Below are 288,358 nucleotides of genomic sequence, written 5' to 3'. Positions count from 1 at the left end.
TCGTTCCACTTCACCATCCAAGTAATATTCGGCAGGATATCTACATTGCCGATAGCCAAATTGCACTATCTCTTATAGTTTCCGAGATATGGACTATCGATATCTTACAATATTGGCTCTGCTTCTAACTTGGGCTAAAGTTGTAAAATGGTCTTATAAATTAGCGATTCCGTTCCAATTCATATTCCAAATAATATTCGGCATGCTAATTACGTTGCCGATAGCCAAATTGCATTATCTCTTATAGTTTCCGAGATATGGACTATCGATATCTTACAATATTGGCTCTGCTTCTAACTTGGGCTTAAGTTGTAAAATGGTCTTATGAATTAGCGATTCCGTTCCAATTCACATTCCAAGTAATATTCGGCATGCTAATTACGTTGCCGATTGCAAAATTGCATTATCTCTTATAGTTTCCGAAATATGGACTATCGACATCTTACAAGATTGGCTCTGCTTCTAACTTGGGCCAAAATTGTAAAATGGTCTAATGAATTAGCGATTACGTTCCAATTCACATTCCAAGTAATATTTGGCATGCTAATTACTTTGCCGATTGCCGAATAGTATTATCTCTTATAGTTACCGAGTTATCGACTATCGATATCTTATAATATTGGCTCTGCTTCTAACTTGGGTCAAAATTGTAAATTGGTCTTATGAATTAGCGATTTCGTTCCAATACACATTCCAAGTAATATTCGCCATGCTAATTACGTTGCCGATTACCAAATTGCATTATCTCTTATAGTTTCCGATATATGGACTATCGACATCTTACAATATTGGCTCTGCTTCTAACTTGGGCCAAAATTGTAAAATGGTCTTATGAAATAGCGATTTCGTTCCACTTCACCATCCAAGTAATATTCGGCAGGATATCTACATTGCCGATAGCCAAATTGCACTATCTCTTATAGTTTCCGAGATATGGACTATCGATATCTTACAATATTGGCTCTGCTTCTAACTTGGGCTAAAGTTGTAAAATGGTCTTATAAATTAGCGATTCCGTTCCAATTCATATTCCAAATAATATTCGGCATGCTAATTACGTTGCCGATAGCCAAATTGCATTATCTCTTATAGTTTCCGAGATATGGACTATCGATATCTTACAATATTGGCTCTGCTTCTAACTTGGGCTTAAGTTGTAAAATGGTCTTATGAATTAGCGATTTCGTTCCAATTGACATTCCAAGTAATTTTCGGCATGCTAGTTACATTGCCTATTGCCAAATTGCATTATCTCTTATAGTTTCCGAGATATGGACCATCGACGTCTTACAATATTGGCTCTGCTTCTAACTTGGGCCAAAATTGTAAAATGGTCTTATGAAATAGCGATTTCGTTCCAATTCACCTTCCAAGTAATATTCGGCAGGATATTTACATTGCCGATAGCCAAATTGCACTATCTCTTATAGTTTCCGAGATATGGACTATCGACATATTGCTATATTCGCTCTGATTCTAACTTGGGCCAAAATTGTTAAATGGTCTTATGACTTAGCAATTTCGTTCCAATTCACCTTCCAAGTAATATTCGGCATGCTAATTACGTTGCCGATTGCCAAATTGCATTATCTCTTATAGTTTCCGAGATATGGACTATCGACATCTTACAATATTCGCTCTGATTCTAACTTGGGCTAAAGTTGTAAAATGGTCTTATGAATTAGCGATTCCGTTCCAATTCACATTCCAAGTAATATTCGGCATTCTAATTACGTTGCCGTTTGCCAAATTGCATTAAAATTTACAGTTTCCGAGATATGGACCATCGACATCTTACAATATTGGCTCTGCTTCTAACTTGGGCTAAAGTTGTTAAATGGTCTAATGAATTAGCGAATACAATCCAATTCACATTCCAAGTAATATTCGGCATGCTAATTACGTTGCCGATTGCCGAATTGCATTATCTCTTAGAGTTTCCAAGATATGGACTATCGACATCTTAACAATATTTTTACTGCTTCTAACTTGGGATAAAATTGTATAATTGTCTTATGAATTAGCGATTTCGTTCCAATTCAAATTCAAAGTAATATTCGGCATGCTAATTACATTGCCGACTGTCAAATTTCACTATCTCTTATTGCTTCCGAGATATGGACTATCGACATCTTACAATATTGGCTCTGCTTCTAACTTGGACCAAAATTGTAATATGGTCTAATGAATTAGCGATTACAATCCAATTCACGTTCCAAGTAATATTCGGCATGCTAATTACGTTGCCGATTGTCGAATTGCATTATCTCTTATAGTTTCCGATATATGGACCATCGACATCTTTCAATATTGGCTCTGCCTCTAACTTGGGCTAAAGTTATAAATTGTCTTATGAATTAGCGATTTCGTTCCAATTCACCTTCCAAGTAATATTCGGCATGCTAATTATATTACCGATTGCCAAATTGCACTATCTGTTATAGTTTCCGAGATATAGGCAATCGAAATTTGACACCTTAGATTCTGTTTCTAACTTGGGTCAAAATTGTAAATTGGTCTTATGAATTAGCGATTTCGTTCCAATACACATTCCTAGTAATATTCAGCAAGCTAATTACATTGTAGATTGCCAAATTGCATTATATTTTATAGTTTCCGAAATATGGACCATCGACATCTTACAATTTTGGCTCTGCTTCTAACTTGGGCCAAAATTGTAAAATGGTCTTATGAATTAGCGATTCCGTTCCAATTCACATTCCAAGTAATATTCGGCATGCTAATTACGTTGCCGATTGCCGAATAGTATTATCTCTTATAGTTACCGAGTTATCGACTATCGATATCTTATAATATTGGCTCTGCTTCTAACTTGGGTCAAAATTGTAAATTGGTCTTATGAATAAGCGATTTCGTTCCAATACACATTCCTAGTAATATTCAGCAAGCTAATTACATTGTAGATTGCCAAATTGCATTATTTCTTATAGTTTCCGATATATGGACTTTCGACATCTTACAATATTGGCTCTGCTTCTAACTTGGGCCAAAATTGTAAAATGGTCTTATGAATTAGCGATTTCGTTCCAATTCACCTTCCAAGTAATATTCGCCATGCTAAATACGTTGCCGATTGCCAAATTGCATTATCTCTTATAGTTTCCGATATATGGACTATCGACATCTTACAATATTGGCTCTGCTTCTAACTTGGGCCAAAACTGTAAAATGGTCTTATGAAATAGCGATTTCGTTCCAATTCACCTTCCAAGTAATATTCGCCATGCTAAATACGTTGCCGATTGCCAAATTGCATTATCTCTTATAGTTTCCGATATATGGACTATCGACATCTTACAATATTGGCTCTGCTTCTAACTTGATCCAAAATTGTAAAATGGTCTTATGAAATAGCGATTTCGTTCCAATTCACCATCCAAGTAATATTCGGCAGGATATTTACATTGCCGATAGCCAAATTGTACTATCTCTTATAGTTTCCGAGCTATGGACTATCGATATCTTACAATATTGGCTCTGCTTCTAACTTGGGCTAAAGTTGTAAAATGGTCTTATAAATTAGCGATTCCGTTCCAATTCATATTCCAAATAATATTCGGCATGCTAATTACGTTGCCGATAGCCAAATTGCATTATCTCTTATAGTTTCCGAGATATGAACTATCGATATCTTACAATATTGGCTCTGCTTCTAACTTGGGCTTAAATTGTAAAATGGTCTTATGAATTAGCGATTCCGCTCCAATTCACATTCCAAGTAATATTCGGCATGCTAATTACGTTGCCGATTGCAAAATTGCATTATCTCTTATAGTTTCCGAAATATGGACTATCGACAACTTACAATATTGGCTCTGCTTCTAACTTGGGCTAAAGTTGTAAAATGGTCTTATAAATTAGCGATTCCGTTCCAATTCATATTCCAAATAATATTCGGCATGCTAATTACGTTGCCAATAGCCAAATTGCATTATCTCTTATAGTTTCCGAGATATGAACTATCGACATCTTGCAATATTGGCTCTGCTTCTTACTTGAGCTAAAGTTGTAAAATGGTCTTATGAATTAGCGATTTCGTTCCAATTCACATTCCGAGTAATTTTCGGCATGCTTATTACATTGCCTATTGCCAAATTGCATTATCTCTTATAGTTTCCGAGATATGGACCATCGACATCTTACAATATTGGCTCTGCTTCTAACTTGGGCCAAAATTGTAAAATGGTCTTATGAAATAGCGATTTCGTTCCAATTTACATTCCAAGTAATATTCGGCATGCTAATTACGTTGCCGTTTGCCAAACTGCATTATCTGTTATAGTTTCCGAGATATGGACTATCGACATCTTACAATATTGGCTCTGCTTCTAACTAGGGCCAAAATTGTAAAATGGTCTTATGAAATAGCGATTTCTTTCCAATTCACCTTCCAAGTAATATTCGGCATGCTAATTACATTACCGATTGCCAAATTGCATTATCTCTTATAGTATCCGAGATATGGACTATCGACATCTTACAATATTGGCTCTGTTTCTAACTTGGGCTAAAGTTGTAAAATGGTCTTATGAATTAGCGATTCCGTTCCAATTCACATTCCAAGTAATATTCGGCATTCTAATTACGTTGCCGTTTGCCAAATTGCATTATCTGTTATAGTTTCCGAGATATGGACTATCGTCATCTTACAATATTGGCTCTGCTTCTAACTAGGGCCAAAATTGTAAAATGGTCTTATGAAATAGCGATTTCGTTCCAATTCACCTTCCAAGTAATATTCGGCAAGATCTTTACATTGCCGATAGCCAAATTGCATTAAAATTTACAGTTTCCGAGATATGGACCATCGACCTCTTACAATATTGGCTCTGTTTCTAACTTGGGCTAAAGTTGTAAAATGGTCTTATGAATTAGCGATTCCGTTCCAATTTACATTCCAAGTAATATTCGGCATGCTAATTACGTTGCCGTTTGCCAAACTGCATTATCTGTTATAGTTTCCGAGATATGGACTATCGACATCTTACAATATTGGCTCTGCTTCTAACTAGGGCCAAAATTGTAAATTGGTCTTATGAATTAGCGATTTCGTTCCAATACACATTCCAAGTAATATTCGGCATGCTAATTATATTACCGATTGCCAAATTGCACTATCTCTTATAGTTTCCGAGATATAGGCAATCGAAATTTTACACCTTAGATTCTGTTTCTAACTTGGGTCAAAATTGTTAAATGGTCTTATGACTTAGCAATTTCGTTCCAATTCACCTTCCAAGTAATATTCGGCATGCTAATTACGTTGCCGATTGCCAAATTGCATTATCTCTTATAGTTTCCGAGATATGGACTATCGACATCTTACAATATTCGCTCTGATTCTAACTTGGGCTAAAGTTGTAAAATGGTCTTATGAATTAGCGATTCCGTTCCAATTCACATTCCAAGTAATATTCGGCATTCTAATTACGTTGCCGTTTGCCAAATTGCATTATCTGTTATAGTTTCCGAGATATGGACTATCGTCATCTTACAATATTGGCTCTGCTTCTAACTAGGGCCAAAATTGTAAAATGGTCTTATGAAATAGCGATTTCGTTCCAATTCACCTTCCAAGTAATATTCGGTAAGATCTTTACATTGCCGATAGCCAAATTGCATTAAAATTTACAGTTTCCGAGATATGGACCATCGACATCTTACAATATTGGCTCTGCTTCTAACTTGGGCTAAAGTTGTTAAATGGTCTAATGAATTAGCGAATACAATCCAATTCACATTCCAAGTAATATTCGGCATGCTAATTACGTTGCCGATTGCCGAATTGCATTATCTCTTAGAGTTTCCAAGATATGGACTATCGACATCTTAACAATATTTTTACTGCTTCTAACTTGGGATAAAATTGTATAATTGTCTTATGAATTAGCGATTTCGTTCCAATTCAAATTCAAAGTAATATTCGGCATGCTAATTACATTGCCGACTGTCAAATTTCACTATCTCTTATTGCTTCCGAGATATGGACTATCGACATCTTACAATATTGGCTCTGCTTCTAACTTGGACCAAAATTGTAATATGGTCTAATGAATTAGCGATTACAATCCAATTCACGTTCCAAGTAATATTCGGCATGCTAATTACGTTGCCGATTGTCGAATTGCATTATCTCTTATAGTTTCCGATATATGGACCATCGACATCTTTCAATATTGGCTCTGCCTCTAACTTGGGCTAAAGTTATAAATTGTCTTATGAATTAGCGATTTCGTTCCAATTCACCTTCCAAGTAATATTCGGCATGCTAATTATATTACCGATTGCCAAATTGCACTATCTCTTATAGTTTCCGAGATATAGGCAATCGAAATTTGACACCTTAGATTCTGTTTCTAACTTGGGTCAAAATTGTAAATTGGTCTTATGAATTAGCGATTTCGTTCCAATACACATTCCTAGTAATATTCAGCAAGCTAATTACATTGTAGATTGCCAAATTGCATTATATTTTATAGTTTCCGAAATATGGACCATCGACATCTTACAATTTTGGCTCTGCTTCTAACTTGGGCCAAAATTGTAAAATGGTCTTATGAATTAGCGATTCCGTTCCAATTCACATTCCAAGTAATATTCGGCATGCTAATTACGTTGCCGATTGCCGAATAGTATTATCTCTTATAGTTACCGAGTTATCGACTATCGATATCTTATAATATTGGCTCTGCTTCTAACTTGGGTCAAAATTGTAAATTGGTCTTATGAATAAGCGATTTCGTTCCAATACACATTCCTAGTAATATTCAGCAAGCTAATTACATTGTAGATTGCCAAATTGCATTATTTCTTATAGTTTCCGATATATGGACTTTCGACATCTTACAATATTGGCTCTGCTTCTAACTTGGGCCAAAATTGTAAAATGGTCTTATGAATTAGCGATTTCGTTCCAATTCACCTTCCAAGTAATATTCGCCATGCTAAATACGTTGCCGATTGCCAAATTGCATTATCTCTTATAGTTTCCGATATATGGACTATCGACATCTTACAATATTGGCTCTGCTTCTAACTTGGGCCAAAATTGTAAAATGGTCTTATGAAATAGCGATTTCGTTCCAATTCACCTTCCAAGTAATATTCGCCATGCTAAATACGTTGCCGATTGCCAAATTGCATTATCTCTTATAGTTTCCGATATATGGACTATCGACATCTTACAATATTGGCTCTGCTTCTAACTTGATCCAAAATTGTAAAATGGTCTTATGAAATAGCGATTTCGTTCCAATTCACCATCCAAGTAATATTCGGCAGGATATTTACATTGCCGATAGCCAAATTGTACTATCTCTTATAGTTTCCGAGCTATGGACTATCGATATCTTACAATATTGGCTCTGCTTCTAACTTGGGCTAAAGTTGTAAAATGGTCTTATAAATTAGCGATTCCGTTCCAATTCATATTCCAAATAATATTCGGCATGCTAATTACGTTGCCGATAGCCAAATTGCATTATCTCTTATAGTTTCCGAGATATGAACTATCGATATCTTACAATATTGGCTCTGCTTCTAACTTGGGCTTAAATTGTAAAATGGTCTTATGAATTAGCGATTCCGCTCCAATTCACATTCCAAGTAATATTCGGCATGCTAATTACGTTGCCGATAGCCAAATTGCATTATCTCTTATAGTTTCCGAGATATGAACTATCGATATCTTACAATATTGGCTCTGCTTCTAACTTGGGCTTAAATTGTAAAATGGTCTTATGAATTAGCGATTTAGTTCCAATACACATTCCAAGTAATATTCGGCATGTTAATTACGTTGCTGATTGTCAAATTGCATTATCTCTTATTGTTTACGAGATATGGACTATCGACATCTTGCAATATTGGCTCTGCTTCTTACTTGAGCTAAAGTTGTAAAATGGTCTTATGAATTAGCGATTTCGTTCCAATTCACATTCCGAGTAATTTTCGGCATGCTTATTACATTGCCTATTGCCAAATTGCATTATCTCTTATAGTTTCCGAAATATGGACCATCGACATCTTACAATATTGGCTCTGCTTCTAACTTGGGCCAAAATTGTAAAATGGTCTTATGAAATAGCGATTTCGTTCCAATTTACATTCCAAGTAATATTCGGCATGCTAATTACGTTGCCGTTTGCCAAACTGCATTATCTGTTATAGTTTCCGAGATATGGACTATCGACATCTTACAATATTGGCTCTGCTTCTAACTAGGGCCAAAATTGTAAAATGGTCTTATGAAATAGCGATTTCTTTCCAATTCACCTTCCAAGTAATATTCGGCATGCTAATTACATTACCGATTGCCAAATTGCATTATCTCTTATAGTATCCGAGATATGGACTATCGACATCTTACAATATTGGCTCTGTTTCTAACTTGGGCTAAAGTTGTGAAATGGTCTTATGAATTAGCGATTTCGTTCCAATTCAAATTCAAAGTAATATTCGGCATGCTAATTACGTTGCCGATTGCCAAATTGCATTATCTCTTATAGTTTCCGAGATATGGACTATCGACATCTTGCAATATTGGCTCTGCTTCTAACTTGGGCTAAAGTTGTAAAATGGTCTTATGAATTAGCGATTTAGTTCCAATACACATTCCAAGTAATATTCGGCATGTTAATTACGTTGCCGATTGTCAAATTGCATTATCTCTTATTGTTTACGAGATATGGACTATCGACATCTTGCAATATTGGCTCTGCTTCTTACTTGAGCTAAAGTTGTAAAATGGTCTTATGAATTAGCGATTTCGTTCCAATTCACATTCCGAGTAATTTTCGGCATGCTTATTACATTGCCTATTGCCAAATTGCATTATCTCTTATAGTTTCCGAGATATGGACCATCGACATCTTACAATATTGGCTCTGCATCTAACTTGGGCCAAAATTGTAAAATGGTCTTATGAAATAGCGATTTCGTTCCAATTTACATTCCAAGTAATATTCGGCATGCTAATTACGTTGCCGTTTGCCAAACTGCATTATCTGTTATAGTTTCCGAGATATGGACTATCGACATCTTACAATATTGGCTCTGCTTCTAACTAGGGCCAAAATTGTAAAATGGTCTTATGAAATAGCGATTTCTTTCCAATTCACCTTCCAAGTAATATTCGGCATGCTAATTACATTACCGATTGCCAAATTGCATTATCTCTTATAGTATCCGAGATATGGACTATCGACATCTTACAATATTGGCTCTGTTTCTAACTTGGGCTAAAGTTGTAAAATGGTCTTATGAATTAGCGATTCCGTTCCAATTCACATTCCAAGTAATATTCGGCATTCTAATTACGTTGCCGTTTGCCAAATTGCATTATCTGTTATAGTTTCCGAGATATGGACTATCGTCATCTTACAATATTGGCTCTGCTTCTAACTAGGGCCAAAATTGTAAAATGGTCTTATGAAATAGCGATTTCGTTCCAATTCACCTTCCAAGTAATATTCGGCAAGATCTTTACATTGCCGATAGCCAAATTGCATTAAAATTTACAGTTTCCGAGATATGGACCATCGACCTCTTACAATATTGGCTCTGTTTCTAACTTGGGCTAAAGTTGTAAAATGGTCTTATGAATTAGCGATTCCGTTCCAATTTACATTCCAAGTAATATTCGGCATGCTAATTACGTTGCCGTTTGCCAAACTGCATTATCTGTTATAGTTTCCGAGATATGGACTATCGACATCTTACAATATTGGCTCTGCTTCTAACTAGGGCCAAAATTGTAAATTGGTCTTATGAATTAGCGATTTCGTTCCAATACACATTCCAAGTAATATTCGGCATGCTAATTATATTACCGATTGCCAAATTGCACTATCTCTTATAGTTTCCGAGATATAGGCAATCGAAATTTTACACCTTAGATTCTGTTTCTAACTTGGGTCAAAATTGTAAATTGGTCTTATGAATTAGCGATTACGTTCCAATTCACATTCCAAGTAATATTCGGCTAGCTAATTACGTTGCCGATTGCCAAATTCCATTATCTCTTATAGTTTCCGAGATATAGGCAATCGAAATTTTATACCTTAGATTCTGTTTCTAACTTGGGTCAAAATTGTAAATTGGTCTTATGAATTAGCGATTTCGTTCCAGTACACATTCCTAGTAATATTCGGCAAGCTAATTACATTGCCGATTGCCAAATTGCATTATATTTTATAGTTTCCGAGATATGGACCATCGACATCTTACAATATTGGCTCTGCTTCTAACTTGGGCCAAAATTGTAAAATGGTCTTATGAAATAGCGATTTCGTTCCAATTCACCTTCCAATTAATATTCGGCAAGATCTTTACATTGCCGATAGCCAAATTGCATTAAAATTTACAGTTTCCGAGATATGGACCATCGACATCTTACAATATTGGCTCTGCTTCTAACTTGGGCTAAAGTTGTTAAATGGTCTAATGAATTAGCGAATACAATCCAATTCACATTCCAAGTAATATTCGGCATGCTAATTACGTTGCCGATTGCCGAATTGCATTATCTCTTAGAGTTTCCAAGATATGGACTATCGACATCTTAACAATATTTTTACTGCTTCTAACTTGGACCAAAATTGTATAATGGTCTTATGAATTAGCGATTTCGTTCCAATTCAAATTCAAAGTAATATTCGGCATGCTAATTACATTGCCGACTGTCAAATTGCACTATCTCTTATTGCTTCCGAGATATGGACTATCGACATCTTACAATATTGGCTCTGCTTCTAACTTGGGTCAAAATTGTAATATGGTCTAATGAATTAGCGATTACAATCCAATTCACATTCCAAGTAATATTCGGCATGCTAATTACGTTGCCGATTGTCGAATTGCATTATCTCTTATAGTTTCCGATATATGGACCATCGACATCTTTCAATATTGGCTCTGCTTCTAACTTGGGCTAAAGTTATAAATTGTCTTATGAATTAGCGATTTCGTTCCAATTCACCTTCCAAGTAATATTCGGCATGCTAATTATATTACCGATTGCCAAATTGTACTATCTCTTATAGTTTCCGAGATATAGGCAATCGAAATTTGACACCTTAGATTCTGTTTCTAACTTGGGTCAAAATTGTAAATTGGTCTTATGAATTAGCGATTTCGTTCCAATACACATTCCTAGTAATATTCAGCAAGCTAATTACATTGTAGATTGCCAAATTGCATTATATTTTATAGTTTCCGAGATATGGACCATCGACATCTTACAATTTTGGCTCTGCTTCTAACTTGGGCCAAAATTGTAAAATGGTCTTATGAAATAGCGATTTCGTTCCAATTCACCTTCCAAGTAATATTCGGCATGCTAATTATATTACCGATTGCCAAATTGCACTATCTCTTATAGTTTCCGAGATATGGACTATCGACATCTTGCTATATTCGCTCTGATTCTAACTTGGGCCAAAATTGTTAAATGGTCTTATGAATTAGCGATTTAGTTCCAATACACATTCCAAGTAATATTCGGCATGCTAATTACGTTGCCGATTGTCAAATTGCATTATCTCTTATTGTTTACGAGATATGGACTATCGTCATCTTACAATATTGGCTCTGCTTCTAACTAGGGCCAAAATTGTAAAATGGTCTTATGAAATAGCGATTTCGTTCCAATTCACCTTCCAAGTAATATTCGGCAAGATCTTTACATTGCCGATAGCCAAATTGCATTAAAATTTACAGTTTCCGAGATATGGACCATCGACCTCTTACAATATTGGCTCTGTTTCTAACTTGGGCTAAAGTTGTAAAATGGTCTTATGAATTAGCGATTCCGTTCCAATTTACATTCCAAGTAATATTCGGCATGCTAATTACGTTGCCGTTTGCCAAACTGCATTATCTGTTATAGTTTCCGAGATATGGACTATCGACATCTTACAATATTGGCTCTGCTTCTAACTAGGGCCAAAATTGTAAATTGGTCTTATGAATTAGCGATTTCGTTCCAATACACATTCCAAGTAATATTCGGCATGCTAATTATATTACCGATTGCCAAATTGCACTATCTCTTATAGTTTCCGAGATATAGGTAATCGAAATTTTACACCTTAGATTCTGTTTCTAACTTGGGTCAAAATTGTAAATTGGTCTTATGAATTAGCGATTACGTTCCAATTCACATTCCAAGTAATATACGGCTAGCTAATTACGTTGCCGATTGCCAAATTCCATTATCTCTTATAGTTTCCGAGATATAGGCAATCGAAATTTGACACCTTAGATTCTGTTTCTAACTTGGGTCAAAATTGTAAATTGGTCTTATGAATTAGCGATTTCGTTCCAATACACATTCCTAGTAATATTCAGCAAGCTAATTACATTGTAGATTGCCAAATTGCATTATATTTTATAGTTTCCGAGATATGGACCATCGACATCTTACAATTTTGGCTCTGCTTCTAACTTGGGCTAAAGTTGCAAAATGGTCTTATGAATTAGCGATTCCGTTCCAATTCACATTCCAAGTAATATTCGGCATTCTAATTACGTTGCCGATTGCCAAATTGCATTATTTCTTATAGTTTCCGAGATATGGACTATCGACATCTTACAATATTGGCTCTGCTTCTAACTTGGGCTAAAGTTGCAAAATGGTCTTATGAATTAGCGATTCCGTTCCAATTCACATTCCAAGTAATATTCGGCATTCTAATTACGTTGCCGTTTGCCAAATTGCATTATCTGTTATAGTTTCCGAGATATGGACTATCGTCATCTTACAATATTGGCTCTGCTTCTAACTAGGGCCAAAATTGTAAAATGGTCTTATGAAATAGCGATTTCGTTCCAAGTAATATTCGGCATGCTAATTACATTACCTATTGCCAAATTGCATTATCTCTTATAGTTTCCGAGATATGGACTATCGTCATCTTACAATATTGGCTCTGCTTCTAACTAGGGCCAAAATTGTAAAATGGTCTTATGAAATAGCGATTTCGTTCCAAGTAATATTCGGCATTCTAATTACGTTGCCGTTTGCCAAATTGCATTATCTGTTATAGTTTCCGAGATATGGACTATCGTCATTTTACAATATTGGCTCTGCTTCTAACTAGGACCAAAATTGTAAAATGGTCTTATGAAATAGCGATTTCGTTCCAATTCACCTTCCAAGTAATATTCGGCATGCTAATTACATTACCGATTGCCAAATTGCATTATCTCTTATAGTATCCGAGATATGGACTATCGACATCTTACAATATTGGCTCTGTTTCTAACTTGGGCTAAAGTTGTAAAATGGTCTTATGAATTAGCGATTCCGTTCCAATTCACATTCCAAGTAATATTCGGCATTCTAATTACGTTGCCGTTTGCCAAATTGCACTATCTCTTATAGTTTCCGAGATATGGACTATCGACATCTTGCTATATTCGCTCTGATTCTAACTTGGGCCAAAATTGTTAAATGGTCTTATGACTTAGCGATTTCGTTCCAATTCACCTTCCAAGTAATATTCGCCATGCTAATTACGTTGCCGATTGCCAAATTGCATTATCTCTTATAGTTTCCGAGATATGGACTATTGACATCTTACAATATTGGCTCTGCTTCTAACTTGGGTTAAAGTTGTAAAATGGTCTTATGAATTAGCGGTTCCGTTCCAATTCACATTCCAAGTAATATTCGGCATGCTAATTACGTTGCCGATTGCCAAATTGCATTATCTCTTATAGTTTCCGAGATTTGGGCAATCGACATCTTACAATATTGGCTCTGCTTCTAACTTGGGTCAAAATTGTAAATTGGTCTTATGAATTAGCGATTTCGTTCCAATACACATTCCAAGTAATATTCGGCATGCTAATTACGTTGCCGATTGCCAAATTGCATTATCTCTTATTGTTTACGAGATATGGACTATCGACATCTTGCAATATTGGCTCTGCTTCTAACTTGGTCTAAAGTTGTAAAATGGTCTTATGAATAAGCGATTTCATTCCAATTCACACTCCAAGTAATATTCGGCATGCTAATTACATTGCCTATTGCCAAATTACATTATCTCTTATAGTTTCCGAGATATGGACCATCGACATCTTACAATATTGGCTCTGCTTCTAACTTGGGCAAAAATTGTAAAATGGTCTTTTGAAATAGCGATTTCGTTCCAATTCACATTCCAAGTAATATTCGGCATGCTAATTACATTACCGATTGCCAAATTGCATTATCCCTTATAGTTTCCGAGATATAGACTATCGACATCTTACAATATTCGCTCTGATTCTAACTTGGACCGAAATTGTTAAATGGTCTTATGAATTAGCGATTTCGTTCCAATTCACCTTCCAAGTAATATTCGCCGTGCTAATTACGTTGCCGATTGCCAAATTGCATTATCTCTTATAGTTTCCGAGATATGGACTATCGACATCTTACAATATTGGCTCTGCTTCTAACTTGGGCTAAAGTTGTAAAATGGTCTTATGATTTAGCGGTTCCGTTCCAATTCACATTCCAAGTAATATTCGGCATGCTAATTACGTTGCCGATTGCCAAATTGCATTATCTCTTATAGTTTCCGAGATTTGGGCAATCGACATCTTACAATATTGGCTCTGCTTTTAACTTGGGTCAAAATTGTAAATTGGTCTTATGAATTAGCGATTTCGTTCCAATACACATTCCAAGTAATATTCGGCATGCTAATTATATTACCGATTGCCAAATTGCACTATCTCTTATAGTTTCCGAGATATAGGCAATCGAAATTTTACACCTTAGATTCTGTTTCTAACTTGGGTCAAAATTGTAAATTGGTCTTATGAATTAGCGATTACGTTCCAATTCACATTCCAAGTAATATTCGGCTAGCTAATTACGTTGCCGATTGCCAAATTCCATTATCTCTTATAGTTTCCGAGATATAGGCAATCGAAATTTTACACCTTAGATTCTGTTTCTAACTTGGGTCAAAATTGTAAATTGGTCTTATGAATTAGCGATTTCGTTCCAATACACATTCCTAGAAATATTCGGCAAGCTAATTACATTGCCGATTGCCAAATTGCATTATATTTTATAGTTTCCGAGATATGGACCATCGACATCTTACAATATTGGCTCTGCTTCTAACTTGGGCCAAAATTGTAAAATGGTCTTATGAAATAGCGATTTCGTTCCAATTCACCTTCCAAGTAATATTCGGCATGCTAATTATATTACCGATAGCCAAATTGCATTATCTCTTATAGTTTCCGAGATATGGACTATGGACATCTTACAATATTCGCTCTGATTCTAACTTGGGCCAAAATTTTTAAATGGTCTTATGAATTAGCGATTTCGTTCCAATTCACCTTCCAAGTAATATTCGCCATGTTAATTACGTTGCCGATTGCCAAATTGCATTATCTCTTATAGTTTCCGAGATATGGACTATCGACATCTTACAATATTGGCTCTGTTTCTAACTTGGGCTAAATTTGTAAAATGGTCTTATGAATTAGCGATTCCGTTCCAATTTACATTCCAAGTAATATTCGGCATGCTAATTACGTTGCCGTTTGCCAAACTGCATTATCTGTTATAGTTTCCGAGATATGGACTATCGACATCTTACAATATTGGCTCTGCTTCTAACTAGGGCCAAAATTGTAAATTGGTCTTATGAATTAGCGATTTCGTTCCAATACACATTCCTAGTAATATTCAGCAAGCTAATTACATTGTAGATTACCAAATTGCATTATATTTTATAGTTTCCGAGATATGGACCATCGACATCTTACAATTTTGGCTCTGCTTCTAACTTGGGCCAAAATTGTAAAATGGTCTTATGAAATAGCGATTTCGTTCCAATACACATTCCTAGTAATATTCGGCAAGCTAATTACATTACCGATTGCCAAATTGCATTATATTTTATAGTTTCCGAGATATGGACCATCGACATCTTACAATATTGGCTCTGCTTCTAACTTGGGCCAAAATTGTAAAATGGTCTTATGAAATAGCGATTTCGTTCCAATTCACCTTCCAAGTAATATTCGGCATACTAATTATATTACCGATAGCCAAATTGCATTATCTCTTATAGTTTCCGAGATATAGACTATCGACATCTTACAATATTCGCTCTGATTCTAACTTGGACCGAAATTGTTAAATGGTCTTATGAATTAGCGATTTCGTTCCAATTCACCTTCCAAGTAATATTCGCCGTGCTAATTACGTTGCCGATTGCCAAATTGCATTATCTCTTATAGTTTCCGAGATATGGACTATCGACATCTTACAATATTGGCTCTGCTTCTAACTTGGGCTAAAGTTGTAAAATGGTCTTATGATTTAGCGGTTCCGTTCCAATTCACATTCCAAGTAATATTCGGCATGCTAATTACGTTGCCGATTGCCAAATTGCATTATCTCTTATAGTTTCCGAGATTTGGGCAATCGACATCTTACAATATTGGCTCTGCTTTTAACTTGGATCAAAATTGTAAATTGGTCTTATGAATTAGCGATTTCGTTCCAATACACATTCCAAGTAATATTCGGCATGCTAATTATATTACCGATTGCCAAATTGCACTATCTCTTATAGTTTCCGAGATATAGGCAATCGAAATTTTACACCTTAGATTCTGTTTCTAACTTGGGTCAAAATTGTAAATTGGTCTTATGAATTAGCGATTACGTTCCAATTCACATTCCAAGTAATATTCGGCTAGCTAATTACGTTGCCGATTGCCAAATTCCATTATCTCTTATAGTTTCCGAGATATAGGCAATCGAAATTTTACACCTTAGATTCTGTTTCTAACTTGGGTCAAAATTGTAAATTGGTCTTATGAATTAGCGATTTCGTTCCAATGCACATTCCTAGAAATATTCGGCAAGCTAATTACATTGCCGATTGCCAAATTGCATTATATTTTATAGTTTCCGAGATATGGACCATCGACATCTTACAATATTGGCTCTGCTTCTAACTTGGGCCAAAATTGTAAAATGGTCTTATGAAATAGCGATTTCGTTCCAATTCACCTTCCAAGTAATATTCGGCATGCTAATTATATTACCGATAGCCAAATTGCATTATCTCTTATAGTTTCCGAGATATGGACTATGGACATCTTACAATATTCGCTCTGATTCTAACTTGGGCCAAAATTTTTAAATGGTCTTATGAATTAGCGATTTCGTTCCAATTCACCTTCCAAGTAATATTCGCCATGTTAATTACGTTGCCGATTGCCAAATTGCATTATCTCTTATAGTTTCCGAGATATGGACTATCGACATCTTACAATATTGGCTCTGTTTCTAACTTGGGCTAAATTTGTAAAATGGTCTTATGAATTAGCGATTCCGTTCCAATTTACATTCCAAGTAATATTCGGCATGCTAATTACGTTGCCGTTTGCCAAACTGCATTATCTGTTATAGTTTCCGAGATATGGACTATCGACATCTTACAATATTGGCTCTGCTTCTAACTAGGGCCAAAATTGTAAATTGGTCTTATGAATTAGCGATTTCGTTCCAATACACATTCCTAGTAATATTCAGCAAGCTAATTACATTGTAGATTACCAAATTGCATTATATTTTATAGTTTCCGAGATATGGACCATCGACATCTTACAATTTTGGCTCTGCTTCTAACTTGGGCCAAAATTGTAAAATGGTCTTATGAAATAGCGATTTCGTTCCAATACACATTCCTAGTAATATTCGGCAAGCTAATTACATTACCGATTGCCAAATTGCATTATATTTTATAGTTTCCGAGATATGGACCATCGACATCTTACAATATTGGCTCTGCTTCTAACTTGGGCCAAAATTGTAAAATGGTCTTATGAAATAGCGATTTCGTTCCAATTCACCTTCCAAGTAATATTCGGCATACTAATTATATTACCGATAGCCAAATTGCATTATCTCTTATAGTTTCCGAGATATGGACTATGGACATCTTACAATATTCGCTCTGATTCTAACTTGGGCCAAAATTTTTAAATGGTCTTATGAATTAGCGATTTCGTTCCAATTCACCTTCCAAGTAATATTCGCCATGTTAATTACGTTGCCGATTGCCAAATTGCATTATCTGTTATATTTTCCGAGATATGGACTATCGACATCTTACAATATTGGCTCTGTTTCTAACTTGGGCTAAAGTTGTAAAATGGTCTTATGAATTAGCGATTCCGTCCCAATTTACATTCCAAGTAATATTCGGCATGCTAATTACGTTGCCGTTTGCCAAACTGCATTATCTGTTATAGTTTCCGAGATATGTACTATCGACATCTTACAATATTGGCTCTGCTTCTAACTAGGGCCAAAATTGTAAATTGGTCTTATGAATTAGCGATTTCGTTCCAATACACATTCCTAGTAATATTCAGCAAGCTAATTACATTGTAGATTGCCAAATTGCATTATATTTTATAGTTTCCGAGATATGGACCATCGACATCTTACAATTTTGGCTCTGCTTCTAACTTGGGCCAAAAATGGTCTTATGAAATAGCGATTTCGTTCCAATTCACCTTCCAATTAATATTCGGCATGCTAATTATATTACCGATTGCCAAATTGCACTATCTTTTATAGTTTCCGAGATATAGGCAATCGAAATTTTACACCTTAGATTCTGTTTCTAACTTGGGTCAAAATTGTAAATTGGTCTTATGAATTAGCGATTACGTTCCAATTCACATTCCAAGTAATATTCGGCTAGCTAATTACGTTGCCGATTGCCAAATTCCATTATCTCTTATAGTTTCCGAGATATAGGCAATCGAAATTTTACACCTTAGATTCTGTTTCTAACTTGGGTCAAAATTGTAAATTGGTCTTATGAATTAGCGATTTCGTTCCAATACACATTCCTAGAAATATTCGGCAAGCTAATTACATTGCCGATTGCCAAATTGCATTATATTTTATAGTTTCCGAGATATGGACCATCGACATCTTACAATATTGGCTCTGCTTCTAACTTGGGCCAAAATTGTAAAATGGTCTTATGAAATAGCGATTTCGTTCCAATTCACCTTCCAAGTAATATTCGGCATGCTAATTATATTACCGATAGCCAAATTGCATTATCTCTTATAGTTTCCGAGATATGGACTATGGACATCTTACAATATTCGCTCTGATTCTAACTTGGGCCAAAATTTTTAAATGGTCTTATGAATTAGCGATTTCGTTCCAATTCACCTTCCAAGTAATATTCGCCATGTTAATTACGTTGCCGATTGCCAAATTGCATTATCTCTTATAGTTTCCGAGATATGGACTATCGACATCTTACAATATTGGCTCTGTTTCTAACTTGGGCTAAATTTGTAAAATGGTCTTATGAATTAGCGATTCCGTTCCAATTTACATTCCAAGTAATATTCGGCATGCTAATTACGTTGCCGTTTGCCAAACTGCATTATCTGTTATAGTTTCCGAGATATGGACTATCGACATCTTACAATATTGGCTCTGCTTCTAACTAGGGCCAAAATTGTAAATTGGTCTTATGAATTAGCGATTTCGTTCCAATACACATTCCTAGTAATATTCAGCAAGCTAATTACATTGTAGATTACCAAATTGCATTATATTTTATAGTTTCCGAGATATGGACCATCGACATCTTACAATTTTGGCTCTGCTTCTAACTTGGGCCAAAATTGTAAAATGGTCTTATGAAATAGCGATTTCGTTCCAATACATATTCCTAGTAATATTCGGCAAGCTAATTACATTACCGATTGCCAAATTGCTTTATATTTTATAGTTTCCGAGATATGGACCATCGACATCTTACAATATTGGCTCTGCTTCTAACTTGGGCCAAAATTGTAAAATGGTCTTATGAAATAGCGATTTCGTTCCAATTCACCTTCCAAGTAATATTCGGCATACTAATTATATTACCGATAGCCAAATTGCATTATCTCTTATAGTTTCCGAGATATGGACTATGGACATCTTACAATATTCGCTCTGATTCTAACTTGGGCCAAAATTTTTAAATGGTCTTATGAAATAGCGATTTCGTTCCAATACACATTCCTAGTAATATTCGGCAAGCTAATTACATTACCGATTGCCAAATTGCATTATATTTTATAGTTTCCGAGATATGGACCATCGACATCTTACAATATTGGCTCTGCTTCTAACTTGGGCTAAAGTTGTAAAATGGTCTTATGATTTAGCGGTTCCGTTCCAATTCACATTCCAAGTAATATTCGGCATGCTAATTACGTTGCCGATTGCCAAATTGCATTATCTCTTATAGTTTCCGAGATATGGACTATCGACATCTTACAATATTGGCTCTGCTTCTAACTTGGGCTAAAGTTGTAAAATGGTCTTATGAATTAGCGATTTCGTTCCAATTCACCTTCCAAGTAATATTCGCCGTGCTAATTACGTTGCCGATTGCCAAATTGCATTATCTCTTATAGTTTCCGAGATATGGACTATCGACATCTTACAATATTGGCTCTGCTTCTAACTTGGGCTAAAGTTGTAAAATGGTCTTATGATTTAGCGGTTCCGTTCCAATTCACATTCCAAGTAATATTCGGCATGCTAATTACGTTGCCGATTGCCAAATTGCATTATCTCTTATAGTTTCCGAGATTTGGGCAATCGACATCTTACAATATTGGCTCTGCTTTTAACTTGGATCAAAATTGTAAATTGGTCTTATGAATTAGCGATTTCGTTCCAATACACATTCCAAGTAATATTCGGCATGCTAATTATATTACCGATTGCCAAATTGCACTATCTCTTATAGTTTCCGAGATATAGGCAATCGAAATTTTACACCTTAGATTCTGTTTCTAACTTGGGTCAAAATTGTAAATTGGTCTTATGAATTAGCGATTACGTTCCAATTCACATTCCAAGTAATATTCGGCTAGCTAATTACGTTGCCGATTGCCAAATTCCACTATCTCTTATAGTTTCCGAGATATAGGCAATCGAAATTTTACACCTTAGATTCTGTTTCTAACTTGGGTCAAAATTGTAAATTGGTCTTATGAATTAGCGATTTCGTTCCAATACACATTCCTAGAAATATTCGGCAAGCTAATTACATTGCCGATTGCCAAATTGCATTATATTTTATAGTTTCCGAGATATGGACCATCGACATCTTACAATATTGGCTCTGCTTCTAACTTGGGCCAAAATTGTAAAATGGTCTTATGAAATAGCGATTTCGTTCCAATTCACCTTCCAAGTAATATTCGGCATGCTAATTATATTACCGATAGCCAAATTGCATTATCTCTTATAGTTTCCGAGATATGGACTATGGACATCTTACAATATTCGCTCTGATTCTAACTTGGGCCAAAATTTTTAAATGGTCTTATGAATTAGCGATTTCGTTCCAATTCACCTTCCAAGTAATATTCGCCATGTTAATTACGTTGCCGATTGCCAAATTGCATTATCTCTTATAGTTTCCGAGATATGGACTATCGACATCTTACAATATTGGCTCTGTTTCTAACTTGGGCTAAATTTGTAAAATGGTCTTATGAATTAGCGATTCCGTTCCAATTTACATTCCAAGTAATATTCGGCATGCTAATTACGTTGCCGTTTGCCAAACTGCATTATCTGTTATAGTTTCCGAGATATGGACTATCGACATCTTACAATATTGGCTCTGCTTCTAACTAGGGCCAAAATTGTAAATTGGTCTTATGAATTAGCGATTTCGTTCCAATACACATTCCTAGTAATATTCAGCAAGCTAATTACATTACCGATTGCCAAATTGCATTATATTTTATAGTTTCCGAGATATGGACCATCGACATCTTACAATATTGGCTCTGCTTCTAACTTGGGCCAAAATTGTAAAATGGTCTTATGAAATAGCGATTTCGTTCCAATTCACCTTCCAAGTAATATTCGGCATACTAATTATATTACCGATAGCCAAATTGCATTATCTCTTATAGTTTCCGAGATATGGACTATGGACATCTTACAATATTCGCTCTGATTCTAACTTGGGCCAAAATTTTTAAATGGTCTTATGAATTAGCGATTTCGTTCCAATTCACCTTCCAAGTAATATTCGCCATGTTAATTACGTTGCCGATTGCCAAATTGCATTATCTGTTATATTTTCCGAGATATGGACTATCGACATCTTACAATATTGGCTCTGTTTCTAACTTGGGCTAAAGTTGTAAAATGGTCTTATGAATTAGCGATTCCGTCCCAATTTACATTCCAAGTAATATTCGGCATGCTAATTACGTTGCCGTTTGCCAAACTGCATTATCTGTTATAGTTTCCGAGATATGTACTATCGACATCTTACAATATTGGCTCTGCTTCTAACTAGGGCCAAAATTGTAAATTGGTCTTATGAATTAGCGATTTCGTTCCAATACACATTCCTAGTAATATTCAGCAAGCTAATTACATTGTAGATTGCCAAATTGCATTATATTTTATAGTTTCCGAGATATGGACCATCGACATCTTACAATTTTGGCTCTGCTTCTAACTTGGGCCAAAAATGGTCTTATGAAATAGCGATTTCGTTCCAATTCACCTTCCAATTAATATTCGGCATGCTAATTATATTACCGATTGCCAAATTGCACTATCTTTTATAGTTTCCGAGATATAGGCAATCGAAATTTTACACCTTAGATTCTGTTTCTAACTTGGGTCAAAATTGTAAATTGGTCTTATGAATTAGCGATTACGTTCCAATTCACATTCCAAGTAATATTCGGCTAGCTAATTACGTTGCCGATTGCCAAATTCCATTATCTCTTATAGTTTCCGAGATATAGGCAATCGAAATTTTACACCTTAGATTCTGTTTCTAACTTGGGTCAAAATTGTAAATTGGTCTTATGAATTAGCGATTTCGTTCCAATACACATTCCTAGAAATATTCGGCAAGCTAATTACATTGCCGATTGCCAAATTGCATTATATTTTATAGTTTCCGAGATATGGACCATCGACATCTTACAATATTGGCTCTGCTTCTAACTTGGGCCAAAATTGTAAAATGGTCTTATGAAATAGCGATTTCGTTCCAATTCACCTTCCAAGTAATATTCGGCATGCTAATTATATTACCGATAGCCAAATTGCATTATCTCTTATAGTTTCCGAGATATGGACTATGGACATCTTACAATATTCGCTCTGATTCTAACTTGGGCCAAAATTTTTAAATGGTCTTATGAATTAGCGATTTCGTTCCAATTCACCTTCCAAGTAATATTCGCCATGTTAATTACGTTGCCGATTGCCAAATTGCATTATCTCTTATAGTTTCCGAGATATGGACTATCGACATCTTACAATATTGGCTCTGTTTCTAACTTGGGCTAAATTTGTAAAATGGTCTTATGAATTAGCGATTCCGTTCCAATTTACATTCCAAGTAATATTCGGCATGCTAATTACGTTGCCGTTTGCCAAACTGCATTATCTGTTATAGTTTCCGAGATATGGACTATCGACATCTTACAATATTGGCTCTGCTTCTAACTAGGGCCAAAATTGTAAATTGGTCTTATGAATTAGCGATTTCGTTCCAATACACATTCCTAGTAATATTCAGCAAGCTAATTACATTGTAGATTACCAAATTGCATTATATTTTATAGTTTCCGAGATATGGACCATCGACATCTTACAATTTTGGCTCTGCTTCTAACTTGGGCCAAAATTGTAAAATGGTCTTATGAAATAGCGATTTCGTTCCAATACATATTCCTAGTAATATTCGGCAAGCTAATTACATTACCAATTGCCAAATTGCATTATATTTTATAGTTTCCGAGATATGGACCATCGACATCTTACAATATTGGCTCTGCTTCTAACTTGGGCCAAAATTGTAAAATGGTCTTATGAAATAGCGATTTCGTTCCAATTCACCTTCCAAGTAATATTCGGCATACTAATTATATTACCGATAGCCAAATTGCATTATCTCTTATAGTTTCCGAGATATGGACTATGGACATCTTACAATATTCGCTCTGATTCTAACTTGGGCCAAAATTTTTAAATGGTCTTATGAATTAGCGATTTCGTTCCAATTCACCTTCCAAGTAATATTCGCCATGTTAATTACGTTGCCGATTGCCAAATTGCATTATCTGTTATATTTTCCGAGATATGGACTATCGACATCTTACAATATTGGCTCTGTTTCTAACTTGGGCTAAAGTTGTAAAATGGTCTTATGAATTAGCGATTCCGTTCCAATTTACATTCCAAGTAATATTCGGCATGCTAATTACGTTGCCGTTTGCCAAACTGCATTATCTGTTATAGTTTCCGAGATATGTACTATCGACATCTTACAATATTGGCTCTGCTTCTAACTAGGGCCAAAATTGTAAATTGGTCTTATGAATTAGCGATTTCGTTCCAATACACATTCCTAGTAATATTCAGCAAGCTAATTACATTGTAGATTGCCAAATTGCATTATATTTTATAGTTTCCGAGATATGGACCATCGACATCTTACAATTTTGGCTCTGCTTCTAACTTGGGCCAAAATTGTAAAATGGTCTTATGAAATAGCGATTTCGTTCCAATTCACCTTCCAATTAATATTCGGCATGCTAATTATATTACCGATTGCCAAATTGCACCATCTCTTATAGTTTCCGAGATAAGGACTATCGACATCTTGCTATATTCGCTCTGATTCTAACTTGGGCCAAAATTGTTAAATGGTCTTATGACTTAGCGATTTCGTTCCAATTCACCTTCCAAGTAATATTCGCCATGATAATTACGTTGCCGATTGCCAAATTGCATTATCTCTTATAGTTTCCGAGATATGGACTATCGACATCTTACAATATTGGCTCTGCTTCTAACTTGGGCTAAAGTTGTAAAATGGTCTTATGAATTAGCGGTTCCGTTCCAATTCACATTCCAAGTAATATTCGGCATGCTAATTACGTTGCCGATTGCCAAATTGCATTATCTCTTATAGTTTCCGAGATTTGGGCAATCGACATATTACAATATTGGCTCTGCTTCTAACTTGGGTCAAAATTGTAAATTGGACTTATGAATTAGCGATTTCGTTCCAATACACATTCCAAGTAATATTCGGCATGCTAATTACGTTGCCGATTGCCAAATTGCATTATCTCTTATTGTTTACGAGATATGGACTATCGACATCTTGCAATATTGGCTCTGCTTCTAACTTGGTCTAAAGTTGTAAAATGGTCTTATGAATTAGCGGTTCCGTTCCAATTCACATTCCAAGTAATATTCGGCATGCTAATTACGTTGCCGATTGCCAAATTGCATTATCTCTTATAGTTTCCGAGATTTGGGCAATCGACATCTTACAATATTGGCTCTGCTTCTAACTTGGGTAAAAATTGTAAAATGGTCTTATGAAATAGCGATTTCGTTCCAATTCACATTGCAAGTAATATTCGGCATGCTAATTACATTACCGATTGCCAAATTGCATTATCTCTTATAGTTTCCGAGATATGGACTATCGACATCTTACAATATTGGCTCTGCTTCTAACTTGGGTCAAAATTGTAAATTGGTCTTATGAATTAGCGATTTCGTTGTTCTTTTCGGTGATGAATGTGATCTCTAGATGTTTTTTTTTAAATATGAACAGTTAGTACTCACAGTTTCTCTAGACCAGAATTTTCAAATGTTTGTCCATTTTAACGCAATGATTTCATCAACTTGTTCTGTTAATCTTCAGTTATATCTTTTTACCATTGGTTGTTTAATTGTTCAGTCTCCTCTTTTCATCATTTATCTTTTTTCAAACAACCATCTCGAATCTCACTTCTGATGTGACAATCGATGGTAATCGAAGATGGGCACGTGGTAAAATGATAGAAACATACGGGATTATTTATGATTTATTCGAGTGATTAACAATTTACAGTTGACGTCATAGCTACTCGAGGAAGCCTGGAGAAGAAGAGACCTCCGATTTTTTTTCTACCCTGGTTCCTAGCTTACAAACCCTTGCTGACATAAAATGGCGTTTATGAATATCCGTGAAGGCAGGTATATGGGAGGGCGGGAGAGCCCGAGTGCGGCTTTAAGCCGCTTGATCTGAACAGGAAGCTGGAGGTTATCGAAGTGCAAGACTCTCCGAGAGGGATTTTAAGAGGGTATTATCCGAGAACGTTGAAATTTGGATGAATTTGTTGAACATGTTCTTCAGAAATTCGATTATAGTTGGGGTGTAAATTTGTTTCACTTTCTCTGTAAATTTGGGAGTTCCTGACAAACCACGGAGCGCACAAACCTTGCCAGTGTAACTTGTTTTGCATTACCTGGAGCTTTGGGATCAGAGTTGGTGCAGTGTAGGTGGACCAAGTGTTTGATCCGAAGAGGATCACTGATCTAATTAAGCTGTTGTAGAGCATAACTTTAATAGTTGGTGGTAATTTACCCCTACAACATAGTAGCGGGTGCAACGTGGAGGATATTCCGTAGTTGAAATAACCGTTCTGTTTATCGAACATTAAACCTAGATATGTGGCCTTGTTGCGCCTGGTGATTGGAGAAATATCTACTTGTAACTTGTATATTGTTAGGTGTCTTTTGCGATGGAATGCTATGGGTTGGGTTTTTTGTGGGTTAATATCTAGTCTCCATAATTTTAGCCATTGGACGGCTGTGGATAGTTGTTTCTGGAGTCTATTTTTCGCGAATCCGAGGAATGAGAAACAATTAAGAAGACAGTGTCAACTGCGCGTGCAGTCTATGGATAAACCTGCTTTTCCATCTTTATAAATTATACCTTCGTGTCAAACTTTGTCAAATGCCTTTGTGATGCCAAGAAAGACTGCACAAAGGGTTTGTTTTTCAACAATGTCTTTTTAAAATATACGTCCAAACGAGTGGTCTGATAGGCGCACGAGTGTTTGGCTCTAAACACATGTTGAGTGTCTGGAATTATATGGTTTTGCTCAATAAATAGGTTAAGGGCTAATAGGATACTTCTTTCTACAATCTTGGAGATTGAACTAAGCAAGCTAATTGGCCTGTAGCCTGAAGGCAAATTGTTTGGTCTTTTTTTTTTCGGGATCATGATGATGTGAGCGTGCTTCCAAATCTTGGGAAAGTGCTACAGTCGCATGATGGAGTTGATTATGTTCGATAATTTTGCGAGCCGTGTGGGAACTTTTTTAATTGGAAGACTGAGATTTCATCGAATCCCGGTGCCTTCTTTGAATTGGTATTGCAGATAATTTTCACCAGCATTTTTGAAATTGTGGAGAGCTTGTGAGTATTTTGTATGTCTTGAGTGAGCTTGATGATTGCTCCCTCAATTTGTTCTGTGGTTTTGATTGCCGAAATGAGACCTGATTAAAAATAATATATTGAAATTTTTTCTAATCCGTTTTTAGAGTGGCCTTTACACCATCAGAATTATTGGACGGTGGTCAGAGTCTAGGTAGTTGAGGACTTCTATATTGACCGAGTTTGAGATGTTTTCCGTTACGTAAAATCTACAACACTCGGCCAAGTATTGCTGGATTGGAAATGATTCGGCTCAAAAAGAATGACCAGGTTGAAACCGAAGTTAAGACTCAGTTCTAGTATGGGGTCGCGGGCTTGATTAGATGAATGTAACGACAAAATTTGGTGTCAAATCCATCAGTATAAAAATAAATTGTAAAGTTTACTATTCTTTTCGGTGACAAATGTGATCTCTAGATGTTTTTTTTAAATATGAATAGTTAGTACTCACAGTTTCTCTACATCAGAATTTTCAAATGATTGTCAATCTTAACGCAATGATAACAAATCACTGTTCTTGATGCAACTTTTAATGATATCCTCGGAATTAAGTGCTGGACAACACATCGGAATTTGGTAAAATGAATATGATTTGATTTTATCAACTTGTTCTGATAATCTTCAGTTATATCTTTTTTCTATTGGTTGTTCAATTGTTCAGTCTCCTCTCTTCTTATGGGAAAAACTTATCTATGACCCGTCATTGTCGTGAAGACTGGGTTGGGAATGGGCCTTTTGTTTTTATTGTAGATATGAATAACCTTGGTATCTAAGGTGATTATTCTGTTGCTATTATTGGATCCCTGTTTTTTGGCTGATCAGTCAGGAGAAGATGTATTTTCCTTTTTGAGTTTGTTCTGGTTTGAATGGTGCGAAAGATTTCCTTAATTCTGACATTTCAATTCCTAATTTCTATAATTCCTCTCTTAAGAATGCTGTCTCTTTTCAGGCCTCCTCATACATTTTTTTTGTATAAAAGGGTTTCTTCACTGACTGGAATTTTGTCATTACCGGTTACTACCGGCAAGCCGTTATAACTTGGCATCAATTGCCTGTTAGTGATAAACAATTTTCGAAGTTCGAGAATATCGTAGTATATATGAAAATATACACAAAACCTGCTGGTGGTGAATTGAATCAAATGCAGGGTGATGGGAACGGCCAGAGTGTCGGGTGATTGAGAATAGAGAGACCTTCGAAATCGATGTCGACGATTATATAGGTCTAGCTCCTTCGTTGGGTCAGATTGTTGTTATTGCTAACTGTTCTGATGCAGAATAGATATGTTATACAGAGACATGTTATCTTGTTTAAGGAAGCAACAAATAGATTTTTCTACCCTGAATAAAAGAACTAATATGTGTGTTATATATTATATATATATATATATATATATATATATATATATATATATATATATACATATAGATATATATATATATATATATATATATATATATATTCGATTTACCTCCACAATTTTAGTAAATACTTGTGAACAAAGATTTGTCAGATATTAAAGAGAGTTTTTATTCCACACGACCTGTATTAGGATATCTTAAGACCAATTTTATGTATTAAATAAACTGTTGTTTGTTTATTCAACGACTAGAAAGGCGACCTGTTTAAACTTATATAGGACGTGTGAGATCATTTGTAAAGATAAATTGCCATTAAACATCAACAAGTTGAACATCAGCTGAGATACATCTGATTGAAGTTATACGATTAAGTTGCTATTTGACGAGTACGAGGTAAACAAAAACTTCTGAGATGTGACATTGGGTTAATTAACATTTAGGTTAATTGAGTTGGCAGGATTTAGAGCAGATATGAAATGGAGAGACTTGGAGAAATAGAGAGTTAAGAATATCCAAAGTTGTATAACAATAACGGCATAATATACGTTGATGATAGCGATGATGTGATATTAACAATGAAGATACATGAACAGAATTACGTAAAATTGATACAATTTAAAATATTATTAAACCCAATAGTGAAAAACAGACGTAAACTTCTGATGTTTTTAAGATATCTTTTAAAAATTGAAAATTAAAGGAAAATTATTTTAATATTGCGTATATTCGTTTAACGATTTGAAGAGCAATAATATAAAGTGACCTTGAGAAAGAAAACAATAAGGTGCCTTTGAAATGTAAAAGATAAAACTAATTTGATGTGAACGATTTTGTCTTGCTGCAACAATTCAATGCGATACAGTGTTGCCATTTATGTCATATTTTAGTATGCAAATAATATTACATTTTAAAGAATTAGAAAGTTTGTTAAATCGATACAGACTACTAAATGGAAAATTACGAACAATATTTGTAAAGAAAAGGTGAATATGATAAATGTGAAAAGGAGATGATAGCTTATGAAGCTAGCGTTTGTTCGGTCAGCAGCAGCATTCAAGAAGCAAGAATTACGAATGATTGTTTAATAAATATGCACGGGACCTTGATCACCAGATGGGTATCAAGCCATTGTGAGAACAACAAGAAGAAGTCATTGATGAACAAGAAGTCAGCAGGGATTAGGCAGGACTGGTGGAGGTCATGCGAGTGTCATATGGAGTTAAATAGACGGGGGGTGCATGAATCTCGAGCCTGAAACTCATAAATGCCTTGCAACGAGCCAACAATAGTTAAGACGATGAAATATCCTAGCGAATTTCATACTGAAATGCGACATAATTTCGCTCAATTAGCAAATATCGCAAAAGTATTATATTAAAAATCGTAGACTCATTAATCTAAAAAAAAACACATAAATAATACGGTGTTATGATGTATAAACCACAGTACATCCTAGTGAACGGGCTCGAAGCGAAACAAATTCAGAACATAATCAGGCAAGAAAAAATACAACTTAGAAAATTTAGCTATGAAAAGAAGGGAACTAAAATAAATATGGGAGCTAGAGTATATTCAAATTTAATTTTTACATATGTCATCTAAATATGTGTCGTCGAAACATCGCAATGTTGCCCCATCAACTCCGTCTAGTTTTAGTTCTGTTTGGCTTTAACATACAAAAATATTGTAGTTCAAATAAAATAATAAATGATAAATGTTATTAAATATATATAGTTTAGTGTAATATTATAGTACATCTAATACATATGTTATCGAAGGACTTAAAACTATAATTATGAAGACAGGTATAACAAGCTTGTAGGGTAGAGTTGTTTTATTATATTTAAATTGAACTGTTTTGACCTCCACCCATGAGGTGGAGTTCTAGGCGAGTTTTTTTTATATAGTGTATATAGTATACCACTGAATGCCTAATCCACATAATTAACAATTTTATATAATAGTAATCTATATAATTTTCATTAGAAAGCATATTTACCATTTTGTGTTCAGTTCTTGTTTCCTTCGATGGCATGTTTACTTGTCAAGTATCATGATATCTCTGTATTTTTAATTTCTTCTTCTACATGGATACACCATTCTTGATAAAATTAATCGCATTATTCTACATATGCAAGACAGATAGTATTCATCATGTGCTCATACATTCTAACCTAATGCTAATGTTTAATTCTGAGCGATTACAATCATATGCATGCTAATATTTCATACCATCCATCACCATTTCCTATGTGCATTCCTTTTATAGTTTCCATTATCATCACTTTTACTCAGAATTTTCCAGTATTTCACAGCATTATCACATATCCTTACAGTTTCCTTTAATATCTGTCACTTTCTGATTCCTTATCTAAATCAATCTCTAAACTGTTAATTTCCAATCTTATGGAGTTCATCCAAAGCAGAGATGTAATAGTTGAAAATAATTCCTTCCACATAGCCAAACAGTTCTTGTTTTTCTCGACCAGCATGTCTATTATAATTCTTTGTTACACTCATATCAACTCAATTGGACTGAATACACAGTGATAGGGAGGAAGTCGTAATACTATGTTACCATATTGTTCAAATATCTGATATACTCTATAACTTTTTTCGGCCTTATTTCTAAACAAAGTAAATTGCAATAAACACAGTGAAACATTTAATTTATATTTACGTAGTAATAATTTGAAATAGTTCAGTTTTTAGCATAATCTCTTCAAAACTTAATTCATGTTTTGGAAGCCATTTCTTCTTTACAGCCTTTGTTGGTGCTGTTGTTGGGTTTTTGTCTGCCAGCGTGCAATAATATGGTGCGTTGTCCTTAATAATAACTAATGTTTCCTCCAAGTTCCTTAACAATTGATTTTCAAAATTTAACAAAAACATATTATGGTTTATTTCTCTCTCTGGTTGTCGCCTTGGAAATTATTCTTATAACCTGCATGAACAATAATATAACTGCAATTAGTTATTAATAAATATCATGACCAACAAAACCTAATCAAATGTTATTGTAACTTTTGCCTTTTTCGCTCAATTTTTTATATATTCAAATTTATCAATAAGCTCTTTTTTTGTTATTGCCTTATCAAGAAAGCGTCAATAAAAAATGTAATCCTTTAAAAATTTTATCATTTTTAAAACTACATCTGGAGATTACATTAGACTTCTTTGAAGGTTATCTTTACACTATTTAAATCCATTGCCCCTATATGTGCCTATGTAAGCGTGTATAAAGAGAGGTTTTATATCCCTAAAAAGCTACATATATCTAACTCTTTTATCTACATTTTTTAGACTAACAAATTTCCCTGAAAATTTTTTTAATGACGTTTATATCAGTAAAATATTTATAAGCGATGTCACAGTACATACACTAATATTCAGCGCAGCAGCAACACGGTAAAAAACATTTTCAGTAAAATTGAAGGAATATGTAATATTTAACACCATCAATATTTACCTCCCTAACGAAATTTGCGGGCTAAAGGTTGTCTCCATTATATCATTCTTTTGTGAAATAACTGATTAAAGACTTAATCAGTTGTTATCCTATCTATTCTTTTCGGCTTTTTTGAAACAAAGTAATATGATAGACTACCCAGCCAGATTACCCAGATTAAAATATATCAAATTAATCAAAGCGCTAAAATAACGTTTCCTTTTTTATAAATTGAAGTAATTATAACTAATGGTTTGAATAATTTTGCCTACCTTCGACAACCGGACGACTTTAACAGGCTAGTTGGGTTTCAGGTTCGAATTTATTAGACCGAATTGTGCCTTTTTTTAACCCAAAATAAAATGCGAAGGAAAATACTGTCTGATTCTAAAGCCAATTTAAAAATTACAACAGTTTAGCATTACAATTTAACATAAATATTAACATCTTGATGATGTATGTACAAAAAAACTTTTAATAGACTATACTGACAACTAAGACGCAATAACCATACAGAGATTCATTTTAATATTGGTCCCAAAGTTAATAATTGAAGGAGATTTCACCGACCGTAATAAAGCACCAGACACATTACGTTCTATGTTTACACTCCAGTACAGTTAACTAAATATGCGACAATTGATAAAAAACAATGATCCAAAATTCGCCTTAAAGCGTGGAAAAAGTTGCTAAACCAGAACAACGTGAGTGAAATTCAGCTGCTTTATATACACGCAAGACGCTTCTAACATTTATCAGTCACTTGAATATCTTATAATTGACAAATCTATAATTACCCCAATTTATTTTTGACAGCTATGAGACCATTTATAAGATATAATATGTAACAGCACCTGGCATTTTAAATTTGATATCCTAAGTAGGAGCCGCCAATCTTCAACAATTCAAAAAAAGTTACGACCAGCAGAGAACCAAAGTTAACTCGCAGCAGCTCACCTTCAGAAATACCGTCAGAACGCGTCAGTAACACCGACGGCTTCCCAGCCACTAGCCAAGACGCCACCAAGTCAACTCAATCCACTCAGAAAACACCTCTTTCCTACTTCAATGCGAAACTCTTCGGCAACTATCTCCCAAGTTCCAACTCGATTTCTGCGGAAAATCGGAATTCCCGAATTTAGAATTAATTTTGCCTGCCTTCTGAGAAAATGACCTCTGCCATCATCCGCAAACGTCCTTAGATCGTTACACTAGATAAAAATTATTAACACTTTTTCAGACGGACTCTTTTAAAGCCATCATATTTTCCCTCTTCCTTATTATACCATATGTAGGAATATCCGTATTCCAGCTAGACTCCTATCATAATCAAAAAGTTAATTAAAACTTAGTCGTCGATAAATCTCAAACACATAAATATATAAGACGGTTAAACTCTTTTCTACAAATTGTATTACAGAATATTAGAAAACAGACTATTCAAAGAAGAATAACATTATACGTCTTAGTATGTTTTGTGAAACGATAAAGAAAATTTATTAAATTTAAAGTAAATAAAAACATAAACATTCTTCATGTCTCATTTTATGATTTAATTTAATCATTCTCCAATATAATGATGAATAATTTGTTTTCCTGAAACGTGACCTATCTAAATTAAGATATTCCCATTTTAATATTCGGACGAGGCACTAAAAAAAAGAAAGATTGAACAAAATTATTGAAATAAAAAAATTATTATGGTATAGTAATTTATTTTATTACAATAAAAATAATTCTCATGTACAGGTCCAATAGTCCAATATAATAAAGTAATTCAAGTAATACATTTATCAGGTTTTACTAATTATTCTATTTCTTTATTTTGGACAATAAACTATATAACAACCAATAATAAATAATATATTAATTTATTTTTTTAGACCGATGTAATAACTTCGATCCCTCCTACAATAAATAGTATATATAATGCATACCACCAAATTATTATCCAGTTAGTTTTGTAATGAGGTGCATTGTTATTTGAGAATTGATACGAAGATCGCAAAAAGAATGGATCCACATTATAGGTAAAACAATCTTTAGGAGAATATTAATTTGTTATAAAAATATAACTTAACATCACTTTAAATACATTTTAGATACATTTATTACGAAAACCTTGGAAAAATGGAAAGGAGTAAAAATTACGAGGAGTAAGTATTATTAATCAGATATATAATAGAAATATCATCAGAAAATTTTATGAGTTGGCAAAAACTATTTTTCATTAATTTGCATCCTATCGGTATGCATATATATTTCGGGTTTTTATTTAAAGTATCTATTAACTAAATAATACGTTTCAGTTTTATGTGTAGTAATTCATCGAGAAGAGGTCTATGTAGATGTTATCGCCGGTAGGTGTATGTTTAAATATTTCAATAGTTAACATATTTAATATAATAAATTATAGATATCCGCTAGAAAATTATAAGAATGAGTACAATAAGTCTTACACCTGGTGAGTTTACGTTGCTTTCTATAATATATCTTTAAAAAATATATACATATGTATATATATATATGTATATATATATATATATATATATATATATATATATATATATATATATATATATATATATATATATAGAGAGAGAGAGAGAGAGAGAGAAAGAGGGCATTATATTGTATTATATACATATAATTGAAATTATGAACATGTTTTAGTTGTACACGTTACCAATCGAGTTTGGAAAAACTATATGAATATAAGAGACGGTAAATATAATATATTTGGCTATTTCATAAGTTACAAACAAAATAGATATGTATATATAAAATATATAATCATATTACTAATGAATAAATTAATATTTAGATGCACATGCCGCCACTTTAAGACCAAGAGTGTTAAGCACAGGTAAGTTATTTACATAGAATTGTTTTTGTTAAATTGTTTTGTCATTTTAATTATGCGTTTTTAGAGTAACAAGTACATGTCAAAATCATTGCCACGTGCTCCGTAAAAGGTTAGTCCTCATATTCATGACAATATACTTTTGTGTTCACTTATTTCATTTATTTAAACTATTAATTAAAATGGAATGGAAAAACATATGTTATTACAAATAGACATGGAATTTTTTTAATTTTCAGGTGTAGATCGCTGTGTGTACAGCTACTTTGTAACTGCTTTTAAACTAGCATATGTTAACCGAGAAACTATGTAAAATATGTTAATATATTCTGTTTGCTATTATTATAATAAAGAAAAATATTAACGTCACGCAAAACTTAACGAATGCATTTATTTTAATATACCCCTTTCTAGTCATCTTTTACTATTTGGTAATTATATGTTAATAAATATAATAGTGCCAATAATATTAACGGAACATTAAGACAACGCAAACAATCTAGCTAAAAAGGGAATTTATTTAAGCTATCGGTCTTATGAAAGTAGTAAACCCTAAAATTTGAAGAATAAATATTTTATTTAAGACCTACAATAAAATTTCTAATAAAACTATTAGTTCAACCTTATCCTTCCTAGACTCAAGATAGATTTATGCTTTCTAAAAAATAACTCTCTACATAAATATATGTTTATTTTATTATGGCCAACGTTTAATTAACGGTCTCAAATAGTTTCTAGGTACAGGTTACGACGAAGCGGTAAACCAAAAATAAAGTGGATATGTGCCGCGAAACAAAAAAAAATCAAATTCTCACTCCTATAATAATCGGACCGTGAAAACAAAGCTCTTGTCAAAATACATTGCAAATATTAAAAAAAGGATCCAGTAGAACATATCAATGAAAGCTGTTTAGCCATAAACTGTTCAAAATAATTAATGAGCTTGCAGCCATGCGATTACATATGCATGTCCATAAATCAGAGCAACGTGAGTGGAATTTAGCTGCTCATCACACACTCAACACGCTACTAACATTTATCAGCCGCTTGAATATGTTATAGTTAACTAATCTCTAAATAACCCAATATAGATAAGAGTCAATATATAAGATATAATACCTAACAGTAACCTGTCAATGAAATTTGATATCCTAAGTAGGAGCCGCCTATCTTTAACGGTTCATAAAATTTACGACCAGCAGAGAACCAAAGTTATCTCGCAGTAGTCCAACTCCAGAAACACCGACAGACCACGCCAATAACCTCGACGGCTACCGAGCCACTAACGCCGCCATGTCAACTCAATTTACTCAGAAAATACCTCTTTTTCAACTTCAATGCCAAACTCTTCGGCAACTATTTCCCAAGTTTCAACTCAACATCAGAATCGGCTTCACGGCTCTTAAAAGGATAGATTCTCACCCATCTACCTTCGGGAAGAAGAAGAAGAAGTTTATACATAGTGCATATTTCCAAATTATTATCGAGTTAGTTTTGTAATACAGTGCATCGGTATTCGAGTATTGCATTAATATATTCCTCCATCTAATACCCCTATTTGATAAGAAGATCGTAAAAAGAGCGGATACACATTATAATTAAAACAATTTTTTAGGAGAATATTAAATTATTATAAATTTATAACATCACTTTAAGATATTAAGTAAATGCGATTAGAGTAAAGAAAATATTAAAGTAATATAAGTAGTATATTGATCAGGTTTTACTAATTACTCCATTTATTTGTTTTTCACAATACATTATATAACAGCCAATAATAAATATTATATTCAACACCACTTTAAGATATTAAGTAAATGCGATTATAATAAAGAAAATAATAAAGTAATATAAGTAGTACATTGATCAGGTTTTACTAATTACTCCATTTATTTGCTTTTCACGATAAACTATATAACAGCCAATAATAAATATTATATTAATTTCTTTTATTAAATGGATACCATAACATCGATCCCTCCTATAATAAATAGTATACGTAATGTATATATTATGTATACAAATTATTATCCAGTTAGTTTTGTAATAAGGGGCATTGCTATTCGAGAATTGATACGAAGATCGCAAAAAGAATGGATACACATAATAAGTTAAACACTTTATTAGGAGAATATTAATTTATTATATATATATATATATATATATATATATATATATATATATATATATAACTTAACATCACTTTAGTTAAATTTTAGATATATTTATTATGAAAATTTTAGAAAGGAGTAAATATTACGAGGAGTAAGTATTACTATTCAGATATATAATAGAAATATCATCAGCAAATTTTGTGAGTTAGCAAAAAATATTTTTCTTTTATTTACATAGCAATAATATATTTCATTAATATTTAATATGAATGTAAGAGACCGTAAATATAGTACAATTGGCAATTTCATAAGTTATAATAAAAATATATATGTATATATAAAATATATAATCATATTACTAAAGGATATATCAATATTTAGATGCCGCCACTTTAAGACCAAAAAAGTTATTTTTGTTTTGTTGTCATTTTTAGAGTTGGAAATACATGCAAAATCATTGCCACGTTCTCGAGAAAAGGTTAGTCTTCATATTCATGATAATATGCTCTTGTATTAAATTATTTCATTTATTTTATGCTAATAATTGTAAACAATGGAACTACATATATTATTACAAGTAGCTATAGTATTTTTTTAATTTTCAGGTGTAGCTCAGAATTCTTTTGAAACTGCTTTTAGACTTGCATATGTTAACCGAAAAACTATATAAAATATGTTAATACATTATGTTTGCTATTATTATAATATATAATATATAATATCTGTTATTCTGTAGACCTGGTCAATTGTTGAATGCTTGTTAATAAACCCGAACTGCGGTGTTGGTATTAGGTTTAACCTTAGATATTATTGGCAGCGCTGATATAGGTCTATAAGATTTTATTCGGTTTGGTGACTCTCCAGGTTTTGGGATCATTATAATTTCTACCATCTTCCAAATGCCTGGGACCTGTTTTAGTAACATCGATTTTCAGCTTCTATGTCCGGCAAATTATATTCAGTATTAGTTTCGTTTGATTTGAATTTTTTATAGATATTTAGCAAATATTTCTACTTTTTGGTGATTGTCACGTAATCAAGCCACAGGCCTAATGTTTTTGAATTCTAGTTTTTCAATTCCTTCGGAAAAAACATTCAGTCGTTCTTTACTGCCTATCCTGCTTTTCTATTACTTCAAATATAAATTCGTTAATGGTTGTTTCATCTTCTTTTATGCCTATTTGGTTATTGTAACTAATATTTTGGGCATAAATCATTTCACCATTATCTTGGTTATATCTTTTCGGTTGTTTATTTTCAACCATTATTTATTGAGGTTTAACTTGAGCTACTTTATTTCTCCTCTCTTGTAATATTTTAGCAACTACTCATCCTCTACAACTTGCTGCATGCGCTTCATTACAATTTGCACTTTTCGCTTTAGTTCTTTGGGTTTTTGAAGCTCTGTTGTGGTGTGAGTGTCTGAACATTTTACACATCTGTATTCTCTTCTACAGAATTTCTGTGCGGGTCCATGCAATTGGCAGTGATAAACAGTTGACCCCTAAGATAATTTTAATGCCAAAAATGTTTTTTGCGTCCATATCATGTTTAAAGGTTTACATAGAGGGGTAATGGCTTCTTGTGGACTAAAATTTCTCCTTTGTTATTTTTTTACCTTTCTTTTTTCAGTTTTAGCTGTTGTAAGCCCTCTTGCCATAACTTTGAAGTCTAGTCTTTGCCTCAGTATTTCGTAAAGCAAGTCAAAGTCGGTAACACTACTTACGACAATTGGGGATTGTCTGAGCATTCTAACTTCTATATTTTGTTCATTGTTTTGTTTTATTTTAAATATTGCGATGAAAATCCTGGGGAATTATTTGCTTTTCTTTTTTAATTTTTAGCCTTTATCCAGCCTACTTCTTTCTGCAATTTTTCTTCATCTGGTTTTTATGTCAGAATTAGACTGTTTTATTGACTTGGTGTTTTATCGTTGGGTTTATCCTTTAGAGCCTTTAGAGCTTTGTTTATTTAGGTGTGGGTGGAGGGTATTTGCTCTTGAATATTGGCTATTACAATTTCAAGGCCCGCCCGTACCGATTTTTCGTTCATCAATGCATTATAGAGTACCTGTTTAGTCTGAGTTCTATTTGTGTTCTCTAGATTTAAAACTGCAATGTGATACTTAGCCTGATTATATGATATTTCCATTTTATCTGTTTTTTATACAGTGTTCCTCCCCATATTTTTAATGTATTGTTGAAATAATACTGGCATATTAATTTTTATGTTTCAAATTATCACTTCTTATTTTAAACCCAGTCTTTAAACTGTTGTTATTAGAGTTTTTTTAAAGCCTCATTTGTGACACACATGTTGCACTACTATTTCGTTTCACTGATCGTCTCCCCGGAAAGGCCTTTACTTTGTGAAAGTCAAATGTCGGCTGCACTTACCATATAATAAGATTTTTTATATTTAATAGTTCTAATTTTGGAAATAACTATTATTAAGCTGGTAATTTTGATTATACCTATCTAAATTATTTCTATTTTATGTACCACCCAATTCCAGTGATCACTACTAATAAGATATTGTTTTGTACAATCACACTATCAATAATCAGCTAATTAATATAATCGAAATTTCATCATAAGCCATATAATAGCAATAATCCAATCGATTTCTTATTATGCATTCATATTATTTTATGAAAGTAATATTCAAATGTAGGCTATGACTAATTACCGAGCCGAAATTCTCCCGCGATGTTGCCGCAATTATCGGTGCCCGCCATGTATGGGGTCTATCTTGTTAATTGCTCCCTTTTGGTCAACCCTCGAATCTAAATTTAATCCTTAAAATTAACTCCTAACAAAATGTGCTCCGGTTAAAAATTTTACCATTACGCGATTTAGGGTTTTTATACTCCAAATCACTAAAAAACAGAAATTTCAACCCGAGATATGATTTCAAATCTCGACTTTTAAATAGGATTGTATTACAAAGATGTACATATTTTACGAACATATCTATAACTTAATAAGTTATATGTGTTTATTATATAAATGTTTAAACATATATTCACCGATGATAAAATATACATGAGCTATTTTCAGATAAATTACTATACATATAACTAAAACTTCATATCTAATCAATTAATAAATACCTTATTCATATATGTTAAATTCATTCAAATTCATTAAAAGTAAAATTATTTCCTGCTATATTATATAACCTGCTCATAATATTTCCATTATATATCTGAATTCGATATTGGGTCGAAACCCGTTGATTTTTTAATTTGCAGTTAGCCGATCACAGTCTGTAGGGACTTTGCAGACAAGAGATGGTTAAGGGGAAAGGTTTGAGTTACTTGTGTTTTGATGGAGTTTAATATATTTTTGACAGTTTCCATGTTTTAAATTTAGAGCTTCCTCATAGGTATCTGCGGCGACTTTATCCTGGTCAGAGACTGCAAAAATTTCCTGCAATCACTGTCTTCAGGAGTGGCATGACAATGTGTCGCCAGAGGCATCTGGAGTCTAGTCTTTGGCCCGCGAGAAATGAGTTCAATTTTAACACTCGCCAAGTCGAGACAGCCTCTGTTCGGCTCCCTTTGGTTTGCAGCACCGAGAATGAATCGAGCTAATCTAAATAGACCATTTTTGATGAGAATTTCATGTTTAATACGGTCGGAGTTGTGATGAAATTTCGACTATGGCAGATTCGTGAGCAGGCTGAATGTCATGAGTTAGCTTGAGTACGGCTTTCTCGAGCTGTTCGGCAGTGTTAGTTTTCGGAATTGGATCGGATTGGCTCTTTTTTGCATAATGGAGTAAGACTTCAGTGGAGGTGTAGTTATTTCGGACGCCCTATCGCTATTTTCCAGCATTTCTGTCTGCTTATTGAGGGTGTCTGTCAGTGCTTGGGGGAATATTTTAATTCGGCTTTTAATCTTTTTTAGCAGGTCTTCAGTATGCCTTCGCAAGTCTTCAATGAACAATTCTCGGTTATTGTTAGAAGGTGATTCATCGATCTCAGAACAGCTGGGATAAGAAAAAGCTCAGAAAAACTATTGCTCGGCAGATAGCCTCCCTCAGAATTTGTGTTGGTACAAACTTGTCCGGACTGGTTTCCGGGCCTCCTGGGAGGTGGCTGTTTCTTTTCTGGAGTCTACCAAGTTGGTGCATCTGGATGAATCTTCGAGTGCCTAGAATACGAACTATTATCCCGGTGACGGCGCATTGCCTCTGTAATACTAGTTCGAGCGATCAAACCACTAGCATTTGTTCCACCTCTGCAGTTCGTTAATCGGTGATATTGGCGATATAACTTTCTTTATTAGGAATAACGACTTGAATAATAGGAAAATCTTGGCATGGCAAGGGCATCTTGTAACAATATTCGCGCTGAGCTCCTCTCTCTGCTAACTGAGTAGTACTCATAATTATGCGATTTCATTATTCAGGTCTGCATTCTCCTTTCGATTCTCCTCGATTCTGACCCTGGCCAACCAGGCGTCGTCCGGGCTGCTATCGGATGATAAATGGGATGCTGGTGAGCTGCTGCAACTTTCTGAAGGCTCTGACCTACTAAGGGGAGCTTTATTTTAGGTGCGTTTGATTGTTAGTTGGTTTGATGTTTTAATGCAACCCCATATTAGCATACCATATGTCTAAATTTGATTTATGTTTGACTAATAAACCAGTCTCTCTGATTTTAAATAAATTTGAGTGTATCTTCCGACTAACCAGTAGATTTGCTAGATTTTGAGTCTAATCTGCTTTGCTTTTTTCCCAATATGAAATTTCCAATATAACCTGTCATCGAGATATATTCCCATGTATTTATTTGATTCTACCTGAGGAATCCGGCATCCTTCAAGCCATATAGTCAGCAGATTCTCAAGCTAAGTATTCTACGAATTATTCATCTTTTTTGTCGTTGCATCAAACCCATTCATTTAGAACATTTTAAATAGGTAGTACCCTAATAATTGATGTTTAAACTCTCCGAAAAAGCTTTCTTCGACTCCGCTTTGAAAAGTTTTGAGCTTTGGCGAGTTTATTTAATCGTGGCATTGTTAACATTTTATTTAGCCACTGGTTTGCATTAAAATTGGCCTTTTAGTGCACATTTTGCGACTTTGTTCTATATTATTCTACATTGTTTTCGGTAATGTTAACCTGTATATTTGATACAGCTAGGTTTTGTACAGCAGATATATTTAGTTTACCCAAGCTGTTGGCAGTATTGAATTGGGGAATACTATCATTTTCCTCCGGGGTTTCTACTTATTTTAGAATGTATTAGAAATATTACGTCTTAAATTGTTTTGCTGTACTCATTTTGGTTTAAATCGACGTAAAACAGCGGGAAAGCATTAATAAATTTTTCTCAACATTAGTTTGTCATATTTTAATATCATCCTGCCTTGTTATAGACGCTAGTTTTCTAATAACTATTCTGCACCACTTATCGCATTTTAATTATAATTCATGATATTAAGGATTATTAAATAGATTATCCACCGATTCTTTAATTTGTTTCATTTGTGTTTTTTATGCATCTATAAATAATATTGTTTTTGCAAGTAACGTGAATATTAATGTATGATAGACCAGTGTTCAACTTGTCTTGGTTAGCCCTATCCATTTGATCTATGTTCTGAATATATTAAAATTACCAATATTGCTTAACTTCGGAGCAAGGAGAAATGATTATTTTTCTATTTTTGAAATGACACCTCAGACAACCTGCTCTTTTTATCCTTCTTTTTCATCACTTCTGTCCTTAAGAGTTGTTCGTTTAATTCACGTTCTAGTTCGTCCTCGTTGGTGTAATAATTTTCTATATAATTTTCTTAATTTCTGGATACCTCTTCGATGTTTTGTAATGGACGTTGCATATGTAATCGTATACTTATATTACGTCTTTATATTTATTTGGTTACGTATATTATAGTTTATTCACATCCACGAGTAAATGTAATAGGCCGAAGAATCACCAACTACTTTTTGGTACATTTTCTACTACTGCCCCTGATCTTTTAGCATTATTAACTTGCCTTATTCACTACCAAAAAGATGCCTTTAATAATGACATTTTTAATAACGAATTCCTTGTTTGCGTTTGGAAACAGTTCTTTACAATGGTCAGTGAAAGTCTCTTAAGCAGCATTTTGCTTGAGCTTATTGAGGTTATCTTTACTCTTTAAGTCCTATAGGCATTGATTTTGTTAATATAGGAGAATAAATTCTCGATAAAACTTTTTGTTGTCTTCAAGACATTTGCTTAGTCCATGTTTAACTGTAGCTGACTGAAGTCGCTGGGCAAATCTATAAATCACATACACACGCTAATTTGCACCAAAAGATTCCGGTTGCGTCCGAGGTTCGATGGTCAAACTGTCGAATTCACGACATGATTCTGATCGGTACATCATGTGTGTCATCTGCTTACCACTCATTCACAAAATATTGAAAATTTAGAAGGGTATTAATTCTGAATCCCCGAATTTAGAATTAATTTTGCCAGCCTTCTGAGAAAATGACCTCTGCCATCATCCGCAACCATCCTTAGATCGTTACACTAGATAAAATTTATTAATACTTATTCAGACGGACTCTTTTAAAGCCATCATATTTTTCCTCTTCCTTATTATACCATATGTAGGAATATCCGCTTCTAGCCCAAATTGCTTCAAGTGAAAACTCAAATCTATTACCCAGGACGTTGCCCTAACAAAGAAAGGGGCGTCGAGAATCTCACCGATTGACTTACTCCAGAGATGTAATGACCAGCCTGTGTAGTGATAAAACTAATTATCGTATCAAGTCAAATGCGCCAATCATCACGATATAAGGGAGTTCGTACTCCAATATACGCAAAGATCCACCCAATTGGAGCAACTGGTGATATTTCAGGGAAGAAATAGGAAGGAAACTCCATGGAGGAGGCTCCCAGGAAACCCACTCTAAGCAAGTTTTCACCGACACAAATACTGGGCGAAACAATCAGCCGAACAGGAGGTTCATCCAAAAGCTATGCTGCTGCAACCGGATTGCTTCCGCCAATACCCCAACCGCTGAAGCAGTGTAATTTTCTGCAAGGTCAGTGGTTTTCCCAACTGCCTTCGCACTGCAGTAGATTATCAAAATCCTGCAGTCCTATCAATCCCAACAATCCCTCTCAAAACTAGCTGCCCAATAGACAGCCTTTTATTCGTCTAACTTTAATCAGTCGTTCATTCACTGAAATAGGTCTTTCTACAGTATATACGACAAAATAGGGCTGGATATCTATATTTATTCAGACGGACTCTTTTAAAGCCATCATATTTTTCCTCTCCCTTATTATACCATATGTAGGAATATCCGTATTCCAGCTAGACTCCTATCCTAATCAAAAAGTTAATTAAAACTTAGTCGTAGATAAATCTCAAAAACGTAAATATATAAGACGGTTAAACTCTTTTCTACAAATTGTATTATAGAATATTAGAAAACAGACTATTCAAAGAAGAATAACAATTTACGTCTTAGTACGTTTTGTGAAACGATAAAAAAAATTTATTAAATTTAAAGTAAATAAAAACATAAACATTCTTCATGTATCATTTTATGATTTAATTTGATCATTCTCCAATATAATGATGAATAATTTGTATTCCTGAAACGTGACCTATCTAAATTAAGATATTCACATTTTAATATTCGGACGAGGCACTAAAAAAAAAGAAAGATTGAACAAAATTATTGAAATAAAAAAGTTATTGTGGTATAGTAATTTAATTTATTACAATAAAAATAATTCTCATGTACAGGTCCAATAGTCCAAAATAATAAAGTAATTCAAGTAATAAATTTATCAGGTTTTACTAATTATTCTATTTCTTTATTTTGGACAATAAACTATATAACAACCAATAATAAATATTATATTAATTTATTTTTTTAAACCGATGTAATAACTTCGATCCCTCCTACAATAAATAGTATATATAATTCATACCTCCAAATTATTATCCAGTTAGTTTTGTAATGAGGTGCATTGTTATTTGAGAATTGATACGAAGATCGCAAAAAGAATGGATCCACATTATAGGTAAAACAATCTTTAGGAGAATATTAATTTGTTATAAAAATATAACTTAACATCACTTTAATTACATTTTAGATACATTTATTACGAAAACCTTGGAAAAATGGAAAGGAGTAAAAATTACGAGGAGTAAGTATTACTAATCAGATATATAATAGAAATATCATCAGAAAATTTTATGAGTTGGCAAAAACTATTTTTCATTAATTTGCATCCTATCGGTATGCATATATATTTCGGGTTTTTATTTAAATTATCTATTAACTAAATAATACGTTTCAGTTTTATGTGTAGTAATTCATCGAGAAGAGGTCTATGTAGATGTTATCGCCGGTAGGTGTATGTTTAAATATTTTAATAGTTAACATATTTAATATAATAAATTATAGATATCCGCTAGAAAATTACAAGAATGAGTACAATAAGTCTTACACCTGGTGAGTTTGAGTTTACGTTGCTTTCTATAATATATCTTTAAAAAATATATACATATATATATATATATATATATATATATATATATATATATATAGAGAGAGAGAGAGAGAGAGAGAGAGAGAGAGAGAGAGAGCATTATATTGTATTATATACATATAATTGAAATTATGAACATGTTTTAGTTGTACACGTTACCAATCGGGTTTGGAAAAACTATATGAATATAAGAGACGGTAAATATAATATATTTGGCTATTTCATAAGTTACAAACAAAATAGATATGTATATATAAAATATATAATCATATTACTAATGAATAAATTAATATTTAGATGCACATGCCGCCACTTTAAGACCAAGAGTGTTAAGCACAGGTAAGTTATTTACATAGAATTGTTTTTGTTAAATTGTTTTGTCATTTTAATTATGCGTTTTTAGAGTAACAAGTACATGTCAAAATCATTGCCACGTGCTCCGTAAAAGGTTAGTCCTCATATTCATGACAATATACTTTTGTGTTCACTTATTTCATTTATTTAAACTATTAATTAAAATGGAATGGAAAAACATATGTTATTACAAATAGACATGGAATTTTTTTAATTTTCAGGTGTAGATCGCTGTGTGTACAGCTACTTTGTAACTGCTTTTAAACTAGCATATGTTAACCGAGAAACTATGTAAAATATGTTAATATATTCTGTTTGCTATTATTATAATAAAGAAAAATATTAACGTCACGCAAAACTTAACGAATGCATTTATTTTAATATACCCCTTTCTAGTCATCTTTTACTATTTGGTAATTATATGTTAATAAATATAATAGTGCCAATAATATTAACGGAACATTAAGACAACGCAAACAATCTAGCTAAAAAGGGAATTTATTTAAGCTATCGGTCTTATGAAAGTAGTAAACCCTAAAATTTGAAGAATAAATATTTTATTTAAGACCTACAATAAAATTTCTAATAAAACTATTAGTTCAACCTTATCCTTCCTAGACTCAAGATAGATTTATGCTTTCTAAAAAATAACTCTCTACATAAATATATGTTTATTTTATTATGGCCAACGTTTAATTAACGGTCTCAAATAGTTTCTAGGTACAGGTTACGACGAAGCGGTAAACCAAAAATAAAGTGGATATGTGCCGCGAAACAAAAAAAAATCAAATTCTCACTCCTATAATAATCGGACCGTGAAAACAAAGCTCTTGTCAAAATACATTGCAAATATTAAAAAAAGGATCCAGTAGCACATATCAATAAAAGCTGTTTAGCCATAAACTGTTCAAAATAATTAATGAGCTTGCAGCCATGCGATTACATATGCACGTCCATAAATCAGAGCAACGTGAGTGGAATTTAGCTGCTCATCACGCACTCAACACGCTACTAACATTTATCAGCCGCTTGAATATGTTATAGTTAACTAATCTCTAATTAACCCAATATAGATAAGAGGCAATAGATAAGATATAATACCTAACAGTAACCTCTCAATGAAATTTGATATCCTAAGTAGGAGCCGCCTATCTTTAACGGTTCCTAAAATTTACGACCAGCAGAGAACCAAAGTTATCTTGCAGTAGTCCACCTCCAGAAACACCGACAGACCTCTCCAATAACCTCGACGGCTACCGAGCCACTAACGCCGCCAAGTCAATTCAATTTACTCAGAAAATACCTCTTTTTCAACTTCAATGCCAAACTCTTCGGCAACTATCTCCCAAGTTTCAACTCAACATCAGAATCGGCTCCACGGCTCTTAAAAAGGATAGATTCTCACCCATCTACCTTCGGGAAGAAGAAGAAGAAGTTTATACATAGTGCATATCTCCAAATTATTATCGAGTTAGTTTTGTAATACAGTGCATCGGTATTCGAGTATTGCATTAATATATTCCTCCATCTAATACCCCTATTTGATAAGAAGATCGTAAAAAGAGCGGATACACATTATAGGTAAAACAATTTTTTAGGAGAATATTAAATTATTATAAATTTATAACATCACTTTAAGATATTAAGTAAATGCGATTAGAGTAAAGAAAATAATAAAGTAATTTAAGTAGTATATTGATCAGGTTTTACTAATTACTCCATTTATTTGCTTTTCACAATACATTATATAACAGCCAATAATAAATATTATATTTATTATAATTTAGAGCCTTTAGAGCTTTGTTTATTTAGGTGTGGGTGGAGGGTATTTATTTGTTTTTGAATATTGGCTATTATAATTTCAAGGCTCGCTCAATATATATATATAACTTAACATCACTTTAGTTAAATTTTAGATATATTTATTATGAAAACTTTAGAAAGGAGTAAATATTACGAGGAGTAAGTATTACTATTCAGATATATAATAGAAATATCATCAGCAAATTTTGTGAGTTAGCAAAAAAAATTTTCTTTTATTTGCATAGCAATAATATATTTCATTAATGTTTAATAAGAATGTAAGAGACGGTAACTATAGTACAATTGGCAATTTCATAAGTTATAATAAAAAATATATATGTATATATAAAATATATAATCATATTACCAATATATATATCAATATTTAGATGCCGCCACTTTAAGACCAAAAAAGTTAAGCACCGGTAAGTTATTTATATACAGTTATTTTTGTTTTGTTGTCATTTTTAGAGTTGGAAATACATGCAAAATCATTGCCACGTTCTCGAGAAAAGGTTAGTCTTCATATTCATGATAATATGCTCTTGTATTAACTTATTTCATTTATTTTATGCTAATAATTGTAAACAATGGAACTATATATATTATTACAAGTAGCTATAGTATTTTTTTAATTTTCAGGTGTAGCTCAGAATTCTTTTGAAACTGCTTTTAGACTTGCATATGTTAACCGAAAAACTATATAATATATGTTAATACATTATGTTTGCTATTATTATAATAAAGAAAAATATTAATAAAAGGCAAAACTTAATCAATGCGTTTATTTCAAAATATCTGTGTCTAGTCATCTTTAACTATTTGGTAATTATATGATAATCAGCTATCGGTCTTGTCAAAGTAGTAAACCCTAAAAAAATTACAGAGTTAATCTTTTACATAAAACCTACAATAAAATGTTTAATAAAACTATTAGTTCAACCTCAACCTTCATAGAGTCAAGATGTGTTTATCCTTTCCCAAAAACAGCTCTCTACAAATATTACAAAATATATAAGTGTATTTCATTATGATCAACGTTTAATTAACGATCTGAAATAGTCTCTAGGTACGAGTTACGGCGAAACTGTAAACCAAAAGTGAAGTGAATATATGCCGCGTAATAAAGAATGTTCAAAGTCTCGCTCTTATAATAATCGGGCAGTGAAAACAAAAATCTTATAAAAATACATTGCAAATATTAAAAATGGCTCCAATAGCACTTATCAATGAAAGATGTTTAACAATAAACTTTTGAAACTAATTAATGAACTTGCAGCCATGCGATTACGTATGTAAGGCCCATAACAGAAAATCGAGTTGGCATCCAGAAAAAAAAAGAAAACTATATGCTCGGAGAGGATTACTTCACCAGCAAGGACGAACTAGAGCGGGAACTGGGCGAACAACTTAAATGAACAGAAGTGCTGAATAAGAAGGATAAAAAGAGGATGATGCCTGATGTGTCTACTTCCCCGCTATTAAGAAAATATCATGAAAATATACCATAGAACATCTAATAAAGAAGCAAGAAAGTAAAACTGATTATGAAACTATAATATTCTCATGAGAATGGTGTTTCTCCTCATACCCCCTTGCTATTCTCTTGATTTCTTGTCTGACTGCGGTTATCTAAAAGTCTCTATGCAGGTAGTCAGACCAGTAGTATTTGAGTGCTCCCACAATAGTTCTCAGGACTTGTCTTGTCTCAGGACAGGAGCTCTTGGTCCTTTGACCAATTATTTATTTTGTCACTTGCCTTTTGTAATTTTCGTGTGGCTTTTTTACTATTGTCTGCGACAGCTATAATCGCAGTATCATCAGCTGTTGTGGTGTGAGTGCCTGAACATTTTACATATCTGTATTCTCTTCTACAGAATTTCTGTGCGGGTTCATGCAATTGGCAGTAACAAACAGCTGACCCCTAAAATCATTTTAATGCCAAAAATGTTTTTTTCAGTATTAGCTGTTGTAAGCCCTCTTGTCATAACTTTGAAGTCTAGTCTTTGTCTCTGTATTTCGTAAAGCAAGTCAAAGTCGGTAACACTACTTACGACAATTGGGGGTTGTCTGAGCATTCTAATTTCTATATTTTGTTCATTGTTTTGTTTTATTTTAAATATTGCGATGAAAATCCTGGGGAATTATTTGCTATCCTTTTTTAATTTTTAACCTTTATCCAGTCTACTTCTTTGTGCAATTTTTCTTCATCTGGTTTTTATGTCAGAATTAGACTGTTTTATTGACTTGGTGTTTTATCGTTGGGTTTGTTCTTTAGAGTCTTTAGAGCTTTGTTTATTTAGGTGTGGGTGGAGGGTATTTATTTGTTTTTGAATATTGGCTATTACAATTTCAAGGCTCGCCCGCACCGATTTTTCGTTCATCAATCCATTATAGAGTACCTACTCAGTCTGGGTTCTATTTGTGTTCTCTAGATTTAAAACTGCAATGTGATACTTAGCCTGATTATATGATATTTCCATTTTATCTGTTTTTTATACAGTGTTCTTCCCCATATTTTTTAATGTATTGTTGAAATAATAATGGCATATTAATTTTTATGTTTCAAATTATCACTTCTTTTTTTAAACCCAGTCTTTAAACTGTTATTATTAATTTTTTTTTTCTTAAAGCCTCATTTGTGACACAGAAGTTGCACTACTGTTTCGTCTCACTGATCGTCTCCCCGGAAAGGTCTTTACTTTGTGAAAGTCAAAGGTCGGCTGCACTTACCATATGATAAGATTTTTTATATTTAATAGTTCTAATTTCGGAAACAACTATTATTAAGCTGGTAATTCTGATTATACCTATGTAAATTATTTCTATTTTATGTACCACCCAATTCCAGTGATCACTACCAATAAGATATTGTTTTGTACAATCACATTATCAATAATCAGCTAATTAATATAAACGAAATTTCATCATAAGCCATATAATAGCAATAATCCAATCGATTTCTTATTATGCATTCATATTATTTTATGAAAGTAATATTCAAATGTAAGCTACGATTAATTACCGAGCCGAACTTCTCCCGCGATGTTGCCGCAATTATCGGGGCCCGCCATATATGGGGTCTATGTTGTTAATGGCCCCCTTTTGGTCAACCCTCGAATCTAAATTTATATATAAATGTTAAACTCCTAACAAAATGTGCTCCGGTTAAATATTTTACCATTACGCGATTTAGGGTTTTTATACTCCAAATCACTAAAAAACAGAGATTACAACCCGAGATATGATTTCAAATCTCGACTTTTATTACATATAACTAAATTAAATTGTTACATATAACTAAAACTTCATATCTAATCAATTAATAAATACCTTATTCATATATATTAAATTCATTCAAATTCATTAAAAATAATCACTGACTTCAGTAGTGGCATGACATTGTGTCGCCAGAGGCATCTGGAGTCTAGTCTTTGGCCCGCGAGAAATGAGTTCAATTTTAACACTCGCCAAGTCGAGACAGCCTCCCTGACCCCCTTGCATACTCTGTTCGCCTCCCTTTGGTTTGCAGCACCGAGAATGAATAGAGCTAATCTAAATAGACCATTTTTGATGAGAATTTCATGTTTAATACGGTCGGAGTTGTGATGAAATTTCGACTATGGCAGATTCGTGAGCAGGCTGAATGTCATGAGTTAGCTTGAGTACGGCTTTCTCGAGCTGTTCGGCAGTGTTAGTTTTCGGAATTGGATCGGATTCCAAGAGAACTGTATTTTTTGATTTGGCTCTTTTTTGCATAATGGAGTAAGACTTCAGTGGAGGTGTAGTTATTTCGGACGCCCTATCGCTATTTTCCAGCATTTCTGTCTGCTTATTGAGGGTGTCTGTCAGTGCTTGGGGGAATATTTTAATTCGGCTTTTAATCTTTTTTAGCAGGTCTTCAGTATGCCTTCGCAAGTCTTCAATGAACAATTCTCGGTTATTGTTAGAAGGTGATTCATCGATCTCAGAACAGCTGGGATAAGAAAAAGCTCAGAAAAACTATTGCTCGGCAGATAGCCTCCCTCAGAATTTGTGTTGGTACAAACTTGTCCGGACTGGTTTCCGGGTCTCCTGGGAGGTGGCTGTTTATTTTCTGGAGTCTACCAAGTTGGTGCATCTGGGTGAATCTTCGAATGCCTAGAATATTGGCTCTGTAATACTAGTTCGAGCGATCAAACCACTAGCAGTTGTTCCACCTCTGAAGTTCGTTAATCGGTGGTATTGACGATATATCTTTCTTTATTAGGAATAGCGACTTGAATAATACGAAAATCTTGGCATGGCAAGGGCATCTTGTAACAATTTTCGCGCTGAGCTCCTCTCTCTGCTAGCTGAGTAGTACTCCTAATTATGCGATTTCATTATTCAGGTCTGCATTCTCCTTTCGATTCTCCTCGATTCTGACCCTGGCCAACCAGGCGTCGTCCGGGCTGCTATCGGATGATAAATGGGATGCTGGTGAGCTGTGCAACTTTCTGGAGGCTCTGACCTACTAAGGAGAACTTTATTTTAGGGGTGCGTTTGATTGTTAGTTGGTTCGATGTTTTAATGCAACCCCATATTAGCACACCATATGTCTAAATTTGATTTTTGTTTGACTAATAAACCAGGCTCTCTGATTTTAAATAAAGTTGAGTGTATCTTCCGACTAACCAGTAGATTTGCTAAATTTTGAGTCTAATCTGCTTTGCTTTTTTTCCAATATGAACTTTCCAATATAACCTGTCATCGAGATATATTCCGATGTATTTATTTGATTCTACCTGAGGAATCCGGCATCCTTCAAGCCACATAGTCAGCATATTCTCAAGCTAAGTATTCTACGAATTATTCAGCTTTTTTGTCGTTGAGTCAAACCCATTCATTTAAAACATTTTTAATAGGTAGTATCCTAATAATTGATGTTCAAACTCTCCGAAAAAGCTTTCTTCGACTCCGCTTTGAAAAGTTTTGAGCTTTGGCGAGTTTATTTAATCGTGGTATTGTTAACATTTTATTTGGCTACTGGTTTGCATTAAAATTGGCCTTTTAGTGCACATTTTGCGACTTTGTTCTATATTATTCTACATTGTTTTCTGTAATGTTAACCTGTATATTTGATACAGCTAGGTTTTGTACAGCAGATATATTTAGTTTACCCAAGCTGTTGGCAGAATTGAATTGGGAAATACTATCATTTTCCTCCGGGGTTTCTACTTATTTTAGAATGTATTAGAAATATTACGTCTTAAATTGTTTTGCTGTACTCATTTTGGTTTAAATCGACGTAAAGCAGCGGGAAAGGATTAATAAAGTTTTCTCAACATTAGTTTGTCATATTTTAATATCATCCTGCCTTGTTATAGACGCTAGTTTCCTAATAACTATTCTGCACCACTTATCGCATTTTAATTATAATTCATGATATTAAGGATTATTAAATAGATTATCCGTCGATTTTTTAATTTGTTTCATTTGATTTTTTTATACATCTATAAATGATATGGTTTTTGAAAGTAACGTGAATATTAATGTATGATAGACAAGTGTCAAACTTGTCTTGGTTAGCCCTATCCATTTGATCTATGTTCTGAATATATTAAAATTACCAATATTGCTTAACATCGGAACAAGGAGAAATGATTTTTTTTCTATTTTGGAAATGACACCTCAGACAAGCTGCTCTTTTTCATCACTTCTGTCTAAAACAGTTATTCGTTTAATTCACGTTCTAGTTCGTCCTCGTTGGTGTAATAATATTCTATATAATTTTTTTAATTTCTGAATGCCTCCTCGATGTTTTGTAATGGATGTTGCATATGTAATCGTATATTTATATTACGCCTTTATATATTTTTGGTTACGTGCACTAAGCCGAAACCGCCTCACAGTTGACCGCTGTGGGTCGCTACTGCAACTGCCTAAATTTGAGGATATAGCACCCGCCCACCGGGCAGCCATTAATGGACACCAGGACCCGGCGAAAAAACAGATAGTCAAGCTACTATTGATTCGCGAACTTGAGTTAACATACGACTGGATGCTGTCGCAAGGTGGCAAGAGTTATGACTGCAGCGGGGGCTGAGATCGTTTCAGCCTAGAAAATAAGTTAGCAATGACATGGTGCTAATATTCCAGCATGTTTACTAGCTCGCGAACAGCGTAGAGGAGTATAGACCGAATTAACATCTTGTAATATAAGTATTTGATGGAGATGGGAGGTCCGCTGGAAGGCCAGATCTTTTTGGATTAGGGAGTTATCCAGCCATGGAATTGTTGCGGTGTCGATCTTAAGACGCGAGACGCGTAGTGCGTAACCCTTCTTATGGAAAATGATAGTCTGGGTTTTCAGGGGATTATTGGGCTGCTTCTGTAAAAGTTCTTCAATATTAGCCTCGAGTCTGGAGGTCATCAAGAAAACAGTGTCGTCAGAATAAAAGGCGACGTCAATGTGCTGTTTTCTCGGCAGATCCGAAATAAAGAGGTTAAATGAGGCTGGTGCCTTCAGGGAACCTTGAGGTATGCCAGCGTCAATTTATTTTTGACCGAAAAGTATCTTCCTGATCTTGTCATAGAAATATATGTCCTACAGATAGGACTTGATGAGACGTCTGCGATGACATAGGACGTCTTTTGGGAGACCTAACCTTGTCGAAAGCTTTGGTTAAGTATAAAAGGACTGCTCCAAGATTTTTACGTTAGTCAAGTGCGTGATAGATCTAAGCGGCCAGACGCGTGGTCTGATGGATAGACAAATTATGAGCGCGAAAGCCGAACTGTTCGTTAGGAATGACGTTGTTTTCCTTTATGAAAGACTTGAGAGCATAGAAATGGTTTTACGCCTTTCTTGCAAATAACCACTATATATGCGTGTTTTAAGGATGCCGTGAAATGTTGCAGCCTCATTATGGAGTTAATTACGTTTGTGCTGGCTGCTTATATGGGAGCTTTTTTAATTCGGTAATCGATGTTCCGTCCAAATCCGGAGATTTTTTGGTTCCAAGTTCGATCATATCTCGTGTAGAGATTTTAGACATTAGATATGATTGATAATAAAGACTAAGGTGGATGGTGGCTTTTAATGGAGTTGGATTCAATGGTGACAGTATCGTTGTCTTTAGGTTAGGTGTTTTCTGTGACAATAATGTTCCGATTTTCTTCCATGTTGATAATACTCCGGACGATTGAAGTAGATTTCCCACCAGTCTTGAACATTTCCGGTTACTTGATTGACTCAATTCTCCATTCAATGTATCCATTATTGGCTCGTTATTAGGAAGGGAAGTTTTTATGACATCAATTGGTGATGGGGTGTCAAAACCTCACTGCCTGTCGCAATTTGTAAATTTGTTTTAGAATCAGACAATATTTTCTTTCCCATGCCATTCTAGTTAAAAAGTTACACAATACTATCTGATAAGTATGAACGTGTTGCCGAACTAGCCTGCCTTAGTCGTCAGTCAATCAAACGTATGAAAAATTCTTCACAGCAATAGTGATAACAGGTTATAAACCGGCAAATATTATTGCTAAATACCAAATCGCTACTAATTATTACTCCGACTCAAAATTCGGAAGGCAGACAAAACAGATTGCGTCTCTAATAAGTTACTTTGATTAGGAACGAGATAATGGTTAAATATTAATTTGCTGCCATATTTTACAGAAATATCTCAGAAAATTGAAAACGTAATCTTGGATTCACTGAAAAGGAACCGTTCTCATACGAACGGGGAGACGAATCAAGATCAGTTTGATGATTGCACTATCAGAGATTAAATATATGAAATGTATAAAAACAGTGAGTAGTTCTTTCAACATAATCATAATTTAATACAATTATTTCAGAGGAAAGTGTTCTGAAAAGTATTGAAGATGTCTATGGACCCTCCGGATATTACATTTAAAATAATACAATTTTTAAAATCATACATTGAAATGAAGGAAAACTTTTTCAATTCATATATTTAGATGATATATAGATATTTTAGAATGGGACCAATATACTTAATGGCAACCCATGGAAAGATGACAATAAAAATAGTTTTATGAAAACGGAAGTTGATGGAATAGGCTTAATTAGTCATAACATTTATTCATAACATTCATTACTGATATATTGTGCTTCTTGCTGGAAATATGGTTAATGGTTAACAACACATTTGATTTGGAAGTACTCGATCAGACACATTGAAAAAGATATTCATAAGTGATGGAATAATGAACAAACATTAGGTAGATTTCAAATTAACAGCTTAGTTATCCACTTGAATGAAACTTTCTGAATATCATATGATTCATTTCTGCCAATCTCTAAGACAGGGTGATGAGTGGAAAAAGGTGAAGGTAAGTATATAATTAATATATGATATATGTAGGAAATGTTGTTGCAGTGTATAAAAGATATTAGTAAGTGATGTGCACAGATATGTGTGTAATTGCTTAGAATATATATGACCACTTGGTAAAAATATATCAGGAGAGAAAGTATACTAACTCTTTTGAAGATAAGGCAAATGCATTAAGAAGAAAGCAGTTATTAAATATAGTTTTATTATTAAATATGCATACAGGTAGTAACAAAACAAACTAAAGAGAAATACAGTGATATCTGAGGAAACAGAAAAGGAATTCTCTACAAGGAAACACTGTACCAAAGAACACAAGAACTAAGCGTAAATAGTAAATAGGCTTTTATTGTTGATATAAATATTGGGTTTGAAATAATTATTTGACTATATTTCGAAATTTGATTTTTGATGAAACTAAAATCACCGTATTGCATCTAAAACTAAATAAAAACGTAAACGAATTTGAAATCTTTCAGAATTGTTCTCTCTTTTTAAAACATTTTAATTATTATTTTTACATTACTTTTGACATTTAGTTAAGGTTATGTTTGTTTGTTTGTTTGGGCTTCTATGGATTAAAAACATTTAAAAGTTAGAGAAATGAGATAAGTTAAATTGAACAGTACAATGTGATGATTCACTGAATCATAGGGATGCTAACAAATGTGACTGACCGAAATATCTAATAACTCTGACTAATGACTCTGTCAAAATGGGTTTTTACTCTGCTGGCAGATTCCTAAGGAATATCTTATTTCCTCTATTATTTCAAAAGGTTATTTTTATATCATTACAATAAATATAATAAGTACTTATTATTAATTAGTTAATAATAATCTGTTAATTTGTTATTTCAAGTAATTATTTTTATACTATTACTAGCTGACCCGACAGACTTCGTCCTGTCAAAAAGATTTGCAATGTGGCAGTTTTTGTGTCTACGTATTTTAAAAAATTCTCCCGAACAGAACCATCACCCTGGTGATAGGGCGTTGTGAATAAAAAATAATTAAATAAAACATATATAAGGATTAAAAAGTAAGTAATCGCTTTATTGTTAATCATGTGAATCATAATTATTATTATTATCATTGTAGTGCTTTGTGGTATACGATGTTTTTTGTTTGATTACCTGGCGCATAGATAAACAAATCTGATGGTTTTCCAACACGGGAATAGGCATCATACAATTGACCATGTGAGAAAGATGGGTTTTCTAGATTAATACCACAAACACTTAATGATTGCGGTTGACGCGGTTGGTTGATATTTCGCAACATTATAACCACCGATCCAACCTTTAATTGAAGATTGTGAGGTGGCAATCCTGGCAAATCCAGCGAGTTTAAAAATTCCGGTGGATAGTTGACTACATCATCTTGATTAGTAGCCGAATCAACTGATTTATATATCCTCAATTCGCCTGTAATTTGTTCTTGAATTTTGAAATTTAATTCATTTACATCTATATTTTTTGCAGCCAGTATAGCTCGTTCGCTCAACCAATCATGGTTTCTGTAATTTTGAGAAACATCTGGAAACATCTTCTGAATAAGTTCATCTTTTGATCGAATTAACTGACAAAAACTTTGAGGAAAGTTAATGCAGCCAGTCAACATGTCTATAGGAAATTTGCCATTACCAATGTCAAAGAGTTGTTTAGAGAATATGTTTCCAGATTGGTCATTTTGCAACTCGACATGCATATTCTTGCTTAAATGAAGTACTTTGACATGTTTCCACAAATTGGAGGACTTTAGACATACATTGAGTTCATCAGCTGGCGTTGATCGTGGAATCACTGGCAATGTTTGACGAAAATCTCCTGCTAATAAAATCATTGCACCACCAAATCGGTTATTATTGCTACGTAGATCTTTTAAGGTTCTGTCTAAAGCCTCCAAAGATTTTTTATGTGCCATCGTGCATTCATCCCAAACAATCAATTTACATTGCTACAAAACTTTTGCCATTGCAGAGTTCTTCGAAACGTTGCAGGTTGGAGTTTCATTGCTTTGCATATTTAATGGCAATTTTAGTGCTGAATGGGCTGTTCGACCACCTTCAAGCAAAGTTGCTGCGATTTCCGACGATGCGAGTGCAAGTGCAATTTTATTTTGTAAGCGAATTGTTGCTAATATTAATGAAATCAAAAAAGTTTTTCCTGTACCACCAGGTGCATCTAAGAAGTAAATCCCTCCAGTTTCATCATTTGTTACTTTCAGAAGAGTTTCAAATACATACTTCTGTTGTTCATTTAACAGTGGAAGATTTGTTTGAATTAATTCTTTCAAAGCGTTGAGATCATACAGTCTTTCTCGATGCAACTCTTGGTTAAAAGCGTCATGCATTGGACGATTGGGCGCGGTCAGGCCTAATTGAATTAATAGTTTGTTTGACATTATCAAGCACATGTCCTCAATTGAAATCAATGCTTCATTGTAAATTTCTTCACTGATTTGTATATTTGGATTTCCCATTCTATTCCGTATTTGATACAAAATATCATCACACATATAATCTTTGTACTTGATCCACAAATCAATTGGGTTTGATGGGAAGCATGTAGATATGATTATAGAAAACAATGTTCGTATTTGATGAGCGTGTGATGATATTACAGCATCATTGAGAGTTTGATCCCAATGAGCGTCATTTTCAAGCAATTGCAAACGTTGGCAGACTTCTCTGTAGGATCCACACAATTCACCACCAACAGTTCGTAACTGTTGGAATGATATTGGGCCACGTACATTGACTAATAGCAGTCGTAAATAAAAACATTCATCATTGCTTGGATGTACTGAATAAATCCGGCCAATCGCATCGGTGGATATACATCTGTATATCCTGGAACTGGTTTTCCTTGTTTCCGTCGTATAAATCTCCATGAGGATTGATTCCAGGTATAATATTTTGGCATTTCAGAATATAGCAATGTTTGTGCAAAATCATCGTTTTGGCATGTCTCAAAAAAACTGGTTAATGTAGTAGATGGTGGCTGAGCAGCTCTTTGTACTGCGTTCTGTGCTGTAAAATACACTCTTTGTCCATTTTCTAAATGCACAGCTAAGTGAACAACAGAAGAGTGTCTCTCATGAATAGGAAAAGAAAATATTCGCCAAACTGCTTCATTACTACTGACATAGCGGCCCATTTGGTATTGGGTAACTTCATCATTAGAATTCTCTGCACCAATTCCAATCACAGCCATATCACTCCCTTTGGTTACATATTTGCAAATGTATTTAATCGATTTCACTGAATGGCAAGATTCAACGTTGATGTGTGCTTTGAATGTCTTTGATAAAATGGGTGAATATGGAACAATCCAACGATTATCTATTTCAATATCTTGTTGATTTAATTTGACAATTGTTGATTTTCCATTGTCTGCTGTCGATCTGCGACGATACAATGGATAACCGTCATTACCAGTAATTGTTTCCGATATTAATGTCCGTGGATATCGTTTTGAACATTTACCATCCATCATACATGGTGAATTTTGATTAAGAATTCCACAGGGACCATGTATCATGTTTTTGATAACTGCCTCATGCAATCCAGGATCTACTTGTACATTATGGATTTCAGCTGATATCACTGCATCAACTTCATTTGGCCCTATCTTTTCAACCAACCAAATCAAAACGTGTGCATGTGGCAATCCTCGTTTTTGCCACTCCACAGAATACATCCAGCAGCGTGTCTCACCAAACACATTATGTTTTACGATGAAATTCATTAAAGATTTCAACTTTTGTCTAAAGACTCTGGCTGTAATATCATGACGATCAATGGGTGATTGTCCAGGGAATAACTCCTGCTTAATTTCTATCCATTGCGGATTGCATGTAAATGTGATGAACAAATCTGCTGTACCATAATGACGAACATACGACATGGCATCTTGAGCATATTCGTGCATATGCCGAGGGCTTTCGATGTATGTTGCTGGAAGAATAGTCATCCGACTGACATTCTGTGCATTTCCATCAGTATTAATCGCATCTCGAAGGTGAATATACTCTTCAGATCGGAGTTTGGTTTAATTCAACCTGATGAATGTTAATCTCTCCGTTTCAATTTTAACATACATGTCAACAACATATTTGTGATATAATCGCCGACATTTCAATATGTGATTATCTTCATTTTCCCGAATCATTAGGCGGTACGAATAATAGTTCATTGAACTGACTTTTTTGTTGGTTTCAGAACCTGTAAATAGATTTTGTTTTAATAACATTCAAATATAAAATTAAAATACATAATATAGTCACTGAGATATTATCGCCATAGCTAAACTAATATTTTAGTTACCTGTAATGGGATTTATCATTTTTATTGAGAAATCGTAGCCATCTTCACCTTGCCAAAATATAATGGGATATTGCAGTGCATCATATGAGCGGTGTGTTTTCTTTATACGTTGTAATTGATCATTCCGACGATGTAAAACAATATCACGGGATTCTAAGTTTTCTCCAACTACAACGATAGCAACTTCATCAATAGTTGGTGCATTAAAACGTCTTGTACGTTGACCTGCAGGTGTTTTATCAGCTCTAATTACAATTTTATGATTATCGGATGGCATCAGATCCAGGGCAGTTTTAAACAATATAATCAATTGATTGTGTTGATGAAATAAAGTTTGTAATTGTTCTACAATAGACCTATTTACTAAATTGTTATGTGCACAACGCAGATCAATTTCTTGTGGTGAATTGCCCATAAAATAAATTTGCAGGAATTTGTTGTCGCTATCTGACACTGGTAACAGTGAACCTGCTATGTGATATATTTGCCCTTGTATCTGTAAATAAAAAAAAATATTATGGTGTGGTATAAATTAATGGATTGTCAGTGATCAAACTTAAATAATATTTGATCTTAAAAAGTATATATTTAGTTTTAACTAATATCTATCAAATATAAAATTTAATAAGTGTCACTGAAACTGAATCACCATATATATTATACATATATATATATATATATATATATATATATATATATATATATATATATATATATATTATATGATGACTAAGTGATATATTTCGTAATGATTAAGAAATTGAAGATTAGTAACACATCTTAACTTTCGTGACTGAAAATTTTGTTCGCTAAAATAATTATGAGTAACTGCTACATACATACCTTGAAAGGTATAATACATACCTTGAAAGTTGGCATAAAATTTTCCCGAACTGCATTTGTTGCCCCAAATGAAGTCATTTGAAAGCAATTGTTATATTGTTGGATATGTGTCAAAAAGTGTATAGAATCTGTTCCTATTCCTGAAACCAATGAGTACAATGGTTCTGGTGGTGGATCCAATGGTATCAATTTCACTTTACCATTTGCGCAACACAATCCATTGGCTCTGTTTTTGTATTTTAATGCCTTACAGTGTGAGCAAACCAAGTTCATAGAACCAATAACAACACATTGGTAGTTACTGTAGTCAATTGACACATCCTAACTGAAAGCAGCTCGATTCAAACTTGCGTGATTATTAGTTGAATGTCGCGCTCGCGCTTCACGCGTTTGTGATATCCGAATTCTTTCACGTTCATTTCCGTCGTCAAGTTCTTATGCAGTACGATTAGATCGGTAATTAGCTTGGTTTATAGCATTTCTGGTTCTTCTACCTAAATTGCTTCGTCTTATAGGAGGCATATCAAATATAAATTATTTTTTCACTAATCACGAACTAAACAAACACTAACTAACTAAACACCCTGCACAAAACACGATATACGAATTTGTTTCGTGTATCAGTTGACAAAAGCAAACTCAGTAGATTAGGTAACAGACAACTTTTTTTTTTAATTTGATATGACTTGAAGTCAAATCCTTTTAAGCCGTACGAATTGTTTTATTTATTTAAAATTTGGATATTAAAATAATAAAACACTGTTGGTAACGCGATTTTTGTTTGACTGATGTAATGACGTGGAAACTGATGCATTTTATCTCGCGTGCCGAAACTAATACAAAAGAAACGCGAGTTTCGGCACGTGACATTAAACTCCTCCAAATATGTATTCTGTGCTCCAACGCACACACGCACATTGTTTTGATCTTTGACGTTAGGAACACACCTACATTGCTTAGACAACAGTGAGTGCTTGTAATTTAATATGAACTTTATACCATAGCAATAAAGATCAAATTGACTACGTTTTAGTTACAAATCATTTGTATGGGAAAAAGAAAAGGGCTATTTTTAGGGTTTTTCCAGCAATAATTCTAATTTTTCTCACCGTAAAAACCATCCTTGAACTTCAGCGAACATTTAAAAAAAAAGATTTGGCCAAATTGGTCCAGGCGTTGTTGGGTTATGCGCTTACCAACACATTTTGCGATTCATTTTTATATTATAGATAATAAAACGTATTAGGTACATTATGAAACCTTAAACATTTATTTTTCGAATATTAACATATTATGTCATTATTAGTTAATTAATTCATTTTAAAGATTATGTGTCAGAATAACTTTTTTTATAAAAATCATATTGCATTAATGCCTATTATTGATGTATCAACTATTTATTGACCTTAGCCTTTAAATATTTCTAAACAAGCGGAGTTTAAGAGTCAAGTTACTTTTTTTTAATTTGACATTGTTAAACAGAATAAAGCCCAAAAATTATATGATAGTATAGAAAACTTTCATTTGAATAAAGTGTATAAGGCAGAGCATTTATCTCGTAGTAAAGCTTTGTTGTACGCGAAAGTTAAAGCTGATTGTGAAGACCAGGATGATATTAATTTTCTTTGGTCATAATCTCGTGATAGTAATACCCAGCATTATTGATCAACATTTCTCGTTAATTTTTTGATCCAATTAACCCTCAATATTGGCTTTTCCTAAAATTGATTTATAAAATGGAGGTTAGCTAAAAGGCTTTTATATATTTATAATCGTTGTGATAATAATTGACTAATGCCTAATGGGTTTTTTGGCTGTACATCTAAATCATATTTCATTGAAATTGTTAGATCACGCTGTATATTCTATGGGAGATTATGTGGAAATAACTAATATTAAAAAAATAGTTTCTCCTTACAATATTTTATGGAGGATTATATGGAGAAACGCTCTTTCGAAATCCACCTCCTATATGTCTTTAATTATATGTTTATTGTTAATAAAACTTGATGTTACACATAAATTACGTGACTTTATAATGAATTAAACGTAGCACATAAGAGGATATCAGTGACACTAGGGGCATAGAAATTAATTCTCGACTTTCCTTATTTTAGAAGGAACCATACTAGTTTATAATATATGCCAATAAAATAGACGTTGTTCATTATGGTAACGTAAAAAATGTATTCGTTTTCGAAAAGGAAACTCAGAGACCTGATATCAACAACAACAAATATAAACGAACTAAATCAAATCAGCTTTGAGTACTTGAAATACTGTATTTGGTTGTAACTAGTATAATAAATAATATAGAATCATAACGGTAGATGGTAACGTTAATATCTACACGAACACGCAATGCTTGACAGTTAAAACAGTTGTTTTACTTTCGAATAATTGTGTCACTGTCACTGTCGCACCCCTCGACGCCCCATCCGGCCACCTATATACTATATTAAAAACTAGTTGTTTTAGTCTTTTATTACAGCATCAAGTAAAAATCTTGTATTAATAGATATGATCACATGTATATTATTAAGTTGAATTCTTCTTCTTTATTATAATAATAATCTTTATTATATTATTAATGTTTTTTTTGATGGGCGCTTATACCATACGTTTGTCGCAACAATTTTATATATGTGCTGATCGACAGCTAAATATATTTAGTACAAATATATTTAAAAAAATTATATTCTTAGTAATGTGTGCTGTAAATACTCTACATGTATCAACATACATCAAAATTCCAAATCATAGGATTACGGTTATGTGATGCACTTGCTGCCATTCAGTGATAGATATTTGGTGTTGTTTTATCAATAAGGGTTGTTCTTTCTTAATTAAAGAAGTTATTAGGAAGTAAATATACATATAATATTTCCAATAAAACAGAAAATGCACGTCATCAAAACCGTCGAACGTATTGCCAAATTTAGTAAAACGTATAATTATTTTTAAACCAGGAGCATATTTCTTTCTTATTTTACTAATTATAGAGTAATCCTAATTAATTGTTTAAAATAGATTGAATTAACTCAAACATGAACCTACAATCTATTGTGTCTTTATAATTAACTGTATTTTAAGTCCTTCAATAAATATGCATTAGATGCACTATAATGTTAAAATAAGATATATTTTATAAAGTTATTTTTGTTTCATTATTTCATTTACATGAGTATTTTGATTATTACGATTTTAATGAAATTTGTTCTATATTACGTTTTGTTGCTTAAATATTAATAAACAGCTTAAAGGAATATTTTTTGGAATATTATAATTATTAAATAATTGTTTCAAGAGTGTTGATTAGAGTGCTAAAAATTGAATTAGGCAATAAAACAAATACCTCAAGACGTTCACAATAACATAAGGTCCAAAGATGTTTAATTGTTTCTGTTTAAAATGTACAATTATTTCAGAGGAAATTGTTAGAATGGAAGGCGTATATATAGGATTTAAACGGCATACATATAACAAACGAAAAGGTCTAGTGAACTATACATAGCATTTAAAAGAATAGAATTTTTAAAAGCATACAATAAAATCAAGGGAGGCTTATTGTTTCAATTTATTTATTTAGATAAGACGTGTATATTTCGGAATGGGGCATTGAGTCATTCGTGATAATATTACAATAAAAATAGTATGCATAAGCATTAGGTTAAAAATTTAAGAAAAGGGAAAGAGTACACTTCTGCAGATATGCCAAATACATTAGAGAGAATGCTGTGATTAAATCTTCTTTTATCAAGAAAGATATTTTACGATTCACTTATGATTCGGGACGGAACGGAATCAATAACACCACTTATGGCATTGGAACAAAAGATAAACTATATTTTTATTCCTGGTATTTTATACAGAATTCGATACATGTTGCAGCGCCCTCTACTAACTCTTTTCCCTCTTTTAACACCCCACCTCAATTTAAATGAACCAAACAACTTAACCTAATTAAGATTATAAACAAAAATTACAAAAATACATTTAAATTATCAGAACAAATTCATTGCATTATACATCCAAATTTTTTCCAACTTTATAAGAAAGATATATATTTTTTAAGAATTATTCTATTTTAAAATGGTGAGAATTTTAACTTTACTTAATGATTTAATCGAATAAGCTGGTACAATTATGTGATAAACAAAGGAAACAGTCAATTTTCTACTTAAAACAATTATCTCTTTAAACAAAAAAAAAACTTTGAACAATAATAGAAATAGTCGCCAAAACACTGTCCAATTTAATATCGATTATGTAGTTTCTTCTTTGGCTGCCAAACATACACATGAATTTGTCTTCGAATAAATTTCTATGCTGCCACTGGGTTGCTTTTACCAAATGGTATGAATCCATTAAAACGTTGTAGTTAGTTGCCATCCCAGTCTTCATAACTTGCTCATTCAAGTCCACTTCCACCTTACATTAATCCATTTGATTTTCTGGTATCACTGAGGTATCATATTAATTAGTCACCATTAACCCCATTTTTTGCTTCTAATATTGTACTTGATTTTGTTAATTTTATTTTCTCCAGTGTTTTAACTTCTTCACGATTTCTTCCAGTTCATTACCTTCATATATTACTTTCAACTTAATCATTCACTAACTGCATTTCACTGCATCCTTAACTTTTTCATCAATTAAATCCTTAAATATATCTCTTTAAAACTAGTATTCTGCTTTATGAGTTTTCTTCTTTTTTCTGTTTCTATAATCTAAATCAGTTATTAATGGCAGTTCCCTTTAACTTTTTCCTTTAACATCCTTCCCTTTGTTTTATTATTTTGTTCTACATCAGATTCATCAGAATGAAATCCTAATCCATTTTTGTTATTTGTATTACAAACAGATATATTATCACTTTCCATTTCCAACTAGAAATCAGAATCTTTTTAATATAACCCAGAACCGTCTAAGTGCTGTTCATCTTTATCATATCATAAATAAGTTTTTTAATAAAATATATTTTTGTTTAGGGTTTTCTTCTTCGTCTTCGGCTGAAGCTAAATAATCAGGTTCTTGATCCTTTACTTTATTTAACTTTTTCTTATCATTAACTTGGTTTAATGAAAAGGTATTACCTTCAAATGTTGGTATTTTTTTCTGTTTAAATAGCAGGGTTTCCTCCAATTTAGAAAAGATAGGTTCGCCATCACTATCTGTTATCTATTCTTGCATGTTTTTTTTATCATCTCACATTCTTGTTTTCTTTTTCCTGTTGCAAAACTGTCTGCATCGGTTTACTCACAGATTCTTCTTTGAATTTTCTATGCTCGCATTATATTGGTCTCTCTATATATTTTTAAACGGTATATCTTTAATTATTTCTTCACTATTATCCATATTGAAGTTGACTTCCATTAGCTTATCAAATTAATCTATTTAGATGCGATCTTGTAACTAGCGAAACTTATATAAAACTGCATTTTAATCTTGTATATAGTACCCATTAAATTATAACTAAATTATTTTTTAATTTTGTTGTTAATATTAATTTCAATTTGTGTAACAATCTTCTACGTAGAATTTCTCAAGCAGTTGTTAAATTATGTGATTTTAATGAATTTTTAATATCTTCTATCTTCGCTCTTTCCATTCCACTAAATTATTTAACTTCATAAAGACTGTCCAATAAAACAATTATTTGTTCTTCCTGTCCTTTTAGTAATGAGTCATCACTGAATATAACAACATGAACATTATCTTTCAAGCACAAGAAATAGTAATACTAAAATTGAGCTTGCTCATTACCTCATTTCGTGTTCCAACTTTTAGATGAATTTCTCAGTCCATACCATGCTCAATTAAATTCATAGTATCTGGTTTAACTAACTAAATCCTCCGATTTCCTGATATAGACATCTAGATATATTTTTCTATTTATAATATGATCTAGTGTTAATTTGATTTTTCTTCCACTTTAGATCCAATTCTGTTGAATTGATAATTATATCAAAATTCTAATAACTTACAGCGAAAGTCTTCTCCATTGCTCTAAAAAACTTTTCTATTCTACCTGCAGCTCTGTTAGACCTCATGTTTCTAGTTTTCAATACTTGTCTGGTCCTTACAACTTATACATGGTTGATTTTCTAAAGACTTCTCCATTGATTACAATGTTTCTGTTTATCCTATCTATAATTCTGTTGGACCCCATGTATCTAGATTTTCTATTGCTTCACTGGTCATTGTAAATTATACACGGTTGATTTCCTAAATTTTTCTCTATTACTGATTACTACATTGATTACTGGGTTTCTGACAATTCCGTTAAATCCCATGTTACTAGTTTACTAGAGCTTCACTAATCCTTGTAAATTAAACGCGTGATTAATTCTTTAAACTCTTGATTACTTCTTCACTAATTATTACATTGATTACAATGTTTCTTTCCATCTTACTGATAATTTCAGATCACGTGTTTCTAGTTTTCTAGTGTTCCTTCTGATGGTCATTAATCTTTCAGTGCTCTAATGCTCCGAAACTAATTTCCGTCTGTTACATACAGCCTTCTTGTTACTTCCACTTAACTTCGTATATATATATATATATATATATATATATATATATATATATATATATATATACCGAGAATTCTGGGTCCATAACCCTTTACTATTCACTTATGATTCGGGACGGGACGGAATCAATAACACCATTTATGGATACCATAAGTTACAGTGCCCTGTGCTAACTCTTCTTCCTCTTATCTACACTGGCTATTGAATTGGCACAAGTCATATATTTAGCAAGAAGCCTAGGAAACAATAAATTTGCGTCAACAGTAAATATGCCTTCCAATGGAAGTAAAATATATCATTTGGATATGCAATTGTTAGAGTTACGAACCTACCCTGGTAAAAAAGTCACATTTCTTGACAATACAAAGATCAATTCGACGATTTTGAATGGATTTCTAACAAATGATATTGTTCACTGCAATTGACAGTATCATATATGATTGGCAATCACTCCCAATCGACCAGCTGACCAGCATGTCGTTCCATTCCTTTTTAATCAATGTTATATTCGCTGATGAAAGTTCGAACTTTTTTGTTTGCAGAGCCTATTACACTACAACCTATAGACTAGGTGTTAATACAAATCCAAACAGCTTATATTTAAAGGTCTGGGAGCTAAAATACTTGGGGCCAGTAATACAGAAGAATGTGACACCCACGATAGAAATACAAGCCAATATATTAAAAGATCATATTTAGGACTTATTCTATCTATATGGTCTCAATTCTATCAATAAGTCATATTCTTCTTTCCTCAAATAAAAATTTAAATTACACCTAAAAGCTACAAATATATAATGCATTCTCGATATCATAGCATGTCACCGTAGGATATAAAAATAGAGGTAACATGAAAGCGTTAACACCTAGACTTATAATTATCTTCCATTTTTTTATAGAAAACAAGATAAAAACCGATATTCAGAAAATTTCACTAGAATAGTTTTATTAAAATTCAGAAAGAGATCACAAAACCAACTGTTTTAGATCAGTAAACTGCTGTAATTATTAAGCCATGTACCGCAGTCCAAAACCGCATCCTGTTCATGAAGAAGGTTGGCTTACTACGTTCGGCGAGAGCCTGACGTAAGACTTAACCTAAGAAATAATTACATATCCTATATTAATTATTTTACTTTTTCTTTAATAAAATTGAAACAAAGTAAAGTAACATCAAAAATACGTACATAATTATTTAATTTATTAAACATATAATTATTTAGAAATTTAGTTACCCGAAACACAATCTACTACAAAAAGAGCACCATCGGTTACACGGAGCAGCTGTTACTTCAGAAGAGCAATTTACGTACCCAGAGGAGTCAATCAAAATAATAAAGAAACTTTTCTCTTCCTTTTTAACGTTAATCAAGATTGGTAATGAAAAAATCCTTATCTTCGAGCTCAACATACATAGATATAGCGCTAAAATGAATTAGTTATACTTTTTATTAAAACAAATACCCAGCTTAAAAGAGAAAAAGCTTCAAAATATCTAATCAAAATTATCACATTTCTTCAATGATTAACAAATTTCATCATTCAATACTTCAAACGACTACATATTCTTAATATGCTTACGATGATTTAATGGTGATACATCTTTCTTGTTCATCTATTCGGGTATTTGTAAAAGGTGTTTTTCTAACTTTGGAGGAGAGAGGATACTAAGGAGTCTGTTAAAGAAGATTCTTCGTGATCTACGTGAGCTATGGCGAATATATTACGGATGTTCCGTTTATTGTCCTTCATGGCAAGAATTTCATCTATTGTAAATTTCACCTCTAATAAAATTTAATTTAGGCATTATTAGCTTTTCGAAACACAAAACAAAATTCTTTAATAACAGAAGAAAGCTCATAATAAATGAAAGTAACTTCACATATTGTTTGTGTATTAAAATAAAGTTCAAACATCTGGTGCACGTTACGTCATTGAATTAAATACCCTTTTCTTGTAGCTATTATACTAAGTATCAATCTCATGTACCAATCTCATCTTACTATATTTGAAATAAATGGAGTAATAAGAATAAAATAATTCGCATTTTGATAATAAAAATCTATGTAATCAAATTAACTTATTGTTAACTAATTCTCAAATATGTAAACACTTTACACCACATAGTCTGCATTTCATACTGTTGTGCAATGTTGAAATTCGAAACAGTTAGTCACTATGACATTAAAATATTCAAAATATTTTTGGTTCAACTATATACAAAGAATGTAATCATATATTTAATTATTTAAAACAGTATTTACCATTTTGGATATTTGAAGATTTATTTATAAGAAATATAAATAAGGTGATACATTTAAATGCACTCGGTGAATTTCCTGTGGGTGCTTACTGTTTTTTTCAATTTAAAAAGTCATGCGAGTAATAAGTCTGTACTTCTGTAATGAATACCTATGTTAAATTTTGACGATAAAATTATTAAAACACAATAATTCTTAAATCAAGTAAAACGTCAAATTACTAACGAGAATATAATCTTAATGGAAAATTTAACTTTTCAGTATTTAGCACGATGGTGCAGAAGATACTTTGCACATCAATGTATTTTAGGTAAGATCTCTAGTTAAGTTTTCTATTTTTAAATTGCCATTAATATTCATTCTAATGAAATAAATCTGCTTAATTGCTTGAGATTCGTTCCGCCATTCTGCTAATATATGGAAATGTAAATTATAAGTCTATTGAGGCATACAGACCGAACAAAGTACGAATATTTCCAGATACGACATCTTCCATGATTTCAAAATAACGACCAATCATGAAGATGGCTCCCTGAATTGTTTTCTCGTATAAATCCTCTTTCTTGAGGCCACATAGTTAGGTCCCAGGATAGGGGCCTTCATGTCGGTGATACTTTACCGGAAAAAACAGGACCAAAATTGTACAAATAACCTTTATGAGAAGTACACACACCTGCTAATAATTCATTATTACAAAACTGTTTCTAACTTTATCCATAATTTATAGCGAATTAGCAGTATCAGTTGCAACAATCATTAACCAATGTCGGCCTGGGGCGGTTGGAGATGACATCACGATTAATTAAAAGATTGTCAAGATACTACAATGTTTCCTACTTTAATTCGGAAGTTCTAAATAAATTGTCTTTACCACAGAAATATATTTAGATATGCGTTATTGCATCTGAATTTAATTGCATTATGCATGTTTCTTTTGTAAAATTAATACAAAGTGAAATAACATCAAAAATACATACATAATTATTCAATTTCTTATTCAAATAATTATTTAGGAATTTACTTACCCCTCATACAATCTACTACAACAAGAGCACCATCAGTTACACGAAGGGCACAACTAGGTAGGATTAAGTAACTTGAATTCTAGCATGATCCTAAACCAACGCCTTCAGACAGATTTCTATGTGGAGCTCTCTGGCACCGACAATGATGTTTTCGCTAGATTCTTCAATGACACATTGTACCATAAGATCAGATTTAGCCAAACGTTTCAAACCTGAAGTCAAATGACACAGACATTAGTGATAATCACAAAATAAAAGCGAACATTTGCGTACCTTCTACAAGTTTTGGTGAATCGGCCGGATTCTTGGGTTCCACAGCTACACGTAGTACGAGAGTAACGCCGAATTTCATGACATTCAAGTTCTACATGTTTGTGAATGTTGGGATGATATCGGGCTTAACCAAAAATTGATCCACACCGAACAACGTTTAAATGTTTCCAGATGGGACATCTTCAATGGCTTCTAGATAACGACCCATCATGAGGATGGCTCCCTGAATTGTCTTCTCGTTTAAATCTTCTTTCTTGATGCCACATATTTAGGTCTTGGGATAGAGGCCTCCATGCCGGTATCTACTTTACAGGAAAAAAACAGACCAAAATCGTAGAAATAGCCGTTATGAGAATTGGGTACCAGTTTAGACACATATCATCATAGGACCGTTAGGATCACAGTTATTAATACCTAAAGTAATATAAAAGTAGTATAAAAGTAGACGTAACATGAAAGCATTTAATACCTAGGCTTCTAATTTTCTTCCAATGCACTGCCAACAATATACTTATTTCCTAATAACTTCATAAAAGTTATTTTGTAGGCTTTATAGTGGCCTAATTGTGCTGGAAGAATTAATTTTTTTTAAATAATAAAACACATGTTTAAATGCAGTTCATAATTAAGTCAAAAATTTTGTAGATTCAAGATGTACATGCAAAACAATCTTTTGTTATCATTATCCTGTTTTTGGGTCGAAATATTCCTAACCCCATAGATCGTTAAACGTCAGAAAATTTGGTAAAGTTATTCAGCATCCAACTGCAATTTCAAATGGGTATGGTCCATCTTGTTCATGAACAAGATTGGCTTAATACGTTCGTCGATAACCTGACGTAACATAGTTTCCGTTATCCATTATTACAAAATTGTTTCTAATTTTATCCAAAGTTTACAGCGAATTAGTAGCATCAATAGCACCAATCATTAACCAATGTGGCCTGGGGTGGTTGGAGATGACATCACGATTAATTAAAAGATTGTAAAGAAACTACAATGTTTCCTACTTTAATTCGGAAGTTCTTAATAAATTGTCTTTACCACAGAAATATATTTAGATATGCGTTATAGCATCTGCATTGAATTGCATTATGCCTGTCTCATTAGTAAAATTAATACAAGGTTAAGTAACACCAAAAATACATACATCATTATTTAATTAATTATACAAATAATTATTTAGAAATTTACTTACCCGTAATACAATCTACTACAACAAGAGCACAATTAGTTACACGAAGGGTACTACTGGGTCGGATTAAGTAAGTTGAATTATATCATGATGCTCCTCCAAGGCCTACAGACAGATTTCTAAGTGGAGCTCTCTGGCAGATGCAATGATGTTTTCGCTAGATTCTTCAATGACAAATTTTATCATAAGATCAGACTTAGCCAAAAGTTTCAAACCCTAAGTCAAATGACACAGACCTTAGTGATAATCACACAATACAAGCGAACATTTGCGTACCTTCTAAAAGTTTTGGTGAATTGGCCGGATTCTTGGCTTCCACAGCTACACGTAATACGAGAGCTACGCGGAATTTCATGACATTCAAGTTCCGCATATTTGTGAATGTGGGGATGGTATCGGGCTTAACCAAAAATTGATACAGACCGAACAAAGTACGAATATTTCCAGATACGACATCTTCCATGATTTCAAAATAACGACCAATCATGAGGACGGCTCCCTGAATTGTCTTCTCGTATAAATCCTCTTTCTTGAGGCCACATAGTTAGGTCCCAGGATAGGGGCCTTCATGTCGGTGGATAATTTACCGGAAAAAACAGGACCAAAATTGTAGAAATAACCTTTATGAGAAGTACACACACCTGCTAATAATTCATTATTACAAAACTGTTTCTAAATTTATCCATAATTTATAGCGAATTGGCAGTATCAGTTGCAACAATCATTAACCAGTGTCGGCCTGGGGCGGTTGGAGATGACATCACGTTTAATTAAAAGATTGTCAAGATACTACAATGTTTCCTACTTTAATTCGGAAGTTCTAAATAAATTGTCTTTACCACAGAAATATATTTAGATATGCGTTATTGCATCTGAATTGAATTGCATTATGCATGTTTCTTTTGTAAAATTAATACAAAGTGACATAACACCAAAAATACATACATAATTATTCAATTTCTTATTCAAATAATTATTTAATAATTTACTTACCCCTCATACAATCTACTACAACAAGAGCACCATCAGTTACACGAAGGGCACAACTAGGTAGAATTAAGTAACTTGAATTCTAGCATGATCCTCCCCCAACGCCTTCAGACAGATTTCTATGTGGAGCTCTCTGGCACCGACAATGATGTTTTCGCTAGATTCTTCAATGACACATAGTACCATAAGATCAGACTTAGCCAAAAGTTTCAAACCCTAAGTCAAATGATACAGACATTTGTGATAATCACACAATACAAGCGAACATTTGCGTACCTTCTAAAAGTTTTGGTGAATTGGCGGGATTCTTGGGTTCCACAGACCAAACAAAGTGCAAATATTTCCAGATGGAACATATTCCATGGTATCTATATTACGACCAATCATGAGGATGGCTCCCTGAATTGCCTTCTCGTGTAAATCCTTTTTCTTGAAGCCACATAGTTAGGTCCATGTATAGGGACCTTCATATCGGTGGCTACTTTACCGGACCTTTATGAGAAGTGCACACACCTGCAAATAATTCATTATTACCAAATTGTTTCTAATTTTATTTATAATTTATAGCGAATTAGCAGCATCAGTAGCACCTATCATTAACAAATGTCGGCCTGGGGCGGTTGGAGATGACATCACGTTTAAATAAAAGATTGTAACGACACTATAATTTTTCCTACTTTAATTTGGAAGCTCTTAATAATTTGTCTTTACCACAGAAATATATTTAGATATGCGTTATTGCATCTGCATTAAATTGCATTATGCATATTTCATTAGTACAATTAATACAAAGTGAATTAACACCAAAAATATATACATAATTATTTAATTTATTATAGAAATAATTATTTAGGAACTTGCTTACCCGTAATAAAATCTACTGCAACAAGAACATCATCAGTTAAACGAAGGATACTGCTGGATCGGATTAAGTAACTTGAATTCTAGCATGATCCTCCTCCAAGGCCTTCAGACAGATTTCTAAGTAGAGCTCTCTGGCCCCGGCAATTCAATGACACATTGTACCATAAGAGCAGACTTAGCCAAACATTTCAAACCTGAAGGCAAATGACACAGGCCTTAGTGATAATCACGCAATAAAAACGAACATTTGCGTACCTTCTACAGGTTTTGGTGAATCGGCCGGATTCTTGGGTTCCACAGCTACACGTAGTACGAGAGTTACGCCGAATTTCATGACATTCAAGTTCTACATATTTGTGAATATGGGGATGATATCGGGCTTAACCAAAAATTGATCCACACCGAACAACGTTTAAATGTTTCCAGATGGGACATCTTCAATGGCTTCTAGATAACGACCCATCATGAGGATGTCTCCCTGAATTGTCTTCTCGTTTAAATCTTCTTTCTTGAAGCCACATAGTTAGGTCCCAGTATAGGGGCCTTCATATCGGTGGCTAATTTACCGGAAAAAAAACAGGACAAAAATTACAGAAATAACCTTTATGAGAAGGCACACACCTGCAAATAATTCATTATTACCAAATTGTTTCTAATTTTATTCATAATTTATAGCGAATTAGCAGCATCAGTAGCACCAATCATTAACCATTATCGGCCTGGGGCGGTTGGAGATGACATCACGATTAATTAAAAGATTGTAAAGACACTACAATTTTTCCTACTTTAATTTGGAAGCTCTTAATAATTTGTCCTTACCACAGAAATATATTTAGATATGCGTTATTGCATCTGCATTAAATTGCATTATGCATCATTAGTAAAATTAATACAAAGTGAATTAACACCAAAAATATATACATAATTATTTAATTTATTATAGAAATAATTATTTAGGAACTTGCTTACCCGTAATAAAATCTACTGCAACAAGAACATTATCAGCTAAACGAAGGATACTGCTGGATCGGATTAAGTAACTTGAATTCTAGCATGATCCTCCTCCAAGGCGTTCAGACATATTTCTAAGTGGAGCTCTCTGGCCCCGGCAATTCAATGACACATTGTACCATAAGAGCAGACTTAGCCAAACATTTCAAACCTGAAGTCAAATGACACAGACCATAGTGATAATCACACAATAAAAACGAACACTTGCGTACCTTCTACAGGTTTTTCTGAATCGGTCGGATTCTTGGGTTTCACAGCTACACGTACTACGAGAATTACGCCGAATTTCGTGACATTCAAGATCTGCATATTTGTGAATGTGGCGATGATATCGGGCTTAACAAAAAATTGATCTAGACCGAACAAAGTGTAAATATTTCCAGATGGGACATTTTCCATGGCTTCTATGTAACGACCAATCATGAGGATGGCTCCCTGAATTGTGTTATCGTGTATGTCCTCTTTCTTGAGGCCACATATTTAGGTCTTGGGATAGGGGCCTTCATGCCAGTGGCTATTTTACCCGAAAAAACAGGACCAAAATCGTAGAAATAACCTTTATGAGAAGTGAACACATCTGCATATATTTCATTATTAAGTAATTTTTTCTAAATTTATTCATAATTTATAGCGAATTAGCAGGATTAGTAGCACCAATCATTAACTCATGTCGGCATGGGGCGGTTGGAGATGACATCACAATTAATTAAAAGATTGTAAAGACACTACAATGTTTCCTACTATAATTTGGAAGTTGCATTATGCATGTTTCATTAGTAAAATTAATACAAAGTAAAGTAACACCAAAAATATATACATAATTATTTAATTTATTATAGAAATATTTGTTTAGCAATTCACTTACCCGTAATACAATCTACTGCATCAAGAACACCATCAATTACACGAAGGACACTACTGGGTCGGTTTAAGTTACTTGAATTCTAGCATGATCCTCCTCCAAGGCCTTCAGACAGATTTCTAAGTGGAGCTCTCTGGCACCGGCAATTCAATGACACATTGTACCATAAGACCAGACTTAGAAAAGCATTTCAAACCTGAAGTCAAATGACACAATGACCTTAGTGATAATCACACAAAAAAAACGAACATTTGCGTACTTCCTGTAGGTTTCCCTGAAACAGCCGGATTCTTGGGTTCCACAGCTACACGTACTACGAGAGTTACGCCGAATCTTATGACACTCAAGATCTGCATGTTTGTAAATGCGGCGATTGTATCGGGCTTAACCAAATATTGATCCAGACCGAACAAAGTGTAAATATTTCCAGATGGGACATCTTCCATGGCTTCTATGTCATCATGTCATGAGGATGGCTCCCTGAATTGTCTTCTCGTGTAAATACTTTTTCTCGAGGCCACATATTTAGGTCTTGGGATAGGGGCCTTCATGTCAGTGGCTACTTTACCGGCAAAAACAGGGCCAAAATCGTAGAAATAACCTTTATGAGAAGTGCACACACCTGCATATAATTCATTATTACCTAATTTTTTCTAAATTTATTCATAATTTATAGCGAATTAGCAGCATCAATAGCACCAATCATTAACCAATGTCAGCCTGTGGCGGTTGGATATGACATCACGATTAATTAAAAGATTATAAAGACACTACAATATTTCCTACTTTAATTTGGAAGTTCTTAATACATAGTCTTTACCACAGAAATATATTTTGATATGCGTTATTGCATTTGCATTGAATTGCATTATGCATGTTTCATTAGTAAAATTAATACAAAGTGATTTAACACCAAAAATACATACGTAATTATTCAATTTATTATAAAAAAAAATTTTAGTAATTTACTTACCCGTAATACAATGTACTGCAACAAGAACACCATCAGTTACACGAAAGGCACTACTGTGTCGGATTAAGTAACTTGAATTCTAGCATGATCCTCCTAAAAGGTCTTCAGACATATTTCTAAGTGGAGCTTTCTCGCACCGGCAATGATGATTTCGCTAGATTCTTCAATGACACATTGTACTTTAAGATCAGACTTAGCCAAACGTTTCAAACCTGAAGTCAAATAACACAGACCTTAGTGATAATCACACAATAAAAGCGAATATTTGCGTACACTCTACAGGTTTTCCTGAATCGGCCGGATTCTTGGGTTCCACAGCTACACGTAGATATGCCGAATTTCATGACATTCAAGTTCTACATGTTTGTGAATGTTGGGATGATATCGGGCTTAACCAAATATTGATCCACGCCGAACAACCTGTAAATGTTTCCAGATGGGACATCTTCAATGGATTCTACATAACGACCCATCATGAGGATGGCTCCCTGAATTGTCCTCTCGTTTAAATCTTTTTTACTGATGCGACATATTTAAGTCTTGGTATGAAGGCCTTCATGCCGGTGGCTACTTTATCGGAAAAAACAGGACCAAAATCGTAGAAATAACCTTTAAGAGAAGTGGGTACCATTTTAGACACATATCATCATAGTATCGTTAGGATCACAGTTCTTAATACCCAAAAACAAAAAAAGCAAATTATAGTCATTTGCAAATATTAAATAATAATAAAAATTGGTAATTGTTTTTTAGTTTATACCAATGATTCACAGTGAATCAGCCTGGAGTTGTAAACTACACATCACGTACAACTAAATACCAAAATGTAACGCGTTTTAAAAATCTATATAGGTGACACATACGAAGAACGGTTTCATCACCATGTGAACTTTCGTAAAACATTTCCGTTCTGTATTTCAGAGCAGTTAATGGGGATGGTAAGTGAACGGCAATCATCTGAAGCAAAGTCCCTCCAGCAGATAACCATATCCGACTAAATTGTTTTCCATGCTTATATTTGTCTTCATATTTCAAGTTAATGCGCAGTGTGGCGAGAGGGGCTTCATATTCTTCTTTCCTAAAATAAAAATTTTAGTTACACCCAAGAACTACAAATATATAATGCACTTTCGATATAACAGCTTGTCACCATAGGATATAAAGATAGAGGTAACATGAAAGCGTTTAATACCTAGGCTTATAATTTTCATCCAATGCACTGCCAACAATATATTTATTTCCTAATAACTTCATAAAAGTTATTTTGTAAACTATATAGTGGATTAATTGTGCTGGAAGAATTAATTTATTTTTAAATAATAAAACACATGTTTACTTGCAGTTCATAATCAAGTCAAAAATTTTGTAGATGGGATTCAAAATGTACATGCAAAACGATCTTTTGTTATCATTATCTTGTTTTTGGGTTGAAATATTCCTTACCCCATAGATTTTTAAACGCCAGAAAATTTGATAAAGCTATTCAGCACCCAACTGCAATTTCAAATGGGTATTGTCCATGTTGTTCATGAACAAGATTGGCTTAATACATTCGTCGATAGCCTGACGCAACATAGTTTGCGTTTGTATCCACACCTGAAATAATTCATTATTACAAAATTTTTTCTAACTTTATCCATAATTTACAGCGAATTTGCAGCATCAGTAGCACCAATCATTAACCTATGTCGGTCTGGGGCGGTTGAAGATGACATCACGATTAATTAAAAGATTGTAAAGACACTGCAATGTTTCCTACTTTCATTTGGAAGTTCCTAAAAAATTGTCTTTACCACAAAAATATATTTAGATATGCGTTATTGCATCTGCATTGAATTGCATTATGCATATTTCTTTGGTAAAATTAAACAAAGTGAAGTAAAAACAAAAATATATACAAAATTATTTAATTTATTATACAAGTAATTATTTAGGAATTAACTTACCCCTAATACAAAATACTACAACAAGAATCATCAGTTACATGAAGGGCACTGCTGGGTCGGATAAGTAACTTGAATTCTAGCATGATGCTCTTCCTAGGCCTTCAGACAGGTTTCTAAGTGGAGCTCTCTGGCACCGGCAATGATATTTTCGCTAGATTCTTCAATGACACATTTTACCATAAGATCAGACTTAGCCAAACGTTTCAAACCTGAAGTCAAATGACACAGACCTTAGTGATAATCACACAATAAAAGCGAACATTTGCGTACCTTCTACAGGTTTTGGTGAATCGGCCGGTTTCTTGGGTTCCACAGCTGCACGTACTACAAGAGTTACACCGAATTTAATGGCATTCAAGTTCTGCATATTTGTGAATATGGGGATGGTTTCGGGCTTAACCAAAAATTGATCCAGACCGAACAAAGTGCAAATTTTTCCAGATGGGACATCTTCCAGGGCTTCTATATGACGACCAAACATGAGGATGGCTCCCTGAATTGTCTTCTCGTGTAAATCCTCTTTCTTGAGGCCACATAGTTAGGTCCCAGGATAGGGGCTTTCATGTCGGTGGATACTTTACCGGAAAAAAACAGGACCAACATTGTAAAAATAACCATTATGAGAAGTCCACACACCTGCAAATAATTCAGTATTACAAAATTGTTTCTAACTTCATAATTTACAGCGAATTAGCAGCATCAGTAGCACCAATAATTAACCAATGTCGGCCTGGGGCGGTTGGAGATGACATCACAATTAATTAAAAGATTGTAAAGACACTACAATGTTTCCTACTTTAATTTGGAAGTCTTTACCACAGAAATATATTTAGATATGTGTTATTGCATTTGCATTGAATTGCATTATGCATGTTACTTTAGGAAAATTAATACAAAGTGAAGTTTCACCAAAAATACATATATAATTATTTAATTTATTATTCAAATAATTATTTAGGAACTTACTTATCCGAAACACAATCTACTGCAACACGAGCACTATCAGTTACACGAAGAGCAGCAGTTACTTCAGAACGGAAATCTATGTGCCCAGAGGAACCAATCAAATTAATCAAAAAAGCTTTCTATTCTTTTTCGCGTTAATCAAGATTATTTATGAAAAAATCCCTATCTTCGAGCTCAATATACATAAATATGGCGCTAAAAGTAGATTAGTTAGTATTTTTGTTTAAACAAATATCCAGCTTTATTTTAAAGAGATAAAGCTTCTTCCTTATTATTTGGGGACATAATCATACAGATACCATAGTTATAACAGGCAAAAAAGATACATACTAAAAAATAGGCTAAATAAATTAATATTAAAAATGAACAAAGAAAAAAACAAATGTTAAACGAAATAGACAGGTTCAAATGTCTAATTTTAAATAACTATAAACACTACCAATTAATGTTATTTAAAATAACTTTTAAACTATATACAAATAATATATTCAATTCATTATTATTAAATGGCACAATAAAAATTAAAACAAATATGATTCGTTAAATCAAACTTTTATTATCTATTAATGTGTTTATACATGATTACAATAATATAACTAGGATTATAAGTATTCTGCAACAAAATATGTAGAGAGAGTTCTCAAACATTAACTAACATATAGAAATTTGAATGTAACATCAATTTTAATTATTGTTGAAGAAGATATATTTGATTTTCAGTTATTATCTGGCTTCATCCAGAGCATATCGGGTAATGATGGATTTACTATTATATTTTTATTATTACTATCATTATTATTCCAAATAGATAATCCTTTAATATCAAATTAAGTTAAGAACAAATTCATTAAATAGTGTTGGGAACTATCAACTGAAATCGATTGTTTAGTTATTGACTACTTTTTACTATTGACTGTCTCAGTAGCTGTTTTTGGTTCGACTGATTTTACTACTTTTTACCAGTGGCTGCTTCAGTCAACTAATTTCGGTCCGACTGATGTTGTTACTATCTACTATCGACTGTTTCAGTTTACTATTTTACTAGTTACTATTTTTGGTTCTACTAGTTTTATTCGACTGATTTTTAAAGTTCTGGCAATGTCGTCCTAGCCGCGACGTTGACAAAAATATACCCAAATTTATGCTTACATAGATTTATATGTAATACATACAGTTTTATGAATATTTTGGTAGTTTGCTTGTAAATAATAATATATTGTATATTAACAGATCAACATTTTGGAAAGATATTTTTCAAGATTGTTAATGTAATATGGTAAAAAAATTAAAATTGTTAATGATGAACAGTAAAATATTTTAGACTGTTTTTATGACAATATTAGGTAATATTTTGATTACTCTCTCAGTTGTTGTTAAATATATTTTCGTTCAATAATAAATAAAGCATTTACATTATTTAAAAAGTTCTAGTAGTTATTGTGCGATCATTTCTAATTATGTCATGAATTAGTTTTTTTTATGATTCGGTATATGTTTAATACTTATTTAGTATTTATTGGTATTGTATTTCTTTAGTTTTTAGGTTTTGTTTAAGTTCTGTTGTGTTGTCTATATTTATTATAGTATATTATTTAAAATTCACAATTAACATATTAAAATACGATAAAGTATATGTAGGGTGTTATTCCATTTAGAAAGAAATTATTTATATAAAAAAATTGAATTCCTTTTCACAGATCCCAGAACATTCAAATATAAAATCAATTCTGCTTCGTTTAAAATGAAATTAACTAATGAATAATTCATGAATTAATTGCGAGTTAATAATATTCTGTAATTACTTTTCTCCTTTTCTATTTTAAAGTTAGTACCTTAAAGAATATGTACATCTCCGTCTCGTTTATACTATCGTTAGAAAATATTAGCATAAATAAAATAAATTAATTGCTCGAAGCAATTATCTCCGTCCTTTCCTCTCCCAAAATTTATAAAGGAAAGGGGTCGTACATCTTCGTCTGACATCACGAATTGATAAAAACATTCGAACCGTGCATTTGAACTATAATATAATGTGCATTTGAAAATGGTAATTATTATTTTCGGTCGCTAGTTTATATAGTTTTTTGACTATCGACTATTCTCTTTTGCGACTATCGACTGTTTTCAGTCGATTGTTCCCAACGCTAATATTAAATTATATTCAATTTATTATTATTAAATGACACAATAAATTATAAAATGAATTTAGTTTGTTAAATTAAACTCTTATTAATTATTAATCTGTATATTACATTAATACATAAACACTGTAAACTAGTTTTTTAAATATTATTAAACTGCGTTGTGAAATTCTAGAAATATAAACCAATACATAAATTCATATAAAAAAAATAAAAACAATATCTATTATTGTTGGACAATACAATTTTGATATTCACTTATTTGGTTTCATCCAACTCATATCAGTTAATGACCATGTCAATTGTGTATCAATAGCACCCTCAACGAAGGGTAATAAATCATCAATTTTAACCATTAGGCACAAGTCATGTTTGCCTAATTGGATTTAAATATTTTGAAGTCTGACTAATAATTTAAATTACGATATTTCCCACTTGGTGCAAACTATAATTTTGACTTCCAAAAAGGAACAAGCTCCTTCAACGTAAAACAAGGGTGCATAAAGTTCTTTGTTTCTCACCACAAATAGAATGTGACAATTAGCAGTTATCTGTAAAAAGCCGCACATATTTTTAGGACAAATTTGGTACATGTTCCTTGTTAAATCGTACAAAATATATTCGAAAAATTTTTAAAAATAATACAGCCCTAAACAATCATTCAACTGCATTTTATAATCACTACCCTCTAGAAATCTATTTCCGAAAGTTTCCTCATGTGCAATGTTAATCATATTGAACAGATCTGCTTCTACTTTTTTCATTCGGCTACATTTCACGTAAAACAAGTTATAGACTTCAAGCGAGAATTTCTTAACTCGAGAAAACACTTTGTCGTTTAAGATTCTGATACTAACATTAAAATCATCAACAATAACATAAGGTATATTAGACGATTCGATGTAGAGCCATCCGAAGGTTTTAGAGGCAGGCGTTGGTATCTGTTCCTTTAATAGCCTACTTGTACCGGCCGGTAAATCTGTAACATTTCCTAGATACGGTTCTTGAGTTTCGATATTCAATATCAGTAAATGGTTCACAGCATTTTCCATATTTGATGGCATTATAAATGATTTTATTTTCTTTAGCCACAAATTGTGAATTATAAACTCAATAAAATACGACCAATGAACTGGACGATTAAAATAATATCAAAATGGCTGAATAGTTTATGCCAACAGTTTTTCTTGATTACTTTGATCTCCCAGTTAATATGAAATAAGTTTAATTTTTGCGTAAAAATTATTTCACCTATTCGTATGTTTCAAAAAACACATATATAAAAACCAAAAATAATAAATTCTATAAATATTTTGTAATAGTGATATAAAACTATTAATTAGTTTTTTGAGTTACTCAATCTTTTATCCCAAGGTCATTCATTATCGTTATCCATTTTTTATTTATAGGTTATGGTTACAGTTAATATATCAAAAATATTGAAACGTACTATTAATTTTATTTTATATTATTTTAACTCTTCTGTTTACAAAGACAAGAAAATTTGTGAATTTTTAGTAATGAAACCAATTAAACTCCGTGAAACCGACAGATGTTAATATATCATAGCAGATTAATCCGTGAGAATCCTGATCGAAGTTCGTCTGTAAAAATCATGTTATTAATTTATTAAATTTAAGGGTAAATGTATAATGTAAATGTTTTTAAAAATTGAAATTTGTTAGATAATGTTTTATTGATTTTATTATAAATTCCAGTAGGCCTTTAGGAAAATATTGATATATACCTGACGTTATAAATATTAAAATGGTTGGATTCTAATGCGCATCCAGGTTTTCCATTCACTATTACCCTTAGGGTGTCGCTAATAAAAACGGTTTCTGTACATTTACAATACATTTTATGTTATTTATTTTGTTCTTTATTATCACATTAAATAGTCGTGATGTATACCTATAACATGGAACTCTTTGTGGTTAACAGATGTGCAACTTAGCAACTTATCAGTTCTTGATGGATTATCTTAGCTGTCACATGGCATATTGTAAAGGTTACCTGCCTTTTTTACAAACTATGGGTTTATCTGGACTGACACTACAGTTTGGCGTGGGCACCAAACCACGGTCCTCAGCATTAAGCGTACCGACCGGCGAATGACCAACTTTAAAAATCATCGTAGAAGATATCCGGTCTTACCCAGCCTGGTTACTGACATGTCTGGGATCATTTGCTTGTTGTTTTCTTGATTTTACACTCTTACCTAGGACAATCGCGATATTTAAACAATCAAAAACATAAATTTACGACCATGCCCCAGCAGGATTCGAACCCGCGCCTATCGCATCATTAGGAGGACCGTCCTATCGCTTTTAAAACTGCCCCCGATATTAATCCATGGGAGTCTTAATTAGGCTGCACTGAACGTCTACCACAAATGACCTTTCCCTTCTAAGTTTCTTTTTTTAATTAATGTATTTTAATGTTTTTGTTTATTAGGTCCTTACATGTATTCTGATTAAGAAAGACATTTGTTGAGAAAAAATAGTAGATTATGGATTAAGCAATGCGTATTTCGTCGTCTTTCTGGTCACATGGCGATACGTGTCTAAAGAACGATGTTGGTTTCAATTAAATCATCGATCAATTTTCGCATTTCAAAATTTTGAAAAATTATACTGTTAGGAAGTATACCTATATATTATGTGTATTTATACATTCTATAACGGGATTTTATTGTGTATGGTATCAAAAAATTCAAAAATGTTAAAAAAAATAGACATAATCATATCTTTACTTATGATGGATTTTTTTTTGTTTCGGAATACTACAAGAAGTTTGTTTCCAAATACCGGATCGTCCACAGGTTGTAAAATATATTATTGTAATAATGAATTAATTTAATTTAGTAATGAGTTAATACTTATTAATTATTATTAAATTATCATATAAATTATAATTATTAAAAATTTTTAATTTGGCCTACTTGGAGCAGAAACTCCTATAATATCTACCTTTATTTTTATGATCTCTCTCTATAGAGCTCTTTAGATTATTAGTTTGTAGCTCCGGAAATAATATTTCATTTCATAATTGTATGAAAATTTATTTTGTTTTCAAAATAATAAATTTTACCTGCTTGGAGGTAATAATATAATTTAATTAATTCTTTTTTTAATAGGTAAAAACAATGAAATTGTATAAAATTTAAAATTATTAACTATATTTTCTGTTAATTTATTTGTTAGTTATTATATTTATAATCCTGAGATGTCATAAAAAACATATAAATATCGATATAGAAAACAATTACACATATATGGGATGTATCGAGACTTATAATTAATTCAAGTATCCCATTTCATTAAATTCAGCAGTATCTGTTCATCAGTAAATCAGTAAATCAGCTACCAGAAAAAATCTTAATAATTTTAATAGAGTATCAAATTCGATGCTTATTGATTATTATGACGAAAAACCTTCAAAATGATATTTATCACTGAGTTATTAAAACAAATGGAAAATGTTGAAATATCATCACAAGTTTGAAGTGTATAAGAATGAAAGCAGTCGATTTTAAAATATTTCATTGAAAAAATAATTAAATGGCATAAGATGTGCATACAACAAGCCGTTGACAGTTTGTTCTAATGTATACAATATATAGATATATTAAACACTTCACTAACTCAAATTTAACCTAGAAGCTGATATAACTATTTCTTCGGTATTCGCTTCGGCCCAGGCTATCAGGCGATCTGTTCTTTTTTTTGTGAGACGGGTAGGTGTGTTTTACCCTCAGTGTCGCTATGTATCGCTGTTCAGCCAGTCGCCTCTTCTTTTCGTTAAATAAAATAATATTTTCAAGTAAATTGATAATTTTTGTTTGCTTAATAGTTTTTGTTTGTTGTCACGACTTTAAGCTACGTACTAAAATTGTAATGACACAGAGATCAGCATATACAGAAAACACAATTTCGGTGAAGATTTCGGATCAACTTACATCCCTACCCAAATAACGATGGATTAAAGCGCAATGAGAGCATTAATACGTCCGTTTAATCCGTCCGTTAAAGCCCTTCGAGTTCCTTAATTTTCAGCACCCCAAAACACATCATAATTTTTACTGCTGAGAGGTTTACCATTTGGAAATAGCTTCGATAGCTATTGAAAGAAGGGCCTGGTGAATAGCTGATTTGCACAGATTTCTATACTACGCTGAACGCAATTCAAGCATATTCATGTGATCATCCATTAATAAATGACGCTCATAATTAATGATCCTGCCAAGTTATCCCTAACTTACTTACACTAAGTCATTGTAAATGCACACATTCCCATTTCCTAAAGGGATACCCCCTCCTCAGTGTGCTCGCTATGGCTCTCCAACCTGAGTATACCACAGTTTGACCACATCCAAAACCGAACTTAACTTTCCTTCACTGTTTATCACTTGTTCACTTCGGAAAACATATCTAAGCTCCTTAGATTGCTTGAAATCCTTAATTTACTTGATATCATATATGGATATGATATCATGAAAGATATAAAATCATGAACATTGAAAAATATGAATATTTTTTCGGCATCCCTATGACAGAGTCGTTGTTCCCTTAGTGGATCCAATTCAATACTTCTTCTTGAAATAATATATTTTAGTTCTAAATTTCAAATGAGACAAAAGTATATTTTTATCCGTAAATGAATCAAATGCGTCATAAGATATAAAAATTGAAATGATTAATAAATAATCGTTTAAATAATAAAGCCGGTATGGTTAAATCAGTAGGCAGCAATGATATTGCCAGAATTGAAAGAAACATTAGCCTTCTTCATTCCTTCAGAAACTTTCATTTGTAAAATTCGAATCGCAGAACATTGAATACTCGCATCCTTTACATCACTATCAGTTTTTGGTTTGGTTAGTTTATTCAGTTACTTGTAATGACACAATTGCAAACTTAGGTAATACTCGCAAATTTCTTCAAATGCTTTTAAATTAAAAAGGTCCTATTTAAAATATAAAGTTAATAGAGCATACAAATTACATATAGAACTAATACTAATTTAAAAACAACAATCTTATAACAATTTGACAGTTGCCATGGTATCATAAAACATCTTTTCCATAGATTACTTGATATATATTACTCGTAGTAGAAATGTGATATACCCTCACACCAAAGAGATGTATATGATACAGCTACAGCACTAGTAATATATATTTTTTAAAGAAAACTGTAAAAATATATATTGAACGTCAACGGGTATTTTTTAAATATGTTTAATATGTTTAAAAATATTTCTATGTAATTTATTAAAGTCGGAGTTAAAATCAAGTAGCTTGTGGGGAGTTGTTCAAATGTTTAATTGTGACAGTGACAGAAGGTAGTTTATAAGTAGAGATTATAAAGTAGTGTACTTTTTAAGTATATAACAGGAGTGTTAATTGAAATAATATAAGTAAAAGGTGAAATGTCGAATAAAAATAATTCGAATAACAATGTTTATGTAATTAAATTGTCATCAATTAACTCAGCGAACCGACAAAATATGGATAACGAATTAAGTCAACATGCTGTCCTAGACGCAGTGAGTAAGACCGAAACGTTACCAAAATTGCAAGAAGCATCATGTTCTCCAGTTGTAAAATTTGGATGGCACACAATGGACCTGCAGCATTTGTCTTACATCATTGTCGGTGATTTAAAATATGTCTCCGTTAGAATTATAAACCATAGATTGTGTAATAATATTAAAAAATTTTCACCAGAAGTCTCCCAATGTTTTCAAGTAAACTATGTTCCTCTGAATAAATGGGAAGCGTGTTTATTTAATGAGATTAGTTTTCAACATTGTGATGGTCAATTTGGGAAACTTTTATTCATAGAAGGCAGAGATACGCAGATGCTGTTGGTGTTAAATATATGACTTGTCTCGATACAAGAGCCAGTATAGAAGGGAGGAAGAGAAGTTAGTAGAGGGCGCTGTGACTTGTATCGAGTGGGTATAAATTACCAGGGATCAAAATAAAGTTTCTCTTTTGATACAAGCTATAAGTGGTGTATTAATTCCGTCCCGTCCCGAATCATAAGTGATTCATAAAAGGTTATGGGCTCAGAATTCTCGGGGTAAATGGGAAGTAGTAGGGTAATGACGGAGAGTGCAGTGGAATGTAGATTAGGTAAAGTTTTTAGTTCGGTATAGTATATATATAAGTATATATATATATATATATATATATATATATATATATATATATATATATATATAATTAGATATACACGAAGGGAAGTGGAAGTAACAAGATGGCTGTATGCAACAGACGGAAATTAATTTCGGGGCACTAGAGCACTCAAATATCAATGATCATCAGAAGGAACACCAGAAAACTAGAAAAATGTGATCTTGAGTTATCAATAAGAAGGAAGAAAACATTGTAATTAATGTAGTAAATAGAAATTCAGTAATTAAGGGTTTAGAAAATCAATAACATGTATAATATACCAAGATCAGTGAAGCACTAGTAAACTAATAACATGAGATCAAACAGAATTATCAGTAGGATAGAAGGAAAGATTGTAATCAATGTAGTAAATATTTATGGAGCAATGAAGAGTTTGGAAAATCAATAACGTGTATAATATTCAAGGATCAATGAAGCACTAATAAACTAGTAACGGGATCCAACAGAATTATCAGTAGGATAGAAGGAAATATTGTAGTCAATGAAGTAATCAACAGTTTTGAAAATCAACCACGTATATAATTTACAATGATCAGGTAAACACTAGTAAACGAGTAACATGGGATCCAACATAACTATAGGTAAGATAAAGAAACATGTAATCAATGAAGCAATTAGTAATGGAGGCAAGTTTAGAAAATCAACCATGTGTTAATTGCAAGGGTCAGAGAAGTATTGAGAACTAGAAATAATGGATCCAACAGAATTACAGGTAGAATGAAAAGCTATTGAACCCAATGAAGAAGAGTTTAGTTCGAAAAGTTTAGAATTTTATATAAATATAAATTCAACACAACTGGATCCAAAGTGAAAGAAAATGTATTCAAAAAAAAATCAAATTGACGCTCGATCATATTATATATGGAAAAATAGAGCTAGATATTTATATCAGGAAATCGGAGGATTTAATTCTGAAACAAGAAACTATAAATTAAACTGAGCATTGTGTGGATTGAGAATTTCACCTAAAGGTTGGAACACGAAATGAGATAATGCTCATCTCGTTATATTCATTGGTGGCTCATTATTAAAAGGACAGTAAGAAAAAATAGTAGATTTAATGGACAGTCTTTATGAAGTTAAACAGTTTATTGGAATAGAAAAAGCGGAGATTATTACACAAATTGAAATTAATATTAACACCAGCAAAAGGGAAAATAATTTAGATACAATTTAAAGGATAATATATAGAAGATTCAAAGGCATATAAGTTTCTTTAGTTATGAAATCCCATCTGAACAGACCACTTTGGTAAGCCAATGGAAGTCAACTTCAATATGGATAATAGTGAAGAAATAAAGATATTAATTGCCATTAGAAAATATATTGAGAGACAAATATAAGGTGAGCAGATAAAACTTCAAAGAAGAATCTGTGAGTAAACCGATGCAGATAGTTTTGCAAGAGGAAAAAAAACAAGAATGTGAGTGATGATGAAGAAAACATTAAAGAGCAGACAACAGACAGTGATGATGCCCTGATAAAAATGAACCTATATTGTATACATTTGAGGAAACCAATTCTAGAAGACATTAGGAAGAAAGGAAATTAGACGACTATGAGATATATGTCGCCTATTGTCTGCCTATTTCAACAGAAAAGACACCCACAGTTGAAGATGATATGTTTTCATTAAAACAAGTCAATGACAAGAGAAAGTAAAATAAAGTAATGAATCAAGAACCTGATTATTTAGCCTTATATGAAGAAGAAAGCCCTAAGCAAAAATATTTAAGATATGATAAAGACGAACAGCACTTAGACAGTTCTGGGTTATATTAAAAATATTCTGATTTCGAGTTGTAAATGGAGTGATAATGATTTTGAGAGTAATGGAAATAACAAACATATTAGGATATGATTCTGATGAATCTGGTATAGATGAAAATAAGAATAAAACAAAGGGAACTGTGAAGAATGTTAAAAGAAAAGAAAAAACAAAAATGAACACCCATTAATAATTGATTTGGAGTATAGAGATAAAGAACAGAAGAAAGCTCATAAAGCAGAATAATGTTAGTGCATGATTTGAGTTGAAAGTAGTAAGTGAAGGTGATAAAGTTATAAAACTGGAGAAAACAAAATTGAGTACAATATTAGAAGCAGAAAATAGAGATGGTGGTGACCAATTAGTTATGATACCTCAGTGATAGTAGAAGGCCATGGATTATTGTAAGGCGGAAGTGGACTTGAAGGAGCAAGTTATGAAGACTGGTATAGTAACCAACTAGGAAGTGTTAATTGATTCATACCATTTGATAAAAACAACCTAGACACATGGAAGAAATTTATTCCAAGAGAAATACATGTGTATGTTTGGCATCCCAAGAACAAATTATATAATCGATATTCAATTGGGCAGTGTTTTGGCGGCTATCTCTATGATTGTTCAAAGTTTTTTTTTAATCAAAGAGAGAACTTTTCTTTAAAGTAGAAAATTGACTTTTGCCTTTGTTTATCACATAATTGTGTAGATTCATTTGATAAAATTATTAATTAAAGATAAAATTCTCGCAATGTAGAAATAGAATAGTTCTAAGCTCGAACAAATTTGTATGTACAATATAATAGTTTTAATCTGGCAATTTAAATGTACTTTTGTAATCTTTGTTTACAATCTTAATGAGGTTAAGTTATATAGTACATTTAAATTGAAGGGGACTGTTAAATATATGACTTGTCTCGATACAAGAGCCAGTATAGAAAGGGGGAAGAAAAGTTAGTAGAGGGGGCTGTGACTTGTATCGAGGTATAAATTACCAGGGATCAAAATAAAGTTTCTCTTTTGTTCTAAGGCCATAAGTGGTGTATTAATTCCGTCCTGTTACGAATCATAAGTGACTCGTAAAAGTTGGAGGACTTTCTGCACATGTATGATTTTCACAATTTCTGAATTTCGCTAGAATTATATTCGCTTTAAATAATAACATGCACAACGACATAAACGAGGATTCCTGCGGATTTCTACAAATTCATGAAAACAAATTTGTACCCTTTGTGGTAAGAAATGGCGAAAAATATTCACCGATGTTCTGTTTCGAAAGAACCTGTGGGAGTTAACTTATTTGCGTTTTTTGTTTAGACTTCAAGGTCTTGAGAAAGAAGATATTCAACTAAATTCTTGTGATTTAGTGAATATTGTGGATGTTAGCCAATATTTTGATCATCAAGAAAGCTTCGTTCCCAAATGACCCGTTGCAGATTACACGGGGATGAGCGTAGGCAGTCAAATGAATGGAAATGATAAGTAGAAGATGAATTTTTAGTCATTAACATTCCAAATATTGTTATAAGTTTTATAGACTGTTAATGTCGGTATTTCAAAAACATTGGTGATATAAAAACAATGGCTTATTTATTCATTTGTACGTTTATTTTTTCTTTTATATACTGGTATTTTATTTATAGAGATATAACATGACATAGAAGGTAAATAGGGATAAAAAGACAAATATCATATACAATAAGGATTATTATTAATAAAAAAGGTTATAATTAAAAGTTGTTAATATATTTTTTGAACAAAGAATATAGCTAATTACAAATATATAAAACTTGAAAATGAAATCAAAATAATAGGCATTTCAAAAACACTGATGATATAAAACCACGGCTTATCTTTTTTCATTTGTACGTTTATTTATTCTTTAATATACTGGTATTTTGTTTATAGTAATATAACATGGCATAGAAGGTAAATAGTGATAAAAAAGAGAAATGTCGTATACAATAATGATTATTATTAATAAACAACATTATAATTAAAAATGGTTAATATATTTGGGCTAAGTTATATTTATCAAAACTATTAAAACAAACGCAAAAATTAACATATGTTTATAACGAAATATTTTAAAATTAAAAAAGCACTATATAGTATAACACACCAACATACACATAATATTAAATAATAAATAATCATTAACTTATAGAATTTTCTTATTCCTTGTGGAATAGTGTCCTATGGGTCCTTCAAAATATAAACTCGAGCTCCTAAAATATTCGTAATAAAATTTGTAAACATAATATAGAAATGAATAAAATCACCTTTATAACAACAATACAAATTTAACATAACAACAACTTTATAATTCTTTGACAGTTGTTATGATGTAATAAAACACCGATCCCAATGATAACTTGATATATTTACTAATATTTATATTGTCACCGTGACAGAAAAATAATTTAAATGACGTTATTACTGTCACTATAATAATTATGTGTATTTTTATTTATAAGCATATAAATTAATACATTTAAATTAGTAAGGTGTCTTTTTGAATAATACACCAATGCTTTATTAATATTTTTATCAGAAGTTATAATAATAACATAAATATAAAAAATATGCTTGTATATTTTGTTAGGGGGTGATGTAAAATCAAGTTGCTGGTGACGAATTTTTGTTATTGTTTAGTTATCAACGTGACGGAAGGAAGAAAATGTCGATAAATAATGATCCAGATAACAAAATTAATATGACTAAATCGTCGCCAAATAGACAAGAATATATTAGAATAATCAGAAATAATTCTAATGACGAACGCAGTAAGAATATTGAATCAAACCGGCACGGTGTACCGGCAGCTTCAGTAAGTAATACCGATAGATTAGCAGAACTAGATTAGCACTATCGAATCTCAACACATGCCTTACATCATAGTGAGTAATTTAATATATGTCTCCCTTCGAATTATAAATGAGAGAATTTTCGAGTAAGTAGTAAATACGAAGCTTCTTTATTAAACGAGATCAATTTTAAACATTGTGACGGTTCATTTGGGAAGCTATTATTCGTAGAAGGCAGAGATAGAAAAATATTGATGGAATTCTTTCTGCAGACGTATAATTTTCTGAAAATCTGCACCTGGATCATATTCGTTTTGATTAATAATATATATAATGACATACATGAAGATTCCTGCGGATTCCTGCAGATTAATGTAGATAGCTTTGTGCCTTTCGTGGCGAGAAATTGCGAAAGGTATGCCCCAGTATTCTATTTCGAAGACGACTGTTTGCAGTTGAAAAACAAGTTCATAAAGGCCACCAAATGGGAAATGACCTATTTTCAGTTTTTATTAAGACTTCAAGACCTGAAGAAAGAATTCCTCCAAATCAATTCCTGCGATATAGTGAATATTACCGATATTAGGCCGTATTTTAATGCCCAGACCATTTTGTTCTCATGTGGCCCATCACAGACTGTGCTTGGATGAAAATAGGCAATCTGATGAAGACAAATGAAAACACTCAATAGAAGGAAGGGTGAAATTCTTTAGCTAGTAAGGTTAGAAATGTTGAAGTCAGCGTCATCTGTCGTTAAAATATTGAAATATTTGAGCACTAGTTAGGAATCACTATTGGGTCCAGTATGACTGTATTATTTCCCATCACATCATAATACAAATTGTCCAATTTTTGTTACCTTATATGATGAATAAATAAATTGATATAACAGATAATATTTTAAGGTATATCAAAATAATTGAAAAATTGGGTGTAATTAGTATGTAAAAATATATATGAGTTATAATGAAATAACAAAAATAATATCTAATTTGAATTTTTTTAGTTCTTCTGTAATATAACCGTTATTTATAATCATACATCTAGCATCAGTCATTAATGAACTTCAGTCTAGGTAAGGTTTACCTCGGATACGAGTGTAAAAGTACATGTCCCAATTCAAAGCACCCATATCAAAATCAAATAGTTCCCGGTCGCTCTTTCTCATTTCTTTCCATAGCGTTTTCACGTTGTTGTTCTCAAACTTCCATTCTTTTGTAGCATGGTAACTTAACATATCTACAATTTGATTTATCTCCTTGTAATCCTCTCTGGCTCTACAACATAATATAGACATTTTCAAATAATGTTTTACATATTTTTCGGATATGTTTGGGTTTATATTGGGTTGACAAGAAAATATTTTACATATGTATGTATATAGTATGTACAACACTGAACGTCTCGTTTTTACTAACTAGTGTTTATCTGTTCCCTAGTCCGAACCACGGTCCTAGAGATGATTCCAGAAGAAATCCGGTTTTACCCAGCTTATTTACTGGCGTGACTGATCCCAGTCACAGATTTTCTTTTACGAATTACAAATAATCAAAAACATAAATTTACCGAGCATGATTCGAAACAGCTACTATCGCAACAGTAGGAGGGCCTTCCTGTCGCCCTTGACCACTGGGCCAACCAAGACGGCCCTATAGATTTTGCTTATGGCGTGAAGGATTCACAATCCAGATATACATAGCTCGATATCTCTGGAGACAAAAATCTTTTCACATTGAAGTTTTTGTAGGACAATTAAATGTTGAGGTCAAATGGTTAAACTCTTCGAAGTTGCAAATCAACCCAAAGAAAACCCAGGCCGTTATATTCCACAGAAATTCCTGTATCCTCTCACGTGTAGAAAAAGCAAATTGTCTCCAATAATTATGGTTCTGCTCTATCAGACATACTCCTTTATTTAGACGGGTTAAAGTAGTCTAAGTACATCGGCCATGAACAATAAAGTAAATTAAAGATTCCTAAGATCTTGAAAAGGGAACGGAAAATGGAAAATGCACAAATGTTTGTCTATAATATCTAAGTTAATTATTCTATGTTAATTATAGGTACAAATTCGTTCAGTTTGCTTTTTAAAGACTAACCATATCATATGCCCCAATGGGCCAAAAGGATTAGAACCGAAGGAAATGCCATGGCTATTGGAGGAACCATGGGAAAATTGGACAAATTGCGTCGAAAACACCAAGATATAGACAGACGCTAGTGCCAAGGAAGCAAAAGCAGGCATAGGAATAATTATACGGACAGGAAAAAACGCCCAGGAAAAGATAAGTCTTAGAATAAACGACGAATCGAGCTCCAGAGCGGCAGAATTCGTGGCGGTACAGAAAGCCATAGAACTGGTACGGGACAGAAGCCTACCGGGACCAGTCACCATTCGAACGGACAGTAGGATATCCATATGGTGGGCCGAGTACGCAAATACACGGAATAAGGACATAATGCAAATCAAAACAATCTTGCTAGATTTGCAGAAGACCGGCAGTGAAATATCGCTAATATGGTGCCGGAGAATGACAACGAAGGAAATGATAACCGCGGACAAACTCGCGAGAGAAGCCACTGTAAAGGAAGAAATAGGACTGAAAATCACGGATGGATCAGCACCAGAACTATCAATAGAACCAAGGAAGGAGAAGAAAAAGAAGGTGGCATATGCATTGGGAGCAATCCATTAAAGGAAGAATCCTTTACAAATACTGCCTTCAAGTAGGGACAGAAAACACAGGAAGACTGTGCAACTGATGACAGGCCACGGAAATATGCCTACCTGCCTACCTGAAATCAAGCCTACCTGCACAGATTTAAATTAAAGGAGACCGATGGACTCTGCGAGTGTCGCACAGCTCCAGAAGACAGGACGCATATATTGGAGACATGCGAAATTGGGAAAAGGGTAGAGGCCCGAAAGAGGCATCGGACAGCCAACGGGAACTACCAGTTAAGGAACGCAGAGGGAATAGTCAATAAGGAAACCGTCACAAGGATCAACGCCTGGTCCGATACGGTAATTGACTATAAGGAAAGTTATACACATGATGGCAGCCAAGAGGAGACGAATGATGGTGCGCAATAAAGCGGCCAGTTAGAGATCAGGGAGAAAACACGATAGGGAATTAGCAAACAAAATACGCAATAACGTCGCGACGGCATTGAACAGGCGCTCGGAGACCCGTCCGTGAACCATTCCCGAGACTTACGTAGGAAAGACCAGCTCCGAGCTTTAACAAGCACCAGAGCCATAGACAAATCGTCTACATTTCAAATAACCATATCATATGAGAAGCCGTAGAAATATTGCGGGCAATTGCTTCTATCAGTCTACAGTATCGTCTATCAGTTATTAGAGTTTTCAGATCACACGTGGAGGTCGCGGATTCGATTGGTTAGGTACCGAACTCCGGGGCCTGAAACATTTCTTTTTTTCAATCGTTGTTCCTTTATTCCTATTTTTCCTCAAACAGACTGCAACTTTACTTGGCCTACCCATTGTAATACTTAATATAATAATTGTATAATTTATTGAGCAAATATCTAACACCAAAAAGAGAACAATATAATGTTTTTAACAAGAAAATTAAACCGACTTCAAAAAATAAATAAGGAACACACACAAGGTTTTTGTTTATTTTTATTTAGTTATTACAACGATTATTATGTACATATTTCAAATATGCTTTTTTGCAGTGATTGAGTACAAACGGAGGACTTTAAAATAATGACAGAACAGGAAGAAGGCGGGACAGTACTTTGAACTTGTTTAAAATTCTTTTCTTTGATGATTTAAATTAACTTTTCGTATATTCCCAGAATTTTTCAATGATACTGAATACAGTGCATCAAAATAGGTCGTTGTAGTAAATGAATCAATTGAAATTTTCCATAATCACTAAGAGATAGACCGTAAGAAAATATAGATCGGTATTGTTGACCAATTACATAGAGGGCACCTGATGACTCATTCCTGCGATGGGAGTGTTGAGATGTACACTACTTGGAAACAAAGGCCGACGCCTTGACCGGAAATCATATAGTTTCTTAGAGTCTGTCGAAGAGTATCTTGCTGACGTAGTTGATATACGATTGTTATTGTAATCACCGTTGCAACCCCTAGTATATTATCAAGATAGTGACCATTATAATGTTTGTTGAATATTTGTGTTTTATTTATCAAGAAATAAAAGTATTTCTTACAGGACATTGACACCATATCAGAGAGTGGTTGCATTATAGGCAAGTTAACTCGGAGATTATTTATAGCAAACGCAAGTATAAGGTCTATTACATACTTTCCTTGTACTATTATATATAGCTTGACATTTAAATAGTAACAATATACCGGAATTTGATAGATTTACTTGCCTTAGCAATTATAATATTATCACTTACCCCTAATTTCTAGATTTTTGACAAACAAATATTGACATCATAGTTGACGGCACAGCTTGTGCACTAGAAGAATCAGATGAGGAAGTTTACCACGTCATACAGCATTTTTACGCTAATTCAGTTATTTCTAGCTTCTGTTCTGATTAGACGACTAGCAGTGTTCCTACATAGTCTGATTTTACCATTTTTGACGGGAATGGTTCATCGGCTATTTTATCACTGTCACCACTTATGTTAATAGAATAATTCTTATTTAACTCACTATTACAACCTCAGCACAAATGTTATAGTATTTTAAAGGTTCGGTATATTCTAAACACAAACACTTGACAGGATAAATAAGAGGCCTTTATTCGACCACAATACTTGTTTATTGGTCCGACATGTAAAACAAGGTAATATGTTTCAATCAACGAACTAACGGAGATTGTTCTGGAAACTACCGGATAGAAATGCAGACGTACCTAATATTACCAAATTAAAAAGATCGGAGGCGTTGCCAATTATGCTCTCCAAACTATTTTGTGTAATACGAGTAGGACATGAATAGGTAATATCTTGCGAATATACTCCTAGAGAAATAGAAATTTAACTTCATAGGACATTTTGGCGAATTGTTTCGCCACGTCCAACATGTTGATGTCGTTACCTTTTCTTGTTTTATTCGCTATGCTAAGAGCCGCGATGGAATCTGATTCGTTCATTTCGTTCTATGGTTGGTTTATTTTGAACCCCATTTTCAATGTGCCCTATGTAGAGATCAGTGCGCTCAGCTTTTTATAACGTTTATAGATTAAATTATTATTATATTTTATTACTAGGTAGAAGTCCGTAGTTGAAATGCATTCCCATTCTAGGAAGTGTTGTGTGCCCGGATGCACAAATAGTGAGGAAATGCACCATCGTTTTCCGTTAAAAAAGCGATCCTTAGGAAACGAGTAGAAAACTTTAAAAATCCTAAACTATTTGGTTAAACTTGAAGCAGATTTATTATTGTTACCACGTGAGACATTTTTGTGATACATTTAAACATTCCTTTAAGTACTTATGAACAATTTAGTGATTGTGAAAATAATACCACGAGCCCATAACATATACAAATGGAAGTGGATCAAAATTAAAATGATATAGAAGGTAAATTGAAGGAATCAGACACATTTCTGTTCATAATTGTTACCATTAATTTCAAAACTGTCTTACTATATTTGTAGCCTTTTTCCATTTGCCTATTTCCATCATTCCATGCCCACAACCAGGGGGTTCGAAGCAAGTATCATCGACACTTGAACAAACTCCAGAAGATAATGGTAAAGTTTGTATTCATTCATCCAGTATCCCCCTTTCTGCTCATTCTTACTGTTAATTACTTGACTATAACTTCAGTCCAGATGTTCCTATAAGAGCAAACAAAGTTTTATGTTGTACCGTAGTGTCTATCTCAGGTTATTTAGTGAAACTTTTTAAAAAAGAAATGATATGTGATTTTTGTTTATATACAGTTATGAATGAATCAGTAGACCCTCAAATTGAGACTGATTTTATAGAGAAAAGACAATATCTCGTGTCCCAAACTCTAACAAAATTGTTTTAATATACAAGTAGTCAGTAGGTCTTTGAGCTATATTTTAAATTATTCAGCGATTTTGCCATGTCGATATATAGCAAAATTTTTGTCAAAGGTTTAAAAAGAACTAAATTAAAAACCCTTCAATTGTACATTCAATAATGATCTTTCGGATAATATATTAAAAGTACTGACGGAAAGATGGAAGAGATAATTTTAATTTGCTATGCACCAAAGTTTTTTGCTTATGGTTTTATATATATGTATATAATATTTATAGATGTATTAATTATGTAATTTTATAGATGTATTTTTTTTATATTATATTTATATTATTAATTAAATTTAGATAAATATAGATAAATTTACATTGTAAATTTATATTTATTCTTATATAGTATATTTGTAAGTATATTTAATTGAATTTAATTTAATAAATTTATTTCAGAAAAAAATTGTTTTTTATTTAAATTTCACGTCAAGGCTTGTTACGTGCATTTCGCTTTGTGTTCTTAGAGGGGATAGGTGCGCTTTTTCGAGTGCAAACGCAAAATTTTTGTAACAAAATTATTACTTAATTAGTCTTTTTTATAATTTTAGATAGTTTAATTTACAATTGTATTGAAATATAATTTATTTACTTTCTGATTGAAATATTTAGTTTATATTATTGTATACGCCAATTTTTGTTATATAAATATATACATATATATATATATATATATATATATATATATATATATATATTGTTTTGTTTTATATTATAATAGTAGAATTAAGTAATTATATAAGCAAATCAAATTACTATGGAAGGACAAAACATGGAACAAAATAAGCTTTTCTATTTTGAAAACTGTACAGAGTTATATACCTCCTCTAATTTGAATGTCCATATCAAGAGGCTTTCCTGCTGAGTCTTACAATAATTTTATGTTTTAGAAAAAATATCAATGCATCCTGCTATTAAACAAAAACGTACACATGTAAGTTATGCGAGCATACTACAATGAAAGTGAATCTTCTAATGAATCATTTACAGTCATCTCATAACTTAAACGTTGAAGAGTTATTGAAATTTAATACCTTTAAAGAATTTCAAATATGTGAAAATGATATCAATGGAAGTTGCCACAGAAAATGATATTAACATCAATCCTAAAAAGGCTGGCCATTGAAGGAGCTTCCACGAAAAGTAATAATCACGTTGACATATATATTTAATGCCTATTTAAAACTGAAGCATGTTTTGGAATTATTTAATTTTGCTCTAATTAATTAGCTTAAAAAACCCGATAAACCAGCAGACCAAGTTAGATCTTACCAGCTTATTTCACTGTTACCTGCGATATCAATATTATTTGAGAAACTGCTGATAAAACGCGTTAAGTAATTTATAGAAGTACCAGATTTCCAATTTGCAGTTTGAAATCACCACTCAAAAGTGGACCAAGCGCATAGAGTAACAGCGGTAGTTAAAAAGGCATTTGAAGAAAATAAATATTGCCCTGCAATATTACTGGGCGTCTCACAATCTTTTGACAGGGTATGGCATTTGGGATTTATATACAAAATGAGCAGATTGCTGCCGCCCAATTACTGTCGACTCCTGGAATCATAACATTTTGAAACAAAATTATAGAAATTTAGATGAACGAGGAATCTCTACACTCAACCCTATTTCAGCTGAAGGTCCACGTACCCCTAAAGCAGAAGAAACAATATTTGGAATATTTGCCAACGATACAATTTTCATATTAAATTTTTTTTAAGTTGTCTAAGGCTGTAGATAACGTACACGTAGCGGTAAAAAATTCTACAAATAGACTAGAGACAAAAACATAGTTAAATCACTTGACTCAAAATACGTCTCGATGGTAGGTTCAACTAAAAACCTCATGTTAGTCAATAGATAAATCTAAGAGATTGGTTTATCATTCAATCATAAAGCCAATTTGGATCCATGGTGTGCAAATATTAATATGCATATGTGTGCATATATTTACAATACGCCAAACATCAAACAATTTTGCGAATAATTATCAATGACCTCGAAATCAAATGGATACACGAAGATTATGATTTACGATGATCCAAGATTTCGCCTTGAAATACGGTTGCATAACCACAGTAACGTGGAAGCTATACAGCTATTGGAAAACACGCAGGAAATCAGAAGATCGAAGCGAACCAAATCAGGAACTTGTTTAGTGTGTATAAGTGTATCAGTATATAGGTGTTATATAAACCCATAAATCATAATTTATGGTAAGTCAATAATAATAATTGTATGGTGGCTTCTGCTAATATAAATTATAACCAAAATAAATATAAGAATAAATTAAAAACTAATCATTATTGTATGCCACTCGAACGTATTCTTTCGATGGTGGCGATGATCAAAGCATCAAAAGAAGATTATAAATTAAATTTATATCTGGTGTTGACGGTGTTAACTTTCCTTAAACTATTCTACAAACAAGGAACCATTCAGAGCGTATTCTTGAAACGTAGATACGGCTCCGCCAGACAGTTGGTGACGATGAGGTGACGTTCCCTACATATATAGAAAAATTTACAAATATTCCACAATAACGACTACTTGGCGTTATCACCGGCAAGCCTTTTGTCAGATCTGATATATTGATTGTTTTAACCATATCGTTGTTCTGACGAAGAAACACGAAAAAAGTCTGCAAGTCTTGGACAATAGGTCAATTGTAAGTTTTAACAAATTCTATTATTAAATAAAAGTGAATAATACATCAAATTAGTAAAATAATTTGAAATATTATTTAATAAATCCAACTCAAACTGGCTATACTTTAAATTTTGATAATGCAGTTAGTGTAATTAACATGTTTGTCGCTTGAAGCTTAAATATTCTAAATGTAGAATCTACAATACAATTAGACATAGTTCCGAAATTTGTTATTAAACTTTTAAAATTAAAATTCTTCACTTCTTTTAATGAAGAAAATATTGATAAAAACGACGAAATTGCAGTAGAGCTAGATCAAATTTTTACCCCCAATATCCCCAGACGGCATTACAATTTTGCATATAAGTAATCAGTCGCTATTAAAATAATTTGTGGATTCGGGAGCTTCTTTATTTTGAATTATTCTTTTTTTATTGATAAAATTAAATAGAAAATTTTAATATATTTGGAATAAATGCAACCTCTATTACACACTCTCACAGCATAAATCTCTTAATATGTTTTAAAAAATCACCTTTCGATGGTATTTTGGATTTAGATTTTCTTAGATTAATGAATGTTTTTCAGCTTTTGAATTATCATGGCTTATAAGCGGAGAAAGCTATCAACTATTTTCAATCAAAGACAATCCTCATCCAAATATTCATCGAATTCAAAAGATGCAGAAAAGAAAATTTCGTGAAACAAATTTTTAACAAAATATGTAAATTTTGGTTTACAAAATAAAATTAAATATGTACGTATATATGTTTTGACATTGGTTTGGATAAGGATGAACCTTTGACTTTCAGTTGTAAAATAAAATATCACATAGAAACAAATTCTGAAAATCCCACAATTACTAAATCTATGAGTGCTGTTATACCCAAAAACAAGAATTTAAAAATGAAATTCAAAAGTTATTTGATTAGATAATATTAGAATTTCGCCATGGAATTCTCCAATTGGGGTAGTGCTGAAAATACTTGACTAACTAAGAAAATGAAATCCATGGTAGATTTCGTATATCAAGAAATGAAAATGAATTAAAGAAATCTATAGGTCTTTTTGAGTATTCTAAATTTGTTTAAAATTTCGATGAAATTGTGAAACCTCTTAATTCCATATTAAAATAATAATAACATGTTTTGAAAAATATAAAAAATTATAATATCTAATAGAATTTTAATGTATCCTAACTTTGATAAATAATTCATATTAACAACAGATGCTTATAATTTTGTAACTTGTTTAATTAAAAACATTAAAAAATTTAAACATTCGCCATCTCTAGTTTACTCTGTGATCTATTACAAATTGTCAAAAAAGGTGAATAAAAATTGCTCCCTTGAAATATTTTAAAGTTTAAGTGCCTTTATATATGTGTGAATCGCTTATGATATAATTCAAATTTTTTCTAAATCCTCTTAAAAATGCTGCAAAGGTTATTGTTGTAAATGTTGTTCGATTATGTTATACATTTTAGAAATTTTTTTTTCAGATCGTGTTAGAAATAAAGTCAGTATTTTAACTTGCGATTTAACATACACACAGCGCACGGCCCAAAAAAATATCGATATTATTTAAATATTGTAAAAATTTACAGTAAAGTATCGAATTTATTAATAAATCTTTTATAAGTACTGAAGTGAAACTAATCTTTTAAAATTAAGTACCCAATTTAATAGTTTATTAAAAATAATTAAAAGGTTTTATAATATTTTTGGAATACTTTTAAAATTAAAAAAAAATCGGTTGACGTAACTATCGATCTATCGGAGGTTATAATCGATTTTCTTTCGTCATCTCTAGTTTATTCTTTGATCTTCCATACATGTAATCAATTAATGAATTAATTAATAAGAAGAAAAAAGAATTTGATAAACAATATTTGCTAACTTGAAATATTTCAAAGTTTAAGTGCATTTATTCAGGTATAAACGTTTATAATTTAACTATTAACAATTTATATTAGTGTATTTTTTAAAATATCTTAAAAACATATAATACAGAAATATAAACAATGGAGATATTACATTGAAGTTGTTGATAGTTGGGATAATGTATTTTATGATTTTAGAAAATTCTAATAATCTCTAAATATTATAATTTTTTTGTATTATTAGTGTAAGGGCCCAACTTATAATGCAGAGCAATATTGTCTCGAACATCAAGTATTGAGACGTTTAGACAAAGAGTCTGCTTTAAAGAGACGGAATTTTCGGAATTCTGAAAGACATAGAATTGGACAAATTATAGACACTGCCCTATCCAATAAATCCAAATTGAATAGTTGTCAGGATAGTGAAAATGTAATATAAATTTTTGAGTTTTTCTTCAAAATTTGATTTGCTTTAATTGGTTTCTTTTTAGACAAGCCTACCACAAACACCAGTGGTTTCATTACAAACAAAGACAAAACACTTGACGCAATAAGTGATGTAATAATAAAAAATTGGAAAAGTTCAAAAACTATATTATCCAAACTAAATAAATTATGTTCTATTTTAAAATTTTACTATAAATGTGTGATATGAAGTGTTTATGTGAATTATTGAAAATTGTTTGTTTTATGTTATAAAAATGTGCTTAATTTATGTTTATTAACTATATATGATTCACTTATGTAGTTGACAAATATTGTTAGAGATAAATAGATTATTCCTTGTAAAACTTATTCCATATTTTATTTTTTGATTGTTAACATATTCATTGATGTTTTTTATTTTATTAATTCGGTTATCTATCATTTGGAGTCTTGACATGCCAATAAGAGGAAAGAAGCCTTGCTGGGTACCAAAGTCTGCTTGTTTAGGATTGAAAATTAAAAAACTAAAAATAATCAAAATAATAAGAAATCTATATACAAAAGAACATCCATAGAAAATGCCACTATATAACTGAAATTAATTCCAATTGAATATTGGATCAATTAGAAGACAGCATTAGATAAATGTGTGTTATATTTTTAAGGGGATAAATCCTCCAGAAATTCATTTTATATTGGTGTAATGTAACGATAAGAACAACCACTAAAGTTGCCTATGCAAGTGACAACAAATTAGTTTCTGATATGAAAGTTGTCAAAAACCGGGGGCCATCACGAGCGACGTTGCTATGAAGGTTTATTGCTAGGCAGAGCAGCAGAGGAGTAGCCAACCAACCGGTGGTCACCACAACAGACATGGAAATGTCTACATTACGGAAGACAGTACAAGACACGACATGCATATAAATGTCGGCAGCTAGCCCTCCATCACATGGGATACATGCAGCCTGACGAACATGAAGCTTTACCGCCAGCGGTATAGAATAATTCAAAAATTAGGAATAGAGTCATCATAGTTTGATCAAAATATATAGAGAATATTTAAGTTAAGTTCATAGTACCACCGAACTCCTGTCCGAGCAAGACGTATATTATAAGGATCATAAGAAAAAAAAGAAAACAGAAAAAGAATCGTTGAATACACCAGGCCATTAAGAGAATATAAAATAGTGGCTGGCAGTCGGACCTCACCGAAAGAACAAACAGCAGGTCACCCCAAAAATGTAAAAAAATTTATTTCACAGAAGTTATAAAATACACGGTATGGAAAGTATAAAATGGAACTATAAAGAAAAAATCATCAACAACGTAAGACATTTTAAAAGATCAAGTAGTTAAGAGTATGTCATCATTATATAAAAATCAGAACAACAACCATCTTATTCCAAGAGCAGGCCGGAGTGAAGTCTTACGAGGTTAGGGTGGCCGAATGTTGGATGTATGCACTATTGCATAAATAAATCTTTTGCTGCCTTGAAATATAAATATGTATAAACGCTACGGGACAATCTCGAGTTAAAGCCCCACGGGCAGAATGAAGAATCCGGCACCTTGATTAATTCTGTGATGTGGCCTTAACCGACTTATTCATAAAGTATAAATACAGAGCGGCTCAGCTGAATTCAGTATTTTAATTGCCCAATTACCTTCACCATATCGGTTCTAAAATATATTATAACGGATGCACATCGCCTGAAAAATAATTTTTTAACTTTGTGTAATTTTTTATGGTCAAGCATTAAAACAAGTCATTTTTACAAAAAAATTATTAATTAATTATAAAATCTATGACAAGAAATATAATAGTTGCATTGATGAATTGATGAATTAACGTTTGAAATTTAAATACTAAAAACGTTGATAACATGAACTCCTAATAAAAATAAATATTTAGCTATTGAATTTTACGATTCATATGAATGCTATAAAAAGACAACATAATAAACCTAACAGGTTCACGGTAAGATGGAATGCACTACCTTACTTCAGTTATCTGGTATCTTTATGGACTCATTCTTCTACCCACGCCCACCGCACCTCTATCGGGTGGACCTTAAAAATGGAAAAAACTATTCTCTCAAGTACACCAAACAGGGAATGATTCTCATAGCTGTATTTTACGCCTTATTCCAGAGCAGGCTCTAGCATACGTGTATACCCAAATTTATATTAAATTGCTCATCCGTTTTTAACTGCTACAGTTCGTCGGATTGCTGCCTTCAACCAAAATATTGTCAACCCCTACTCTAAAATTCTCAATTCTCATATAATTAGCTTTCTCCAGCAAGTGTGAACCCCTCAAGTTGTTATATTTGGGAATTAAAAAGCAGATGCAAAATGAAAATGCAGTCTGCCGTGTACACTCTGACGAGATCGTGGATCACGTCCTTTTTATTTGTACTGTAGAAAAAAATGGATTGTTATGGACGACGCGTTTACATATTGTCCAAGTATTAAAATCTGGAAAATTTTCTTTTAAGTGTATCCTCAAAAACAACAAAATAAAATATTAGATATGTTAAAAAAGAATGTCATATATTAGTATAGTACTAGCTTTAATAATTAATAAATAATCTGATAACTAATTATGTTTCCAGAAAAATTATAATATTAAAACGGAAAATCAGTAATAAAGCAGTTTGGTCAAATATTAGAAACATGACTTATGGTAAGGATTTTGGTATATTTTTTAGACATATTAAATTTTAAGAAATATCTGCAAAAATTAAATTATAAATGCGAAACATTATAAGGCATATTTTTTCAACAAGCACGTTTAAACATTTTGAAAACCAGCCAATTAAATCTATAGAAGAAATCAGGTATTTTTGGATAACTTTTAATGAAACATTTGTTAATATAATAATTTGTTAACCATTGTTAATGTTTTATTAGTCCCCTTATTCCAAATGGCCAAAAAGTAAGAATTCTTTAGAACCGAAAGTAATATACCATTAATATAACATATCTTGCGAATGTTACAATACATATAGTTGGACATATAATAATTGGGTAGATGCGCCTATATACTGAATCGGCTTATATATTGTTGAATAATTAAATATCAAGAGTAGTTGCTTTGTATATAAAATCGTAAAAACGCTACGGCGCATGCTCGTGATATAGCCGCCCGGACAAGATGAAGATCCCTCCCTCTTGATTCATTTCGGTGTTGTGGCTTTAACCGAGTTGTTTGTAAAGTATAAATATAGATGGACTGTTGTATCCAGTACTTTAATTGCCAAACTCCTACCCCAAATCGATTCTAGAGAATTAACTGAGAATGGATAGAAGCCCTAAATCAACCGGGATATAATTATTTAAACAATTCAAAATTGCTACTTATACAACGCTGTATCATCTGGTGCCGCTTTCTGTGATATCGAACGGATTTTTAACATTCAATGCCAAATAAAGATGGAGTGAAAATTTAATTCTATAATAGATTTACCTGAATTTCACACTGACAAACAGGTTCAATGAGTCTGGGCTGGACGTTGCCCAAACTATTGACCTATTAGAAATATATTGACTAATAGGCAAGCATACAAGACAACATACGACTGGTGGTAGGAATGATCTAACCGCCACCGATGGAATAACAATGGATTGTTTTGTTGCCCATTGGAATCCTGTAAATAGAATTAAGCATAAAACTCACTCCATTAAATATGATTTGGAAAAATAAATTAAGTACGCGTTGCCATTTTTTGGCTTAATAATTGGTATGATCTATAAACCAAAAGCCAGTGGAAGATTCATCTAGACAAAAACAGAAAAATAATCAGTAACGTTGTTCTAATTGTACAAGATACCAGACAGCACATTTGTTTCGAAATTTTCAGACGCCTGCAACATTTCGTTCAATACTCTATATAGTGCGTGTTTTATTTGTTCCAGAGTACGGAAGAAATATTTAAAAATTAAACCAAAAGAACTGTATACTAACTCACCTAATATATATCATTCTCTAATTATATATCCGTCTAAATAATTTATGAGTATCCCACTAGCTGACTAGCATGTCGTTTCAATCCTTTTTAATCAATGTTATATTTACTGATGAGACTTCAAGCATTTATATTGCAGAGCCTTATAAACTACATCTTATAGACTACATGTTAATAGAAATCCAAACGGCATATATTTAAAAGCCTGGAAGCTAAAATACTTGGGGCCAAGAATACCGAAGAATGTGAAACCTACTATAGAAATACAAGCCAATATCTGTTGTATTCGTTTGGCGATTTTGACAGGCACATTTGGTCAGATTCTTCGCTGACGGTTTCACGGTAAGATACTACTGGCTCGGATAAATTAACTTCAATGCTAGCATGATCCCCCTCCAAGGTTTTCAAACAGATTTCTAAGTGGAGGTCTCCGGCACCGGCAATGATGTATTCGCCATATTCCTCAATGACACATTGTACCATAGGATCAGACTTGGCCAAACGTTTCAAACCTGAAGTCAAATGACACAGACCTTAGTGATAGTCACACAATAAAAGCGAGCATTTCCGTACCTTCTACAGGTTTTTTTCTGAATCGGCCGGATTCTCTGGTTAAACAGCCACACGTACTACGGAAGATAAGCAGAACTTCTTGACATTCAAGTTTTGCTTGTTTCTGAATGTGGTGATAGTATCGAGCTTAACCAAAAATTGATCCACGCCGAACAACCTGCAAATGTTTCCAGATGGGACATCTTCCATGGCTTCTACATAACGACCCATCATGAGGATGGTTCCCTGAATTGTCTGTTCGTGTAAATCTTCTTTCTTGATGCCACTTAGGTCCCAGGATAGGGGCCTTCATGCTGGTGATTACTTTGTCGGAAAATACAGGAAAAAAAGCATGGAAACCACCTCTATGAGAAGTGGGTACCATTTTACACACATACATCGTCAGATGACCGTTAGGATCACAGTTCTTAATACCTAAAAACAAAAAAAGCAAAGTATAGTCAATTGCAAATATTAAAAAAATAATAAAAAATTGGTAATTGTTGTTCAGTTTATACCAATCATTCACAGTGAATCAGCATAGAGTTTTAAACTACATATCATCATTTACAAATAAATACTAAAATTCCACGCGTTTTAAAAATCCATACATGTGGAACTTTGTATAACATTTCCATTCTATATTTCCGAGCAGTTACTGTGATGGCCAGTGAACGGCAATCATCTGAAGCAAAGTCTCGCCAACAGGTCCATGTCCAGGTAACCATGTCCGCCTGAATTGTTTTCCATCCTAATCCTTGTCTTCATATTTCAAGTTTGTGCGCAGTGTGAAGAGAAGTGCTTCAAATTCTTCTTTCCTAAAATAAATATTTTAGCAACACCCAAGAACTACAAATATATAATGCATTCTCGATATAATAGCATATCACCATAGGATATAAAGATAGAGGTAACGTGAAAGCGTTTAATAGCTAGGCTTATAATATTCTTGCAACGCACTGCCAACAATATATTTATTAATTACTAACTTCATAAAGGTTATTTTGTAAACTATATAGTGGCCTAATTGTGCTAGAAGAACTAACTTTTTTTTAAATAATAAAACACGATGCTTACTTTTGCAGTGCATAATCAAGTAAAAAAAGTTGTAGATTGGCTTCAAGATGTATATGCAGAACGATCTTTTGTTATCATTATACTTTTTTTTTGGGTTGACATATTTCTAAGCCCATGGACACTTTAACGTCAGAAACTTTGGTAAAGTTATTCAGCATCCAACTGCAAAAGAGTACGATTCATCTTATTCATGAACAAGATTGGCTTAATACGTTCGTCGATAGCCTGACGTAACATAGTTTCCGTTTGTACACACACCTGAAATAATTCATTATTACAAAATTGTTTCTAACTTTATTAATAATTTATAGCGAATTAGCACCATCAGTAGCACCAATCATTAACCAATGTCGGCCTGGGGCGGTAGGAGATGACATCACGATTAATTAAAAGATTGTAAAGACGACTTAGTGATAATCACACTATAAAAGCGAACATTTGCGTACCTTCTACAGGTTTTTCTGAATCGGTCGGATTCTTCGGTTCCACAGCTACACGTACTACGGAAGATAAGCTAAACTTCTTGACATTCAAGTTCTACTTGTTTGTGTATGTGGCGATGGCATCGGGCTTAACCAAAAATTGATCCAGACCGAACAAAGTGCAAATATTTCCAGATGGGACATCTTCCATGGCTTCTATATAACGACCAATCATGAGGATGGCTCCCTGAATTGTCTTCTCGTGTAAATCCTCTTTGTTGAGGCCATATAGTTAGGTCCCAGGATAGGGGCCTTCATGCCGGTGGCTACTTTACCGGAAAAAACAGGACCAAAATCGTAGAAAATACCTTTATTAGAAGTGAGTACCATTTTAGACACATCATCATAGGACCGTTAGGATCACTGTTCTTAATACCTAAAAACAAAAAACAAAATATAGTCATTTGCAAATATTAAAAAAAAAAATAATTTGTAATTGTTGTTTAGTTTATACCAATCATTCACAGTGAGTCAGCCTAGAGTTGTAAACTACACATCATCATGTACAAATAAATACTAAAATTTAACACATTTAAAAAATCCATATAGGTGACACATACCAAGAGCGGCTTCATGATGATGTGGACCTTCGTATAACATTTCCATTCTGTATTTCAGAGCAGTTACTGAGTATGGTAAGTGAACGGCAATCATCTAAAGCAAAGTCTCACCAACAGGTAACCATGTCCGCCTAAATTGTTTTCCATCCTTATCCTTGTCTTCATATTTCAAGTTAGTGCGCAGTGAGGAGAGAAGGGCTTCATATTATTCTTTCCTAAAATAAATATTTTAGTTACACCCAAGAACTCCAAATATATAATGCATTCTCTATAAATTGTTATAGTGACCTAATTGTGCTGGAAGAATTAATTTTGTTTAAATAATAAAACACATGTTTACTTGTTGTTAATTATCAGGTCAAAAATTTTGTAGATGGGATTCAAGATGTACATGCAAAACGATCTTTTGTTACCATTATCCTGTTTTTGGGTTAAAATATTTCTAAACCCATAGACTGTTTAACATTAGAAAGTTTGGTAAAGTTATTCAGGGTCCAACTGCAATTGCAAAAGAGTACGGGTTCATCTTGTTCATGAACAAGATTGGTTTAAAACGTTCGTCGATAGCCTGACGTAAGACAGTTTCCGTTTGTACACACACACCTTCAAATAATTCATTATTACAAAATTGTTTCTAATTTTATTCATAATTTATAGCGAATTAACAGCATCAGTAGCACCAAACATTAACAAATATCGGCCTGGGGCAGTTGGAGATGACATCACGATTAATTAATATATTGTAAAGACACTACAAGATTTTTTTTCGATGTTGCCTACTTTAATTCATAAATTCTTAATAAGTTGTTTTTACCAAAGAAATATATTTATACATGCATTTTTTAAAATTTTAATTTTTGTTTAGTAAAATTAATACAAAGTGAAGTAACACCAAAAATAAATACATAATTATTTATTTTATTATACAAATAATTATTTAATAATTTAGCTAGCCGTAACACAATCTACTAGAACAAGAGCACCATCAGTTACACCAAGGGGACTACTGGGTCGGATTAAGTAACATAAATTCTAGCATGATCCTCCTCCAGGGCTTTCAGACAGTTTAAAAACAAAAAAAGCGCGATATAGTCAAATGCAAATATTAAAAAAATTATAAGTAATTGGTAATTGTTGTAGAGTTTATACCAATCATTCACAGTGAATCAGCCAAGAGTTGTAAACTACACGTCATCATATACAAATAAATACCAAAATTTAACGTGTTTTAAAAATCCATACATGCAACACATACCAAGAGCGGCTTCATCATGAGGACCTTCGTATAACATTTCCATTCTGTATTTCAGAGCTTGTTACTGGGGATGGTAAGTGAACTGCAATCATCTGAAGCATAGTCCCATCAGCAGGTAACCATGTCCGACTAAATTGTTTTCCATCCTTATCCTTGTCTTCATATTTCAAGTTAAAGCACAGTGTGGAGAGAAGGGCTTCATATTCTTCTTTCCTAAAATAAAAATTTTAGTTACACCCAAGAACTACAAATATATAATGCATTCTCGATATAACAGCTTTGCACCATAGGATATAAAGATAGAGATAACATGAAAGCCTTTAATACTTAGGCTTATAATTTTCTTGCAATACACTACCAACAATATATTTATTTCCTAATAACTTGATAAAAGTTATTTTGTAAATTATATAGTGGCCTAATTGTGCTGGAAGAATTAATTTTTTTTAATAATAAAACACATGTTTACTTGCAGTTCATAATCAAGTCAAAAATTTTGTAGATGGGATTCAAGATATACATGCAAAAGGATCTTTTGTTATCATTATCCTGTTTTTGGGTTAAAATATTCCTAACCCCATAGATTGTTAAATGTCAAAAACTTTGGTAAAGTTATTCAGCATCCAACTGCAATATCAAATGGGTACGGTCCATCTTGTTCATGAACAAGATTAGCGTAATACGTTCGCCGATAGCCTGACGTAACATAGTTTCCGTTTGTATACACACCTGCAAATATTTCATTATTACAAAATTGTTTCTACTTTATTCATAATTAATAGCGAATTAGCAGCACCAGTAGTACCAACCATTAATCAATGTCGGCCTGGGGCTGTTGGAGATGACATCACGATTAATTAAAAGATTGTAAAGACACTACAATGTTTCCTGCTTTAATTCGAAAGATCTTAATAAATTGTCTCTATCACAGAAATACATTTAGATATGCATTATTGCATTTGCATTGAATTGCAGTATTCATGTATCTTTAGTAAAATTAACACAAAATGAAATAACACCAAAAATGCATACATAATTATTTAATTTATTATAAAAATAATTATTTAGGAATTTACTTATCCGAAACACAATCTACTACAAGAAGAGCACCATCAGTTACACGAAATCTACCTGCCCAGAGGAACTACCCAAATTAATCAAGAAAACTTTCTATTCTTTTTCGCGTTAATAAAGATTATTTATGAAAAAATCCCTATCTTCAAGCTCAAAATACATAGATATAGCGCTAAAAATAGATTAGTTAGAATTCTTGTTAAAACAAATACCCAGCTTTATTTTAAAGAGATAAAGCTTCAGAATAACTAATCAAAATTATCACATATGTTCAATGGTTTGTAAATTTTATCGTTCAATATTTCAAAAGACTACATATTCTTAATATGCTTACGTTGATTTAATGGTGATAAATCTGTCTTGTTCATTTTTTCAGGTGTCTGTAAAATATATTTCTCTAACTTTGGCACAAGCAATAGTACCAGTTTTGATACTAAAGTGTTTGTTAAAGATGAAATTATGATGATGTGATATCAAAAATTAATGTTAAGAATTCGTAATGTTTAGAAAAATAAAACAAGTTTCTGTAATAACAGAAGGAAGCTCATAATATTGTTTGTATATTAAAATAAAGTTCAACCATCTGGTGTATCTTATGCTATTGATTTAAAATGAACTTTTCTTGTAGTAATTAAACTAAATGTCAATCGCATGTTTATTCTTCTCATATTTGAAAGAACTGGAGTAATAAAAATAATATAATTCGCAATTTTATAATAGAAATCTATTCGAAATAGCTTATTGTTAACTAATTCACAAATATGTAAACATTTAAACTACATAGTTATCATATATAGTTACTATATAGTTACTATATATAGTTACTTTATAGTTACTATATATATTATATATAGTCTGTATATCATACTGCTGTGTAATGTTGAAAACAGAAACAGTCCAACTAACAATCCATTTCAATCCAAATAAAAACAAAGCAACACAACACCCGGTAAATATTTTAATTCAAATTATTATCTTTCCTTTTTACTTTTAAGTAGATCTGCAGTAAACTGAAAACAGTGCGGATCAAAAGTTCCAACAGATAATGTATTTTGTGGCATTCCAATAGCGATGAGACGTAATTTCACATTTCATGTTCCAGGAAATTGCGAAATGTTACAAAAGTAAATTGTGCTGCTCTATCTGTTATATATCTTCGTGATATATTGTATTCCTTTCACTATTTTGTAGAAAATTGTCTATCGCTAGTCATGTCTGTGTAGTAGTGCATCTATAGTTGTTTGTTTATTACAAGATAACGCCAAAAACATTTTTAAAATTGCATCCGTTATGATCAGAATTTGAGTATCACCCTTGTTTTTTGATCGAAGGACCCTCACAATCAATATCTCAAGCATATCAACATATTTTTCACTCTTCATGGAATTTTCCCAATACGCATCACATATAAAACGGTTGCTGCGAATGCATCTTAGGAAAACGAAATATAGAAACATTTTGACGTTTTTAAAAGATTTTTTGTATTTTTTCGCCTTCTATATTAATACTAATCGTCTATATTAATGTACTTCGGACCTATCATAGTTTTCGGAATATAAATAGGTCATACCTTATTTCCAATCTATTAGTAGATTTACATATTTTAAAATTGGTTTTACTGATCACATTCCAGTTTATGACGACATCTAATTCCTGGAGCAAAAAATGGAGCATTCTGCCAAATAATGTGAAAAAATAACTTGCTCCCTTGAAATATTTTAAAGTTTAAATGCGTTTATTTATGTGTGAATCGCTTATGATATAACTCAAATTTCTTCTAAACTCTCTTAAAAAATGCTGCAAATGTTATTGTTGTAAGTATTGCTCGATTATGTTTTACATTTTAGAAATGTTTTTTTTTTAGATCGTATTAGAAATCAAGTCAGTATTTTAAATTGCGATTTAACATACACACAGCGCACGGCCCAAAGAATTATCGATATTATTTAAATATTGTAAAAATGTACATTAAAGTATCGAATTTTTTAATAAATCTTTTATATTAAGTAGTGAAGTGAACCTAATATTTTAAAATTAAGTACCAAATTTAATAATTTATTAAAAATAATTCAAATGTTTTATAATATTTATGAAATACTTTTAAACTTTTTTAAAAATATCGGTTGATGTATCTGTCGGGTAATCGATTTTCTTTAAAACATAAAATATTTTGACATTTGAAGAAATGCAAAGCTGCTAACAGCGGGAATATTGTACTAGTCCCTTGTGATTATAATACATGTCACCGTGTACCACCAGAAGAGTTAAATGTAAGGTTTATCATTTATTAAAGAAAACCAATACAGTGCTTTTTTAATACTAGTTACGCCATAGTATCTGCCCGGATAAAAAGGGTATAGAATTGCAGCTAATAAAAGAAGGCAGCGAAGTTGAAAAGGTGGTAACACCTCTAGAACCTATTAAACTTGTACCAGTTTATGATAGTTGGGATAATGTAATTTAGGATTTTAGAAAATCCTAATAATCTATAAATATTATAATTTTTTTTATTTTTAGTGTGAGGGCCCATCTTATAATGCAGAGCAATATTGTCTCGAACATCTAGTATTGAGACGTTTAGACACAGAGTCTGCTTTAAAGAGACGGAATTTTTGGAATTCTGAAAGACAGAGAATAGGACAAATTACAGACACTGCCGTATCTAATAAATCCTAATTGACTAGTTGTCAGGATCGTGAAACTGTAATATGAAGTTTCGAGTTTTTCTTCATATTTTGACTTGCCTTGATCGGTTTCTTTTTAGACAAACGTACCACAAACACCAGTCATTTCATCACAAAGACAAAACACCTGACGTAATAAGTGATGTAATAATAAAAAATTGGAAAAGTCTAAAAGCTATATTATCCAAACCAAATAAATTATGTTCTATTTAAAAATTTTATTATAAGTGTGCGATATGAAGTGTTTATGTGATTTATTGAAAATTCATTGTTTTATGTTATAAAAATGTGCTTTATGTGTGTTTACTAACTATATATGATTTACTTATGCAGTTGACAAATATTTTTAGAAATAAATAGTCTATTCCTTGTAAAACTTATTCCGAATTTTATTTTTTTTATTGTTGACATATTCATTAATTTTTTTAACTTATTACTTCGGTTATCTATCATTTGGTGTCTTGATATGCCAATAAGTAGAAGATTTGTTGAGTACCAAGATCTGCTTGCTTAGAATTAAAAATTAAATGACTAAAAATAATCAAAATAATAAGAAATCCATATACAAAAGAACATTCCTCCATAGAAAATGCCACCATATAACTCAATTTAATTCCAATTGAATATTGTATCAATTAGAAGACAGCATTAGATAAAGGTGTGTTATATTTTTAAGGGGGATAAATACTCCAGAAATTAATTTTATATTGGTGTTATGCGCCAAAAGTGATAAGCTATAAAATACATAGTAAGATATTAAATACTAAATGTATTCAAATTATTTTTTCTCTTTCCACTCAAAGTAATTTTATCAAAGTGGTCGGACAGTAGGAAGTAACAAGTGTTCGATTGTTTTACACAATGAAAAAATATATTCTATTCTCAGATCGTATTAGACATAATGTCATTAATTTAAGATGAGAATCAGAACACAAATACAGAGAGCAACTGTATTAACGTTTATATATAGTTATATTAAGGAAAGTAAAGAGGGCTTGCAACAGAGGCACTCCTATGTGGGGTACTCCAACGATAAGAACAACCACTAAAGTTACCAATGCAAGTGACAACAAATTAGCTGCTGATATGGAGGGTACCAAAAACCAGGGGCCATCACGGGGGACGTTGCTATGAACGTTTACAGCCAGGCTACCAGCACAGGAGTAGCCAACCAATCGGTGGTCACCACAACAGACGTGGAAAGGTCTACATTACGGACGACAGAATGGAGGCAGCCAGCCCTCCATCACATGGGATGCATACAGTCTGACGAACAGGAAGCTTTTCCGCCAGCAGTAAAGAATAATTCAAAAATTAGGACTAGAATCATTATCTTTTGATCAAAATATATAGAGAATGTTTAAGTTAAGTCCATAGTACCACAGAACTCCTGTCCGAGCAAGACGTATATTATAAGGATCATAAGAAAAAAAGAAAACAGGAAAAGAATAATTGAATATAACAGGCCATTAAGAGAATTTAAAATGGTGTCTGACATTCAGACCTCACCGAAGGAATAAACTAGAGGTCACCCCCAAAAAATAAAAAAATTGATTACACAGAAGTTATAAAATACACGGTATGGAAAGTATAAAATAGAACTATAAAGAAAAAATCATCAACAGGGTAAAACATTTTAAAAGATCAAGTAGTTAAGAGTATGTCTTCATTATAGAAAAACCAGAACAACAACCATCATATTCCAAGAGCAGGCCGGAGTGAAGTCTTACGATATCAGGGTGGCCGAATGTTGGACACAAATAATTGATTAGAGATGCCTATATTGTAAATGCGCTTTTAAGCACGATTACATAAATAAATGTTTTGCTGCCTTGAAATATAAATATGCATAAACGCTACGGGGTAAGCTCGAATTAAATCCTCACGGGCAGGATGAAGAATCCGGCATCTTGATTAATTCTGTGATGTGGCCTTAACTGACTTATTCAGGAAGTATAAATACAGAGCGGCTCAGCTGAATTCAGTATTTTAATTGTACAATTACCTTCACCAAATCGGTCCTAAAAAATATTATAATGGATGCACATTGCCTGGAAAGTAATTTTTTAACTTTGTGTCATTTTTTATGGTCAAGCGTTAAAACAAGTCCTTTTTTAAAAAAAATATTTATTAATTATAAAATCTATGGCAAGAAATATAATAGTTTATTGATGAATTAACGTTTGAAATTTAAATACTAAAAACGTTGATAACATAAACTCGTAATAAAAATAAATATTCAGCTATTGAATTTTACGATTCATATGAATGCTACAAAATGACAACTTAATAAACCTAACATATTCACGGTAAGATGGAATGTACTACCTTACTTCAGTTATGAATGATGGACCTTAAAAATGGACAAAACTGTCCCCTCAAATTCACCGAACAGGGAATGATTATTAAAAATAAATTAAATTGCTCATCATTTTTAACTGCTGAAGTTGTTATATTTGGCTCTTTGACGAGAACGTGGATCACGTCCTTTTTCTTTGTACTGTAGAAAAAAATTGATTGTCATTGACGACGCGTTTACATTTTGTACAAGTATTGACTAAGATCTGGAAAGCTTTCTTTGTTTTATGTGTATCCTGAAAAACAATAACATAAAATATTAGATATGTTAAAAAAGAATTTCATATATTAGCACAGCACTAGCTTTTGTAATAAATAAATAATCTGATAAATAATTATGTTTCCAGAGAAAGTATAATATTAAAACCGAAAATTCAATCATATTTTTTCAACAAGCATGTTTAAACATTGTGAAAACCAGCCAATTAAATCTATAGATGAAATCAGGTATTTTTGGATAACTTTTAATGAAACATTTGTTAATATAATAATTTGTTAACGGTTGTTAATGTTTTATTAGATTTAAATGGCCACAAAGTAAGAATAGTTTAGAATCAAAGGTAATATACCATTAACCTAACATATCTTGCGAATGTTACATTACAGTTGGACATATAATAATTGGGTGGATGCGCCTATATAATGAATCGGCTTATATATTGTTTAATAATTAAATGTTAAATGTAGTTGCTTTGTATATAAAATCCTAAAAACGCTACGGCGCATGCTCGTGATAAAGCCACCCGGACAAGATGAAGATCTCTCCCTCTTGATTAATTTCTGTGTTGTGGCTTTAACCAAGTTGTTAGTAAAGTATAAATATAGATGGACTAAGTTGTTTCCAGTACTTTAATTCTCCAAGCCCCTACACCAAGAAGACTCTAGAGAATCATCTGAGAATAGATAGAAGTCCTAAATCAACCGGGATATAATTATTTAAACAATTTAAAATTGCTACTTATACAACGCTGTATCATCTTGTGCCGCTTTCTGTGATATCGAACGGATTTCTAACATTCAATGCCAAATAAAGGTAGAGTGAAAATTTAATTGTATAAAAGATTTACCTGAATTTCACATTGGCATACACGTTCAATGAGTCTGTTCAGACTATTCACCTATTAATAATATATTCACTAATAGGCAAGCATACAAGAGAACATACGGTGGTAGAAATGATCTAACCGCCACAACGATGGATTGCTTTGTTGCTCATTGGAATCCTGTAAAAAGAATTAAGAATAAAACTCACTCAATTAAATGTCATTTTTTGGATTAATAATTGGTATGATCTATAAACCAAAAGCCAGTGGAAGATTCATCTAGACAAAAACGGAGACATAATTAGTAACGTTGTTCTTATTGTTTAAGATATCAGACAGCACATTTGTTTAGAAATTTTCAGACGCCTGCAACATTTCCTTCAATACTCTATATAGTGCGTGTTTTATTTGTTCGAGAGTACGGAAGAAATATTTAAAAATGAAACCAAAAGAACTGTACACTAAATCACCTAATATATATCATTCTCTAATGATATATTAATCTAAATAATTTATGAGTATCACACTAGCTGACTACCGTGTCGTTTTAATCCATTTTAATCAATGTTATATTCGCTGATGAGACTTCGAGCTTTTTCATTGCAGAGCCTTATAAACTACATCTTATAGACTACATGTTAATAGAAATCCAAACGGCTTATATTTAAAAGCCTAGAAGCCAAAATACTTGGGGCTAGGGATACACAAAAATGTGAAACCCGCGATAGAAATACAAGCCAATATCTGTTGTATTTGTTTAGCGAATTTGACAGGCATATCTGATCAGATTCTTCGCTGACGGTTTCACGGTAAGATACTACTGGGTCGGATAAATTAACTTGAATGTTAGCATGATCCCCCTCCAAAGCCTTCTGACAGATTTCTAATTGGAGCTCTCCGGCACCGGCAATGATGTATTCGCCAGATTCTTCAATGACACATTGTACCATAGGATCAGACTTGGCCAAACTTTTCAAGCCTGAAGTCAAATGACACAGACCTTAGTGATAGTCACACGTTAAAAGCGAACATTTCCGTACCTTCTACAGGTTTTGGTGAATCGGCCGGATTCTTCTAAGAGAGTCACGCCCAATTTTATAACACTCAAGTTCAGCATGTTTGTGAATATTTGGATGGTATCGGAATTAACCAAAAATTTATCCACATCGAACAACCTGTAAATGTTTCCAGATGGGACATCTTCTATGGCTTCTACATAATGACCCATCATGAGGATGGCACCCCGAATTGTCTTCTCATTTAAATGTTCTTTCTTGATGCCACATATTTAGGTCTTGGGACAGGGGCTTTCATGCCGGTGGCTACTTTGCCGGAAAAGACAAAAAAAAGCGTGGAAACGACCGTTATGGGAAGTGGGTACCATTATAGACACATACATCGTCAGAGGACCGTTAGGATCACAGTTCGTAATACCTTAAAACAAAAAAGCGAAGTATAGTAATTTGCATATACTAAAAAAATAATAAAAAAATTGGTAATTTTTGTTCAGTTTATACCAATCATTCACAGTGAATCAGCATAGATTTGCAAACTACATATAATCTTGTACAAATCAATACTAAAATTTCACGCGTTTTAAAAATCCATACATGTGGACCTTCATATAACATTTTCATTCTGTATTTCTGAGCAGTTACTGGGAATGGCCAGTGAACGGCAACCATCTGAAGCAAAGTCCCACCAGCAGGTAATCACGTCCGACTAAATTATTTTCCATCCTTATCCTTGACTTCATCAAGTTAATGCGCAGTGTGGAGAGAAAGGCTTCATATTCTTCTTTCCTAAAATAAATATTTTGTTACACCCAAGAACTACAAATATATAATGCATTCTCGATATAATAGCTTGTCCCCATAGGATATAAATATAGAGGTAACATAAAAGCGTTTAATACCTAGGCTTATAATTTTCTTGCAATTTTCTTGCAAGGCACTGCCAACAATATTTTTATTTCCTAATAACTTCATAAATGTTATTTTGTAAACTATATAGTGACCTAATTGTGCTGGAATAACTAACTTTTTTTAAATAATAAACACATGTTTACTTGAAGCTCATAATCAAATCAAAAATTTTGTAAAATAGAGTCAAGTACATGCAGAACGATCTTTTATCATTATACTTTTGTTTTTGGGTTAAAATATTTCTAGCCCTATAGACTGTTTAACGCCAGAAAGTTTGGTAAAGTTACTCAGCATCCAACTGCAATTCCAAAAGAGTACGGTTCATCTTGTTCATGAACAAGATTGGCTTGATACGTTCGTCGATAGCCTGACGTACCATAGTTTCCGTTTGTACACACACCTGCACATAATTCATTATTACCAAATTGTTTCTAATTTTATTCATAATTTATAGCAAATTAGCAGCATCAGTAGCACCAAACATTAACCTATATCGGCCTGGGGCAGTTGGAGATGACATCATGATTGTAAAGACACTACAAGATTCTTTTTTCGATGTTTCCTACTTTAATTCGGAAATTCTTAATAAGTTGTCTTTACCACAGAAATATATTTATATATGCATTATTTAAAATTTTAATTTTTGTTTAGTAAAATTTATATAAAGTGAAGTAACACCAAAAATACATACTGTTGGATATATAAATAATTGTGTGGATGCGCCTATATCTGACGTCCTCTGACGATGTATATATGGTTGCATAGTCGATATTAAAGTAGTTTCCTGTATCCTATTCCTAATGCCATCCGTACAGGATGAATATCCCGCCATCTTGATTCATTCTGTGTTGGGGCTTTGGCCGAGATGTTTGTCGAAATAAATAGAGAGTGACTCAGTTGAATCCAGTGTTTAAATTGCCCAAACACTTTCACCAAATCGGTTCTAGCAATTTGTTTTATTCAAACTTCTAATCCAGGATCATAACAAAGAAAAAACGTTACGCTGTATAGCTACAGCGTTACAGTGAGTACAGACCTGAACGAAGCGAATGGTTCTAGCTCTGGGCGTACATTGTATTCGGCGAACGTGATTCTCCGTAGCGGTATTTTCTGGTGGTCGAAATTACTCGAAAATTCGGGTCCCCGAAATTCATTTAACGGTTTGGTTCGAAGGCGCGAATACTTTTCACAATAGCATAAGAAAGAAGTTAAAATTGCCCAAACACCTTCACCTAATCGATTCTACACTATCGTTTCTAACAAATCAGAAGTGGGGTAAAGAACAACGTGTGCACGGTGATTTATAGTGATTGTTTAAAGTAGTGTTTAGTCTGTAAACGACGCAAACTAGAATCCATAAGGCGAACAAGGTAATGCAAGGGAATATTATTAAAACACGTTTTTTTTTAGATCTATTGCCACAATGGCAGTTTGATTAGTAATTTGCCATAAACACGAAAATAACATAATGTGAACAAATATCGGCGCATACTCAAGCCACAAAATGGCGCCGAAATGGATGAAACGTAAACGTTAATTACACTGAAGCACGAAAAGGGAACTTTCCTTAAATTCTGAAAAAGAAATGTTGAATACAAATTCGGCGTGGCGAATTAGTTCTAGGTAATAGGCGACATATTTTTTTTACAAGCGACAACGTTTTCTGGTGCAAAAGACGTACTTTCTATTTATTACAGGGAGTAGATAAATTTGAAAATTATATTTTTTCTTACCTATCTGTTTTTTTCGATCGACGCCATGAGCCTCGCCAACCTAGGGGCCGCAACACGCCAGCCGCCTATTTGAAGGGTCCCGTTCCGCCAGCCTGGTGGACCACAACACGTCTGCCGGCCATTTGGTGAACCCATACAAGAAGCCAACCAATTTGGAGAGTTCGCTACATACATACCACCAATCCAAGTATCCACAACGTGCATGCTACCTACCTGACGGCCATGCGACCAGCGTGCCGTCTACCTGAGGTCTGCAGTCAGCATGCAGCCTCTTCGAGGGGCCCGCAACATGCATGCCTCCTACCTGACGGGCGTACAACCAGCGTGCCATCTACCTGGGGTCCGCAATCACCGTGCAGGCTATTCAAGGGCCCTGCAACCTGCTTGCCGCCTACCTGTAGGTCGCACAACAGGTGTGACGTCAACCCGAGAAATCCACAGCGAACTATCCACCAACCTGGAGGCGACAACGAGCGTTCCTTCAACTTATAAGGTCAACAACGAGCTGCTCACCAACCTGGGTGGCTCACAACGAGCTAATCATCAATCCTTGGGTGTCCACAAGGAGCTGGCCGTCAACCTGAATGGGCCACAATGAGCGTTCCATCAACCTGGAAAGTCCACAATGAGGGTCCCACCAACCTGGGGGCCACACTGGGCAATCCATTAAACATGGGCCACGCAGTACGAACCTCCAAACTTTTAGAGCCATCGCAGACCAGCTGCCCATCCAAGAGACCACTACAGAATCACCAAGCACGGTGACACAGCGAGAAAGCTTGCAGCAGGTACATAACTATGTGGGGTATACCAACAAGATGAACAACAATCAAGTAGACATTTAAAATCAGGGCATTATTAAAGTGAGTATTAGCTTGCAGGTCGACAAGATAGTTAACATCGAGAACAGCAGCAACAGCCATGCCAACCTAATGGACGTCTACAATCAGACTGTCATCATTAGGGGGGATCCAGTAGCTATCGCCAGCTACACAACTGGCCTCAAACATGTTGCCATGTTAATAAATAAGCGTCTATAAGGAATACACCAAAATGTATGTAATAAAGTAAAGGTCAACAAACGAGCTATCAAGATTATGAAGAATAGTAGACAAGCCGCTAGCAAAGTGGCTGTCAACAAACGAGCCATCAAGATGAAGAACTATTAACAAAATTTCAGTAAAAATACGGCCAATAAGATTTATATTAAAGTAGTGATGAAAGTAGTAATTAAGCAGTATCAAATTAGTAAACAAAACCTCAATAAATATACATGCTGCCAATATGGTAGATGTCATCAAACAGCCAAGCACAATAAAAGTAGTAATCATAAAAATCAAGTAGTTACCAAACAGTAACAAAAATAGTAAACAAAACCTCTAGAATTACACATGTTGTCAATATTTCGAATGTCAACACACAAGCTAACATACATAAGCAAAAACTCAACAAACGTTCCACCACAATGTGGACATAAACAAACAGGCTGTTCCGAAACTAAATCAAATAGTTACAAAGTCAATCATGTAGTCAGTAAAAGACGTCAACAAGGGCCAGGTTTTAGAAGCAAGTCAGTAGCAAGCACAACCGTTATGTATTACCAGTACACAAAATTGATGCAAGTAAGATAGACATCCTATTAATGTACACAAAATTAGTAAGGTGAGAGAATACTAGAAATCATTGGTTTGGTAGTATAAGTAGTAAATCCACATTAGTTTGGATTAAAGCTAATTAGTATTGTGTTTCGAGTATTATATCTATATTAATAGATAGAGATAGAAGATAGAGGTCAGGAAATAACCCATTGGCATTTTACATGGACACAAAAAAAGAAGGTACCAACAGCGTTCACACATAATCAGACCAATTGGAAGAATATTTTGAAGATATCATGGAAAACACAAATTAATCCACAGTAAACTTTATAAGATGCAGATAGGGGTAAAGTAACCATTGTAATTAAATCAGGCAAAATTATTATTATTATAAAAATTAATTCCATGTCAAAATTAGAAAGAATAAACTTTATTAATTTCAAACAAGATTTAAATAATTTGCAATCAACAAACATACCAATTATGACGATTCAATTTAAAAACAAACATAATTCGTTAAATCAGTCGCTAAATAATTTCGGCAAAATTAGGTAATAAAGTTATAGTATAAAGGTTAAATAATAATGGTGTATTTCAAGTTAAATGTAAATTTAATTTTGTTTAAATTTAATTAATAGAAGCTCAATGGTAGCATAATGATAATATTTCCTATAAACACTATCAATTTTTGGGTAATATCAATACATTTTAATTAGTATAATACATTCAGAATTTTAAAATAAACGTTCAAAGAACAGATTTTTAACCCTCAGAAGAAAGAAATGTTATAAAATGCAAGATTATAAAATTTTCAGACTACATTGTACTGTTGTAATATAATTCGTGACAAAATTTTTAAGTTGAGAAATTGTGAATTTGAGTTCAAGGTGAATAGTTTGAATAAATGAATACAAACAAAGGCTTCAAATGGATAGTTTAGTTCAACAAACTTAAAATACTTTGGGAGAAGAAAATCAAAATGGTAGTCTAATTCCATAATAATCTTGAAGGTAATATTATTGATATTGAAAATACAGTAATTGTATAGTTTATTATCATAGTTAAACGCTTATACTAGGGACATAAGTTAAAATTTTGAAATTGTAAATTCAAAAGTTGCAGTATATACATACATTCTCTATTTATACGTACATTCAATATGATTCTGTAACATTTATGATTGAAATGAAGGCAATATAACAATAACTTACAAAACTTTTGTTAAAAGGCAGCAACTAGTCAGAGAATAAATAAACTTTTAAACGCAAATACAAGAATGTTTATATATATATATATATATATATATATATATATATATATATATATATATATATATATATATATATATGTTTTAATAAATACATGGAATATAAAATAAATCTATTAAGAACATAGTGATGAAGAATAGTAGCCATATGAAATCAGACAATAAATGATCAAAGTATATAGAAATCAAGTAATAACATACATGAATAAGAATAGTGTGAAAGTAAATAACAGCAAAGGTTTGCAGAACAACAATTACAGTTGTAACTGTTACAAGTATAAACAGTTTATAGTTGGGTAAAGTAAATAATAAACATACAGCAAACATGAGTTTGATTGTTCAGTTGAGGTGAACATTGAAAAGGATAATATTGTAGTTGTTGAATATTTTTATTGGTTATAAAGTTTCAAAATGATATAAAATATTGCAGTAAATGTAACTAAATTAATATTTAGTTGGAAAACAAAAAAACGAAACAAGAAATACGGTTTTGGGTATCGAAGTAGAACTTGAGAATATAAAGGTGCAAAGTTACTAAACAATGTGAAAATTGGCAAAGTAATTATTTCAAGTATATAGTTTAGATTATTGTTGGAAGTAAATTTCTAAATATCAAATTCAAAAGGATATAAATTATAAGGTACGTTAGAAAAATAGCAGAAGAACCACATAATGCACCAGGCCATTCAGAGAAGTTAAAATGGAGTCTAGCAGTTGAACCTCAACGAAGGTATTAACTGCAGTTCAGCCAAAAAGTATAAAATTGACTTCACAGAAGTTATAAAACAAACCGCATGGAAGGTATAAAATGAAACGATGGAGGAAGAAATCATCAAGGTAAGACATTTTAATAGAACATGTAGTAAAGACTATGTTTCCATTATAGAAAGACCAAAACCACCAACTACAATGTTCCAAGAGCAGCTGGAGAGAAGCCTTGTGAGAATTGAATGTTGGATATATAAATAATTGGGTGGATGCGCCAACATCTGACGTCCTCTGACGATGTATATATGGTTGCATAGTTGATATTAAAGTAGTTTCCTGTAAATTATAATAAACGCTACGGTGCATGATGAAGATCCAGCCATCTTGATTCATTCTGTGTTGGGACTTTGACCGAGATATTTGCCGAAATAAATAGAGAGTGACTCAGTTGAATCCAGTGTTTTAATTGCCCAAACACCTCCACCAAATCGATTCTACACAATCGGTTCTAACACGAAGGGCACTACTGGGTCGGATTAAGTAACTTGAATACTATCATGATCCTCCTCCAAGGCCTTCAGACATATTTCTAAGTGGAGCTCGCTGGCATCAGCAATGATGTTTTCGGTAGATTATTCAATGACACATTGTACCATAAGATCAGACTTAGCCAAACGTTTCAAAACTGAAGTCAAATGACACAGACCTTAGTGATACAATAAACAATACACAATAAAAGCGAACATTTGCGTAACTTCTATAGCTTTGGGTAAATCGGCTGGATTCTTGGGTTCCACAGCTACACGTACTACGAGAGTTACGCCAAATTTCATGGCATTCAAGTTCTGCATGTTTGTGAATGTGGCGATAGTATCGGGCCTAACCAAAAATTGATCCAGACTGAACAAAGATGTCCCATATTTCCAGATGGGACATCTTCCATGGTTTCTATATAACGACCAATCATGAGGATGGCCCCCTGAATTGTCTTCTCGTGTAAATCCTCTTTATTGAGGCCACATAGTTAGGTCCCAGGATAGCGGCCTTCATGCCGGTGGCTACTTTACCGGAAAAAACTGGACCAAAATCGTAGAAATAACCTTTATGAGAAGTGGGTACCATTCATTTTAGACACATATCATCATAGGATCACAGTTCTTAATACCTAAAAACAAAAAAAGCAAAATATAAAAATATAGTCATTTGCAAATATTTAAAAAATAATGAAAATTGGTAATTGTTGTTTAGTTTATACCAATCATTCACAGTGAATCAGCCTAGAGTTTTAAACTACACATTATCATGTTCAAATAAATACCAAAATTTAACGCGTTTTCAAAATCCATACAGGTGGCACATACCAAGAGCGGTTTCATTACCATGTGGACCTTCGTATAACATTTCCATTCTGTATTTCAGAGCAGTTACTGGGGATGGTAAATGAACGGCAAACATCTGAAGCAAAGGCCCACCAGCAGGTAACCATATCCGACTAAATGGTTTTCCATCCTTATACTTGTCTTCATATTTCAAGTTAATGCGCAGTGTGGAGAGAAGTGCTTCATATTCTTCTTTCCTAAAATAAATATTTTAGTTACACCCAAGAACTACAAATATATAATGCATTCTCGATATAATAGCATGTCACCATAAGATATAAAGATAGAGGTAACGTGAAAGCGTTTAATACCTAGGCTTATAATTTTCTTGCAACGCACTTCCAACAATACCTTTATTTCCTATTAACTTCACAAAAGTTATTTTGTAAACTATAGAGTGGCTTAATTGTGCTGGAAAAACGAACTTTTTTTTAAATAATAAAACACAATGCTTACTTTTGCAGTTCATAATCAAGTCAAAAATTTTGTAGATTGTGTTCAAGATGTACATGCAGAACGATCTATTGTTATTATTATACTTTTTTTTGGGTTGAAATATTTTTAACCCCATAGACTGTTTAACGCCAGAAAGTTTGGTAAAGTTATTCAGCATCCAACTGCAATTCCAAAAGAGTACGGTTCATCTTGTTCATGAGCAAGATTGGCTTAATACGTTCGTCGATAGCCTGTACTATTATATATAGCTTGACATTCAAATAGTAACAATGTACCGGAATTTGATAGATTGACTTGCCTCAACAATTATAATGTTATCACTTACCCATATTTTGTAGTTTAGATTTTTGACAAAAAAATTGATTACATCATGATTGACGGCACAGCTTGTGCACTATAAGAATCAGATGAGGAAGTTTACCACGCCATACAGCATTTTTACGCTAATTCAGTTATTTCTAGCTTCTATTCTGATTAGACGACAAGCATATATTATATTTATATTTTTAGATAGATTTATATAAATGTAGATAAATTTACATTATAAATTTATATTTATTGTTATAGATTATATTTATATGTATGTTTAATTGAATTTAATTTAATATATTTATTTCAGATAAAAATGTTTTTATTTAAATTTCACGCCAAGGCTGTTACGTGCATTTCGCTTTGTGTTCTTAGTGGGGAAAGGTGCGCTTCTTCGAGTGCAAACGCAAAATTTTGGTAATCAAATTATTACTTAGTCTTTTTTTATAATTTTGATAGTTTAATTTACAATTGTATTGAAATATAGTTTATTAATTTTTGATTGAAATATTTAGTTTATATTATTGTATACACTAATTTTTTTCTATATATTGCCTTGTTTAATATTATAATAGTAGAATTAAGTAATTATATAGGCAAATCAAATTGCTATGGAAGGACAGAACATGGAACAAAAGAAGCTTTTCTATTTTGAAAACTCTACGAAGTTATATACCTCCTCTGCATTAAATCTGAACTGTGTATTCATTTATAATTGTTTTACTTGTGAATATTAATATAGCAACAAACAAATATTGATTGAAACAGCGTGGATCCAAAACAAAGCATCCTGCTATTAATGAAGATACCAAAGTAACAAAAACACTGTACACATGTAAGTTATGCGAGCATACTACAATGAAAGCGAATCTTCTAATGAATCACTTACTTTTCTTGCTAATCACTTACTTCGCTTCTCAGTCATCCCATAACTTAAACGTTGAAGAGTTATTGAAATTCAATACCTTTAAAGAATTTCATGTATGGGAAAATGATATGGAGCAAGCCCCAACCTCGTGTCAAGAGAGAAGAAGCTATGTTTCTTTATATTGTGATAGCATAATATTTCAGTGTTCAAGGAAGTTCAAGGAAAGAACAGGATAAATACACATTACCTAGCTACTATTAAATAAGAACGAAGGTGAAGAATATGAAGTAGAATTCACTAAAACATATTTTGGGCATGAAAATACCTTAAACAGCTGCAGCCCTCGAAAACAAATAGAGAATAAATTGTAACAAAGTTAGCAGCTAAAATACCATTTAATGCGATAATAGATGATGTAAGAGATGATGTGGATATTACGAATATAAGAAGAATAGATTTAGTGGCTTATAAAGATTTACAAAACATAAAAGCAGCTTACGATTTTAAATCCTCAACTAATAGAGATGAAAATGACGCCATAAGTGTAGAAGCATGGGCAAATGAGTTGAAAGATACAGGATGTATACTGTTATATAACCCACAAGGTGAATATATGGGCATCTACCTCAATTAAAAGAAGATGATTAATTTACAGTTATTGGCCAATGTTACCACAATCTTAGTTAGTCCATATAACTTAGATCCTTAAGGAATAGCCCAGAGAAAATCGATAAAGTGGATGCAACACAAATAATATAACAATCTCCTATAGTTCTTTGTATTTAAATAAATTATGATTATTGTAATATTGTTGTTTTGTATTTTTCATAAGTGAAACGTAGATATTTTGAGATAAATATGTATTAGTTTACCTAGTACATTTAAACAGTAATTGTAATTTCAATTATCGCAGTATTGTCAAATTCATTTATGAGGTCTAATTAATAAAAATTACAAATAAGGATTTCAGTAAATCATTAATATTAGTGTCTTATAAGGTTGTTGATAAAATAATACTAGATTAAGGGTATGCTTTTGGCCATAATCAAATTATTTTATCAGGACCATTTTGATACGATATTGATCTTACAATATTTATATTACAAATAAATCAAAAGACTTTTGAAGATCTAGTCTTGCAGGTATTAGTATTTCGTATATTTTTTAAATAAATAGCTATTTTGAACTTAAATATCGTATTGTTATAACATCAGCATCATTGATGAATATTAGAGTATCTACACGAAAAATAAATACCACTATGCCTCAAAATTGATTAAGATATGTATTTTTATGTATATTTAAGTAGGTAGCATACTTTAATTTAAATTTGGGAATTTAGATTGTTGTTATTCAGAGAATGATTTAGAAATGACCTGAAGTATCTGCAAGGGATTTTCATATTTAATATTAAGATATATTAAATGCAACTTATATGTTTATGAGAAACTGATTATCAATCCTAATGTATTTAAAAATCCATAATTTTATTATTATTCCTCTATATATTACATAATAGAATAAAAGCGAGTTCTATTGTTAATATTTTCTCAATATTTTGGCCAAAAACACCGACGAAGACTTGTACCATTCAAGAAAATCATGAATGGTTCCAAATATCTATGGTACATAGAATTCGATTTAGTAGTGCGATATTTTAGACCGTTTCGTTTAGGGTCAGTTATGTTTTTTCTTAAATTTGAAGGAAAGTGTAAAGGAACTAGACGGAATTGCCACTTTTTTAAATTGTACAATTTGTCCACATTTTGACGACATGTTGATGTAACAAATCTTAGGGATGTTAGAACATCATAACACATCATTTCCAATAACGCTATGTTCAGAATCACTACACTTTTCGTATTCAGTTTATTCTAGTGTTTTTTGTGCCACCCTGGTTGAGTTTCATCAAATAATAATTTGTTCATAGAGTGTTCCAGTTTTCTCTTTCTAATTTCCATTTATTATTTATTAAATCCTCCTTTATCATGTTCATGTTATAGACATTTATTTTTAAAATTAAGCCCAAGACATATTATTGGATGGGATTTTAGGATATATAGAAAAGGTGAAAGTGCCATCGGAAAAAAAGGTCAATACAGTAGAAAATAAATGCAAAATGCCATAAAACGTTAAGAGTCGAAACTGAATATCTGGACCACAAATGCAGCGTAGGATAATTTGAAATATAAAAATAACAGTATTATTTCAACAATACGTAAAAAAATATTGAGAGCAACACTGCACAAAAAATAGATAAAATGGAAATATCGACATTAGGATACCACATATTGCAATTTTGAATGTAGAGAACACAACTAGAATCCAGAACGAACAGGCACTCTACAATGCGTGGATTAACGAAAAGTCAGAGATACTTGAAATTATATTAAGCAATATTCAAAAACAAATAAATGCCCTCCAGCTACAACCAAATAAACAAAACTCTGAAGGTAAGGACAAAGCACCAAGCCAACAAAAGCAGTCCAATTATATAAGAAACAGATGAAGAAAAATTGCGGAAAGAATACAACCCAGATGTGTAAATTGTTCAGGTAAACACATCACCACAGAGTGTGACCCAAAGAAGCTAAGCCGAAATGTGCAATCTGCAATGAAGCGCATCCGGCAAGTTATAGAGGATGTGTAGTTGCTAAAACGATACAAGGGAGCAGAAATAGAATAACTCAAGTTAAATCTCAAGAACCAATAAGTGAAAAGAAACAACCGAAAAAATATAATAACGTTCATGGTGAAATGACTTATGCCTAAAGTATCAGTCAAAATAACCAAAGAGACACAAAGGAAAATGAAGCAACCACCAACGAATTGCTACCTAATGTAATAAGGAAGCTGGACAAATAAGAAAAAATGATCTAATATTTTTCCGGAAGGATAAAAAAACTAAAAATGAAAAACGTTAGTCCTGTGGCTCCAAAAATCCGAAATGGCAAAAAATATATCCGAATAGCAATTTCGAATGCTAATGGAATCCAGAAACATCACGCTACCCTATAAAGATATGCAAAAAATAGATATTTGCCTAATATCAGAAACCCATTTAACAAAAGGGTCCTTTATAAAATTTAGATATACATTTTATCATACCATACATCCAGCTAACACCGCAAGAGAAGGAAGTGTAATAATAATAAAAAAAGAAATTTTCCCTCCATCAAGAAACCTGGCTCAGTAGAGCAGAAAATCAGGCAACAACATTAACTATTAAATCAAGCAGATACAAGGGTACAATAGCCGCAATATATTGTCCTCCAAGATACAGTCAAGAAAAGGAAAGTTATTCGAATGTCCTAAGCAACCAGGGAGAAATATTTATAATTGGAGGTGATTTCAATGCAAAAAATACTAGATGGGGATCCAGAATGACAACATCTAAAGACAATGAACGGCATAAAGCAGCTGCTGAACTATGATGTAGTTACATGTCAACTGGAAAACCAACTTATTAGCCGACTGATCAAGATGATTTCTTCATAGTAAGAAACATAACATCCAACTATAAAAAGATCAAAGAAAATTTTGGTTTGGTTCGCCTATAAGAGACCTATGTGGAATTTAGGCACGAGACAATTACCAAAAAGCAGAAGCATTCGCTGAATATCTAGAAAATACCTTCAAACCAAACGAAACTAATATTAAACATATTTTGCCGGATATAGAACCTGAAAATTCGAAGATTGAATTAGTCACGCCGAAAGAGTTAAACAAAGTTATTGAAACTGACATTAACCCCAGGAAATCACCAGGTTACGATTTAATAACAGGAGAACTACTGCAAAAACTACCAAGAAAGGGAAATATAAAAATCACCAACTGGACCAATACAGCGTTTATATTAAAACAGGTCCCAGACATTAGAAGATTGAAGGAAATTATAATGATCTCAAAACCTGGAAGGTCACCAAACGAAATAAGAGCCTATAGACCTATATCACTGCTGCCAGTAATATCTAAGGTTTTTGAAAAACTCCTGTTGAAAAGAATAAAATCGATAATATAGAAAAAAAAACCTAATACCAACACACTAGTTTGGGTTTTTAACAAGCACTCAACAATTGACCAGTTCCACAGAATAACAGATCTTATTGAAAAAGCCTACGAAAGTAAAAAAGTATGCTTAGCTATATTTTTAGATGTAACACAAGCCTTCGATAAGGTTTGGCATGAAGGCCTTGTGCTTAAACTACAGAAAATACTACCAAAACAACACACCGAACTATTAAAATCATACATTATAGCCAGAGTGATCAGGGTCAAAAAAGAAGAATCTTACTATAAAACAAAAGAAGCTAAAGCAGGTGTACCACAAGGAAGTGTACTTGTATCAATGCTTTATCTACTCTACACTTGTGATATACCTCTAATCGAAAATATTACGTTGGCTACATTTGCTGATGATACTGCGATTATAGCTGTCGAAGATAATACTGAACAAGCCCCAAGAAAATTACAACAGACTAGTGACAATATAAATAATTGGACACAAGCTTGGCAAATAAGAATTAATGAAAGTAAATTTGTACATCTGCAGTTCACCTATAAACAGACCGTACAAGCACCAATAAGATTAAATATCGCTATCATTCCATATAGCAACAACGCTAAGTATCTTTGAATGAATCTCATAATGAACATGTAAAGAAGAAAAGAAACGAACTGGAATTGAAAAATAGGAAAATCTACTGGCTAATTGGAAGAAAATCACAATTAACTGTATATAATAAATTGCTATTATATAAGCAAATACTAAAACCTATATGGACATAGGGAATTCAATTATGGAGATGTTCTGCAAAGAGTAACATAAATCAAATAAGATTTTCAGAACAAAGTTCTGAGAGATATTGTGGGTGCACCCAAATACTATAGGACTTGTTACATACATCGAGACCTTCAGATACCCAGAGTCAATCAAGAAATCAAGAGAATTGCAAGGGGACATAAGGAACGATTCCATTCTCATACGAATGTTGAAATACTGCAACTATAGGATACCACCAGAACACGACACAGACTGAAAAGAATCGAACCATCTGATCTTGTGTAGCGTTGTATAGTGATGTGCATATATTAAAAAATTCAGCAGTGACATGTATAAACATTATTTTACTAGTTATATACCTAGATTGAAGTTATTAAAAGACAAATTGTAGATTAGACGGAAACGACTAGTAACAATATAGTAACTAAATAAAAAAATGTTAAACATACAGCCTGAGGTTCACGATTAATAAAACCTGGAAAACGCAACGAACTATTCGCAGCAATAAATATTACTACATGTAATTATCACTTTGGGCGCAAACCCACTTACTGCGGCAGTAAAAATTATTAGACCTACTGGTCTTTTCCATTTCGAAAGGCATCTCTTCAAATCAAATACAAATCGAGAGATTTTGCGAAGTATCATTTGATCACATTCCAGTATTGTTAGCACTAGGTGCGACAAATCTGGAAAAAACAAACAAACCCAATCCTACACATTTACTAGCAGAGACCCGTTTAGTCTTATAATGCAATAACGTATAACGTATTCCAACCGAGAATCATAGAATCTGCAATAGATACAAATCCTGTTCATAAGGCCGATGTTAAAACGCATTAAGTAATTTATAGAAATACCATATTTCCAATTTGCAGTTTGAAATCACCAGTCAAAAATGGACCAACCGCATAGAGTAACAGCGGTAATTAAAAAGGCATTCGAAGAAAAGAAATACTGTCCCGCAATATTACTGGACGTCTCACAAGCTTTTGACCGGGTATGGCATTTGGGATTAATATACAAAATGAACAGATTGCCTCCGCCCAATTACTGTCGACTTCTGGAATAGTAATATTTTGAAAAATTTAGAGTTTTAGATGAACGAGCAATCTCTCAAAAATATGGCTTAATCGCTCCAAATCCGTTCATGTTAATGTTGCCTGGAAGCAAAATGACAAAAACATAGTTAAATCACTTGACAGATGCCTGATTCCTCAAGCACAATCAGCTAAATACCTCAAAATACGTCTAGATGGTAGGTAAACTAAAAACCTCATGTTAGTCAAAAAGCATTGTATTGGTTAATTGGAATATTCTCTTCTTTTGACTTAAAATCATAGAAATTGGTTTAACAGTAAATCATAAAGACAATTTGGATTCATGGTGTGCACATATGGGCTTGACAAATGCCATATATTTGTAATACGCCAAACATATTATAGTTTTGCGAATAATTATCAATGACCTCGAAATCAAATGGATATACGAGGCGATCCAAGATTTCGCCTTGTAATACGGTTGCATAATCACAGTAACGTGGAAGCTATACAACTATTGGACAACACGCAGGAAATCAGAAGATCGCAGGGAACCAAACCACAGGAACTTGTTTAGTGTGTATAAGTGCACCAGTGTATAGGTGTTATATTACCCATAATTCATAATTTATGGTAGGTCAATAATAATAATTGTATGGTTGCTTCTGTTAATATAAATTATAACCAAACTAAATATAACAATAAATTAAAAACTAATCTTCATTGTATGTCACTCGAACTTATTCTTTCGGTGGCGACTATTTCACAAACAAGGAACTATTCAGAGCATATTCTTGAAATGTAGATACGGCTCCGTCAGACAGATGGAGCAGGTGTCGTTCCCTACATATATAGGAAAAATTACAAATATTCCACAATAACGACAACTTGGCGTTATCACCGGCAAGCCTTTTGTCAGATCTGATATATTGATTGTTTTAACTAAATCGTTATTCTGACGAAGAAACGTCTGCAAGTCTTATACAATAGGTGTACAAATTCTATTATTAAATAAAAGTGAATAATACATTATATTAGTAAAATAATATGAAATATTTTGATAATGCAGTTAGTTTAATTAACATGTTTGTCGCTGGAAACTTAAATATCCTAATTGTAGAACGTGCAATAAAATTAGGTGTAATTCCGAAAATTGTTATTAAACTTTTAAAATTAAAATTCGTCCCCACGATTCTTTTAATGAAGAAAATATTGATAAAAGCGACAAAATTGCAATAGAGCTAGATCAAATTTTTACCCCCAAAGCTTTATGGTAAACGAATATCCACAGATTGCATTACAATCTTTCATATAAGTAATCAGTCGCTATTAAATTAATTTGTGGATTCGGGAGCTTCTTTATTTTGAATTATTCTTTTTATAGTAAAAATGAAATACAAAAATTTAATATACTTGGAATAAATGTAACCTATGTTACACACTCTCACAACATAAATCTCTTAACATGTTTTCAAAAAATTTCCTTTCATATCTCCTCATCCAAATATTCATCGAATTCAAAACATGCAAAGAAGCAAATTACGTGAAACATAGTTTTAACAAAATATGTAAATTTTGATTTACAAAATAAAATTATATATTTACGTATATATGTTTTGACATAGTTTTGGATAAGGATGAACCTTTAACTTTCAGTTGTAAAATAAAATATCATATAAAAATAAATTCTGAAAATCCCAAAATTACTAAATCTATGGGTGCTATTATAACCAAAAACAAGAAATCAAAACTCAAATTTAAAAGTTATTTGATTAGAGAATATTAGAATATCACCATGTAATTCTCCAATTGGGGTAGTGCCGAAAATTCCTGACCAACTAAGAATATGAAATCCATGGTAGATTTAGTATATCAAGAAATGAAATTGAATTTTAAGAAAACCTATAGGTCTTCTTTATATTCTAAATTTATTTTAAATTTCTATGAAATTGTGAAACCTCTTAATTTCATATTAAAAAAATAAAAACATATTTTGAAAACTGTAAAAAAATTATAGCATCTGATAGAATTCTAATGTATCCTAACTTTGATAAATAATTCATATTAACAACAGATGCTTCAAATTTTGTAATTTGTTTGATTCTTTCCGACTTGAGGGATGATGGCAAAATGGAACGACCGAATCAAAATCTCGAAATACACAGAAAAATATTAATAAATTATTTTTAAATTTATTTTAGTTATAGTCACACAGGAGTCGTAAAATTTAAGCAAATTTAGATTATTTGCCTTAATAAATTTTAGTTCCATTTATTCATTTATATTATTTTTGCTGCTGGTTGCACTAAACCTATTTTTTTTTCTGTGAAATATGACAAATAATCCAAATGAAATCGAAGCGCCCTAAAAGTTTAAATGTTAGAAAGCGGAAAAATGAAGAAAACGAGGCTCAAACTTTTAATACAAATCCTAGTACTATGCAAAACTATATTTATATTGCTTAAAACTACATTATATTACGAAATTATAGTATTTGCAAAATCTAATTAACAGAAAAATTTATTTAGTATGTTTGTGAATTAAGTTAACGTATTGCAGACTTAAGATAAATGACATAATTTCAATAAGCAGCTAGCCGAAAATCTGTAAATCCCCCACCTTACCACCTGTATGTAAATAATAATTTAACATATCGACAACGCAGCAGTCGATCTGACGTCATTTTTCCCTCGAATGACATATTTTACGTAGTTTTTCTATCCGCTAGTGGATATTTCTGCACCACAGTATTCATTATAATGAAATGCTATGTCTTGTTATCACACAATAGAGTACGAATAGGGAATTAACGGAGATTTCTTTTATTCTATAGTAGAACAATTGATGAGTACAAACGGATGACTTTACAATGATGACAGAACAGGAAGAAGGCGCGACGGTGCTTTGAACTTTCTTAAAATTCTTTTCTTACTTGATTTAAATTAACTATTCGTATATTCCCAGAATTTTTTATTTCTATCGCCGCTTCAGATTAAAAAGACATAGTCCGTATTCAATGATACTTAATACAGTGCGTTAAAGTAGGTCGTTGTAGTAAATGAATCAAGTGAAATTTTCCATAATCACTAAGAGATGGACTGTAAGAAAATATAGATCGGAATTGTTGACCAATTACATAGACGGCACCTGATGACTCATTCCTGCGATGGGATTGTTGAGATGTACACTATTTGGAAACAAAGACCGATGCCTTGACCGGAAATCATATAGATTCTTAGAGTCTCTCGAAGAGTATCTTGCTGATGTAGTTGATATACGATTGTTATAGTAATCACCGTTGCAACCCCTAGTATATTGTTAAGATAGTGAGCATTATAATGTTTGTTGAATATTTGTATTTTATTTACCGATAAATAAAAGTATTTCTTACAGAGCATTGACACCATATCAGAGAGTGGTTGCATTATAGGCAAGTTAACTCGGAGATTATTTATAGCAAACCCAAGAATAAGGTCTATTACATTCTTTAACTGTACTGTTATATATAGCTTGACATACAAATAGTAAAAATAGTAGGAATTTGATAGATTGACTTGCCTCAACAATTATAATGTTATCACTTACCCCTAAGTTGTAGTTTAGATTTTTGACAAACAAATTTTAACATCATGTTTGACCGCACAGCTTATGCACTAGAAGCATCAGATGTTCTGATTAGATGACAAGCAAAGTTCCTACATAGTCTGATTTTACCATTTTTGACGGGGATGGTCCATAAGCTATTTTATCACTGTCACCACTTATGTTAATAGAATAATTCTTATTTAACTGACTATTACAAGCTCAGCACAAATGTTATAGTTTTTGAAATATTTGTTATATTTTAACCACCCACACTAGACAGGATAAGAATCCCACTTCTGATGTTAGTAATTAATATAAAAAGGCCGTATTTGTTTAAATAAAAGGCTTTTATTCGACCACAATACTAGTTTATTGGTCCGACAGATAAGACAAGGCAATATGTTTCAATCAACGAACTAACAGAGATTGTTCTGAAAACTACCGGATAAAAATACAGACGTACCTAATATTACCAAATTGAAATGGTCGGAGTAATATTTTGGTAATATTTTGCGAATATACTCATAGAGAAATATAAATTTAACATAGGAAGTTTTGACCAAATATACCGCCACGTCCAACATGTAGATGTCGCTCCCTTTAATACATTTCTTGTTTTATTCGCTATGCTAAGAGCCGCAACGGAATCTGATTCGTTCATTTCGTTCTATGGTTTGTCTATTTAGCACACCATCAATATGCCCTATGTAGAGAACAGTATGGTCAACTTTTTATAACGTTTATAGATTAAATTATTATTTTATTTTATTAATAGGTTCTAGGAAGTGTTGTGTGTCCGGATGCACAGATAGTAAGGAAATGCATCACCGTTTTCGTTAAACAAGCGATCCTTAAGAAATGAGTAGAAAACTTTTAAAATCCTAAACTGGTTGGTTAAACATGAAGCAGATTTATTATAGTTACCACGTGAGATATTTTTTGATACATTTAAACCTTCCTTTAAGTACTTATGAACAATTTAGTGATGGTGAAAATAATATCACGAGCCCAGAACATGTACAAACGGAAGTAGATCAAAATCAAAATTATATAGAAGGTAAATTGAAGGAGTCACTCATATTTCTGTTAATAATTGTTATCATTAATTTCAAAACTGTCTTACTATATTTGTAGTGCCTATTTCCATCATTCCAAGCCCACAACCAGGGTGTTCGAAGCAAGTATCATTGACACTTGAACCAACTCCAGAAAGTAATGGTAATGTTTGTATTCATATAGCCAGTATCCCCCTTTTCTGCTCATTCTTACTGTTAATTACTTGACTATAACTTCAGTCCAGATGTTCTTATAATAGCAAACAAAGTTTTACGTTGTACCGTAGTGTATATCTTAGGTAATTTAGTAAAACTTTTTAAAAAAGAAATGAAGTCTGATTTTTGGTTACATACAATTATAAATAAATCAGTAGACCCACAAATTGAGACTGATTTTATAGAGACAAGACAATATCTCGGGTCCCAAACTCTACCAATATTATTTTAATATACTGTCAGTATGTCTTTGAGATATATCTTAAATTATTCAGCGATTTTCTATGTCGATAATATAACAAAATTTTTATAGATATGTCAAACTGTGGAATACTGAGTATACCACAGTTTGACCACATCGAAAACCGAACTTAACTTCTCTTCACTGTTTATCATTTGTTCAGTTCGGAAAACCAATCTAAGCTCCTTAGGTTGCTTGAAATCCTTAATTTACATGATATCTTATAAGAACATGATGTCATAAAAGAGACGAAACCATGAAAATTGAAAATTATCAATATTTTTTCGGCATACCTATGGCAGAGTCGTTGTTCCCTTAGTGGATCAAATTCAGTACTTCTTGTTCTTGAAATATTATATTTTAGTTTTAAATTTGAAATTAAATAAAAGTATATTTTTTCCTTAAATAAATCAAATACGTCATAAGCTATAAAAATTTAAATGATTGGCTAAATCAGCAGGCAGCAATGATTTTGTCAGATTTGAAAGAAACATCAGCCTTCTTCATTCCTTCAGAAACCTTCATTTGTAAAATTCGGGTGGCACACCATTGAAGACTCGCATCCTTTGCATCACTATTAGTGATCTGAAGCACGTTTCATTTCGAATTAGGTACAAGTGAGAGGATTTTCTCAATCATGCACAAATTTTCTGCAGAATACTACCATGTCTCCAAATAAATGTATATCTCAACGAATTATTGCTCTCATAAACATATTAAATTAGATCAATTTTAAATGCGACGATTAATTTATACTATAAAAAGTATAACATATTTTTCAGAATATATCTCTAGATTAAATAGAGGTTAGATTAGTTTATTCAGTTATTTGTAATGTCACAATTGCATACATAAGCAACACTCGCAAATTTCTTCAAATACTTTCAAATCAAAAAGGTCCTATATAAAACAACACAATTTAAAATATAAACTGTTATACATAAAAAATCATATACTTAATACGCCTGTTATAATTTATTTATTTATATAAGTTAATAGAGCATACAAATTGCATATAGAACTAATAATAATTTGAAAACAACGATCTTATAACAATTTAACCGTTGCCATGGTATCATAAAACATCTTCTCCATAGATTACTTGATATATATTACTCGTAGTTGAAATTTAATATATCGTCACACCAAAGAGATGTATATGATACAGCTACAGCACTAGTAATATATATTTTTTAAAGAAAACTGTAAAAATATATAATGAACGTTAACGGGTGTTTTTTAAATAATATGTTATTATCTTAATATATTTTTCCGAACAAGTTATAATGAACAACAAATATTTGTATGTAATTTATTGAAATCGGATTTAGAATCAAATAGCTTGTGGGGAGTTGTGTAAATGTTTAATTGTGACAGTGACAGAAGATAGTATATAAGTAGAGTTTATAAGACTAGTGTACACTTTAAGTATATAATAAGAGTGTTAATTGATATAATATAAGTAAAAAGTGAAATTTCGAATAAAAATTATTCGAGTAACAAAGTTTACATAATTTAATTGTCAACAATTAACTCGGCGAACCGACAAAATATGGATACGTTACCAGAAATGCAAGAAGCATCATGTTATCCAGCTATAAAATTTGGTTGGCACACAAAAGAACTGCAGCATTTGCCTTACATCATTGTCGGTGATATAAAATATGTCTCCGTTAGAATTATAAACCATAAGTTGTGTAATAATATTAAGAAATTTTCACCAGAAGTCTACCAATGTTTTCAAGTAAACTATTATCCTTTGAATAAACGGGAAGCGTGTTTATTTAATGAGATTAATTTTCAACATTGCGGTGGTCAATTTGGAAAACTTTTATTCATAGAAGGCAGAGATACGAAGATGTTGTTGGAGGACTTTCTGCACATGTATGATTTTCACAAATTCTGCGCTAGAATTATTTTCGCTTTAAATAATAACATACGCAATGACATAAACGAGGATTCCTGCGAATTTCTACAAATTGACGAAAACAAATTTGTACCCTTTATGGTAAGAAATAGCAAAAAATATTCACCGATGTTCTGTTTCGAAAGAACCTGCTGGCAGCTGAAAGACAAGTTCGTGAAGGCCACCAAATGGGAGTTAACTTATTTGAGGTTTTTTTAGACTTCAAGGTCTAAAGAAAGAATATATTTAATTAAATTCTTGTGATTTAGTGAATATTGTGGATGTTAGCCAATATTTTGATCATCAAGAAAGTTTCGTTACCAAATGGCCCATAGCAGATTGTATTTGGATGAGTGTAGGCAGTCAAATGAATGGAAATGTTAAATAGAAGATAAATTTTTAGTCAGTAACATTACGTATATTATTATAAGTTTATAGGCTGTTAAATTAGTATTAAGTTCACTAATATTTTTTCGGTTGACAAGAAAATATTTTACATATGTATGTACAACACTGAACGTCTCTTTTTTATTAACTAGTTTTTATCTATTCTCTACTCCGAACCTCGGTCCTAGAGATGATTCCAGAAGAAATCCGGTCTTACCCAGCTTGGTAACTGGCGTGACTGATCCCAATAACAAATTTTATTTTTCGGATTTTAAACAATCAAAAACATAAATTTACCCAGCAGGATTCGAAATCGCTACTATCGCAACAGTAAGAGGGCCTTCCTGTCGCCCTTGACCACTGTGCCAACCAAGCCGGCCCTTTAGATTTTGTTTATGGCGTGCAGGATTCACAATCAAGATATACATAGCCCGATATCTCTGAAGACAAAAATTTTCTCACATTGAAGTTTTTGTAGGACAATTAAATGCTAAGGTCAAATGGTTAAACTTTTGGAAGTTGCAAATCAACCCAAAGAAAATCCAGGCCGTTATATTACACAGAAAATCCTGTATCATCTCACGTGTAGAAAAAGCAAATTTTCTCCAATAATTATGGTTCTGCTCTATAAGGCATCCTTTATTTAGACGGGTTAAACTAGTCTAAGTACATCGGCCATGAAGAGATGAAGAAATCTTTAAATAGCGGAGAAAAAAATTTGAGCGCCTCCTATACAGAATTACTCAAATACATAGCACAAAGGTTCAAAGGGAATTTTTCATTTATCCCTTCTCAAAAAATTCACTGCAGTACAATCGCAATTCCTATACCAAATCCTCATCATCACCAAACAGGAGTTCCACATCAACAAGGACTTTAATCAGCTGACCAAACAGGACTCTAATAAAAGGATAGTTCATTAAGTAAATTAAAGGTTCCTAAGGTCTTGAAAAGGGAACGGAAAATGGAAAATGCAAAATGTTTGTTTATAATATCTAAGTTAATTATTCTATGTTAATTATCCGTACAAATTCGTTCAGTTTGCTTTTTAAGGACTAACTATATCATATGAGAAGCCGTAGAAATATTGCAGACAACTGCTTCTATGGTATAGTTATTAGAGTCTTCAGATCAAACGTGGAGATCGCGGGTTCGATTCCCGGTGGGAACAACGACTTTTCATGGTTGTTTTAGTTTGGTTAATGCCATTGACAAATCAGTTAGGTTAGGCAGCGGACCCCGGAGCCTGAAGCATTTCTTATTTTCAATCATTGTTCCTTTATTCCTATTTTTCCTCAAAATTACTGGAACCTTACATGGCCTGCCCATTGTAATATTTAATGTAATAACTGCATAATTAATTGAGCAAATATCTAACACCAAAAAGAGATAAATATAATGTTTTTAACAAGAAAATTAAACTGACTTCAAAAAATAAATAAGGAACACACGCAAGGTTTTTCTTTATTTTTATTTAGTTATTACAACGATTATTAGGTACATATTTCATCTTAAAAAGTTTTTTGTGCTAAAAATCTAAGTTTGATTATTTTTTGAAGTCGGTTCAATTTCTTTGTTAAAAACATTTTATTTTTATTATTCCCGTGTTTTTATTCAAATAAGCCTAAATTGCTGGAACATTCTTTAATTTGTTAAAATATATAGTTGATAAACGTCGATTATTTCTATAGATTGACACATTTGCAATATGACAACGTGTGCTTGAACGAATGTCGTAATATACGAAAAAATTCTAAAATGGCCTGAGAAAAATATTTCATTTACATCTCCATTCGTTTTTAATTAAAATCAACCCAATTTGTAAATCAAAACATATCGACTAACATTTTTAGATAAACTCCGAAAATACTTGTTTGTCAACCTGGTAATAACTTTATATATAAATACGTCAATTCTCATTCTTACGAGATATTTTTCCCCAAACACGCAGATACAAAATAAATAATATATGCCGGTAATGCATGTAATAAAAAAAGGCCATTAAGTGTTCCATGCAACTTAATCTCATCTTAAACATGTAATACCACACCATATAAACGGATGATGCTTGCTCGTTGTGGTTCTTCACCAAGGTTCTAACCTCATCTAAAATTTAAAAATATATGTTAAGTAATATTATTTTAAGTATAACAGTTCAATTGAAAGTATCTGGTTGGTTGAAGTATCTGGCCTAACATATAGATGGTGCTACTAGAATTAAATCCATACGTTTTTAGTTAGCCCTAACTCTGAAAAGATGCGTGTATAATTTTAACAGCTTTCGGATCCTTAGTTCGTGAATGATATCATTTTGAGTGAAGCAACTTTTGTTATTGTGAAAAAAAAATTGATAAAAGGAATTTCGCGTGTTGATAAATTATAGCTTTTTGAAGGGAAAAATACAGTTGAAGCAAAAACTTGGCTGGATGCCGAGTTTCCGGACACTACACCAGGAAAATCAACTAACAAGGATTGGTATGGTAAGTTTAGATGTGGTGAAATGAGCACCGAAGACGGTGGACACATTGGACGCCCAAAAGAGGTTGTTACTGATAAAAACTTTAAAAATTCACAAAATGATTTTGAATTCCCGTTAATTGAAATTAAATGAAATAGCAGACGCTCTAAAGATATTAACTGATCGTGTACATCATATCATTCACGAATATTTGGGTATCAGAAAGCTCTGTGCAAAGTGGGTGCCGCGCGAGCTCACTTTTGACCAAAAACAATGACGGATTGATGATTCGGAACAGTGAAGATGATCAAGCGTAATAAATCCAAATTTTTGCGTCAATATGTGACAATAGATGAAACATGGCTCCATCGTTTCATTTTGAAGTTCAATCGACAGTCATCCGAGTGGACTGCACACGATGAACCCAGTTCAAAGCGTGGGAAAACACAACAGTCGACTGGCAAGGTTATGGAGTCTGTATTTTGGGAACCGCCTGGAATAATTTTCATTGATTACCTTAAAACAGAAAGGACGAAATCGTCGAAAAATGGACACTTTTGAAGAAAGAGAAAGTGCTACTTCACCAACACAATGTGATTATAATCAATATAAGCCCGTTTAATTTTTATTTTATTGAACTTTTTACTAACCCTGAAGCTGCTCAAAATTCGGCTTGATAAGCAAAGTCAAAAAATTTGTAAAAAAAGCAAGGAATTAGTTCTTTTAATATCTTTCAAAATTATTTTAATATTCACATAAATTTGATATAATAAGGATATATGTGACTTTTGATCCATGGCCTTTTTCTCGTCACCTCTACTCGTTTAAGATGATTTTAGAGAGTAAGTGAAGTGGTTGCTAAATGAGTCTAGCTCCAGGCTATACGAAGGATGCATCAAAACCTCATAACCAATTTCTGTTATGTCTGTTTCTGTTAATGCTTTCCGAAATACTAAAGGTGTGTAATATAACATTGTTGTGATGTAAACTTGCGCCTTTCCTATTGATTAGTTCTGGTCATATAATCCAAAGAATAGCATTAATTTTCACATCATCTATTTCAACCGCAATAATTTTTGACAGTAGAAGTTGCACCAATAATATGGCAAGTTCAAGAAGATGAACAATTCATTTATTTCCGTCTTTTTCAAGTGGTTCAAAATTGTTTTCGAGATTATACTATTATAATCGACTTTTTTTTATGCTAAAGACAAAGACCAGAACAAAATTCATCAATCCTTCAAATCAAATTTTTCAGATTTGTCTATTTTCAAAGCGTATCTCCTGGGACTAAGTGAACGAATTACACTACATTTATATTTAAAATATTATAGGGACTGTTACCTTTCAAAACCACTATAGTTTGGCTTCCTTGAATTGAAGTACTACTAATGATATGCAACTTCGAAGCCATCAATTAGGCAAAATGGAAATCACTTTTCACCTTACTTTATATTATTATATTTTTCCTCTCAATATAACACCGTCTAAATTTTATATTTATAATTTACATATCTGTTATATCTGTCAGCTGATCATTATCCAGACACTCAACCAAAGATAACAGTTTCTCGCTTGATATTGGAGCTTCACAAAATTCTTCATTTACATTCTCCTTACCAAGACCAAGTTGATATGTGAAGAAACACCTTCAAAATGGATCCATAATTAGTGTATTCAAGACCAGTTTAGAAACAAACAACAAACTTTTAAATGCTACATCCTTTTAGCTAATTCAATCAAATATTTAACAGATGCAACGTTGGTATAAGAGGATAGTTTAATGTGTTCGTCAATTTTCTTAGTAGCTGCAAAATTCATTATACAGTCTACATCGGCAGTTAGAGTTTCTACGTCTCCTGATTGCATATTGAAATTTGGATAACATAATTAACATAACATAACGCCTGAGATGACATGAACGAATATTATATAAATATGAATATATAAAATTCGGACGAATACGTTTTAATCTTTCAAAAATCTAAAAAAAGCACTGAATTGTTGTTAGTGAGTTATTATGATAATTATATTCGTTGATACAGATAACTAGGTAGATAAGTTTTAGCATTTTTCATGATATATACTCTATTCAAAATGAACAATAAACTCACGTCATCAAGATATCAAATGTATTGCCTATTGCAAATTGTAAATTGGTTTCAAAATCATACGATACTTTCGTTCTCATTCTATTTTAGTTAAATAGAGATACAATGCTGTCTGATACGTTTGAACGTGTAACCGAATCAGCATACAAAATTTGCCTGGTTGTCAAACGTCTACAAAATTCTTTAAACTATGGTGGTAATAATAACAGGTTATAAACCATCAAACGTTGTTATGGCGCCTTGCTTGTTTTGATAAATATTAAATTGCTGTTTATTTTATGCTCTGAATTAATATTTCGAAGCCATCAGAGATAATGTATGCACTAGATGTACTATAATCTTAAAATGTTTCTTTTATTTCAAATTTTATTTATTCTTTTAAATCAAAGCCAAAATGAAGTAATATCCTAATTTCATGCAGCAACATGAGATGAGATTTAGATGATTTGAATACACTGTTTTATTGAATAGATTATAATTCAAATTACCAGGGAATATCGCTGGTGAATTAATGAAGAATCTACCAAACAATTGACAACTGACGGGTTGCCTGCTATTAAAAATCGTATTATCGTATTATTATTAATCGTATTTAAAATCTATCAAGCCGGCTAGCTTTAATAATTATCTAATATGACGGCTGTATTTTTCAGATATTCAACCAAAAATGGTAAGACGCTAGTTTAAGAGATTTCCGAAAGGTAGATGTAACCTAATAAGCCTCATTTCTGAGCCATGTATAAGATATGTATAAGATTCAAGACAAATTTTTAGACAAGTAAAAAATAAAACTGCAAATTAGAATAGCCCTTACGTTAATATAATTAAAGAGCAGGTTTTAAAACTGAACAATAATTACAATTAAAAACATGAAACAATTTTAAACAAAAACATGTACATTATATACTTGGACGTTAAATGGCGTTAAAATTGAATTCCAGGCCTTAATAATTGAATAGATAGGGAGGAAAATCCTCGACCTCTGCCTTCTATTGAAGGAGAAAAATTACTACTGCTGCTAGTACTGATATTAGATTTGGCCTGGTAAGAAGACCCAAAAGCCATAAAAAACTAAAAATTTCCGAAACTCAAAAATCAAGGATAGATCACTTGAAGAAGACCATAGCGCTGCCCTATTATATATATGGAAAACCCCTTCCTTTTGGATTATATGTATCCTGTGATCCACTGTCGGGTACTGAAACGGCATTGTTATTAGTAATATATTAGATTAAGTTTTATTTGATTTCTACTTACTTGTTACTACTAATTGCTGCGATTCATTGTGGGTACTGAAGTTATCGATAAATATTATTAATAAATCTACAGACTAATTTCTACGTGATATTTGCTCACTTTTTGCTTTTGAATTCTAGGATCCGTTGCTGGGCACTGAAGGCATTGGTAAATATCATTAGTTCAATTGATTAACCTTTACGTTATTTTTACTTACTTGTTACTGTCGATTTCTGTGATATTTTCCTGGATGCTGAAAACAAAAAATATAATCACTGGTTTGATTAAGTTTTACCGCATTTTTACATACTTTTCCCTTAACAGTCTTCCAACTATCAGATTCGTCGCTAGTCCCAGTATTCTAAAATAATTAACATTTAATTTACACCATTTTTAATATATCCATCTTTAGTTAATTAATTAATGTAAATAATAAATTCAATAAATTAAATTAATCAAATACATAAAAGAACAAAACAATTCGAATTAACTTCCCAGTGTAAACTTCCTGAAAGTGTTGATAACACTTTCTTTACACAAGACAAATCGAAAGACAGAATGGTCAAGTCAGACGACATTCGGGGGTGTACATTTAAGATTTGGTATATAATGAAAAACAATCTGAAAGCAGGAAAATAAATATCACATATATACCGATAGATAGCGAGAAAAGGAGACACAAAATGGAAAATTATGCTTGCATTTAATAGTAACTCCAAAAATAATTAGGCATATATTAGAAGTCCTAAATGAAAAACATCATGGTAATCTAACGATGTTTCATCGTAACAAGTTGATCCAAAATGAACAAAGCCAAGGTATTCTAAGGAAGCTTTCGAGAAATTATACATAAGAGGAATTTAGTTGGAACAATTAGGAATTTGGAAAACATCAATTTGGGTTTGGTAATACGCACGGGACTATAGTACAGGTGCATAATTTGTAAACAAAATAAGTACCGACTTAAATGCCAAAAGAATCTATATGTTAGCATTTAAATCCAATATACAATCCCTATGCAACAATCAGATATTAAGTCAGCATAAATGAACGATGCCAATACCACGGAATGATATCAGAAGTTTCCCTTGGATACAGATAGATATTGACACATTACCTGGTTTTTCCTGTAGGACTAATAAACCAGCATTTTTGTCGAATAAAGGCCTTTAATTTAAACAAGTTGGGCCTTTATTTATTATTCCTAACATATAGGTTGCTTTCCTGGACATATCTTAGTCTTTTCATAAAGTATAGCATACAGGGTTACAGTATAGTACAAAAGTTAAATAAAAAAAGTTTCTCCATCATTCTTGTAGTCATAAAGCTTAGTTTTAGTTACTAAAATCGAATTCAGAAATAGAGATTTACACTCTAAAAGAAGTGTGAACCCAATGAATTACTTCTGATTTATTCAAGAATTCCGCAAGCTAGTGTACACAGTTCGATACTATATTTCCTATATGCCAACCACAAAAATCACCATTGTGGTAACATGTGTAAGTGACATAGTAATCTTAACAAATTTCCAAACACACATTGATAAAATACAATAATGGCAGAAGGCATAGCATTATAAAGCAAATTAAACAAATCTACCCATGCAACATTATAATATCTGCCTAAATATCTTGATGCTTCTAAGATACATCTATACCGACGCCTAGCCTAGCCTGGAAGAAGCACATACTAGCTAAGTGAAAACAACTAGAACTTAAACTATATTAAATGTATTATTTTATCGGGAACAAATCCAAGTTATCAGCCTATTTGACAATGTATAATCCTACTATGGGGTACTGCAAGCAAGTCTCGCGGTTCCAGATTTGCGATCCTAACTTAAATTGCAAAACAAACGTGTGAAATATATGGCGTAAAAGTCTGACGGATTTGACCTGAAAAATAAACAAACCAAACCATAAAACTTATAAATAATTCCTACATGATGAAATAATCTTAAATTATTTACCGGAATCTACCATGGAGTAAAAAAGATTAGCTTCAACTACTCCATCTTTGATGTTAAACTTCAAAACACTTATTTCAGCTGGATAGTATCTATTTGAGGTTTCACAATGACAGAAAATGTTAATATCAATTACAAAAAACTCTTTAGTTGCTAATTCTACAAAAAAAAAGATTAAAAGACATACAGAAGATATACAAATTTTTTACCTCCTTTTGCATAAGCCACTGATAGTACTTCATATATATCATTCTTTGCTTTTTGATCGGCATAATCTTTTTCTTTTTTTTGTTTTAAAATTGTGTCAACTAAAACTCCTTCGGATGTAAGATTTGTAGATTTTCCGCCCTTCATCTGCTTGGCCTTCTCGTCGTAAGACTTCCGTTTCTCAAAGGGCATTTTCTAAAGATATAATAGCATGATTATTAGAGATTGAGTAAAAAATAATATTGTTTTCAGTGCAAGAACGTACCGACCAAATCGGAGCAGCTCCTTCGCAAGCTTCTTTTATTGATGGATATTTGATACTATCTTGTTTTTGAAGATCCAATGCAAACAATAAAAAACCGTTGTGTTTTGCCTTCTTCTTGGATGCCATCAAAAGTGCCGTCCTATTCGAATCACACGATCTAAAAAAGTAGCAAACTTTTTGTATCCCAAAGATTTCAGTATTAAAGGTTTGATGGCAACAAAACCAATTCAAGTAAATATACCAGAAATATCAATACATATTTCTATAAACAACCGTATCCTAACCTTAAATTAGTTAAAACTTTCAAGAATTTTCAAGACTAGCGGATGGAAGCACCATCCAACCTCTGTCATTCGAGGACAAAATGACGGACTGCAACGTTGCCGTTATGTTAAATTAGTATTTACATATAGGGAAAATATATATAACATTGATATAGTGGATTAATAAATAATAAAGTTTGTTAATATTCGAGAAGCTTTCGGTCATTCCATTTTATCATTATTCCTCCAGTCGAAAAAAACTACACGAGTGACAAAATTTGAAACATATGTTGTTAATATGATTTATTTATCAAAGTTAGGAGTATTTTACTATAAAAGGTTTCACAATTTCATCGAATTTTTAATAAAATCTATAATATTTAAATAGACCTATAAATAATTGTATTTTAAATCATTTTCATTTCTTGACATACGAAATCTACCATGGATTTCATTTTGTTAGTTGATCATGTATTTTCGGCACTACCCAAATTGGAGAATTCCATGATGATATTCTATGATGTATACTTTGATATTAATTTTTATCTTCTTATTTTTGGTCATAATAGTACCCATAGTTATTGTAATTATGGGATTTTCTGAATTTGTAATATTTTATTTTACAACTGAAAGTTAAAGTTTCATCTTTATCTAAAACAATGCCAAAACATTCTATACGTATATTTTTCAATTAAAACCACTATTTGTTCTTCTTGTCCTTTTAGTAATGAGTCATCACTGAATATAACAAGATGAACATTATCTTTCAAGCACAAGAAATAGTAATACTAAAATTGAGATTACTCATTACTTCATTTCGTGTTCCATCTTTTAGGTGAATTTCTCAGTCCATACCGTGCTCAATTAAATTCACAGTATCTGGTTTAATTAATTAAATCCTCCAATTTCCTGATATAGACATCTAAATATATTTTTCTATTTATAATATGATCTAGTGTCAATTTGATTTTGTTCCACTTTAGATCCAATTGTGTTCGAATTGATAATTATATCAAAATTCTAATACCTTACAACGGAACTCTTCTCCATTGGTCTAAAAAAACTTTTCTATTCTACCTGCAGCTCTGTTAGACCTCATGCTTCTAGTTTTTAATACTTTTCTGGTCCTTGCAACTTATACATGGTTGATTTTCTAAACTCTTCTTCATTGATTACAATGTTTCTGTTTATCCTATATATAATTCTATTGGACCTCATGTATTTAGTTTTTCTATTGCTTCACTGGTCATTGTAAATTATACACGTTTGACTTTCTAAACTTTTCTGCATTACTGATTACTACATTGATTACAAAGTTTCTTTATCCTACTGATATTACTTCCGTTGAATCCCATGTTAATAAGTTTACCAGTGCTTCACTAATCCTTGTAAATTATACACGTGATTAATTCTCTAAACTCTTGATTACTTCATTATTAATTATTACATTGATTACAATATTTCTTTCCACCTTACTGATAATTTCAGATCACGTGTTCAAGTGGGTTAACGGAGTCAGTTAAAGAGGATTTTTCGTGATCTACGTGATCTATGACGGATGTATTACGGATGTTCCGTTTATTGTCCTTCATGACAAGAGTTTTATCTACTGTAAATTTCACCTGTAATAAAAATAAATTTTAGGAATTCTTTGCATTTCGAAGTATAAAACAAAATTCCTTAATAACAGTAGAAAGTTCATAATAAATGAAAGTAAATTCACATATTGTTTGTGTATTAAAATAAAATTCAACTATCTGGTATATGTTACGGTATTGAATTAAAATGCGCTTTTCTTGTAGCTATTATACTAAGTATCAATCTCATGTATAATCTTACTATATTTGAAATAAATGGATGGAATAAAAATAAAATAATTCACATTTTGATAATAAAAATCTATCTAATCAAATTAACTTATTGTTGACTAATTCTCAAATATGTAAACACTTTACAACACATAGTCTGCATTTCATACTGTTGTGCAATGTTGAAATTCGAAATAGTTAGTCACTATGACATTAAAATTTTCAAAATATTTTAGGTTCAACTATATACAAAGAATGTAATCATAAATTTAATTATATAAAACAATACTTACCATTTTGGATATTTGAAGATTTATTTCTAAAGAAATATAAATAAAATGCCACATTTAAATATACTCGGTGAATTTGCTGTGGGTACTTACTGTTTTTTTTTTAATTAAAAAAGTCATGAGAGTAATAAGTCTGAACTGTTCTGTACTTCTGTAACGAATATTTACGTTAAATTTTGACGATAAAATTATTAAAACACCTTAATTCTTAAATTAAGTAAAATGTCAAATTACTAACGAGAATGAAATCTTAATGGAAAATTTAACTTATCAGTATTTAGCACGATGGCGCAGAAGATTCTTTGCACATCACTGTATTTTAGGTAAGATCTCTAGTTAAGTTTTCTATTTTTAAATTGCCATTAAAATACATTCTAATGAAATAAATCTGTTTAATTGCTTGAGATTCGTTCGGCCATTCTGCTAGTATATGGAAATATAAATTTTAAGTCTATTGAGGCATACAATATATCAAAATAAAAATAATGAAAACATCATAATAAATATGAAATATGGAAACAAAACGAATAGAAGAAACAGATAGAGCAAGTTTTTATAAGATTTATTCATTTTTAATGTAAACATTTAAGTCCACGTTGTTATTGCTTAAGAGCTGCAACGATTATATAGTTTTTAATAAGTTCATTTCGCTCATTTAATAAAATAATTTTATCGTTTATAGTCAAGATAATTAATTTTATAAAAAATGTTTCAATTTAAATTTGTTTGCAACCTCAGCCGACTTCTATGTTCGAATGCAAGCGTCCTTGTGCTGCTCTATCTGCTATATTTCTTCGTGGTGTATTGTATTCATTTTAGTATTTTGTAGAAAATTGTCTACAGCAGTTATGTCTATCTAGTTGTTCGTCTGTAGTCTTGTTTATAATGAGATAACGCCAAAAGTATTTTTAAAAATGTATCCGTTATGATTAAAACTTGAGCATAGCCTTTGCCTTTTGATCGAAGGACCTCCATGTTCAATATCAGAAGCATATCAATACGTTTTTCACTCTGCATGAAATTTTCTCATTACGCATCACATACACATCAGCTGCTGGGAACACATCTTAGGAAAACGAAATAAAGGAACATTTTGATTTTTTTAAACATTTATTGCATTTCTTCGTCATCATACAACTGTCTATATTAATATACACAGATTTCGGAATATAAATAGGTCATACCTTAATGCCAATCCATCAGTAGATTTATTTATTTTAAAGTTGGTTTTATTGGTTACGTCCCAGTCTATGACAACATCTAATTTCAGGAGTAAAGCCTTAACATTTACAACTAATATAAAAAAATATCAATTTAAAATTTGTTGTGTTTAGGATGTTTCTGCATTAGTTGAAACATTATTTGTTTGTAGGATATTTCTGCCACACAGTCATCAATATAATGAAATGCTATGTCTTGTTACCATACACTAGAATAAGAATAGGGAATTTATGTAGATTTCTTTTGTTGTATAGTAGAGCAATTAATATTTTTTACCACGCCATATAGCATGTTTACGTGAATTCAGTTATTTCTAGCTTCTGTTCTAATAAGATGACAAGCAAAGTTTCTACACAGTCTAATTTTACCATTTTTGAAGAGGATGGACCATTCACTGTTTCATAACAATCACCACTTATGTCAATAAAGTAATTGTTATTTAACTTAATATTATACTTCATTTCTATGCAGTATTAGCACAAATGTTCATTATATTCTAACCATACACACTTGACTGGATAAGAATCCCACTTCTGTTAGAAATTAATATAAAAAGGCCATATTTTTTTTAAAGAAAAATTTAATCGACAAAACTACTAGTTTATTGGTCACTCAGGTAAGACAAGCCAATTTGTTTCTATCAATGAACCAAATGAGACAGTTCTGGAACCATTCGGTGGTGTGGCATGGGAACATATCGTCAACGTGAACTCGGCCTGATATCATTTTGCTCTCGAATGAACGAAGTTGAATGGTATTTACATCCACTAGTGTCACTGTCCCACTGAGTTAATTTGGATAATTTTAGGTATTTCTTGAGTTTTTTTTACAAATACTACTACTGGAAAAGACTTCGATATTTCACAAAAATTATATAGGTATTTTTAATACAAAATAAAAATATTGATATATAGGCCCAAAAAATATGATAAGGTGTATTATTATTAAAGACAGTTTGGTTATCAAGGCAGTACTTTTTTTACACCAGTGTACCTGTCCAGATAAAAGCGTACAGAATTGCAGCTAATAAAAGAAGGCAGCCAAGTTGCAAATTTGGTAACTTCTCTAGAATCTATTAAATCTGTAACAGTTGATGTTGTTTGGGATCGTGTAATTTATGATTTTAGACAATCCTAATATTCTATAAATATATTTTTTTGTATTTTTACTGTGAGGGCCCAACCTATAATACAGAGCAATATTGTCTCGAACATCAAGTATTAAGATGTTTGGACACTGAGTCTGCTTCAAAGAGACGGTATTTTCACCCTTCTGAAAGAGAGAGTTTTGGACAACTTAGATTCAGTCCTATCCAATAAATCCAAATTGAATAGTTGTCAGGTTCGTGAAAATGTAATGTGAAATTTGACTTGTTTTGATTAGTTTATTGTTAGAGAAACCCGCCACCAACATCAGTGGTTTCATCACGAACAAAAGACAAAATATTTGACGAAATAAGTGACATAATAATGAAAAATTGAAAAAGTCCAAAAGCTATATTACCTAAACCAAAAAAATAAAAAATTAAATATTTACTATAGGTGTGCGATATGAAGTGTTTCTATGATTTATTGAAAATTGTCTTTTTTATGTTAAGAAATTTACGTTTTGTTTGAACCGATTTTGTAAAATCGATTTGGTAAAGGTGTTTGGGCAATTAAAACACTGGATTCGACTGAGTCGCTCTCTATTTATTTCGACAACCAACTCGGCCAAAGCCCCAATACAGAATGAATCAAGATCATAGAAAAAATAGAAATTTCACGGTATAGGCGACCTTGTGGAAATGTTTTGTTTAGTTCAATCAACTGTAGTGCTGCGATCGCAAATTGTGGTTGGCAGTTTAAATTCCAGGTGCCGCCACTAACATGAAATGTGATTGGTCGATCAAATTGTGTGAAATCAGCATTTTCTATGGGCGTCCATTTTTATGTTTGTTGTTTGTTGGTTATGGTTTTTGTTTAGATCACGAAATTTTCGTTTTACGTTGTGCATATTTTCTGTTTTACATTAATTATTATGGGGTAATAATATAAAAATTGATGACAATACGTCAGTGTAGTAAAAGATGTAGTGTACCGGGGTAAAATTCTACTACGGAAATTAGACATCGTTTCCCAAAGAATGATCTCGGTCCTTTCCAAAAATGGGTTGATCAAGTAAATAGTAGTAAGTTACCTGGATAAACCACAATGCAAATATATCAACGTCATGGTGTTTGTTATGGACATTTTAGTGAAAAATTTAGAATTATCCTTCCTTCACGAACAGGTATTAGGGTAAATTCATATCCATCATTGGTTTTATCAGGTACATATAAAATTATCTATCTACTACATGTCTGTTTATATATTGTTTGTTTACAGAAATTTAAAACCTTATGAAGATGTTAGTAGTAATAAAATCCAATTAATCTACCAAGTTGTTCGTATGCTGTCAATGTGATGTCTCTACATAAAGAAGTCTTACAAGAAGGTAACAATTAATATAACTGGATAATTAGTAGTAATAAATACTACTTTTAATTGTAAAATATCCCTAAAATATTTGCGAAACTTTAACTTTTTAGAACAATCAGTGTTCAATCATTTTATAGTAGAGGAATTATATATTTAAATTTGATTGCCTTGTTAAGAAAATATTTGTTATGGTGCCATCAATTAAAAATTTAATTGCTACTTTTAGGGAATTTATTAACTTAAAGAAATCTATTTTGTCTAAATTTACAAATAACTACATTTGTTTAACAAATCTTAACCAAAATTGCTTAAAGATTTTTGTTGGATCTATTAGAGGTCATAGAGGTAGAAACAGCATCCTTCCCCTAGTATGATCGAAAAATTTTTAAAAGGGCTCATCATTTCAATTTTTTCACATCATTCTCCCTGAGAAAATTGTGAAGAAGATGAACATGTTAGATAACTTATATTCTTTTTTAACGGGAGATCTAGTACCACTTGAGGTTGTTAAATCACCAGTTGAGTCTATATTTTCAGTTCCAGAGAATTTTGCTCTGAGGAAAACAAAAGTCTAATATTGTATTTTAGTCTTATTTCAGGATATTTAACAAAACTTCTGAAAAAGAGACAACATGCAATATTTGTCTATATTCTATATTAAGTAGTTCCACAGATTAAATACTCTAAAATCTAAATATTTTTAAAAAACATACATTTTTAGTGTTTCGACTGTCCAATCCATAATGATTTTCAAGACAAAATTTTAAGTTATTCTGAGGTTTGATTGTATTTTTGGTTTAATGAAGTTAAAGGATTAAGGATTTAAAGTTTACCTTCAATATATCAAGATAAGTTAGAACTCCAATAGATCCCATAAAATTGATGGCACTAAACATATATGGGAAGGCCTTATAGAAGAATTATAGATATTTTAATATTGCCTAGAATAGAGTTCATAATTGTTTTTTTTTGCTTTTTGTTTATATATATTTATATTATTTACACTTATGTATATTTGTATAGGATTTTATTTTAATAAATTAATTTTAAAATTTAAATTTGATTTTTATTTAAATACTATTGGCCAATAAATGTGACGTCACAAAGTAATCAGGGGAAATGGCAGACCAATCAAAGCAAAGTATTTTCCTTACAGGTTTCTACATAACTATTTTAAACTAACCAATCAAATTCGCGTTGTCAGCGCCGCCAATGATTGGACTAAGCGAAACTTTGCCCCACTACTTACCATTGCAGTTGCACACCCCTGATCAAGATGACGGAATCTTCATCCTCTCCGGATTGCTTTCACACGAGCATACGCCGTAGCGTTCATTATAATTTACAGTAAATTACTTTAATATTTTCTTATGCGACCATGTATACATGAGGATGTTACGTGTGGCGCATTCACCCAATGATTTATATATCCAACAGTTTATTAACAATATATGATTTTACTTACGTAGTTAACAAATGTTTTTAGAGATAAATAGTTTTCTATTTATTGTAAAACTTATTCCACATTTTATTTTGTTATTATTAACGTAGTCATTGATTTTTTGTTATTTTATTACTTCGCTTAACAATATAGTGTCTGATAGTTAGTCAAGTCTTGATATGCTAATAAGTACAAGCCTTGTGAGGACCAACTACTGCTTGTTTAGGATTGAAAATTAATTCCAATTGAATGATTTGATCAATTGGAAGTCATCGTGAAGACAGAAGAGAGACATAACAAATGTGCGTTATATTATATTAAGGGGGAAAATTCTTTAGAAACCCATTTTATATTGGTGGTATGCAGCAAGAGTGTTAAGCTATGAAATACGTAGGTATTAAACACTAAATTTATTCAAATTATTTTTGTCTTTCCGCTCAAAGTACTGTTATTTAGAGCGGTTGGACGGTAGTAAAGTAGGAAGTAATAAGTGTTGGTTGATTGTTTTACATAATGAAGATATACAGATACGATTTAGTACACACACATAGCTACTGGAAAGAATATCGATATCTAATAAAAATATATAGATATTCTGTATATTGAATATTCTCAGTGTTGTTTGAGACGTTGTCGGCATGGAGTGTTAACTTAATACAAATAATTTCAGAATTGTTTTACGTGGTCTCAGCAGGAAAGCGCCCAGAACGTCATTTCGCTGAATTTCATCAGCGCAGCCAACATCTGGCGTCACATTTTACTGACCAATTAAATTTGAAATAAAACCTAAATTTATTTAAATAAAATTATGTACAAATACAAATGTTATCAAATATCATAAAGCTAAAATATAAATAAATAATGAATATAAATAAAATAATGAAATATAAATATTAAATTAAAAAATAATTAAACGTAAATATAAGGAAGGCTGCAATCTAATTGAATACATGAGATAACACATGGTAAATATAATCAAAATAGCTTATTGCGCTTTTTCCCTTTTTCATATTTCTTTAGTGCTATCAATTTAAAATATATTTATTATATATTCCATATTATTTCCCTCATTCTGAAGGCAGAGCAGCGCAGCTAAATGTCTGTGTTTGTTTATATACTAGCATGTTGGCTGACCTTTGATGAATTGACTGGCCTTAACAATTATCATACTATCACTTACCCCTAATTCGAAGTTTAGATTAATAGCATATCCAAACCATTCCCCATAAAATTGCTGCTATAATAGGATTCAAATTTGACAACATGTTTGGCAACATAGCTTGTGCACTCGAAGCATCAGATGAGGAAGTTTACCACGCCACACAGCATTTTTATTCCCATTCCTTCTGTCAACCGGAGGAGAGAGCACTGCGCATAAGCATAATAAACATCCCAGAATCACTCTCCATTGACGAGGTACGTAAACTTCTCTTCGATCAAGGCATAAATTCATATTTTGTACAAAGAGGGAAATTAAAATACGGGATAGAACTACCAATTGTTCAGGTAATAGTCCCTCGCTACGAGCAACTAATCATCTATATGACCAAACTCGGCGTCATCACTCTGAAGCTCGAGATCCAGAGGAGAAGCGGCCGGCCAGTGCTGTACTTCAACTGCTAGCTTTTCGGGCATTCGAACTCGCATTGCCGAGCAATCACTCCCCTCCCTCGGTATGTCAAATGTGCCGGGCATTACAACATTAGATCCTGTACTTCCTGATCCTGATTCCCTGCCCTGCTCCGAGTTTTTAAATAACTTTTGTCTTTCGATCTGCCTCTTTAATTTCCAGCAGCTTCTTAATAGCCGTTACAAAATCTTTTATACTGATGACATGGAATGCAAACAGCTTACGCGGAAAGCAAGCAGAATTGGAAGACGCCATGACATTATATGAAATCGACATCGTTCTCATCCAGGAAACTGTCTTAAAACCTTCGCATCGCACTTTTTTGTTTACAAAAACCAAAAAACCCCAGGTCGAGGCGGTGGAACCGCCATTCTCGTCAGAAAAGAAGACAAACACTAGCTCCTACCCTCGTTATCAGCAAAAAAATTTGAAATAACCTCCATTAAAATCGATATCCAAGATCGTCCCTTCGTGATTACATCCGTGTATAGGACATCTTGTCCATTCAACTATACCGATCACATACTCATTTATTTATCCTTCAAGACGTGAATCACCCTTCCGTAGTTCGCGCCCTTGACGAGCTAGACTTTGATTATCATCCGGTCCTTCTCAAACTCGGAAACTGAGCCACCACTCAAGTGCCACTTACAAGATTCAGGAAAAAGACCGACTGGAGGAACTACCAATCTCTTCCCCTGGAATCCGATCCAATTCCGAAAACTAACACTCCAGAACAGCTCGAGTAAGCCATACTCAAGCTAATTCGTTATATTCAATCTGCTCACGAATCTGCCACAGTCGATATTTCGTCACAAACCCAACTGTGGAGAAACAACCTTCCCGCTTCTCTTAGACTTGAAATTCGCATCAAAAACCGTCTATGCAGATTAGCTCGATTCACCCTTGATGCTGCAGATAAAATGGAGGCGAACAGAGCATGCAAGTCTGGTTAAAGGTGGTCGTCTCGACCTGGCGACCGATGAACTGGAACTAATTTCTTGCGGACTAAAGACTGGATGTCCCCTCTTCTTTCTGACTTGTCTCTAAATACCTCCTAAGGAAGATGCACATTGTCATACCCCTTGAAGTCAGCGGTTACAGGAAATTTCGCAGTCACTGACCAAGAAAAGTCGAGCTCCTTGCAGAGGCGAGGCTAAGATGAAATTCCTTCCACCCCACCCGCAGAAAACACTAAATCTAAAGACAACGACACTGTCATCAACGAATCCAACTGCATCAAGATCAGTAACCCCAGCCTTTCTTCTCAACCATTTCGTGTCTCTAAAGTCTACACAGACAATTATCGGCGAATTTCGAAACAAAAAATCTCCAGAGTTTGACGAAATATCGATTACCCAGTTAAAAAAGCTCCCGCATAAGTAGCTCGCGGAACTGGCAAACATAATTAGATACATCATGCGACTGCAACATTTGAGAAAAACGTTTGAGAAATCCCGAAGAACAAGTCGTGCAAAAACAGACGAAAATATGCGACTATTAGCTTCAAAAACCTATCCAAACACACAACAGATTCAGTGCCCTGACAGAAGAGACAGAAGAAACCACAACCAGAACAACAAAGAAAACTAATTTAAAGCAATTGTCAGACGACCCCCAATAACAATATATAATAATGACACAATAAAAACAATCGGATCTGAAACAATTAGGATTCAAGTGTTTGACCCCGAACATTTCAAATTTTTAATGAGAGAATTGGAGAATAGAATCACGCAGTTTCATACTTTTCGATTAATATCCGAAAAACTTTTAAATTTGTCATAAAAGGATTATATTACGCCTCCGATACAAATACAATTAAAACAGTCCTAGCTGAACAAGGCCATAAAGTTGACAATATACATAATATTCAACACCATGCAACAAAGAAGCCACTGCCAATGTTTTATATTGGTTTGAAGCTAATAGAATACTAAAACATGTTTACGATATTAAGTACAGTATAACGCCAATCATCACTGACCCTGTGAGTGCTATTAGTAAATTAGCGGAAATGATGGGTAAACTTATGGAACAAATGAGTACAATGATGAATTTATTCACCGCCGTCGTTACCAAGCAAGACTGAGCCATTACAGCAGATACAAAATAGCTATCTGGAATGCCAACGGACTCCAGCAACATGCAAGAGAGCTTAAAATATTCTTATATGAACAAACTATTGATATCATGATGGAATCCGAAATACAATGCACTCATAGACATTAATTACGGATTCCGAAATATAAGCTGTATCACACAAAACATCCAGATGATAAATCACATGAAGGAACATCTGTAATTATTTGTGAAAACATAAAACAATGTGTAAGAGAGTAATTCAGCGAGGCATATTTACAAACCACTAGTGCTTGTAAATATTCAATGGAAAAGTGCACGGCCCATTACCAACAAGGCAGAACAATACAATGGTTTCTTTAACACGCTGGGTACTAGATTCATTGCCGGAGGAGACTGTAATGCGGGGTTCTAGATTAATAACAGTAAAAGGCAGAGAATTGGTCAAAGCAATGAAGGCACATAACTTACAGCATATATTTACTGGTGAGTCAACATATTGGCCGTCAGATATAAATAAAATTCCCGATACCATAGGCTATTGTGTTAAAAAATATTAACACCAAAGCGTGCAAAGCTGAATCATGCTTCGATCTATCATCTGATGGCTCACCAGTTAAATAACAGTGAACTCAAATATTCTTAAAAAGAACAAAACCACTTTCTTTGCATAACACAAAAACCAACTGGCCATTATTTAGAGAATAATTAGACAGTTTAATATCTATACCCATAACTCTCAAAACAGAAAGAGATATAGAAATAGCAGCAAAATATACAACAAGATCTTTACAAAAGGCCGCATGGTACGCAACACATAATAGCGCGACATATCAAAAGTTTAATTATATTTCATCTATAATTCTATCATCTACAAAAAATTTCCGAAAAGAAAAAACTGCGAAAAACCCGGCAACAAATCAGAACAGTAGAAAACAAGAGAAAATTCAACAAGGCCACAAAAGGGCTGAAAGAGCTAAATAAGGAACAAAATCAAGGAATTCAAAACTATTTAGAAAACTTAACGCCAACTGATGAAACAGAATATTCTCTATGGAAAGTAACAAAAAAAAAAAATAAAAAGATCTCAACAACATTATCCACCCATTAAAATTGACATCAAAACCTGGGCTAGAAATGATGAATATAAAGTGGAAGTTTTATCTAAATATTTAAAGACAGTATTTAATCCGTACCCGTCCGAAATATCCGGAAGAGAAGAAAATAACATAATTGACTTTCTTAGCACTTCATTTAAATGGATCTGCCACATGAGAAATATACTGTTAAACAGATAAAACAAACAATATATAATCAATTTTTAAAAAGCTCGTGGTTAAAATCTAATAGTTGAAAGAATGTTAAAAGAACTGCCTGGAAAGTGCATCAAATTAATAACATTCATATTTAATTCCATGCTAAGGCTTAATTACTTTCCTAGCATATGAAAAGTGACTCAAATCATTATGATCCTTAAACCTGTAAAACAATCAGACGTCTCCTCTTGTCGTCCTATAAGCCTGTTACCTGTGATCTCGTGAAAAATTATACATTGAAAGACGTAATATAATCGCAGAGGAGAGAAATATTATCCAGGCCATCAATTCGGTTTCTGTAATAAACACGGGACAACAGAACAAATACAAAGATTAGTAAACCAAATTAACAAAAGCTTTAATGATAAAAAATATTGCTCCGCTGCATTTCTCGATATTTCTCAGGCATTCCACAAGATGTGGCACACTAGACAGCATATTAAATTGAAAAAGCTTTTGCGTCATACGCACTTTCAATTGCTGAAATTGTAGCTCAGACAGACATTTTATTGTCAAACAGGAGGACGAATACACTGACCTACACCCAATATATTCGGGTGTTCCGCAAGGCAGTGTTTTTGGCCCATTGTTATATCTTATGTATACAGCTGAAGTACCGATCTCAAGAAACACTACTGTTGCTCCAACTTCATCTTAACAAATGAGACAAAATCTACCCATGTGACATTTACACTTTGCAGAAGAACTTGTCTCTCAGTGAAATTGAATAATGATGAACTTCCGCAAGCAGACAATGTTAAATATCTGGGAATGCATTTCGATCGACATTTGACATGGAAAAAACATATAGTTACAAAACGCAAGCAGCTTGGACTTAAATTAAACCAAATGTATCGGCTAATAGGGCGTAAATCTAAATTATCGTAAGATAATAATGTTTTGCTGTATAAGTCAATACTTAAGCACAGTTGGACCCATGGTATTGAACTGTGAAGTACTAATAGCAAATCTAACATAGATATCCTCCAGAGGTTCCAGAATAAAGTGTTGCGAGTCATCGTCGATGCCCCATATTGTGTCCAACAAACTGATTCAGCGTCATATACAAATAGAACCCATAACGAGTGTGATTCGTAGTGTTTGTGCGAAGTACTCCCTAAAGAGTTAAATATGCGCGATGATAGTGAAGTGCGTAGGGTCAAACGCAAACTGCCCTACGAACTGATTTATAAACACCTAAAGTGAGATTTAATAAACTCTAGAATAAGCTGGAATAGTTTTTAGAATAAGTTAGGATATACTTTGAAATAAGTTAGAATAGCATCTAGAATAAGATTTTGATTAAAGTTGTACAGCAGATTACTTACTGAAGTGATCTGCTACATGTCAGGATAGTTATATTATATAACTGAAATCATATAATAATACTTATTTCCCGCGGGCAGATTGTTGACGTTCTAGGAGATTAATAAAAAAAAATTCAGGTGAACAATTTGGTTTTCGCGCCCACCACCCATACGTTCATCAGACTACCCGTCTGACCGCACACATCCATCACGCTCTTGACCAACGTAAAAGGATTGGAGCTGTCCTTCTGGACCTAACCAAAGCTTTCGACAAGGTCTGGTACGACGGTTTGATAGCAAAATGCGGTTGGACAATAATTCCATGATTGGATAACGTCACGTACCTAAGTCTTCACATCGACCGACGGTTGGGTTGGCAATCCCAAACCCAGAAAGGTTCGGGTATAACAAACCTGCTATCTTTTCTGATCTGCCCTTCTAGCAGACTTTTAATCTCCATCAAATGAATATTTTACAAGATGTTAATTCGGTCCTTTCTCCACAACGGATCTAATGTCTACTTCAAGTTTGTTACACCCAACCAGGTGAAACCGCCGTTAAGTTTTCCAAAATAAGATCCTCGAGAGAATCTTAAACACTCCATGGTTTGTCAGAAATAATGAAATTCATAGGGAAACACATTCCATAAATCAAGTACTTCATATCTCATTCCACAAACAACTCAGCTCAAGTTCTTCTAAAAACGCGCTAGTTCACGAGCTGGTCGATAGGCTGGGAGCATAGCACCGCATCACCACTTTTCTAGTCTGAAACGACCTAATCCGTCGCTGCAGTCATAACTTTTGCTCCTACACGACATTTTCCAGCCGTGTGTTAACTTAAGTTCGCGAATCAATTGAATCGCCAGGTCTTCGTGCCCAATAACGGCTGCTCGATCAGCGGGTGCCATATCCCCAAATTTAATGCAGTAGCACCACAGTAGCACCACAGTCCACAGCGGTGATCAGTGAGGCCGTTTCGGTTTAGTGTATTGGTAAGCCCAGAGGCAGTCCCACATAACCCGGTCCAACTTCAAAACAAAATTCGCTATATGCGTACGTCCAATACAAAGGTCCACGACATGCACGACGCTTACCAGACGTGCGTGCCGCCTACCTGGTAGTCTGCAATCAGCGTGCAGCCTCTTCGAGGGGCCCACAACAATTATGATCCCTACCTGAGAAATCCGCAACGAGACCAACCAACAAAATCTACAAATGGACGAAAGATTGGAAAATTTAACTTAGTAGCTCCAAATTTGTTCATGTTAATTTTGCATTACGGCGAAATAATAAAATTTTTAGCGCGGAACTATTGTTAACTAAATTTAGAGTTTCGCATGAAGGGGCATTATTAATATTTAAACTTATTTCGTCTAAAGTTTCCTGGGTAGTGTCTTGAGACCAATCCTCTGTCTGCTTTACATTGTTGAATCCCAACAGCACAAGAAACAATATATGAAATATTTAATAAAGACACAGTTATTATGAATTAATATAGAAAATTTATTATATTAATATAGAAAAAACATAAGGGGTGACCAACAATATCTACAAATAGACTAGAGACTGGAAAAATACAAAAACAATTTCAAGGACAATCAACTAAGTACCTCGGCATCCATATTGATGATGAGTTAAACCAGAAACATCACGTTGGACAAAAAGCTGAGCAAATCATAATCAAACTCAAGCAACTGTATAGATTAGTAGGAAAATACTCTGAACTTGATCTTTAATCAAAGAGATTAGTTTATCTGTCAATCATTTAGCCAATTTGCACCTATGGAATGGAAATATGATTTTGCACTAAAACATCAATATAACTGGTAATCCAACATTGCCAAAATAAAGTACTTCTATTAATTACCAATGTTCATAATTAAGGTTACTGAATCATAGAAATGTGGAGCCAATACAGCTGGAAGACTTGTATGGTGTATAAGTACAGTTACTCTTAATTCAAAGTAATTTTGTATTAATTTAGGAAATACATATTGATTCATTAAATTCGCAATCGCCTCGTATGATGTGTATTAATACAAGAAAAAAAAACAGTAGTAAAATTAATTTTCAAATTTATAAAAATAATACAAACATCTATCCTACATTATATAATAAAATTATATGTTCATCTGTAGTTGTCTGCACTCTCATCACACTGTCTCGGTAATCATCAGCGTTGAATCATAATATCTAACCCAATTATTAATTATATTTGAATTATATTGAATAACAGAGAAATAATCAAAGCTCCACATCTCGGAAAAACAAACGAATCGAACGAATTAAATATATTGTTATAAAATGTATTGTTAATTTATTAGGTGATTTTAAATTATATTAGGATATATCATGGCATACCAGTAAAGATAATCTTGTCGTACAAACTAAACTCTAGCAAGTGGGATAGTAATATATATTCCAACACTTACAGGATATTTCGTAAGCAAATAATATTTTTTAAAAATTCTGAACGTTTATAATGTTAAAAAAAAGTCTTTCGTTTTGGCATTGTAGGAAAGTAAATAGAACGGCAAAAACCAAAAATTTGTAAATGTAAAATTTTCGATTTCAACTAGACCAAGTTTTTCTTTCATGGTCTATTTTGATAATATAAAATAGTGAGTATTTAAAGTCAAATATCCTTTTTCAACATTTTCAATCATTTTCTATGAAGTTATTATTTAACTTAAAGTTTATAACATATATTTTTTATAATATTCTAATTATTATTAATAGAGAAAATACTTTTATATAGTATTTATACATTTATAATGTATTCTGAAAATCATATTTTAATGAAAAATAATTTAAAGCAAATTCAATTTGGGTGAATATCCAAATGGTTACGTTACGTTAACAACTATTTAACTGAGAAATACAAGTAACATATTGTAAAATTGATTTCACATTTATGAAAATAACTTACCATTCGAAGTAGGTTATATTCAATTAAAAATGCTATATTTTGGTGGAAAATGGAATTAATCACATTCTATTCAAATAATCTTATCATACAAAAGAAGTCAACGGGAATAATAACTAAATGTATTTTAGAATTTATTTATCAAGTCAACGATATTACACAAACCTATAGTTCAATATTTTTAACATATGAATATATTTTTACAATGCGGAGACATAAAAAATTTTATTAACGGTAATGTAGTATATGGAATGTGCATATGATTAAGTTTTATTTTCTTGTTCAAAACAAATCTTTTTAATTTTTAATTAACTTTTTAATTAACATTTTTACACAGAAGTAGATATTATAATAATAAGAGTATATATAGTATCCGTATATTGGTTTTGTAGATATATAAATATATACATCAATAACGGGGTATTATTGTAAATCTCAAAGAATTCCTATTAGAGGCGTTTGCTTAGAATGTATTTTTTCTAGGTTTTCAATTAGTTAAAAGTTGAAAGTTAAACATTACCTAATCCATATCTATTTAAAACTTGATTGAATAAATATGATTCTGTGGCACCAAGAGGCAAGCAAACGCATGGATCAAAATTATTATTAAAATTAACGTAAATGCTCAAAATAGAATCGTGAAACTGAACCTTCAGATATTTATTAATTTTGACCGGCACTTTATCTTCTTCCTTCCTTTCAGTTTGGATAAATGTTCTATGTAACTCAGTATCATCAGTGAGTATATTAAGGCATTTTTCCTGAATATAAAAAGTCGCTTTAGTAAATGTCAAAGTAAAATAGTAAACATGTTAAAATACTGAGCTCAACTATTAACAACATAATATAATTATATATTATGTACCACTAGATTTTACTTACTTTCAGTTGGAGGTTATGTTTCATAGAGTCTTGCCGAAATAAGTACATCCTGAAGGTAATATCTCGGCACTTTTTACATAATTTTTTTGATAAAGTATCACTCTAGAATATCTGTAACAATAATAACGGAATAAGACCAGATCGACTATATCAGTATTATATTTAATATACAAATTTAGTTATAAAATTATCAAAGTAATCTTATAAAAAAAGATATATAGAATATATAGATATATTATATAGAATTTTTTTGATAACATCTTTATTAGATATGCTTACTACTAATAATTAATTTGTACTTGGATTAACTCACTCACAAGCAAGACGAGTGCGAGTTTTAGTCTGTATTTCTCAATTATTAAATTATAATAACTTAAGCTATAGTTTACACTAAAGATATTATTTAAGTTCGTATGGTTTGGTTAGCTTCAATTTTCTGATATACTGAGCGTGGTCTAGTATTTGTATTGCTTTCATTTTAGTATGATTTAGTAATTTTTCGTGTTTTAAGGCGAAATTTTGGATAATATTTTGGCTTATATATTATGGCTATAGAAATAAGAAAATATAAAAATCTAAAATAATAAAATGTCCTACCGACTTTGTTGTAAAATTATGAAATTACTGTTATAAAAATATTTTGTATGTAAGAATATATAGAACGGCATTGTTGACGAATTACGTAGAGGACACTCATTAGCTAATCGTGGTGAACGTTGTGCGATTTTTGTGACCGAGCAAGAGAAATTAGGGGTATCAGCCGCTGAGAAAACTACCGGTATTCCAAAAAAAAATAAAAATAAAAATAAAAGAATGTAAGAACTATAACGATACATCGTTTTAGATATTACTAAAAAAATATCAATATATCGCAGAAGAAAAATTTCATAATTAATAAAAATATAATATTTTTAATTTTAATAAACCCTTATAATTAACTACCAAAATTTACTAAACATTTAAAAGTCTGCGGACTTGGTCGATTGTCCAGTGGTGATTTCGAAATCCAAACTGGAAACCTGGTATTTCTATAACAAAAGCTTTTCAGGTCGGCCAGATCTGTTCATCGCATTTACGTGCATTTTAAATCATAATCACTGTACGTGATTTTAAATATAAATTAAAATTATTGATAAACTTATGAAAAATATATATGAAAAATGAGGTTGAGGTGAAATGTTGACGTACTAAGAGATTAATATTTGCATTTTTTACGCTTTGTAATTCCACAATCTGCCCTTATATATTAATATTTGCTTTTTTACTCTTTGTGGTTCCACAATCTGCCTTATAAGCAATAGGTAATTCTTATGTCTATATTATATATACATGGCATGTAGAAAGTCACTTCATTAAGCTATCTCCTGTATAAAAATTATATTAATTAATTGATTTTATTCTAAAGTCTATATATGTCCAGTAATCAGATCAGGTGGTATTAAACGTTTTAGTCTACGCAATTCACTATCACATCGCATATTTAGTTGCTTAGCGAGTACGTTGGCATATACTGACACTCATGTACTTCACGTACTTCACTAACACGTTGAATTACACTCATTATAGGTGCTAGAGGAATATCGCGTTGTATTGCTTTATTTGAAATATAGTACGGAACATCAACAATGGCACGCAACACTTTATTTTAAAACCGTTGAATGATTGATATATTAAATTTGCTAGCGGTACTCCATAGTTGGATTTCATAAGACCAAATTGGCTTGAGTATATACTCATACAGCAATACCTTGTTATCTAATGATAACTTGGATTTGCGCCCGATGATCTAATACATTTGATAGAATTTAAGTCCAATTTGTTTTCGTTTAGAGAGTATGTGCTTCTTCCAGTTTAGGTGTCGATCTAAGTGCATACCAAAATATTTAACATGCTCTGCTTGGACATCATATAATAGTATCCTCTGAAGACGTAATCAACCCAATTAATAATTATGTATCCAAATAATATATTTTAATTTCATTAGGAAGAATACTTGTTTTGTACTCTTAGTTCTTGTTTCCTTTGTTGCTGTGTTCCTTTGATAAGTTATTTTGATAACACCGTATTTTTCATTAGTTTCTTCTGTTACTACCTAAGTTTATCTTTCTTGATAACGTTAGATTGAATCATTATATCTTCTTAACGCATTTGTCATATCAAAAAAATACTTAGTATTTATTCTCTCTTTATATATTATATCTAAAAAAGTAGTGAACATACGTCAGGAAGATGTTTAATATATTGCCTGTCGCAATATGTAGATTCCTTTTAGATTAAGACAATATTTTCCTTCTCTTTTTATGCCACTTAAAAGGAGGTAAAATGCTGTCAGACACATCCGAATGCATAAACAAATGTACCTGTGATAAAATGTGTTTTGATAAATATCATATCGCTGCCTATTATCAGGATACATTACTTCACAACATCTCCGGATTTGGCACATGTTCATATTGGCTCTATATTTAATATTAAAACAGATATTAATCAGAATTTGTCGCATACGTATATGAATCTGTATTTAGTTATTTTTTTATCTTGATTATTAGATTTAATGTCGAATATATTAAGCAGAGAAATATGGCTAGGAAGTAAATAAAAATGGTAAAATTTTAAAAATAATATATTTTATTTGAAATAGTATTGAATAAAATGAAATAATAAAAATATAATAAATTCTAGCTATTCTACTTTCATAAAAACATGATAGTACACATCGTCGTTGCTTTTTATAAATAAAAATACACAAATATAATGAATAATTAATTTAGTATTGAAACTTTATATAAGGAGGAAAATAAGCATTGAAAATTTTTTGAAATAACAGATTTCATTTAAACAATTATTGAATAAAATTAAATTATAAAAGCAATTTCTATATGCATTTCAATTTTTATAAAAACACCACATTTAAATAAAGTTATATATTCGAACAGTTAACATATAAATACAAGAACCATATAAATAAACATTACCATAAAAAAGTTATTACCAAAATCGTTTAGATCAAATACAGCCAATATAGTTAAAACCAAACAAAAAAGCCGCAACTATATATGAAAGCAGTAAAATTTTTCTAAAAATCTTCAAAAATTATCGCTACTCTTCTTGATCCACAAACCCTATTAATTAATTGAATACCTCGAGTACATTTGCTATCCTAAAACGAATGGATGATCGTACTTTAAAGCTGAATGACATCTCAGTCAATACATCATTATTTTTACAATACAATAATTTATTCACCTATACACTTACATGATAATGTATTGTATTTTCCTTGTCATCAGATCATTAGCGTGTCGTTGATAGTGTTTTAGGCTCGAAGTAGCGATGTACACTCTTCTTACATATTAGCAAAATACTGTCTAATGTCTTCTGCTCTGATTCTCTGAATTTCCCATTCTTCGACTTTCACTTTCAACAAATTCTAGCTACAATTTAGCTATAAAATAAAATTTCAATCATTACTGAAATATGTTTTGTTTAAAATGAATGTTTAATTATTACCAGTTACTACAGTTTTTGCTATTATTATTGATTGAAAAACTCATTAATGACTTAATAGTTCAATACAACAAAAATCATTTTACAGGTTGTTTGAAATGATGTGTTATAAATTTGGCAGTTAAAATGTCGACTATAAATAAAATTGATGCTGTTTAGGTTTTATAACATTTAAAATTTAGCCTTACATTCTGCTCTTACCCTTGTTCTTCCATATTTTATAACGACTGTATATTAGACCACCAAGAATAACACAACAATTTAATTATTATTACTATAGAATTATTAATGTAACACAAAATCCAAATATTCTAGATTTTTTGTTGTTTTGAATCGTCGAATCGATCGAACAGAACGGTCCGAATTAGAAAAGGAAGAGAATATAGTTTATTCTTTTCTATGGTTTATTCTATGCAGGAGATGCGCATGCGCCAGATCCAGAGATGTTGTGGGGTAATATTTCCTCTTATTATTACTCTGATTGAAAATACTGAAGCTAGACAGAACATATTACGTGTCGAATCAATTACTTTGGATAACAACCAGATAATGGTGGCCCCCTTGTCAGCAAAATTCGTAATAATGTCATTTTAGCGCATAGCAGAGCCTCTAATTAGTATATACACAGTATTACAATAGTCAGTGATGTACTCTTAGATTCTCTGGGAAGAAACTGCCCTCGAATGAAATAGGTCAAGACCACCTCTATTAGCTATAAGAGATCTATAGAATATGTGAAATGGAAAACCTAGTGAGTATATTTCTGAAAAGTATCCATAGATAGTTTAGAGCTATGATATATAGTCTTTTAGGAATATATAACAACCTCTCGTACACTGTTAGGTTATATAGGATTTAAATGGTGTAAAGATAACCCATGAGTAGGTCTAGTAGAAATATAGTTTTTAAATGAATATAATAAATAATGATAATACTTTAAAAGCTTATAACAAAATTATAAGGAAGACTTAATTATTATTTACTTTACTTATTATTTAAATTTGTGTCACTATGTATTCATATTCGCATATTATAGATTCATTCACTTGAATTAAACTATCTGCATATAGGATTCTGATTCAACACTAACAATTTTCAAAACAGTATAGTGAGAGTGAAAACAACTAAAGATGCGTATATAATTAATATAACTGTAAGAAGTTGTGTTGTAGAGTAGTTTAAATTATTTGATAATATATGCATTAGATACACGATAATGATAAAAGAATTTTATTGTAAGCCAATGCCAAAATAAATGAAAATTCAGAGTTGATGTGGCATCATTGAACGGTTTGAATTGGCCTGCCCCAAATTGTAAATTCCTTTTATAATTAGACTACATTTTCCTTCTCATTTTATTTTATTTAAAGGGAGATAGGGCACTGTCTGTAATGTACATTAAAATTATGCTTGTCTAGAGATTCGGCTTCTTTCGGAACCATTCGTATATTTCTCGAAATATTCTCGCCGTAAATCGAAATATTAAAAGTTGATGTTGCAAAATTTACCGTTTAAACGATTTTCTTTATGGATGTAGTTTAGTTTAGAAATATAATTTATTTAAGAAGATTTTCTGTAATTAACTTTTATTTTTAATTTTGACTATATGGATGGACTATGATATGGATGACGTGATATCACTGCTATTTTGTGTAGACTATATGTTAATTGCAAAAAGTCTTGTTAAACAAATTGCTTTATAGATCAAATCACATAGCGCTATATTTGATGATATTTAATGTTCCCTATCCTTACTACTAGGCATTTTCAACCAGGGTAATCACAAATATTATGCAGCTATTTCAAATTAATCAGAATAAGCAATAATAACTGCAATAGGCACTATACTGATACATTAATACACTGCTATTTTGTAGAGGCTATAATTAATGGCAGGAGAGAACTTCGTTTCCTAAATCGGCTATTTTCGTTAATATCCATTTTTTTTTTAATTTATAGGTTTGGCTCTGACCCCATGTTGTTCGTCTAGTGTGATATGTTTCTGCTCAGTGAACCGGTTGAGTGCAAACAGGATAGCTTTTTCAGCAATCTTGGAAATTGAACTAGGCAGGCTTATAGGCCTGTAGTCTGAAGGCGAATAATCTGCTCCTTTTTTCGAAATCACAACTATGTATGCATGTTTCCAAATTTTTGGGAAGTGTTGCAGCCGCATGACGGAATTTATAATGTCGGTTAATTCCAAGAGCTGAGTGGGAACTTTTTAAGTTGGAATACTGAAATTTTATCGTATCCAGGTGCCTTTGGTGAATCTAGATGGTTTTGGAGACAGTTTGGAAGCGCTATTTTCGCTAGATTGTTATCCTCCCTGATGACTTGTTTGTTTCAAGTTGCGTTCCATTTGTTTTTCGAAAAATTCAGCCAGTTTTTTCGGTGTCTGAGACTGCAAAATGACATTTCAGATTTCAGGGGGATGTCTTTTTTGACTTTCCCCGCTAGATTTTTCGAGATTCTCCAGATGTCTGCAGACGCTTTAAGTCTTTGGTTAAAGAGAAGTGTGTCTCACTTCTCCTCTCTCCAGACTTTGACTGTCTCTCGGAGTTGGCTGGATGCCTAGTTGGCCTCCCTTTTATCGTCGAAGTTTAGCGAGAGTGTAATCTAGCGGTGATCGGGGTCTATTTTATTGAGAATTCGTACGTCAACGGGATTTTGTGTGTTTTGGATTATGAAGAAATTAATTGTTGATGGAAGCGAATGCAGGTTATGGTAGTGTGTCGGTTCTGCTGGGATTATCAGTCAGAGACCCAGATCCGAGCTCAGTCGGTCGATATAAAACTTTGCCTGATTAGCTCGGAGTCTGCCCCATGAAGGGTGGTGTGCGTTGAAGTTGCCGCCAATAATTTTGGCTACATCTTCGTCGAACACGGTCCTGACCCCTAAAGTTTTTCCGGAGGCATATTTCCTCCGGGGGCAGTACTGAATAATACTGTACGAAATAATAGTATAGGAAATATACTTTTCTGTTAGGAGGTAAAAGAAGACACCCTCTTTTTTGTTTGGGTAATGCCGATTTAAATGCCGTGTTGGCTTGTTATTAGTCTTAGTTTGGTAAAATATCGCTGGTTGCGTATTATTACCGGCGGTATTTTTGATTTTGATTGCGACGGCCAAGGCGATTGCGTGGAGGTAGAAGGCGAAGGGTAGCGTTTGAATTGGAGATACGTTTTCGTCGACTTTTGATCGGAAAAATTACGCTTACGTGTATTTACGGTGCTCTCCGTCGCTTAAGCTGATGTTTTGGCAACTAGTTGCTTTAGTGTCTTGAACTCGGCCGGTTTAGTTGCTTCGCTGGTGCTTAATGTGGGAGTTAGCCATGGTCTTGACAGTAATTGTAGGTACACTAATGAGATCAAATTATCACTAATATGAAGTGAAAAGTAGATATTTTGCGTAAACATAAAATAAATTATGTATATAAGAGCATTTACAAGAAACATAAATACCAATATGCCTCAAAATCGGTTAATATAAAAAAATTTATATTTTGGTAGGTAATTTTGATTTAAATTTGGAAATTTTGATTGTTGTTGTCCAGATAAGGTTTTAGGAATGACCTGAATGATCTTGAACGGATGTTCAAGTTTAATAATTAATATATCTAAAATACAAATTATATATTTATAATAAATTGATTATAAATCCTAACGTATTTAAAAATCCATAAATTTAGTATTGTTTCTCTATATATTACGTAATAGTATAAAAGCAAATTTTATTTTAAATATTTTCTCAATATTTTTCCCAAAACACAAACGAGAAGACATGTACCATTCAAGTATATCGTAAAAGGTTCCGAATATCTATGGAACATAAAATTCCATCTAGTAGAGCGATATTTTAATTTTTTTTATTTTGGGTCGGTTATATATGTTTTTTTTGAATTTGAACGAGGATATAAAAGATGCTTTTTAATTTTACAATTTGTCGCCTTTGTGAATACTTAACAACAGAAATAATTACCATAAATGCCAACATTATTAATGTTTCTTCGGGGACTGTATTTGCCAAATGTGATATCTTAACACGTCCTAGGGATGCTAAAACTTCATAACACATCATTTCTAAAGACGCGATGCTCAGAATCACTACTTTTTATTATTCAGTTTATTATAGTACCTTTTGTGCCACTCTGCTTGAGTTTCATGAAATGACAGTTTGTTCATAGCGTATTCCAGTTTTCTCTTTCTAATTCCCATTTATTATTTATTAAATCCCTATTTATTATGTTCATGTTATAGATATTTATTTTTAAAATTAGACCCAAGATATACTATTGGAGGGGATTTTAATATTAAACATACAGCCTTGGGTTCACGATTAATAATACCTGAAAAAGGAAGCGAAGTACTCGCGGCAATAAATATTACTCAATGTAACTGTTATTCTAGGCTCAAACCTACTTACTGGCCCACCGACAGTAAAAAAGATCAGACTGAACTTTTACATTTCGAAATAAAACTCATCAATTAAAATACAAATCGAGAGCTTCTACAAAGTATAATTTTATCACACTCCAGTGTTTTAGCACTACGCCCGACAAATTAAGAAAAAAACTAAGACGCCTTAGCTTACTAACAAATTTACTAACTGGGACCGGTTTATACTTATAATACAAGAACGTATCTACAATAGATACAAATGCTGTTTATCAGGCCGATGTAGCTGTAAATTAGTTTTTTCCGATGGAAGTTGCCACAGAAACTGATACTAACATAAATCCTAAAAAGGCTCAGGAATTGATTCATATTAATTGAATTTCACCTGGTTATTAAAGGAGCTTCCACGAAAAGCAATAATCATGTTGATTTATTCAATGCCTATTTGGGACTGAAGCATGTTTCGGAATTATTTAATATCAATTGAATTAATTGGCTTAATAAACTTGATAAACCGGTAGATCAAATTATATCTTACAGGCCTATTTCTCTGATGCCTGCGATATCAACATTATTTGAGAAGATGCAACTAAAATGCATTAATTCATTTATAGAAATACCAGATTTCCTACTTGCACTTTAACATCACCACTCAACAATGGACCAAGCGCATAGAGTAACAGCGGTTGATAAAAAGGAATTCGAAGAAAAGAAATACTACCCTGCAATATTCCTGGACGTCTCACAAGCTTTTGACCGGGTATGGTATTTGGGATTAATATACAAAATGAGCATATTGCTGCCTCCCATTTACTGTTGGCTCCTGGAATCATATCATTTCTAATAAAAATTAGAGTCTTACATGAACGAGCAATCTCTAAGCTTATCCCTATTTCGGCTGGAGATCCACATATCCCTACAATAGTCGGAAAAATTCTTGGAACATTTGCCAATGACACAGTTGTCATGACAAAAATGCATATCTGTCTAAGGCTGTAGATAACGTACAAGTAGGGGCCTACAAAATCTACAAATGCACTAGAGACGAAAATACGGCTTAATAGCTCCAAATATGTCCATGTTAATTTTGCATTGCGGTAAAATGGCAAAAACATAAACATATCACTTGATAAACGCCTGATTCCTCAAGCAGAATCGGATAAATACCTCGGATTACATCTCGATGGTAGGTTAAACTACAAAGCTCATGTTAGACTAAAAAGCGTAGCAGATTATAACCTAAGTCAAACAATTATATTGGTTAGTTGGAATATACTCTTCACTTGAATGAAAATCAAAGACATTGGTTTATCAGTCAATCATAAAGTCAATTTGGATACATGGTGTGCAAATACGAGCTTGACGAACACCATACATTGACAATTCGCCAAATATCAAACAGTTTTGCGAATAATTACCAATGCTTATCTCTACATAACTAACGAAGAGCTACATAGTGACCTCGATCTCAAATGGATACACGAAGTGGTGTAATATAACGCTTGGAAATACGGGTGCTAAATCACAGCAATGTGGAAGCTATACAGCTGCGGACAACACACAGGAAATCAGAAGATCGAAGTAAACCAAACCACAGAATCTTGTTTAGTGTGTATAAGTGTATCAGTTTATAGGTATATATTCCCCATAATTCATAATTTATGGTAAGTCAAAAATAGTAATTTTATGGTTTCCTCTGTTAATATAAATTATAACCAAAATAAATATAACAATAAATTTCAAACTAACCAATATTGTATGCCACCCGAACATATCCCTTCCGGGCGGCAATGATCATATCATCAAAATAAGATGAAAATCAAACATATATCTAGATGCTGACGGTATTAACTTTCCTTAAACTGGTCCATAGACAAGGAACCATTCAGAGCGTAATCTTGAATCGTAGATGCAGCTCCATCAGATAGATGGATCAGGTGCCGTTTCCTACATATATAGGATTAATTACAAATATACCACAATAACTACAACTTGGCGTTATCACCGGCAGGCCTTTTGTCAGATGTTATATGAATGTGAGTTCTATTAAATTATATTATTAAATAAAAGAAAATAATAAATTAAAGGAGTAAAATAATATAATATAAAATTTAATGAATCCAACTGAAACCAGCTATACTTTATATTTTCATAATGGAGTTAGTGTAATTAACATGTTTGTCCCTTAAAACCTAAATATTCTAAATTGTAAGAAAAACTTTTATTTCTTAGTAAATAAAATACAAATATTCAACAAAACATATAATGGTCACTATCTTGATAATAAACAAGGTATTGCAACGGTGATTACAATAACAATCATCTACCAATTATGTCAACATGACACTTTGAGAGACTCTATGAAACTGTATGATTCTCGGTCAAGGCGCCGGTCTTTGTATTCAAAAAGTAGACATATGAGCATTACCATCGCCCGGTCCCGATACTACGCCCGGCTCGATTAGCGAATGGGCAATTCTCAACAATGCCATTCTATATTTTCTTACATTCGGCAGTCCTGAAGACGGTTCTGCCCTCAAAAACGTAAAAGCATAGCATATATCAATTGTCTACATATTACGAATATTTTGTCAAAGAAAAACAAAACTGCATAAAACAAATGCTCAAAAGTCAATCATTGGAAATTGTTTCAAAATTCAATCAAATTCTAGCCAACTACTAACACCATACTGCCGAAACCTTTACCAGTTAACTATAACTTAATAGTATCCTAATAAAAAAAAACAGAATATTTATCTCATCAAAAACATTCAACATTCATTTAAAAATCAACAAGTCATCTTCAACATTTCCTTTTATAAATACCAAATATTCCAACTACGTTGACCCCAAATGCCTCATTGCCAGTAGCGCCTATACCTGCAAAACATTCATCAATTCTAGGCCAGACATTCATGACTCTATGACCATGCTGACTCCATATAGCTTCTACACTCGCATGACCTCCTTTAGTTCTGTTTAATCCATTTTGACTACTGCTCTTACAATGGCATAATCCCCATCTGGCCCTTCAGGTCGCGTACACAATTTTCGAATTATCAATTCTTGCATCTTAAATGCCGCTAATCCCGCGCTCGCTGAATAAACACAAACTTCATAAGTTGTCATCTCCAAATTTACTTCTTTACGAAGACCGTGCATAATTTTGCTTCTCTATTACATATATCTCTATCGATTTCACATACTTTGAAATTCGTTGTTGAAATTTAATAATATGTTTTACTAAGTTGTATATGTATATAAACACTGCATTTCATTGTAAATTTCAAATAACATCATAATCACAGCCATATTAACTCTGACTGTACGCATAAACTTCAATAGATCATGAATATTCGAATATCTTCTATAAACAATTTAAAACACTGCGCATAAAACTAACATAGTCTTTCACATTTCAAAACCACCTTATTGTCCTCTTTCTCGAAGTCATTTCGAATCATTGTTCATTATTTGGTTAACATTTCCAAATTAAACCTAGTCTTGAACCATTGTAGGGTGGGAACGTGATTTTAAACGTGAACTATATTTAAAAATGAAATTTAAAATTTATTTTTTATTAAGCAAGACTGCACCTTAGGTAGGTGTTGTTAAATATCTGCAAGACTTGCCAATTCCAAGAATTTTAATAAAAGTGTTGGACAATAGAAACACGCAACATCAAACTTTTCGACCAAAATCCGAAAAAAAATTGAATTCGTTATAAAAGGAATACATTACGCAATGGATACAAACACAATTAAAATAGCCCTAGCTGAACAAGGCCACAAAGTTGTCAATATATATAATATTAAACTCTATGTAACAAAGAAGCCACTGCCAATGTTTTATACTGATTTGAACCCAAAAGAAAATAATAAACATGTTTACAAGATTAAGCACTTGAACCACAATGTTATTAAATGTGAACCATCAAACATAAAAAGAATTATCCAGCAATGTACCAGATTCCAAGCATATGGGCATACCAAGACATACTGTCGCAAGTTGTCAGCCCATAACATCTAACTCGCCTAAAGCACCAATACATCACTTGGTTTTTATATGAACAAAATATTGATATCATGATGGTATCCGAAACACATTTCACGGATAAAAAATTTTTACGGATTCCGAAATACAAGCTGTATCACACAAAATGCCCAGATGATGAAGCAAATGGAGGAACATCTATAATTATCAGTGAAAAATAAATCATCTATAAATATCAGTGAAAGAGATAAATTCAGCAAGAAATATTTACAAGCCACCAGTCTAACTATTGAAGAAGTGCATGGGCCATTAACAATGAATGCTATATATTATTCACCTAAACACAACAACAGGGCAGCACAATACCTCAGTTTCTTTAACACACTGGGTAATAGGTTCATTGCCAGAGGAGACTACAATATAAAACATGTTATGTGGGTTTCTAGACTAATAACACCAAAAGTCAGATAATTGGTCAAAGCAATGAAGGCACATAATATAAAACATATTTCTACTGGTGAGCCAACGTATTGGCCGTCAGGTAAAAATAAAAAAAATAAAATAATAAATAAAAATAAAAAATAATAAATAAAAAAATAAAATAAAATTTCCGATACCATAGACTTTGTGTTACAAAAAATATTAATACCAAAATGTGCAAAGCTGAATCATGTTTCGATCTATCATTTGACCTCTCACTAGTTATTATTACAGTGAACTCAAATATTCTCAACAAAACAAAATCACTTTAATTGCATAACACAAAAACCAACTGGCCATTATTTATAGAAAAATTAGACAGTTTGTTATCACTAAATTTACCTCTTAAAACAGAAACAGATATAGGAATTGCACCAAAAAAAAAACAAAAACTAGACAAGAGGTCGCATGGTATGCAACGCCTAGTAGAGCGACATATCAAAAGTTTTATTAAACTTTTATTTCATCTACAATTATCAAAAAATTTCTGAAAAGAGAAAACTGCGAAAAACCTGGCAAAAAATCAGAACAGAAGAAAACAAAACAAAAATTCAACAAGGCCACAAAAGAGCTGAAAGACCTGATAAATAAGGAACAAAATAAAGGAATTCAAAACTATTTAGAAAAAAAATGCCAACTGATTCAACGGAATATTTTCTGTGGAAAGTAACAAAAAATATTAAAAACCTCAACAATATAATCCACCCATTAAAATTGACAACAATGCCTGGGCTAGGAATGATAAAGGAAAGCGGAAGTTTTCTCTAAACAGTTAAAAACCGTATTTATCCGTACCCATCTGAAATACCTCCAACAGAAGAAAATAACATAATGGACTTTCTTAAAACTCCGTTTAAAACGGATCATAAGAAATTTAGTGTTAAATATGTTAAACAAACAATACTTAAAGGAATCAATGATAAAAAAGCTCCCAGTTTTGACCTAATTGCTGGAAGAATCTTGAAAGAGTTCTCAGGAATGTGCATCAAATTAATAACATTCATATTTAATGCCATGCTAAGACTTAATCATTTTCCTAGCACTTGGAAAGTGGCCCAAATCATTACGACTTTTAAACCTGCGAAAAGCAGAAGATGTCTCCTATTGTCCTATAAGCTTGTTACCTGTAATCTCAAAACTTTTCGAAAAACTATACATTAACAGAATAAAGTTAATAGCAGAGGAGATAAATTTTATTCAAGATCATCAATTTGGCTTCCGTAATAAATACGGAACAACAGAACAAATACATAGAGTAGTCAACCAAATTAACAAAAAATTAAATGATAAAAAATATTGCTCCGCTTCATTTCTTGATTTTTCTCAGGCCTTCGATAAGTTGTGGCGCACTGGACTGCACGTTAAATGGAAAAAGCTTTTGCTCCATACGCACTTCCAATTGCTGAAATCGTACCTCTCAGACAGACATTTTATTGTCAAGCAGGGTGACGAATACACTGACCTACAGCCCATATATTCGGGTGTTACGCAGGGCAGTGATCTCGGTCCATTGTTATATCTTATGTATACAGCTGAACTACCGATCTTACGAAACACTACTGTCGCAACATATACTAACGATACGGCGGTTTTATCGTCACACGAGGATCCAATATCAGCCACAAGAACTGCAAACTTCATCTTAACAAAGTCGAATTGTGGTTGAAAACGTGCTGTATCAAATCAAATGAGGCAAAATCTACCATTATGACATTCACCATTTGCAGAAGAACATGTTTCTCCGTAAAATTGAATAATCATGAGCTTCCGCGAGCAGATAAAGTTAACTATCTGGACAAAATGTATAATGACAGAACGCAAGAAGCTTGGGCTTAAACTAAACCAAATGCATTGGATTCTAAATTATTATTAGATACCAAGGTTTTTGCAGTATAAGTCAATACTTAGGCCCATCTGGAACTATGGTATTGAACTGTAGGGTACTACTTGCAAATCTAACATAGATATCCTCCAGAGGTTCCAGAATAAAGTGTTGCGAGTCATCGTCGATGACCCATATTAGTGCTCTGAAAGACTATTAGTGCATAGTAATGCACTCGCCAAACCGTTAAATGTGCACGTTGACAGTGAAATGCGTAGGCTCATACGCAAACTACCATGCGAACTTGTTAATAGACACATAGAGTGAAATTTGATAATTGAATAAGTTAGAATAGTCGTTAGAATAAGTTAGGATATTCTTTAAAATTAGAGATTATTTTTAATTGCAGTTAGAATAATATTTAGAATAAGGTTTAGGTTATAAGTTGTACAGCAGATCACTTCTTGAAGTGACCTTCTACATGTTAGCATGGTTATATTATATAACGGAAATGAAACAATAATACTTGTTTAGGAATCAGTTATTATTAGTAATGGTGCTGGAATATCTGAAATGAAATATGTTCAAGTGCTGAAAAATTTTAAAATAAGACAGCTTAAAAGTACATGTTAACAATAATTGTACAATAGTACATTTTATGCTGAATAATCTCAAAAGGAATTTGCCTAGGAATCATTTGTTTTTAATAACAGTACAAGAGCTAAAAAAGTATTTAATGAAATATTTTTAAAGATCAAATGTAATCAATAATAGTACGAGAGCTGAAACATCTGAATAATAATAACCTAAAATTCTATTGTTCTTTATAGCAGTGTAATAGCTAAATAAATCTGAACTGAAATATGTCTAAATATCAATAAAATATTGTCAATAATAGTACGAGCGTTAGAAAATATGTAATAAAAAATTCCAAATAATCAAATTTTATCAAAATACAGGAGAGGTTATAAGACGCTACCTTGTGGAACTTCAACCGAAATAGTTTTAAATATCGAGAACGTCATTTCGTGCGAGGCTCTAAATTTTCGGCTGAAAAGATATGACTCCGGCAATTGACAATTATTACTCGGTAACAATTTGCTCATCTAATAGATTAATCCCAATTGCAGACCCGATCAAAAGCTTGTGAGACATCCAGAAAAATTGCAGAGCAGTATTTCTATTGCAACGCATCGTATACAACACCTCATAGAGCGACATATTTTGAGTTTATCATTATCTACTTTGATCATTATCAAAAGTTTAATTATAATTTACATGAAAATTTACAACTTTATCTGGGCTAGTAATGATAAAGATAAATCGGAAGTTTTCTCTAAACCCTTAAAAAACCATTTAGTCTGTACCCGTCTGAAATATCCGCAACAGAAGAAAATACCATAGTTGAATTTCTTAACGCTCCGTTTCAAATGGATCTGTCACATGAGAAATTTACTGTTAAGGAAGTACAACAAACAATACTTAAAGAAATCAAGGATAAAAAAGCTGCCGATTTTGACTTAAAACTCATTATGATTCTTAACTCAGGGAAAAAATCAGAAGACCTTTCCTCTTGACCTATAAGCCTGTAACATGTCATCTCATTTTCGAGAAACTATACATTATGCAAATCAAATTAATAGCAAAGCACATAAATATAATTCCAGACCATCAATTTGGTTTCCGTAAAAAACAGAACAAATACATAGATAAGTCAACCAAATTAACAAAAACTTAAACGATAAAAAATAATGCTCCGCTTCATTTCTCGATATTTCAGGCCTTCAATAAGGTGTGGCACACTAGACTAGACACGTTAAATTGAAAAGCTTTTGCCCCATACGCACTTTCAACTGCTGAAGTCGTACCTCACACGAGGATCCAATATCAGCCGCAAAAGAACCTCCAATTTCACCTTAACAAAATCGAATAGCGGTTGAAAACGTGGCATATCCAAGCAAATGATACAAAGTCTACCCATATGATATTCACCCTTTTTTTTATCATTTGCGTTCCACGTTATACTTTTTAAATACGAATTACTCAATTTAGTTTTTCTTTTGCTTTTTTTATTTTGGGTAGTTTTCTCCAATCCACGCAATTTTTTCACCCTGTCTGCTAATTGACTGAATTTCTGTCTCATTCTAGTCTAGAATACTTTGAGCAATTTCATCATATCTGCGATAGTTGTCTGGTTGACCGCACCTTCCTACGGTTTTGTATTTATTTGTTTATCATTTAATATTTTGGTGGCGTTTATATCTTTGACCCATGGTCTTGCGATTACTTGGGATTTTTAACTTCAATGGCAGATGTCGTTTCAGAGTTTTGGGCTTTGTTAATTTGTCTTAAGCACTGTTCAGCTGTAATTTTCTTTGGATGGAGTTCTTTAATTTTTATAATTGACAGTTCTGCGTGACCTTTTTCGTTGTATAACACACATGTTGTTACGCCATTGCGTTGTTTTCTGCATTGAGTGGTGTGATGTTTACCGGCACATTTCACATACCTTGATTCCCTACTGCAGATAGTTTTAGTATGTCCAAGCTGTTGACAGTTTCTATATTGTGATATATTATTGCTTTTCTTCGGAAATTGCACGTTTATCCTACAGTCTACTAAATAATTTATATCATGTATATTTTTATTATTTTCATTTTGTATTATGTCTACGTAAAACAACGGAAAAGTTTTAATTGGTTTTTAACCATTCACATTAAGCTTGTCTTTTTTCCAATAAGCGTGACGGTCGCCACTTCGTGCTCGTAACCCCGTAATTCCGATTTAATATCGTCTTGATTTGTTATGGTCTGTAATCCTCTAATGACGACTTTGTGCCTCTTATCTCTTTTTGATTCCCCTACTCCTAAAACTAGTTTATCTTCATCAGTATAGTGTTCTTCTACATAATTAGTAGGCCTTTTTGATGTGTCTTGCGTATGACTTTGTAGTTGCAAACGGATTGCAGCCATATCCTTAGTTAATTGCAACAATTGTTGGTTCATACACTCGTTATTCGTTCTTAATCCTTCGTTTTCTTTCATTAATATATTTAAATCTATTGTATTGTATTGTTATTATTAATATTTTTTCAGTAACTTTCACTTTGTTCACTTTTTGGAAAACGAGAAAACGTTTTTTGTTTTAAAGCATGTATTTACTTCATTTTAGGTTGGCCGTATTACCGTACCCCGAATCTGGGAGTTCTTTGAAACGGTTAACCATAAAAAAAACAGAAACATTTTTATTTGATTTTTAGAGGGACTTCGGGGAGGAAAAAACAATTTTTGATTTTGAGAAGGTCGGAACCGAACTTATTTGGAAACGTGCACAAATAGTCGTAATTCCGAAAAAGGAGCATATTTTTCACCTTCAGACTACCAGTCCATCAGCCTGCTTAGTTCAATGTCCTCTGCCATCCTGTTTGCACTTTACCGGTTCACTGAACAAAGCCATTTCATACCAGACGAACAATATGGATTAAGAGCAACATTCATGCGCCCATTAGACCACTAGATTGGCCGCAGAAAATCACTTCGCGATGAAGAAAAGATACAAGTTATGCGTTGTCTTTATGAGACCTAACAAAAGCATTCGACAAAATTTGGCACTACAGCCTAGTACAGAAAATCATAGAAGCAGGTTTGTCCGAAGAACTGATAATTTTATTGCATTCCTTTTTGTCGGAGAGATATTTTCATATAAAGATCGGTAATACATTATACAGCCCCAAATCAGTCAAAGCAAAAGTCCTCCAAGGTTCCTCATCAGCCTCAGCATTATTCAACTTCTTATGTCATACATTCCAATTAACAAAGATGTTGAAACAGCACAATACGCGAATGACTTAGCTTTCTTCTGCAGTTCTTGTTCTGTAGATGCCGCGCAGAGAAAATTCAATTAAATGCCATGCTCCAATGGTTAAATTTCTGGAGGTTGCAAATCAGCCCCCAAAAACTCCATTATCTTTCACCACTATTTCAAAATTCAACAATTTCTTTATGACCATGTACTTACAAATAGTAGTATAATAAGTAATTACCAAATAATTCGGCCTTATCGCTATCTTTATTTTATTCTTTTCCCCTTTTCTTTACGGATCGGCGTGTTTTACTATTTTGATCGTTTCAATTAATTTAAACGCCTCCCGAAGAGGATATTTATTCGAGATCGTCCATAAAGTTTTTGAAGATTTCAGAATGTGGTTCATTTTTCACAACTGGAATGTTTTGTGCGAGTTCTTGACCCAATTTATTTTATGCAGTTTTATCAGGTTGTTGCCATTTTTTATTATTTTATGCTTTGTTGCTAAGAGATCCCTAATATCCCCTGTGTAATTTAACCCTGGTCGTTTGATTTTTAGTGTTGTGTTATTGTTATATGTTCATTGTTTTATTGTTCATGCTGCTTTTATACTGCATATTAAGTTGTTCATTCAGGGGAACATATATCAAAGATATGATTTGAGTCAATACAAGAGCCAGTGTACAAAAGACGAAGAACAGTTAGTAGAGGGCGCTGTAACTTATATCGAGTCTGTAGAAAAGAGCAGGTATCAAAATAAAATTTCCATTTTGTTCCTGAATCATAAGTGATTCATTAAAGGTTGAGGGCCCAGATTTCTCGGTATAAATGAGAAGAAGTAGTTGGCTTATGACGGAAAGTACAATGAAATGGAGATTATTTAAAGTTTGAGTTCGGTAAAGTATATAAATATATATATTTCGGTAAAGTATATAAATAGGAAAATGGGTATATTCAACAGATGTAAATTAATTTCGGAGCACTAGAGCACTCAAGGATCAATGACCACCAGAAGGAACACCAGAAAACTAGAAACACGTCATCTTGAGTTATCAGTAGGATAGAACGAAACATTGTAATCAATGTAGTAAATAGTAATGAATTAATCAAGAGTTTAGAAAATCAACCGCGTGTAAAATTTACAAGGATCAGTGAAGCTCTTGTACATAGAGTCCACTGGAATTATCAGTAGGATAAAGAAACAATATAATCAAAGTAGTAATTAGTAATGGAGAGGAGTTTAGAAAGTCAACCACATTTAATTTACAAGGACCAGCGAAGCGTTAAAAAAACTCGATACATGAGGTCCAACAGAATTATCGGTAATATAAAAAAACATTGTAATCAATGTAGTAATTAGTAATTCAGAAGAGTTTAGAAAATCAAACAGGTGTAAATTTACAAGGACCAGTGAAACTAAACATATGGGGTCCAACAGAATTATTAGAAGGATAAAGAAACATTTTAATCAATGGCGAAGAATTTTTTAATTTGTTAGGATGAAGAACAAAGTTAGTTAGCAGAATTTAAAATATCTAAACAGAACAGTTATACAATATTAGAATTTTGATATAAATATGAATTCAATTGGGACTTAAGAAGATGGATCAACCATGTTCTATATGCATAGGAGCTAAATTAACCAGGAATCTTTTCTACAGCAAGGAGAGGAGAACAAGTGCGATCGGAGAGCTAATTAATTCGGATATTTGTGGACCAATAAACCCAATATCTGAAGATGGAGGAAGATATTTCCAGACAATACTAGATAATTTGTTCCATTTTACCAGAATGAAAATCTTGATGAGAAAATGAAGCTCAAGGGAATTTGAAATAATATATTAATGAATCATTGAAAAACACCATTAGTAATATGGCACCGGCGAAATGATCTAAATAATCATAGAATGAATGCCAAGCATGGTACACTATCTCACCCAAAGGCAACAAATTGGCCCCAAAAACTGGAGAAGCTATGGTTGTGGGCTATACAGGAGGAGGATACAGATAGTGACTAACTGAGAAACAAATGGTTATAATGTCACGAGACGCATGGTTTGATGAAAGCACGTTATATAAGGAGAGCATAGAAAATTCTGTGAGTAAACCGATGGAGGCAGTTTTGCAAGAGGAAGTAGGAAACAAAAATGGGAGTGATGATGAAAAAAATCAACCTGATGAAAATGAACCTTTCATGTCTAAATTGGAGGAAACCAATTCCAGAAGAAAAACCTCGAGACCAAGAAAATTAGACGACTATGATTCTATAGTCTGCTTACTTCAACAGAAAAAATACCAAACCAACAGTTGAAGGTGATACGTTTTCATTAAAACAAGTTGAAAATAAGAGTATGTTAAATAAAATAATAGATCAAGAACCTGATTATTTAGCTTCATCCGAAGATGAAGAAAGCCCTAAGCAAAAATATTTAAGATATGATAAAGATGAATAGCACTAAGACAGTTCTGTGTTATATTACAAAGATTCTGATTATGAATTGGAAATGGAAATTGATAATGAATCTGAGTAATAGAAATAACAAAAATGTATTAGGATTTGATTCTGATGAATGTGATGTAGAGGAAAATAATAAAACAAAGAGAAGAATGATAAAGTGGATAAAGTTAAAGAGATATATTGAAGAGAAAGAGATATATTTAAGGACTTAATTGACAATACATTTGAGGATGCCGATTTAGATAAAATGGTTGAAGAATATAAAAAGAATGGTGCCAAAGTAATAGGTGAAGGTGATAAAGTAAAAAAAAACTGGAGAAAACAAAATAACAAAATCAAGTATAATATTAGATTAGATGTGACCAATTAGTATAATACCTCAGTGATACCAGAAGACCATGGACTAATGTATGGCAGAAGTGGACTTGAAGGAGCAAGTTATGAAAACTGGGAAGGTAACCAATTAGCAACTTTTAATGTATTCATGCCATTTGATAAAGGTAACCCAGAGGCATGCAAGATATTCATTCGAAGGCAAATGCATGTATATGTTTGGCAGCCCAAGAACAAACTAAATAATCGATATTATGAATCGATATTGAACAGTGTTTTGGCTACTATTTCTATGATTGTTCAAAGTTTTTTTATTGTTCAAAGAAATAATTGCCTAAAGCAGAAAACTGATAGTTAAATTCTCACCATGTAAAAATGGAATAGTTCTTCAAGTTCAGACAAAATTGTAAGTATAATGTAATAGTTTGGTTCTGGCAATTTAAATGTATTTTTGTTTATAATCTTAATTAGGTTAATTTGTTTGGTACATTTAAATTGAAGTAGAGTGTTAAAAATATAATTTGAGTCGATACAAGAACCACTGAAGAAAAGAGGAAGGACAGTTAACAGAGGAAGCTGTAACTTGTATCCAGTCTGTATAAAATACCAGGGATCAAAATAAAGTTTCTCTTTTATTCCAATTCCATAAGTGATGTTATTAATTCCATCCCGTTCCGAATCATAAGTGAATCGTAAGAACATATAGGTTAATATTTAATATATATTTTAATAATTAATATTCTAATAGAAGTATGGTAAATGGGGTATAATAATTATTATCTCGTTTATCTACACCACCACCAGCGCGTCCAACTTGGCCGGCGCGAACATGGTGACGGTCTTCAGGTTGCCGGTACAATCGGCACGAGGTCCGGGCATGAGCGAACCCGAGCCGTTAGCGAGGGTTTTCTGCGGCAACACGCCTCCTGTGAACGGGACCAAGTCATATATATATATATATATATATATATATATATATATATATATATATATATATATATATATATATATATATATATATATATATATATATATATATATATTCTATATATTTATATTTCTATATATTATTATTAGAAATACGTAATTTTTAAAGCTTCCTAAAAGTATACAATGGTGAAGCGTTCCGCATTCCAACCACATAAATGTAAAGCGTTATCGGCTTTCAAAATTTCTGTGGCGAAGCGTCCCGCATTTCAACCACAGCAATGCAAAGCTCAACAGGCCCTATATGCAGAAACACTCACTTATTCATTAGAATATTTTTTAGATGCTTTATTATGTCTTTTAAAAATACGAATGTGTTAAATCCAGTTTAAAGTCGCTCTAAGAAACAAAATGATCTTGAATTGATGACGCAGTAAAAAACATGTTTTTTTTTTAAATTAATAAATATTTAGCACACCAACCTTACAACAGTTAAAAATAATTATGAATTAAGTTCAATTTAGTAGTAATGTTTGTTATGTCTGTGACCTTAAAAGTGTGTTAATTACCATTTAAAAAATAGAAATAAAAACTATATATATCAGATTCCAGCTAGAAATATATAAATATTTTAATTCTTCGTATTTTTATGGGATTAATACATATATACACATTTTTATCATTCAAAATCATCTTCATAGTAATAATTAAATTCAATAAATATATAATCTGTGGTACATATATCAGATACATTCGAAAATCGAATTTGTGTATTATAAGCTAATTATTATTATAATTACAATGAAGGAACTACCATTGAAATATTTTAATTTATTCGAGTCTATCGATTATGCCCAGCGCTAATTGTTAACTTTATTAGAAAGAAAAGTAATAAAATTCTTTATTTACCGACTGAAATGCCAGGGAGTTATCATATATTTTCTCTCGCTCCTGTACAGGGACTGATTGTGTTTTTGTATTACTCGCCTATTTATACTCATATTTGCTGACATGTATATAATAGGGTTTAAAAACTTGTGTGGGTTTAGTTTTGTTTGTTTCTTTAACAGGTAAACAGTTTTCTAATATTCTTGCCCGTTAATCAGCTTTGTTATTTCTTCAAGTTGACTCGTTTCTATTTACGCATTAAAATCAACGAAATTTGTATAGGTTTGTAATGGAAAACAGACCGAGGGTAGGGTTCACGGCCGAGCCAGTGGCGAACATCAGCAGAGCCAAGGGAGCGGCCCCAGACCGGGTCTTTCGCAATGCCCATCTCATCAAGGTAGCTCCAGATCTTTTGCACCGCAAGGAGCCTGGGGCACCTGAGGTGCACCGAGGCAACATCAAGCACCACAGAGCCAATGGGGCCCCAGAGTTCAACAACCTCAGCCTCAGCCCCAGCCGCAAGTGTCAGGGCAACAGAGTCAGCGGTGACCGCCAGATACCCGTCTACAGGTAAAATGTTGTTAATATCATTATGAGTTATGTATATATATATATATATATATATATATATATATATATATATATTAAATCGGCCAAAAATATCGATTTTTCAGAAATTATCGATATATCGATATTAATACGTAATAATGTATGATAATAAACGTAATAATGTAACTCGATACCGTGCCGACAACCATATTGTATTGGGTTGAGACTTTGTATTGGACTTTATTACAAAAACTTCTCAATATGAGTAGTTGCTTCCAAATGTTTCCTAATTTTTATTTAATTGGTAGCAACTATGGTAACAAATCTTAATTTAGCTAAATTTTTTTATTACAAATTTTCACGCTTGTCGGAGTTGTAAGAAGATATAGAACGGCTTTGTTGAGGAATTACGTAAAGGGCACCTAATTACTCATTCGTAGTTGATAGACGAATGTTATTGTAATGACTATTATAATACTTTTTATATTATCAAGATAGTGACTATTATAATATTTTGTTGAATATTTATATTTTATTTACAAGAAATAAAATTAAGAATCTGTTCAAGGAAGATGAGATTGGGAGTGTTAGTTAATAATTGGCGATCATGTGCATTTACCGCAAAAACTTTACGAAGATATTGCTAAAACAGTGAATTTGGGCGAGTAGTCTAATAGACGATCTAATAGATGAAATCGACGATATAACCAGAAATTGGCAAATATATTGTACATGTATTGTGAGATGGCTTCATAGAAAGAGCATTGGTAAAGTGATTTGATAATATGTTGCATCGAATTTATAAATCGAATTATGAAATTGTATCAGTGAAACAAAACTGAAGTTACCACAAGAACATTAAAGTATATAATAATTGATGCAGAAATCTGAAGGAGATTTAAGAAAAATGAATGGAAGTAAAGTTTGGTGACGGAGATGAACTGAAACATCAAGACGGAAGATTTTATAGTTAACGTGAATGCGTTAATGAACGAAGCTAAAAACTGGATTACCACGAAGGTTGAGGATGTTGATGTCCTAAGGTCCTGGAGATGTTGGCAATTGAACTTTCTCAACTTGAAAAAGTGACTTTTTTGCAAATGGGTCATCAATTCAAGATAATTTTATTTCTTCGAGCGACTTTAAAGCTTCAGATTTGACACACTTTTAAGGTTACAGACATAACAAACATTACTACTGAATTGTCAACACCAGTGAAAGTAAAACAGGGTTCTGACTAGATCAAACACCAAAACGTAACTTGGTTGGACCCTCAATTCAATTTAATTTTAGTATCGGCGTGCAGTACATGTGTTGGCAGATGGGCCGAGCAACTCACGACGGACTTTACAATTAAAATTAAACTTAATTCATAATTATTTTTAACTATTATAAGGTTGGTGTGCTAAATATTTATTAATTTAAAAAAAAAATACATGTTTTTAAACTGTGTCATCAATTCAAGATCATTTTGTTTCATAGAGCGACTTTAAAATAGATTTAACACATTCATAGGTTTAGAAGACATAATAAAGCAGCTAAAAAATATTCTAATGAATAAGTGAATGTTTCTGCATATAGGGCCTGTTGAGCTTTGCATGGCCAACATAAATATATATAGACAGACAGAATGCAGACAGATATTGCACGTTGTCTTTTTTCTCAGAAGTTTTATTAAATAGCCTGAATAGACCAACGTGCAACGTTACACTCTTATAAATATAGACTCAACTGGTGATTTTACAACCTCTGGTGATATAACATCACCAATTAAAAAATAATGTAAGGTATCTAAAGCGCCAGCATGTTCATCTTCTTCACAATTTGCTCCGGGAGAACGATGTGAAAAAAATGAAGTGAGGATAAGTGCCTTAAAAGATTTCTCAAACATACTCGGAGAAGGATATATGTTTCTAACTCCATGCTTTCTAATAGATCCAGAAAAATGTTTTAAGGAATCTTAGTTAAGATGACAATGTTAAAATACTATGTTAAGATAATGTTTAGATACTTTAGAAGAAATCCCCTTAAAGTAGCAATTAAGTTTTTGATTGATGGCACCGTAACAAATACATTCTTAAGAGGACATTAAAATTTGGCGCTGTTTAAACACATAATAGCTCTACTCCAAAATTCCTCATATTGTGAGCTTAAGGATAGGGCTTCAAGGAGAGGCTTGAATTCAGGCGCTATTTTGCTGCTGGAATTGCAACTATCGAATAAACTATCCAAAAACTCTATAAACCAACAGCACTTGTTTGTTCAGCATCGTTCGGAAGATTACCTTCTGAACACAAGATAAAATTATAATTATTATTAATACATGATATATTTCAGCATACTTACTCCACTCTGAGAAGGTCACCAAATGTGAGGCCACTGTATAGCTGAATACTTGTGTACAAATCCTGACCTTCATCTTGTTTATTTTGCCTAGAATTACATGTTGTTCTGTTAATCTTGGGCATATCCTCATCGGCGCATCTCTATCGATGTAATACTGATCTATAATATGCTCCCATTTTGCAATGTCTAGTTTGTTATCAAGTTTAATGTATAAATTTTTTTAACAACTTGTTCCGCATTCCTTTAAGTAAATGAGGAATATAGTAAAGTGGAATTATTTTTCCCCATTTACTTGAAATTCGGAATAACTTCTTGACGGCGACAGCAAACTATTAATGGCAGTCTGATTAGCAGACCCTTGGACGCAAACTGTGGAAAGGACCTTTAAATCTATCTCTTGACATTTTCCAATAACTTTAACAATCAAATGTTTTAATAATGTAGATTTAATTGGTCCTTTTGAATAGGTGAAGGAGCTAGGTTGTTTCCATTTTCGAAATAATCCCTTCACCATAAACACATTTACATAGTCTGCTATTACTGCCCTTTTATAGCTCCCTGTATTTTCCAAGCCATCGATACAGTCTTCTTTAATACTATATTGCAAATTGGGAGCTAGGTTCATCTCGTCAAACATCACAATACAGAATCTATCTGATATGAACAAGTACTCTTTGAGGGAAAAGCAAATATTTTTGACAATAATTTATAGGTCTTGCTGCTTGATTTTTAAAGAGCAATAGCAAAAACTTTTTCCTGTATTGTCAAACATCTAGATTTAGGTGTCTTCCGTTGATTTGCCAATTAAAAAATAAAGAAATTTACTGTCGGATTACTAACATATTCAAATATGTTCTTTAGTAACTGTGAGCGCAAACTTGAACTAATATTTGCAAATCTGCTTTTGTATGAGGCTACTAATTTCTTATTTCTTGTGATATGTTTATAAGACGTTATTACCTTTTTATAAATATCTTTAACTTCATCTGACAAATATGTTTGACAAAAGGAACCAATTTTCCTTATAGTGCCACTATAGCTTTTACTTGCTAAAATAAGCCCTTTTAGTATTAACTATAAAAGATATGTATCAAAAGTATTACCTTTTCGGGGAGTTTCTTTTATTGAACATTGCGATTGCTGTTCTAAAAAGTTAAAGATATGTGTAAGAATTGCAAATATTTTAAAGATATTCTAAAATTAAAAATGGTTTTTTTAGTACCTTCTTGCAAGGCTTCTTTATTTGGAGATATCACATTGACAGCACTCGAACAACTTTGAAAATTATTTAAATAAATATTCTCATTGTTACCATTAAAGTATTTATAAATACGTTGACTTTCTGTAAACAAACAATAAATAAACAAACATATAATAGATATATAGATATATGCATTAGTCCTAATACCTATTCGTGAAGGAAGGGTAATTTTAAAATTTTAACTAAAATATCTGTGACACGCACGATGTCGTTGGTATATTTGCATTGCATGCAGATAGTTTACTACTATTAACTTGATCGATCTATTTTTCGAAAAGAGCGGGATCATTCTTCGGGAACCGATGTATGATTTCGGTAGTAGATTTACACCCAGGTACAGTACATCTTTTACTACACGGATGCCTAGTAATGAATTTTTATATTACTCAATAGCAATTAATGTAAAAAAGAATATATACACAACGTGGAACCGAGTTATTTTGACTTTAACAAACACCTAAATTTCAAGCAACAATGGATGCCCGAAAATAATGGCTTCGCACAATTTGACCGAACCAATTACGTACCATTTTAGTGGCGGTTCCAACAATTTAAAAACTTGCCAATAGTAACTGCCGATCGCAGCGCTACCGTTGATTGAACTAAACAAAACCTTTCCCCAACGTCGCCTATACCGTGGAATTTCTCTTTTTTCTATGGTTATAGTACCTACAGGTTATATACCGGCAAACATTATTTTAGCACTTTGATTATTTTGATAATTTAAGTCGCTGCGTAATATATCATATTACTTTGTTTGAAAATTCCGAAAACAATAGATATTCATGGTCACAAATTGATTGCGGCTTTAATAGGTTATTTCGAAAAGGAACGAAATAATGGAGGTCCCCTTTTGCTGGCAAATTCCGTTAGAGAAGTAATTATTGATGATACTAAATGATATCCTACCTAATGTCCTATTAAATAAGTCCCTACAATTTTATTTAAAATATTTTTAGCGGGTTGCTACTGCTCTAAATATTTGTATAGGTACTGTGAATAAAATCGCTTACAAAATGAAGAATAATACGTTAGATTCACGCAAGAAAACCTGTCTACATACAAAGTGGGTGGCGAAACTTGACCATCTTGATATTGGCTCTATTTAAGACCAAATATACGAAATGTATAAGAACAGTACATAGACAAAATATCTTATCGATATAAACATAATTTAATAAAATTACTTGAGAGAAAATTGTCTATCTGAAAAGTATACATAAAAGAATTGGGGACATGGAGCTTTTTGGCGGATGTAGGATCTCTTTTCATACAATTTTAAGGGCATAGGGCGTAAAGATAACCCTCGGAGAAGTTTAGTATAACTTCCAGACTGCCTTGAAAAGAATTAAATTTTTAAAGATCTAAAATAAAACCAAGGAAGATAAACTATTTAAATTTGTTTATCTTGATGAAACTTGGATGTTTTATAATAGTTAATTGTGATACTCTTCGCAAGACGGGAACAAAAAAAGTGTAAAGACAACAAAAATTGATGGAAAAAGGTAAAAATTACAATAGCATTCTATTAGGTTTTGTTGATCATTATATTTATTAATAAATAATTGCAGATATATTGCTGGTAGAGAAGGATATTCCTTATAAAACTGTTTGTATATATGGAAGGAAGAATTGTCAACCATTGGGTATTGCCAACACTTTTGTTTTGGATGGACCCGATTAGACATACAGAGGAAGTAATTGATAAAAGGTGGAATTGCGAACATGTTTCAGACTAGAAATTAACAATTTGGTGATTGAATTGGACAATCAGTGGGAAAGTGAAAGTGACTAAAGGAAACTTTCAGGATGTGTGATCATGCTGTGCAAGGCAGAATTCCTGAGACAGAGTTATGAGACTGGAAATAACTAAAGGTATGCACATAATTAATTGAATATAACTGTAGAGACTGGTATTGTAGGGTGTGAAAGATTTGTGTGCATAGATATGGGTGTAATTGTTCAAAATTAAACATGAGCATTAGGTTATAGCATATGAGGAGAAAAGAAATACTAGCAGTTTTGTAGATATGGTAAATGCATTAAAGATAATTCAGTGATTAATTTTATGGAGAATGGTGTACACAGATAGTAGCAGAAGAAATAAAATTTACAGTGATACCAAGATGATATGCTCTCGAATGAAAATAAAATACGTTTCTCAGATATACAATTATTAATTAGGTGGATCAGCCTTCAAGGGGATACCACTACTAAAAGCGCCTAGAATCTCTACCTCATGGATGGTGTTGAAAAGAGTTAAATGTAAAGAAACCAAATCTAACCTACAAAGTATTAGCTGTGTCTTAATTATAGTTTTAAGTCCTTTGATAATATATCTTTTACTATAATGTTAAAATAAATTATATTTCATATTCATATTCATTTCATTTAATTTTTTGTTCAATTATTTTTATTTTATCAAAGCCAAACCGAACTAAAACTCAGAGTTAATTCGGCAACATTGCAATATATCGAGGTCACAAATATCCATGATGTATTACTAAAAGAACTTTGAATAGATAATATATAAGCGCTGGTATAGTGGGGGGTTTACTCATTTGCCTCCAGCTGCATATTGAGATTTTGCATATACCAAAATATCCCAATATTAAATAAAATATAGTTTTGTATAGTAGTAAGATTTGTATTTAATGATTTAGTTTCATTTTCTCTATTTTTTCGCATTCAAACAACATGACAAAAAAATAGGAAACAAGCGCAAAAAGAACTTAATAGAATAAATTGAACTAAAATGTGTCAAGGCAAATATTCTAAATTTGCCTACAATAGATTTGTCGATAACGACTACTGTGTGATTGTAATCAAAATAATAACTTTAAAAATAATTTATTATGTCTTTGTATTTCAAGATTTTGATTGTTTCTGGTCTGTAATTGGTTTCTAATTGAAGTTTTACTCCAAAAAGATAAGGTCCAAAATTATTTAAAGTCTAAAGTTTTCTAAATAATTGACAATGATCCTATTTCGGTTATTGAGTATTTTATTTCCGTGTTTGTTAATATTCGGGAAGCTTTCGGTCGTTCCATTTTATAATTATCCCTCAAATCGGATAGTACTACACAAGTTACAACATTTGAAGCATTGAAGCATGAAGCTTGTTGTGTTATTAATAGGAGTTATTTATCAAAGTTAGGATACATTAAAATACTATCTGAAGTTTCAGAAATTCATCGAAATTTTAATAAAATTTTATGTAATATTCAAAAAGACCTATAAATAATTTAATTTTAATTCATTTTCATTTCTTGGTATACGATATTACCATGGATTTCATTATGTTAGTTGGTAAAGTATTTTCACACTACCCGAAGTGGAGAATTCCATTGCGATATTCTATGATTATCTAATCAAATGTCATACGTAAATTTTCAATTTTATTTTGTAAATTAAAATGTACATATTTCGTCAAAACATTGTTTCACATAATTTACATCTTTGTGTCTTTAATAATGATTGGATGAATATTTGGATGAGGATTATCCTTGATTGAAAATAGTTGATAGTTTTCTCCGTTTATAAGCGATGAGTATTCAAAATCTAAAATACATTCATTACCCTAAGAAAATCTAAACACAAAATGTTACAAATCACTTATGATTCGGGACGAGACAGAATTAATAACACCCCTTATGGCAACAAAATAGAATAGGTTCGGGGTATGATTGTTTTGCGGGTGACAGAGACTCTGGGTTTAGTTACGATTAGGACTGTCGTAGTTTGTTTACTACCAAGGTTTGTGGACGGATAGGGATTTTATCAAGGTGTTGTCGTGTTGTAAGGTTCCTATGGAGAACATTTGTAGTTGTTAAAGTTATCTCTCAGAGACACACCTGTACCACATGTGCTCCGTCCAGCGTCGCTTTCTGTGGGATTGGAAGTACTTATTCTGCAGAGTAAGAGAAACTTTATTTTGATCCCTGGTATTTTATACAGACTCAAAACACGTTACAGCGCCCTCTACTAACTCTTCTTCCTCTTTTCTATACTGGCTCTGGTATCACCTCAGATCATATCTTATCACCTCATCTCATTTTAAATGTACCTAACAACTTAACCGAAGTAAGAATATAAACAAAATTTACAAAAATACACATAAATTGCCAGAATAAAACTATTACATTATACACATAAAAGTTAGCTTGTACTTAGAACTGTTCTATTTTTACATGGAGATAGTTTAATTTTAATTAATAATTTAATCGAATAAATCTTCACCATTATATGATATAGAAATGTAACAATCATCTTTTCTCTTAATTACACACAATTCTCTCTTTGAACAAAAAAAACTTTGAAAAATCATAGAAATAGTCGCCAAAACACCAAATCCGCCCAATTTAATATCGATCATTCAGTTTGTTCTTGGGCTGCTAAACATACACATGTATTTGTCTTCGAATGAATTTGCAGCTGACCGTCTTTGTTTAATTATATTTTTGGTTTGTTGCTCAAAATCATTTATACTCTTAAGTCTTACTTTTAAATTGATTTGTTCCTGCAGTCGGTATATTTGTTCGTAAGATTAGGTTTTTTTGCTTTTCTTAGGATTGTCGCGCCCAGTGTTACGAATACTGGAGCGTGATCAGATCTTAGATGGCATAAGCTTTCTCTACTAATTTCATTTATTAAGATGCCTTTTGAAATGTATAAATCCTGCAGATCTGAGACTTTATTACTCTCTGTGGGCCAGTAAGCGGGTTCGCGCCCTGAATGATAATTACAATTTGTAAGCTTAATGGCTTTGAGTAATTCGTTTCCTTTTCTACTTGTAATGTATTCGTGAACCTCAAGCTGTATATTTAACATTAAAGTCTCCATCAATAATAAACCTTGGTCCTAATTTTGAAAAAATATCTTTATATTGTACTTGTGTTATTTTATGCCTTGGTGGACGATATATAGCGCCGATATTTATTTCAGCCCGGTTTTTTTCGATACTAATTAGCGTAACTGGTATTTCTTTATTTTTAATCTCTTCTTGTTTGAAATGTTGTATATTTTGTTTAATTATTAAAGCTGTTAAGCCTCGAGACCGTTCACTGGGGTGTAGTGTTCAGTAAGCATCATAACCCCGTATTTTAATGTACTTTTTGTAGAAAACTGTGTTTCTGATATGTGAGCTATATTTATGTTATTTCTTCTCAAGAATAATTCTAGTTCTCGGACTCTTTGATTTAGTACGTTTGCGTCCCAGGTTATAATCCTTAAAAACGAATTACTCATTTTTGTTTTTCTTTAGCTTGTTTTGGGTAGTATTTTCCAATCCGGATTTCTCCAATTTTTCCACCTCTCGCTTGAGTCTAGAATTATTTGAGCAATTTCATCACGTCGGCGATAGTTGGCTCGTTGACCGCAGCTTCCTGCGGTTTAGTATTTATTTGTTTATTATTTTATATTTTTGTGGCGTTTATATTTTTGACCGATGGTCTTGTGGTTTCTTAAGTTTTTTTATTTTCAACGGTAGATGTTGTTTCTTGCTGCTGTTCCTGCTGTAAATTTCTTTGGCCGAAGTTCTTTAATTTTTTTTATATACTGCACATCCTTCATAAATGAGAGGGTGACCTTTTTCATTGTATAATACGCATCTTTTTACGCTATTGCGATGTTTTCTGCACTGAGTTGTATAATGTTTACCGGCACATTTCACACATCTTGGTTCCCTAGTGCAATAATATTTATTATGTCCAGGATGTTAACAGTTCGTGCATTGTGGTATATTATTATTTTTCTTTGGAGGTTCCACTTTTATCCTAGAGTCTACTAAGTAATTTATGTCATATATATTTTTTTTATTTTTTTTTATCATGTACATAACTTCAATTGACTATGGACCTTTATAGAAAACGATATAGGCGTTGACAAAAACTTAGTATTTTTTTTCAATGATGAGTAGCTAAAACAGAAAACAAACTTTTGGAAATATTCGTTACATACCAGACATCCTACAATATAATTTCCTCACATATGCCTTTACTGTTGATGAGAACCGATTTGTTCCTCTTTCATAAGCATTTAAAAAATGTTTTCCAGAACTTTTAATGCATTGTAGTTCACTGAATGTTTCATAGCTGACAAAATAATCTGGCCTATTTTTCACATGCAATGTTGCATTCTTAGATGGGCGTCCATCAGCAATCCACTTTTAACATTGTCTAATCCATAGGCACGGTTGTTTGCAATAGCTACAAATACTTTTTCTCTTAAACTTATTTCTAAAACTGTTACCCTGACTTACTTTACATGATTTTGTCACTAAGACTTTCTGTTCAATTTTTACATCACTGCTTTCTGTAAAATTATTTTCAAACATGTAATGTTATTCTTTTAGCTCTTCGAATATCCTCAAGTCATTCATAGTTAACAACATCCAACTTGATTTGAAAGTTTCAAGTTTGCTGATAGAATATACTGAACTTTGCATACTATCATTAAATCAGGTTATTTATCATACAATCCATTATCTAATTCGTTCCACATATGTGTGTTGCGACATATTTTCCTTGAATACAACCAAATGCAAAAAGTCACTACAAAAATTAAATAACTGGTCCGTGGACCATGCTTCGAAATTTTGCTTTAATGAGTATCACAATTTATAAACCGTCTTTTTGCCCATAATATTTTGCTATATTGCACTATATTGCGCTTTTATGTGTTTAATTAAATACGTTTATATTCAATAACAAACAACTACAACGTACAACGTAGTTTCTCACTTGACTAACAGATCTGTATAAATGACAACTAAATAACTCGAAAGTCTCTAGAGATTGAGGTAAAACAGGGTATCATTTCATTATTGTACTTAACACAGATTCCTTCTTTTAACTGAAGATCAAATATTTGCTTTAACACTAATATAACGTAATGAAATATAATTTATTTTAACATCTTGTCTTAAATTACAATTAAATAAAAAGATAGAATAGTTTTTAGGTTGGAATTGATTTATTATATTTACTTTCGTCAATAGTTCTTTAGACATGGATATTATCATAGGTAAACGCTTACACTAGGGACATAAGATACATTTGAATTATTTAAAAATTGTTGTATATATATACATTCAATATAATACTGATCGAAATAAACGCAACATAACAATAACTTACAAAAACTTTTATTAAATGGCAGCAATTAATAAGAAAATAAATTAACTTTTAAACGCAATTACAAGAATGTATATGTTTTAATGAATACATGGAATATAAAATAAGTCTATTAAGAACATAGTGATGAAGATCAATAGTCATATGAAATCAGGTTAGTAAATAGGTAGATACAATTTAGTTAAAAGGCAATAAATGATCAAAATCGAAATCAAGTAATGAAATACGTCAACAAAAATAGTGTGAAAGTATAATACTACATAGGTTTGCAGAAAAAAAATAAGGATAAACAGTTTATAGTTGGCAAAGTAATTATTTCAAGTAAATTATTTAGACTATTGTTGGATGTAAAATTTTAAATATCAAATGCAGAAGATATAAAATAATCGTAGGAGGATGTAGAGTTAATTACTTGGGAGTTGCTCGGACAAGATATAAATTATAAGGTTCGTAAGAAAACTCACAGAATAAGAAGCACAGAATAATGCACCAGGACATTTAGAGAAGTTAAAATGGAGTCTAGCAGTTGAACCTCACCGAAGGCATTAACTGCAGTTCAGGCAAAAAGTACAAAATTGTAAAAAAGTAAACGACGCAAGCTAGAATCTATGAGACCAACAAGGTAATACAAAAGAATATTATTAAAACATTATTGTTTTTGATGAATTGCCATGAGGGCAGTTTGATTATTAATTAGTAGTTAGCCATAAGTACAAAAATAAATAATGTAAACAAACAATCATCGGGGCATACCCAAGCTACAAAATGACGCCGAAATGGATGAAACGTAAACAAAAGATGCAGGATCCTAAAATTCTGAAAAAAAAGGTGAATAAAAATTCGGCGTAACGGATTTATTCTATGTAATAGAAGACGCAAATTGATACAGGGGTGTACAATGGCACATGACCGGGTGTGGAAACTTATTTTATTTATTTTTAAAAATGTTTCTTTAAGTACGTTTTCAAGTGCGACAGACATATTTTCCATTTATTACAGAAAGTAGAGAAATTTGAAAATTATAATTTTTCTGATTCATCTGTTTTTCCACAAGGGTCCTTATGAAAATCGATAGACATGAGAATGAGGTAAACCAGTAAGTGGGCATGATGTAGAATAGCGAATTAGCTGTCTACATAGAGAGCAACAACCTGTGATACAACAACTCGCAACTAGCAGGCCATAGGCATGTTTAACTACACTAGTTCACTATAGTGAGAGACAATACCAGGTACACCAACAAGATTGACGCCAGCTAGCAATCCTGCATGATGAGATATAGCAGGGGGTACGTCAACAGGATGGGCACCAACTAGGCTAACATGATGAGAGATAGTACGAGGTATACCAAAGAGAGGGGTGCCACTGGCTGTTGACCATGAGTTCGTAGATTCAGTATTAGGTATGTAAACAAAATCGACGTCAATCTGGTGAGCCATAACAAACGATCCGCCGACCTGGGAGTTCCACGACATAAGTCTCGCGACCGCAACACGCAAGCCTCCTATTTGAATCCATACAAGAGTCCAAACAATTTGGAGAGTTCACTATATACGTACCACCAAACCAGGGGTCCACGACATGCATGACGCCTACCAGACGAGCCTGCCGCCTACCTGGGGATCTGCAATCAGCGTGCAAGCTATTCAAGGGGCCCGCCACATGCTTGCCGCCTATCTGACACTCGCACACCAGGTGTGATGTCAACTCGACAAATCAACAACATAAATCTCGCCAACCGGGGGGTCGTAACTAGCATGTCGCCAATGCAAAGTTGCATAACAAGCATGCTACCTAGTTGACTAGCACGCAACAGCGTGCCGTCAACCCGAGAGATCCGCGACATGCGTTCCACCAAACAAGGGGTGCGCAAGATGACTGCCGTCCACCTGAGGGGCCTGCAATGACCGTGCCCTCATCTGATGGTTGCATATCTACGCCAATTTTTAAGGGGTCAGGACGAGTGTTCCTTCAACCCAGAAGGTCCACAACCAGCCGCCTACCAACCTGGGGGGGCCACATCGAGCGTTTGTCCAACCGAGAAGGTTCACAACTAGCTGCCTACTAAACTGAGGGGGCCAGAACAAGCGTTCCATCAAACTGAAAGGTCCACAATGGGCGTCCAACCAACTTGGGGCCATAACGGGCATTCCACTAAACAGGGGGAATGCAACAGACATGCAGCCAACCAAGGGGACCATAGGTACGAGCCACAAACCTTGTGGGGGTATCGCAGATAAACTGCCCATCCAAGAGACCACTACAAAATCACCAGGCACGGTGACCCAGCGGGACAGTTTGCAGCAGGTACATACCTATGTGGGGTACGCCAACAAGATAAACAACAACTAGAGTCACCAATGCAAGCGACAACAAATTAGCCGCCAATAGGAAGGGTATCTACCAAACAGGGGCCAGGCATCATCACCGACGTTTCTATGAATGTTTACAATAAGGCGGCCAACAAGAGGCGGTCAACCAACACCTTACCCCCACAGCTGACATCCCATGAACGTCTACAACCAGGCTGCTAGCAAGAGGGGGATTAACCCACCTGTTGCCTCCACGAGAGATGTTTCTATGAATGTCTACAACAAGGCTGCCAAGATGAAGGGGGTCAACCAACCTGTTGCCATCACGGGAGATGCTTCTATGAACGTCTACAACAAGACTGCCAGCAAGGGGCGGGTCAACCAACCGGTTACCACCACAGTTGACATTCCATGAACGTCTACAACCAGGCTGCTAGCAAGAGGGAGGTTAACCAACCTGTTGCAACCGGTAGCCAGTCCTCCATCACAGGGAATATATGCAGTCAGACGAACAAGAAGTTTGTCCACCATCGCCATAGACGACGGCAGCAGTTAGAGCAGTCAGATAGAGATCTATAGTTAGGCCACCTTCACGGAGGCATCCGCAACCAATATAGATAATCTATCAGGCCACAATTACAGTAAGTATTAACATCTAGGTTGACAAGACGAGGATCTGCAGAACCGTCAAGCAGACACTCAAGCCAACACACACAGATGAATATCTGCAGTCAGGCCAGTAACATAGGGCCAATAGCACTCACGGCAAGTGAGTATTAGCTTCCAGTCTAATAGCCGACAAGATAGATATCTGCTATTAGACCATTAACATCTAGAACGGCGGTAATCGCCATCGCAACATAACGAGCGTCTACAATCAGACTGCCACCACTACAAGGAGACTAGTAGCTGTTGCCAACTAGAAAACTGGCCACAAACAGTTAGCAATAGGCTGTCTAAAAGGGGCTAACTAAAATTTATGATGACAGCCAGGTGGTAATAAGGTAAAGTTAAATAAATGAGCTATCAAGATTATGAAGAATAGTAGACAAGCTGCTAGCAAGGTCGTTGTCAACAAACGAGCCATCAAGATGAAGATCTATTAACAAAATTTCAGCAAATATACAGTCAATAAGGCTTATGTCAAGGTAGTGATGAAAGTAGTAATCAAACACTATCAAAATTAGTAAACAAAACCTCAATAAATACATATGCTGCCAACATGGTTCATATCATCAAACAGCCAAGCAAAAACTTCTAGAATTACAAAAATTGTCAATATGACGAATGTCAATATACAAACTATCAACAAGTAAAACTTTTTGTTTTTTTGCAAATCTTTTTTCCAGCTCAATAACTTGTAACAACGGATCTCTAAACATTTCCTTTTTATTGAAACTTCTCAAAGTTCCCGGTAAACACTTCGAAGTAATTTTTATACACGTTCAACTTATTCATCTTCATCAAACAAAACCCTCTCGCAGTGCACTTTGTCAAGGATTCGTCCTATTACTTGTCAGCTAAAGAACTTCTCAAAATTGTCTTTTCGTCATATGTCAATTCGGTCTTCTTGATATTCACAATTTAACAAACATTCGATTTTATTTAACATTACTTTACCATAGATTAGCACGTAGATCAACCGCGACGTAACAAATATCAGTCTCATTACCTTTTTCTCTTAAAACATCAACACGAACAATGATCACAAACTCCACAAATAAAAAGTATCGCTCCTTCTCTGGCTTTTCGTATAACATCAAACTGAAGGGTCAGCGCAGGTTTAAAATCAACAGATATCTTAACATATTTCTTTAGAAACTCAATCCGGAAAGTCATAAATTAAACGAACAAAAATATCACACAAAAATTCTAATTTTCATTCTTCTTAATTGTTTCATTCTCGAACTCTAATAATCAACATCACCACAAATAACAAACGGCTGTTATTCTTCTCGCACAACGTCTCGTGATTTTCCAGCAGGTATCATGGGTGCTAAGATTTTCCATTATTCAACTTGTGCAATAGCTTGACAGTATCGTTCTCAATCATTGCCCTCCAAATCTTTATATGCTAAACCTCAGTAACCAAAGTCACACGTCTCGGCTCAAACAACAAACAGATAGTATCGGTCTCGGTTGTTATTTTTATTTGACTAAATGTCTTGCGACTTTTACCAAAATCTCTATCTTCATGATCTCAGGATATCATCATGGTCGTCGTGGTAATCCAATTATCAATTTGTTCACTCTCATACGTTCACATCAACTATAATATATCTCGTCTTGAAGTTCCAATTCATCTACGTCACTAAACTTTACTGTCATTCGCTGATCTGATTTGTCCTTCTAACTTCTGCATTAGTTTTCTTTATATTTATATAGTTCTTTACTCTGTAGCTTCAATACTTGTCATTAGAATAAATAGCAAATTTCAGTTTCCTGTTCCTATCGTGACGTCATTTCTGGTTCACTGATACGGTTTAATAATTCAAACTTATAAAAAAGCAAAATATTATAAAATCACTTGAACAATGTTCTTTCTACCAAATCGTCTCACAATACTGGTAAAATATATTTGCTATTTTCTGGATATATCGTCGATTTTGCTCATTAGATCGTCGAACACAAACATAATTCTGTAACTCTGTTCAACACTAACAGGTTCATCTTCCTTGAACAGCTTCTTCCATCAGGGCTCAATGTATAATTACACAGCTATCCTGAGCGTATTTTGAGTATAATCCCACTTCTGATTTGTAAGAAATACTTTTATTTCTTGGTAAATAAAATACAAATAATTAACAAACATTATAATATCGGTCACTATCTTGATAATATATAAGGTGTTACAGTGGTGATTACAATAACAGTCGTCTATCAATTACGTCAGCAAGATAATCTTCTAGAGACTCTAAGAAACTATATGATTCCCGATCAACGCGCCGGCCTTTGTATCCAAAAAGTGTACATCTCAGCATTCCCATCGCCCGGTCCCGATACCATGTCCGCCTCGATTAGCGAATGAGTCATCAAGTGTTCTTTACGTAATTCCTCAACAAAGCCGTTCTATATTTTCCTAAAATATTTGTTTTCGAATTAATTACATTACTATTAGTTGTTCATCTTTGATTTAACAGAAATTATAACTCAAATCTATTCAATAATTATATTTTATTTCCCTTTTCGGCTTCGCAACTTATCTCAAAAACCGAAAGGTAGTGCGGCTTAGTTTATATGTGTCAATGATCTTAAACGCAAATAAAAATATATTTTAATGAATCTTACGTTACATACTTTATTTATTTACTAATTTATATATTGTTACTTTTTAAAATTCGGTTTCAACTACGTAATAGTACGTTTGCTTTAAAATCTGCTAACAGCACGCGAAAATATATCAACGTTTTTGGATTTTTCTTAATTATATATTACTCTGTTTATAGCGACTCAATAGCGAAAGCATCAGTAGCCAATGAACTTTTTTTTTCATAAACATATATTTGAATGTACTTCTGTACAATGGCGTGAAATGTCTTTGGATTTATATAGTAATTACAATTATGTATATTTGTACATGCTTACATTAGGCTATTCACAAACATTAAAAAGAAAAGCAATTGACACGGAGAAAATTCTATTTACCAACCGTTTAAAAGTTTGACAACCTCTAATTTGTTTAATTGTAATTTAATTGGGAGTATTATAAAATTATAAAATAAGATTCTACAATATTATTTCTTCGAATTATGAAACTGAGAACATTACCAAAATATTAGTAATAGCACTCATGTAATTTTTAATAACAATATATTAAGCATAGTCTGCCGCAAAATTAACGTATTTAAACTTAAATATATATATATATATATATATATATATATATATATATATATACATATACATATATAATAAAAACAAACATCATATAAAGTACTTACAAACAACAATAAACCGATTAAACCAAAAATTAAACAGGTGGTAAACGTCTATTGAGGAAATAGTCGTGTGCGACTATTCAGAAATTGCAACGTAAAATCATTCCTTTTGTGGTGCTGGTGGCTATTTCTGTCTATAGAATTGAATGTAGTATGTGCGGGTTATTAGAATTTGTACTTTGGTCCTTGTCGAACTTTAGGGTGTCATTGAAAATGTCGTGCTTCGAATGGGGTTGATCTTTCATTAACGTTCCAGTTAAAGTGCTGATGTTACTCAAGTAAAGGTATAATGACTCAGGATACCCATGGAAGTTATTTGAATTATATTGTTTGTTAATTGAATCATAGTTTCGTGTATGCTATTATTTTACTTATTTTTGTTGTAAGTAATTAACTCCCTCATCAATAGATTAATTATTATCAACATTATGAATCGTATAAATGCAACTAAATACAGATACAGAAAAAAAACTATGTACTACGGTGCGATGGAGAAAGAAAAAAAAAACAAAAAAATATGCTAAAAGCTGCCGGCGAAGCTGTGCATATTAATACATAAAAAATGTCTACAACACCTTCACAATACAGAAATATCTAGAACTATTAAATCAAAAATAATATTGATCGCATCAGTTAATTTCAGATTGATAATATTTTTAAAGTTGTTTAATTGTTGGTAATCCCACTTCTGATATATTTGTAGAACGAAATTTATTATGAGGCGTAAATAATAAACATAAATTATTGTTAAAGGACATTTGCTTATTTTAGTTACAAAAAATTATATACACAATAAAAACAAAGATCATATAAAGCATTTAGAAACAACAATAAATTGTTTAAACTAAAAGTAAACAGCTGGTAAACGTTTATTGAGGAAATAGTCGGGGGACGGTTCTGAAATAGATAAAAAAAAGTACCTGTACAATCAATTTAGAAGAATTAGAGTAGGATATAAAGAACTTTAAATCAGCCGGATAATCATTAAAGGAATTACAGTCCAGGTTGATTAACAACGGTGATGATACTGATAATTAAGGCTAATTGTGTGGTAATTGAATTTGTACGTCGGTCTGCTGAGTTTTCAATGCCGATAGTGATAACAATGTCTAAACGTGTTATTGGAGAATAATGATGATAGACAATAGCTATATCTGATAGCAATGATAAACTATGCTTGCATGAAGTATGACATGTGCACACGGAACAAAGGGATAGCACGCGACGGACCAGCTTATATCCTAGCACTAACAATAATGACGTGCAATGAGATCAAGGGAAAACGCGCGAGTTCTACTGTCACTAATGTTTGTAGGTCTCGCTAGGATTAAGCTGTATCTTTAAAATAAATAAACAAAGTAACAAATTAACAATACTGTTACTAGTGCACTCACTTCTCCAGCTCCAGCTATGATGATCTTCCAATGCGTACAAGGGAGAAAGCTAAAAGCCACACGCTAGATACCCTGCCATCAAGAGCCAGTATAGACAAGTTTCGGTGGCGTTTATGTATGCTTCAAATTATCCATAGATCATTACGTTAAGTTGTCACTTCTGCTCTTTTAGTTTCTTTACCGGTATCTCAATTTTCCCAGAAACGTAAAACACACCAATAAAATATTAAATTATCCTTAATATATGATCGATGTTTTACCTTTAACGTAAACGTTCTAATGGTAGATTCTGGGATTTCCAACTCTTCAAACCGCAAGTGTTTCTTTTTTGTTCGTTTTTTTAGTGATGAATTTACAAATTTATATTAATTATAAAATTTTATTAAAACATAATTCGCTTTTACAATTTTAAGTCGCTCTGTAATATACCATATTACTTTGTTTGAAAATGCTGAAAACAATAGATATTCAGGGTCACAAATTGATTGCGGCTTTAATAGGTTATTTCGAAAAGGAACGAGATAATGGAGGCCCTATTTGCTGGTAAATTTCGTTAGAGGGCTAATTATTGATAATATTAAATAATATAAGTCCCTACAATTCTTTTTATTACTCTTCGTGATTATACAATCTGCCCTATTGGCAATAAGTATTTCTTATTTCCATATTATATATACATGGCATATAAAAAATCACTTCATTAGCAATATTCTGTATAAAATATTATCTTAATTAATTAGTCTTATTCTAAAGATTATTATAAAGTCTACACATGTTCAGTAATCAGATCAGGTGGTGTTAAACGTTTTAGTCTACACACTTAACTATCACGTCGCATATTTGCTGGTTAGCGAGTACATTGGGATGCACTGACACTCTTTCGTAGTATTTCATACAAACACGTTGACTTACACCCGTTATAGATTCTAGAGGAATATCGCGTTGTATCACTTTATACGAAATATAGTACGGAGCACCAACAATGGCACGCAAAACCTTATTTTGGAACCGTTGAATGATGGATATATTAGATTTGCTAGCGGTTCCCCATAGTTGGAATCCATATGACCAAATAGACTTGAGTATAGACTCATGCAGCAATACCTTGTTATCTAATGATAACTTGGATTTGCGCCCGATGAGCCAATACATTTGTTATAATTTAAGTCCAAGTTGTTTCCGTTTAAAGAGTATGGAGTATGTGCTTCTAGGTTAGGCGTCGATCTAAGTGTATATCAAGATATTTAACATGTTGCTTGGGGAAGTTGACGATGATTGATATTCACTGGTGGACATGTTCTTCTACGTAGGGTAAAGGTTACATGCGTGGATTTGTTTCATTGGCTTTGATGCGCCATGTCTTCAACCGTAATTGTATTTGCTCCAGATGGGTTTGTAGGTTTATTGATGCTGTGACTGGATCTTTATGGGATGCTACAGTAGTTATTTTTGTGGTGGGCAGGTCGGCCGTATACAGAAAATATAGTACTGGACTGAGTATACTACCTTCCGGAACTCCTGAATATATGGTATTTAATTCGGTATGTTCATCGCTTTTATTTGCAATAAAATGTCTATCAGTGCGATAAGATTTTAGTAACTGCTTTTTTATGTATAATTTCTCGAAAACTTTCGAGATTATCGGTAATAAACTTATAGGTCGGTAGGAGCTCACATCTTCTGGTATTTGTCCTAGTTTAAGAATCATTAATATTTTAGCTACTTTCCAAATACTAGGGAAGTAATTAAGTCGTAGCATAGCATTAAATATAAATATTAATAGTCTCATACCCTTTTCTGATAGTTTTTTTAAAATTTTACCAGTAATCAGGAGCTTTTTAAATATTAATCTCTCTCATTATTGTTTATTTAACGTTTGTGACCGTCAATTTCTCGTGCGGTAAGTCCATTTGAAATGGTGAATCTAGAAAGCTAGTATTTTATTCCTCGTCTTTATGTAGCTGAGACTGGAAAGGTTTAAAAACATTTTTTAAGTGTTTTGAGAAAATGTCGACCTTCTCTTTATTGCTTCCTAATTATTTTCGTCTGTTTTAATAGATGGGTTATGTTGCTGGAATCTCCTAAGCTTTTTGTTACCTTCCACAGCTAACAGTCTGTAGCCCCAGTTGGTGTCAAGTTTTCTAGATATTCTTGAAGGCCTTGGTTTTGTTAATTTTGGATTATTATATTATATATAATTAATAATTAGTTAATTAATATATATATAATAATTATATAATTAGTTATTTTCTTACCCTATTAAACTTTCTTTTATTCCCTTCAGTCCTTTGCTGTTACCAATTCCGTCGTAACTTTCTTTATTCTGCTATCTTTTTCTCTATTGTACATAATACATGTGTATTTTTCTTGGAAATGTTTCACTGTTAGGAGTCGGAGAATATGTTGCCTCCTGTATATTTTTTGTAAGATTTATTGCTGCTATTTCTATATCTATTTCAGTTTATAACGGTAAGTTTAGAGAGATATTTCGGTATATGTTTTCTCTAAATGGGGGACAGTTATTTCTATTATTACACAGAGAAGGGAGTTTATCTTTGGTGGTAATTTTTGAAGAAATTCTTACTATTATTGGTGAATGATCAGATGACAGGTCGAAACACGATTGTGTATGACGCTTTTTTGTATCAGTATTTTTTGTAATACAGAAATCTATAGTATCTGCCTTTTTATTTATGTCTGAAGGCCAATAAGTTGGTTCACCAGTAGAGATATGTTGTAAATTATATGTCTTTATTGCTTTTAGTAGTTCTCTACCTTATGAGGTTATTATTCGTGAACCCCACATTAAATGTTTTGCATTGTAATCTCTTCCGGGTATAAATCTATTACCTAGTGTAGTGAAGAATTCTTGAAATTGTTCTGCCTTGTTGTTATGTTTGAGTAGGTAATAAATCGCAGACATTGTTAATGGCCCATGGACTTCCTCTATGGTTATACCAGTGGCTTGCAGGTAGTCTTTGCGGAATATTTCTTTCTTGAAATGCTTTATATCATCTCGAATGATTATAATGTACCTCCATGTGCTTTATCATCAGGGTGAATTGTATGATAAAGTTTATATTTGGGAATTTTCAAATAATGTTAGTCCGCAAAAAGTGTTTCGGAAACCATAATAATATCAATATTTTGTTCAGTTACTCATTGGCATTCCAGATGGCGATTTTGTTGCTAATGGTTTCATTCATTAGGCAAGTTTGCTGACGACTGTTGTGAGTAAACCAAGGATCGTACTCATTTAATCCATTAGTTTGGGTATCATGTTTTCTAATCCAGAAATGTTGCTGTTAGTTTCAATAGGTTGTGATGTGGTTTATCAATTTTGTGCTGAACCATTTTTAACCATTAGGGCATAAGTTATATCTGGTTGACTTGGTCTGGTAGGTAGACTACTAGGTGTGGATTGTATTTGTTGCTGTTGATGCCTTTTTTCTCTTAAGACAGGATAAAATTTCTGCTGTAGTTGCTTGTGAACTGCGCAACTCTTCTAGTTCGCTTGGTGATTTCCGTTACAGTTAGTATATTTCACTTTTTCATCGCCAACTTTACGAGTATAATCTCCTGTTTTATGTTCTTCTGCACATTTTACGCATCTATATGATTTGCGACAGTAAGTCTTTGTGTGCCCATGCGCTTAATACCGCGTGCGGTATAATTCTTTTATTGTGGTATTGTGGTATAATTATTTTTGTATGTGGTGGTTCGCATTTAATAATATTTTTTTCCAATTTAGTGATTTCATACACCGCCTTATTATTTCTATTAGGTTTTAAATTAATGTAGAACATAGGTAGAGATTTTTTTTCGTCCGATGTCATATATTGTAAACATTTATGACCTTGTGGCAATTTTCAGCTTGGGAACCTTAATGGTGATAAAGTTCATCCCGTGATATAATCCTTTTAACTCGAAATCAAATGTCTATATACTCTCGAATTTGGGGCTAAATGTATGGTATAGGATGTTTCTTTCATCTAATTCTTTTACTATAACTTTAAAGTGCTCCGCTTCGAACAATTGGATTTTTATTGTTTAGTAGTTCACTGTTTTAATTGTTTAGATCGTAGTAATGATTTTCAATAGGTCATGGATATGTTTTATTATTCCTACCTAATAGACTGTTATTGGTGGTGGTTTAGGAACAACTTTTTCTGGGCTTGGTTGTAGATTCTCTTCAATTTCTTCCGAGAGGTTGTTAAAGCTGTTTTTTTCTCTCTATTGGTTTCTGTAACCAATAGTCACTGATTCTTGTTTCTTTCTTCGGGATTACTTCTTCTGGGCTTCCCAATCGTTTTTGTTAATGCTGTAGTCTTTTCTGTTTGTGGGGTTTACGTTATTACTGATTGTTACAATCTTATATCGTAGTGTGCATGTGATTTGGTTGAATCGCTATGGTTTCCCATTTTTAGATTATAAATATTTTGGTTTACTTACTTCTAAAGATAAAAAAATTAAATAACTACATTGTTTATTTCACGCAGTACATTTTTCACTCAAATATTATTTTTGTACTAGTGTTTGACCAAAAATACTATAAATGAATTTCAAAAGGACTGCTGTAAAATAAGGGAAAATAATTTTAAAACACTAATAAAAATTAAATGCAGTCTTTGCATCTGGTCCCGTAAACACTTATTCACTACACTTTAGGTCCACTGAGAAACGGATAGCCGCATCTGTTATGCGTTTTTAACACTCAATTAAATAACAGTAATATTTTTTTATTAAAGAAAGGTATTTTTCTAGAACTTGGAGCGTATTGAAAATAAGTCTTCACCCTACGAAGGTTGGAACCTAACCTCCAATTTTATTTAAAATGTTTTAGCGGGTTGCTGACGCTCCCAATATTAGTATAGGTACTGTGAATAACATCGCTTACAAAATGAAGAATAATACTTTAGATTCACCCAAGAAAACCCATCTACTTACAAAGTGGGTCACAAATCTTGACCATATTGTTCGAGATATTGGCTCTATTCGAGACCAAATATACGAAATGTATAAGAACAGTAAGTGCACAAACTATTTTATCGATATAAATATAATTTAATAAAATTATTTTAGAGAAAATGGTCTGAAAAGTATATATAAAAGAATTAGCTTTTTGAAGGATGTAAGACCTCCTTTTATACACTTTTATGGGGCATAGGGTTTAATTGGTGCAAGAATATCCCTCGGAGCGGTTTAACATAACTTCGAGACATTACCTTGAAAGAATTAAATTTTCAATGACATAAAAGAAGACCAAGGAAGACAAACTAGTTGAATTTATGTATCTTGATGGAACTTATTTCAAAATGGTTTGTTGTGATACTCTTGGCAAGACAGTAACAAAAAATTGTAAAGGCAAAAAATATTAATGGAAATAGGTAACAGTTACAATAGCATTCGATTAGGTTTTGTTGGTCATTATATTTATTAATAATTATTTGCAGATATATGACTGGTCGAGAAGGATATTCCATCAAAAACTGTTTGGTTATGTGGAAGGAGGCATTGTCAACCATAACACCTTGAGTTTGGATGGAATCGATTAGACATACAGAGGAAGTAATTGATAAATGATGGAATTGTGAACATGTTTCAGACATATTAGAAATGAACAGTTTAGTGATTGAATTGGACAATGAGTGGGAAAGTGAAAGTGGCTGAAGGAAACTTTCAGAATATGTTGTAATTCTGTGCAATGCTAGAAATTCCTGAGACGGAGTGATGAGGGTAGAAACAACTAAAGGAATGCACATAATTAATTGAATATAACTGTAGAAAACGGTATTGTAGAGCGTAAAAGATTTGTGTGCACAGATATCATTGTAATTGTTCAAAATTAAACATGAGCATTAGGTTACATCATATGAGGAGCGAATAAATACTAACTGTTTTGTAGATATGGTAAATGCATTAGACATAATTGAGTTAATGATTTTATGAACAATGGTGTACGTAGATAGTAGCAGAATAAATAAAATATACAGTGATACCAAGATGACCTGACAAGTAAACACACCATTGAAAGAAACAAAAACCAAACGAAAAAATTAAATACGCTCTCGAATAAAAGTAAAATACGTTTCTCAGATGTACAATTGTTAATTAGGTGAATCAGGATTCCAGGGGGGTACCACTATATAAAAAAAACGCGCCTAGATACTCTACCTCATGGATGGTGTGCAAAAGAGGTAAATGTAATTAAAACAAATCTAACCTACAAACTATTATAGCTGTGTCTTAATTGTAGGTAGTTAATCATAAAGCCAACTTGAGTAGATGGGGGCCAAATATGTGATTGCATTAAAAATCCAACCAACTAATAAATCCAACGCAGTCAAAACAAAATTCAGGATTCACTACCAATACTTATCGATAAGTAAACAATACGTAAAGAGCTGCGCGATGACCTCGGAATCAAATGGATATACGGAGACATTCAATATTTCTCATTAAAAAAACATGAAATAAGGATGTTAAATCACAGCAACGTGGAAACAATACAGCTAGTGGGCAACACGCAGAAAATCAGAACATAGCGGACCAAAGCACATGAACTTGTTTAGTGTATTCCGAATTTTAGCCTAAGTAGTTTAATTTTATTTTAATTTGGTAAATACATACTGATATATTAATTACTTACTCGTTGCTTGTTTATTATGCAAGTACAAAAAAACAGTAGTAATATATTAATTTGTAAGTTAAGATTATCCTAAGCATATCTAATGTAAGATGCATAAAAATACTGAAACAAACTTTACGAATAAACTGACTGGAAATTTTTGTTCAAACCATTTCGTTTCAGGATTATTTTAAATCAGTCTGAAAGTGTACCATTTTCTGTTTTAACACTAAATATAAGGGTCTGTTTTCTCTTCCAGTGTGATGAATTTAGAAAACAACAAAACGAAACCAACCAGCTCAGAGAGGAGAAGGAGAAGTGGTGCCTGCCCTACAACGCTGGCAAGAACGCCATTGTGGGCAAATTGGAGAGGAAAATCGCCAACCTGACAGCCAGGATCCAGACCAAGAACGCCTAACTGACGGCCTGCAAGAAAGAACTGGAGAAGCTGAGAAGGAAAGCCGTCGATTTGAATTTAAGCAATGCTGAAGTCCGTTTGTCGCGGTCAACCGAGGACATCGACAAATTGAGGATGGCACTGAAGAGCGCGAAGGACGAAGAGAGGAATGTGAAGGAGAACTACAGGAAACAAGTGAACGAACTGAACGGCGCCATTAAAAAAATCGAGAGGCTAAAGATCGAACTGTTAAACGGATTCAAGAAGCAAATACAGCTGATCGACGTGCTGAAAAAAGAAAAGGTGAGTATAAACGAGTATAATAGCGGATTAATAGAACTGAATTCGGCGAAGTCTTCAAAATTGGTTCAAAGTTTTAGTGCGCATGCACTTTGCTTAGTTCTAGTGTTCGCCCCATGATTTTCAGCGCTTAGATACGAACAGAATGTTGCAGCAGGAGACTTGGATCGGGCCAAGAAATTTGAACGAAAGTGGAAAGAATTAGCGAGATTATGAACGACATGGGTTTTTGGTTTCGAGAAAATAACCTCAGTTTTGCATTGTCATTTAGTTAATACTACATAGATGTTTTTGATTAATAATTATGTCCCTAATATAAAAGGCGTTATAAATTAACATCGAAACTTAAAATATTTATATTTTCCTTGCAAAAATCTGGTTCTATATATAAAAATGTGAAATAATATTTATGGCAAATGGCAATTATTAAAAACGTGTCATAAAAATAAAATAATATCGTAAAAATATGAGTTGTTTTTCTTATTTCTGGTTGAACTGAAGGGATTTACATTTATTGACACCCTCCGTAACACAAAACGTGTCAAATAATATGGGAAAACTATTTCACAACTGGTAAGACAAAAGACGTTTAATAATAAGCTTATAAAATAATTATTAACGTAAAAAATTAAGTTTACCAATGTTTTTTGGAACCCTATTTTTCAATATTTTATCGTTAAAAACATATATGAAAGTTGTGCACATAATAGAAATAGCATTTGGAAAAGGGTTGAAAAAATACCCTAATGTCATATTACAAGTCGTTAGCAAGTCTATTTTTTAGTTTATAAATACAAGGCAGCTTTTATTTTTTCATATTTTTTAATCGTTGTGTCTGAATTTAAACACAGTTAACAAATATTTCACATTCAAAACAGTAATTACATTTCTAGAATACAATCATACCCCATGCAGTAAATACACATTTGTAAATGTTTATACATTAATGGATGCATTAACTGATGATTCGATTTGTAAATTTTACGCCACCAAATAAAGGTAATATTCTTAATTTATAGTTTTATTATGCTACCTCATAGCGAAATTTCCACATATACAGTCTTTTATTTTGGGCCGAATATATCTTCTATTTAGATTATTATTTAGTCATTACACCATTGTAAATATTTGGAATATCTTTAAGAATCTATAAGTAGTGTACCAAAGTTGTATAAATATACGAGTGTTATGTCATATTCTTATAATAATCTTCAAATAAGTAAGATTTTAATATTATTCATATTTTCTTCCTTACCATAACCAACCATAACTTCTTTCTTATGCTATTGTGAAAAGTATTCGCGCCTTCGAACCAAACCGTTAAATGAATTTCGGGGACCCGAATTTTCGAGTAATTTCGACCACCAGAAAATACCGCTACGGAGAATCACGTTCGCCGAATACAATGTACGCCCAGAGCTAGAACCATTCGCTTCGTTCAGGTCTGTACTCACTGTAACGCTGTAGCTATACAGCGTAACGTTTTTTCTTTGTTATGATCCTGGATTAGAAGTTTGAATAAAACAAATTGTTAGAACCGATTTGGTGAAAGTGTTTGGGCAATTTAAACACTGGATTCAACTGAGTCACTCTCTATTTATTTCGGCAAACATCTCGGTCAAAGCCTCAACACAGAATGAATAAAGATGGCGGGATCTTCATCCTGTCTGGGATGAAGCTGATCTTGGAACATTGTAGTTGGTGGTTTTGGTCTTTCTATAACGGAAACATAGACTTTACTACATAATCTATTAAAATGTCTTACCTTGATGATTTCTTCTTTCATTGTTTCGTTTTATACCTTCCACGCAGTTTGTTTTATATCTTCTGTGAAGTCAGTTTTATAATTTTTGGCTGAACTGCAATGCTTTCGGTGAGGTTCAACTGCTAGACTCCATTTTAACTTCTCTGAATGGCCTGGTGCATTATGTGCTTCTTCTGCTATTTTTCTAACGAACCTTATAATTTATATCCTTTTACATTTGATATTTACAGTTTTACATCCAACAATAGCCTAAACTATTTACTTGAAATAATTACTTTGCCAATTTTCACATTGTTTAATAGCTTTGCACCTTTATATTCTCAACTTCTAGTTCGATCTCCAAAACTATATTTCTTGTTTTGTTTTTTGCTTTCCAACTAAATATTTTTTCAATTACATTTACTGCCATATTTTATAACATGTTTCCCTTGTATACTTATTATTTACTTTGCCCAACTATAAACTGTTTATCCTTATTGTTTTTCTGCAAACCTTTGTTGTATTTTAATTTCACATTATTCTTCTATTTGCGTTTTAAACTTAATTTATTCTGTGATTAGTTGCTGCCTTTTAACAAAAGTTTTGTAAGTTATTGTTATGCTGCCTTCATTTCGATCATAAATGTTACAATATATACTATAATTTTTAAATGTATAATTCCAAAATTTTTACTTATTTCCTTGGTGTAAGCGTTTATCTACGATTATACAATTTAAAGCTGACTTAAGTAGGTGATTTCTCGAACAGAAAAGTTGTTAATTCAGGTTAACGTCATGCATCAGATCTTTCAAAGATACAACCTCTAAATTAATAATAATCTCAAGCCATATCTAAATACAAAATTCATGTAACTACAGTTGGCACATTTATTAGATTTAAGAAGGTTGTGCTGCTATCTTTTTTATGTTAATTATATAAAATTCCATTTCAGGACATCACCAAAATTAAAAGAATTTAGATTAGCTTACATTAAATAAATTCAAGTTATAAAACTTTTTGTTTCGTTTAATTCTCAATTATTCTCAATATAAAATTTTCTCAAGAATGTTATTACAGCAGTACAATGTTGTCTGAAAATTGTATAATCAGACACTTTATAATATTTCTTTCGTCTGAGGGTTAAAAATCTGTTCTATGAAGGTTTATTTTAAAAATCTCAGAATGTATTATACTAATAAAAATGTATTGACATTACCCAAAAATATGTAGTGTCTATAGGAAATATTATCATTATGCTACAATTGAGCTTCTATTAATTAAATTTAAACAAAAATGAAATTTACACTTGACTTGAAATATAGCAACATGAATATTTAATATAATTTATCCTATAACTTTATTACCTAATTTTGCTGAAATTATTTAGCGATCAGATTATCCTATTAATTATGTATTTTAATGAATTATGTTTGATTTTAAATTGAATCGTTATAATTGGTATGTTTGTTGATTGCAAATTATTTCAATCTTGTCTGAAATTAATAACGTCTGTTCTTTCTAATTTTGACATGGAATTTAAAATAGTAATCTTGGATGTTAAAGATATCTCGATTCCTAATTTTTGCGTTGTTCTATACTAATTTTGGTTGATTTAATAACAATGGTTACTTTACCCCTATGTGCATTTTACAAAGTTTACTGTGCATTAATTTGCTGTTTTCCGTGAGAAGATCTTCAAAAATATTCTTCCAATAGGTCTGCTTCTCTGAGAATGTTGTTGGTTGCTTCTTTTCTTGTGTCCATCTAAATTTTGCATAACCGCCGATGTGCTATTTCTTAACTTCTATCTGCTTTTCTATAATAATCTACTCGAAACAAAATACTAATTAGCTTTAATACAAACTCATGTGAATTTACTACTTATACTACCAAACCAATATTTTCTAGTATTCTCTCACCTTACTAATTTTGTGTATATTAATAGGATGTTTATCATCTTACTTGCATCTATTGTGTTTACTGGTAATACTTAATGCTTGTGCTTGCTACTGACTTGCTTCTAAAATTTGGCCATTATTGACGTCTTTAACTGACTACATGGTTGACTTTGTAACTACTTGATTTTGTTTCTGAACAGCCTGTTTGTTTATATCCACATTGTAGTCTTCCGTTTGTTGAATTTTTGCTTATTGATAGCCTTTGTGTTGACATTCGTCATATTACCAACAAGTGTTATTCTAGAGGTTTTGTTAACTATTTTTGTTACTGTTAGATTACTACTTGATTTTCTATGATTACTACTTTTATTGTGCTTGGCTATTTGATGACATCCACTCTATTGGCAGCATGTGTATTTATTGAAGTTTTGTTTACTAATTTTGATACTGCTTATTTATTACTTTTTTCACTACTTTGATATAAGCCTTATTGGCTTTATATTTGCTTATTGCTGAAATTTTCTTAATAGTTCTTTTCCTTGATGGCTCGTTTGTTCTATCGACAAACACCTTGCTAGCGGCTTGTCTACTATTCTTCATAATCTTGATAGCTGGTTTGTTTACCTTTACCTTATTTACTTATATTACCTTATTTTACCTTTACCACCTGGTTTTTAACATACATTTTGGTGTACCCCTCTAAACGCTTATTTGTCAACATGGCAACCTGTTGGTGGCAAGCTGTCTAGTTGGCGACAGCTACTGGGTTCCCCCTAATGATGGTAGTCTGATTTCAAACGCCTATTAGGTTGGCATGGCGGTTGCTACTTTTCTCGATGTTAGTGGTCTAATTGCAGACAACTATCTTGTCGGCCTGGAAGCTAATACTCACCCTAATAATACCCTGATTTCAAATGTTTATCTGATTGCCATGCGTGATGTTGGCCCCGTGTTGGTAGCTTGACTGCAGACATTCATCTGGTTGTAATGAATGAGGCTGCCCCCATAACGGTGGCCTGATTGCAGATATTCAACTGGTTCGCTTAGCTGTGCGTGTTCGATGGAGTGTCTGCTTGGCGGTTCTGCAGATGTTCGTCTTGTCAACCTAGATGTTAATACTCACTGAAATCGTGATCTGATAGACTATCTGTATTGGTTGCGGATATCTCTGCTATGGTGGTCTGATTGTAGACCTCAATTTGATTGTTCTAACTGCTGCTGTCGGCCATGATGAAGGCCTGATGGAGGACAAAATTCTTATTCGTCTGACTGAATGCATCCCGTGATGGAGGACTTGCTGCCGACATTCATGTGAATGTCGTGACTGCTATTGTCGTCCGTAGTAGAGACCTGGCTGTAGACGTTCAACGTTGTTGAGTAGAGTTCTAGACGTTTATAAAAACGTCGCTCGTGATAACCACCGGTTGGTTGGCCCCATTTTGCTAGCAGTCTGATTGTAGACGTTCATAGAAACGTCGCTTGCGATGGCCACTGATTGGTTGGCCCTTCTTGCGCTCACAGTCCGGTTGTAAACGTTTATAGAAACGTCGCTCTTGATAGCTACTCGTTAGTTGGCCCTTCTTGCTATCAGCCTGGTTGTAGACGTTAATGGAACGTCACTCGTGGTGGCAATAGGTTGGTTCACCCTCCTCTTGCAAGCAGCCTTGTTGTAGACGTTCATAGAAATGTCTCTGATGATGGTGGCCGATTGGCTGGTCCCTGTTTGGTTAGTACCCTTCATATTGGCGGCTAATTTGTTGTCGCTTGCATTGGTGACTCTAGTTGTCGTTCATCTCGTTGGCGTACCCCACATAGTTATGTAACTGCTGAAAGATTTCTCGCTTTGTCACCGTGCTTGGTGATTATGTAGTGCAATTTTGGATGGGCAGCTGGTCTGCGATGGCTCCACAAGGTTGGTGGTTCGTACGTGTAGCCCCCTAGTTGGCTGCACGTCTGCTGCGTGGCACCTGTTTAATGGATTGCCCGTTTTGGCCTCCAGGTGGGCGGAACGCTCATTGTGGACCTTCCTGGTTGATGGCCAGCTCATTGTGGACCTCTCCAGGTAGGTGGGCAACTCGTCATGAGCCCCCAGGCTGGTGGGCAGCTCGTTGTGGAACTTCTAGGTTGAAGGAACGCTGGTTGTCGCCTCCGGGTCGGTGGATAGCCCGTTGTGGACCCCAGGTTGGTGGGCGGCTTGTTGTGGGCCTCCCAGGTTAGTGGGCAGCACGTTATGGACCTTCTAGATTGAAGGAACGCTTGTTGTGGAGCTTCTCGGTAAGAGAAACGCTCGTTGTGGACCCCAGGTTGGTGGGTGGCTCGTTGTGGACCCCAGGTTGATGGGCAGCTCATTGAGGACCTTCCAGGTTGAAAGAACGCCCGTTGTAGCCCCCAGGTTGTGGGCGGCTCGTTCTGGATTTCTCGGGTTGACGTCACACCTGTTGTGCGACCGTCAGAGAGGCGGCAAGCAGGTTACAGGGCCCTTGAATAGTCTGCACGGTGATTGCGGACCCCAGGTAGACGGCACGCTCGTCTGGTAGGCGTCATGCATGTCGTGGACCCTTGGATTGTTATACCATATTGGTTCGCATATAGCGAACTCACCAAATTGGTTGGACTCTTTCATGGATTCCCCAAGTGGGCGGCAGACTTGTTGTGATCCGCCAGGTTGGCGGGACGGGACCCTCCAAATAGGCGGCTCGCTGTTGCGGCTGCTAAGTTGGCGAAGCTCATGTCGTGGAACACCCAGATTGGCTGATCGGTTGTTATGGCTTCCTAGATTGACGTCGATCTTGTTTACATACCTGATACTAAGTCTGCGAACTCGTGGTGAACTTCCAGTGGCAGTCCTCTCGTTGGTATACCTCGTACTGTCCCTCATGATGCAGGCCTAGTTGGCGCCCGTCCTGCTGATGTAACCCTTCCTGTCTTCCATCGTGCAGTACTGCTAGGTGGCGTTAATCTTGTTGATATACCTGGTGTTGTCTTTCACTATAGCGAACTTGTGTAGTTCACCATGTCTGTGGCCCGCTAGTTGCGAGTTGTTGTATCACAGGTTATTGCCCTCTATGTAGACAGCTAATTCGCTGTTCCACCTAATGCCGACTTGCTGGTGTACCTCATTGTCATGTCTATCGATTTGCAACAGAACCTTTGTGAAAAAAAAAATCAGATGAATCAGAAATATATAATTTTCAAATTTATATACTCCCTGTAATAAATAGAAGCACATCTGTTGCATTTGAAAACGTTGTCGCTTGTAAAAACAATAAATAAAAAAGAACTATTTTACCTGATCCGGTCCTGTGCCATTGTGCTCAGGGGTGGACAATCAATTCGCGTCGTCTATTACCTAGAACTAATTCATTTATTTTTCAGAATTTAAGGAAAGTTTCCTTTTCATGCTGCGGTGTAATTAAAATTATGAATTTAAAACTTTCATACCTGCATCCTTTGTTTAGTATTCTTCCATTTCGGCGCCATTTTGTGGCTTGGGTATGAGCCGATGTTTGTTTACATTATGTTATTCGTGCTTATGGCTAATTACTAATTAATAATCAAACTGCCCTTGTGGCGATTGATCTAAAACAATAGTGTTTTAATAATATTCCTTTGTATTAGCTTGTTTGCCTCATGGATTATAGCTTGAGTCGTTTACACACTAAACACTACTTTAAACAATCACTATATATCACTGTGCACGCGTTGTTATTTACACCACTTCTGATTTTTTAGAACCGATTTGGTGAAGGTGTTTGGGCAATTAAAACACTGGATTCAACTGAGTCACTCTCTATTTATTTCGACAAACATCTCGGTCAAAGCCCCAACACAGAATGAATCAAGATGGCAGGATCTTCATCCTGTCAGGGATGGCATTAGTAAGTGCATGCGCCGTAGCGTTTATTATAATTTACAGCAAACTACTTTAATGTCGACTATGCAACCATATATACATTATGACGTTAGATGTAGGCGCACCCACCCAATTATTTATATATCCGACAAAATATTCTTTATAAGTTGTTTTATTACAAAAATGTTGTCAAAAATTTTATAATATAATAAAAGAATGTATAATCATGTCTTAATTCTAAAATTTAATCCTACATTAACCAACATTTAACTTTAAATCAGGTACGGTGGACGAACTTCCCAAATGACTTTATGAACTACATTGTTCCGGTATGTGTGAATAAAATCAAAACAAAAAATTGTTATCCTAAGAAAAACAACTTTGTTCTCATGCATAGATCCATCACATGTAAAATAGAGTCTTGTTCAATCCGCCTATGGCAGGTCTGTAAAAGAAAAAAAAGATTTCATCAACTGTTAAATAATATGACGAATGCAAAATTAAAAATAATATGGTGAATGCGACATTATCAAATAATATGGCAAATATAATATTATAAATATGGTGTCCCCTTTCGGTGATCATTTTCCTTAACGTTCCTCAACTCTCCCTAAATAACAACAATAGATTAAATTAATTTAATTTTTTTGGAACTGTAATTTTTTTAAAATAATGTCATCATTCCAAATATCTCAGGTATAATGGCTTGGTTTCCTTATGGCTTTCTGATAGGCAATGCAATACAATACAAAATATTTATGATAATTTACATAATTATGCAATATATCAAGTATGATTTTTGTAATGTTTGATAAATGGCCTAGGCGAAATTATTAAAACATATGGTGATTGCCCGATAATTATATATGGATATTTTTCATTCTTAACTGCCAAACAGTCCTGTATTCATTTTACATCCAGTTTGAAAACGAGTTTGACCTCATTAAATCACTAGACCATGAAAACAGAAATTTGTACTAATTAGGCGAAGGCGCTACAAAAGAATTTTAGCTCTATAATCTAGTCAAAATAACAGTAAACTTACGTCATGACTGCCTATTCGAATTTGTAAATTCCTTTTAATATTAGTCAATATTTTGAATAATATGAATAAAGATTGAATACTGTCTGACACGTTCGAATATGTAACCGAATCAGCGCACAAAATTCTATAATCATTATAATTTATAAATCGACAAACATTTTCGCACTTTAAAAAAATTTTAAAATAAAATATTTGCGTATGACTATTACTCTGATTTAAAACTCCAGAGCCATTATCTAGTCAGAAACAGGCTACGTCTATAATCAGTTAAAAAAAATCCCTGATACGGGGTGATGAGAGTGGAAACAACTAAAGCTATGCACACAATTAATTTAATATAACTGTAGAAAATGGTATTTCAAAATTAAACATGAGCATTAGGTTAGGATGTATGAGGAAAGAATGAATACTACCAGTTTTGTAGATATTTTTAATGCATTAGACGGAATTCAGTGATAAACTATTATGATATACTTATTTTGAAGAATAGTAGTAGCAGAGATAATAAAATATATGACTTGATGACTTGACAAGTAAACACACCATCGAAGGAAAGAAGAACTAAACGTAAAAAGGTAAATATACTCTAGAATGGACTCGTTTCTGAGATATTCAATTCTTAATTAGGTGGATTAGGCCTCCATGGGATACCACTACATAAAAGAACGCGCCTAGAAACTCTGCCACATGGGTGATGTGGAAAAGAGTTCAATGTAACAAAACAAATCTAACCTACAAACTATTATACCTTTGTTCTTAATTGTAGTTTTAAGTCCTTCAATAGTATATGTATTAGATGTACTATAATGTTAAAATAAATTATATTTGATATGACGACTTTTTTGATCAATTATTTTATTTAGATTATAATTTTCTTGCATGTCAAAGCCAAACTCAATTAAAACTCAAAGTTGATGCGGCAACATTGCAATGTTTCGATGTCACAAATATCAATGACAAAAAAAACTTTGAATATACTATAAGTTTAAGAAAAGTTACTATACTATTAAAAAAAATAGTGAATGCGGCGGCAAGACTATTTAATCGACATAAAAAGTCACCTGCGAAGATATTGGGCCGTCAAGAAAGCAAGTTTGTGGGCGTACTGACAGGGAGCCGGAATGCACTGATGGTTCCGGACCAATTGAAGTACATGTGCGTGAGTTTGAAGGTGAATTTATGGATCCTGTTGGCGTTTATGCCGAACGTATCCTCGATGATGTTGTAGCTGGTGAGTGCTACGGTTCCCTACTGTTCCGGCAATGTGATGACGTCGTCGACGACCGTATCCGGCGGTGGATTGCTGTTCGGCCCCTCCGCTTGAGCCTTAAACATTTTAGTGTTAATACGCTTCGATACTGTGATGAAGGCCAGCTTCAGGGGTCGGTCCTTGAACAGATCGTTCTTCAGCTTCTCCTTCAGCAATTCCATCTCGTGTTCCTTCATGTATTTCATCTGACCGTCACTCACACCATCTCTGTACACCACTATGCGTTCTGAAACGATACAAGATCAAAATCGTCGGTGGTACCGGACATCGCTTCCTTACCTGGATATACACCATTTCACGCCTGGAAGTGTTCTGTGTACTGCGAGTATCCCACATCGATGGAGACCACCATTCCATCGAAAATCTTCCCATTGTTGGCAGTATTAAAGCAGACTTCGTAACTGAAATGAGGCGCAAAAGAATTAGTGGGTCAGAAACCTACTGACATATTACTGGAAATATACAATGGAGTATGGGAAAAGAAACAAACACTGCAAGGTTTGTAAATAGCTCGTATTGTTCTGATACATAGAAAAAGATAAAAAAGACTATAATAATTATAGATTATAGTATTCCGTGCGCAGTTGCTTAGATATACGACTATATTACAGAAAGTCGTCTAAAATCAGTAGTAGATAAGTCGCTAGCAGAATTGCAGAGAAAACAAATAGTGAAAAAAATTGGACCCTATAAAACCATAACAGCATATTACACAATCTTCCCTTGGCATAACATGGTCCGGTTTCCCCGGAGCCATTTTATGTTAAAACTGTGGGTTTTAATTCGTACCCGTGGGAGTTTTCCAAAAATAGATACTCATTTGAGCACCGTCATCGTTTGAAAAAACGTGACGTCCCTTACCCCACGACTGGCACGTAGTTTCGTAAGCACGGCGACCCACCAAGCTTACAGTTCATCTGTATAGCGATCTTCGTAGCTACCGACCGGTTATCTGAAATCAAACGAGAATGAGGGCCGATATCACAAATTCCATGAACACCTATTCTTCTGAACGGTCCTCGCTACGGCCACCTGGCACGGCATCGCCCTGTCCACGTAGCATTTCTTCTTCACCGCGGTGTATTTATCGTGGGAGTTACTGGTGAGCGTATTCCAAACCATCTAGGTAGCTCTGCGCCCGATCCTCCCTAAAATCGACCCCCGGGGTCTTTACCCCCGAGATTTGAAATTTCATCACTGGAATACCAGACCGATATTCATTAGCCGTAAGCGACAGTAGTGGCTGATTTTGCATGATCATAGTCGGAATTTGGCAAGTTTTGACAGTTTACGGTTGATTTTGCGACGTTGCCGTTCACAAGCCTTCGAAAGGTTGGTTCAATTCTTAATTGTCTGTCTGGTATCCGATATTATTATATTACATATTTATACATTAAATTACCTTAAGCGTTATATTTAGTTTTGGGAACTATCGACTGAAAACGACTATTGACTGTTTAGTAAATGACTGTTTTAGTCGTGTACTTTTAGTTAGTATTTTTTATTTTACTAGTTTCATTCGACTGTTTTTTAACGTCCTGGCTCTGTCGTCCTAGCCGCGGCCTTGGCAAAAATGTACCCAGTTTATGCTTCCATGGATTTATATGTAATATGTATAGTTTCATGATTTTCTTGGTAGATTGCCTACAAACAACAATATATTGTATATTAATATAGCAGCATTTTGGAACGAGATTTTCAAGATTGTTAATGTATTAGGGTAAAAAAATTAAAATTGTTAGTAGTAAAACATATTTGACTGTTTTTATGGCAATAATGGGTAATAATTCGATTACTCTCTCGATTTTTGTTAAAAACATTTCCGTTAAAAAAGCTCCAGTAGTTATTGTGCGACCATTTTTAATTGTCATGAATTTTTTTATGATTAGGTTTCTATGATGTTTAATTTTAATTTAGTACTTATGGTTAATGTACATCTTTAGTTTTAGGTCTTGTTTAAATTCCATTATATTGTCTATATTTATTATAGTATATTATTTAAAAATAGCAATTGACATATTAAATTACAATAAAGCATGTGTGGGGTCTTATTCCATTCCATAGAAAAATTCAATTCGTTTTTGTAGATCCACAGAACATTCAAATATAGAAGTAATTCTACTTCATTTAAAATGAAACAGTAATTTGCATGTTAATAGTATTCAGTAATTATTTTTTCCGTTCCTTTTTTAAAGGTAGCACATGAAGGAATAATTACCTCTCCGACTCGCTTATACTAATGTTAGAAAATATAATCACATATAAAATTAACTACTCTAATCAATTATCCCCGTCCTTTCCTCTCTCACAATTTATACAGGAAAGGGTTCGAACATTTTAGTCTGATATCACGAATTGAAAAAAAAAACAGTCGAACCGCACATTTGACTTTTTGAATAGTAATTACTAATTATAGTCACTAATTTTTTGACTATCGACTGTTTCTTCTGTTCTGCGAGTATCGACTGTTTTCAGTAGATAGTTCCCACGCTAGTTATATTGTTTTGTAAGGTTAATAATTGTTGTTTTTAATTTATTTACTTTTGTACAATTCATATTTTGAAAAAAATTTGACTATACTATTCATATAATTGACCATACCAATATAAAAGTTCAGATAAATATAACTCAATGTTCTTTACGTGAGTATATCTTATAAAAATCCCAGCTCGTTGATCATAAATCAATTCATAGCTTTTAAATGGAACACAAATATAAGAGTTTCGATCGCTTGAAGAGTTTTAAGCTTGGGGTTCTTATTTTGATAAAAATATTAGCATTTATAAATTAATTTATAAGACTGTGTTAAACGATGGGAGGTGAGAGTTAATAAAATAAGAAAAAATATGATTTCAGCTGCTAAAATTGCAATGGATGTCATATTGTTTGAAACCCGAGCCAATTTGAGCAGTGGCAATTTGGAAAGATTAGACTAATTGATTCATAAAGATTTATATAATATTTAGGAAGCAAATCAATTGAATTCCATAGGTACAAAATTTAAAAGCGATGCTACAAGTGTTGAAGCATGGGTAAACAAGGTCAAAAACACAGGATGTGTGTGATATAAGTCACAATATTAGTTTCTGGATACCTACACTACTTTAAAAAATTCGAGATAATTTATTTTATTTATACTACATTCTTCGAATTTACACATGACTTGCGAGAACTGACAAAGTTGTAAACTCAAATCAAGGTGGTATACGGCGATATATTACTCATCTCGGGCGACCTGTTGTATGCTAGCGATAAACTCGCTGGTGGCGAGTCCATGTCCATGCCGGACACACCACCACCAACGCGTCCAACTTGGCAGACGCGACCATTGTGACGGTCTTCAGGTTTCCGGTCCAATCAGCACGAGGTCCGGGCATGAGCGAACCCGAGCCGCTAGCGAGAGTTTCCTGCGGCAACACGCGTTCTGTGAACTGGACCAGGTCCTGGGCCAGCTTCAGGTCCCATTTCTTGAGTTGTTCAATGGCCTTCGGGCATTTTTGCAGTTTAACGCTGAACTCGCGCAGTTTGTTGATCCGAGCTAGAGTGGAGTAGAAGATAGAGAATAAGGACTCTGAAAGACTATTAGTGCATCCCAATGCACTCGCCAAACAATTAACACGGCAACGACAAAGCCGAGCTCCTTGCCGAATCGTTGGAAAAACAAATTGAATGCCTATCTTTTAAAAAAGGGAGTGGCGCCACTCGAGACAAAAACGTCATCAGAGAGGCCAACAATCTAGTGAAAATAACGCCCCCTAACTGTCTCCAAAACCATCTAGTCTCACCAAAAGTGCTATAATAATAATCAGCAATCCAAAAAGTCAGTATTATTACCTGCTCTCAGCTTTTTGCAGAGCAGAACCATATCGTATCAGACGAACAACACGGGTTCAGAACCAAATATTAATGTGCAAAGTCCGACGGTCTCTCGAGTAGCTATGTCGTCATCTATAAATTCTCATCGAATAAACTCGAATCGCACTCGAGTAAACCATAAATAATCCCGTTAGTTTCTATCATTTTACAACATGCAGGTGCATTGTGGCTACTCTTAGCAAGACAGTAACAAAAACATGTAGAGACCACAAAACCTGCAAATACACGAACGTGATAAACTTCAGTCTTGGCCGAAATATTCTAGTACGCACCTTAAATTTTAGATCGATGTTCAACATGATCTGTTTTTCGTGCTGCTTCATTGACGTGATATAACCGGGCCACAGCTGCAGATTATACTCCGGTATGGTCACCTTGTACATCGGATCGAAATAATTCCTGCCCAGCAGCTTGAACTCGGGCCACTCCAGGCAGCGTCTGACAATGAGAATGAGGATCTGCAAGTAGTGCGAGTCGCCCTAATTCACCTCCCTCACCAAGCGAATGGACAAAAAGTATTTCACGTCTTCTGCAACACATCACTCGCCAATGAGTCGACGGAAACTTGAAAATAAACCCGGCTAACACAATCGGCATGACCTGCCGTATTTACCAGACGTTATCCCTCCTGATTAATGCTTGTTCTTTTGACGAAACATGACCTGCTCGGTATTTTCAGAAATATATCACACAGAAATGCAGTAATGACAGTATGTAATGACTAGTGATCTTGGTTTTAATTTTTTTTAATACTACTTCAAGAATCTATAGTCTGTAAGAGCACAGAACGAGCTAAAAGGCTGGAAGTGAATAGATTTGTCGTCGTAGGAGAGAAAATATATAAAACTCATACCCAATTAAAAAACAAGATGAGAGTCGAGTTAAAGGTTTACAGTTATTGATGTTGAATAATGTTGAATTATAGGACGAGGGGACTACTTGGTAGCTAAATTAGCTACAGAATCATTGAGTTAATAGCTGGGCATTTTTATACATATCGGTGTAGATCCAGACAACCAAATGTGCACAACGAAAAGGTTTAAAACCATTGACACATATGCATATGTTTTATACCATTAACTTGACTTTCTGCTATCAACAATTGACGCTATTGAAATATGGGATTAAAAAATATTCCATCACAGGCATGCTAGATCACATACATATTTAGTAACTCTGGAAAAATCGGTTAGCACAACCATGTAACCGAATCTACCATGTAACCTAAACTAGAAAGATTGCCATTTATTCATACTAACAGAGCAAATCTCATTTTAAAAGGATCTTGTGAAGATCATTTGGTTTAGATTTTCGCTCAGAAAATCCAGAAATTGCCAAAAATCATGATATTACCAGAAAAGTGGGAAAAACTCATCGATCAAATCAATATGCTCAATAAATATATAAATATATTCGCTTTTACAAGCATGAAAAACAAAAACAAAATGTAGTCCTTTAGTGCTTACTGTCATCAGCAACAGCCAATTTTAAGGTATCAGGCTGGAGCTTGGTTGGGGTGTAGAGAGCAGTACCTTCAAACAATATGCCTGAAGAAAGCGAACTAGGGCCCGAACTCCATCCGAGCCTACAAAATAGAAAATCACCAACCATCACCTGTTGTGTCTTACGTTTAGAGGTCCTAATCTTATTTGGTCGCATAATGTTGAGGCTTCGTATCCACGGTTCCTTTCCGATTAGTTCTTCCTTTAACCGCCCCTCCGCCACCACGTTTCTCGTCACCTGTACACCCAGTCTGTCGAACTATCAATAATGTCTAATACTAATATCTAATATCTACAAAATGAATCAGAGACAATCTTACTTTGAGCTGACAAGATTTGTTGCTGTTCTTCAACGGATATAGATCCTGAACCACGTCCCGCAGATTGCTGCAAATTATGCATAATGTCACCCACAATATCAAGAACGTCTCACCTGCGGAAGGGAATATGGAGGTCCGCGAGCGCGCACTGACTCTGTTGGCCCTGACGCTTGCGGCGGGGGCTGAGGCTGAAGTTATTGGACTCTGGGGCCCCACTGGCCCTGTGGTAATTTATGTTGCTGCGGAGCACCTTGGGTGCCTCAGACTCCTTGCGGTGCAAAAGATTTGGTGCCACCTTGACGAGACGGGCCTTGCGGGGGACCCGGTCTGGGGCCGCCCCCTCGGTCCTGCTAATGTTCGCCCCTGGCTCGGCCGTGAGCCCTACCCCTCGGTCTGTTTTCCATTACAAACCTATACAAATTTCTTTGATTTTAACGCGTAAATAGAAACAAATCAACTTGAAGAAAGAACAAAGCTGCTTAACGGACAAAAATATTAGAAAACTGCTTACCTGTTAAAGAAACAAACAAAACTAAACCCTCACAAGTTTTTAATCTCTATCATGTAAATATCAGCGAATATGAGTATAAATAGGCGAATAATACAAAAATACAATCAGCCCTTATACAGAAGCGAGGGAAAATGAATGACAATTCCCTCGCGTTTCAGTCAGTAAATAAGTTTTCTTACATTTCTTTATAATGAAGTTAGCAATTAGCGCTGGACATAATATATAGATTCGAATAAATTAAAATATTTCAATTGTAATTCCTTCATTCTAATAATAATAATATGATTATAATTTAGCTTATAAGTCATAAACCCGAGATTTTCCAATGTATCTCAGATATATGTACCACCACAGATGATATTTAAATTAAATATCTCAAAATATCAAACAATACATTTAGAACCAAATGAACAATTTTAGTAGGATATAGAATAGTGGGTACAGATCTGAGTAATCGGGGCGAATTTCCTGAGAAAATTGAAAATGCGCATGAGCAGAACTGATTTCGTCGAACATTCGTGATGAAGAGATTTCAAAATTGGTTCGATGTTGTAGTGCGCATGCTCTTTGCTTAGTTTAAGTGTTCGCCACAATAACTTCCAGCGCTTGGTGACAAACAGAACGCAGTTCCAGGATCGATGGATTTAGTCAACAAATTTGAGCGAACGTAGGATATATTGGCGGGATTATGAATGACATATGTTTTGGTTTCGAGAAAATAACCCTGTTTTTCCTTTTAATTATTATTAGAAAGTTGATTTTGAATGATAACTATTTGTTTTATATCTATTAATAATTAGTAATAATACATATAATTATATAAAAAAACATAAAAATACAAAAAATTAAAATAATTATACATTATGCAGTAATCTGAAATATTTAACTTTGAAATTTGTGAAATAATATGGAAAAAGTATTTTACAACTAGTAAGAGAAAATATGTTTAATAATAGCCCCATATAAAATAATTATTAACAACATGAAAATATTAAGTTTGCAATATTAATTAAAATATTGTAAGCAATGCAAATGTTTTAAAATGTGACAAAGAGATCAACATGTAAAATTAACTAACCATTAAACGCACTATACTCAACAATCGTTTCTTAGCTTTTTTCTAAAAAGAACCATATCGTCAAAATAAAATATAAAATAAAAATCATTAAACACAGTAGTTTTAGAGAAAAATTTCACTTGCCTATGTTATTCTTTAGACAGCAGATATATCACTGGTTTCAAGGTGCTATTCCTTCATTTTCTCCAAGATATATCTCAAATGTGCTTGTTAGCAAGTTTATGTTTTACATTATAATTTGAAAAGATACTAGCATAATATTCTCTTATTAGGACTGTGACTCTTCCATCCAAATCATCTTGCACTTGGTAGCTTTTATTTTTTCATACTACTTAGCAATTGTGTCTGAAATAATTTAAACCCAGTTAACAATTGCCTTCAAAATATTAATAAAATATATACAAAATATATCATGCAGTAAATATAAATTCATACTTGTTTATATAATTTCTGTCCATATCATTGACGGATAAATTGCCTGATGACTACTACATTTATACATTTTGTGCCAACATAAAGGTAATGTTCTTAATTTAAGGTTCCATTATGTCTACCTCATAGTGACATTTACACATATACATTATTTTCTCTTGGGACTGTATATATCTTCTGGTGATTTTGGATCATTTTGTAATTGTTATAGAATTGTAAATGTTTGAAATCTCTTCACGATTCTATAAATAGAATAGTAAAGCCCTATAAACATAAGAGTTTTATGTTATATTCTTACCATAAACATCAAACGTGGTGAATTTCAATATGATTCGTATTTTCTTCCTTATCATAACTTTGTTAATAACGTAACCAGACATACTTACAATAATTTCATACTCTTTTAAAACGCTTAGACGGTACATATTATTTTAGCAATAAACATTGCTTTTTAGTAAAAGAACACTACACGTCCCGTCGAAAAATGCTTCACAAGACATTGACAAGACACAGACAAAAGACATTTTATTTTGGCATGGCATCCTAAAAAGTATGGTTATAAACAAAATAATACTAATTGCTGTTTCCACCATTGAAACACTGTCATTCGAGGGCCGACTGCAACGTTGCCGATATGTTAAGTTAGTATTTTCATATAGGAAGAATAGTATACAGCTTATATATATATATATATATATATATATATATATATATATATATATATATATATAAGCGTTGGTATAGTGGGGGATTTACACATTTGCCGCCAGCTGCATATGATACTAAAATATCCCAATATTTAATAAAATATAGTTTTGCATAGTAGTAAGATTTGTATTTAATGTTTTGGTCTCGTTTTTTCTATTTTTCGGCATTCCAACAACAAAAATTTTAGGGCGCTTTGATTTTATTGGGATTATTTATTACATATGACAATAAAAAAAATGGTTCTATGCAGACAAGCGCAAAAAGAATATAAATGAATAAACTAAACTAAAATGTATCAAGGCAATTAATCAAAATTTTCCTACAATAAATTTGTCAATAACAACTACCTTGTGATTGTAGCTGAAATAATAATTTTAAAAACATTTTCAGTTCTGTTCAAAGCACCGCGGTATGCAGATGTACCTTTCAAAATGCTGTGTTGTAAAAAAACATCTGTGTTACTGTTGGTATCATAAAAGTGCCGGTCATAAAAAGTGTAAACCTAGTCTTAACCATTGTAGGGTAAAAACGTGATTTAAAACGTGAACTATTGAGCGCGAAATTTCAAATTTATTTTGATCAAGAAAATTTTTGAAGCAAGACTCTACCTTATGGGAATTTTCTTTATTATTTTCGAAATGGTAAATCGAGCGAACAAAATATGACGCGCCGCAAAAAATAATAGCGATTAAGTGAACTGTGTTGTTAATTTCAATACGTAATGACTAATCCACAATATCTTTCTGTCGATTCATCAATTCATTCACCCGCTATTCGAAATAACAATCCACTGTCAATAACTGAAGCCTCTCAAATGCACAAATGGAACACCGTTTGTGGATTTCGATTCATTGCCGGAGGAGACTACAATGCAAAACATGTTATGTAGTGTTCTAGACTAATAACACCAAAATACAGCGAATTGGCCAAAGTAATGAAGGTGCATAATTTACAGCATATTTCTATTGGCGAGCCAACATATTGGCCGATAGAAATAAAATTCTCGATACCATAGACTTTTGTGTTACAAAAAATATTGACACCAAAACATGCAAGGCTGAATCACCTTTCGAACTATCATCTGATCACTCACCAGTTATTGAACTCAACAGTGAACTCAAGTATTTTCAACAAAACAAAATCACTTTATTTGCATAACACCAAAACCAACTGCCCATTACTTAGGGAAAAATTAGATAGTTTGTTATCACTAAGTTTACCTCTCAAAACAGGAAGAGATACAGAAATAGCAGCAAAAAATATCATAAAAGCAATACAAGAGGCCGTATGGTAAACAACACCTAATAAAAGATTTTAAAATTATTTAGAAAACATAACGCAAGTTGATACAACGGATTATTCTCTATAGAAAGTAATAAAAAATATTAAAAAACCTCAACAACATAATACACCCATTAAAATTGACAAGAATACCTGGGCTAGGACTTATAAGGATAAAGTGGAGGTTTTCTATAAACACTTAAAAACCGTATTTAATCCGTATCCATCTGAAGTGCCGCTCCGTTTCAAATGGCTCTGCCATATAATAAATCTACTGTTAATGAAGAATAACAAACAATACTTAAAAAAATTAATAATAAAAAAGCTCCTGGTTTTCACCTAGTTACTGGAAGAATCTAGAAAGAGCTCTCAGAAAAGTTCATCAAATTAATAACATTCATATTTAATGCCATGCTAAGACATAATTATTTTCTTACCACTTGGAAATTTGCTCAAATCATTATAATTCTAAATCTGGGATACATTCAGAAGACGTCTCCTCTTATCGTCCTATAAGCCTGTTACCTGACATATCAAAATGTTTCGAAAAGCTATACATTCATAGATTAAAATAAATCGCAGAGGAAAGAAATATTATTCTAGACCATCAATTTGGCTTTCCTAATAAACACGGAACAACAGAAAAAATACATAGAGTAGTCAACCAAAGTAACAAAAACTTAAACGATAAAAAATATTGCTCCGCTGCATTTCTCGATATTTCTCAGGTCTTCGACAAGGTGTGGCACACTGGACTGTATGTTAAATTGAATAAACTTTTGCCCCTTACACACTTTCCATTACTGAAACCGTACCTCTCAGAGAGACATTTTATTCCCAAACAGGGTGACGAATATACTGACCTACAGCCCATATTTTCGGGTATTCCGTAGGGTAGACCTCCAGAAATACTACTGTAGTAACATATGCTGATGGTACAGCGGTTTTATCATCGCACGAGGATCCAATATCAGCCACCAAAAACCCGTGGTTTGGAAAATTTGGGATGTTTTGGTTGAAAACGTGGTGTATCAAAGCAAATGGTAGAGAATCTACACATGACATTCGCCTTTTGTAGAGGAAAATGTCCCTCAGTAAAATTGAATAATCATGAACTTGTGCAAGCAGACCACCTTAACTATCCGGGAATGAATTTCAATAGACGTTTGACAATGGAAAAACATATAGTTACAAAACGTAAGCAGCTTGGGATTAAACCAAACCAAATGTATTGTCTGATAGAGCTTACATCTAAATTATCATTATTTAATAAGGTTTTGCTGTAAGTCTATCCTTAAACCCATTTGGTCCTATGGTATTGGACTATAGAGTACTACTAACAAATCTAACATAAATATCCTCGAGAGGTTCCAGAATAAAGTGTTGCGAGTCATTGTCGATGCCCCGTATTAAATACGTGTCCAACAAACTGATTCAACGCGATATCCACATAGAACCACCCATAGCGAGTGTGACTCGAAATGCTAATGCGAAGTACTCTGAAGACTATTAGTGCATCCTAATGCACTCGCGAAATAGTTAAATGTGCACGACGACAGTTAAGTGCGTAGGCTCAAACGCAAACTACCATACGAACTGTTTAGTAGACACATGACTGATGAATGAGTGGAATTTAATAATTTCTAGAATAAATTAGAATGGTCATTAGAATAAGTAGGATAGTCTTTAGAGTAAGTTAAAATGGTACCTAGAATAAGATTTATATTATCACTTACTAAAGTGATCTTCTACATGTTAGGATGGCTAGATTATATAACGAAAATCAAACAATAATACTTATTGCCTACGGACAGATTGTTGACGTTCCAAGAGATTAATAAAAAAAATTGTTCAAGATTTTGATTGTTTCTGAACTGTGATCAGTGGCTAATTGAAATATTACTCCAAAAAGATAAGGCCCATAATGATTTAAAGTCTAAAGTGTTTCAAACAATTGACAATGATCCCATTTCGGTTGTTGAGTATATTATTTCCGTGTTTGTTAATATTTGAGAAGCTATAATATATATATATATATATATATATATATATATATATATATATATATATATATATATATATATATATATATATATATATATATATATATATTAAAAGAAGAAAGAAAAAATAAGAAAGTCTAAAGAAAATCTAAACACAAAATGTTACGAATCTCTTATGATTCGGGACGGAATTAATAAAACCACTTATGGCCTTGGAACAAAAGATTATTATTATTATTTTGATCACTGGTATTTTATACAGACTCGATACAAGTTACTAACTCTTCTTCCTATTTTATACACTGGCTTTTGTATCGACTCAAATCATATCTATAACCCTATCTCAATTTAAATGTACCTAACAACTTAACCACAAAACATAGAAATATATTCTGTATATTTTGTGAACTTAACCTAATTAAGAATATAAACAAAAACTACAAAAATATATTTAATTTGCCAGAACAAAACTATTACATTATACATATAAAGATTAGTTTGTACTATTTTCACATGATGAGAATTTAGAATCAATTGAGAATCCAGACCAAGTACACCGAACTAACGGCCTGTAAGAAAAAACTGGACCAGCTGAAGACGGATCAGAAAGCCGTCGGTTTTAATTTAAGCAATGCCAAAGTCCGTTTACCGCGGACAACCGAGGACAACTACAAGTTGAGGGCGGCACTGAAGAGCACGAAGGACGAAGAGAGGTAACCGAAGCAGACCTACAGAAAACAAGTGAACGAACTGAACGGCGCCTTTGAAAAACGAGAGGCAAAAGTTTGATCTGTTAAACGGATTCAAGAAACAAATATAGCTGATCGACGTGCTGAAAAAAGAAAAGGTTAGTATAAACGAGTATAATGGTGGATACAGACCAGAGAAAAAATTGAAAATTTTTTCAAAGCTTTAGTGCGCATGCCCTTTGTTTAGCTCCAGTGTTCGCCGCATCACTTTCAGCGCTTGGATACGAACACAATATAGCAGCAGGAGATGAGGATCGGGCCACCATATTTGAACGAGAGTGGGAAGAGTGGTTTATGTTTTCGAGAAAATAATCCCATTTTTCCTTGTCATTCAGTTAATACTAAATAGATGTGTTTGTTTAATAAATATGTCCCTAATATCTATTAATTAAAAATAATAAATAAAATTATATAAAAAAGTTACAAAAAAACATCAAAACTTAAAATATTTATATTTTCCTTGCAAAAATATTGTTCTATATATAAAATTGTGAATTAATATTCAAAAATATGAGTTGCTTTTCTTATTTCTGGTTGAATTAAAGGGAATTACATTTATTAACACCCTCCGTAGCACAAAACTTGTCAAATAATATGGAAAAACTATTTCACAACTAGTAGGGGAAAAGATGTTCAATAATAAGCTTATAAAATAATTACTAAAAAATTAAGCTTACCAAGGTTTGTTGGAACGTTATTTTTCAATATTTTATTGTTATGAACATATAGTTCGGTCCCGACCTTCAGAGCGTCAAGACATGTTTTTTCCTTCCCGAAAACTAGTCTCTCTAAATATCAAATAAAAATACATCTATATATATTATATATTTTTATGGTCAACTTCGGTTAACGGTTTCAAAAAACTCTCAGGTACGGGATACGGTAAAAGTGCCAACCCAAAGTGAAGTAAATACGTGCTCTCACACAAAAGACTTTCCACATTTTCCATAAAGGGAAAAAAGTGGAAGTTAGTGAAAAAACATTTAATTATAACAATACAACGGAACATAACAATAATGGATTTGAATATACTACTGAAAGAAAACGAAGAATTAAGAACGAATAACGAGCGTCTGAACAAACAAAATTATCAAATTATCAAATATTACAAAAACGGAATTATCTAAGGATATGGCTGCTATCCGTTTGCAACTTTAAGGTCACACGCAAGATACATCAAAAAGGCACACTAATTATGCAGAAGACTACTACACTGATAAAGACGAACTAGCATTAGAGGTAGGGGAACTGTCTGACTGGACCGAAGTAACAAACAAGAAGGATAAAAAGAGGAAGAAGCCAGAGATGATGCCTTCTCCAATCGCAAAAATGGCTATAAACATTAAAAAAAGAAGCAAGAAGACAAAATCCCTCTGCCCCTTCCAATCAAGGTAAGCAATGTTGGCAATTTTAACTTATTTAAATCACAACTAAAGGGAGTAGCCCCTGACCGAGTGCAGTTTAAACTTTTGTCTAACAATAATGTTAACATAACCCTTAGTAATGAAACGGACTACAGGAATGTAAAAAAGCATCTCATTGATATGAAGAAAAACAATTAATTCAATAAACTCGAATACCACACTTATCAGTCAAAAAGATAGTGGTAAGAGTAGTCATTAGAGGATTACTCCCTACAACAAATCAAGATGAATAAAATCGGAATTACGGGCTTGCGGGCACGAAGTAGTGACCGTCACGCCTATAGCGAAAAAGACAAATATTGTAAATGGTGAAAAACAAATAAAAACTTTTTCGTTGTTCTACGTAGACATGACACAAAACGAAAATAATAAAAATATATATGATATAAATTATTTATTAGACTGTAGAATAAAAGTGGAAGCTCCGAAGAAAAATAATAGGAATAAAGGAATAATAATAGTAGGGAACCGAGATGTATGAATTGTGCCGGTAAACATCATACAACTGATTGCAGAAAACAACGCAATAGTGTAGCGACATGCGTGTTGTGCAATGAAAAAGGTCACCCTGCCAATTATAAAGGATGTGTAGTATATCAAAAAAAAAATAAAATAAAAAAACTCCAGCGAAAAAAATTACAGCAACACAACGCTTAAGACAAATTGTTAAAGCCGAAAACTCTGAAACAATATCTACCGTTGAAAATAAAAAAAAACCAAGAAACCGCAAGACCATCAGTCAAAAATATAAACGCCACCAAAACATCAAATAATAAACCAATAGATACGTAACCGCAGAAAGCTGCGGCCAACGAGCCAACTATCGTCGACATAATGAAATTGCTCAAAGAATTCCAGACTGAAATGAGACAGAAATTCAGTCAGTTAGCAGAGAGGATGGAAAAATTGGAGAAATCCGGATTGAAGAAAACTACCCAAAACAAGCTAAAAAAAACAAAAATGAGTAATTCGTTTTTAAGAATTATAACTTGGAACGCAAACGGGCTAAATCAAAGAGTCCGGCAACTAGAATTATTCTTAAAAACAAGTAACATATAGCTCTCATATAGTAAACACATTTTTATAAAAAAAAAACTACTTTAAAATATGGGGTTATGATGCTTACTGGACATTACACCCCAGTGAACGGGCTCGAGGTGGAACAGCTCTAATAATTAAACAAAATATACAACTTTTCGAACAAGAAGATATTAAAAATGAATAAATACAAGCTGCGGTCATCAGTACCGAAAAACACGGGGCTGAAATAAATATTGGCGCTATATATTGTCCACCAAGATATATAATGGCACAACAACAATATAAGGATATCTTTTCAAAATTAGACCCAAGGTTTTTTATTGGTGAAGACTTGAATGTTAAACATACAGCTTGGGGTTCACGAATTATAACACCTGGACAAGAAAATGAATTACTCAAAGCTATGTTTGGTTTTCGAAATCACCATTCAACAATCGATCAAGGGCACAGAGTAACTGTAGCTATTGTCACTGGGTAACTATTGTCAATTGCTGGAGTCATATTTGTTCGGAAGAAAATTTAGAGTATCGCGCGAAATGGCGTTCTCGATATTTAAAACAATTTCGGCTAGAGTTCCTCAAGCTAGCGTTTTAGGACCTCTCCTGTATCTAATATACACTGCTGATATTCCAGCAATAAAAGAAACACTAATTGCAACCTTTACTGACGACATAATTATTATGGCAAAAGATATATAAGAGAAAGTGCAAGTCAACAAGATCTACAAATGGACGAAAGATTGGAAAATACAAATTAATAGCTCCAAATCTGTCCACATTAATTTTGTATTAAGGCGAAATAATAAAAACTTAATTATATCACTCAACAGATGCCTGAATCCTCAAGCAGAATCAGCTAAATACCTTGAAATCTATCTTGACGCTAGGTTAAATTGGAAGCATCACGTTAGACAAAAGGCAAAACACATTAGAAACAAAATAAAACAACTATACTGGTTAGTCGGAAGATACTCTCAACTTATCAAAAATCAAAGAGGTTGATCTATAATACATTTATAAAGCCAATTTGGACCTATGGGGTGCAGTTCAAAAATGGGGTTGCAATAAAAATTCAAATCAACTAGTCATGCAACGCTGTCAAAACAAGATTCTTCGATTGATTACCAATACATATCGCTATGTAACCAACGAAGAACTGCACGATGACCTGGAAATTAAATGGATTTGCGAAGTTTTCCAAGATTTCGCCTTGAAACATCAAGGAAGATTACTAAATCATACTAACGTGGAAGCAATACAACTGCTGGACAGCGCGCAGGATGTCAGGAGATTGAAACGAACAAAACCATACGAACTTGTGTGAACATTTAGTGTGTACTATTAGTGTAAACTATAGCTATAAGTTAATAATTAATAAATAATTATAATTTTATAATTGAGGAATACATACTGATGTATTTTCTCGCACTCGTCTTACATAGTACATAGGAAAAGTAATAATAAATTAATTGTAAATTAAGATTGTACTAAGCGTTTCTAATAAAGATGTTATAAGAAAAAAGAACATATATGAAAGTTGTTCAAATACTAGAAATAGCATTTGGAAAAAGGTTGAAAAAATACCATATTGTCATATTACTACTAATTTTATTTAATTCATAGAACAATGTAAACATTTGAAAATTTATCAAACACGTGAACATGTAAAAATAACTACCCATAAGCTAAAAATAACTACCCATAAGCTAACCACTAAACTCAACAATTAACTATTTTCCAAAATGACTACCATATTTTCAACCAAAATTCGGTAAAGTAATTTTAGAAGAGTCCCTTACCTATGTTGTTCTTCAGATAGCAGACATAATATCACTGCGGTTTCATTGCGTTATTCCATCATTTTTTTCTGAAATATGACTGAAATATACTTGCAGGTTTATTTTATATTTTATATTTGAATGGATACTAGCATAATATCTTCTTGTAAAGTCAGTGGCTCCAAACCATCCTATACAGCGCAGCTATTATTTTTTCATTCTACTTAATAGTTGTGTCTGATGCCTGATGACTTGATTTGTAAAATATGTGCCTCCAAATAAAGGTAATATACTTAATTTATATTTTTATTGTGTCTACCTCATAGTGAAATTTCAACATATACCGTCTTTTATTTTCGGTTGAATATATCTTCTGATGATTTAGATTATTTTCTATATCTATAAAATAACGCTACGGAGAATTACGTTCGCCGAGTAAAAAGTATGTCCAGAGCCAGAACCATTCTCTTCGTTCATGTCTGTACTCACTATAACGATCTAGTTATACACCCTAACGTTTTTCCTTACAGTTTTAAATGTACCTGCAGGCGTCATGGATATATTTGTGACGTCGAAACATTACAATTCTGCCGTATTAGCTCTAAGTTTTAGTTCAGTTTGGCTTTGACATACAAGAAAATTCTAATATAAATAAAATAATTGAACAAAAATGTTACCAATACAATTTTTTTCTACATTATAGTATATCTGAAAACTATAGTTAACTATACAGCCACAATAATTTATATAGTCTATTCAAAGTTTTTTAGTAATGCGTCGTGGATAATTGTGACGTCGAAATGTAACAAAGTTGCCGCATTAACTCTGAGTTTTAATTCAGTTTGACATTTTTTTAACAAAAAATTCAAATCTAAATAAAATAATTGTACAAAAATATTACCAAATATAATTTATTTTAACATTATACTCTATCTAAAAACTACAGTTAATTATACAGCCACAATCATTTATAGGTAAGAGTTAAAACCTCTTATCACAATTAATTTCAAGAATTTTGCATACGTCTGACAGCTGGTCGCCAGATACACTAAATTATTCAAAATATTAGTTATCAATTATTACAGGTTATAAATCGGCAAACATTATTTTAGCTCTTTATTTTGATAAAATTTAAGTCGCTCCGTAATATCTCATATTACTTCACATAGTCAGATATTGAGGGTCACAAATTGATTGAGGCTTTAATAGATTATTTCAAAAGGGAACGAGGTAACGGAGGCCCCCTTTTGCCGGTAAATTACGTTAGAGAGATAACTGTTCATGATATTAAATAATATAAGTCTGTACAATTTTATTGAAAATGACTTTTTGCAGGTCATCGCTTACAAAATAAAGAACAATAAGTTATATTTACCCAAGAAAACCCGTCCGCATACAATATACAATACCAGATATACAAGCGTTAATTAGGTGGATTTGACCTCCAGGGGTACACCACTACATATTAAAACGCACCCAGAAACTCTAACTCATGGATTCGTATGGAAAGGAGTTTAATGTGAGCAAAACAAATCTAACCTACAAACTATTTTACCTGCTTTCGCAATTATAGTTATAAGAGCTTCGATAATGAAAGTATTAGATGTACTATAATGTTAAAATAAATTATATTTGATAACATTTCTGTTCAATTATTTTATTTAGATTAAAATGTTCTTGTATGTTAAAGCCAAGCTGAACTAAAACTCAGAGTTGATGTGGCAACATTGCAATGTTTCGACGTCACACATATTCATGACGCATTACTAAATTGATAAATGGTGCAATTGTGAACATGTTTTAGACAGATTAGAAATTAACAGTTTGGTGATTGAGCGGAAAGTGAAAGTGACTGAAGGAAACAGTCAGGATATGTGATAATGTTGTGCAGAGCTGGAAATTCCTGTGTCTCAAAGTTGATGTGGCAACGTTGCAAAGTTTCGACGTCACAAATATCCATGACAAAAAAACTTTGAATAGACTATATATTTTAGAACAGTCACTATACTATTAAATAAAATAGTGAATGTGGCGGCAAGACGATTTCATCGACACCAAAACTCACCTGTGAAGGTATTGGGCCGTCATGGAAGCAAGTTTGTGGACGTACTAACGGGGAGCCGGCACGCGGATGGTACCGAACCAATTGAAGTATATGTGCATGAGCTTGAAGGTGAACCTCTAGATCCTATTGGCGTCTATGCTCAACGAATCCTCGATGATGTTGTAGCTGGTAGGCGCTACGATTCCCTGATTCACACACTGGGACACCAGGATGTAGTCATACAGTTCCGGCAACGTAATGACATCGTCGACGACCGTACCAGCCGGTGGATTGCAGTTCAGCCCGCCCGTTTGGGCCCTAAAATTTTTGGTGCTAATACGTTTCGATACTATGATGAAGGCCAGCTTCAGTGGTCGGTCCTTGAACAAATCGTTCTTCAGCTTTTCCTTCAACCATTCCACCTCGTGTTCCTTCACGTATTTCATCTGACCGTCGCCCCGCCCCGCTCCACTGCCGTGCTGAAATACTGCGAGCATCCTACATCGATGGATGCCACAATGCCGGTTAAACTCTTCCCTTTGTTGGCAGTATCACGGCAGACGTCGTAATTGAACGGAGGCGCAAAAGAGTTAGTGGATCAAAAAGCTACTGACATATTACCGGGAATTTACAATGGAGTGTGGGAGAGGGAACAAACACCGCAATGTTGGTAAATAGCCTGTATTGTTCTGATACATAGAAAAAGATAAAAGAGGCTATAATAATTATAGATTATAGAATTATTCTCTGCGCAGTTGCTGATATATACTACAATATTACAGAAAGTCGTCTAAAATAAGTAGTAGATAAGTTGCAAACAGAATTGCAGAGAAAACAAATAGTGGAAAAATTCGATAGTAAAAAAAAACTTAACATCATATTACACAGTCTTCCCTTGACGTATCATGGCCCGGTATCCCTGGACCCATCTTATGTCAAAACGGCGGATTTTAGTTCGTACCCTTGGGAGTTCTGAAAATATAGGTACTCATTTGAGTACCGTCATGGTTTGAAACAACGTTACGTCACTTACCCTACGACCACGTAAATCTAGGCATGGTGGATCCCCACGGCGACCCGCCAGGCTTGCAGTTCATCTGTATGGCGATCTTCGTAGCTATCGACCTATTATCTGAAATCAAACGGGAATGAGCGCCGATATCACGAATTCCATGAGCACCTACTCCTCTGAACGGTCCTCGCTACGGCCACCTGGCACGGCATCGCCCTATCCACGTAGCATTTCTTCTTCACCGCGGTGTATTTATCGTGGGAGTTACTGGTGAGTACCACGAACACCATCTGGGCGTGGAGAGCTGACATGGTGTATTCCAAACCGTCCAGGTAGCTCAGCGCCCGATCGTTCCTCAAATCGACGGTTTTTACCGATTTGGAATTGCATCACTGGAAAACGAAACAGACATTCATTAGCCGTAAGCAACAGTGCGGCTGATTTTGTATGATCATAGTCGACATTTTAGCAAGTTTCGGCAGCTTACGCTTGATTTTGCGACGTTGCCGTTCACAAGCGATCGAAAGGTTGAATCCAACAACGACTGCGGCAGCCATTTTTGTTTCAACCCTGGCGCTGGTTGGAGTTTTAGTATCACTTAATTGTTTAAGCTTAAGCATTGTATTTGGCGTTGGTAACTATCGACTGAAAACAACTATCGACTGTTAAGTAATTGACTACATTTTACTATCGACTGTTTCAATCGCTATTCTCGGTGCGACTGATTTTGTTATTATTTACTATCGATTGTTTTAGTCTTGTAATTTTAGTTAATATTTTTGATTCTACTAATTTCATTCGACTGATTTTTAACGTTCTAGCTCTGTCGTCCTAGCCGCCACATTGGCAAAAATGTACCCAGTTTATGCTTCCATAGATTTGTATGTAATATATATATAGTTTTATGATTTTTTTTGGTAGTTTGCTTGTAAACAACAATAAATTGAATATTAATATAGCAGCATTTTGAAATTTTTCAAGATGATTACTCTCTCGATTTTTGTTAAAAAATACTATCGTTCAATAATAAAGCATTTAATTCATTTAAAAAAGCTCTAGTGGTTATTGTGCGATCATTTTTAAATATCACAGATTTTTTTTCTATAATTAGGTATCTATCATGTTTAATTTTTATTTATTATTTACCGTTATTGTACATTTTTGGTTTTTAGTTCGATTAGATTGTCTATATTTATTATATTATATTATTTCAAAGTAGCAATTATTAAAATATTAAAATATAATAAAATATGTGTGGGGTTATATTCCTTTCCGTAGAAAAATTCCATTCGTATTTACATATCCACAGAATATTATTTCTTAATAAAAATTTTAAAAATATTTATAATTATTTAGAATAATTCTTTTCCTTTTATTTTAAAGGTAGTACTTGAAGGAATATTTACATCTCCGACTCTCTTATACTAGCGTTAGAAAATATAATCACATATAAAATTAACTGCTCCAATCAATTATCTTCGTCCTTTCCTCCCTCACAATTGCAAACAGCAAAGGGTTCCTAGATCTTCGTCTGACATCATGAATTAAAAAAAAACCGTGCATTTGACTTTTTCAATAGTAATTACTAATTTTAAATGAATGTAAATAGTATAAGTGAATGTAAAAAACAAAAACTTTGGCGTCATATTGGATGAAACCCGAGCTAATCTGAGCAGTGGCAATTCGATTGATTTTCAATCGGTACGAGGTAATATGCGATATCATTTCGTTTGAAAATTTCGAAAACAATAGGTAGCCAGGGTCACAAATTTACTTTAATAAAAATATTTCAAAAAGGAACGAGATAATGGAGGCCCCCTTTTGCCTATAATTTCCGTTAGAAAGGTAATTATTGATTATATTAAATAATATAAGTCAATAAAATTTTATTGAAAATGTTTTTAGCGGGTTGATGCTGCGCTAAATATTAGTGCGGGTATTGAGAATAATATCGCTTACAAAATGAAGAATAATAAGATAGATTCACCCAAGAAAACCCAGCCACATACAAAGTGGGTAGTGAATATTGAGCATCTTGATATTTACTCTATTATCAAATATACGAAATGTATAAGAACAGTGATACACAATATATTTTATTCATATAAACATAATTTAATAAATTTATTTTGTATTTTGGGTATGTCAGCATCCACCTCGTATTAGAACAATTAGTGATAACAACAATCTGAATTGGTCTTTGTAAATAATACGATATTCCCCAGGAGACAGAAGGATTTTACAGAATTATGGAATTCCAAACACTAAAAGAGAAAACACCCAAGACCCGCCCTCAATGGAGCTAGACCTATAAAAACCCCGACAATAATTTTGACACTCCCATCACACTCTCATCTCCTATTTACCCCATCCCCGTCGAGCACAGTTCAGTTTTCCGAGTGGAAAAACATTCGAGACAAACAAACAACAGAAGAACGCAAAAACACAGTGAAAACACCGATGAATAATGGCGAACCAAATAGGCTTGCCGAAAGTAACCGGCGATAATCATAGTTAAGTCAATTGGAAAGTGCACGACTCCAGGAATAAGTAGCCCATCACTCCACACAAATAGAAACACCTACAAGAACAATCCATTCCATGGGCAATAACTAACCAAAAAACAGGAACAAATAAAAACCAGCACAGAAAACCGCAACATGAAATATCAACTTGAAAGCAATGAGCGATCAAGAATACACAACGAGAAACACTGTCGACAGGTTCCAAATACCCAATAGCCGAAAGAAAAAGAGGCTCAGGCTAATGAGCCACCAAGAGAAGAAACCAAAGTGAACCGGGTTGACTATGACAGATGATTTCACCATCAATCTACCAAGGAAGAACCAACCTCTGTCAAGGCCATGGCTAACTCCCACACCTAGCACTAGCGAAGCAGATAAATTGTCCAACTTCAAGAAACTAAAGCAGCAACTTCCCAAAACAACAGCCAAAGCGACGGAGAGAACCGCAACCATCAGACGTAGGCGTAATTTTCCCGATCAAAAGTTGATGAATACCGCCACAAAGTCATATTGAAATAAAATTTCCTATACCATAAACTTTTGTGTTACAAAAAATATTAACACCAAAACGTACAAAGTTGAATTATGCTTCGATCTATCATCTGATCACTCATCAGTTATTATAACAGTGAACTCAAATATTCTCAACAAAACAAAATCACCTTCTTTGCATAACACTAAAACCAACTGGCCATTATTTAGAGAAAAATTAAACAGTTTGTTGTCACCAAATTTAAATCTCAAAACAGAAAGAGATACAGAAATAGCAGCAAAAAATATTACAAAAACAATACAAGTGGCCCCATGGTATGCAACACCTAATAGAGCGACGTATCAAAAGTTTAATTATACTTACATTTCATCTACAATTAAAAAAAATTGCCGAAAAGAGAAAACTGCATAAAACCTGGCAATAAATCAGAACAGAACAAAACAAGAGAAAATTCAACAAGGTTACAAAAGAGCTGAAAAAGCTAATAAATATGGAACAAAATCAAGGAATTCGAAACTATTTAGAATACTTAACGCCAATTGATGCAACGGAATATTCTCTACGGAAAGTAACAAAAAATATTAAAAAACCTCAACAACATAATCCGCTCATTAAAATTGAGAACAATACCTGGGCTAGGAATGATAAAGATAAAGCGGAAGTTTTCTCTAAACACTTTAAAACCGTTCTTAATGCGTACCCATCTGAAATACCCGCAAGAGAAGAAAAAAACATAATTGACTTTCTTAACGCTCCGTTTCAAATTGATCTGCCACATAAGAAATTTACTGTTAAAGAAGTAAAACAAACAATACTTAAAGAAATCAATGATAAAAAAGCTTCTGGTTTTGACCTAATTACTGGAAGAATCTTAAAAGAACTGTCAGGAAAGTGCATAAAATTAATAACATTCATACTTAATGCCGTGCTATGACTACTTGGAAAGTAGCTCAAATCATTATGATTCTTAAGCCTGGGAAAAAATCAGAGGGCATCTCCTCTTATCATCTTATAGGCCTCTTACCCGTGGTCACTAAACTGTTCGAAAAATTATACATTTAAAATAATCGCAGAGGAGAGATATATTATTCCAGATCATCAATTAGGCTTCCCTAATAAATACATAACAACAGAACAAATACATAGATTAGTCAACCAAATTAATAAGAACTTGAACGATAAAAAATATTGCTCCGCTCTGCAGAATTTCTTGATATTTCTCAGGCATTCGACAAAGTGTGGCATACAGAACTGCATGTTAAATTGAAAAAGCCTTTGCCTCATATGCACTTTCACTTGCTGAAATCGTACTAACAGACAGACATTTTATTGTTAAACAGGGTGGCGAATATACTGGCCTACACCTAATATATTCGGGTGCACCGCAGGGCAATGTTCTTGGCCTTTTATTATATCTTATGTATACAGTTGACCTACCGACCTCAAGAAACACTACTGTTGCAACATATGTTGACGACACATAGGATTTATGATCACACCAGGATCCAATATCAGCCACAAGAAACCTCCAACTTCATCTTAACAAAGTCGAATTGTGGTTGAAAACGCGGTGTATCAAAGCAAATGAAACAAAATCTGAACATGTGATATTCACCCTTTGTAGAAGAACATGAATAATCATGAACCTCCGACAGCAGACAACGCTAAATATCTGGGAATGCATTTCGATCGACGTTTAACATGGAAAAAAAAATATATATATATATATAATACATATAGATATCACTTATTGGACGGTTTACTCGATTTTAGAATTATTGTTTTTTAATAATTTAATCATCAAAAAAAATTAAAGAACACGACAGATTTGTTGCTCGTATGATTTTTTTTAATTAAGAAAAACAATAAGCATACAAGAAATGGGTATTATTAACATTTTAATTATACAGTATTTATATTTAAAAAACATGTACTTTAAATTAAAAACCAATAACACATATTCAGACTAGCAGATTTCTAAATAAACATTTTTGGTGAAAAAATACAGGGAAATATTTTATAGAAATGGGACTGACTTTGGAAAGTCCTTTAATAAGATTTTCAATATTTAATTGCTTTAAGAACAAAAACTCATATAACATAGGACAAACTTTTTTTTGTTCTGACCTAAAACCAGGCGGTGGAATGTATGACGCATACCTGGTCGCGGAGACTTGCCCTGGAGTCACGAGTTGGACCGGGTTATGTGGGACTGCCTCTGGGCTTACCAATACACTAAACCGAAACCGCCTCACAGTTGACCGCTGTGGATCGCTACAGCTACTGTATTAAATTTGGGGATATGATACCCGCTGATCGGGCAGCCGTTATTGGGCACGAGGACCCGGCGATTCTATTGATTCGCGAACCTGAGTTAACACACAACTGGATGCTGTTGTAAGGGGCAAAAGTTATGACTGTACCAACGGATAAAGTCGTTTCAGCCTGGAAAAGGGGGTGAATTAAGCGGTGACGCGGTGCTAAGCTCCCAGCATATCAACCAGCTCGCGAACAAGCGCATTTTCAGAAGAACTTGAGTTGAGTTGTTTTTTGTGGAATGATTGAGATATGAAGTGGTTGATTTCTGGAGTGTCAGTTTCCCTATGAATCTGATTATTTCTGACAAACGATGAAGCGTTTAATATTCTCCTGAGGAGTTTATTTTGGAGAATTTAAGGACGTTTGATCTGGTTGGGTGTAACAAACTTGAAGTAGAAATTAGATCCGTAGAGGAGTACGGATCGAATTAACATCTTGTAAAATAAGCATTTGATGGAAGTCTGGTAGAAGGGCAGATCACAGAAGATAGCAGGTTTGTTACCCCGAACCTTTCTGGATTGCTTTCTGGATTTTGGAATGCCAACCGAACCGCCGGTCGAAGTGAAGACCTAGGTACGTGACGTTACTCAGCCATAGCATGCAATTCCTAACGCTTCTTATGGAATATGATGGCCTGGTTTTCAGAGGGTTGATTTGCAGCCTCCAGAATTTGAACCACTTGAACGCATGATCGAGTTGCTTCTGTAAACGTTCATGAATTGTAACTTTAAATCTCGTGACCGTGAAGAAAGCAGTGTGGTCAGTATAAAACGCGACGTCAATGTGCTCTTTTCTCGGCAGATCTGAAATAAATTTTTTGTCAGGAATGATGTTGTTTTCCTTTGTGAAAAAGTTAAGAGCGTAGAGTACTGCTCGGCAAGCTTCGAAATGGCGCTGAGAAGGTTGATAGGCCTATAGTCAGATGGATCAGATTTTACTCATTTCTTGGGGATAACCGCTATACGTGCGTGTTTCCAAGACGCCGGGAAATGTTGCAGCCTCGTGATGGAGTTAATGATGTTTGCCAGTTCTGCGAGCTGCTTATGCGGGAGCTTTTTTAACTGGGTAATCGATATTCCGTCGAAACCTAGAGATTTTTTCATATCATAGTCTGTAAAGACCTTGGAGGCACGAAATGGTTGAGAAAAAAGGCTGGGATTATTGGTCTTTTGGTGGAGTTGGATTCGTTGATCACAGTGTCATTGTCTTTAGCTTTAGTGTTCTCTGCGGTTGGGAGGTATTTCATCTGAGCTTCGTAAGTCTCTGCAAGTAGCTCAACTTTTTCTTGGTCAGTGACTGCAAAATTTCCTGTAACCGCTGAATTCGGGGGGGGGGGGTGACGTTATGCGTCTTCCCCACGAGGCATTTGGAGACCCGCCAGAAGGAAGGGGGGCCATCCAATCTTTGGCCCGAGAGAAATGAATTCCATTTGATTGCTCGCTAAGTCGAGATGGCCACCCTTACCCCCTTGCATGAACTGTTCGCCCCACTTTTGTCTGCAGCATCAAGGGCGAATCGAGTTAATCTGCTTAAACCGTTTTTGATACAAAATTGATTAATTTAATATATTGGCTTGTCTTTCTATCGTGGGTGTCACATTCTTCTGTATTACTGACCCCAAGTATTTTAACTTCTAGGCCTTTAAATATATGCCGTTTGGATTTGTATTAACACGCAGTTTATAGGTTGTAGTGTAAAAGGCTCTGCAATCAAAAAAGTTCGAACTTTCATCAGCGAATATAACATTGATTAAAAAGGAATGGAACGACATGCTGGTCAGATGGTCGATTGGGAGAGCTTGCCAATCATATATTATACTGTCAATCGCAATGAGCAATATCATTTGTTAAAAATCCATTCAAAATCGTCGAATTGATCATTGTATTATCAAGAAATGTGACTTTTTTACCACAGTAGGTTCGTTACTCTAACAATTCTAATAATATGTACGCATCCAATCCATCCATTTAATTAACAATTGCATATTCAAATAATATATTTTACTTCCATTAGAAGGCACATTTACTGTTGACGCATTGTTATTGCTTCCTAGGCGATACCATTTCCTTACAATGTCATTTTGATACCACAGTATTTCTCCTTAGTTTGCGTCGTTACTCCCCATATACATCTTGTTAAATATATGACTTCTGTCGATACAAGAGCCAGTGTAGCGAAGAGGAAGAAGAGTTAGCACAGGGCAATGTAACTTATAGTATCGGATTCTATATAAAATAGCAGGTGTCAAAAAGTTTTTTTCCAAGGCCATAAATGGTGTTATCGATTCCGTCCCGTCCCGAATCATAAGTGAATTGTGAAGGGTTATGGGCTCAGAATTATCGGTGTAAAGTACAAGAAGTAATAGGATGACTGTGCAGGGATATGGAGATTAGGTAAAGCTTGCGTTCGGTAAAGTATATATATATATATATATATATATATATATATATATATATATATATATATATATATGAGAAACACGTGATCTAAAATTATCAGTAACATGGAAAAAACATTGTAATAAATGTAATAATTAGTGAAGACGTAATCAAGAGTTTAGAGAATTAATTACGTGTTTAATTTACAAGGATTAGTGAAGCACTAGTAAACTACTAACATGGGATTTAACGGAATTGTCAGTAGGATAAAGAAACTTTGTAAGCAATGTAGTAATCAGTAATAGAGAAAAGTTTAGAAAATCAACCTTGTATAATTTACATTGACCAATGAAGCAATAGAAAATCTAGATTCATGGGGTCCAACAGAATTATAGATAGGATGAACAGAAACATTGTAATAAATGGCGAAGAGTTTAGATAATCAACCATGTTTAAGTTGCAAGGACCAGACAAGTTTTGAAAACTAGAAACATGACGTCTAACAGAGCTGCAGGTAGAATAGAAAAGTTTTTTTAGAGCAATGGAGAAAAGTTTTGTTGTAAGGTATTAGAGTTTTGATATAATTATCAATTCAACAGAATTGGATCTAAAGTGGAAGAAAAATGAAATTGACACTAGATCATATTATAAATAGAAAAATATATCTAGATGTCTATATCAGGAAATTGGAGGATTTAATTACTTAAACCAGATACTATGAATTTAATTGAGCATGGTATGGACTGAGAAACCACTGCTTGAGAAATTCTACTGAGAAGATTGTTACACAAATTGAAATTAATATTAACACCAGCAAAATTATAAAATAATTTAGTTATAATTAAATGGTTACTATATACAAGATTAAAATGCAGTTTTATATAAGTTTCGCTAGTTACAAGACCGCATCTAAACAAATCAATTTGGTAAGCCAATGGAAGTCAACTTCAATATGGATAATAGTGAAGAAATAATTAAAGATATACCGTTTAAAAATATATAGAGAGACCAATATAATGCGAGCATACAAAATTCAAAGAAGAATCTGTGAGTAAACCGATGCAGACAGTTTTGCAACAGGAAAAAGAAAACAAGAATGATGATGATGAAAAAATCATGCAAGAACAGATAACAGACAGTGATGACGAACCTATCGAAATTGGAGGAAACAAATTCTAGAAGAAAAACCTCAAGACCAACGAAATTAAACGACTATGATATATATGTCGTTTATTGTCTGCTTATTTAAACAGAAAACAAAAAAAACACCAACATTTGAAGGTGATACGTTTCCATGAAACCAAGTTAACGATAAGAGAAGGTTAAATAAAGTAATGGATCAAGAACCTAATTATTTAGCTTCATCCGAAGAAGAAGAAGAAAACCCTAAACAAAAATGTATTTTATTAAAAAACTTATTTAAGATATGATAAAGATGAACAGCACTTAGACAGTTCTGGGTTATATTAAAAAGACTCTGATTTTTACTTGGAAATGGAAAGTGATAATAAATAACTGGAAACATAATTATTTATCAATTTATTTAATTATAATAAAAGTGCTATTGTAATATATGACATTATTTTCTTCTAATATATGACAACATATGTAATATTTTAGTTTGTGGTTTTTCAAGATACATGTAAAAGAAAAGGTCTTGAAGAAAGTTTTCCAGATCTTATTTAATACTTGGACAAAATGTAAACGGATCATCAATGACAATCCATTTTTTTCTATAGTACAAATAAGAAGGACGTGATCCAGATTCTCGTTAGAGAGTTGAGGGTAGACTAGGAAGGATTAGGATTAGAAAATTGGACTCTAGGGTTTGACAGTACTTTGGATGAAGGCAGCAATCCGACGAACTGTAGCACCTAAAAAGAATGAGCAATTTAATATATATTTGGGTATACATGTATGCTAGAGTCTGGTCTGGTATAAGGCGTATAATTCAGCTATTAGAATCATTCCCTTTTAGGTGAGCTTGAAAGGACCGTTTTGCCCATTTTTAAGGTCCTCCCGATAGTAGTGTGGCGGACGGCAGTAGAAGAATGAGTCCATAAAGATACCAGAAAACTGAAGTAAGATAGTACATTCCATCTTACTGTGAACTTGTTAGGTTTATTTAGGTTTAGTGAAGAGTAAGTGAAAAATAGGACAGGATGTATTATTGAAATAAAAATTTTAAATATAGATAAGTTCCTTAATTTATATTAACCTAAGAGTGCTGCAGTTTTGTCCCATTCTTGTTCGAGAGCTAAACTTGCATTTTATTTATAAATTACGCGTAAACAATCAATTAGTGCATAAAAGTTGTCCTTTTGTAGCATTCATAGAAATCGTAAAATTCAATAGCTAAATATTCATTTTTATTAAGAATTCATGTTATCAACGCTTTTAATATATAAGTTTCAATCGTTAATTCATGAGTAAACTATTATAATTCTTGTTATATATTTTAGAATTAATTAATTTTTTTAAATGACTGTTTTAATGCTTGACCATTAAAAATGACACAAAGTTGAAGAATTACTTTCCAGGCGATGTGCATCCATTATAATATTTTTTAGAACCGATTTGGTGAAAATAATAGGGCAATTAAAATACTGAATGTAGCTGAGCCGGTATGTATTTATACTTTACAAAACAAGGCGGTTAAGGCCACATAACAGAATTAATCAAGATGCCGGAATCTTCATCCTGCCCATGTGGCTTTAACTCGAGCATGCCCCGTACCGTTTATACATATTTATATTTCAAGGCAGCAAAACATTTATTTATGCAATCGTATATAAAAGCGGGTTTACCATATAGGCGTCTCAATGGAAACATACTTTTAACTACTTGATCTTTTTTAAATGTCTTACATTGATGATTTTTTCTTTATAGTTCCATTTTATAGTTTCCATGTTGTGTATTATATAACTTCTGTGAAGTCAATTTTTTGCTTTTTGGGGGTGACCTGCAATTTATTACTTCGGTGAAGTCCAAATACTAGACACCATTTTAAATTCTCTTAATGGCCTGGTGCATTAAGTGCTTTTTTGTTCTGTTTTCTTTTTTTTATGATCGTTATAATATACGTCTTGCTCGGACAGGAGTTCTTTGGTACTATGAACTTAACTTAAACATTCTTTGTATATTTTGATCAAACAAACTCTTTACTTTCCTAAAAATAAGTTTTTTCCAGTAGCTCTGCGTATTTGTGTACTGAATCCCATCTTAAATTAATGACTTTATGTCTAATAAAAAATGAATATGAAAAGGAATACCAAAAATTAATCAAATTAACTCGGTGGTATCGTGACATTAGCGGACGGAAATGCTATTCAAATTTTTCCATTCGAGAGAAAATTATATTAGGCCGACCGCACGTTGTCGATATGTTCCTATGCCGCACCACCAAATGGTCCAAGAACGTCAACGTCTCCGTTAGTTCTTTGATCGAAACACATTGCCTTGTCTTACCTGTCGGACCAATAAACTAGTATTTTTGTCCAATAAAGGCTTTTTATTTAAACAAATACATCCTCTTAATTTTGATTGCTAACATCAGAAGTTATTCTAGGGATTAGGGATTCTTATCCAGTCAAGTGTGTGTGGTTAGAATATAATAAATATTTGAAATACTAGAACATTTGTGCTGAGATTGTAATTAATAGTGAGTTAAATAAGAATTACTCTATTGACATAAGTGGTGACAGTGATAAAATAGTCGATGGACCATCATCCCAAAAATGGCAATATCAGACTGCATAGAAACTTTAAAATAACTGAATTAGCGCAAAAATGCTGTAGTGCGTGGTAAACTTCCTCATCCGATGCTTCTAGTTCACAAGCTGTGCCGTCAATCATGCTGTAAAAATTTTATCCATATAATAGCAGCTATTTTATGAGGAATGGTTTGGATATGCAATTAATCTAAACTACAAATTAGAGGTAAGTGATAGCATTACAATTGTTAAGGCAAGTCAATCTATCAAAGGCCGGTACTTTGTTGCTCCTTGAATGGCAAGCTATATATAATAGTACTGGAAAAGGATGTAATAGACCTTATTGTTGGGTTTGCTAACAATTAAACTAAAGATTAATCTCCGAGTTATTTAGCCTTTAATGCAAAAACTCTCTTAAATGGAGATAATGTCCATCTCTTAGTGATTATGGAAAATTAGGCTTAATTTATTTACCACAACGACCTACTTGGATGCACTGTATTAAGTATTACTGAATACGGATTATGTCTTTTGTTCGCGGAAAAAGCGGAAATACAAATAAAGAAGTCTGGAAACATACGATAAATTAATTTTAATCAAAAAAGGAAAGAAATTTAAACAAGTTCGACGCACGCAAACATAAAAAAGCGGCAAACCCGTCTTTTTTCGGTTTTGGCATCATTGTAAATTTACCCCTTTGTACTCAATCGTTGCAAAAAGCTCCATTGTGAAAATAGTTGTCGGCGGAAAAATCTTAAACCAAATACTAATTGTTCTACTATAAAACAAAAGAAATCTCCCTAAATTCCCTATTCCTACTCTGTTGTATGATAACAAAACTGAGTATTTCATTATAATGATGACAGTGGTGCAGGAACATCCTACACACAACAAATGTCCAACAAATGTTTGGCTTGAAACGAGGAAGGGCAATCCTGTTACGCATAACTGATCGGGGAGACCCGCCGAAAGAAAAATGCTTTTGGCATTGTCTCATTATTAACAAGACTATGGATAGCTTTGACATGGCTACAGATAGACAAATTTCTACAAAATTCTAAAAGGAATACAATACACCAGGAAGAGATATAGCAGATAGAGCAGCACAATTTACATCTGTAACTTCGCAATTTCATAGAACATGTAATGTGAAATACGTCTCATCCCAAGTAAGGATTTCAATTAATCTTAAATCTCAATGTAAGCTTAATTTTCGATATAATTAAATATATTTCCTACAAATTATATAAAACTTTTAATTATTTTAATCAATATATAATTAAAATTGGTACTTAATTGTGAGGGTTTATTAATAATATCTATTGCAAAAGAATATTGACAATATATTGATGTTTCTCTCAGTGGCCGATACCCCTACTCTGGAAAAAGCTAAATGCAACGATTTTAATTGTGTCCTACCACTTCCCATTCCCCACCTACCAAAGTTTCTTTCCTACTCATATTTCATATGACAGTTTGGAGAGACGAAATGACGTTCTGAGCGAGGTAATCGGGTAATTTCAGGTACGTTTTACCCGTAAAAGAACATACGAGAGTGCGCCATAGTTAGCACACCTTTATTTGTATTTCTTTAGTAATAAATCTCCAAATTTTCAAAATAGAAAGTACTACTTTAAATAATTAAATATGTAGTTACATTCTTTGTATATACTTGAATCAAAAAATATTTCGGAAAATTTTAATATTATAGTGAAAAACTGTTTAGAATTTCAACTTTACTCAACAGTATGAAATGCAGACTATCTGATGCAAAATGTTTACATATTTCTGAAATACTTAACAATTAGATATTTTGAATAGATTTCTGTTTCAAAATTGCTAATTACATTATTTTTATTACTCCATTTATTTAAAATATCGTACGAAACTACAAGAAAAGTTCATTTTAAATAAACAGCGTAGCATGCACCAGATGGTTGAACGTTATTTTAATAGACAAACAATATTTGGAGTTACCTTCAGTTATCATGAGCTTTCTTCTGTTATTAAAGTATTTTGTTTTATACTTCTAAATGTTGAGAATTCTTAACATTTATTGTTTTGTTTTAGGTGAACTTTACAGAAGATGAAATTGGTGCCATGATGGACAAAAAACGGAACATCCGTAATATATCCGTCATAACTTATGTAGATCACGAAAAATCATATTTAACCGACTGATTAGGCCTAAGCAACCTCGGAGAAAAAATTATTATTGGAGGCAATTTCAATACAAAAAATACAAGATGGGGATCCATAATGACAATAATTAAAGGCAATGAACTGCATAAAGCAGCTGCTGAACTAAGATGTGGTTACATGTCGACTGGAAAACCAACTTATTGGCCGACTGCTGAAGAGAAAACCACAAAACTGTTAGATTTCTTCATACTAAGAAACTTAACATTAACTATATGAAAGTCGAAGAAAATTTTGAGTTAAGTTAAGATCATACGGCAGTGATTCTGACGTTGAGCGAAAATATAATAAGAAACGAAAGAAACCCAACGTTAACAAACAAAAGAACAGACTGGGATTTGCTGAAGAATTGAACAAAAGAATTCAACTAAATGTACCCCTCAAGATAACTGAACAATTAAATTTTGAAGCTGAAAAATTCGTAGTAGATATTCAACAAGCTGCTTGGAATAATATTCCAGAAAATAAGAGTATAACTAAAATAATTATTATCTAAAAGAAGTGAAGGAAATGGTAGCTGAAAAACGTAAATTACGAAGAAACTGGCAACAAAACAGTACACATGAAAATAAAAATAGTTTAAACAATATAACCCAGAGACTGAAAAGGGAAATACTGGAAATTAAAAACAAATCTGTAAATAACAAAGAAACGACTCGATGAAGCGAAACTTGAATATAATTTGCCGGATATAGAAACTGAGCTAACCAAAGTTATTAAAACTGGCATTTATCTTAGGAAATCACCAGGCTACGATTTAATAACCGGATAATTACTGTAAAAGCTACCAAGAAAGGGAATTATAAAACTAACCAATTTGATCAATTCAGCATTTAGATGTCCCAGACATTTGGAAGATGGCGGAAGTTATAATATTCCCAAAACCTGGGAAGTCACCAAACGAAATAAAAGCCTATAAACCTATATCACTGCTGCCAGTAATATCTAAGTTTTTTAAAAAACTCCCTCCTCTCCTCAGTGCCTCCTTGATAAGAATAAAACCGATCATAGAGAGAAAAAACTTAATACCAACACACCAGTTTGGGTTTATTAACAAACACTCAATAATTGATCAAGTACACAGAATAACAGATGTTATTGAAAAAGCCTACGAAAGTAAAAAAGTATGCTCAGCTATATTCTTAGATGCAGCGCAAGCCTTCTATAAGGTTTGTCATGAAGGCCCTGTTCATAAACTACAAAAAATCTTACGAAGGCTATATTTGCTGATGCTGCGATTATAGCTGTCGAAGCATTGGAAGAAAATCACAATTATCAGTATATAATAAATTGCTATTATATATGCAAATATTGAAACCTATGTGGACCTAGGGAGTCCAATTATGGAGATGTTCTGCAAAGAGTAACATAAATAAAATAAAAAAAATTCAGAACAATGTTCTGAGAGGTATTGTGGGTGCACCCAGATACAATAGTACTGATTACCTACATCGAAACCTTCAGATATCCACAGTCAGTCAAGAAATCAAGAGATTTGCAAGGGTGCATGAAGAAAGACTCCATTCTCATGAGAATATTGAAATATTGCAGCTTTTGGATACCACCAGAATATGACACAGACTCAAAAGTATCAAACCATCTGATCTTGTGTAATGTTGTGCAGTGAGGTGCATATATTAAAAAATACAGCAGTGACATGTGCAAACATTATTTCACCAGAGACTGAGATATGACCGATTGATCCTCCTAGTTATATACCTAGATTTAAGTTATCATAAAGACAAATTGTAGGTTAGACGGAAATGATTAGTAACAATGTATTAATTAAATAATAAAAAAAATGTTTCGTATTGTTGAGAATTCTTAACAACATCCGCTATATATCCGTTGTAGCCTCCGTAGATCACGGAAAATCATCTTTAACAAACTCCTTAGTATCAAAAGCTGGTATTATTGCTGGTGGCAAAGTAGGACAAGCACGTTTTACAGATACCAGAAAAGATGAACAAGGAAGATTTATCACCATTAAGTCAATGTAGGCATATTAAGAATATGCAGTCGTTTGAAATATTGAATGATGAAATTTACTAACTATTGAACATATGTGATAATTTCGATTAGTCATTCTGAAGCTTTTTCCGCTTTTTTTTTGAAGAAGTGGGTATTTGTTTTAACAAAAATTCTAATTAATCTATTTTTATCGCCTATCGATTAACGTGAAAAAGAAGAGAAAGGTTTCTTGATTAACTTGATTGACTTCTCTGGGCACATAAATTTCGTCTAACTAATGGTGCTTTTGTTGTAGTAGATCGTGTTTTGGGTATGTAAATTCCTAAATAATTGTTTGTTTAATAAATTAAATATTTGTATATGTATTTTTGGTGTTACTTCGCTTTGTTTCAATTTTACTAAAGAAAAATAAAATTATAAATATAGCATATCTAACTATATTTCTTTGGCAAAAAAACTTATTATGAACTTCCGAATTAAAGCAGAAAACATTGTAGAATCTTGTTTTTTTTTTTGAATATTTTAATTAATCGTGATGTCATCTCTAACCGCCCTAGGCTGATATTGGTGAATGATTGGTGCTACTGATGCTGCTTATTCGCTATAAATTAATAGCTATATATTATTATAAACGGTCTTACGTCAGGTTATAGCCGAACGTACTAAGGCAATCTTATTCATGAACAAGATGGATCATACCCTTTTGGAATTGCAATTGGACGCAGAAAAATTTTAACAAACTTTCCAATAGTGAACAATCCATGGGGTTAGAATTATTTCAACCCAAAAACAATGAAATGACCCAAACAAAAGGATAATGACAACAAAACATCGTTCGGCATGTAATTCTTGGATCCAATCTATAAAATTTTTATCTGCATTATGAAATGCAAGCAAGGATTGTGTTATATTATTTAAAAAAATGATAATACTTCCAGCACAATTAGTCCACTATATAGTTTCAAAAATAGGTTTTATGAAGGCGTTAGGAAATTAAGGTATTTTTGGCAGTTCATCGGAAGAGAATTATGAGCCTAGGTATTTAAATGCTTTCATGTTACCTCTATCTTTATGTCCTATGGTGACATGCTATGATATCGAGAATGCATTATATATTTGCAGTTCTTGGGTGTAACTAAAGTTTTATTTTAGGAAAGAATAATATAAAGCACGTCTCTTCAAACTGCACATTAACTTGAAGTATGAAGACAAGGATAAGGCTGGAAAACAATTTTTGAAGGTTATTTATGCGGACATGGTTACCTGCTAGTAAAACCATGCTTCAGATGATTTCCGTTCACTTACCATCCCCAGTAACTGCTCAGAAATTCAGAATGGAATTGTTATACAAAGATTCACACGATGATGAACCTGCTATTGGTATGTATTATCTGTATGGATTTTTAAAACGCGTTACATTTTGGTAGTTATTTGTATTATTTGTACATTATGATATGTAGTTTGGCAACCCTAGGCTTATTTCACTGTTAATGATTGGTATAAACTGAACAACAATTACCAATTTTTTATATTTTTTATATATGCAAATTACTATATTTCGTTTTTTATTTTTAGGTATTAAGAAATGTGATCCTAACAGTCTTCAGTCCTTCTTGGTCGTGTTTTTAGTAAAAACCATTAAAAAAGCCACCGATCTGAAGGCCCATATCATGGGACCAAACTATGTACACGCAGTTCCGTGCTAGCTTCCGAAGAAAGCCGGCAATAAGGCGAAACAGCAACTGCTTCCAAATCAGAACCCTAGCCGGTAGCCAAGCCGGCTTGGGTTTCCCCAATCCCAATCGAAAGCTAAGGTTAACCAGCCTGCGTCGGTAAGTAGCTAGGTCACTAACCAATGCCTGACCTCCATATAAAAAACAGGCGAATCATTTCGGAGACTGTTTCTCATACACCCTCAAAAATGGAAAAAAAATCTAACATAGAGTGCTCGGTGACAAGAAGAGTTTCATGGAGCTCATTAGAATCTCCAAGGCACTATCAATTTATATTATCACACGAAACAGGATGGAGGGCATTTTCTTATTCGTCGCCATAATTATTACGATTACGGAAATCTCACTACTCTGCTTGAGGAAATTAATTATCCTTACTATTCCTTCTGTCATTCGGGATTGTCCTATTCGACCAAAGTTTCCATTCCAAATTTGGGCAAAGATTGAAATTAAAATCTGGGATAGAACTACCAATTGTTCAGGTAGTTATCCCTCGCGAAGAGCGACAGATCACCTATATGACCAAATTCGGCGTCATCAGAGTGAAGGTCGAGAACCAGAGGGGAAACAACCAGCCAGTACAGTGGTTCAACTGTCAGCTTTTCGTGCATTCCAGCTCACATTGCCGAGGTTCTGTATGGAGTAACCATGGTGGCAGGAAGCTAGCCCAAAAACTAGTCGACGCTACCCAGCCTGCTCCAACTCAAACTCCTTTTGCAATGCAAGTATTTACTGACGCAGACTTTTCTGCAAGTGACCGCCCTGGCCCACACACATGCTCGTGTTTTCCCAAATGTCGCCGTCTAAGCGGCAACATTTACCTGTTTATTTAATTTCCAACAGCCTTTTAAATCTTTGAATTGGCTGTTCCAGAATTTGTTATACTGATGACATGGAATGTAAACAGCTTACTCGGAAAGCAAGCAAAATTGGAAGAAGTCGTGACATTCTATGTCGTCGACATTGCTCTCATCCAGGAAACTTTTTGAACACTTTCTTGTTTCCAGAAACGATAGAACCACGGCTCGAGGCGTTGGAACCGCCATTCCCGTCAGAAATAGCGTCATTGTTGCTCTAAGTGCAGATCTGGAGGTATTTCCCTGCCAGATGAACCCACTAGTTCAGCTTCTCAAGGCGCAGCAAGAGTCCTTGATTTCTTTATTCGTCAAAACGTAAACCGCCCTTCCGAAGTTCGAGTCCTTGGCTAACTAAAATTTGATCATCGTCCGGTCCTTCTCAAACTCGAAAACTGCGCCACCACTCAAGTCAAACTGAAGAGATTCAGGAAAAAGACAGACTCTTTTCCTGAAATCCGATCCAACCAACTTTCCCGCCAACCGCAGAAACAACCTTCCCGCTACTCTTAAACGTGAAATTCGCATCAAAAACGTTCTATGCAGATTAGCTCGCTTCACCCTTGATGCTGCAGACAAAAGGGAGGCGAACATACCATGCAAGGGGGTAAGGAAGGCCGTCTCGACCTGGTGCGCGATGGAATGGAACTCATTTCTCGCGGACCAAAGACTGGATGGCCAACCTTCTTTCTGGAGTGTCTAAAAATGCCTCGTAGGAAAGACGCACAATGTAATGATTAATAATTATTAAATTTGCATTCAGGTAGTGACAAAACAAACAAACGACAAAAAAGAAATACAGTGATATCAGAATGTCTTTACAAGGAAACACTGTACCAAAGAACACAAGAACTAAGCGTAAATAGTAAATAGGCTTTTATTGTTGATATAAATATTGGGTTGGAAATAATTATTTGATTATATTTCGAAATTTGATTTTTGATGAAACTAAAATCATCGTATTGGATCTAAAACTAAATAAAAACGTAAACGAATTTGAAATCTTTCAGAATTGCTCTCTCTTTTAAAAACATTTTGATTATTATTTTTACATTACCTTTGACATTTAGTTTATGTTATGTCTGTTTGTTTGTTTGGGCTTCTATGGATTAAAAACATTCAAAAGTTAGAGAAATGAGATAAGTTAAATTGAACAGTGCAATGTGATGATTCACTGAATCATAGGGATACTAACAAATGTGACTGACCGAAATATCTAATGACTCTGACTAATGACTCTGTCAAAATGGGTTTTTACTCTGCTGGCAGATCCCTAAGTAATTTCTTATTTCCTCTATTATTTCAAAAGGTTATTTTTATATCATTACAATAAATATAATAAGTAATTACTATTAATTAGTTAATAATAATCTGTTAACCTGTTATTTCAAGTAATTATTTTTATACTATTTTAATAAAACGTATTAGATACATTGTGAAACTTTAAACATTTATTTTTCTAATATTAACATACTATGTTATTTTTAGTTAATTAATTTATTAAAGATTTTAAAGATTCTGTGTCAGAATAATATTTTTTATAAAACATCATATTGCATTAATGCCTCTTATTGTTGTTTCAACTATTTATTGACAGTCTTTGAATATTTCTAAACAAGCGGAGTTTAAAAGTTAAGTTACTTTTTTTTAATTTGACATTGTTAAACAGAACAAAGCCCCAAAATTATATGATAGTATAGAAAAGTTTCATTTGAATAAAGTGTATAAGGCAGAGCATTTATCTCGTAGTAAAGCTTTGTTGTATGCGAAAGTTAAAGCTGATTATGAAGACCAGGATGATATTAGTTTTCTTTGGTCATAATCTCGTGATAGTAATACCCAGCATTATTGATCAACATTTATCGTTAATTTTTTCATTCAATTAACCCTCAATATTGGCTTTTCCTAAAATTGATTTATAGAATGGAGGTTAGCTAAAAGGCTTTTATATATTTATAATCGTTGTAATAATAATTGACTAATGCCTAATGTCACGTGTGTCATTACAAATTACATGTTATATCTGTTTTTGGCTGCATATCTAAATCATATTTCATTGAAATTGTTAGATCACGCTGTATATTCTATGGGAGATTATATGGAATTAACTAATATTAAAAATATAGATTCTGCTTATAATATTCTATGGAGGATTATAAGGACAAACGCTCTTTCGATATCCACCTCGTACATGTCTTTAATTATATGTTTATTGTTAATAAAACTTGATGTTACACATAAATGACGTCACTTTCTAATGAATTAAACGTCGCATATAAGAGGATATCAGTGCCACTAGGGGCATAGAAATTAATTCTCGACTTTCCTTTTTTTAGAAGGAACCATACTAGTTTATAATATATGCAAATAAAATAGACGTTGGCCATTATGGTAACGTAAAAAATGTATTCGCTTTCGATCAGAAAACTCAGAGACCAGATATCAACAACAACAGATATAAACGAACTAAATCAAATCAGCTTTGAGTACTTGAAATACTGTATTTGGTTGTACCTGGTATAATAAAGAATATAGAATAAGAACGGTAGATGGTAACGTTAATATCTACATGAACACGCAATGTTTAACAGTTAGAACAGTTGTTTTACTTTCGAATAATTGTGTCACTGTCACTATCTCACCCCTCTATGCCCCAACCGGCCACCTATATACTATATTAAAAACTAGTTGTTTTAGTTATATACTACAGGAACAAGTAAAAATCTTGTATTAATATATATGATCACATGTATATTATTAAGTTGATTTCTTTTTCTTAATTATAATAATCTTTATTATATTATTAATGTTTATTTTGATGGGCGCTTATACCATACGTTTGTCGCAACAATCCTATATATGTGCTGATCGACAGCTAAATATATTTAGAACAAATATATTTTAAAAAATTATATTCTTAGTAATGTGTGCTGTAAATACTCCACATGTATCAACATACATCAAAATTCAAAATCATAGGAATTCGAATCTGTAATCTGCTTGAGTAAACCCTGCGTCCTGACATGTTAACTTCGTATTTAACACTTGCTGCCATTCAGTGATAGATATTTGGTGTTGTTTTGTCAATAAGAGTTGTTTTTTCTTAATTAAAGAAGTTATTAGGAGTAAATATACGTATAGTATTTCCAATAAAACAGACAATGCACGTCATCAAAACCGTCGAACGTATTGCCAAATTTAGTAAAACGTATAATTATTTTTAAACCAGGAGCATATTTCTTTCTCATTTTACTAATTTTAGGGTAATCCTAATTAATTGTTTAAAATAGATTGAATTAACTCAAACATGAATCTACAATCTATTGTGTCTTTTTAATTAACTGTATTTTAAGTCCTTCAATAAATATGCATTAGATGCACTATAATGTTAAAATAAGTATTAGGTTAAAAATGTAAGAAAAGAGAAAGAGTATACTTCTGCAGATATAGCAAATACATTAGGAGAATGCTCACTTATGATTCGGGACGGGACGGAATCAATAACACCACTTACGGCATTGGAACAAAAGATAAACTATATTTTTATTCCTGGTATTTTATAGAGAATTCGATACACGTTACAGCGCCCTCTACTAACTCTTTTCCCCCTTTTAACACTCCACCTCAATTTAAATGTACCAAACAACTTAACCTAATTAAGATTATAAACAAAAATTACAAAAATACATTTAAATTGTCAGAACAAAGTCATTACATTATACATAAAAAAATTTTCCAACTTAGAATTATTCTATTTTTACATGGTGAGAATTTTAACTTTACTTAATGATTTAATCGAATAAGCTTGTACAATTATGTGATAAACAAAGGTAACAGTCAATTTTCTACTTAAAACAATTATCTATTAAACAATATCAATTATTAAAAAACCTTTAAACAATCATAGAAATAATCGCCTAAACGCTGTCCAATTTAATATCGATTATGTAGTTTGTTCTTGGGCTGCCAAACTTACACATGTATTTGTCTTCGAGTGAATTTATATGCTGCCACTGGGTTGCTTTTATCAAATGGTATGAATCTATTAAAACTTTGTAGTTAGTTGCCATCCCAGTCTTCATAACTTGCTCCTTCAAGTCCACTTCCACCTAACATTACATTATTAATCCATGATTTTCTGGTATCACTGAGGTATCATATTAATTAATCACCATTATGCCCATTTTCTGCTTCTAATATTGTACTTGATTTTGTTAATTTTATTTTCTCCAGTGTTTTAACTTCTTCACGACTTCTTCTAGTTCATTTCTTTCATCTATTACTTTCAACTTAATCATTCACTAACAGCAATTCACTGCATCCTCAACTGTTTCATCAATTAAATCCTTAAATATATCTCTTTAAAATTATTACTTTGCTTTATGAGCTTTCTTCTTTTCTCTATTTCTTTAGTCTAAATCAGTTATTAATAGATATTCTCTTTAACTTTTTCCTTTAACATTCTTCCCTTTGTTTTATTATTTTGCTCTACATCAGATTCATCAGAATCAAATCCTAATCCATTTTTGTTATTTCTATTACTAACAGATTTATTATCACTTTCCATTTCCAAGTAGAAATCAGAATCTTTTTAATATAACCCAGAACTGTCTAAGTGCTGTTCATCTTTATCATATCTTAAATAAGTTTTTTAATAAAATAAATTTTTCTTTAGGGTTTTTTTCTTCGTCTTCGGATGAAGCTAAATAATCAGGTTCTTGATCTATTACTTTATTTAACTTTCTCTTATCGTTAACTTGATTTCATGAAAACGTATCACCTTCAAATGTTGGTAATTTTTTCTGTTTAAATAAGCAGACAATAGGCGACATATATGTCATAGTCGTTTAATTTCGTTGGTCTCGAGGTTTTTCTTCTAGAATTTGTTTCCTCCAATTTAGATAGGTTCGTCATCACTGTCTGTTATCTGTTCTTGCATGCTTTTTTTATCATCATCTTTCTTGTTTTCTTTTTCCTGTTGCAAAACTGTCTGCATCGGTTTACTCACAGATTGTTCTTTGAATTTTCTATGCTCGCATTATATTGGTCTCTTTATATAATTTTAAACGGTATATCTTTAATTATTTCTTCACTATTATCCATGTTGGAGTTGACTTCCATTGGCTTACCAAATTGATCTGTTTAGATGCGATCTTGTAACTAGCGAAACTTATATAAAACTGCATTTTAATCTTGTATATAGTACCCATTAAATTATAACTAAATTATTTTATAATTTTGCTGGTGTTAATATTAATTTCAATTTGTGTAACAATCTTCTCCATAGAATTTCTCAAGCAGTTGTTAAATTATGTGTTTTTAATGAATTTTTAATCTCTTCTATCATCGCTCTTTCCATTCCAATAAACTATTTAATTTCATACAGACTGTCCATTAAAACCATTATTTGTTCTTCCTGTCCTTTAGTAATCAGTCATCACTGAATATAACAACATGAACATTATCTTTCAAGCACAAGAAATAGTAATACTAAAATTGAGCTTGCTCATTACCTCATTTCGTGTTCCAAATTTAAATGAATTTCTCAGTCCATACCATGCTTAATTAAATTCATAGTATCTGGTTTAAGTAATTAAATCCTCCGAATTCCTGACATGGACATCTAGATATATTTTTCTATTTATATTATGATCTAGTGTCAGTTTCATTTTTCTTCCACTTTAGATCCAATTCTGTTGAATTGATAATTATATCAAAACTCTAATACCTTACAACAAAACTTTTCTCCATTGCTCTAAAAAAATTTTCTATTCTACCTGCAGCTCTGTTAGACCTCATGTTTCTAGTTTTCAATACTTGTCTGGTCCTTGCAACTTATACATGGTTGATTTTCTTATGATATTATTATTTTTATCTTCTTTATCCTACTGACAATTCCGTTAAATCCTATATTAGTAGTTTACTAATGCTTCACTAATCCTTGTAAATTAAACACGTAATTAATTCTCTAAATTCTTGACTACTTCTTCACTAATTATTACATTGATTACAATGTTTCTTTCCATCTTACTGATAATTTCAGATCACGTGTTTCTAGTTTTCTAGTATTCCTTCTGATGGTCATTGATCTTTGAGTGCTCTAATGCTCCGAAATTAATTTCCGTCTATTGCATACAGTCTTCTTGTTACTTCCACTTACCTTTGTATAGATATAATTATATATACATATATATATATATATATATATATATATATATATATATATATATATATATATATATATATATATATATATATATATATATACTTTACCGAACTCAAGCTTTACCTAATCTCCATATCCCTGCACAGTCATCCTACTACTTCTTCTACTTTACACCGAGAATTCTGGGCCCATAACCCTTCACTATTCACCTTTATGGCCTTGGAAAAAAAGAGAAACATTTTAATACCTGTTATTTTATATAGAATTCGATACCATAAGCTACATTGCCCTGTGCTAACTCTTCTTCCTCTTCTCTACACTGGCTCTTGTATCGACAGAAGTCATATATTTAACAAGATGTATATGGGGAGTAACGGCGCAAACTAAGGAGAAATACTGTGGTATCAAAATGACATTGTAAGGAAATGGTATCACCTAGGAAGCAATAACAATGCGTCAACAGTAAATATGCCTTCTAATGGAAGTAAAATATATTATTTGAATATGCAATTGTTAATTAAATGGATGAATTGGATGCGTACATATTATTAGAATTGTTAGAGTAACGAACCTACTGTGGTAAAAAAGTCACATTTCTTGATTATACAAAGATCAATTCGACGATTTTGAATGGATTTCTAACAAATGATATTGCTCACTGCGATTGACAGTATCATATATGATTGGCAAGCTCTCCCAATCGACCAGCTGACCAGCATGTCGTTCCATTCCTTTTTAATCAATGTTATATTCGCTGATGAAAGTTCGAACTTTTTTGATTGCAGAGCCTTTTACACTACAACCTATAAACCGCGTGTTAATACAAATCCAAACGGCATATATTTAAAGGCCTAGAAGTTAAAATACTTGGGGCCAGTAATACAGAAGAATGTGACACCCACGATAGAAAGACAAGCCAATATATTAAAAGATCATATATAGGACTTATTCTATCAATATGGTCTCAATGCTATCAATAAGTCATATTTTTCTTCATTCAAATAAAAATTTAAGTTACTCATAAGAGCTACAAATATATAATGCATTCTCGATATTATAGCATGTCACCATAGGATATAAAAATAGAGGTAACATGAAAGCGTTTAACACCTAGACTTATAATTATCTTCCAATGAACATGAAACTATATAGTGGCCTAATTGTGCTGTAAGAATTAACATTTTTTTATAGAAAACAAGTTAAAAACCGATAATCAGAAAATTTCAATTGAATAGTTTTATTAAAATTCAGAAAAAGATCACAAAACCAGCTGTTTTAGATCAGTAAATTGCAGTAATTATTAAGCCATGTACCGCAGTTCAAAACCGCATCTTGTTCATGAAGAAGGTAGGCTTACTACGTTCGGCGAGAGCCTAACGTAAGATTAGACCTAAGAAATAATTAGATATATTACGGATGTTCCGTTTATTGTCCTTTATGGCAAGAATTTCATCTATTGTAAATTTCACCTGTAATAAAAATAAATTTTAGGCATTCTTAGAATTTCGAAATATAAAACAAAATTCTTTAATAACAGAAGAAAGCTCATAATAAATGAAAGTAACTTCACATATTATTTGTGTATTAAAATAAAGTTCAACCAGATGCATGTTACGTTATTGAATTAAATGCACCTTTCTTGTAGCTATTATACTAAGTATTAATCTCATGTATAATCTTACTATATTTGAAATAAATGGAGTAATAAAAATAAAATAATTCGCATTTTGATAATAAAAATCTATGTAATCAAATTAACTTATTGTTAACTAATTCTCAAATATGTAAACACTTTACACCACATAATCTGCATTTCATACTGTTGTGCAATGTTGAAATTCGAAACAGTTAGTCACTATGACATTAACATTTTCAAAATATTTTTGGTTTAACTATATACAAAGAATGTAATCATATATTTAATTATTTAAAACAGTATTTACCATTTTGATATTTGATTTATTTCTAAAGAAATATAAATAAAATGCCATATTTAAATGCACTCGGTGAATTTCCTGTGGGTGCTTGCTGTTTATTTTTAATTAAAAAAGTCATGCGAGTAATAAGTCCGAACTGTTCTGTACTTCTCTAACGAATACCTATGTAATGAGAATAAAATCTTAATGGAAAATTTAACTTATCAGTATTTAGCACGATGGCGTAGAAGATTCTTTGCACATCACTGTATTTTAGGTAAGATCTCTAGTTAAGTTTTCTATTTTTAAATTGCCATTAAAATTCATTCTAATGAAATAAATCTGCTTAATTGCTTGAGATTCGTTCGGCCATTCTGCTAATATATGGAAATGTAAATTATAAGTCTATTGAGGCAAACAATATATCAAAATAAAAATAATGAAAACATCATAATAAATATTAAATATGGAAACAAAACGAATAGGAGAAACAGATAAAGCAAATTTTTATAAGATTTATTCGTTTTTAATGTAAACACTTAAGTCTACGTTGTTGTTGCTTAAGAGCTGCAACGATTATATAATTTTTAATAAGCTCATTGCGTTCATTTGATAAAATCATTTTATCGTTTATAGTCAAAATAATTAATTTTATTGAAAATGTTTCAAGTTAAATTTGTTTGCAACATCAGCCGACTCCTACGTTCGAATACAAGCGTCCTTGCCCGCTCTTGCGAAATACACATTGCCGCCAAAGATCAAGCCAACATCCACCCATCACATCGTAGCTCCAATTTAATCCAAATTAAAGTAATGCAAATTTATTTCTTAAGGAAATCTGCTGTAAACTGAAAACAATGCGGATCAAAGGTTCCAAGGAATTTGCGAAAAGTTGCCGATGTAAATTGTGCTTCTCTATCTACTATATTTCTTCGTGGTGTATCGTATTCATTTTAGCATTTTGTAGACAATTGTCTGCTGCAGTTATGTCTGTCTAGTTGTTCGTCTGTAGTCTTGTCTATAATGAGATAACGCCAAAAATATTTTTAAAAATGCATCCGTTATGATTAAAACTTGAGCCTTTACCTTTTGATCGAAGGACCTCCATGTTCAATGTCTCAAGCCTATCAATACGTTTTTCACTCTGCATGATATTTTCTCAATACGCATCACATACATATCAGCTGTTGGAAACACATCTTAGGAAAACGAAATAAAGGAACATTTTGATCTTTTAAAACATTTACTGCATTTCTTCGTCATCATTCAACTGTCTAGGATTGTTTAGGATTGAAAATTAATTCCAACTGAATATTTGATCAATTGGAAGTCATCGTGAAGACAGAAGACAGACATAACAATCTCTTCCCCTGGAATCCGATCCAATTCCGAAAACTAACACTCCAGAACAGCTCGAGTAAGCCATACTCAAGCTAATTCGTTATATTCAATCTGCTCACGAATCTGCCACAGTCGATACTTCGTCACAAACCCAACTGTGGAGAAACAACCCTCCCGCTTCTCTTAGACTTGAAATTCGCATCAAAAACCGACTATGCAGATTAGCTCGATTCACCCTTGATGCTGCAGATAAAATGGAGGCGAACAGAGCATGCAAGCCTGGTTAAAGGTGGTCGTCTCGACCTGGCGAGCGATGAACTGGAACTAATTTCTTGCGGACTAAAGACTGGATGCTCCGTCTTCTTTCTGACTTGTCTCTAAATACCTCCTGAGGAAGATGCACACTGTCATACCCCTTGAAGTCAGCGGTTACAGGAAATTTCGCAGTCACTGACCAAGAAAAGTCGAGCTCCTTGCAGAGGCGAGGCTAAGATGACGTATATTTCAGAACGCTCTGTTGTAAAAACAAATATCTTTGTTACTGTTGGTGTTATAAAGCTGCCGGTCATAAAAAGTAAGTGAAAACCTAGTCCCAATCGTTGTGAACGTGAAATTTAAAATTTATTTTTTATAAGCAAGGCTTTACCTTCTATGAATTGTCTTTCTGATTTTCGGAACGGTCAATCTAGCGAGCAAAACATGACGCGCGTAAAAAAATTAATTAAACATTTAATAACTATTGGGTGATCTGTACGGTTAACTTCAATAAATAATGGCTAATATACAACATCTTTCTGCCGATTTATCAATTGTATCACTCGCTATTCGAAATGACGATCAACTGGCAATAACTGAAAGCCATCAAATGCACCAATGGAACATTGTTACAAACAAAAAACGTTTGAGAAATCCCGAAGAACAAGTCGTCCAAAAACAGACGAAAATATGCGACTATTTAAAAAAACCAATTTAAAGCAATTCCCAGACCACCCCCAATAACAATATATAATAATGACACAATAAAAACAATCGGATCTGAAACAATGAGGATTCAAGTGTTTGACCCCGAACATTTCAAATTTTTAATAAGAGAATTGGAGTATAGAAGCACGCAGTGTCATATTTTTCGATTATTGTCCGAAAAACTTTTAAATTTGTCATAAAAGGACTATATTACGCCACCGATACAAATACAGTTAAAACAGTCCTAGCTGAACAAGGCCGCAAAGTTGTAAATATACATAATATTCAACACCATGCAACAAAGAAGCCACTGCCAATGTTTTATATTGATTTGAAGCTAAAAGAATAATAAAAGATGTTTACGATATTAAGTACAGTATAACGCCAATCATCACTGACCCTGTGAGTACTAGTAGTAAATTAGCGGAAATGATGGGTAAACTTATGGAATAAATGAGTACAATGATGAATTTACTCACCGCCGTCATTACGAAGCCAGACTGAGCAATTACAGCAAATACAAAATAGCCATCTGGAATGCCAACAGACTCCGGCAACATGCCAGGGAGCTTAAAATATTCTTATATGAACAAACTATTGATATCATGATGGAATCCGAAATACATTGCACTCATAGACAAGCTGTATCACATAAAACATCCAGATGATAAATCATATGGAAGAACATCTGTAATTATTCGTGAAAACATAAAACAATGTGTAAGAGAGAAATTCAGCGAGGAATATTTACAAGCCACTAGTGCTTGTAAATATTCAATGGAGAAATGCACGGCCCATTACCAACAAGGCAGAACAATACAATGGTTTCTTTAACACGCTGGGTACTAAATTCATTGCCGGAGGAGACTGTAGTGCGGTGTTCTTGATTAATAACAGCAAAAGGCAGAGAATTGGTCAAAGCAATGAAGGCACATAACTTACAGCATATCTCTACTGGTGAAAATTCCCGATACCATAGACTATTGTGTTAAAAAATATTAACACCAAAACGTGCAAAGCTGAATCATGCTTCGATCTATCATCTGATCACTCACCAGTTAAACAACAGTGAACTCAAATATTCTCAAAAAAAAAACAAAACCACCTTCTTGTCATAACACAAAAACCAACTGACCATTATTTCGAGAAAAATTAGACAGTTTAATATCTATAAACTTACCTCTCGAAACAGAAAGAGATATAGAAATAGCAGCAAAATATATAACAAAATCTCTACAAAAGGCCGCATGGTACGCAACACCTAATAGCGCGACATATCAAAAATATAATTATATTTCATCTATAATTAAACAAAAAATTGCCGAAAAGAAAAAACTGCGAAAAACCCGGCAACAAATCATAACAGAAGAAAACAAGAGAAAATTCAACAAGGCCACAAAAGAGCTGAAAGAGCTAAATAAGGAACAAAATCAAGGAATTCAAAACTATTTAGAGAACTTAACGCCAACTGATGAAACAGAATATTCTCTGTGGAAAGTAACAAAAAAAATAAATAAAAAAATCTCAGAAACATAATCCACCCATTAAAATTGACAACACCTGGGCTAGAAATAATAAATATAAAGCGGAAGTTTTATACAAATATTTAAAGACAGTATTTAATGTTAAATATATAACTTGTCTCGATACAAGAGAGAGTATAGAAAGGAGAAAAAAAAGTTAGAAAAGGGCGCTATGACTTGTATCGAGTGGGTATAAATTACCAGGGATCAAAATAAAGTTTCTATTTTGTTCCAAGGCCATAAGTGGTGCATTAATTCCGTCCCGTCCCGAATCATATGTGATTCATAAAAGGTTATGGGCCCAGAATTCTCGGTGTAAATGAGAAGTAGTAGGGTGACGACGGAGAGTGCAGGGGAATATAGACTAGGTAAATTTTTTATGTATGCAACAGACGGAAATTAATTTGGGAGCACTAGAGCGCTCAAAGATCAATGACCATCAGAAGGAACACCAGAAAACTGGAAAAATGTGATCTTGAGTTATCAGTAAGAAGGAAGAAAACATTGTAATCAATGTAGTAAATAGTAATGGAGTAATTAAGAGTTTAGAGAATCAATCACGAGTATAATATTCAAGGATCAATTAAGCACTAGTAAACTAGTAACATGGGATCCAACAGAATTATCAGTAGTATAGAAGGAAACATTCTAATCAATGTAGACATTAAATTGGACAGTGTTTTGGCGACTATTGCTATGATTGTTCAAAGAGAGAATTGTTTTTAAGTAAAAAACTGACTGTTACCTTTGTTTATCATATAATTGTGTACATTCATTTGATAAAATTATTAATTAAAGATAAAATTCTCGAAATGTGGATATAGAATAGTTCTAAGTTCGAACAAATTTGTATATACAATTGTTATCTTTGTTTACGATCTTAATTAGGTTAAGTTATATAGTACATTTAAATTGAAGGGGAGTGTTAAATATATGACTTGTCTCGATACAAGAGCCAGTATAGAAAGGAGGAAGAAAAGTTAGTAGAGGGCGCTGTGATTTGTATCAAGTAGGTATAAATTACCGGGGATCAAAATAAAGTTTCTCTTTTGTTCTAAGGCCATAAGTGGTGCATTAATTCCGTCCCGTCCCGAATATCCGCAACAGAAGAAAATAACATAGTTGACTTTCTTAGCACTTGATTTCAAATGGATCTGCCTCATGAGAAATATACTGCTAAACAGGTAAAACAAACAATATATAAAGAAAACAATTTTTAAAAAGCTCCTGGTTGTGATCTAATAATTGAAAGAATCTTAAAAGAACTGTCTGGAAAGTGCATCAAATTAATAACATTCATATTTAATTCCATGCTAAGACTTAATTACTTTCCTAGCACTTGAAAAGTGGCTCAAATCATTATGATTCTCAAACCTGTAAAAAACCTGTTACCTGTGATCTCTAAACTATTCGAAAAAAATACACTAAGAGACGTAAAATAATCGAAGAGGAGAGAAATATTATTCCAGGCCATCAACTTGATTTCTGTAATAAACACGGAACAACAGAACAAATATAGAGATTAGATATTTCTCAGGCATTCGACAAGGCGTGGCACAGTGGACAGCATATTAAATTGAAAAAGCTTTTGCGTCATACGCACTTTCAATTCCTAAAATTGTAGCTCAGACAGACATTTTATTTTCAAACAGGGTGACGAATACACTTTGGCCCATTGTTATATCTTATGTATACAGCTGAAGTACCGATCTCAAGAAACACTACTGTTGCTCCAACTTCATCTTAACAAATGAGACAAAATCTACCCATGTGACATTCACCCTTTGTAGAAGAACATGTCCGTCAGTAAAATTGAATAATGATGAACTTCCGCAAGCAGACAACGTTAAATATCTGGGAATGCATTTCGATCGACATTTGACATGGACTTAAACTAAACCAAATGTATCGGCTAATAGGGCTTAAATCCAAATTATCGTTAGATAATAAGGTTTTGCTGTATAAGTCAATACTTAAGCACAGTAGAACCTATGGTATTGAACTGTGGAGTACTACTAGCAAATCTAACATAGATATCCTCCAGAGGTTCCAAAATAAAGAGCTTCCAGTCATCGTCCATGCCCCATATTGTGTCCAACAAACTGATTCAGCGTCATATACAAATAGAACCAATAACGAGTGAGATTCGAAGTGTTTGTGCGAGGTACTCGCCAAAGAGTTAAATGTGCGGGATGATAGTGAAGTGCGTAGGGTCAAACGCAAACTGCCATATGAACTGATTAATAGACACCTAGAGAGAGATTTAATAATCTCTAAAATAAGCTAGAATAGTTTTTAGAATAAGTTAGGATATACTTTAAAATAAGTTAGAATAGCATCTAGAATAAGATTTAGATTAAAGTTGTACAGCAGATTACTTACTGAAGTGATCTACTACCTGTCAGGATAGTTATATATAATTAAAATCATATAATAATACTTATTTCCCACGGGGAGATTGTTGACGTTCTAGGAGATTAATAAAAAAATCCAGGTGAACAATCTGGTTTTCGCGCTCACCATTCATACGTCCATCAGACAACCCGTCTGACCGCACACATCTATCATGCTCTTGACCAACGTAAAAAGATTGGAGCTGTTCTTCTGGACCTAACCAAAGCTTTCGACAAGGTCTGGCACAACGGTTTGATAGCCAAATGCGTGCGGTTGGACATCCCCACCCCACAACCCCCGAAGACCATCCAGTTCTCATCAAGGCTTATCTATTGTACAGATATTTCCAAGTCAAGATCAAGAAATCAATTTTCAGTCGAAAACAAATCGAGGCTGGCTGTATCAATACGACGTACCTCAAAGTTCCTCACCGGCCACAGCTTTATTTAACCTCTTTATTTCAGATCTGGCGAGAAAAGAGCACATTGCCGTTGCGTTTAACGCTGACGATCCTGCTATCTTCACGGTCGCCAGCTTCAAAGTTACAATTCATGAACGTTTGCAGAAGCAGCTCGATCATGCGGTCAAGTGCTTCAAATTCTGGAGGATGCAAATCAACCGGCTAAAAGCCCAGGCATTCATTTTCCATAAGAAGCGTTACGCACTGCGCGTCTCACAACTTAAGATCGACACTGTAATAATTCTCAACAAACTCAATGAATTACATCCGATATGTTCAAAAATTCCGCAAGGCAGTGTATACAGTTCGATACTACGTTTCTTATATACCAACCACAAAAATCACTATTGTGGCAATATATGCAAGTGACATAGAAATTCTAACAACTCCAGAAGATCTTATAATAGTATCAAAGAATTTCCAAACACACATTGACGAAATACAACAATGGCAGAAGGCATAGCACATCAAAGCAAATTAAACAAAATCTACCTATGCAATATTCATTCTCAGTAGAAAAGCATGCCCGCCAATGAATATTAGTAGTTCTCAATGTCCCCAAGCTCAGTGGAGACAGTGATGCGTAGTGGCATAGCTGAAGTCGAAAATAACGCCTTGGATCTAAAAGATTGTTCAAAAATCATTTTCCATAAGAAGTGTTACATACTGCGTGTCTCGCAACTTAAGATCGACGACGCAATAATTCCATGATTGGATAACGTCACGTACATAGGTTTTCACTTCGACCGACGGTTGGGTTTTAATCTCCATCAAATGATTATTTCACAAGATGTTAATTCGGTCCTTACTCCTCTACGGATCTAATGTCTACTTCAAGTTTGTTACACCCAACCATGTGAAACCGCCGTTAAGTTTTCCAAAATAAGCTCCTCGAGAGAATCTTAAACACTCCATGGTTAGCCAGAAATAATGAAATTCATAGGGAAACACATTCCAGAAATCAAGCACTTCATATCTCAATTATTCCACAAACAACTCAGCTCAAGTTCTTCGGAAAACGCGCTAGTTCACGAGCTGGTCGATAGGCTGGGAGCTTAGCACCGCATCACCACTTTTCCAGTCTGAAACGACCTAATCCGTCGCTGCAGTCATAACTTTTGCTCCCATACGACAGTATCCAGCCGTGTGTTAATTTAAGTTCGTGAATAAATAGAATCGCCAGGTCCTCGTGCCCAATAACGGCTGCTAGATCAGCGGATGCCATATCCCCAAATTTAATGCAGTAGCAGTAGCGATCCACAGGGGTCAACAGTGCGGCAGTCCTCCGGTCCAACTTGTCACTCCAGGGAAAGTCTCCGCGAACAAATATTCCACCGCCTGGTTTTAGGTCAGGACAAATAAAGACTTTTTATTAAGTTATTCTATAGATAACTAATATTCTATAACTAACTAATAAAATAAGTTTAAGCATAAATTACCCATTCAGCTTAACATATGCCCACGAATATCCAAGTTGGCAAATCACATAACCAAGATGTGTATTACATCAGCACAAGTCAGGTCTATCAAGCCGGCTAGCTTTAATAATTATCTAATATGACGGCTGTATTTTTCAGATATTCAACCAAAAATGGTAAGACGCTAGATTAAGAGATTTCCGAAAGGTAGATGTAACCTAATAAGCCTCATTTCTGAGCCATGTAGATATTCGTAGGTGATAGCATTTTAATATATAATTATCATCATTAATACTTATAGACTGTATAAGATTCAAGACAAATTTTTAGACAAGTAAAAAATAAAACTGCAAATTAGAATAGCCCTTACGTTAATATAATTAAAGAGCAGGTTTTAAAACTGAACAATAATTACAATTAAAAACATGAAACAATTTTAAACAAAAACATGTACATTATATACTTGGATGTTAAATGGCGTTAAAATTGAATTCCAGGCCTTAATAATTGAATAGATAGGGAGGAAAATCCTCGACCTCTGCCTTCTATTGAAGGAGAAAAATTACTACTGCTGCTAGTACTGATATTAGATTTGGCCTGGTAAGAAGACCCAAAAGCCATAAAAAACTAAAAATTTCCGAAACTCTAAAATCAAGGATAGATCACTTGAAGAAGACCATAGCGCTGCCCTATTATATATATGGAAAACCCCTTCCTTTTGGATTATATGTATCCTGTGTTCCATTGTCGGGTACTAAAACGGCATTGTTATTAGTAATCTATTAGATTAAGTTTTATTTGATTTCTACTTACTTGTTACTACTAATTGCTGCGATTCATTGTGGGTACTGAAGTTATCGATAAATATTATTAATAATTCTATAGACTAATTTCTACGTGATATTTGCTCACTTTTTGCTTTTGAATTCTAGGATCCCTTGCTGGGCACTGAAGGCATTGATAAATATCATTAGTTCAATTGATTAACCTTTACGTTATTTTTACTTACTTGTTACTGTCGATTTCTATGATATTTCCCTGGATGCTGAAAACAAAAAATATAATCACTGGTTTGATTAAGTTTTAACGCATTTTTACATACTTTTCCCTTAACAGTCTTCCAACTATCAGATTCGTCGCTAGTCCCAGTATTCTAAAATAATTAACATTTAATTTACACCATTTTTAATATATCCATCTTTAGTTAATTAATTAATGTAAATAATAAATTCAATAAATTAAATTAATCAAATACATAGAAGAACAAAACGATTCGAATTAACTTCCCAGTGTAAACTTCCTGAAAGTGTTGATAACACTTTCTTTACACAAGACAAATCGAAAGACAGAATGGTCAAGTCAGACGACATTCGGGGGTGTACATTTAAGATTTGGTATATAATGAAAAACAATCTGAAAGCAGGAAAATAAATATCACATATATACCGATAGATAGCGAGAAAAGGAGACACAAAATGGAAAATTATGCTTACATTTAATAGTAACTCCAAAAATAATTAGGCATATATTAGAAGTCTAAATGAAAAACATCATGGTAATCTAACGATGTTTCATCGTAACAAGTTGATCCAAAATGAACAAAGCCAAGGTATTCTAAGGAAGTTTTCGAGAAATTATACATAAGAGGAATTTAGTTGGAACAATTAGGAATTTGGAAAACATCAATTTGGGTTTGGTAATACGCACGGGACTATAGTACAGGTGCATATATTTGTAAACAAAATAAGTACCGACTTAAATGCCAAAAGAATCTATATGTTAGCATTTAAATCCAATATACAATCCCTATGCAACAATCAGATATTAAGTCAGCATAAATGAACGATGCCAATACCACGGAATGATATCAGAAGTTTCCCTTGGATACAGATAGATATTGACACATTACCTGGTTTTACCTGTAGGACTAATAAACCAGCATTTTTGTCGAATAAAGGCCATTAATTTAAACAAGTTGGGCCTTTATTTATTATTCCTAACATATAGGTTGCTTTCCTGGACATATCTTAGTCTTTTCATAAAGTATAGCATACAGGGTTACAGTATAGTACAAAAGTTAAATAAAAAAAGTTTCTCCATCATTCTTGTAGTCATAAAGCTTAGTTTTAGTTACTAAAATCGAATTCAGAAATAGAGATTTACACTCTAAAAGAAGTCGATGAACCCAATGAATTACTTCTGATTTATTCAAGAATTCCGCAAGCTAGTGTACACAGTTCGATACTATATTTCCTATATACCAACCACAAAAATCACCATTGTGGTAACATATGCAAGTGACATAGTAATCTTAACAACTTTCCCAACACACATTGATAAAATACAATAATGGCAGAAGGCATAGCATTATAAAGCAAATTAAACAAATCTACCCATGCAACATTATAATATCTGCCTAAATATCTTGATGCTTCTAAGACACATCTATACCGACGCCTAGCCTAGCCTGGAAGAAGCACATACTAGCTAAGTGAAAACAACTAGAACTTAAACTATATTAAATGAATTATTTTATCGGGAACAAATCCAAGTTATCAGCCTATTTGACAATGTATAATCCTACTATGGGGTACTGCAAGCAAGTCTCGCGGTTCCAGATTTGCGATCCTAACTTAAATTGCAAAACAAACGTGTGAAATATATGGCGTAAAAGTCTGACGTATTTGACTCAGAAATTAAGAAAATGTCACTATCAAAAAATGTATCTGGGGCTCTCTCTGGGCTCACACGACGTCTTTCTCCACAGTGGATTATTTTCCAACACCGCTCATACAAAGCTACTGCCTCGTGCCTACAGATCAAGCGAGATGTTACCTCTTAATGGAGACAGCGACGCGCAGTGGCACAGCTGAGGTCGAAAATAACGCCTTGGATCCAATAGATCGTTTAAATATTTTAAATATAATTTTTAATGTAATAATATTTTAATAATAATGTATTTTAATACTTTTTAATTAAGGCTCACCCCTGATTGTGACACTATTAGTGGTGGATATTCTTGTTCAAAAGTCGCAGCATTTGATCCGCTACTGGTTACTACTGTTTTTTCGCAATCAGAAACCAATGTTGAATATGTAGTTGAAGTAAAAGCAGATTCACACTCATTGCTGGGCTAAAAATAAAAGACATTAATGAGCTGAAACAAACATCATGAATTGAAAATATAAGAACTCAATTCTTACTGCATAATTACAGCTTCCACTCACAAAAGGAAGCAAGCCATTCTTGTATTGTAACATACTTGAGGCAGTATGTTGATCAGGAATCGGATCAATATTAAGTTCATCACAACAACAGTCACAAAGTACATAAACATATCTTATTACAGCAGACCGGCAACAATATTGGGGTTTTGATGTAGTTTTATGAAACTGAAGGTAAGAAAAGAATAAATAACTACAGTAAATAAACTACATTATATATCATTATCTTACTCTACATGCAATATCATGTACGTGTGAGTAAACATCCTTCTCCAGTAGCCTATCAGTCAGAGAGTAAGGAATACACTTTGTTGATTTTGAAACAATATTTTTAATTATGTTCAACAAATACTAAAAAGTGGAAATGATTATCATCCTTCCATATAAATGCTTCTCAACACTTACCTGAAAGTTATAAATCTTATACTCTCCTTCTATATTATCAAATTCCTGACACCATCTGTTTAAAATCTCTGTGCATATATCAACATTTTTAGTGTCACCATAAATTATTGGGAACATATTATCACCTGATACATTCTGAAATAATACAATACTCCAAAATATAATTTAACCTGATGCCAAAAATTATTACTTGAAGAAATGCCTTGAAACGATGATAGACATCTTTTTGATTATCAGGGGCATTTTTTTCAAAAGGTACCGGCAGCAAGTGGGTCATATCAGAATGACTTTTGGCAATACACTTATATCCAGCAGGTAAGGGACCTGAAAAATAAACAAACCAAACCATAAAACTTATAAATAATTCCTACATGATGAAATAATCTTAAATTATTTACCGGAATCTACCATGGAGTAAAAAAGATTAGCTTCAACTACTCCATCTTTGATGTTAAACTTCAAAACACTTATTTCAGCTGGATAGTATCTATTTGAGGTTTCACAATGACAGAAAATGTTAATATCAATTACAAAAAACTCTTTAGTTGCTAATTCTACAAAAAAAAAGATTAAAAGACATACAAAAGATATACAAATATTTTACCTCCTTTTGCATAAGCCACTGATAGTACTTCATATATATCATTCTTTGCTTTTTGATCGGCATAATCTTTTTCTTTTTTTTGTTTTAAAATTGTGTCAACTAAAACTCCTTCGGATGTAAGGTTTGTAGATTTTCCGCCCTTCATCTGCTTGGCCTTCTCGTCGTAAGACTTCCGTTTCTCAAAGGGCATTTTCTAAAGATATAATAGCATGATTATTAGAGATTGAGTAAAAAATAATATTGTTTTCAGTGCAAGAACGTACCGACCAAATCGGAGCAGCTCCTTCGCGAGCTTCTTTTATTGATGGATATTTGATACTATCTTGTTTTTGAAGATCCAAAGCAAACAATAAAAAACCGTTGGGTTTTGCCTTCTTCTTGGATGCCATCAAAAGTGCCGTCCTATTCGAATCACACGATCTAAATAACAAGGTCACGAACTAGCTAACGAACGGAATAAAAAGTAGCAAACTTTTTGTATCCCAAAGATTTCAGTATTAAAGGTTTGATGGCAACAAAATCAATTCAAGTAAATATACCAGAAATATCAATACATATTTCTATAAACAACCGTATCCTAACCTTAAATTAGCTAAAGCTTTAAGAATTTTCAAAACTAGCGGATGGAAGCACCATCCAACCTCTGTCATTCGAGGACAAAATGACGGACTGCAACGTTGCCGATATTTTAAATTAGTATTTATATATAGGGAAAATATATATAACATTGATATAGTGGGGGATTTACAAATTTGCCGCCAGCTGCATATTGAGATTTTGCCGTTCATCTGAAGTCTGCAATCCGCTGACCTAATTCACGATCATACTAACGTCTCGTTTTCTTCATTTTTCAGCATTCCAATATTTAAATTTTTAGGGCGCTTCGGTTTTGTTTGGATTATTTATTACATATGACTGTAAAGAAATTGTACTAAAATATATCCAGGCAAATAATTTAAATTTTCCTACAATAGATTCGCCGATAAAAACTACTGTGTGATTGTAACTAAAATAATATTTTCAAAAAAATAGTTTATTAAGATGTCTTTGTATTTCAAGATTTTTATTATTCCTGGCTCTGGCTAATTAAAATTTTATTCCAATAAGATACGGTTTAAAATGATTTAGTGTTCCAAACAATTGACAATGATCCTATTTTGGTTATTGAGTATTTTATTTCCAAGTTTGTTAATATTCGAGAAGCTTTCGGTCATTCCATTTTATCATTATTCCTCCAGTTGAAAAAAACTACACGAGTGACAAAATTTGAAACATATGTTGTTAATATGATTTATTTATCAAAGTTAGGAGTATTTTACTATAAAAGGTTCCACAATTTCATCGAATTTTTAATAAAATCAATCTATAATATTTAAGAAGACCTATAAATAATTGTATTTTAATTCATTTTCATTTCTTGACATACGAAATCTACCATTGATTTCATTTTGTTAGTTGATCATGTATTTTCGGCACTACCCAAAATGGAGAATTCCATGATGATATTCTATGATGTATCCTTTGATATTAATATTTATTTTCTTATTTTTGGTAATATTTTATTTTACAACTGAAAGTTAAAGGTTCATCTTTATCTAAAACAATGCCAAAACATTCTATACGTATATTTTTCAATTAAAACAACTATTTGTTCTTCTTGTCCTTTTAGTAATGAGTCATCACTGAATATAACAACATGAATTTCAAGCACAAGAAATAGTAATACTAATATTGAGCTTGCTCATTACCTCATTTCGTGTTCCAACTTTTAAATGAATTTCTCAGTCCATACCATGCTTAATTAAATTCACAGTATTTGGTTTAAGTAATTAAATCCTCCGATTTCCTGACATGGACATCTAGATATATTTTTCTATTTATAATATGATCTAGTGTCAGTTTCATTTTTCTTCCACTTTAGATCCAATTCTGTTGAATTGATAATTATATCAAAACTCTAATCCCTTACAACAAAACTTTTCTCCATTGCTCTAAAAAAATTTTCTATTCTACCTGCAGCTCTGTTAGACCTCATGTTTCTAGTTTTCAATACTTGTCTGGTCCTTGCAACTTATACATGGTTGATTTTCTAAACTCTTCTCCATTGATTACAATGTTTCTGTTTATCATATCTATAATTCTGTTGGACACCATGTATCTAGATTTTCTATTGCTTCACTTGTCATTGTAAATTATACACGGTTCATTTCCTAAACTTTTCTCTATTACTGATTACTACATTGATTACAAAGTTTCTTTATCCTACTGACAATTCCGTTAAATCCCATGTTAGTAGTTTACTAGTGCTTCACTAATCCTTGTAAATTAAACACGTAATTAATTCTCTAAACTCTTGATTACTTCTTCACTAATTATTACATTGATTACAATGTTTCTTTCCATCTTACTGATAATTTCAGATCACGTGTTTCTAGTTTTCTAGTGTTCCTTCTGATGGTCATTGTTCTTTGAGTGCTCTAATGCTCCGAAATTAATTTCCGTCAATTGCATACAGCCTTCTCGTTACTTCCACTTACCTTCGTATAGATATAATTATATATATATATATATATATATATATATATATATATATATATATATATATATATATACTTTACCGAACACAAGCTTTACCTAATCTCCATATCCCTGCACAGTCATCCTACTACTTCTTCTACTTTACACCAAGAATTCTGGGCTAATAACCCTTCACTATTCATTTATGATTCGGGACGGGACGGAATCAATAACACCATTTATGGCCTTGGAAAAAAGAGAAACTTTTTAATACCTGTTATTTTATATAGAATTCGATACCATAA

At 32.9% G+C, this 288,358-nt stretch overlaps 6 protein-coding genes, 3 long non-coding RNA genes and 3 pseudogenes across 14 annotated transcripts; 2 read left to right on the top strand and 10 right to left on the bottom strand.

Annotated features, from left to right (window-relative positions):
* Positions 1 to 26,000: 26,000 nt before the first annotated feature.
* Positions 26,001 to 28,658, bottom strand: LOC143205775 (uncharacterized). Its single transcript, XM_076418812.1, has 7 exons — positions 28,651 to 28,658; positions 28,370 to 28,551; positions 27,257 to 27,420; positions 27,056 to 27,182; positions 26,869 to 27,004; positions 26,358 to 26,752; positions 26,001 to 26,074 (listed from the first exon to the last, which is right to left on the bottom strand). The coding sequence occupies exons 1-7, from the start codon at positions 28,656 to 28,658 to the stop codon at positions 26,001 to 26,003; spliced, it is 1,086 nt and encodes a 361-aa protein (XP_076274927.1).
* A 42,553-nt stretch (positions 28,659 to 71,211) lies between these two features.
* On the bottom strand, positions 71,212 to 79,031 carry LOC143205774 (translation elongation factor 2-like; annotated as a pseudogene).
* Positions 79,032 to 107,482: 28,451 nt separating this feature from the next.
* On the bottom strand, positions 107,483 to 110,289 carry LOC143205773 (elongation factor 2-like). Its single transcript, XM_076418811.1, has 8 exons — positions 110,265 to 110,289; positions 110,170 to 110,223; positions 108,825 to 109,081; positions 108,668 to 108,770; positions 108,436 to 108,606; positions 107,706 to 107,776; positions 107,596 to 107,658; positions 107,483 to 107,518 (listed from the first exon to the last, which is right to left on the bottom strand). The coding sequence occupies exons 1-8, from the start codon at positions 110,287 to 110,289 to the stop codon at positions 107,483 to 107,485; spliced, it is 780 nt and encodes a 259-aa protein (XP_076274926.1).
* An 8,957-nt stretch (positions 110,290 to 119,246) lies between these two features.
* On the bottom strand, positions 119,247 to 120,407 carry LOC143205772 (eukaryotic translation elongation factor 2-like). The gene is made up of 4 exons (XM_076418810.1): positions 120,227 to 120,407; positions 119,914 to 120,158; positions 119,302 to 119,359; positions 119,247 to 119,254 (listed from the first exon to the last, which is right to left on the bottom strand). Exons 1-4 carry the CDS (start codon positions 120,405 to 120,407, stop codon positions 119,247 to 119,249), a joined length of 492 nt encoding a protein of 163 aa, XP_076274925.1.
* A 6,497-nt stretch (positions 120,408 to 126,904) lies between these two features.
* Positions 126,905 to 138,000, bottom strand: LOC143205739 (translation elongation factor 2-like; annotated as a pseudogene).
* Positions 138,001 to 148,002: 10,002 nt separating this feature from the next.
* On the bottom strand, positions 148,003 to 286,184 carry LOC143205648 (protein maelstrom homolog). Of its 5 annotated transcripts, none has more exons than XR_013007834.1 (13): positions 285,800 to 286,184; positions 285,537 to 285,729; positions 285,331 to 285,486; positions 285,123 to 285,256; positions 284,933 to 285,067; positions 284,759 to 284,878; positions 284,507 to 284,695; positions 284,290 to 284,436; positions 148,751 to 148,801; positions 148,658 to 148,693; positions 148,561 to 148,596; positions 148,462 to 148,496; positions 148,003 to 148,402 (listed from the first exon to the last, which is right to left on the bottom strand). XR_013007834.1 is itself a non-coding variant. In XM_076418758.1 (11 exons), exons 1-10 carry the CDS (start codon positions 285,923 to 285,925, stop codon positions 148,661 to 148,663), a joined length of 1,284 nt encoding a protein of 427 aa, XP_076274873.1. In that variant the 5' UTR covers positions 285,926 to 286,184; the 3' UTR covers positions 148,462 to 148,596; positions 148,658 to 148,660. The 5 variants fall into 5 exon arrangements, 3 of the variants coding, with proteins under 3 accessions (XP_076274873.1, XP_076274872.1, XP_076274874.1); XR_013007833.1 differs by lacking the exons at positions 148,003 to 148,402; positions 148,462 to 148,496; positions 148,561 to 148,596; positions 148,658 to 148,693; positions 148,751 to 148,801 and adding exons at positions 281,658 to 282,057; positions 282,117 to 282,151; positions 282,216 to 282,251; positions 282,313 to 282,348; positions 282,406 to 282,456 and having other exon boundaries at positions 285,800 to 286,182; XM_076418758.1 differs by lacking the exon at positions 148,003 to 148,402 and having other exon boundaries at positions 148,462 to 148,596.
* Positions 150,081 to 151,156, bottom strand: LOC143205738 (protein maelstrom homolog). The gene is made up of 4 exons (XM_076418803.1): positions 150,879 to 151,156; positions 150,616 to 150,808; positions 150,410 to 150,565; positions 150,081 to 150,133 (listed from the first exon to the last, which is right to left on the bottom strand). The coding sequence occupies exons 1-4, from the start codon at positions 151,002 to 151,004 to the stop codon at positions 150,081 to 150,083; spliced, it is 528 nt and encodes a 175-aa protein (XP_076274918.1). The 5' UTR covers positions 151,005 to 151,156.
* LOC143205704 (uncharacterized) lies at positions 156,308 to 157,977 on the top strand. The gene is made up of 2 exons (XR_013007864.1): positions 156,308 to 156,770; positions 156,827 to 157,977. It is a non-coding gene; the product is annotated as an uncharacterized LOC143205704 (long non-coding RNA).
* On the bottom strand, positions 224,785 to 231,060 carry LOC143205737 (piwi-like protein Siwi; annotated as a pseudogene). Its single transcript, XR_013007883.1, has 4 exons — positions 231,014 to 231,060; positions 227,459 to 227,580; positions 226,971 to 227,405; positions 224,785 to 225,309 (listed from the first exon to the last, which is right to left on the bottom strand). The product of XR_013007883.1 is annotated as a piwi-like protein Siwi (transcript).
* Positions 232,675 to 233,879, bottom strand: LOC143205736 (uncharacterized). The gene is made up of 4 exons (XM_076418802.1): positions 233,831 to 233,879; positions 232,991 to 233,270; positions 232,878 to 232,922; positions 232,675 to 232,816 (listed from the first exon to the last, which is right to left on the bottom strand). The coding sequence occupies exons 1-3, from the start codon at positions 233,877 to 233,879 to the stop codon at positions 232,907 to 232,909; spliced, it is 345 nt and encodes a 114-aa protein (XP_076274917.1). The 3' UTR covers positions 232,675 to 232,816; positions 232,878 to 232,906.
* On the bottom strand, positions 234,498 to 235,388 carry LOC143205709 (uncharacterized). Its single transcript, XR_013007869.1, has 3 exons — positions 235,197 to 235,388; positions 234,902 to 235,140; positions 234,498 to 234,811 (listed from the first exon to the last, which is right to left on the bottom strand). It is a non-coding gene; the product is annotated as an uncharacterized LOC143205709 (long non-coding RNA).
* LOC143205710 (uncharacterized) lies at positions 269,079 to 282,390 on the top strand. The gene is made up of 2 exons (XR_013007870.1): positions 269,079 to 269,156; positions 278,684 to 282,390. It is a non-coding gene; the product is annotated as an uncharacterized LOC143205710 (long non-coding RNA).
* Positions 286,185 to 288,358: the final 2,174 nt, after the last annotated feature.

The sequence above is a fragment of the Rhynchophorus ferrugineus genome, unplaced genomic scaffold (genome assembly GCF_030347505.1).
Source record: "Rhynchophorus ferrugineus isolate W39M unplaced genomic scaffold, kcgeb_rfMv2 rfM14, whole genome shotgun sequence".
NCBI classification, from domain to species: domain Eukaryota; kingdom Metazoa; phylum Arthropoda; class Insecta; order Coleoptera; family Curculionidae; genus Rhynchophorus; species Rhynchophorus ferrugineus.
Note: the sequence above shows the minus strand (reverse complement) of the source record. Positions and strands in the feature narration are given on the sequence as shown.

Excerpts from the sequence above, each read along its gene's own strand:
- LOC143205738 (XM_076418803.1), bottom strand. The coding sequence starts at position 151,004 with ATGGCATCCAAGAAGAAGGCAAAACACAACGGTTTTTTATTGTTTGCA. Across the intron at positions 150,809-150,878 it reads GAGCTGCTCCGATTTGGTCG|AAAATGCCCTTTGAGAAACG; the intron begins GTACGTTCTTGC and ends TTATATCTTTAG. Across the intron at positions 150,566-150,615 it reads AGTGGCTTATGCAAAAGGAG|AATTAGCAACTAAAGAGTTT; the intron begins GTAAAAAATTTG and ends TTTTTTTTGTAG.
- LOC143205648 (XM_076418758.1), bottom strand. The coding sequence starts at position 285,925 with ATGGCATCCAAGAAGAAGGCAAAACCCAACGGTTTTTTATTGTTTGCT. Across the intron at positions 285,068-285,122 it reads GTTTCAAGGCATTTCTTCAA|AATGTATCAGGTGATAATAT; the intron begins GTAATAATTTTT and ends GTATTATTTCAG. Across the intron at positions 284,879-284,932 it reads ATAAGATTTATAACTTTCAG|TATTTGTTGAACATAATTAA; the intron begins GTAAGTGTTGAG and ends TCCACTTTTTAG.
- LOC143205772 (XM_076418810.1), bottom strand. The coding sequence starts at position 120,407 with ATGGGTCATTATGTAGAAGCCATAGAAGATGTCCCATCTGGAAACATT. Across the intron at positions 120,159-120,226 it reads CGGCCGATTCACCAAAACCT|GCTTGAAAAGTTTGGCCAAG; the intron begins GTAGAAGGTACG and ends ATTTGACTTCAG. Across the intron at positions 119,360-119,913 it reads AATACAACAGATATTGGCTT|GATTCCAATGAGCAACAAAG; the intron begins GTATTTCTATCG and ends TTCTTTTTACAG.
- LOC143205773 (XM_076418811.1), bottom strand. The coding sequence starts at position 110,289 with ATGCCATCGCCACATACACAAACAA. Across the intron at positions 110,224-110,264 it reads ATCGCCACATACACAAACAA|TACGTGTAGCTGTGGAACCG; the intron begins GTAGAACTTGAA and ends TATCTTCCGTAG. Across the intron at positions 107,519-107,595 it reads TTTGTCAGTGTGAAATTCAG|AAAGCGGCACCAGATGATAC; the intron begins GTAAATCTATTA and ends TCGATATCACAG.
- LOC143205775 (XM_076418812.1), bottom strand. Across the intron at positions 27,421-28,369 it reads CGGCTTGCCGGTAGTAACCG|GTCTCATTTCGGCAATCAAA; the intron begins GTAATGACAAAA and ends ATTTTTAATCAG. Across the intron at positions 26,753-26,868 it reads TCACAAAGGCATTTGACAAA|ACTCCAGAAACAACTATCCA; the intron begins GTTTGACACGAA and ends CGCGAAAAATAG.
- LOC143205736 (XM_076418802.1), bottom strand. The coding sequence starts at position 233,879 with ATGCGCATTTTCAATTTTCTCAGGAAATTCGCCCCGATTACTCAGATC. Across the intron at positions 233,271-233,830 it reads CGCCCCGATTACTCAGATCT|ACCGAGGGGTAGGGCTCACG; the intron begins GTACCCACTATT and ends AATGGAAAACAG.